The sequence below is a fragment of the Tachyglossus aculeatus genome, chromosome X4, assembly GCF_015852505.1.
Source record: "Tachyglossus aculeatus isolate mTacAcu1 chromosome X4, mTacAcu1.pri, whole genome shotgun sequence".
Lineage (NCBI taxonomy): Eukaryota > Metazoa > Chordata > Mammalia > Monotremata > Tachyglossidae > Tachyglossus > Tachyglossus aculeatus.
In genome coordinates, this window is record NC_052098.1 from 59,121,359 (window position 1) to 59,409,716 (window position 288,358).

The window sequence follows — 288,358 nt, forward strand, 5'->3', positions numbered from 1 at the left end:
TTTTACCTGTACATAACTATTCTATTTATTTTATTTTGTTAGTATGTTTGGTTTTGTTCTCTGTCTCCCCCTTTTAGACTGTGAGCCCGCTGTTGGGTAGGGACTGTCTCTATATGTTGCCAACTTGTACTTCCCAAGCGCTTAGTATAGTGCTCTGCACACAGTAAGCACTCAATAAATACCATTGATTGATCGATTGATTGATAAGGAACAGGCCTGGGAGTGACAAGGTTTGCTGCCATTTGTCTGCTGAATAGGTTTAGGGCACGGGCCTGGGAGTCACAAGCTTTGCTGCCATTTGTCTGCTGCATAGCGATGAGCCAAGCTAGCTCTCTTCCTCCCTTCAAGGCCCTACTGAGAGCTAACCTCCTCCAGGAGGCCTTCCCAGACTGAGCCCCTTCCTTCCTCTCCCCATCGTCCCCCTCTCCATCCCCCCATCTTACGTCCTTCCCTTCCACACAGCACGTGGATATATGAATATGTGTTTGTACATATTTATTACTCTATTTATTTATTACTTGTACATATCTATTCTATTTATTTTATTTTGTTAGTATGTTTGGTTTTGTTCTCTGTCTCCCCCTTTTAGACTGTGAGCCCACTGTTGGGTAGGGACTGTCTCTATATGTTGCCAACTTGTACTTCCCAAGCGCTTAGTACAGTGCTCTGCACACAGTAAGCGTTCAATAAATACGATTGATTGATTGATTGATTGATAGGGCACGGGCCTGGGAGTCACAAGGTTTGCTGCCATTTGTCTGCTGCATAGGTTAGGGTACGGGCCTGGGAGTCACAAGCTTTGCTGCTATTTGTCTACTGCACAGGGATCCGCCAAGCTAGCTCTCTTCCTCGCTTCAAGGACCTACTGAGAGCTCACCTCCCCCAGGAGGCCTTCCCAGACTGAGCCCCTTCCTTCCTCTCCGCCTCGTCCCCCTCTCCATCCCCCCATCTTACCTCCTTCGCTTCCCCACAGCACCTGGATATATGAATATATGTTTGTACATATTTATTACTCTGTTTATTTATTTATTTATTTTACTTGTACATATCTATTCTATTTATTTTATTTTGTTAGTATGTTTGGTTTTGTTCTCTTTGTCCCCCTTTTAGACTGTGAGCCCGCTGTTGGGTAGGGACTGTCTCTATATGTTGTCAACTTGTACTTCCCAAGTGCTTAGTACAGTGCTCTGCACACAGTAAGTGCTCAATAAATACCATTGATTGATTGATTGATTTATAGGGCACGGGCCTGGGAGTCACAAGGTTTGCTGCCATTTGTCTGCTGCATAGGGTTAGGGTACAGGCCTGGGAGTCACAAGCTTTGCTGCCATTTGTCTGCTGCATAGGGATCTGCCAAGCTAGCTCTCTTCTTCCCTCAAGGCCCTACTGAGAGCTCATCTCTTCCAGGAGGCCTCACAAGACTGAGCCCCTTCCTTCCTCTCACCCTCGTCCTCCTCTCCATTCCCCTATCTTACCTTCTTCTCTTCCCCACAGCACCTGTAGATATGTATATATGTTTGTACATATTTATTACTGTATTTATTTATTTATTTAACTTGTACATATCTATTCTATTTGTTTCATTTTGTTAGTATGTTTGGTTTTGTTCTCTGTCTCCCCCTTTTAGACTGTGAGCCCAGTGTTGGGTAGGGACTGTCCCTATATGTTGCCAACTTCTACTTCCCAAGAGCTTAGTACAGTGCTCTGCACACAGTAAGCGCTCAATGAATACGATCGATTAATTGATTGATAGGGCACGGGCCTGGGAGTCACAAGGTTTGCTGCCATTTGTCTGCTGCATAGGGTTAGGGCACGGGCCTGGGAGTTACAAGGTTTGCTGCCATTTGTCTGCTGCATGGGGTTAGGGCACGGTCCTGGGAGTCACAAGGTTTGCTGTCATTTGTCTGCTGCATAGGGATCCGCCAAGCTAGCTCTTTTCCTCCATTCAAGGCCCTACTGAGAGCTCACCTCCTCCAGGAGGCCTTCCCAGACTGAGCCCCTTCCTTCCTCTCCCCCTCGTCCCCCTCTCCATCCCCCCATCTTACATCCTTCCCTTCCCCACAGCACCTGGACATATGTATATATGTTTGGACATATTTATTACTCTATTTATTTATTTACTTATTTATTTTACTTGTACATATCTATTCTATTTATTTTATTTAGTTAGTATGTTTGGTTTTGTTCTCTGTCTCCCCCTTTTAGACTGTGAGCCTGCTTCTGGGTAGGGACTGTCTCTATATGTTGCCAACTTGTACTTCCCAAGCCCTTAGTACAGTGCTCTGCACACAGTAAGCGCTCAATAAATACCATTGATTGATTGATTGATTGATAGGGCACGGGCCTGGGAGTCACAAGCTTTGCTCCCATTTGTCTGCTGCATAGGGTTGGGGCACGGGCCTGGGAGTCACAGGCTTCGCTGCCATTTGTCTGCTGCATAGGGATCCGCCAAGCTAGCTCTCTTCCTCCCTTCAAGGCCCTACTGAGAGCTCACCTCCTCCAGGAGGCCTTCCCAGACTGAGCCCCTTCCTTCCTCTCCCCCTCGTCCTCCTCTCCACCCCCCCATCTTACCTCCTTCCCTTCCCCACAGCACCTGGATGTATTTATATATGTTTGTACATATTTATTACTCTATTTATTTATTTATTTTACTTGTACATACTGTCTCCCCCTCTCCATCCCCCCATCTTACCTCCTTCTCTTCCCCACAGCACCTGTATATATGTATATTTGTTTGTAGATATTACTCTATTCATTTATTTATTTATTTTACTTGTACATATCGATTCTACTTATTTTATTTTGTTAGTATGTTTGGTTTTATTCTCTGCCTCCCCCCCCTTTTAGACTGTGAGCCCACTGTTGGGTAGGGACTGTCTTTATATGTTGCCAACCTGTACTTCCCAAGCGCTTAGTACAGTGCTCTGCACACAGTAAGTGCTCAATAAATACGATTGATTGATTGATTGATAGGGCACGGGCCTGGGAGTCACAAGCTTTGCTGCCATTTGTCTGCTGCACAGGGATCCGCCAAGCTAGCTCTCTTCCTCCCTGCAAGGCCCTACTGAGAGCTCACCTCCTCCAGGAGGCCTTCCCAGACTGAGCCCCTTCCTTCCTCTCCCCCTCATCCCCCTCTCCATCCCCCCATCTTACCTCCTTCTTTTCCCCACAGCACCTGTACATATGTATATATGTTTGTACATATTTATTACTCTATTTATTTATTTTACTTGTACATATATATTCCATTTATTTTATTTTGTTAGTATGTTTGGTTTTGTTCTCTTTGTCCCCCTTTTAGACTGTGAGCCCACTGTTGGGTAGGGACTGTCTCTATATGTTGCCGACTTGTACTTCCCAAGCCCTTAGTACAGTGCTCTGCACACAGTAAGCTCTCAATAAATACGATTGATGATGATGATGATTCTGAGCCCTAGGGGCTCAGAATCCAATAATCTGATGATAATAAATGTGGTATTCATTAAGCACTTACTATGTGCCAAGCACTGGAGTAGACACAATACAATCAGAACAGATACAGCCCCTGTCCTACATGAGACTCACAGTGCAAGGGGGAGGGAGAACAGGTAGTTCATCCAAGCGCTTAGTACAGTGCTCTGCACACAGTAAGCGCTCAATAAATATGATTGAATGACCTCATTTTACAGATGAAGAATCTGAGGCACAGAGAAGCTGAGTGATTTGCCCAAGGTCCCACAGCAGGGGAGCCGGGATTAGAAACCAGGTCCTCTGACTCTCAGGCCCATGAGAGACCTCCCTGCTGCGTCTCAGGCCTGGAGGAAAGGAGTACAGGCACAGGGAAAGAATAACGGGCTAAATTCAGTAAAAGCAACAGTTCGACAGAAACAACAATGGGAATAGGTCAACATCCTTGTGGGTTGGTCTTTTCGGTGAATCCCTGTTTCCCCAGCCCATTCCCACAGTGCCCTGCGATGGAGCCATCATTCCCAGGTTCTTTCCCTCTGGACCCTAAGATGGAGCCTGAACATTTTGCTCCTAGAACTTCTTGCCCCTTGCTTAATAATAATAATAATTATAATGATGGCATCTATTAAGCATTTACTATGTGCAAAGCACTGTTCTAATTGCTGGGGAGGTTACAAGGTGATCAGGTTGTCCCACGTGGGGCTCACAGCCTTAATCCCCATTTTACAGATGAGGTAACTGAGGCACCCAGAAGTGAAGTGACTTGCCCAAAGTCACATAGCTGACAACTGGCAGAGCCGGAATTCGATCCCATGACCTCTGACTCCAAAGCCCGTGCTCTTTTCACTGAGCCACGCTGCTTCTCTAACCAACTCTCTCTTCTTTGTCCAAATCCTCCTAATCTTCATGCTTCTGCTGATGTCACCACGTGAGTGATTGACCTCTTATGTGGATGAGCTTTCCCTATGGAAGGGGGTACTGGGGGAAGCACTTCCTGTCCTAGAAATTTCTGAGTCTTTCCCCCCATATCTGAATCTAACCCCCCACGGATTAGTTTAGCTTGACTGTTACAGAGGGTCACACCATTCAAATGATCTTAAATTTGAAATTTTGGGGGTTGTCAGAGGGTGAAATTTGTCTGTGTACCGATGGAAGTTACCCTGAAAACTTGGAGCTGGAGGGTGTATCCTGAAGCCGTATCTGTAAATATTTGGATCCCATTTAAGTTTTTCCCCTTTGGCCTTAAAGCTAAACTTCTTTCAGAAGCAATGTGGCCTAGTGGAAAGGGTGTGGGGCTGGGAGTCTGAGGATGTGGGTTCTAATCCCAGCTCTGCTGCTTGTCTGCTGGATGACCTTGGGCAAGTCACTTAACACCTCTGCGCCTCAGTTTCTTCCTCTGTAAAATGGCGATTCGACACCTGTTTTCCCTCCTTCTTAGACTGAGATCCCCATGTGGGACAGGGACTGAATCCAACCCAATGAACTTGTACCTATTCCCCAATAATCCTGATAGTTGAGCTCTATAACTGAATGTCTATGAAGCCTCTCTCAAACACTGGGAGCACTGGTGACAAGGTAGAGTCTTCTAGAAGCAGAAAGATGCCACCCAAGAAAAGAAGGTGTCTAAAAATCAACCAATCAATCAATGGTATTTATGGAGTGCTTACTACGTGCAGAGCACTGTACTAAGCACTTGGGAGAGTATGATACAACAGAATTAGCAGACACATTCCCTGCCCATAACAAGCGTACAGTCTAGAGGGGGAGACAGACATTAACATGAATAAAAGAGTGAAGATATTCAAGGGCCTTACTGTTCTGAGCAGGAAAAAAAAAGCATTCATGAGTTCCTCTTACGATTTAATTCAGAGAAGCGTACCAGATATTAAAAGGAATGCATTTCAAATAAAAAAGAGAGTGGGACAGAGCCGTGTCCTACCTGATTAACCTGTACCTATCCCTGTTCTTAGACAAGTGCTTGGCACATAGTAAGCACTTAATGAATACTACAATAAAGAAAACAAAATGTGGTTTCTTGGTTACGTCATTCCCAGGATAAACACACAAATTTCAAAAATGTAAATAACAATGATTTTTCAAGAAAATGCTAGTTATATTGGACCCAAATGTATATTTTGCACCAACAAAATATTTTTGTAAATGGGATATTTTATTTCCTCAAAGCCCTCTAAAATCAATTATGTAACATTTAGTAATAATAATAATGATGGCATTTATTAAGCGCTTACTATGTGCAAAGCACTGTTCTAAGCTCTGGGGAGGTTACAAGGTGATCAGGTTGTCCCACGGGTGGCTCACAGTCTTAATCCCCATTTTACAGCTGAGGTAACTGAGATGCAGAGAAGTTAGTTACGCTGCATTGATTAAGTTACACCTAACAAGAATACTAGCTTCTTTTCAAGGAGAGCTTGCTGTATCCAGGACACTAATTTGGAAATCAGGTGTTTCATTCACAATACAATTTTAAAAGCATACTTCCCTTTTCACGAAGAAGGGCAGTCTCAAAGTACAATTAAAGGGCATTTACACGACTGTCCAAAATTCATTAAAGAATGATTTACAACCTAAGTGAAAATGGTTTGCTCTTTCCTCGCCTTCTAATTTTAAGAACTGCAAATCATGAATAATAAAAAAGGATGTTCAACTTTTCAACAAACCCAGATGGGTACCAATGTCATTGAGGATTCTGATAATCACCTTGATTCCTGCCACAGACGTGTAAGCCTGAATGATGCAGCCTGTGCAGGGTTTGGAATATAGAAGCTTTCGACGGTAAAGAAAAGTTTCCATAATTATTTTTGCTTAACATTAACTTTTGTTTAGAAATTATACAGGCCCAAGCCTGTATCGTTCAATAAATGGCACCAACAACATTTAATAGAAACTATACATCAAAAAAGCAAAACTTGTGGTATTTACTTAGCCAGATATTAATCTCTTTACATTTGGTAAAATGTATGACTGGAGAAATATGTGTTCTTGAACAAGTCACAAGTCCAACGAGAAACGAAAGTACAAATCTTTTTTAGCCTAGATCTGACTCATTCATTCATTCGATCGCATTTAGTGAGCCCATACTGTGTGCGGAGCACTGTACTAAGCGCTTGGGAAGTACAATTCAGCAGTAAAGAGAGACAATCCCTGCCCACACCGGGCTTAAGCTGAGTCTCACTCTCCCACTGGCATAAGAAGTCCAGGACCTGCAATAAGTAAACAGGAATTAGCAGGACGCTGGAAGTTTTCCTTTATCAATCGGTGGTATTTATTGAGTACTGGCTGTGTGCAGAACACTGTACTGAGCACTTGGAAGAGGACAATACAACAAAGTTGATGGACATTATCCCTGTCCTCAAGGGGCTTACAATCTAAGGGGGGAGACAGATACTTAAACAAATTACAGAGAGGGAAAATGGCAGAGGAAAGATAGGTACGTAAGTGTTTAAAGGATACAGACTCAAGTCCATAGGTGCTACAGAAGGAAGCGCAAATAGAGAGATTAGTCAGGGAAGGCCTTTGGGAGGAGATGTGATTTTAGTAGGGATTTGAAGATGGGGAGAGCAAGTGGTCTGTCAAATATGAAGGAGGAGGGAATTCCAGGCCAGAGGGAGGATGTGGGCCAGGGGTCAGCGGCCAGAGAGACGAAATCGAGGAACAGGGAGTAGATTGGCACTAGAAAAGTGAAGTCATCGTGCTCAGTTGCAGTAGTAAAATCAGCTAGGTAAGATAGGAGGGGGCACGGTGATTGAGTTTCTGTTTAATGTAGAGATGGGTGGGTGACCATTGGAGGTATTTGAGGAGTGTGGCGACGTGTGCAGAAAGTTTCTTTCGAAAAATGACCCGGGCAACAGAACGAAGTAAGGACTGCAGTGGGGAGAGACAGAAAGCAGGGAGGTCAGTCAGCGAGGAGGCTAATGCTGTAATCGAGGCAGGATTTATTGGGGCAAAAACAAACCCCCATTAAAAAGTTACTTTATAAAACCAGTATTACATTTACATATTTAAACAAAATGCCCTTTCTCTTTACTCCACTAGGTTTCTCTGTCATTCTCCCATTGCCCACCATTCATTCAATCGTATTTATTGAGCACTTACTGTGTGCACAGCACTGTACTAAGCGCTTGGGAAGTACAAGTTGGCATTGTTGTCCCTACCCAACAATGGGCTCACAGTCTACAATGGGGAGACAGACAACAAAACAAAACATGTGGTCAGGTGTCAAGTCATCAGAATAAATAGAAGTAAAGCTAGATGCACATCATTGACAAAATAAATAGAACAGTAAATATGTACAAGTAAAACAGAGTAATAAATCCCCCATCTCATCACCTCTTGCCCAGCCCCCCCGTCTCACCAGCCCGTAACCTTTGGCATTATCCTCAACTCATCCCTCTCATTCAACTCACATACAGTGTGCTCTGCACAGTAAGCGCTCAGTAAATACGATTGAATGAATGAATATTCAATCTGTCACCAAATCCTGTCAGTTCTACCTTCATGACACTGCTAAAGTCTGCCCTTTCCTCTCCATCCAAACTGCTACCATATTATTCCAAGCACTTATCCTATCCAGCCTTAACATCAGCCTCGTTGCTGGCCTCCCTGCCTCCTGTCTCTCCCCACTCCAGTCCACACAGCATTCTGCTGTCCAGGTCATTTTTCTATAAAACCGCTCAGTCTATTTTTCCCCACTCCTCAAGAACCTCTAACGGTTGCCCATCCACTTCCACATCAAATAGGAACTCCTTATCACTGGTTTTGAGGCACTCGATCACCTTGCCCCCTCCTACCTTACCTCTAATTTCCTAGTACAACCCAGCCCGCACAATTTGCTCCTTTTGTACCTACTCACTGTACCGTAATCTTGTCCATTTCACCCCTGACCCCTCTCCCATGTCCTGCCTCTGGCCTGGTGCTCCCTCCCCCATCTCATCTGACAGAGCATCACTCTCTGCACTTTCAAAGCCTTCTTAATATCCCATCTCCTCCAAGAGGCCTTCTCTAAGCCCTCATTTCCTCTACTCCCTCATTTCCTCTACTCCCTCTCCCTTCTGCACTGCCCTTGGATTTATACTCTTTATTCACCTCAGCTCTACAGCACTTATGTACATATCTATAAATTAATTATTTACATTCATGTCTGTCTCGTCCTCTAGCCTGTAAGCTTGTTGTGGGCAGCGAACATGTCTTCCAACTCTGTTCCATCATACTCTCCCAAGTGCTCGATACAGTAATCTGCAGACGGCAAGCGCTCAATAAATACCATTGATTGACTGCTTTTTTCAACAACAGTTCAACATTAACCTATGCCACAGAACATTAATTGCACTTCTTGCACTTCTGATTCTTAAACCATTTTCATTTAATATGCAACACCTTAAGCCCAGATGGGAGTGGCCGACAACGCTGTCCAGATTGTGTTCCTAAAAAATTGTTCTGCACGTTTCCCCTTCATACCAAATAGAAACCCCAAACCGTCGGCTTTAAGGAGCTCAATCAGCTTAATATACACCGTAATAATAATGATCATTGCTTATCTATTGTCTTCTCCCACTACACCCCAGCTCACAATCTTCATTCCTCTCATGGTACCCTACTTACTGTGCCTTCCTCTAATTTCTTCTGCCGCTGACCCCTGGAAAGGTGAGGCTCTGTTCACTTTGGGAGATGAAGATAAAGATGTAGTCTCCTGTTGGGAATGACGGGCGAGCCTTCATCTCGGGACTTCGGGACCGAGAACCTGCATAGAGGAATTGATTAGACGCTCTGCACACAAAAAGTGCTCAATAAATACCATTGTTTTGAATGATCATGCCCACCATGAACCCATTGGAGATGGAGGCAAAAATCCAGTAGGCTGGTAGGAGTGCAACACCATGAAACGTGTAAAGCTTTTTCTATGGTATTTTTGTTCCCTCATCCTAAATCGTTCCAAATTGTCTTGGGATACAATACATAGGATACAATACAATGCCCACCCACATGCAAACCCTGCTTCTCCCACATGTGCGATGAGGTATATGAGGTCCCGAGAGCTGTCCTCGATCTCATCTATCTCGCAAATGACCCCTCGCCCGTGTCCTGCCCAATGAGTGGGCAGACATGTTTGTTGCCCACAATGAGCTTACAGTCCAATAAAACACTCTCCAGTTCAGAGAAAATACCCAAAAGGTGAAATGACGATAGGGAGGGGAATATAGAAAGAGGGGTAGGGTTATTTTGACCACCCTTTAACTGCTTTTTATTATTAATTGTGAGATTTTTCCAATAGCCTCTCAAAGTAAATGGATTTAGGCAGTCTCTTGGGGTAAATTTTAGCAACTGTGTGGCCCTAGTATTTCTCTAGGGGAAACTCTGTCACCAATATTTATTGGGCACTCAAAGAGTTCACACAGGAGTTTCCATTTTTGATCCTTTGGAAGACTTCTCTCAAGACTCATCACAGGACCTTTCCCTACCAGTAACTTCCAGCTGGGGTCAAGTCCCCGCTGGCGCATAAACCTTAATGATAATAACAGTGGTATTTGGTAAGCACTTACTATGTGCCAGGCACTGTACTAAGCGCTGGGGTGGATACAAGCAAATTGGGTTGGACACCGTCCCTGGCCCACGTGGGGTTCACAGCAGCACGGTGTAGGGAACAGAGCATGGGCCTGGGAATCAGAGGGTCATGGCTTCTAATCCTGCCTCTGCCACTTGTCTGCTGTGACCTTGGGCAAGTCACTTCACTTCCCTGTGCCTCAGTTCCCTCATCTATAAAATGGGAATTGAGACTGGGAGCCCCACGTGGGACAGGGACGGTGTCCAACCCAATTTGCTTGTATCCACCCCAGCGCTTACTACAGTGCCTGGCACATAGTAAGTGCTTACCAAATACCATTTATTATTATTATTCCCACACCGCCACACCGCTCCCAGCCAAAAGACAAGCCATTTGTCCTGTGGCCAATAGGGATCCAATGGCATTCAGGATAATAATTACCGAGATATTTGTGAAGTGCTTACCATGTGCCAGGCACTGTGCTGAGCGCTGGGGTGGATAGTCTGCCCACGAGGCCGGGGAATCAGTATATCAAGATCGTGCCTGTCCGCTGGCAGCATTCGCTCCCGTGGCTCCGTGGAAAGAGTCAGAAGGTCGTGGGTTCTAGTCCCGACTCCGCCACTCGTCTGCTGTGTGACTTTGGACAAGTCACTTCACTTCTCTGGGCCTCAGTTCCCTCATCTGGAAAATGGGGATGAGGACTGCGAGCCCCACATGGGACAACCTGGTTCCCTTGTATCTACCGCAGCGCTCAGACCAGTGCTTGGCACATAGTAAGCGCTTCACAAATACCATTATTATTATTATTATTATTCAGCCCCCACCACAGCGTGGCTCAGCCGTCAGAGTCCGGGCTTGGAAGTCAGACGTCGTGGGTTCTAATCCTGGCTCTGCCGCTCATCTGCTGTGCGACCTTGGGCAAGTCACTTGACTTCTCTGGGCCTCAGTTCCCTCATCTGGAAAATGGGGACTAAAACTGCGGGACAACCCGATTCCCTTGTATTTCCCCCCAACGCTGAGAACAGTGCTTGGCCCATAGTAAGCTCTTAACAAATACCAACATTATTATTAACTAATCAATCAATCGTATTTATTGAGCGCTTACTGTGTGCAGAGCACTGTACTAAGCGCTTGGGAAGTACAAGTTGGTGACATATAGAGACAATCCCTACCCAACAGTGGGCTCACAGTCTAGAAGGGGGAGACAGAGAACAAAACCGAACATATTAATAAAAATAAATAGAATAGATATGTACAAGTAAAATAAACTACACGTGGGATTGTCCCTATCTGGTGCCAACTTGCACTTTCCAAGCGCTTAGTCCAGTGCTCTGCCCCCCGTGAGCGCTCAATAAATACTCCAGGAGGCCTTCCCTGACTGAGCCCCTTCCTTCCTCTCCCCCTCGTCCCCCTCTCCATCCCCATCTTACCTCCTTCTCTTCCCCACAGCACCTGTATATATATATATATATGTTTGTACATATTTATTACTCTATTTATTTATTTCTTCATTTTACTCATACCTATCTATTCTATTGATTTCATTTTGTTAGTATGTTTGGTTTTGTTCTCCGTCTCCCCCTTTTAGACTGTGAGCCCACTGTTGGGTAGGGACTGTCTCTAGATGTTGCCAACTTGGGCTTCCCAAGCGCTTAGTCCAGTGCTCTGCACACAGGAAGAGCTCAATAAATACGATTGATGGCGATGATGACTGTCTCTATATGTTGCCAACTTGGACTTCCCAAGCGCTTAGTCCAGTGCTCTGCATACAGTAAGCGCTCAATAAATACGATTGATGATGATGATGACTGTCTCTATATGTTGCCAACTTGGACTTCCCAAGCGCTTAGTCCAGTGCTCTGCACACAGTAAGCGCTCAATAAATACGATTGATTGATTGATTGACTGACTGAATGAATGAATGAGTACACGTGCACCACCTACAGCCCGCCGCCACGTGCGATCAGTAAACGTCCGCGAGGAAGGGGGCGGGGCGACAGAGCGCGCGTGCGCCCGCCGCCGCCGCGGGGGCTGCTGGGAATTGTAGTCCCACGGAGCCGGCCGGGGCCTCCCCCACCGGATCTTGGCCGTTCCGACCCGCAGCCCTCTTCGGCGGCGAACGCCCCTAGCTCTGAGAAGAGGGGCGGCGGGGGAGGGGCTCCTTCGGCCCGCCAACATCCCCGGTTGGGATCACCGGCTTGGGGCGGGTGAGCGCGGCAGGACGCATGCGCGCGGGCCATGCTGCCGGAAGTTCGAACGCGGGGGGGGGGGGCGGTCACGTGGTTTCGGAGCACTTCCTCCTTCCCCCCTCTTCCCGTTTTCCCTGCCGGTTCCCGTTTGGTGCTTCCCGGTCGCGGCCGCGGCAGTGAGTATGTTCCGGCCCGTGCCATCCTCTCCCTTCCGTCGCCGCCCCCTTCTTCCGCCCTGGTGTCGCCTCAGTCTGTCAGCGCCCTCGGTGCGGGGCTTATTTGGGGGCCGGCGGGGGGGGGGGGGGGCGGCGACCTTCCCTGAGGGGAAGAGTGAAAGGGGGGGAGGCCTGTGGGTCTTATGGGGTGGGGGGGAGAGCACAAGAGGCCCGGCATCGCTCTTAAAATATCAATATTCCTGTCACACCAGGTTAGGGGAATATAAGGGAGCCCTGCTGCAAGTTGGGGGGACGGATGTTAACCATCCCTCGCTTGCTAAGCTTTTAGACGGTAATAACAATGTTAATGGTGTTAAGCTCAGTGCTTGGCACAGAGTAAGCGCTTAACACACTTATTTTATTCTTAAGTCAGATTGGACATTGCATTTGATTTCTGTTTCCTTCTTTCCTGTCCCCCTCGTCCCCCTCTCCATCCCCCCATCTTACCTCCTTCCCTTCCCCACAGCACCTGTATGTATGTATATATGGTTGTACATATTTATTACTCTATTTATTTATTTATTTTGCTTGTACATTTCTAGCCTACTTATTTTATTTTGTTGATATGTTTGGTTCTGTTCTGTCTCCCCCTTTTAGACTGTGAACCCACTGTTGGGCAGGGACTGTCTCTATGTGATGCCAATTTGTACTTCCCAAGCGCTTAGTACAGTGCTCTGCACATAGTAAGCGCTCAATAAATACGATTGATTGATTGATTGATTGTTTCCTCCGGGACTGCTGAGTACCATTTCAAAAGCTTCAGAAGAACCGAAATATAATCATTACCCAATAAGGCAGTTATTTCCCCCCCGCATCTTACCTCCTTCCCTTCCCCACAGCACCTGTATATATGTAGATGTGTTTGTACATATTTATTACTCTATTTATTTGTTTATCTTGTACATATCTATTCTATTTATTTTATTTTGTTAGTATGTTTGGTTTTGTTCTCTGTGTCCCCCTTCTAGACTGTGAGCCTGCTGTTGGGTAGGGACCATCTCTATGTGTTGCCGACTTGTACTTCCCAAGCGCTTAGTACGGTGCTCTGCACACAGTAAGCGCTCAATAAATACGATTGATTGATTGATTAAGGGCTTACTCTGTGCCAAACACTGTTCTAATTGCCGATAATAATTAGGATGGTATTTGTTAAGCGCTTACTATGTGCCAAGCGCGGTGTGTCAGGCCCGACTCCTTTTTTTTTTAATGGTATTTGTTAAGCGCTTACTATGTGCCAAGCGTGGTGTGTCAGTTAGGCCCGACTCCTTTTCTTTTTTTTTTCAAATGGTATTTGTTAAGCGCTTACTATGTGCCAAGCCCTGTTCTAAGCCCTGGGGGGATACAAGGTGATCAGGTTGTCCCATGTGGGGCTCACAGTCTTCATCCCCATTCTACAGATGAGGGGACTGAGGCCCAGAGAAGTGAAGTGACTTGCCCAGAGGCACCCAGCTGACAATTGGGAAGCAGCGTGGCTCAGTGGAAAGAGCCCGGGCTTTGGAGCCAGAGGTCATGGGTTCAAATCCCGGCTCCGCCACATGCCTGTTGTGTGACCTTGGGCAAATCACTTCACTTCTCTGAGCTTCAGTTGCCTCATCTGTAAAATGGGGATTAAGACTGTGAGCCCCCCGTGGGACGACCTGATCACCTTGTATCCACCCCAGCGGTTAGAACAGTGCTTTGCACATAGTAAACGCTTAATAAATGCCATAAAAAAAATTTGGTGAAGCTGGGATTTGAACCCATGACCTCTGACTCCAAAGCCCAGGCTCTTTCCACTGAGCCACGACTTCTGCGGTTGGGCTTGTCACAGGCACTAGGTGCTTTCCAAAGGTCCTCAGTAGACCCCCCCCCCCCACCAGATCCAAGGCATTTGAGCAAAATGTACTGACCGTTCAGTCGATCGTACGTATTAAGCGCTTACCGAGTGCACAGCGCTGTACTAAGCGTTTGGAAAAGGACACTACAGCAGTAAACAGTGACAGTCCCCGCCCATAATGAGCTCACTGTCTATAGGGTGCTGCTAGGTATCAAGCAATTTTTCTCGTGGGGACGTGGCTCCCTTCCCCATGCATCTACTACATTATTTTAAAAAACAAAACAAAGCCAGCAAATCCGCAGGACTGTTTACCTTACTTTGGAGGCTCAGCTTTTGGTCAACTGATATGAAATTAGCCGGATTATTTGGCAAACTTTTGCTTTTCTGGAGGCAATTCATGGCATCGGGAATTTAGGGGGAAGTCGGGAAAGGGGCAGGAAATCAAGGGTGTCTGTGGGAGGAACAAAAATAAGGAGTTGGAAAATAAGAAATGGGGTGCCAGATCGTGTTTCCCCAAAAAGGATAGGATCTGTTTGTTTCCTATCTTCCTAGGGTGCTTCCTTTTGCTGTTATTGGTCGAAAGTGGCGGTTTCACTTGTCCAGGTTCTACTACTTGCAAATGACATTGGGATTGCCTCTATTTGTTGCTGCATTGTGCGTTCCAAGCGCTTAGTACAGTGCTCTGAGCACAGTAAGCGCTCAGTAAATACAATTGAATGAATGAAAGGACATTGAATGCTAGCGTTACTGCTAGTGTTAGTAGAGAAGATGTAGGGTAATACACGATGTGGCTTCTTCATTTGCACTCTTACTAATAAAATTTATGATCCTGTTTAAGGTTCGCTGGTTTGCAATGAGATTTGGTTGAAAACATTATCATCATAACTTAAGCGTGACAATAATTTCTCTTGTTTTCATAGGAAACCAGAAATCCAGAGGTAGATTATAGCAAGTCGTCCTCCTAGGGTCTTCCTGCCATGCAGTAATGACCCCGTCTTGAGGTGAGGAATGTGTCGAGTTTTTCTTTTTAAAGTAGTATTTATTGAGTGCCCATGGAATGCAGTTCACTGTAGTAAGCACCTGGGGAGTACGAAAAAAGCAAGTGTCACATTGTCTAACTACCAGGAGCTTTTACTCTAATGGGGGTGATGTATTCAGAACAGTAATTCAAGTTAAAAAATGAATAAATGTATATATGTAAGGGCAGAGGATGGGTACAAGTAGGTACATAGATGCTAGAGATGACTGATGGGTTTAGGACTTGGGATTTAACTGGGGAAGGCTTGTTGGAGGATATGGGCTTTCGGGTGGGTTTTGAATATGGGAAGGGTTGTATTCCGATGGATTTGGCAGGGAGTTACAAGCTGGGGAACGGTCTGTGAGGTGGGGGGGAGTTGAGGGTGAGGTACGTTTGAAAGATGAGCTTGTGAGGACTCAGTTGTATTGAGCGCTTATTGTGTACAAAGCACTATACTAAGTGCTTGGGAGGGTGCTACATGGCAGAGTTACAGACTTCCACAACAGTCTAGAGGTGGTTGTTGTTGCCTTGTGCTTTTGAGTCGTTTCCGACCCATAGAGACTCCATGGACACATCTCTCCCGGAGCGCCCCACTTCCATCTGCAGTCGTTCTGATTGTGTATCCGTAGAATTTTATCGGTAAAAATACAGAAGTGGTTTACCATCACCTACTTCCGTGCAGTAAACTTGAGTCCCCACCCTCGACTCTCTCCCATGCCGCCGCTGTCCAGCACGGATGAGTTTTGACTTGTAGCAGATTTTCTTCCACTCGCTAGTCACTTCCCTCTCAGGGTCGCACCTGGAGAGTCTCCAGTACTCTTAACGGCCTCGACTACGGGAGGGAGAGTCGATCAAAACTCACCCGTGCTGGGCAACAATGACATGGGAGAGAGCCGAGGGCGGAGACTCAAGTTTGCTGTGTGGAAGTAGGCAATGGTCAACCACTTCCGTATTTTTACCAAGGAAAACTGTATGAATACACCACCAAAACGATTGCAGATGAAGGTGGGGCATTCATTCATTCAATCATTATTTATTGAGCGCTTACTGTGTGCAGAGCACTGTACTAAGCGCCTGGGAAGTACAAGTTGGCAACATATAGAGATGGTCCCTACCCAGCAACAGGCTCACAGTCTAGAAGAGGGACACAGACAACAAAACAAAACATGTAGACAGGTGTCAAAGTTGTCAGAACAAATAGAATTAAAGCTATATGCACATCATTAGCAAAATAAATAGGATAGTAAATATGTACAAGTGAAATAGAGTAATATTTACTCCATTAAATTGGCGTTGTGGGAGAGATGTGGCCATGGCGTCACTCTGGGTTGGAGACGACTCAACGGCATAAGACAAGACAAGCTAGCCACTGCCCAAGCTAGGAATGGAACAGGTATGCCCCTGCTTGACTCTCCCTCCCATAGAGAACTGAAAACTCTCCAGGTCCCATCCTGAGAGGGGCTAGAGAGGGAGGCAGACTTTAATATAAATAAATAAATTACGGATGTATACGGAAGTGCTGTGGGGCTGAGGGAGGAGTGAATAAAGGGTGCAAATCCAAGTGCGAGGGTGACACGGAACGGAGTGGGAAAAGAAGAAATGAGGGCTTAGTTGGGGAAGGCTTCTTGGAGGAGATGGGCTTTGAAGGTGGGGAGAGTGATCATCTGTTGGGTGTGAAGAGGGAGGGTGTTCCAGGCCAGAGTTGAGTGAGAAGAGTGAAGAGAGCATTGTGGGATAGTAGGTAAAGAGGAGATATTTAAGGTGGGGCAAGTTGGTGGGGAGCCTTGACGCTAACTGGGAGAAATTTGTGCTTGATGCCGGGGGGATATGGGCAGCCAGTGAAGGGTTTTGAGCAGAGATGTGTGCTGAGCGGTGCCTCAGGAAGATGGTCCAAACAGTAGCATGAAGTATAGGATAGAGCGAGGAGAGCCTTGAAGCAAGGAGCCCTTCCAGTCCCCTCTTCAACTCTCCCATCCTTCCCAGCAGTATCTCTAGAGGAGATCTTCTCCCTCCCCTTGAAAGCCACCCCCTCCACCTGAACATCTGACCCCATTCCTTCACACCTCTCGCCCCCTCCCTCCTTCCCTTCCTAACAGCCATCTTTAACTGTTCGCTCTCCAATGGCTTCTTCCCCACTGCTTTCAAACATGCTCATGTCTCCCCCATCGTTAAAAAAAAAACCCCTCCTTTGACCCCACGGCTCCCTCCAATTATCACCCCATCTCCCTCTACCGTTCCCCTCTGACCTCCTTGAGTGAGTTATCTACACACTCTGACTCAAATTCCTCTCCTCCGATTCCCCTCTTCAGTCTGGCTTCCTTCCCCTTCACGTCACAGAAATCGCCCTCTCAAAGGTCACCAGTGATCTTCTTGCCAAATCCAACAGCCTGTACTCCATCCTAATCCTCCTCGACCTCTCAACTGCCTTTAACACTGTGGACCACTCCCTTCTCTTGGAAACATTATCCAACCTTGGCTTTACTGACTCTGTCCTCTCCCGGTTCTCCTCTTATCTCTCTGGCTGTTCGTTCTCATTCTCCTTTGTGGGCTTCTCCTCCTCTGCCTCCCATCCCCTAACTGTGGGAGCCCCAAATGGTTCAGTTCTGGGTCTCCTTCTATTCTCCATCTACACCCACTCCCTTGGGGAACTCACTCACTGTCATAATAATAATAATGGCATTTATTAAGCGCTTACTATGTGCAAAGCACTGTTCTAAGCGCTGGGGAGTTTACAAGGTGATCAGGTTGTCCCATGTGGAGCTCACAGTCTTAATCCCCATTTTACCGAAGAGGTAACTGAGGCACAGAGAAGCTAAGTGACTTGCCCAAAGTCACACAACTGACAAGTGGTGGAGCTGGGATTTGAACCGATGACCTCTGACTCCAAAGCCCATGATCTTTCCACTGAGCCACGCTGTCATGGCTTCAAACTACCACCTCTATGCATATGATACCCAAATCTACATCTCCAGCCTTGATCTCTGTCCAGTCCCGCATCTTCTCCTGCCTTCAAGCCATCTCTACTTGGATGTCTTCCTGTCACCTCAAACTTAACATGTCTAAAACTGAGCGCCTTATCTTCCCACCCAAATCCTCTCCTCCCCCTGACTTTCCCATCACTGTAGACGGCACCACCATCCTTCCTGTCTCTCAAGCCTGTAACCGTGGCGTTATCCTCGACTCCTCTCTGTCATTCAACCCACATATTCATCCATCACTAAATCCTGTCGGTCCCACCTTCACGAGATCGCTAAAATCCTCCCTTTCCTCTCCATCCAGACTGCTGCTACGTTAATACAATCACTCACTCTATCCCATCTGGATTACTGCATCAGCCTCCTTGCTGACCTCCTAGCCTCCTGTCTCTCCCCACTCCAGTCCATACTTCACTCTGCTGTCCGGATCATTTTTCTACTGAAATGTTCAGGCCTAAATAATGATGATGGCATTTATTAAGCGCTTACTATGTGCAAAGCACTGTTCTAAGCGCTGGGGAGGTTGCAAGGTGATCAGGTTGTCCCACGGGGGGCTCACAGTCTTAATCCCCATTTTACAGATGAGGTAACTAAGGCACAGAGAAGCTAAGTGAATTGCCCAATGTCACACAGCTGACAGTTGGCAGAGCTGGGATTTGAACCCATGACCTCTGACTCCAAAGCCCGTGCTCTTTCTACTGAGCCCCGCTGCTTCCCTGGCCATGGTTCCCCACTCCTTAAGAAGCCCCAATGGTTGCCCATTCACCTCCACATCAAACAAAATATCCTCACCTTTGGCTTTAAGGCACTCAATCACCTTGCTACCTCACCTCACTACTCTCCTACTACAACCCAGCTGGCACACTTTGCTCCTCTAATGCTAACCTTCTCACTTTACCTTGATCTCGTCTTACTTGCCACTGACCCCTCACCCACACCCTGCCTCTGGCCTGGAATGCCCTCTCTCCTCGAATCTGACAATTACTCTCTCCCTTTTCAAAGCCTTACTGAAGGCACATTTCCTCCTAGGGGCCTTCCCTGGCTAAGTCCCTCCTTTCCTCTTCTCCCTCTCCCTTCTGCATATCGCCTTGTCTTGCTCCCTTCATTCATCCCCCACCTCCCAGCCCCACAGCACTGTAATTTATTATTCATATTAATGTTAATATCTGTACTTTATGCCTATCAATGTCGGTCGCCCCCTCTAGACTGTAAACGCGTTATGAGCAGGGAATGTCTGTTTACTGTTTGATTGTACTCTCTCAAATGCTTAGTACAGCACGCAGTAAGCACTCAATAAATATGATGGAATGAATTGAATGAAGGTTGGATTGTGATTATTATTATGTTATTTACGCGCTTACTATGTGCCACGCACTGTTCTAAACCCTGGGGTAGATACAAGGTAATCAGGTTGTCCCACGTGGGGCTCACTGTCTTTAATCCCCGTTTTACAGATGAGGTAACTGAGGGACAGAGAAGTAAAGTGGCTTTCCCAGGGCCACACAGCAGGTGAGTGGCGGAGCTGGGATTAGAACCCAGCTCATTCTGACCCCCCCCAAGTCCATGCTCTATCCACTAGGCCACACTTGTTTATAATCTCATATGTTCACTTTGCTCTGCTAATACCAACCTGCTTTTTGTACCTTGATCTCCTCTGTATCGCTGCTGACACCTTGTCCGCATCCTCCCTCTGGCCTGGAGCTCCCTCTCCCTTCCTATCTGACAGACCACCCCTCTCCACACCTTCAAAGCCTTATTAAAATCCCATCTCCTCCAAGAGACCTTCCCCAAGCCCTCATTTCCTCTACTTTCTCTCCCTTCTGCTCTGCCCTTGCAGTTGGATTTGGACCTCTTATTCGCCACACCCTCAGCCCCACAGCACTTATGTCCATAACTATAACTTATATTAATGTCTGTCCCCCCCCCTAGAAATTACCTTCATTGTGCACAGGGAATGTGCCTGCCAACTCTGTTACACCGTATTCTCCCAAGCATTTAGTACAGTGCTCTGCACACAGTAAGTGCTCGATGCGTGGCTTAGTGGATAGAGCATGGGCCTAGGAATCAGAAGGGCAAGGGTTCTAATCCTGGCTCCACCACGTGTCTGCTGTGTGGTCTTTGGCAAGTCACTTCACTTCTCTGGGCCTCAGTTACCTGATCTGTAAAATGGGGATTAAGACTGAGCCCCATGTGGTACAGGGACTGTAGCCAGGCTGATTTGATTGTAAGCACCCCAGTGCTTAGTACAGTGCCTGGCACATAGTAAGCACTTAACAAATACCATAAATATGATTTGATGGAGACTTTTGATCTCTGCTCCTTTTAGGGGGAGGGGTAGGAGCATCCTGTCTCCAGGGGCTGGGGAGAGGAGTTAGGAGCACATGACTTGGGACCCTGAATTTCCAGTTAGCATAGCATGGTCTCTGGGGGAACAGCAGGAGGGGGTTCTGAGCAGCTTTTGCTCTCTGTTTCTTTAGATGTGGTGATGGGAGAGACGAGTGATTTGGGAGCTCAGAGCCTGACTTCTCCCATGACTACTGCCATCAGCCTTATTCCAGAACCTGCTAATGAAAACCCGCCCTACTCTGAACTGTGGGGAGCCTGGCAGTGTGGTGTAGTGATGATCAGTGGTATAGCTTTGATGGCAAAATGATCTGGACTGTGTTAGCACTGTTATGTTGCCGTCAATTTGATTAATCTGCTGCATCGGCTTTTCTGTCTTATTTGGGAGACTTATAGTGAAGCAGGACACTGAACAGTTTCCAGGATATCCTTGGTCCCAGTGAAGTCTAGGTGTCGGAAGTGGAGATGCCCTGGGGGCCGTCCTCCGTTTTCCATATTTGGCCATCCCATGCTCCGGATTCAATCAATCAATCAATGGTATTTATTGAGCGCTTACTGTGTGCAGAGCACTGTACTAAGCGCTTGGGAAGTACAAGTTGGCAACATATAGAGACAGTCCCTACCCAACAGTGGGCTCACAGTCTAAAAGGGGGAGACAGAGAATAAACCCAAACATACTAACAAAATAAAATAAATAGAATAGATATGTACAAGTAAAATAAATAGAGTAATAAATATGTGCAAACATGTATACATATATACAGGTGACTAATAATAATAATGTTGGTATTTAGCACTTACTATGTGCAAAGCGCTGTTCTAAGCGCTGGGGTAGATACAAGGTAATCAGGTTGTCCCACGTGGGGCTCACATTCTTAATCCCCATTTTACAGATGAGGGAACTGAGGCCCAGAGAAGTTAAGTGACTTGCCCAAAGTCACACAGCTGACAAGTGGCGGAGCCGGGATTTGAACCCACGACCTCTGACTACAAAGCCCAGGCTCTTTCCACTGAGCCATGCTGCAGTTTTGACAGTATTTTTTTTTTTTTTTTTTTTTGTGTGTGTGTGTGTGTGTGTGTGTGTGTTTTCCCCCAGCCCTTTGGCTTCACTTCTGGGCTCACTGAAAGAACCAAAGGACTTTGTCTAGGGTGACATGTTATTCAAAGAATTACCTAATTTGGATCCAAACTGGACTTCACGTGCCCATTTCTCTCTCCCCCATGCCCGGCCCCCACCAACTTCCTGGAGGATCCATCTATGCAGAATTTTTGTCTAATTTCCTCTTGAAATAGAGCTGAGAGTGTTTTGTATTCCTTTAGGGGCTGGGGGAGGTACCGAATGAACAAATACCGTTGAAGTCTTGAACTGCTTAGTTACCTGTATTTTCCCTGAGAATAAGACAGCCTTTCTGTAATGCATGAGTGTAACTTGTTTTAACGAGCAAATAAACAATTCCTGCCTCTTAAATTTTCTAGAACTCTTGGTTTTATGCAGTTTTAGATAGTATCTGAACCTTCTAAAAGGCAAATATTTTTACTTTGAACTCATGTCACTGCCCAGACTAGTTGATTGGGCTCACAAGGAAGGGATAGTAATAATAATAATAATGGTATTTGATAAGCGCTTACTATATGCCAAGCATTGTTCTAAGCGCTGGGATAGCTACAAGGGAGTCAGATTGTCCCACGTGGGGCTCACAGTCTTTAATTCCCATTTTACAGATGAGGTAACTGAGACACAGAAAAGTTAAGTAACTTGCCCAAAGTCACACAGCTGACAAGTGGCGGAGCTGGGTTTAGAACCCACGACCTCTGACTCCTAAACCCGGGCTCTTTCCACTGAGCCACGAAACAGAAACTCCTTACAATCAACTGTAAAGGACTCAATCACCTTGCCCCCTCCTACCTCACCTCACTGCTCTCCTCCTACAATCCTGCCCACACCCTTCGATCCTCTAATTTCGAGCTACTCAACATTCGTCTATCTCGCTACTGACCTCTTGCCCACATCCTGCCTCTGGACCAGAACATCCTCCCTCTTCTTGTCTGACAGACAATTCCTCTCCCCACCTTCAAAGCCTTATTGAAAGCACATCTCCAAAAGCCCATCCCTGATTAAGCCCTCACTTCCTTTTCTCCCGCTACTTTCTGCATCACCCTGATTTGCTGCCTTTATTCACCCTTCCCTCAGCCTCACGGCTCCTAGGTGCATATCCATAATGTATTGATATTAATTTCTGTCTCCCCCTCTAGGCTGTAAGCTCGCGGTGGGCAAGGAATGTGTTTGCCAGCTCTGTTATATTGTACTCTCCCAAGTGCTTAGTATAGTGCTCTGCGCACAGTAAGCGCTCAGTAAATACGATTGATTGATTCATCCCCATTTCATGGGAGCTACTGAAAATCCTGAACCACAGCACTTGCTTGCTAAATGTCTTTTAACTGTAGGTGACAAGTCAAAATTAGACTACCCGTTACTCTGGTACATATTTATGAACTATGGAATGACTTGGGAAATCCCGGGACTGTTCATAAATCTCTGAAGGGTGTCAGAAGACCAGCAACCATCTCAGAAGCTTATCCAAGGATTTCTTCTGGGTGGGTTTTCTAGAGTTTCTCATTGCCTCAGGGAGCCCAGGTGAAATCAGTCAATCAATCAATTGATCAGTCATATTTATTGAGCGCTTACTGTGTGCAGAGCACCGTACTAAGCGCTTGGGAAGTACAAGTTGGCAACATATATAGACAGTCCCTACCCAACAGTGGTCTCCTCTGTATTTTCCTTTCTCCTTCCTTTCCTTGCCCCCATTTCAATCCCAGATTGATTGATCGATCAATCAGTGGTATTTATCAGGTGCTTACTGCATGCAAAACATACGACACTCTTGGGGGAATACAGTATAACAGAGTCGATAAACCTGATCCTTCCCATTAAGGAATTTATAATCTAGTGGGGGAGATGGACATTCAAATAAATGACAGATGGGGAAGCAGCCGAGTATAAGGGTATGTAAGTAAGTGCTGTGGGTTTGGGGATGGGGTGACCATCAAAGTGTATCGAGGACACAGAAGGGAGGGCAAATAGGGTGGGGAAATCAGAGGTTAGTCAGGGAAGGCTTCTTGGAGGAGCTGTGGGAATGTAATAATAATTCAGGTACTTGTTAAGCACTTACTATGTGCCAAGCACTGTTCTAAGTGCTGAGGTAGAGACAAGTTCATCAGGTTGGAAGTTAATCACACTCTTTATCCCCATTTGAAACGGAAGAACCATTAGAAAGGTTAGATTATGGCAGAGGACAGGGCGTTCTGGAGAAAGTATATCCATGGAGTTGCTCTGAATGGGAAACGATTCGACGGCACTTAATAATAATAGTAACTGAAGAGAAGTGAAGTGAGTTGTCCAAGGTCACACAGCAGACATGTGGCGGAGCAGGGATTAGAACCCAGGTCCTTCTGACTCCTAGGCCTGTGTTCTACCCACTAAGCCACACTGCTTCTCAACGTATCTACCAACTCTGTTGCGTTGTACTCTCCCAAATGCTTAGTACAGTGCTATGCACACAGTAAGCATTCAGTAAATAGCATTGATTAATTGATATAATTTAGGGCCTTAAAGGTGGGGAGAACGGCAGTCTGTTGGGCATGAAGGAGGAGGGTGTTCCGGGCTAGAGGAAGGATAGTCAAGAGAGATTCATTCAATCATATTCATTGAGCACTTACTGCATGCAGAGCACTGTCCTAAGTGCTTGGGAAGTACAAGTTGGCAACATATAGAGACGGTCCCTACCCAACAACGGGTTCACAGTCTAGAAGAGAGATGAGATGGAGGTGTCATCAGAACCTCTTGGAGAAGGGAGGCTCTGGAACATTTCCCTCCTTCTCCTCATTATTCTAGACTGACAGCTGATCTGGCGTGGAATTGCCTCTTCCAAAATTGCTGGGGGTGACTGTAAAACTCCCTCCAGCTTCGGAGTGGAAGGCAGTAGGGCTCATCAGCTCAGTTTCACTGGTGATTGGTTACCCTTGCCTCAGTGTCTCTGTTGGGTGACACCAATCTGAGCTGGAGGGTATAATTTAACACCATTCATTCAATCGTATTTATTGAGCGCTTACTGTGTGCAGAGCACTGTACTAAGCGCTTGGGAAGTACACCTCCATATTCACATGTAGAATCCTCCTCCATCCTTGGGTTCACTTGACTACTTTAGCACCCAAAACTCTTGGCAGGATACACTGTGGTGTGGCCCTTTCCAATTAATTAAGCGATATACATTTCTTCATCCCTAACTCTCTCATCTACCCTCCACCTGAGAGTTTGCAGCACCAGGTAAATCATTTCCGATGAGGGCGTTTGCCATGTCGAATTGAAATCAGTGTAGTTTTTTGGTAGCTGGAAAATTTAGCTAATGATGTGAGAGAAGGAATTGTTTTTTAAAACAGCATAGGTCCCCAGCTTACCTAGTAGAAAATTAATGGGCGCTGTATACATTTATCAAGAAGAGTTGAAGGTCTTTTGGGTAAATGATATACATTTTATACCCTTTCATGAAGTGGTTTTTTTTTAAGTAAATTAAATACATCTGAATGTTATTAAAGAAGTAAAACAAACCTAGATAGCCTTAGGCAAACCTTAGAGCACTGTATATGTAAACGAAATAAACTGAATGCAAGTTCTTTGTGAGCACAGGGTGGTTTATTTTTCAGCTTTCAAGTATGGAAGGTGCAAAATCCTCTTAATCAAAGGCCCCTGGGGACCAAAATGCTAAATATGTTTCTACATTTCAGAAACAAAGATAAAACCCTTGCATCCTAGATAGCAGTGTTAGCAGGCTTTTAAAAAATCATGTTTCTGTAGTTTACTTTTTGCGTAAATGTCCTGGTATGCCTATAGCTACAGTCTTAATCCATTTCCTTTTGGACTGCTCCAAGAGGAATTCAGACTTGTAGGTTATTTGGCCCTTAATTTTTTTTTCTTGTGATTAGTAATCTGTTATTATGAATCCCATTGGATTTTGGATAAAGGACAACTTTGTCTTCCCCCAGTATTTTTTTGCATTAAAGGAAGAGGGAAAGAATTTGTCCTCTTGGATTTGAAGTCAAATTCAAACAAAAGCTGACAAAAATAGATTTGGACCTCCGCAGAGAAATTGTGTGGTGATAATATTGTAGAGACATTAAAATGAAGAATTTATCATTCTTGAGCAACTATTATAGAAGGAAAGATCCAAATTTGTCCCATTCCCTTAAGGGGAAGAAAAAGAGCAATAGTGCAATGAATCAGTAGACTTTGGTCACTTAGTTCCCGGAAGGCAGATTATTCACCTTGTTAAAATCAATATGAATTGGTTTTGAGTTGAGGAGAGAATCCAGAAAAGCAAATCATCCTCATGTCTCTAGAAGTGGTCTCTCTGACTCCAGGTTGGGGTATGTTGAGTGGATCACACCTGGAGAGGCTTGCATGCCCTCAAACTGGATACGTGAGGGAAAGCGAGTGCAGTTTCCAGAGCTGTCATTTTTCTACAAATTCCAACTGCAATAATAATAGTACTTTCTAAGTGCTTACTATGTGCCACGCACTGTTCTAAGCACTGGGGTAGATACGATGCTTAGTACAGTGCTCTGCACACAGTAAGCACTCAATAAATACGATTGAATGAATACAAGGTAATCAGGTTGGACCCATTCCCTGTCCCACATGGGGCTCACAGTCTTCATCCCCATTTTACAGTTGAGGTAATGAGGCACAGAGACGTGTAGTGACTTGCCCGAGGTAACACAGCAGGCAAGTGGTGGAGCCGGGATTAGAACCCAGGTCCTTCTGACTTCCAGTAAGCGCTCAGTAAATACGATTGAATTGAACTTCCAGGCCTGTGCTCTCTCCACTAAGTCACACTGTAGATCTCAGTACTATGACAACTCAGTCTTCTTTAGTTTTTTGTTTTTTTCTTGCATGGGGCCAACAAATACCGTTATTATCATTATCTCTACTGCAAAGAACAACTTAAGCGCTTGCCCCACTGGTGATAGGACAGATCTTGCCCCTCTTGACTGTGGGCAGCGGAAGGGGCCGGAAAAAGGGCCATACTGTATCTTCACGGACACCGTGTGCCCGACGTTCTCTTTGGGAGACTCCCGCTTGTAGTCGCAGCTCCATCTTTGAACGGAAGGGCAGTCTTCAAAGAGCCAGACCCCCTGTGCATAAGCTATCCCCTATTAGTAAGTTTTGAAAGCTTCATGCATTAAATGGTACCCTACTGGTTTGGAAGAATGAAAGTTGAACTTACTATAGTGTTTAAACACCGAGGAGGGTAGACCTCATCTTGTGCTTGTTCGTGCACATATTACATTGTTTTTGTTTTTTTTTTTTCTGTCCTATGATCATATTGATTTTTAGAAGTCCCACGATGTTTGTTTTTAATTCAGTCAGTTGGGCTCTATGTTCATGACTACCTAACTAGTAGAAGAGCTATTTGCTGCTCCGAGCCCTGCTATCGGGCCAGGTGAAAGAGTGAAAATAATCACTGTGGTATTTGTTAGGTGCTTACCATGTGCCGGGCACCGTTCGCAGCGCTGGGGTGGATGGATACAAGGAAATTGGGTTGGATACAGTCCCTGTCCCACGTAGGGCTCACAGTCTCAATCCCCATTTTACAGATGAGGTAACTGAGGCACAGAGAAGTGAAGTGACTTGCCCAAGGTCACACAGCAGACAGGTGGCGGAGCTGGGATCAGAACCTATGACCTTCAGATTCCTAGGCCCGTGCTCTATCCCGTATGCCATGCTGTATGTCGTATTTGAGTGCTTACCGTGTGCAGAGCTTGGGACAGAGTAAATAATAAACAGACACATTCCCTGCCCACAATGAGCTTACAGTCTAGAGGGGGAGATAGATAGTAATACAAGTAAATAAATTAGAGATATGTACATAAGCGGTGTAGGGCTGCGAGGGAAGCGGGCGACCTGGATTCTAGTCCCAGCTCTGCAAGAAGGGGAACGTCTGCTGAGGCTCTACTCTCAAAATAAAAAAATAAAAAACGGTGACTTGGTGAAGTAAGATACGAAGGTTGGTAGAGTTAGGCTACATAATAGAGAACCCTGAGGCTCCCAGGCTGAAGTTGTATTCTGATCCATTAGGTTACTGGTGGCCCACTTTAAAGGAAGTGGGCCTCCTCCCCATCCCCCCCGCCTTACCTCCTTCCCCTCCCCACAGCACCTGTATATATGTATATATGTTTGTATGTATTTATTACTCTATTTTATTTGTACATATTTATTCTATTTATTTTATTTTGTTAATATGTTTTGTTCTCTGTCTCCCCCTTCTAGACTGTGAGCCCACTGTTGGGTAGGGACCGTCTCTATATGTTGCCAACTTGTACTTCCCAAGCGCTTAGTAAGGTGCTCTGCACACAGTAAGCGCTCAATAAATACGATTGAATGAATTGGCGATGGTTCCCAAGCATAGAACCACTACTGTGTTCCAGGAGGTGGATCATTCTCAGCAGGATTACTGAAGGAGGTCCGGTTAACATGGGGAGTTAAGACCAAAGTGGCTCCCGAGGTAACACCCTTCTGGGTTACGGCACTAAGGCACAGCATCATCACTGTCTGTGGTCACTTCAGCTGCAGATAGATCTTTCATGTAAAGAAAAACCTGGGCCTGCATGTAACACTGTTCTTCCCCCCCACAGCTTGCTTGTTGCACTCTTGGGACCCCCAAGGCCCAAAGAGGTCTAAGGGGTGCTGTGCTAATCACTATGATCGATTCTTTTGTGTCTTGAGGTCTCAGGATCCAGGCTCCTCCTTTGGGTTTTTGTTTGGTTTTTTTTTTTTTTAGTGGTGTTCATTAAGCACTTATTGGGGACCAAGCGCTAGGGGCTTTGGAGTCAGAGGTCATGGGTTCAAATCCTGGCTCTGCCAATTGTCAGCTATGTGACTTTGGGCAAGTCATTTAACTTCTCTGTGCCTCAGTTACCTCATCTGGAAAATGGGGATGAAGACTGTGAACCCCCCGTGGGACAACCTGATCACCTTGTAACCTCCCCAGCACTTAGAACAGTGCTTTGTACATAGTAAGCACTTAATAAATGCCATTATTATTATTATCCAAGATAGTTGGACACAGTCTTTGTCCCAGAAGGGACTCTCAGTCTAAAGCAGAGGGAATCTCCCATTAACCTGCCTTATGGGAGGCTCCACTTTTTCTGTAAGAACAGGAAATAAGTTGCTCAGTTTTCTTCAAGGAAGGTCTTTTTCAGTTCAAGTAAAAAAAGTACCCTTTGTTTGGGACTACTTAGTGCTATAGTCTTTGCTAGGATTTTCTCGAGTGCCACTTAATTAGAGGGACACAATTGTCTCTAGCTTTAGATGGGCCAGTAGTATCTATTGAGCGCTTACTTTGTGAAAGTACGGTGTATCAGCGTTGTTAGACATGTTCCCTGTGCGCGCTCCCCCCCACCGCCGTGAGCTTACAGCCTGGAGGAGGAGACAGACATGAATATAAATAAACAGCTTACAGATAGGTACATAAGTGCTCTGGGGCTGAGCGTGGGGTGAATACCAATGCCTAAAGGGTACAGGTCCAAGTACAGAGATGACACAGAAGCGAAAGGGAGTCAGGGAGTCGTGGGAAAGAAGGCTGAATCAGAACAGGCAGCACGGAGGAGAAGCAGCGTGGCTCAGTGGAAAGAGCCCGGGCTTTGGAGTCAGAGGTCAGGGGTTCAAGTCCCGGCTCCACCACTTGTCAGCTGTGTGACTTTGGGCAAGTCACTTAATTTCTCTGGGCCTCAGTTACCTCATCTGTAAAATGGGAATTAAGACTGTGAGCCCCCCGTGGGACACCCTGATCACCTTGTAACCTTCTCAGCGCTTAGCACAGTGCTTTGCACACAGTAAGCACTTAATAAATGCCATTATTATTATTATTATAACAGGCCCCCTGGAGGAGATGTGACCTTAATAAGACTTTGAAGGTGGTCTGGCCTATATGGAGGGGGAGGGAGTTCCAGGTCAGAGGTCATGGGAAAGGGTGCAGTGGTGAGATAGATTGGGACATGGCGGGCAAACTGGTGCTGGAGGAGTGAAGAGTGCAGGTTGGGCTGTAGAAATAGATCAGTGAGGACGGAGGGGGCAAGCTGAGTGCTTTAAAATCCATTTGAAGGAGTTTCTGTTTGCTCAGTCGTGATGCAGAAGTGGACCACTCAGCCGATGGCGTTTATTGAGCACTTACAATGTGCAGCACATTGTTGTAAGCGGTTGGGAGAGTATAACATAATGGAGTTGGCAGACATGTTCTCTGCCCACAGCAAGCTTAAAGTCTAGAAGATGGGCAACCACGGGATGTTCTTGAGTAGTGGGGAGACGTGGACCGAACAGTTTTTCAAACAGACGATCCGGGCAGCGGAGTGATGTATGGACTGAAGTGGGGAGAGAGAGGAGGCAGGGAAGTCAGCGAAGAGGCAGATTCAGTAGTCAAGGTGAGATAGGATAAGTGCTTAGATCAGTGTTGTAGCGGTTTGGGTGGAGCGGAAAAGGAATTTTAACCATGCTGTGAAGATAGAACCGCCAGGTTTTGAAGCAGCGTGGCGTAGTGGATAGGGCACGGGCCTGGAGGTCGGAAGGCCTGGGTTCTAATTCTGGCTCCGCCGCTTGTCTGCTGCGTGACCATGGACAAGTCACTTCACTTCTTTGTACTTGTTGCCTCATCAGTAAAATGGGAATTAAGACTTTGAGCCCCATTTGGGACAGGGTCTGTGTCCAACCCAGTCACCTTGTATCTCCCCCAGCAAGTGGAGTGCCTGGCGCATAGTAAGTGCTTACCAAATCCTGCAGTTATCATTATTAGTATTATTATAATTAAAAGATCTGGTGACAGATCGAGGTGTGGGTTGTATGAGAGAGATGAGTTGAGGACCACTCCAAGATTATGGGCTTCTGAGAAAAGGAGGATAGTGATATTGTCTACAGTGATGGGAAAGTCAGAGAGAGGACAGGATTTAGTTGGGAAGATAAGTTCAGTTTTAGACCTGTTTAGTTTGAGGTGTCGGCTGGACATCCAAGTAGAGATGTCCTGAAGGCAGGAGAAAATGTGAGAGTGCAGAGGAGAGTGGTCAGGGCTGGAGATGTAGATTTGGGAATCATCCCCATAGAGATGGTATTTGAATCCATGGGAGTCAGTGAGTTTTCCAAGGGAGTAGGGTAGATGGAGACCAGAAGGGGCCCCAGAACTGAGCCCTGAGGGACCCCCACTGTCAGAAGGTGGGAGACAGAGGAGGAGCCTGCAGAAAGACTGGGAAGAAGCGGTCAGAGAGAGAGGAGGAGAAGCAGGAGAAGATAGTGTCAGTGAAGCCAAGGTCAGATAATGTTTCCAGGAGAAGGGAATGGTTGACAGTGTCGAAGGCAGTTGAGAGGTCGAGGAGGGTTAAGGTGGAGTAGAGGCCATTGGATTTGGCCAGAAGAAGGTCTTTGGTGAACTTAGAGCGGGCTATGTCTGTGGAGCGGAGGCGGTCAGGCTGTGCTTTCTGTCTGTGAGCAGTTGTCATGTCAGAATGGTATCGTTGCCACCCTTAAGATTATTTCCTAATTTTTCTTTCTCTCTTCTCAATTAGTTACCTGGATCCCCTTTATTCGCAAGTACTGCTCTTATGTAGAGACCACCAGTTTTGTGGGTAAGTAGATCTGCATGAATAAAGGCTTTAAAAGGGTTACGCGTCTAGGAATAGCCATATGATTCTTTTGAAAGAGTTCTTTCTTTTTGATTGCTTTAGTTTCAGTATGCAACTATGCAAAAATATTCAGCTGTCGACCACAAAGCATCCTGGTTTCTGTCCACCACCTTTCATTCATTCATTCGATCCGTATTTATTGAGCGCTTACTGTGTGCAGAGCACTGTACTAAGCGCTTGGGAAAGTAGAATACAACAATAAAGAGTGACAATCCCTGCCCACAATGAACTCACAGTCTAGAGGCGGGGAGACAGGCATCAATGCAGGTAGACATCAATAGAAATAAATGAAATGACAGATCTATACATGTGCTGTGGGGCTGGGAGGGGGGGGAAGAGCAATGGGAGCACGTCAGGGCAACGCAGAAGGGAGTAAGAGATGAGGAAAAGTGGGGCTTAGTCTGGGAAGGCCTCTTGGAGGAGACGTACCTTCAGTAAGGCTTTGAAGGGAGGGAGAGTTATTGGTGGATTTGAGGAGAGAGGGTGTTCCAGGCCAGAGGTAGGACGTGGGCTAGGGTTCGGCAGCGAGACGGGCGAGATGGAGGCACAGGGAGAAGGTTAGCACCAGAAGAGCGATATGTGTGGGCTGGGTTGTAGAAGGAGAGAAGCAAGGTGAGGTAGGAGGAGGCAATGCGATGGAGTGCTTTAAAGCCAGTGGTGAGGAGGGGGATTTTTGAGAAAGGGGGTGACATGTTCTGAATGTTTTTGTATAAAGATAATATGGGCAGAGGACCATCCCCCCCCCCCCTTCTACTAGGTGGGAAGTTATATCCAGGTGTTTAATATTTACAGCTTAGGCTTGTTGTGGGCAGGGAACGTTTTTCCAACTCTGTTGTATTCTCCCAAGTGCTTGGAACAGTGCTCTGCACACAGTAAACGCTCAATAAGTACCATTGATGATGGTGACAGTTTTCCAAGCCTCTCAGTCATAGGTGCCAACTTTTCCTTGTGAAGGTTGGGGGTGGGATTTGGCAGAGAGTTTCCAGTACTCTACCAGTCTTGACTATGGGAGGGAGAGTCAAGCAGAGGCATAACAATTCCATTCCTGACTTGGGCAGTGGGTAGGGAGTGGAAGGCATTCTGGTACAAACTCACCTGTGCTGGGCAGCAGCGGCCTGGGAGAAAGTCGAGGGCAGAGACTCTAGTTTACTGCACGGAAGAAGGCAATGGTAAACCACTTCTGCATTTTGACCAAGAAAACTCTGTGGATACACTATCAGAATGTAGTGGAGGTGGGGATGGAGGTGGGGCATTCTGGGCGAGATGCGTCCGCGGCGTTGCTATGGGTTGGAGACGACTCGATGGCATAAGACAAAACACAGTCAAGGATGTCTTCCAAATTCTCATGGAAAACTCCTGATTTGCAAAACGTTAACAAACACCCTTCTCTTCTGATGAGAGTTTGATGAAACCGTTTGCTGAAATGTCACTGGGGTGAATTTAGGAAGGTGCAAGTATGTTTTGTAACTATTCAAGTCCTTAATGTCTCTGTGCCTCCAGTTACCTTATCTGTAAAATGGGGATTAAAACTGTGGGATGTGGACTGTGTCCAACCTGATTATCCTGTTATAATAATAATAATAATAATAATAATGATGGCATTTGTTAAGCACTTACTATGTGCAAAGCACTGTTCTAAGCACTGGGGGGGATACAAGGTAATCAGGTTGTCCCATGTGGGAACCCCCATATTGACAGTCTTAATCCCTATTTTACAGATGAGGCAACTGAGGCTCAGAGAAGTTAAGTGACTTGCCCAAAGTCACACAGCTGACAAGTTGGCAGAGCTGGGATTAGAACCCATGACCTCTGACTCCAAAGCCCGGGCTCTTTCCACTGAGCCACGCTGCTTCTCATTATCTAACCGGTTGTTATCTAACCCGGTACTCAGTACAGTGCCTAGCACATAGTAAGCGCATAATAAATACCATAAAAAGTTAAACATTTTTGTGACTTTATAATCGTTTTATATATCGCTGAGCATAATAAGAACGAGACTGCATAATCATCAGGAAACTACTGTGAAATTCGTGTCTATAGGTACTTTTTAGGAGTATAGTTTAGGCTTATCAAGGTCTACTCAAAGGAGACTTTAAGCCCCATCTGCTTTGTAATTTTACTCTGGTGACCTGCTTTTATGCTTCCGATACCCATCATGAGCTGCCTAAATACTCACATTACATTACATTGTCTTCTACAGCACCAGAGCTAATCTCTTTCGAAGATGTTTGGTGGCTATGAGAACATAGAAGCATACGAAAATGATCTGTACCGTGAAGAGTCATCCAGTGAACTGAGTGTAGACAGTGAAGTGGAATTTCAGCTCTATAGCCAAGTACATTATGCACAGGATCTTGGGGAAAGCAGCAGGGAGAACCATACCGAAGAAAAAAGTTCTGGGAATTCTGAGTCAGTTGGCCCTGTTAAAGGAAATCAAAACAACCTAATCATCCTTTCAGACACCGACGTCATCCAAATTTCAGATGGGCCGGAGGTCATCACTGTGTCCGATGATGAAGATAGTGTTTATACATGTAAAAGAAAGAATGCGGAAAAAACGGCTCAGGTGTTGGAAGGGCCAGATGATTCCACTGCCGATATTGTTGCACACAGTAGCCTCCGTTCTACTGCGGCCACCATCAAGGCTTCCAAAACGGGCAAGTTTGCCGATGAGAAGTCCGAGTCGGGGGAGAGATCACGGCTGATCCAAGAGGTTCTGTTGGTAGGGGACAGTTCCGATACCGAAGAGGAGTGCTCGGCCTCGGAAAGCGGAGACAGTGATAATGTAGAAAGCTGGATGCTTCTGGGATGTGAAGTGGATGACAATGATGACAACATTCTTCTCAACCTTGTGGGTTGTGAAACCCCTGTCAGCGAAGGTCAGTACTACATTTGCCTTTTTGAGAAGTAATCTCACGTCAGTCACAAAGAAGGAGCACCGACTCTGGAAATGTTCATTTACCGTGTTGAGGGCCAATTGCATCAGTGTGTCGTTTTTTCCCCCTCATTTGGTTGGAGGGCGTGGGATGGGGTCACACGTAAAATAAGACCTGTGGATGCTTGATGGGAGGTTTTGGGGGGAAAACCTCACTTATTCTTTCCCTTATGAAATCTAGTATCAAAAGTGAGATAAGTAATGTGGAAGTGTTTTGGAAAATAGAGCTATACAAATTCAGGGTATTCTAAGAGAATTTTATTATTAATCAATTGTGTTCATTGAGCGCTTATTGAGTGCAGAGCACTGTACTAAGTGCTTGGGAGGATGTTTGAAAATCTCCCTTGTTTGATCTTGACCTTTTTCTATGGGACTAGTAGTGCAGAAAACGGGTAGCCATGTTGGGTCTGTTGGTTTTCCATCCTTTTCCAACTATGCAATGCTTTCGTTCTTAATTTTTTTAGTCAGTCTTGAATTTCGGTTCTCTATTAGTAGTGGGGATGGAGGTTGGAAACAGTAAATTATCTGCGTTAGTATAACAAAGATCAAAATACGTAGGTTATGTCCTTTGCATAGTGCTCTGAGGTAGGAAGAGAAAGGTGCTATGTCAGCACAAGATACTTCCATATTACTTTGGATTTATGTGTTGTGGTATAAGAATTATCCCATAATGTAGCAAATTGGGAAATGGGAAAGTTTGAGGAATCCATGAAAATTTTCTCTTGCTTTAAAGAATTTCCAATTTGGATGAAGACAATGATGCATTTTCCTTTTTTGGGAGATAATTTAGAAATCTACAATTTCAGTACACTCAGTTCTCCTGTAATATTGGCTTTATATTCTTAATGACGCTCGTGTTAAATATGCGCACCTTTGACTGCTTCATCTATGTACATAACCATGTATGTACATAACCAAGAAGCAGCGTGGCTCAGTGGAAAGAGCACGGGCTTTGGAGTCAGAGATCATGGGTTCAAATCCCAGCTCCGCCAATTGTCAGTTGTGTGACTTTGGGCAAGTCACTTAACTTCTCTGGGCCTCAGTTACCTCATCTGTAAAATGGGAATGAAGACAGTGGGACAACCTGATCACCTTGTAACCTCCCCATCGCTTAGAACAGAGCTTTGCACATAGTAAGCGCTTAATAAATGCCATCATTATCATTATTTATTATTTCCAATCTGCTCAGGGGCACACCCAGCAAATCCTGGCTTAGTCCAAGTTTCCTTTTCACACACACCCCCAACCTCCAACCTTCAAAGGTTGTATCTCCTCCAAGAGGCCTTCCCTGATTAAGCTCATTTTTCCCCAGCTTCCTCTCCCTTCTTCTGTTTCATCTGTGCACTTGGACCTGTGACCTTTGGGCATTTGATATCTGCCCCACCTTCAGTCCCACAACACTTCTGTACATAGCTATAAATTACATATTTTAAATTATATTAATGTCTGTCTCTCCCTGCCCCCAGCTGTAAGCTCGTGGACAGGAAACAGGTCTACTAATTCTGTTGTACTCTGCCAAGTGCTTAGTACAGTTGGGAAGCGACATGGCATAATGGATAGAGAATGGGCCTGGGATTCAGAAGGTCATGGGTTCCAGTCCTGGCTCTGCCACTTGTCTGCTGTGTGACCTTGGGCAACTCACTTCACGTCTCTGTGCCCCAGTTACCTCTTCTGTTAAATGGGGATTGAGACTGTGAGCCCCATGTGAGACAGGGGCTGCATCCAACCTGATTTGCTTGTATCCACCCCAGCGCTTAGTACAGTGTGTGGCACATGGTAAGCTCTTAACAGATACTGCAATCATTATTAATTGTTATTATTGGTAGTAGTATTCCGCACTCAGTAAATACCATTGTTCTTGAAAACTCTGGCGTTAAGGAAAGCTGCTTTGCATTACCGGGCCTGCCATGCATGTGTGCCCAGCTGCTTCTCCAACACTGCATCATATTCTAGCCAAATAGTTGTGTGTCGCTGGAACAATGTTCCCTAATTCTGCCATCTTATATGTAGTGAAAATATGAGTCATTCATTATTTGTTGAGTGCACTGTACTAAGAACTTGGGAGAGCACAATATAACAATAAGCCAACACATTCCTGCCCATAACAAGCTTCCAGTCATAGCTTGTCAGTTATGGCAAGCCTATTATGCCTCAAATTGACAAGTGCAAAACCCCGAAAGTGTCTTATTGAAAAGGGACTATATCCTGAATTTTAACTGTAGTAATGTAGCCTTAAATAATATTGCACTTTATTATGTCTCACCATTTACAAATGTTTAAATTTGCTGTTCGTAGGCTATATCTTGGGCTGTCTCCGAGTTTTACTGTTTAGAATAGTATTGTGATGTTGCAGGTGAATTGATTCACATTTTCCTAGGATGTCTTATTTCAGATTTCCATTTTGGATTCTAACTTATGTAAATACAGTTATGTTACTTTTGTATCTTTGCAGATACGTTTTGCTCCTCTGAACTTCACTGTTATCAATAAAGATTTTAGGCAAAACTACACCTACATCATTTCACTAGGCAACTTCAGCGGTTGATTTTCTGACCGTTTACCACAACTTTATGCTTTAAGACTTGGGGTTTTCATATTTAGTTAAAAGTCAGTGGTACTTTCTTATCAACTGCCTACTAAATTCTAAATATGTATAATCTACTGCTATGGTTCTGTTTCTTTAATGTGCCATGGTGTCCACAGTTCAATTCATCTGATTTGGTTTTCCTTCCAAAAGATAGTATTCCCTTCCTCTAAATGATCTGACATTTCTTGCTCGAGGGCATCGTTTGGAAGTAGTGGTGACTCCAAAGTTTGAATGGCATTCCGGGTGTTCATGAAAGTACTGACTAGTGCCTTGAATCAGGATGTCTTTGGTTAATCTAGAAATGCTGGAGAATGGCACTAGAGAACGGAGCATATAAGGTCTTTTATATTGTCATTTCATTGAGGTAGCAACACTAACTCCTCTGTAATTTGTCAACTTCTCTTAGTTCACAGCACACTAGCTAGCATGCACACAGGGGTGTTCAATAAATACTTATGAAAAACTGCTAAACTTTGCCTAGGGCAGAACAAAAAAAAAAACATACAATAAATGTAACATGTTTTAAATGGATCAAAAACTTTCTAATTAGGCCAAACACGTTTTTTGGGGTTTTTTTTGTTTTGTTTATAAAAAAAGGAAGAAAATCATTCAAAACTGTGGAGTGATAATGGTCCTTTCTCCATCTCATGTTTCTTGTCCATACTGTTGCCAAATTGAAACTCTTTCTTCTGGCTTTGAATTATCCTCAGGGAATGGAGGTCTATTTGTCAAAAAAAAAGTAGAGGTATCCTTTGTTCCAGCTAGATGTCTTTATAATGTGTAAGATATATGTGACTTTACTGTTGAGCTTGGTGTGTCTCTAAAAGGTGTTAGTTAAAAAAAAAAATCAGCCCAGAAAAAATTGAGACCTGGTGGGAGGGTGAGATTTCCCAATAATATTGATCTTGGAGATTAGATCTGGGGGCCTCTGAACAGTCCTCTGGTTACTTTGTGAAAACAAAATACCTCCCTCAATCAAATCAGTCAGTGGTATTTATTCAGTACTTACGGTGTGCAGAGCACTGTATTAAGTGCTTGGGAGAGTACAGTATAATAGAATTGGTGTTGTTATTATTATGGTATTTGTTAAGCGCTTACTATGTGCCAAGCACTGTTATCAGGTTGTCCCACGTGGGGCTCTCAATCTTAATCCCTATTTTACAGATGGAGTAACTGAGACACAGAGAAGTTAAGTGACTTGCCCAAGGTCACACACCAGACGGGTGGCAGAGCTGGGATTGGAACCCACGTGCTCTGACTCCCAAGCCTTTGCTCTTGCCACTAGGCCATGCTGCTTCTCAGTAGACACGTTCCCTGACCTCCATTTATTTTAACCTAGTTTAGGGGTTTACCGCCCGGCTCTTGACTATTTTATGAAGCCCCATACTATAAAAGCACTAGTCTGGACAGTTTTAGTGTAAAATAAAACTGGTTTGAGTTATTTGGAAAATAACTAAAGGCTAATTAGGTGTATGAAGTATTTTTCAGAAAGCTTATATTGATAATTCCACATACATGAGAATCTGATCCTGACTCCACCCCTTGTCTGCTGTGTGACCTTTGGTAAATCACTTCTCCGTGCCTCAGTTGCCTCATCTGTAAAATGGGGATTAAGACCGTGAGCCCAGTGTGGGACAGGGACTGTCCAACCTTTATTGGTTTGTATCTCCCCCAGCGCTTAGTGCAGTGCCTGGCACATAGTAAGCATGTAACAAATACCACAATTATTATTATTATTATTTAGAGTATGTAAAATGACTCTTGAAATCTATCACGTATTGTTTAAAATGTCACTCTATTTGTATTAGTCACTCTAATTTGAGCCCCATAACAAGCATCACTTTACTCCTTTTGGAAATGAATTCATGTGTGATTTTTTTTTTCATCTTGGAAAATGAAAAATACAAAGAATTCCTGAAGATGTGGAAAGGTTTACTGATGCCCCAGATTCATTAACTGCAAGGTGAAAAAGATGGTGGCAGACTAATTTTGTACAAGGTCACAGTCATACCTGAGGGGTGTGTAAGTCTGTGCTCTAAGCACACCCAGCTACATCGAGAAGGCATGTGATTTGTCTCAACTTGTGCTTTTTTCCCTCCCTTTCATTAGTTTTTGTTAATGCCTTAAACTTACTTAAGGATAGAGGGAGTTTTTGTGTGCCTGAATTAGTCAAACAGCATACACCCTGGAGCTGTCATAAGCTGTGGGAATCCTCCCTCCTCCCCCTTACTAGATACAGCACATACATATGGATATTTTGATTAAAAGGGGTGAAAACGTTAATCTTCTTTACCGTATAATGCGGATGCACTTGAATCTCTTGATTATTTAAAAAATTAATAAAACTAGTAAAGTTTCTTAGGAAATCTCAAAACATCTAGACTCAGTATACCTGCAACCTCAACAGTCCCCTTTTATTCGTACGGCATTTTCCTGTCTATTGTGGACCTTTGCTCTAATTTAAATTTCCCATGGCTTTAGGTTGCAGACTAGGTTTTCTGCAAGGTTGCCCATGCTTACATGGTCATATATCCTGGGTGACTTTTCTACTTTTTTTTCCCCTTTTTGCTATTTTGCTGATTGCAAATAGAGCAGTCCCGTTTCTCCCCCCACCCCCCCGCATTCCGTCGCCTTGGTCTGATCTTTGTTCCCTATTCCATCTAGTTTGGTGTTTTACAGATTGGGAAGAATTCTTGTATTGTACTTAGGACTGTGGAGACTGCTGGGAAAACCAATTTTGTTCATAGTTTTGTCTTTAAATACAACAATGGCGATTGAATTTTTTAGCCATTGTGAAGCAAAAGGAAATATGTTCGCTATCTGTATGAAATCGATGAAGGCCCAGGAATATTCCTTTTCATGATGTCTTTCCTGTTGGAACAGAGTGATGCTCTGTGGTTTAATGAGGCTAAATACAGGAAGATCTAATTAGTAGTAGTAGTTGTAAACCTCATGCTTAAAAGTTACTACTTTTTCCAAAGCAAAAATTATTAAAATTGGACATGTGAATTGGGAAGCTTCTCTTTCGTAAATGTCTTTATTTGTGATGCGGGGATCTTTGTTTTGCACTAACTTTGGATTCCCACATAAAGAAAAAGGAACTTTTCAAATCCGAAAAATTTTATAAAGCCCTTTATTTGAATTACCTGTGACAGGTTCTGTGGTATTATGAGCCTTGAACTATGTTAAACTTTCTGAGTTCAGTCTGGCGAACTAGAATTATCATATTAGTGAGAGGTTGTAGGCTTATAGGCTTATCAATTCACTTCCATCCATGTTCATATTTTGGTCATGGTATTAATGTAACTAGTTTAGATTTGTGTTCATGCCTTTTGTGCCCCAAGACAGGGAAGGTGGCATTAAGAGACTAGCAGTATGCAGTCACATTTTGTACTCAAGGTGCTTCTTTTAAAACAAACAATTATGGGTGATCCACTTTGAAGTTTATAGAACTAAGAATGAAAGGGTTTGTTCCGTTTGTAAACTCGACACACTAGACAAGTCTCTTTTTCCACATGAGAACAAAAAAACCACTTAAATAGCTAACTTTCTAGAATTCTGGTACGTTGCAATACTCCCCAGGCCTAGTAAGGCACAAAAAGACAGTTTAGATTGGGATTTATCGAAACATTGGTGGAGGATATAAAAAGTGCTTTTTTTCTGATATAGTGAAATATTCTTGGGCATCAGTATAATTGCAGAATTCCAGATTCTGTCAGGCTTTCACTGACAGTTTTTTCAATATGAGCTTAATGCTTCAGTATTTGGAAGTAAGACATTAATGAATTTGCCGAATGTCTACCCCAGGTGTTAAACAGAATATACCTCCTCTTTGTTTAATTCTCTACTTCTGAGCGGCACCAGTTTCAAATTCATTCATTCAGTCGTATTTATCGAGTGCTTACTGTGTGCAGAGCACTCAAATATTTCAGGCCTTATGTTTTAATGCCATAACTGATCAAAGAGCAGTTTCTCCTGGGTGGTCAAGAAACTGTGGTCATTTAATTATTTGGCCACCTCCTTTAAGTAGTTTTATCCACTTCTTTCTTAGCATGCCATCTCTACTGCCATTTCCTAAATATGCAGACTACATGTGGTGCTGTAAAACATTTTATTTAAATAAAAAAGAACAGCACAGTACTACATATTACCCTCATAACACAGTTTTACGTTTGCAGCCTGTAAAATTATTTTGAATTTGTATATTGATTAGCTTGCAACAGTCTTCAGCCTATCACTCTGGAGGGCATCATTCCTTGAGAATGACAAAACACTTAAATTATTTTCCTATATTTCATTCATAAAAGTGTCTACTATTTGTGTATAGTGAAACAGTGTATTATAGAGTCCTCCATTTGAAGGAGGAATTCTCTTGGAATGGGACATCTCTTCGACTGTGTTGACACTGGAATATTTACAGTTCATATTTTAAAATTTAAATAGGGAAAATTTTTATTGTTTGCCTTTTTGAGAGGAGAGTATTGTTAGCACTGTACAGTGAAAAAATGTATAAAATAACTGTGGCTTCAGGCTGTTTAAAAAGTTCATGGATCGCCTTAGGTCAATTGTTCGAAAAAGTGAGGTAGGATTGCCAGATGCCTTTTTCAGTCTGTATTCACGATTCCGTCTGAGCCTGGAAACACAGGGATTTTTGGGGGGAGGGCGGTGGGGGGCGGAGGGGAGGGGGCCATGACTTCTTTAAAAGCCTGAAATACTTAGGTTACTTTTTCAGAGCCACTGTGTAATACTTTTAGGGGTATATTTCTTTCTTATTTTAGAGACCGCTGTGAAGGTAAGCCAGTAAGGTTTCAGGTTTGATGAGATTATATTGCATATCCTAAAAACGGTTTCACTTCAGGGCCCTTTCACTTGATAACAATGGCGAGCTCGGAATAAGTGTCTTGAAATGAGGCTGTTTGCTCAATTTCACGCAACTCTCTTACTAAGACAGTCTTTTTACAAGAGAATGCAGCCTCCAAAAATTTTGTCAGCTGACGGGCAAAGATTTCTATTATTTTTAGAGCCTTTCAGTAAAGATGAGCAACAGTACTGATTTACTTCAACAGGTTTGTCAAGCCTTGAATGATAGATTTAAGAAATTTTGATCCTTTTGGAAGAGACCAAAATTCATTCATGTTATTTGTCCTTTGGTGACTTTTAAACCTCTCCAAATTAGAACCATGTCTTGAGGCTATTTAATTGCTGCTGAGGTTTAATTGAGTTATGTGTACAATGTAGCCAAGGCCTTGTGACTGTGTTGCTTGTCTGATTTTAATGTTTACATGCCAACATGTGTTGATAAAATTATAAGAAGAAAAAAAATAAAAAAGATTAGTTAAGGTCTATAAGTAGTGTTGAAATTGGAGTGATAGAATATGAAGAACAAATTTCACGAGAAGACTTTACAGTAAAGGCAGTTAATTTCCGCTATGAGATGTTGGAGGTTATTTTTTCTTGAAATATTTCTAGGTCCAAATGTGCCTCAGGTTTAGACTGGAAATTTTCCCCGTTTAGTATTTTACATTATAGTCAGGATGAGTAGAAGGTAGCGGATTTGGATGCTCAGATTTCAGTATTTAAAAATACATAAAAATTAACTAGCTTTTTTTAGCTGCCACAACTTGAAGCACGTATAGAAAAAACAAACTAATAATGGGTTTTATTCACCATTTAAATGTCAGACCATTGAAATTAGCAATGAGTGTTTTCTTGTAAAAATGTCTTTTGAGTAAAAACATCAGCAGTTAGTCGAGGTACACTTGCTATGTGCTTGTCAGTCTAAATAGTGAAGCAGGTATGTAAGACTTTGTGGAACATCATGTTCAGCACTGGAACTTTATTATCAAAATACATAGAGTTCTTAAAAGGAGTGGTAAAGAATGGGGGGGGGGAAGGATACATTGTTTGCCCTTTTTGAAAAGTTTATTTCCATCATTTTGACTTTGACTTTTTTTTCTTTTGAAGCGTCTTTAAGTCACAAAGCAAAACTATGTTTCTGTAAAAGGAAGCTCAGATCCAAGGTTTTTTTCTTATTAAATCGCTAGAGTCAACCATTGTTTGATAGGGGGATACTGATTTGTTTGTTTTTTGGTTTTTAAACATGTAACATGAGTGGCTCTATTTAGTGCTTATTGCACCTACTACTTTATTTTTCTTTTGTTCATGGGACCTATTTTAATTTTTGTTGCTTTCCAACAGCCTTCTATAAGAAGTATGCATTACTATGCCCTAATACGTTTAATTCACTGTTGAAGAGTTCTCCACCAGTTGAAAGTAAAGATGATTTTTTTTTCCTTCCTGTTTTCTTCTGTGGTGAGCAGTATGGTATAAGGGAATGCACTTAAATATACTTGATATTTACCTGTATGGGTAAAGAAGACTAGCAATTGTGTAAGGCTAGCCCACCCCTTCTGGAGCAGTTGAAAATGGACCTCAGAAGACTCAAAGGAATTCTTTTAACTCCTAGCAAGGCCACGAGGTCAATGTCAGATTTAGTCATGCTGTTATTTTAGCCCAGTCGTCCAGAGAGATGGCTGAAAAGTGAGTCTTTTATTTCTTTTTTTGTGTGGTTATTAACAGGATTAAATGTAAGCCATTGTGTACTTAGTACCAATTAGTTTCTCATCTGAGAGGTTCATTATGATTTTTTGTCAGTGTTCATCTTGCAATTTTATTATTGTTTGATCAGTCTCAAGAGAACGAGTGAAGTTTTCGAATGGGACCTGTACTCTAACATCTCCTATTCTGCCTCATTCAGATTATATTTTCCACGAGTCTACAGTTGCAAATGTGAAAAACCTGATCCACAAATGGCACCCCACGTAAAATTTGACGCAATTCCAACTTCAGCAGTACAGAGTTTAGATCCTTGCGTGCCCTTATTCGCTGTGGTCTGTGTTCCCTGTCCCCACAGCTTTGGGAGCACAAAACCTTGGCTGTTTTTATTGCCCTTTTTTATAAAAACTTGAGTTTTGTGGAGGCAACAGTTTAAGCAGCCCCTTTCTAGTGTCACTTTAATGTTGAAAAGTTAATGAATTTCAGTTTTCATGACTCTCAGGAAAACAGTTCAACTTAAACATTAGTTAATGGGCTGAAAAAGTATACATGAGATTAATAGTTTAAAAAACAGTGTGGTGTTTGAAGAAGCCTGGAGTTTAAAAGGAAGGTTAAAAGTAAGTGGCATTCTTCGTACTACTGTGAATAAGAAGAAAGGCAAAATTGTGGGAATAAAGAGAAGTATTGGTCTTAACTTTTAATTATTGTCATGGGGTTTGGTGATTTCAATAGGAAGCAAGAAATCCAAGGAGACACATTCAAAATATCCAGGCAGTCACTCATTCATACGTTTTTTTTTGAGATGCTGTGTGTACAAATGTATTACACCCACATGTAATACATGCTTGCACCTATGTTGACACATTACCTCCGAATCTGGCTTAAACTGTACACGTCTGAGCACCAGCATTCCTTAATGTGATAAGAGTTTTAAGACCCTGGAAGTGGGTGGCCTGTTTAAGGGTATTCATGAATTGATGCAGTTTTCTTGTGTGTGACATCAACTTTTTGGAAATACTATTAAGAAGAACGTATGCCTTCCTGAAGTAGTTTTTTGTTTCATGTCAACATTTTTGTTAAGTTTAGACTACTTTGGGAACAGACATAAATATTCCAGATTTTCTGATGAGGTACTAAGTAATGTATAGACTATTCAGTCTTGATCATTAGATCATCAGTCTGTATTGAATTTATTGCTTAATGCTAATGTTGTTTTGGGTGTCATTAAATCTGCTTAGAGAAGGTAACATTTTGTGGGCAATACTTGGATCTTCAGTGCTTGTTTTTCAAGTCTTCAACGTTAGTATCTGCAATGACTGCATTCGGTTCATAGTGTACTGCGTTCAGTACCTGGGTATTGCATTGTTCAGAGTGGGAGCTTAATAAATATTGTTAGGGTTTTTGGGGTTTTTTTGGAGAACTATAACTTTGCCCAGTTTGGGGCGAATTCATGCTTTATGAAGATATGTGGGTTTTTTTGTTAGTTTAAAAACTGAGATATGGAAAGTACTTGAAATGTCATTGTGAAAAACGATACATTTTGTCAAATAATGGGAAAATAACCACTTTACTAAAAGTGCCTTCCAGTCTTGTTTTTAGATAAAATGAACTCTAAAGAGTAGTTTGGCCTTGCCTGGCAAAGCTTCAATGAACAGCAAGTGAATTAACAGCTTCATATTGCAAGATAATTTGTATATTAGGAATCCATAAATTGTGCGCTTTTTTTAAGGGTGCACAATTTAGCAACTAGATATCCACAGACGAGTGTAGGAAAAAAATGCATAGGAAAGTATTTCAAATGTTATGGCTTCATAATCTGGGTTTTGTCACCAAAACTTAAAAGTCCATATTCTTGACCCCTGTTGTCTAGTCCTGTGAATTAAAAGGGAGCTCATCAGGTGGAGAAGTAATATGAAAGGGGAAGTGAGAATCTGGCATTTTGAGTGTTCTAAGTTCCAAAACTAGTGCAAGTTTGATCCCCAAAATGAAGGAATTACTTTGGTATCTATTGGGAATGCCCATCATTATAGTCTATATTTTAAAGTCAACTGGCTAATAAACTTGTTCCTATCTGATCATTTTAACTGCAGGAATTCTCCTGTATTTTAAAAGTGAGTAGTAGATTCTTGGTGGTATTTAGTTTCTTATATAATAAAGTATCAGAATCATAAATATCACTCCACTCCACATGCTTTTTAATGTCACATTGACAATTGCATTCAAGTCATGCGTGAAATCATGCAGTAAATAATCGTACGGTGTGAGAAACTTTACACTCTTCCCATCCCATCAGTCCCCTAGTGTTGCTGTTTTGTGTTGTGGGCTCACATTGGTGTGCTACATCTTCAGCCTAGTTCTAAAAGGTCAGGGTTTCATATTTGCAAAACCTCACATTAAGGAAAAGTCAGGTCGTAGTCCTCATCCATTCTGACACCATGCACCTGTCCGCAGGCAGTTTTCTTTACAGTGTAGCACTTCAAGCCCAAATGGACTCCCTGTTCTAGCCCAAATGTGGATTGAAAGCATGTGTTACGGCAGAACTGAGTGTATTCTGAGAACAGGGTGATTTACGCCGGGCAGCTTCTATTTAAAGATAGATGGGAGACTGGACATTAAAACATGTTGAGAAATATGAACTGTAAAGAGTTCTCAGCCAATCCCATAATATTTTTACTGAGTGCTTGTCTCTGAATAACGTTTGTTTAAAGTTCCTTTTCCCCTAGTAAGCAATTTATCAAATCATGGGTTGATTGATACTAAGATAGGAAGTGTCATTAATGAAGGGGAGGACTTGCTTTTGGAGCATGAGACTGTTACAGTATTTGACCTCCCTACTCTCTCTTCTTCCCCCCCCCCCCCCCCCCCAAATTTGAGGTCCAAAATTAGAAAACCAAAAGCAAAGAATACAGGTGGCATCTGGAGAAGGAATGAAGGAAAAAAAAAAACTTGGAGTGAAGAAATGCCAATACCTTGAGCCCTATTTTGAACATAATTTTTTGGAAAGGTTTATTCTTTGGGGTATATTTTTCTCAATATGAAAATCATTTGCAAATGCAAAATAAATGAATGCAAATTGCAGGAACAGTCCCCAAAATTAATATGACGTAAATCTGGCCTGAAATCTGTTAATCTTTAAGTTGTATTAAATCTACCTTGTGATCACATGTATTTCTGTAATGAACTAGTCTGTCAGAATTTCTCTTATACCCAGTCCCCTAGAGGGCTTGTTACTACTACCATTGCAATTTGTCTTTGGTTGAAAATTTGCCATGCAGCTCTTTTTAAACCAGATTAGAACTGTGTAATACAAAAAGTTGAGCAAAAAAGAGTTTGTTGTAAATGTTGCATTTGGGGCCAAATACTTCTAAAGCTTAAAATGCAATTTATGAGGAAAATGGCATGTTGAGTAGTCATTACATGTTGGAATGGTCTACAGTGCACTTGGCATAAAAAGGGAGGTAATTTAAAATCACAAAAATGATTTCACATGTTCTGACATTTAGGCGTATTTTCCATGCAGTTCCTATATACCATGTCATAACTTAGTGACAATACTATGTAACATCATCTAATGTTTTACAAATATTCTATTCAGATATTTACCACATTATTTCCACCACGTTCACTTAGAATTCATGGTTCACTTGGAAAACGGGTAAGTATTGGCCCCCTTTTATAGAGAAGTTGAAGAGTCTAATGGAGAGAGCACTGAGTGGGGGAGGGAAGAGACTTGAGTGTTTTGTTTTTGCATCCGACACTGACTCAAGGTGTGGCCAGTGATAATTAACTTCACCCCCTTGTTTCTTAATTGTAGGGATAATGATACTCCTCTAATGAGTATTCCTATGCTCAACTTCCCCCCCGCCCCCCACTTTGGTGTGTTGCTGAGCTTTAAAACCTGTGGTTGGGTGTTGGGAATTTATTAAAGTTCAATTTTTCCCCGACCCATTGAGGGGCTTTCATTGAAAGCTCACTAGTTTGTTTTGTTTCATACTGTTTGTTGTGCGCTGTTGGCACTTGGATGTTAACAGTGAAAGACCTTTTGGAGGGGGCTTACATTTGGGGTTCAGTTTTAGTTATTGCTTTAGTGTGCACAGTTTAATATTGCTTTGCATCTACCTGCAGTTAATGAAATCTATATGGAATACTAAGTAAACTTGTGGACAGATTATGTGGTGTCACAATATTTCAATTGTATAAAGCCTAATGAAAGCTTGGACAATAAACAAGCAATTTCATTTACATTTCACTGTCTCCAAAATAATTTGAATCCCACTCTGTTCATTTAAGCTAAGAGTATTGGTTTTGGTGTGTTTTTAAAACCCCACCACTAAAAAATGATTGAAGTGTCTTCACTGACCAAAATAAGAGTTCAGAGTTAAACCTGATTTCGGCTCCTTGCATTGTTCTGAACTACTTCTTGAGTCTCAAAGCAGAACACAATGGTAGTTTTTGAGTTTCTCTTCTTTGGAAAGAGACATTTTCCTCGCAAATTAGGGAATGCTGCCCATCTCATGTTTTGCAAAGAATCACTTGAATTCCCCTTCAGGTCATTCCAAGTTTTTGCATGTAATATATGCTATTTTGAGGTAAACATTCTATTGTAGTATTAGATTCTAACATTTCATGTATCAGCTTGCCTTTGAAAATATTGTAAAATCACACTGACATCCTCCAAATGTCTAGTCTGGAACTCAAAATTCAAATGGCCATTTTGTTTTTTAATTGTCCCTCGGTTGGACAAGCATTTCTGATCATTTCCTATAGCCAGAGAGATTTCCTGAAATGTTAGTGAGCCACTTAAAGACTCTTTCAAAGGAATCCCAAAGATAGATCACTGCTTGACAGCAAACATTTTTAAGAAGTCATTGGTTAAAATGAACACAGCCTTAAAAGGCAGTTTTTCCTTTCCTTTTCATGAGAATGTGACAAAGTCTTATTAAGGTTTGAAAAATGAATGCTCCTGAGGAAAGGAGGATCACTGAGACTACAATGATGCCCAGTATGTGTTCGTGGGCTTCTCTGTTGGGCTCTTTTCACGTTTTTAATCGGGTTTGAAGAAGAGGGAAAATGGGGATGGGCAACAGCTTTGGGACACCTGTACACCGATATATTTTCCTTTTCCTGTCTGATCTCTTAAATATTTAGCATCTACTGTCTAATGTAGAGGTAAATCAGATTCTGAATATTTTGAGGGACACAGAAATCAGCACAAGCTGTTTTAGGAGCCATTCAGAACTCCTTTCTACATTTAACCTAAACTGTGTGGATGTATTAAATCTGAAATTTCATTTAAATTGTAATTCAACTCTGGCACTAGGGATATTGTTTTAACCCATTGTTCCTTTCTGTGGTGACAGTAATTGCGCTAGATGTATTCTGCAAGTCAGTCAGATTATATCACAAAGGACAAATAATAAATGTATTCCAGAAGCGGCTGTCTCAAGGCTAACAATAAACCATATTTTTGCATCATGTGTAAGAATGATTCACCTTTTGGGGGATTTGGTTATAGAAGCGGTATCTTGATTTTGTTTTTCCCCATGTTCCTTGGTCCATTTTGAAGCATTTTAGTGATGTTTAATGAATAATGTTTGACATTACTTCTTTGTTCGAAATTATGTGGAGTATTCAATAACAGCGAAATGCTGAGAAATAGCATCTTCCTGTTAACCTAGTATATTGTTTCTCATCAGTCTTCTTGATTCCGTAAGAAAATGTGATGCCGACCAGCAGGGTCAGATTATTTCTACCTTTCAGAAACCTATAGGAGGGGTCTAAAATGGGCCTTCTGGGTTTGAAGTACACACCTAGTCCTCTAACGTGGCCATTGAACACCTAACTTATTTTTAGTTTGTATTCCTTACTGAAGTCTGAAGAGGTACACTTAATTTTCCCCTTTTCAGTGTAGCCATTTGCCCAGTAACTAAATTTATTTCTACATAAACTCCTTTATCACGCAAGCTTTTCTCCTTTTTATTTATTTTTTTTTTTCAAATCTGTGACTTTAGGAGAGTGCAGCTTTCCTCTCATAGGGTCGTCTACTTGAACTATGATTATCCTTTTTGCTTCCAGGAAGGTGAGACTATTTAAGGTTTCTCTAGTCTCCCATGCTACTAATATGTCTACATATTTCCCCCGTAAAGTGACCTAGGGATGTAAGCATTAGCCTACATAACCTGGAAAAATAAAAAGCGTGAGTCATATTTCCTTTTCTACGATCTTCAGAGCCTTTCATGTTAGCTTTACCAACAGCCCTATGCTTTTTATAATAAATCTCAGTTTTGGCAGCTCCCAAGCATGTAGTGAAATCCAATAAAAAAAAAAGTTTTGATATAGGCAATGATATAGACAATGCATTTCCACCTCCACTGATGATTTGGTCTTGAATAAAAATACGGATTTGAATTAGGTACAAAGAACTTTCAAAATGAAATCTTTGAAATTAGGCATACAGACATACCCCACGAGACAACGGGCTCTCATTCCTTGAAATGGTGGTTGAATCATAGGGTACGTTTTCCTATCTACCTGCAAATTAGTAGAAGCAGCGTGGCTCAGTGGAAAGAGCACGGGCTTGGGAGTCAGAAGTTGTGGGTTCTAATCCCACCTCTGCCACTTGTGAGCTGTGTGACGTTGGGCAAGTCACTTAACTTCTCTGTACCTCAGTTACGTCATCTGTAAAATGGGGATGAATACTGTGAGCCCCATATGGGACAACCTGATTACCTTGTATCTACCCCAGCGCTTAGAATAGTGCTTGGCACATAGTAAGCGCTTAATAAATGCCATAATTATTATTATTATCATTATAAATCAGGATCCATTCGAGAACCTCTGGAAAGATATTAATCCTCACTAGAGTATTGCTTAATCTTGGTTTAAGTAATTCAAAGCAAAATACCGCAACAGTAAATAGGGATTGTGATGTAGGATAGAGGTTTGTTCTGTTGACTGTGGTTATGTTTTTCATTTTAGTGAAGAAACTGTCCAGTTTAGGTTGAACAACAGCCTTCTTTTCTTTATAACATATTCTGTAGCAGGTCACTTCCCCCTGAACATCTGCACGCTTTTGAATGCCTATCTCCGTCAGGATCACGCTCAGTCATTTTTTATAAATTCACTCGGTCTACTGTTGATGTAGAACTTCTTCATCCTCAGATTTCAGCTGGTGGTAGAGAGACTAGCTCTTCAGCTGTTTTGGCGTCTTGCAACAATACATCAGATTGTCCAAGTTGGACGAGGTCCTCGTTGAACGGCGATCCCCTTGAAGAAGTTGTAGTTAACTTCCTTTCTTCTGCATCAGCCATTTCCGAATGAAATCACCTCTTTACTCCAGCAATGTCTTTGGTTTTCTCAGCGTGGCCCAGTGGAAAGAGCACGGGCTTGGGAGTCAGAGGACATGGGTTCTAATCCCGGCTTTGGCACCTGTCTGCCGTGTGGCCTTGGGCAAGACACTTAACTTCTCTGGGCCTCAGTTCCCTCATCTGGAAAATGGGGATTAAGACTGTGAGCCCCACGTGGGACAACCTGATTACCTTGTATCTACCCCAGTGCTTAGAACAGTGCTCGGCACATAGTAAGCGCTTAACAAATACCATCATTGGTATTATCATCATCTGCTCAGGGGTCTCTTCTGTGCCTTGAAAATCGGACCCAGATGGTGGATGAAGCATCTTCTAAGATCTGTGCTTTGCTGGCTGCTTCATCTCAGCCCAGGTTGCGGAGGGTTTCACTGACCTCTACTTATCTTGAGCCCTTGGCTGGAATGTCAGGGTGATCAGGCTTTAGTTTGGGTTAAGGCACCCTGCAATATAGGCAGTATTTCCTGGGTGGGTGTGACCCAGGGCAAGGTATCCAACAGTATTCATTCAGTCAGTCATATTTATTGAGCACTTACTGTGTGCAGAGCACTGTACTAAGCACATGGAAAGTACAATTCCATGACAGTATTGACTGCACCTCCTGGTTTTCTAGACTCCTAGACTGTGAGCTCATTGTTGGGCAGGGATTGTCTCTATTTGTTGCCGAATTGTACTTTCCAAGCGCTTAGTGCGGTGCCGTGCCCACAGTAAGCGCTCAATAAATACGATTGAATGAATGAAGGGTTTTGCATCATGGAGAGTGTAAGTTCTTTGTGGGCAGGGAATGTCTCATCCGTCTACTGAACTCTCCAAGTGCTTGTTAGTACATTGCACCCAGTGTGCACCCAATAGACAATAATTGTGGTATTTAATTGCTTACTATGTGCCAGGCACTGTACTAAGCAGTGTGGCCCAGTGGAAAGAGCACGGGGCTTTGGAGTCAGAGGTCATGGGTTCAAATCCCAGCTCTGCCAATTGTCAGCTGTGTGACTTTGGGCAAGTCACTTAACTTCTCTGAGCCTCAGTCCCCTCATCTGTAAAATGGGGATTAAGACTGTGAGCCCCCCGTGGGACAACCTGATCACCTTGTAACCTCCCCAGCGCTTAGAACAGTGCTTTGCACATAGTAAATGCTTAATAAATGCCATCATTAATATTATCATTATTATTATTATTATTAAACGCTGGGGTGGATACCAGCAAATTTGGTTGGGCACAGTTCATGTCCCACGAGGGGCTCACAGTCTCACTCCCCATTTTTGCAGATGGGGTAACTGAGGCACAGAGAAGGTGAGTGACTTGCCCAAGGCCACGCAGCAGACAAGTGGCGGAGCCGGAATTAGAACCCATGACCTTGCGACTCCTTTGCGTGCTCTTTCTACTACGCCATGCTGCTTTCTATGCCATTGCCGCTACTACTAATGTGAAGTTTGCCTGTGGATACATAGATATAAAGAATAGCTTACGTGCCCTGACAGGAAGCAAGCTGATGGATTCGTAGCTTTTTTTTTTAATGGTATTTAAGTGCTTACTATGTGTCAAGCACTGTTCTAAGTTGCTTTTGCAGGTTCCTTCCCACCTTGTACATTGAAATTGCTAGAGTATAAGTAAACAACTCCATGAGGAAACCTGTACTAGCCATTCCCAGTTGTGACTGTATTCTGTGACTGGCAGGAGTGGTGGAAAGTGGACGGTACTTTGGAGTTGTAGCCAGGCTGCGGAAATCAGTTTCCACCTGCAAGCTTCGAAAGATTACAGCCAGTCACTGTTCCACAGGTGGATTGTGAGTAGTGAATCCTGGTGGCTCTCCAAAAGTGGATAGTTACCAGATGATTTATGGAAAGATGTCATCTGTAATAATGCGAAGCAGCGAAGCCCAGTGGCTAGAGCCCAGTCCCGGGAGTCAGAAGGGCCTGGGTTCCAATCCCAGCCCTGCCACTTGTCTGCTATGTGACCTTGGGCAAGTCACTTTACCCGTCGGGGCCTCAGTTACCTCAGCTGCAAAATGGGGGTTAAGACCGTGAGCCTTATTTGGGACAGGGACTACTTCCAACCTGATTATCTTGTATCCACCCCAGCCCTTAGTACAGTGCCTGGCACATAGTAAGCGCTTAACAAGCATAAATTTAAAAAACAAACTTAAAGCCCAACTCCCTGGGAGTGAAACCAGCCTTTTTGAACCTCCTTGGGACTAAGAATAATTTGGGAGTGGTGGTGGTGGTCCTGGTAATAGTCATGATGTTCATTGAATATCTGCCAAGTGCTTCTCACTGTACTAATTGCTTAGTAGTACTGAGCACCCACTTGGTGCAATGCACTGCGCTAAGTGCTTGGGAAGTACAAAACCAAGAAGTGTCATATTTCCTGCCCCCAAAGAGTTTGCAGTCGTATTTGGATTGGTTTATTGAAGTGAGAGGGTAAGGAAATACAGTAAAGGTTTCAGTGTCAGACCCCCCCCCGCCTTCCAGAAAGCTCCAGAAACTGGCATCTGATTGCAGATTTGGATGAAAAAAATCCCCCGTGGAAAAGAAATTTAGAATGTTTGGGTTATTCCTGGCAGACCTGCAGTTCCCTTGAGATGTTTGCTGATCTAATTAACTAGTAGCTCAAGGCTCTCCTTTAAACTATCTGTTAATCCAATCAGTAAACAGTCCTCTTCTTAGCCCTCTTTAGTTGTAATAGTATTTATTGAATGACTACCGCTTGCTATCAATCAAATCAGTTGTATTTATTGAGCGCTTACAGGTGGGCAGAGCACCATACTGAGCACTTGGGAGAGTTGGTAGGCATGTTTCCTGCTCACAACATTCTAATTATGGATATAGACAAAGGTGCTGTGGGGCTGAGAATTGGGGGAATAAAGGGTACAAATCCAAGTACATGAGTGATGCAGACGGGAGTAGGAGTGGATATTGGGAGTGGGTAGTTGGAGAAGCAGCAGCAGCCAGGGAAGGCTTCTTGGAGGAGATGTGATTTGAATAAAGCTTTGAAGCTGAGGAGAGTGACATCTCTTTGGATGTGAAGGGGGAGGGATTCCAGGCCAGTGGCGGGACGTGGGTGAGGGGACAGTGGCGAGATAAATGAGACTGAGGTACAGTGAGTAGGTTGGCATTAGAGGAGCAAAGCCTGTGGGCTGGGTTGTAGTAGGAGAGCAGTGAGGTGAGGTAGGAGGGGGCAAGGTGATTGAGTGCTTGTTATTAGCAGGGAACCTGTGTGCTTATTTTATTGTGTTGTACTCTCCCAAGTACTTAGTACAGTGCTCTGCATATAGTAAGCGCTCAGCAAATACCATTGATTGATTAAAGCTGATGGTAAGGAGTTTCTGTTTGATGCAGAGGTGGATGGGCAGTGGGGGGTTAAGACTGTGAGCCCCATGTGGGACAACCAGATGACCTTGTATCCCCCCCAGTGCTTAGAACAGTGCTTGGCACATAGTAAGCACTTAACAAATGCCATCATTATCATCATCATCATCAATCGCTGGAGTTTCTTAAGTAGGGGGAGACATGGACCGAATGGTTTTGTAGAAAAATGATAGATGCTATGCACTGTGCTAAGCAGTTGAAGTACAAATCGAGTGATACTTCCCTGCCCACTAGGGGAGACAGACATAAAAATATTTACAAAAAGAGGGGTCAAAACAAGTAATCTAGTGGATAGAGCACGGGCCTGGGAGTTAGAAGGATCTGGGTTCTAATCCCAGCTCCACCATTTGTCTGCGGTGTGACCCTGGGCAAGTCACTTAACTTCTCTGTGCTTCAGTTACCTCATCTGTGAAATGGGGATTAAGAATGTGAGCCCCATGTGGGACGGGGATAATATCCAACCTGACAACCTTGGATCTACCCCTGCCCTTAGTACAGCCCCTGGCACATAGTAAGTGCTTAACACATACCATAAAAGCAGTAATTGCGTGTACAATTGACTAAACATATATGCAGAAGTTCTGAGGATGGGTAAACATGAGTTCAAAAGTGCCAGAGATTGATTCTCAGTTTATATTGCTTGGGGAGCTGGGAACTCCTCAAGGACGGCTTGTTGGGGGAGGTGGCATTTTAGGATTAGTGCTTTGAATGTTTGGCTAATTGTGTTCTGTTGGATTTGGCAGTCCTGACTTCTGAATATCCAGCAAGTTTGTTCAACTGGTCTCACCCATTCCTCAAAACTGTCAGGGAATAAAGCTTTCACCGCATCTTGTTTCCCTGTGGATTAACTTCCAACTGTGGATTCCTGGCTCGCTCAGTTGCGAGCGAGGGGAAGAAGCAGTTTAACAGTTTGAGGGAAGGGAAAAATAGAAGCAGGAATTCCGAACCTAGTCTTCCCTTTTTCTTTTCTTGGTCTTGGGGAATGTGGGAAGGTGTTTGGGGGACAGGGGGTAGAATTCCCTCCTTCAGGCTAATCTTAGTTCAGGAGCATATGGTACAGTTTCCATTTTGTCAGTAGTATTTACTGTGCTCTTACTATGTCGTTTGCACTTGTGGGTATTTGCCAGAACGTGGAGTGATACTGGTCATATTTGGGGGCTACCACTGAGTTATACCCAAATGTTTGTCTGTCTTAGGGAGCGTGGGGGGTGGTGTTTCTTCCTATTTACCATTCTTCTTCCATGGTGAGAACTTTTAAGAGATGGCTTTGCTCTTTCACTTTTTCAAGTTTTTGTTGTTGCTGTTCTTATTTGTACAGCTCTTGCAGATGTCCAGGATGTAGCAAGGGGAAAAAGCAAAAAATGTGTTTTTTGAGCAACTGTGTAGTTAAGCCCTCTTTTCCCCAGCTCCCTTTGAACTTTGGGCATCTGATATTCACCCCACCCTCAGCACCCATAGCACGTAAATATCTATAAACTATATATCAAATTACGTATATAAAATGTCTGCCCCCCCCCCCCCGACTGTATGCTCTTTGTGGACAGGGAACATGTCTACCAATTCTGTTGTATTGAACTCTCCCAAGTGCTTAGTACAGTGCTGTGACAGAGTAAGTGCTCAGTACATACTGTGGGTGATGATCATTGGTGTTGGTTATATATCTCTGTTAGCCTGGGGGATAAGTTAAGATTTTGATTGCAAATTTTACTAAAGCCAAGTAAGATTGAGACTTACCCATTAACACAGAGTCAGAAGAAGAGCCTGTGTTTGGAAATTAAGAGGCTACAATTTCAATCAGTTGTTAAGTCTTCTGAAGCATGCTTTTTCTACCTAATTAGTTTCTTGCTTCACATGCAGAGGGACCGCTCTACTTACTACTGCATTTTGATCCTAGAGAAGCTTACTCTTTTTATTTATTTATTTTTAATTCACTCCTTTTGCTTAGAGCAACCAGGTACCCTCAGCCGCCACCTTCTTCTTCTCCTCACTATTTACTGAGTGCCTATTCGGCTAGGTTTTTGGGAGCACACAATAAAAGTGAAAGATTCCAGTCCTGCTGTTGAGCTGACACATATAATAAGGAAGACAAGCGGGCGCAGTTGATGTTGTTGAGTGCCGTCGAGTCGTCTCCGACCCACAGCGGCGCCGTGGACACATTCATTCATTCAATCATATTTATTGAGCGCTTACTGTGTGCAGAGCACTGTAGTAAGCGCTTGGGAAGGACAAATCGGCAACATATAGAGACGGCCCCTACCCAACAACTGGCACATCTCTCCCAGCACGCCCCACCTCCATCTGCACCTTGTCTGGTAGTGTATCCGTAGAGTTGTTTCGGTAAAATTACAGAAGTGGTTCACCATTGCCTCCTTCTGCGCAGTAAAGTCGATTCTCCACCCTCGACTGTCTCCTGTGCCACTGCTGCCCAGCACGGGTGAGTTTTGACTCGTAGCGGATTGCCTTCCCTTCCCTAGCCATGCCCAAGATAGGCATGGAATGGGTAGGCCTCTGCTTCAGTCTCCCTCCCGTCGTAGAGACCGGTAGAGTACTGGAAACTCGCCAGGTGTAATCCTGTTTATGAAAGTAGATACAAATGATAATGCGCAAGTAAGCTATTTAATAACAAATATAGGCAGAACGTTCTGAGTGACCAAAGGTAGGCGTTAGAGGTTTTTCAAGCACTCAGCAACCATCGTAACCAATGCGATGGACACTACCAGCGTGGCTTAGTGGCAAGAACCCGGGCTTGGGAGGCAGAGGACGTGGGTTCTAATCCTGGCTCCCTCACTTGTTGGGTGACCGTGGGCAAGTCACTTCACTTCTTTGTGCCTCAGTTACCTCATCTTCAAAATGGGGGTAAAGACAACCCGATTACCTTGTATCTACCTCAGTGCTTGGCACATAGTAAGTGCTTAACAAGTACCGTAATTATTGTTGTTATTAGGCATTGTTTGCACAAATAAGTCTTTGCCGCGCTAATGAGTTTGTCGCTATACTGTGAGCTCCTTGTGGGCAGGCAGGGGGCCCACCAACTCCCTGGCATTGTACTCTCCCAAGCACTTAGTTCGGTGGTCTGGGCACAGTAAGCGCTCAATAAATACACGGCGTAGTGGATGGAGAACGGGCTTGGGAGGCAGAAGGACTTGGGTTTGTAATCGGCTGCGATGGTCGATGATGCACTCACTGAGTGTCCTGCTACATGACAATTTCCCAATGGCCTGTCATAGCAACTGTACTTCTCTGCCAGCAGTGAGTTTAGTTCATTTTATTCTACCACAGTTCTTATACTAAGCATAAAATTGCTCATTCCAATTAAATTTCATTTTTATAGCTCCCCCCCCCCCCCCCTTAGTTTATCAGTGTCTTTAAAGGTCTATTGTATTGTCATCGTTGAATGCTGAGGGGAAATTTTGTTTATCCCATTGAATGAAATGAATATGAGATTATATTGCAAGTTGGGTCATGGGGAAACTAAAGGGCATTTTATTTATTTTATTTTATTATTTTATTATATTTATTTGATTTATTTTATTATACCACGCCCCATATACCGAATAAGGTAAAGGAACCGTGGGTGAGTTGTTAATTCGCAGTTAGGTGGAGGCTGATTCTTTACCTCTTGCCTCTTTATCTTTCTTTTGATGCCTGTGTTTTGGGTGTATTCTAATTTTTCCCAGGGGATAGGAAAGGAGAAACGGAGGTGATGAAAGTGAAACTAACTGTTCCACTTGTTGGAAACTCTAGTAAAATGTATGGTAGGTAAAGAGGTTGAAATTTTGATTTTTTTTTTTTTTTTTTTTGAAGAGAGGTTTGGGTGTTTTTTTCCTGTGGTTTTCATTTATTCATGTTACCCCGTCTCTTCAAAGAGATTGAGATTGATGTGTAATGATTTTTGTAGTCACCACATACAGTGCCCAGAGAATAAGCAAAGGTCTTCACAATTATTTACAAATGAACTCTTCACGAAGAAAATAGGATTGGCATTTTTATTTAGCCTCATGCAATTTTATTTTGTAGTTTTGTAATATCCCCAAGCATCTAAAGGGGTCTGTGAGAAGCTTAGGCTGATCTAGCAACCTTTTCTGATACAAGCCACATTTTGTCTGTAGTAGAATTCAAGACTGAGATGAAAGTGACTTGCCCAAGATCATACCAAGATCACGCATAGAAGCACCATGGCTCAGTGGAAAGAGCACGGACGTTGGAGTCAGAGGTCATGGGTTCGAATGCCGACTCCACCGCATGTCTGCTGTGTGACCTTGGGCAAGTCACTTAACTTCTCTGAGCCTCAGTTACCTCATCTGTAAAATGGGGATTAAGACTGTGAGCCCCACGTGGGACAACTTGATCACCTTGTATCCCCCCAGCGCTTAGAACAGTGCTCTGCACATAGTAAGCACTTAATAAATGCCATCATTATTATTATTATACCGCAAATCAGTGTTTGACTTGGCACTAAAACACTTATCTTCTGATTTCCAAATGCAAGTGCTCAGTATACCAAATCAGAGTAGTCTTTCTTAAGTGTATGAAGGGTCAGTATCCCATGTAGGCAAAACAATTAACTCTCGCAAATTTAGAATCACTAAGTGATTCTAAAAAGCCTTGAATCCCAGACATTTTTCTAACAATGGCAAAAATGAATTAAAGTGATACTCAAAGAATTTCATTATCAAACCTTCCATTCAGACTGCAGAAAAACGATGAGCACTGTAGTAAATTTAGGGTTTTTCAACAGTGGAGAACTCCACTGTTGGAAAAGTTGAAATTCAATCACATAATTAATTACTTTCAAGGAAATAAGATGATGATCGTATTACTTTAATAATTAATTTCCCACTGAGCCAAAATTGTTTGTGTGTGTGCAAGGCAGTTGGAAGGCATGCGAAGAATTCGTGCTGGTGTTCAGAACCTGGAAAAAGCTTTCCATTGTCTGATCAGAAGGTTTAAAATCAGCTAATAGCAATAATGCCATTGGCAGGTGTGTATTAGCAAAGAAATTGTTTTGAATTGGAACATTTTCTGTTAACCGATCCCATGAATTAAATGCTAGAAATTCAAAACTTTTTTCCTTACCCAGGCTTGCCTTAGAGTTCCTAATACCAGTAATCAAACACTTTCTTAGTAGAATAATCTAGACAATTAAAATGGTGTGCATTGTTTAATCTGTTTTTATAGTTCAGTCTGCCTTTTGTAATTGAGTTTTAACTTGTATTCAGTACATTAATTTCAAGATTCCAGTGTTGCTATTAAACATTCCCTGACTTCTGTGCTGACATCTCAGTTTTTTTAACACGTTTAAAGTGCCTGAAATTGAATAATAGTGTTTTAATTTATTTCTGTGACATGCAGTTATGCATAGTTTAACTAGGAACCTTTACAACTTAGAAATTTTTTTACATCATGAAATTGAAATAAAACCTAATTTCCTCAAATTTGCAATATTGAGTCCTTTTTTATTCTAGAATTCATCATCATCATCATCAATCGCATTTATTGAGCACTTACTATGTGCAGAGCACTGTACTAAGCGCTTGGGAAGTACAAATTGGCAACATATAGAGACAGTCCCTACCCAACAGTGGGCTCACAGTCTAAAAGGGGGAGACAGAGAACAAAACCAAACACACTAACAAAATAAAATAAATAGAATAGATATGTACAAATAAATTAAATAAATAAATAAATAGAGTAAAAAAAATATGTACAAACATATATACATATATACAGGTGCTGTGGGGAAGGGAGGGAGGTAAGATGGGATGGAGAGGGGGACGAGGGGGAGAGGAAGGAAGGGGCTCAGTCTGGGAAGGCCTCCTGGAGGAGGTGAGCTCTCAGCAGGGCCTTGAAGGGAGGAAGAGAGCTAGCTTGGCGGATGGGCAGAGGGAGGGCATTCCAGGCCCGGGGAATGACGTGGGCCGGGGGTCGATGGCGGGACAGGCGAGAGCGAGGTACGGTGAGGAGATCAGCGGTGGAGGAGCGGAGGGTGCGGACTGGGCTGTAGAAGGAGAGAAGGGAGGTGAGGTAGGAGGGGGCGAGGGGATGGACAGCCTTGAAGCCCAGGGTGAGGAGTTTCTGCTTGATGCGCAGATTGATTGGTAGCCACTGGAGATTTTTGAGGAGGGAGTGATATGCCCAGAGCGTTTATGGACAAAGATAATCCGGGCAGCAGCATGAAGTATGGATTGAAGTGGGGAGAGACACGAGGATGGGAGATCAGAGAGAAGGCTGATGCAGTAGTCCAGACGGGATAGGATGAGAGCTTGAATGAGCAGGGTAGGGGTTGGGATGGAGAGGAAAGGGCGGATCTTGGCAATGTTGTGGAGCTGAGACCGGCAGGTTTTGGTCACGGCTTGGATGTGAGGGGTGAATGAGAGAGCGGAGTCGAGGATGACACCAAGGTTGCGGGCTTGTGAGAATTCAGAAGATTATAGAAGTAAAAGAGACTTGGTTGAATCAGAATAAACTGTAAATTTCTATATCATGCTACAAAATTGCTTATAAAAGAAATCCATGTACCGTTTTTTCCCCCCGACATAACACTTGCTTCATAATTTGGATATAATAGTGTACTTCCTATTGTAATAATACTAATAATTTTGGTATTTGTTAAGCGCTTACTGTGTGCCAAACACGGTTCTAAGTGCTGGGGGAGATACAAGGTAATCAGGTTGTCCCACATGGGGCTCACAGTCTCAATCCCTATTTTTCACATGAGGTAGCAGGAACACAGAAGTTAAGTGACTTGCCCAAAGTCACACAGCTGATAAATGGCGGAACCGGAATTAGAACCCATGACCCCTGACTCCCAAGCCCGTGTTCTTTCCACTGAGCCACACCGGCATACCCCATATTTTCTTAATATGTTTCAGCTAGAGAGAATATTGTTAGGAAATCAGGGGCTGTTTGTCTGACCACGTCACCCTGTTTGGAAACAGAATGCCACAGTATTGGAAAAAACGGCACGTGCTTCTGCAGGTGTGTTCCAATGTCCCATAAGCTCCAATACTTCCAAAACTGCGAGTTTTGCAAGAATACATTTCCACTGTCATAGAATGAGGGATTGTTTTTCCTAGGGTGTGACTGGGATGGGTATATCACGATCCACAAGCTTATGCCAATAGATGGAATATAGGGAGGAATGCTGTGACGCTTCCCAGCCTGGCCTTCAGCCTTACAGCATAGTGCCGTACGGTGTTTCTTTGCATTTTTACAACCCTGGTATTTTATATATGAAATAACAAATGGCAAGGGTATAGAATGTTCTGCTGTGCCACCAGTGGTATTTATTGAGTGCTTATTGGGTGCAGAGCACTGGACTAAGCAGTTGGGAGAGTACAGTATAACAGATTCGGTGGACGCGATCCCTCCCCACAAGGTATTTACAATCCACAGGAAGATCTTCAGCCTACTAATGGGGGACAGAACAATAATATAGGAATTTGTACTGAAAAATGTCCGTCGTGGTGGTTTCCAACCATTTATTCATTCATTCAGTCAGTCAGTTGTATTTACTGAGTGCTTACTGTGTACAGAGTACTGCAGTAAGCGCTTGGAAAGTACAATTTGCTACAATTTACCCCCTAACCCATGAATTCCACTTGAGTCAAAGGTTACTACAACATTTCCCCCAACTACCAGTTTAAGTGACTGACCATGTGAATATATATATATGTCATCCGAAATGAGTTCAATTCATGCAAAGACAAAGCAGGGCCAGTTTTCAAACACTGGACAGTAGTTCTCGTATTGTGTTACTGCTCAGGGACAGTAATCCTTTAGCTTCATCTGGTATTTTTCTGGATTACATTTAAGGGGTTTATTTGGGGGCCGTAGTCTTTTGTGATTAGGTGTCTAAATTAACCTAGTGGATTCATTTCGATGGTCACCTATTCATATACTGAAACCATTTTGAATCAATAACCAAATATGCTGAAATCTAAATACACAGAAGCTAGATCTTGGATTATATATATATATATATTTTAGGAATCTAAGATGGGACCTCAAGATAAATGGACAAAGGTGTATCCTTAAATTCAAATGAAGGTGTTTTTTTCCCCCTCATTCTGATCCTCCTTTTCCTTTTCTACTCTTACTGTCATTTATTTTTTTAATCTCAAAGGAAGGGCTAACTCCCTTCTTCCCCAAATCCGACAGATGACAACGCTCCCCACATTCAGTGACGTACAATCCCACCTCCTCCAACAAGCATTCCCTGATTAGTTCCCAGCACTCCAGTTGTTTCAACCCACCAGTTTTCTCCAGCAGTTGTATATACAGAAGTGCTCAGGATGGATATATGTTTTCAGTTGGTCATTCAATCGCGTAAATTACTCTATTTGTAAATATTTTTTATTCCTCTCCTCCATTAGAAAGTAAGCGCCTTGGGGCAGGTAACATGCCATTTCTCTGCTTTGTGTTTGCCAGTCATGGTCCAGTGCATTATCATCCAGTGAGTGTTCAATAAACACAAATTCTATTTTTCTCATGCTGCCTTTTGACTCTTACTGTGTGTCTCCTTTGCTGCCCGTGTGGGCAGGGATTGTCTCTCTTTATTGCTGAATTGTACTTTCCAAGCGCTTAATACAGTGCTTTGCACACAGTAAGCGCTCAATAAATACAACTTAATGAATGGATGCCGTTGAAACACCCACATCGTTTTCTTCATTCTCCTTTTGCAGCTGTGAGCAGAGTTCTCTCTCTGCATTTAACTGGATTTTAGGGGAAGAAATCAGTAAAAATTTTGCCCTCAGGTATGTCTTTTGTGTTTTTTCTCAAAGTGTCTTGAGGGCATTTGCTGTTTTGAGGAAACAAACCAATATGCTTTTTGTTCCACTTAGACTGTGAGCCCCCTGTGGGACAGGGAAGCAGCGTGGCTTAGTGGAAACAGTGCGGGCTTGGGAGTCAGAGGTCATGGGTTCGAATCCCACCTCCCCCACATGTCTGCTGTGTGACCTTGGGCAAGTCACTTCACTTCTCTGTGCCTCAGTTCCCTCATCTGTAAAATGGGGATTAAAACTGTGAGCCCCACATGGGACAACCTCATCTCCTTGTTTTCCCCCCAGCGCTTAGAACAGTGCTTTGCACATAGTAAGTGCTTAACAAATACCAACATTATTATTAATTATTATTATTATTATTATTATTATTACATAGTAAGTGCTTAACAAATAAAGTATCCGTCGTCCCCCCCCCCCGAAAAGAGAAATAACAATGGTAAAAAATGAAAGTGGCAACCCAGTGAAAGGCGTTTTTTTTTTTTATTTTAAGCCTCCTGGGTGGAAAGAACGGTTGTGCTAAGGCATTGAAATTATGGGAGATCAAGAAAGGTGAAACCGTGAACAAGTATATTTACAATTCAGTTTTGTGATGGTAACAAAATAAATTAAGCTTATTTTTCTATCCACATTGTATTATTATTTATGGCATCCTACAACCTCTTGCAATGCAATCCTCCTAACCTTAGAACAGCAGCCAATTCTAAGAATTAAAGGGAATTAGGTTACTTTGCCTAGTGACACAATAAATTCCAAGGTATTAGACCGTTGGCTACAGCTGTGCCTGTCTGTTTTGGGGAGCAATCAGGAAATGAAGTTCAGAAAGAGTTGATTTGTATGCTGTTCACATTTCTCTGAATTTCTGTACCAGTTATGGTTTTTGTGTTCTCTGGCCCTGGAACTCCTGCTCAAAGCAGGTTCCTAAGTACAGTTATATCCAGGGATGCAGAAATTTAATACCATCTTAGGAGTAAAGATAAACTTCAGAGCGCCAGCTACTAGTGCACGTTGCCTTTGGGTTAATACAAGCAAATAGTATTTAAATATGATTAAGAGGGTGTTTGCTGCCTTACATAAGGCTGTATAGGAAAACAAATCTATGCGTATGTAAATTTATATGGGGAAAGATGAGAAAAACTAGAATGACTTTCTTTGCGGTCCACTCTTTCAAGATTTCTTTTTTCCTCGGGCAGTGCAGAGAGGAGAGCAATCAATCAATCAATCAATCGTATTTATTGAGCGCTTACTATGTGCAGAGCACTGTACTAAGCGCAGTACAAAAGGTCCAGGGAACAGAATATCCTAGTGCTGCCACCTGCTCGATAGGTGCGGAAGCAAGTTCCGAGGAGCGACGCTAACATTAATGGGACAGCGGGAGCCACCCCAGTGGGAAGCAGTATGGCCTAGGGACAAGAGCCCGGGCTTGGGAGTCCAAGGACATGGGTTCCAATCCTGGCTCCACTGCTTGTCTGCTGTGTGACCTTGGGCAAGCCACTTCACTTCTCTGGGCCTCAGTGACCTCATCTGTAAAATGGGGTTGGAGACTGTGAGCCCCATGTGGGACAACCTGATTACCTTGTATCTACCCCAGCGTTTAGAACAGTGCTTGGCACATAGTAAGTGCTTAACAACTACCATCATTATGATGAGGATGAAGCCTCAGTCTTGGGGACCCTACAGAGTCATTATTCCTCCATGTCATTAGTACCATTTTGGTTCATGCAAATCGTCATACGTATAAAACTGAATATGGCCTGATTTTTATCCTGGGCATAGGAATTTGTAAGACCAGCATTCAAATGGGAGCCCGCCACAGGTAAATTCCATATTTCTGAACTATGTTTTCTTGAGAGAGTCCCCCTTTCGAAGAGTAGTCTAGTTAGTTGCTGTCACAGTTTTCCCCCGTTCCCACTCCTGGTGACGTAGCATGGCTTAGTGGAAAGAGCCCGGGATTGGGAGTCAGAAGATGTGGATTCCAATCCCGGCTCCGCCGCTTACCTGCTGTGCGAGCTTGGGCAAGCCACTTAACTTCTCTGTGCCTCAGTTACCTCATCTGTAAAATGGGGATTAAAACTGTGAGCCCCACGTGGGACAGCCTGTTTACTCTGTATCTCCTCCAGCGCTTAGAACCATGCTTGGCACATAGTAATCGCTTAGCGAATGCCATAATTATTGTTGTTATTGGAGTTAAAGAAGCAGTGTCCACAGCCTTTTGAAAGGTTCACAGGCCTGGCAAATGAATTTAGCAAGGGGCATGTAGCCCCTTGCCTTTCAGATGGGAGCACTATAGCCACTCCAAAAGTCAATCAGTCGGTCAATAATATTTGCTTACTCTTTGCAGAGCACTGTACTAGTTGCGAGAAGCAGCATGGCCTAGTGGCATGGGAGTCAGAGGTCGTGGGTTCTAATCCCGGCCCCGCCACTTATCAGCTGTGTGACTTTGGGCAAGTCACTTCACATCTCTGTGCCTGTTAACTCATCTGGAAAATGGGGATTTAGACTGTGAGCCCCATGTGGGACAACCTGATTACCTTCTGTCTACCCAGCACTTAGAACAGTGCTTGACACCTAGTAAGCGTTTAACACATACCAAAATTATTATTATTATTCTCTGTGCCCAAGTTACCTCATCTGTAAAATGGGAATTGAGACTGTGAACCCACGTGGGGCAGCCTGATTACCTTGTATCTACCCCAGGGCTTAAAATAGTGCCTGGCACATAGTAAGTGCTTAACAAATACCATTATTATTATTATTATTATTAGGCCACTGGGCTCTCTCATTCCTTCCAGTGACCTCCCTCCCACATCCTGTGCCAAGATCCAGTGAGGCATACCTCCTAATGAAGTTCTTCGTTTTCTGTCCCCACCTACTAGACACAGTACCCTGCTGCCAATGTTTCATAAATCCTCTGCGCTTCCTTGCAGGCATTCCCGGACTCTGGTCCTTTCCCCTCTTCTCGTGGGGCATCCCACATTCCAGTCTCACCATCTTGTAGCTGTTGGGATGCAGGCTCTGTCTGTGTCCTTTCCCCACTTCAGGGAGCCTTGCTCCCTGGAGCCCTCACTTCTCCTGGGCTCCACTCTGTGCCCTGTTTTTAGATTGTTAGCCCCTCAAGGGACCAGGTTTAATTCCCACCTGTGGATTTTCTCCTAGTGCGTTGTACAGTGTTTGCACCTAGTAAGGACTTAATAAAAATATTACTGCTCTGTCCGTCCATCCAGGTGATTTATATATTCGTACTATACATTCTGTTTGACATACTGTGCCTATGTGTCTTCCCTTTTATTGTAAACATAGTACAGAGCTCCACACGCTGAAAAGGCACAATAAATGCAGTTGGTATTGCGGAAGAGCCCTTAAACAGGGATGAGAACATTCTAGCTCACCAAAACCACCTTATCTCTGACTCTGACAAGAGTGCAAGGAAGAGGGTTATGTCGAGTGTGGTCGAAGGATCAGGAGAATTCTCAATTTCCAAGCACACACCATAACCTGCTGTTGTGGATAGCATACATCGTCTCCTTTTGTTTAAACAGAAAGAGAGGGAAAAAAAAAGTAGAAATGGCACAGTAAAGAAAAAGTTGGCATGGTTTATAGGCTGGTGGGCAGGTTCACTCCTTGTTGAACTTGTTTGAATAGGAAATGTAACTACGGATTAAATTCTAGACACAGTTGTGCCCGATTTCTGGAGCCCCCCGTGTCCAAACAAAATTGACATGGTGCGTGCAATTAAGCTCAGGATACATAGAAACTGAATTTGAGGAACTAAATTTGAACTTTGCTGATGATGATTATTTTCAAGTATGATGATCAGAAAGATGCTGTGTTTTTGTTCATAGTGTAGCACAACAAAGCAATTATAATTGCATGGTTTTTTAAAAATGAAAAGCAGGGGATTTGGCAGAGTTTAGACATTGTCACCAAATTGGGACCAGGAACATAAATAGTTGTCCTACATTATTTGAAGATGTCACCAATGGGAAAATTGATCCCTGGGTTCAGGAGGGGCTGAAAGGCCGATGTGGAATCGACAGTCCATAGCACACCACGCACACACACAGGCTGTTCCCAGTTGTGTTGATATATTTGCCGTTTGTAGCCCCCGGTACTATTTGCTAAATTGTCCGAGGCTATGCTTCATTAAACCCTTAAAGCATTCCTCTGTCGTAGCATTTCCGCTCTCCATGCAGCAGTTGTTTGAGTAGCCTACTGACTTTCATTTGATGCACAGTCCCATCCGTCAAAGCTATGTCAGAGAAGCTGCGTGGCTTAGTGGAAAGAGCACGGGCTTGGGAGTCAGAGGTCGTGGGTTCTAATCCTGGCTCCGCCACTTGTCAGCTGTGTGACTTTGGGCAGGTCACTTCACTTCTCTGGGCCTCAGTGAACTCAGCTGGAAAATGGGAAATAAGACTGTGAGCCCCAGGTGGGACAACCTGGTGACCTTCAATCTACCCCAGCGCTTAGAACAGTGCTTGGCACATAGCGCTTAACAAATACCAACATTATTATTATTATTATTTCGAGGTGAGTCTTTAATATATACCGACTGACTTTGCCTCATCGCTGGTGATCTTGTCTTGGCACCGAGGTTGCGTATGGCAGGTAACTTGAGGGGGTGGGTGAGAGTGAGACTAAGTCTCATGACCACATAAAACAGGGGTGGTGGACCTTTCTCAGGCATATTGTCAGTCCAGAGCACTGGGCAGACTCTCAAGTGCTCGTCTGCAGGAGCAAATGGCAATTCCTGAGCGATTCCGACTTCTGGTGAGGCTCGTGCTGTTGAGCTGGAACGTTTTCCAGAGGATCCAAAGTCTGTTTCCGGTGCCCTGGTTTTTTGTTGCATCTTTCCGGGTGACTGTATGAATTAGCCAAATTAGGACCGGATATCCCTCGGGACTCTGCTTTACCCCATTGGCGAATGAGGATGGGAACGGGTCATAGAGTACCTTCAGCTCTCTCATGACTGGTCATACCATCTTGGAATATTTGCAGCTTCCTGGACATTTAGCTGCTCTTTTGGACCTCATTTGGCATGGGGAAGGGAAGGAGAGGAAACTCAAGTAATTCAATTAGCTGCTCCCATAAAAGGTTTTAATTAGGATTCCCGGGGTGGGGTTGGGGGGCATTGTCTGAGAGCTTCTCTGCTCAATTCTCTCCCCTATTTCCGTTGCTGTGATTTTGGAGCATTGAGTGTGCTACTTAAATATCCCGAAGGAGATCTTGATCATCATTTAGCTCAATTCTCTTTAGTTTTGCAGAGGAACTAAAATCAGTTATATAGAGTTCCATGGGGTAATGGTTTTGAAAACACACAGCCCTCCCCATATAATTTCAAATTTCAACCTCTTTCCTTTTAGCAATCCCACAAACTTGACTTTATATATCCTTGAAAGTACAACAGAGAAGAATCAAGCCCATTTGTTGGAGTACAGGCGGTTCGTTCTAACACATGCAACAGCTAGCGAGCGTTCAGCAAGAAACTACAATGTACATAACTCCATATTAGACACTTGAGGGTTTTGAGATCTTTTGATCTCAAGATCCTTTTAGTTCATCTTTTGAAATCAGTTTGGAAATTTCTTCTCCTGCAGAGGATCGTTGGTGTCTTTCTTTGGGAATAGGCTACTGATTTTTGTGTGTTATAATTTTTGGCTGAAACGAGTATATATCTCGTTTGAATATCTGCGTAGTGCCCATCTCTCTGGAGCATAGCTTCCTAAATGCTTTTTTTTTTTACCGTCAAATAGCCGAACCATTGTTTTTTTCAGATGTGACTTGCATTGTGGGGTGGGTAGTTATACTTTATACAATAGGAAATGGTGATTGAAGGGGAAATGTATAGGGAGGATATTTATATAGAAATGTCACTGGGCCTTTCAAGCCTTTACAGGCACCAACCCCAGTTTTTCCAGCAGCTTAAAGCTTCTCCCTGGTAGCAAACTCGGGACTTGGAGATGAGCATTAGCCCTCTCGATCTACTGGAGCGATATTTGGTGTGTGCTGTGCAAATTGTGCACGCACTCCATGGAGCAAAGACCTAAACGGGCCCCTGGTGGACTGAAAGAATTATGGCTTTTCCCAAACTACTTTCCATTGTCTTTAGGAAGGGAAATCATTCGGCTCTTTTGTTTCTAATGTTCGCGTTTCAGTCACTAAGCAAATCCATTAGAAGCACCTCGGTTTTTAAACTCGGAAGGCAGTTTGGAAGTGGGGGGGGGGGGGGAATGCAAAGTTACCAAACTTCCTATTGCCCAACTTCTTGCCTTTAGAGGAGCTGAGATACTGTAAAGGAAAACAGTGTACACAATTCAAATGGTTTCAGGTAAAAGCGTATGAGGGGGACAGCTACAGTACCATGTTTATGGTTCTTCCTCTACACCCTCCCCCTCCTCCATTTCCTAATCCGTTCAGATTTTGGATGCTAAGTAAATTTATTCGTGTCCAAAATCGATAGTAAAGACGGTTTTTTGGTGAAGGATTATTCATTCATTCAGTCAGTCATATTTATTGAGCGCTTACTGTGTGCAGAGCACTGTACTAAGCACTTGGGAAGTACAGTGTACTGCCGTTTTGTTGGGGTTTTTTTGGTGGGGTGGCATGGGAGTGATGAAGCCAGCATTCAAATAACTGTCTCAGTGACCAGTTTTTGTTGGTTAGCTTACTTGTGGTGTTGGTATTTAGATAAGAAATAAATGCGAGCCTGTGTGGTGTCAGTCTGGAGGATGGAATGACATCGGTTAGCTTGGTTTTGTTTTAGGTGAGGGGACATCTGGTTTTATGTGAACACGTGGGTTTAGAAGTAATTTCAGTCTATAAAAATGTTATTAAATTAGGGAAATGGGAGTGGGGTTACATAGATATCAGTTTTGGTTGTAACTGTCCTCCGCTTTCTACGGCTGCACTACTCTTCATCATTTCTCTTCTGTTCTCGCACAAAGCGCTATGTCATGCTGAGTTTCTCAAGCTGGTATTCCCCACACCGCCCTTCTTCTGTTGAGATGACCTCCACTCAAATGGAATGGTTTGGTACCCTGAAAAGGAGCACCATTGATACTTACACCTAGAGTATCTGGGGTTTCCTCTTCTCAGTGGCGGGCAGTTATGGACAAGGCAACCTACGTGGATCGGGAGCCATTTCAGAGATGGTAGGGGTGACTTCTTCCGGCAAACACTATTGGGAATGGAGAGTGGAAGAAAATGTCGGTAACCATGCACACTACTTATTGACGTAAGAGCGTTAGATTATGTTTCTTCATGGAAAGAGCACTGTTAGACCTGTAAGGATTTTGTAGAGCTATAACAGAAGGCAGTATGTGCTGCCTTTAGACCAAAGTCTTTTTCTACTCTCCCAGTTCACTCTGATTACGGGCAGATAATTCCTATTGCCCGCTAACTGATGGTCATGTGCAGATGTTTGAAGAGTGAGGTGCGTCTTGTTCTGTTCAGGTTCTGAAAGATGAGGGTTCATGACCGACTAGATTCCGGATTGGACAGCGTGACTTAATGGAAAGAGCGTGGGCTTGGGAGTCAGAGGACGTGGGTTCTAATTCCGGCTCTACTGCTTGTCAGCTGTGTGATTTGAGGCATTCACGTAACTTCTCTGTGCCTCAGTTACCTCATCTGGAAAATGGGGATTAAGACTGTGAGCCCCACGTGGGACAACCTGATTATCTACCCCAGCGCTTAGAACACTGCTTGGCACATAGTAAGTGCTTAACAAATGCCATCATCGTTATTATTATATAAGTCAGTGAAGGGTGTGGAGAAGGGAGAAATGCAACCTTGGCATGCTGCAACCATTTTGAAATCTGGTGGAGATTCCTACCACTTGATGTAAAAGTTTGACCGTTGTCCTGTATTTCAGCGCGTTCCGATTTCCATGCTGTACCTAGTCATAGTATATCTTTTCAGTTTCCTTTTTCTCCTTTATCCAATCTTCTCCTTTTGGATCTGGAAGAAGAGAGGTTTAATGAACTTCTCAGTATTCCCTGTGGTAATTTTTCTTTGAACTCCAAACCGTGCCATCCATCACAGTAGTGCTGAATCACAGCTGAAAACACGGTAGCTTATTGGTATAGAGAGTTGCCCCAATCATATCAAACTTTATTGGTGGATTGCCATAATTCACCAAAATTCAGAGGTGAGAGTTCGTTCGTAGTAGCAAAATTATTTAAGTTTACAAGTAGTCTGTATTGTCTGCAAATGAAAGGCTTTCTAGGAACTGCAGTCATTTGAGGTTTTTTATTTATTTTTTAAAAGTGAAGCACACAACAAAACCCCCCAGAATCAAATAGTTGAAGTAGACAACCTCTCAAATCCCCCACCCCTTCTTTTGTTGTTGTTCTGGGGCACACTAAAGACATGAAGAGTGTTCTGTGGAAACATGCTACGATGGTTCATTGATCCCCACATTTCCCCTCTTTCCCACTATCAGAAACTTCTCTGGGGAGAAGAGCGGACTGCTTACAGATGGTCCTCATGTTTTTGGTATGTTCCAATATGGAAAGGACTTGGATTCACTTGGTGTGTGCAGGTGTGCTTGGGATTATGCCCGTGTAAGTGCAATAAAGTAGAAAAAAAAATGGCTTCCAGAATTGCCGGGGAACACCTGGGATTTTGCCAAATCCTGTTGCTGCGCCATGCTACACTGGTTGGGAACCACGGTTCTAGATTTTTCTAGAAAGTCCCTAGGAGTCTGCAGTACATGCCAATCAGCATAATTTTCCTGGTCGAGTCCACCAGCTTTAAATAACTAGGACCACCAAGCCTCTTCAAGCGAATTGACCGTTTTCTAAATTTGTTGCGTCTAGTGCCATATAATTAAAAGAAGAGCAGCTAAAGATCAATTCTGAATGATTTTTGCGCTTTCCTGCACGAGCCTGGATTTCACTTCTGGATTGCTTGTTGTCTCTATCTTTTAATTAGCTAACTTTATGGGCCCCCAAACATGAGCCAGTTGTTGGGTAGGGGCCGTCTCTATATGTTGCCGACTTGTCCTTCCCAAGCGCTTAGTGCAGTGCTCTGCACACAGTAAGCGCTCAATAAATATGATTGAATGAATGAATGAATGCTCGCAATCTTATTTGGAAGCCCTGCTTTGTGGTTTGTTGTTTTTGGTTTTTTTTGTAATCTAAATATTGGTGCCTTCCCCCTCTTCACTTCACCTTTGGGTTGCATCTTGATCTTCAAAATAGCCAGGCATGCCATTTATGCTTGCAAGAGCAGATAAGCAGAACCCATGTAAATCTTTATTGACTCCTTCATAAGAAAGAGATTGCAGTGTTTTTCCCTGGCAGCTTTAATAATGTTTTCATAAAATATGATGGATTTATAAATCTGTTTAACTTTCCCGTTTTTGTCTTAGCTCTTTGCTTCCAAGTTGCAGATGCAGTGGCTGAACAATAAGCTGTGTGGTGTGACAGGTAAATTTCCCAATTTACCTGCCGTAATAGTGTGCCATGTAATGCCATTCAGTCATCTCGGAATTTAACTTGCCTGATTAGTTGAGTGCAGCAGATTTTCAATTTAAATGTAACTTCATCTGCTTGATTAAAAATGTAACAGAACATTATCTGCTGCAAATAAATTTTAGCGGAAGAGATGATTTTGCCTGTTTAAAAATAACATCTGTTTATATTGGCTGGGAGCAGACGATTAATACCGCTCTAATTTCGAGGTTTACCAGTCCAGCTCACCTGTCTCTTTGCATGGGTAGTTGAAATTGATGGCTGTCGGGAATAAACATTTACCTGTTGATGTTTAGTTGATGGATTTCTTTTTTAAGGATAATATGGAATCCCATCATTGGGCATTCATTTATTTGCTGCTCATCAACATGATTGACAGTTTGCCAACAACATGGAAAAAAGGGTCTCCCTCGAAGATGCATATGCGAGAAATTTTACCATTAGGTGACGATTGTCCCTCAGAAAAACTCATTCTTGGGAATTTTTGTCTAGTTGATATTTTAATTCCACTAGGTCAGAGCTTAAAGTTGTTTTTTTTTGTTGTTTTTTTTTTTTTTTAAATGAAGTATTGTAGTGGTTGGTGGACTGCCAGGCTAGGGGTTGGATTGTCCTGCTGGTATCTTTCATCAAGCGATGGACAATTTTATGTTACTAATATAAGGAGGAAAACGTCTGGAAAACTGCAAACATGATTGCTTTGCCAAGAGTTAATTCAAAAGCTAATTTAATAGGATTCTGAAAAATTGAACCGGGCTACAGTTTTTATTTATTTATTTTTTAATCTCAAGTGCCTATCTTACAGCAAGAAGAAATAGGTTGGGAATGCATTTTACTGTGAAAAGAGAAGGAAAAAAACACACTCCATCTAAGTGATTGAGGTAGATTTCGAAATTCACAGACTCGTTTGAAGTGCTGTGACTTTCAGTGGGGTCACTTTAGTAGCCAGAACTCTGTTTAGTCGCCACATTTGTAAAATTGTAAAATTTGCATGTGGTGCCATACAAATCTACTTGCAGTGTCTGTTGTTTTTCAGGCGTTGTACTCTTTTGATAGTGTAGCCTGGGTGTTCCAGTATATTCAAGGGAAATAATTAAACATTACTTGGACATCTCTTTTTTTATATTTTGGTCATAAAATTAGGCTGTAATTCATAGCAAAAATAAGATATTAAAGATGTACAGTACACAGTCTGTTGGGTATTTCGGTTTTCATTTCTCCCGCTGTTGGGTAGGGACCCTCTCTATATGTTGCCAACTTGTACTTCCCAAGCACTTAGTACAGTGCTGTGCACACAGTCAGCGCTCAATAAATACGATTGAATGAATGAATGAATTTCTGCAATGTCAAAATCAAAGAAGTACAGCAGACTATTAAAATGGTCAGAAATGGCGTTTTCCTTCTCATTTCCCACTCCCTAATTGAATCTGTATGAGAACATACAGATTATGTTCTGAGACAGACATCAGAACAAGTTTCTGAATCTTAATCCTAAACCTTTCCTACGTTCCAGAGTGCCTATTTTGAATTGAAGTTTTGACAAACTGCATGATAAATCTGTATTATATCTTTGGCGCTTTAAAGGGACAGTGGAGGGTTACATTTTTTGAATATACCAAATTTTGAATTTTCTACTTTCCTTTGCAAAACAGAAGTGCTTACTGTAACAAAGCCATCTACAGATTTTGCTGTTGGAAATCTTGAATATTTTTGGCAAAATACTTTTGTTTCATTCATTCATTCAGTCGTAGTTATTGAGCGCTTACTGTGTGCAGAACACTGTACTAAGTGCTTGGAAAGTACAGTTCAGTAACAGAGACAATCCCTGCCCGCACCGGGCTTACAGTCTAGAAGGGGGGGAGACAGACATCAAAACAAGTGAACAGGAAGCAATATAAATAAATAGAATTATAGATATATACACATCAAAACAAGTAAACAAGCATTAATACAAATACATGGAATTACAGCTATGTTGATGTGGGTGGTATTGGTACGACGTTTTCATATTTTAGAAAACCACAGGTGAATTCAGAATTTGCCTAAAAGAGTTTGGAAGCTAGTATAAATAATATAGTCATTCAATAAGATAAACTGTAATTTGACTCTTCTCATTGTGTTTACCATCTTAAAAGCAGAGCCAAGGAAAAGGGATCTTGTTAACTGCGAATACTTTTCTGAAGAATTTTTCATTTTTGTACAGGGTTGTACAACTTCGATCATACTACCCCAGTCGAGTTTAATCTGTATGCTTTTCGCTTTCTCGGAGGAATATTAAGTTAAGATATATCTGTAGCTGCATATATCAAAAAGGGTCATTTTCTCTTTATTGTGCTCTGGTAAAAGAGCTATTGTGTTTTAAATCTAGAAACTGTTTAAAAATGAAAGTTGGTAAGTCTTAGTCTGGCATATGGAAAACAGGGGAGGGGGCTTCAGAGGATTTATTGCCGTTGTGCTATTGTAGCTCTTTGAGGTTGCAGAACCCTTTCAATAGGTCAGGATGACCTCATTGTTGCAGGTTGTGGATTAGTGACCATAGCACTTGTGTAAAATCTCAGAAATGCTTACCTCTGGAAATCTGCCTGGGAAGAACTGGAGCGGTTTTTTTTCACTTAACGAATAAATGGAAAACACAGCATTTAGTCAATTTTCGACAATAAACAAATCCGTCATGAGACGATAAAGATGGCAGTTTTCCCTTTCCGGTAATTTAAAAAAATCTTCGAAGATAAAGATCGGACAGTGTGGCCGCTCTCCAAAGTCCTCTAATAGAAATGTGAATTTTGGAATATCATCACGTCCACATCTTGCCTTGAAGAGGAAAAAACTGTCGGTTTGGTACGAAATACTACTCCGGCTCTAAAATTCAGTCCAGTTGGAAACTGTTACCTTCTGGGTCAATCATACTGGGAACCCAGACCTGTCGTCTAGGAGAGAGCCGGGCCTGCTGCAGAAATCCATCCCCTTCAGTCGCATGTTAGAACCGCATCCTTATCTCCTCTTCTCTGCAAACCACCTCCTTACCCGCTTCGGGTTGCGTGACCCACAGGTATTGCGAACCCGTCAGTTAGGCACACCCTCCTGCCAGGGCAAAACGATCAACAACTCGACTACCCGTCAAGTGAAAAGGCAGTTGGTTCCTTGGTGCTCTGCCGCAGCCTTACATGGCCTTTCTTTGGTGTTTTTAAGTGCTTACTTTGTGCCAAACTCCATTCCAAGGGCTGCGTTAGGTACAGCGCCAGCGGATCAGATACGGTCCCTGTCCCGCACAGTCTAAAGGGGAGGGAGAATGGGTACTTTATCTCCGTTTCAGAGATGAGGAAGCTGAGGCACAAGAGATATCTCGCCCGAACTCCCACGGCGGGCAAACTACGGGAGTGGGGATTAGAGCTCAAATCTCCCCACTCCCAGTCCCGTGCCCTTCCCGCTAGACCATGCTCTGCCAACGAGTTTCTTCCGTGCCCTCCCTGTCGTTTTTGTAAGGCTGGGCCTAGTTTTGTTTGTCTTGTGCCCTCCCATTTGCGGAGGACATAAAACAGTCATTAAAACATAGAGTGGGACAGTGATGCTCTAATCAGAGGGACCGTACGTACGGTAACCACTACTTTAGGTAACTTTTAAGTAGATCTCCATTTCTTTCCACACACACTGAAGCACACCCTCAACTTTCATGTCAGGAAGTCCGTCTTCTCGGCTCAATTACCCATTAGCTTCTCTCCAGGCTAAGCCTTTTCCTGGCCTCCGTCAGGCCTTTGGTTCTTGGCAGCTCTTGAGAGGCAGCGCGGTGTAGAGGACCAGGCCCGGGAGTCAGAGGTCGTGGGTTCTAATCCTGGCTCCGCCACTTGTCAGCCGGGTGACTTTGGGCAGGGCATTTCACTTCTCTGGGCCTCAGTCACCTCATCTGGAAAATGGGGATTAAGACTGTGAGCCGCACGTGAGACAACCTGATGACCTTGTATCTCCCTCACTATGCTTGGCACATAGTGAGCGCTGAACAAACACCATTATAGGGAAGCAGCGTGCCTTAGTGGAAAGAGCACGGGCTTGGGAGTCAGAGGACGTGGGTTCTAATCCTGCCTCCACCAATTGTCTGCTGTTTGACCTTGGGCAAGCCACTGAACTTCTGAGCCTCAGTTACCTCATCTGGAAAATGGGGATTAAGACTGTGAGCCCCAAGTGGGACAGCCCGATTACGTCGTATCTACCCTGGCTCTTAGAACAGCGCGTGGCACATAGTAAGCGCTTAACAAATGCAATTATTATTATTATCATTGTGGTTTCTGCCACGTTTTCTTGCCCAGCTTTGTGCCAAGGAGGGATCGCGGACCCCCCACGATAGCTTCAAACTGGATTTCAGCCAGTGGTTGGGCTGGAGTCTTTTGTCCGGGTTTTTCCTTTGCTGACCGATAGTTCGTAGGCCGGTATGGAGACCTGCCTGCTCGCTGGGTTATCTTGAGAGACTTTGCTTAGTAGGCCTTCCTCTATTGTTTCCTGTCCTATTATTAGTCTGGCAGTGAGCCTGACAATCCAGCTGGCTGAATTCTACATCTGTAGCTCCGCAAAAGGGATAGAGAAAGGGCAGCCATCAAATATTGCAGGGGCTATTACCCAATGGAACAATATTTGCCCATGCTGACCTTCCAGAAGAGTGATTTGTTCTTTAGCGTGTAGCTCCAGGGCTAAGCTGTCATACTCATCATCGGCAGGGCTCGGCAAATGCACTCGTCTCTTCGTCAATAAGAAGTGAAAAATCAAGGTTGTCGAGTGGGTAATCCATGGTGTAATTGACAGTCGCAACAGTGGGAGTCGGAGGGTACTGAAATACGGTTTGTAACGAAAAGCAAACAGGTGCGCTAAAGTTGGCATGCGCAGGAAGAGGCAGGTAGCAGCCGACACTGTTGATTTTGTTGGGCGAATTAAGTGGACATTTGGGAGTCCATGCAAAACCACAGAGAAACTCTGGAGCCACCTGTCCTGGGTAGAGCACTGTCCTAGACTCCTCAGAGAATTGCAAAAGATGACAACGATGATTGTGTTCCCTGCCCCAGAGGAGATTAAAATCTATTGGGGGGAGATGGGACAAAAGACAAAAAATATAAATGTAAGTGTGTGTTTGTGTATCCATATCTACATGGATATTGATCCATATATGATATATATGTTTACCATGCAGTTAGCTGGAAAAGTGCACGTGTCAGAAATAGACACAAGATTTACAGAGATAAAAATAGGTCAGGACAGCTGGAGCAGAAGTTATGGCTAGATTTGGGTCAATACTAATAATAGTAGTAATAACAATGGTATTTATTAAGCACTTTCTATGTGCCGAGCACTGCTCTAAGCACTGAGCACTGTTCTTGGCGCTGATTAAGATTCTTCATGAGGGATGTGGCTTGGTGAATGGGAGTAGGGAGGGCACTTTGAGAAGGGAAGAATGGCATATTTGTTGGTCTGGAGGTGAAAGTTCCTGGGACAGAACAGAGAGCACGGGGCCGGAGAGCAATTTGCCCACAGTAAGCGTTCAGTAAATAGCCCTGATTGATAGGGGAACAATGGGTAGAGGGCCTTAAAGCCCCTGGCCAAGAGTTTGAGTTTGAGGACTGTGGAGCCCTTGAAGTCTTTTGAGGTGGGTGGTGATATCACCGGATCATTTACGTCCACTTTTTGAAACCACAGGAGCAGATCCTGAGAGGTCAGTTTTTCTGTATCGTCATCGATGGAACTGAGCCCTCACTACGTGCGATGCACTGTAATAAGCACTTGGGGGAGGATAGTGCAGCAGAGTGGGCAGGCACATTTCCTGCCCACAGTGAGCTTACAGTCTAGAGGGGAGACAGACATCAATATACATAAATTATAGCATAAAATTTAAAGATACTTACACATATGAAATTTAAAGCTGTCATCTTGCTTTGTCGAGGCTGTCTTTCACTCTAATTACCAAGGAAACAGGAAGAGATTCATGGTTTTGATTCCAGGAGTGAAACTCAAGTGTGAGAAAGTTGCACAGGTTGGATTTTCAAGAGTCTAACCCTAGCTTCACAGTCTTTTATTTTATTTTGTTAGTATGTTTGGTTTTGTTCTCTGTCTCCGCATTTTAGACTCTGAGCCCACTGTTGGGTAGGGACTGTCTCTATATGTTGCCAACTTGTACTTCCCAAGCGCTTAGTGCAGTGCTCTGCACACAGTAAGCGCTCAATAAATACGATTGATTGATTGATTGATCTGGGGTTTGGCTGGACTAAAGCCTGAATTTTTTTAGTTCTGACTTTGTAGAGCACAGTGTTGAACCTGGATCCCATAATCAATCGGTGACATTTACTGAGTGCTTACTGTGGGCAGAGCACTAAGTGCTGGGGAAAGTACAAATACAACTGTGTTGGACTGTGTCCAACCCTATCATTTCGTATCTACCCCAGCAGTTAGTACAGTGCCTGGCACATAGCGCATAACAAATACCATTATTAAAAAAAAAAGAAAAGAAAATACACTAGAGTCTCGCGATCCCTGCCCTCATGGCGCTTACAGTCTTTAGTAAGCAGCGAGGCCTAATGGATGGAGCAAGGGCTTGGGAGTCAGAAGGACTTGAGTTTAATCCCGGCTCAGCCACTTGTCTGCGTGTGACCTTGGGCAAGTCACTTCGCTTCTCTGGTAACTTCAGTTACCTCATCTGTAAAATGGGGATGAAGACTATGAACCCCATGTAGGACATGGACCGTGTCCAACCTGATTATTTTGTATCTTCCCCAGTGCTCAGTACAGTGCCTGGTGCATAGTAAGCACTTAACAAACATCATTTAAAACAAAGAAAAGAACAAAAACGCCCCCCAAAAGCCAATTTTCAGCAGGGAGGCAGAACTGTCGCAAGAGGTTTGTGTTTTGGGGGGTTTTTTTTGGCAGATCATTGGAATCAGGCCCCGCACCCAAAAAGCCTCATGCCGCCTCTGCCACAAGTTTTCTTGCCCGAGCAATGGTTGCCACAAGGAGATGGGCCAGAGATGCCACCTGCCCCAACTTGAGTGGCCCTGAGCCACCATCTCAATATGTAGCCCTAATAATGCTGCCTGCTCCTTGGACAGCAGTACTAAAAACACATGTCCCAGAAAACTTTTGAACACACCTAATTCCTCCTGATCCTGTGGAAAGCGAAAGGGGAGTGAATATCGACCTGTATTCGGGTCACCTCCTTCCTCTTTACTTTGGGGTGTAGGCAGCAAGAAGAGGGGGCAATCTGAGCCTATCCGTTCCCCACAGAGGCCCCCCATGTGCTTGGCACCCAAGTTCGGCTCCTGTACAAAATTTGACTAGAGGCTCTGCTTGAGACTAGCTGTCTGCAACTGTCTTATTGGAGAACTAATCGCCACCTCCTCTTATTTCTTATGTCCCCTGTTGCCAATGATTTTTCCATGGCCATCTCGCTTGCTGTCTGCTTTCCCCAACCAAGCAACTTGTCTTCCCTTTTTTTTTTTCTTTTGTTAAGCACTTATTCTGTGCCACGCACTGTATTAAGCACTGGAGTAGATACAAGTTAATCAAGTGGGACACAGTCCCGGTCCCACTTAGGGCTCACAGTCTTTGTCTCAGTTTTACAGATGAGGTAACTGAGGCAGAGAGGAGTGAAGTGACTTGCCCAGGCTGGGCTTGCGGTCACTTTTCTCTGCCCTGGGGCTGGCACCCTGAAGCTGGAGGCTTGCAGTAGCTATAGCAGAGGTACCTTAGCGATCCTGCTTTCCTCATACAGCCTCTAGAGCCCCGCCTGGTTCGTCTCCTTTAGGATGAAGTGGGGGCAGACACCTGGCAAATAGCCAATAACAATCATAATGATGGTATTAATTGCTTTCTATGTGCCGAGCACTGTATTAAGCACTGGGGTGGATACAAACAAATCAGGTCGTACACGGTCCCTGTCCCACGTGGGGCTCACCGTCTCAGTCCCTATTTTGCAGATGAGGTAACCGAGGCCCAGAGAAGTGAAGTGACTTGCCCGGGATCACACAGCAGACAAGTGGGGTCAGGATTAGAACCCATGACCTTCTGATTCCCAGGCCCGTGCTCTATCCACTACGCCTTGCTGCTTCTCTACACCACTCTACAATCACAGGGAAGCTCAGGTGGCTGCATGTGCATTTTTTTTTTACATCTATGCATGCATAAAGAAAAGTCCTGCCTACCTTTTCCCCCAAATAAGAGCCAGAATTGACCTTTTGATGTTTGTTTGTAGTAATGAAGGACTAATGCCCAATTGGGGAGTCAACTGCAGGGAGTTGAATGCTCAGAGAAATGGTAAAAATCAGGCAGATTGCCTTAGGCTGAGGATTAAAGCCCTGGACTTGTATTGGGGATTTGGGGTAAGGCAGCCTGTAAATAAAAGCATTGGTGCCTGGGGATTAGCTCCATAACATGTGTACTCACATAAAAATAAATGAAACCAGACTGCCTTGTGCTGGGTTCTCTGGACAGCAGGTGCCCAATCTTGTTTGAGCCACGATATCCCTTAAGGTTTTGGTCGTTTGGAAATCAGAGGCCTTTTCTACTTCTCTAGCACCTCTCGGTGAGCCTTAGTAGGAGAGCGCTCTGTGTCAATAAAAATTGGTGACTGACTGCCTTCAACTTTTCCCTCAGAGGTGTGAGATCGGAATAGACAAGTGTTACCTTCAGCCGTACCCTAGTACTTTTGTACATAGGCCCATCAGGGATGGTATCAGATGTAGTAACAAACCCTGTTCTCTGCTCTGTCAACCGGTACCACATCATTTAGTGACAAGTTCTAGATGAATCAGGTGCTCATGGTAATGCAGTCGAATCCAGGGGTTGAGCTCATGGGACATATCGTGGATTATTAGTTGGGGCGAGCCCCGAATGGGATCGGGGACTGTGTCCGACCTGACTGTTGTGTCTGCCCCAGCGCTTAGAACAGTGCTTGGCATGTAGGGAATGCTTAGCAAGTACTACTCTAATTATTATGATGGTGCTCGATGGGCCACCGAACCACAAGATCACCCCTGTTTCCAGGGATGATGATAATGGTATTTATTAAGCGCTTACTATGTGCCAAGCATGGTTCTAAGTGCTGGGGGGGATACAAGGTAAACAGTTTGTCCCACGTGGGGCTCACAGACTTAATTCCCATTTTACAGATGAGGTAAATGAGGCCCAGAGAAGTTAAGTAGGGAGAGGCAGCATGGCGCGCGTAGTGGATAGAGCTTGGGCCTGGAAGTCAGAAGGTCCTGGGTTCTAATCCTGGTTCTGCCGCGTGTCAGCTGTGTGACCTTGGGCAAGTCACTTCATTCTCTGGGCCTCAGTTACCTCATCTGTAAAATGCAGATTAAGAGTGTGAGCCCTCCGTGGGACAGGGACTGTGTCCAACGTGAATAACTTGTATCTACCCCAACGCTTAGAACAGTGCTTGGCACATAGTAAGGGCTTAAGTACTATTATTATTATTATTATTATTATTATTATTATTATTATTATTATTATTATTATTAATTATTGACTTGCCCAAAATCACACAGCTGACAAGTGGCGGAGCCCAGGATTAGAACCCATGATCTCTGACTCCCAAGCTCATGATCTTTCCACAGAGCCACGCTGCTTCTCATGCTAAAGCAGAGTGATCTGTGTTGTTTCACCATCCGACTCCCAGGCATGCGATCTTTCTCCTAGGCCACGCTCTCCCACCTGCCCAGAATAGTGCTCTGCCCGAACAGTCAATAAATGCCATTGATTAATCGATTCCTCAGATACCAGGAGCAAAGAGGGGAAAGGTTGGTCTTCATACTAGCAGGACATGTGCTTGAGTGGCTTTTTCAGGGATTCGACTGGTTTATGCCAGTCACACTCTGAGACCGGGTCCCTTTGTGCCTAGTGACCCACACAGTGAAGCAGCTGGTAGGGAGAAGGAGTCCAGCCAGTGGCCAAAGAACGGCGTATCTCTCAGGCAGCGACAGCTCCCGCTCTACCATCGCCCGTTCCTCGTGGTTTGGTAAGGATGTAAGGTGGTTTTTTTCCCCCACTTTCTTGCAAAAAAATGAAAAACCAGAGAAAGAGCCACACCAGAAACTGAGAGATCCAGTTGTCCTCTGCACAACAAGGCAGACCTGTGCTGAAAAGCAGCAGGGCATATTCAGGCAAGGGCAATTCATTTAGGGAAGAATTTCATGTCAGATTGGCAAAGCCTTATCCTGACAATTGTGTGACTGCAAAACCAGCCCTTTCTCTGCTCCCATCCTTTACTTCCAGCCTGCAACAGCTACTGCTCCCAGGAGGGAAAAAGACTCCTTTGACAGCAGGCAGATTCCGATTCCATCTTGCCGGGCCATCCTTTATCAGCCTATCCAGTCTCACCCAGTGTTCATTCATTCATTCATTGAATCATATTTATAGAGTGCTTACTGTGTGCAAAGCACTGTACTAAGCACTTGGAAAGTACAATTTGGCAATAGATAGAATCCCTACCCAACAATGGGCTCACAGTGTAGAAGGGGGGAGACAGGCAACAAAACAAGTAGACAGGCATCAAAAGCATCAGTATAAATAAATAGAATTATAGATGTATACACATCATTAATAAAATAAATAGAAAAATGAATATGTACATATGTATACAAGTGCTGTGGGGCGGGGAGGTGGGTAGAGCAGAGGGAGGGAGTTGGGGCGATGGGGAGGGGAGGAGGAGCAGAGGAAAAGGGAGGCTCAGTCTGGGAAGGCCTCCTGGAAGAGGTGAGCTCTCAGGAGGAGCTTTCAGTGTTGTGATTTCTACTCCAAAGCAGACCAGTCCATGAGCTCAAAGTGATGCTAAACTTTCTGATAATAAAAGTTGTGCGATTTAAGTACTTACTATGTGCCAGGCATTGCACTATGTTGGAGTAGAAGATAATGGGTCCCATATGTGAATTCTCATAGTCACGCCATGCCCCAGGAACAGGGAGTACAATATGCAAGTGACAAAGTGATACTAGTAAAGAGTGAAAGGGTAGTGTTGAAAAAGTTTTTGAAAAAAGAAACTGCCGCCACCCTCACTCTGCCCAAGACCCGAAAAGAAGTGAAGGAACCAAGCTTCCCTGGCAGTCCAGCTTTTTGGCTTAGCCAGGGGAAGGGCACATAAAAGAAGAGAAATAGCTAGCTCTGCTTACCGCCCCCCTGTTGCCTGGCTTCTGTTTATACACTATGGATGAGTAAACCTCCCAACTTCCAATGTACCTCGCAACTTCCAGTGTACAAGATACTGGCAATTCAGGGGAGTTTGGTAATGGAGGTGTTGGTTGACAAATAAACCAAGAGCGAGAAAACAAAAAAAAATTTAGGATGAAGCCAGCACGGGCTCTCACGACTTTGCAGTGTACCCTGTGTTAGCCGAGAAGCACGGGGCAGCTGAATTAGTCCTCCCCAGTAGCCCTACCTTCCTGCTCTTTTCCTGGACTAAGCTAAGTGTCTCTGATCAAGGTTAAGACACCGGGACAGGAGTAACCGGAGAGCCCGGTTGATGTTAGGGCAGTTTGGGGGTAGTAGACACTCTCTCCAAACTTTCTGAAGTTGTCCTGGACTAGTCCAGATTCCCCTCCTCATCCCCCTAAAACCTTCTCTCAGTTCTTCAAGGTGGAGTTCTGGGTTGGCAGCAAGCACAACGGAGGCAGGTGTCAATAAACAGACACTTTCCCTTCCCACAGTGAGCTTACAGTCTAGAGCACGAGCTTATAGTCTAGAGGCGTGTTTTCCATGTGCTAATCTACCCTGGGGTAGATTGAATTGTTTTTGGCTGAGGAACGTCACTGTGAGACCGTTCACTTGCAAACCGATGTGCGCTGACTGAAATTTCCTATTGTGCATTGTTTTGCTGCTTTTTCCCTCCCCTAGAGTAATACAATTTAAAGAGCATTGAGTTTGTTTTAGCCTTCCTATCTGTTCAAGAGAGATGCTCAGTATTTCAGTAAACCTTTTTTGAATAGCCCTGCTAGGTGATTAGTTTTTCCTGTGGGGTGCTGAAAGCAGGCTTATTCTTGATTCTCTTATTTATTCTAGGTTCATCTTAATATCAAAACTGTTTCCTCTGTTTTCTGTTTTCACCCTCTCTCTGAAATGCTTAAAATGGAGAAAAAGAAGTAATCCAATTCTAAGGCTGACAACATTTCCAAAGTAACTGATTCCAAGGATGAACAGAATACATTGCACTTAATAGCTATGTGAAATGGATTTTCATAAACTTTTATCCAAAGTAACTGGATTCTCATATGCAGTGTAGAGGGTGTTATGAAAATGTAAAGTTCATTAATATGCTGTATATTTTTTATCCCCTTGAATGTAATTTAGAGATTATATACTGTAATAGGATTTATGACATTATACTGTTTAATCTTTAGGGTGTTACAAACACATCAAGGACAGTTGGCAGTGACTGTGGTTTGCCTTCATTTTAAGGATGTAGTAAAGAGTAGACAATGCTACCTTCTATCTAAAAAAAAAGTAAACATTTTGCATTTATTATCTATAAAGTTGAAAGTTTTCCTTGCAGTAGAAATAGAGCAACCTCTTAAATACAATCTAGGTGAATTAGAGTAAATATATCCAGCAGAACCCTGCCTTATAGAAAACATGTGTTGTATTACTCCATTTCATTAAATTGGAGTCACTATGGGTCCAAAGTGACCTGACAGCATTTGAAGATGTGTGAGGCATTGTACTAAGTGCTGGGGTAGATACAAACAAATCAGGTTGGACTCAGCCCCTGTCCCACATGGGGCTCACAGTTCGAGTCCCCATTTTGCAGATGAGGAAACCGAGGCCCAGAGAAGTGGAGCGATTTGCCCAAGGTCACACAGCAGGCAAGCGGTGGAGTCTGGATTAGAACCCAGGTCCTTCTGACTCCTCCAGATGGTAGTTAACATGTGAAAGTAAATGACTTAATGTTTTAAGCGAACAGTGTGTTCACTTAAATCCCAATTGCCTGGCCTCTGACAGATTGGGGAGGGATAATCGGAGAGTTAGTTGAGGTGTTTTCTTTCTTTTTTTTTTTTCTTTATTTTTAGCTGAATTAACTGAGTTGTTCCAATGAGGAGCTTTCAGATAGCTATGACACTGGTAACTGTAGGAAGGTCTGATGAGACCCTAAGCTTGGTGTGGGCAGGGACTGTGTCTACCAACTCTGTTATATTGTACTCTCCCAGGCACTTACTACACAGTAAGTGCTCAGTAAGTACCCCTGATTGATTGACTGCGATGTGTTACCTGATGTGGTTTTTTTTAATACTCATGCATCTACAAACAGTTATTGAAACACTGAAGAGAGGTTAGCCTGATCCCCCAATTTTGTTTCCATAGCTGAAGTGTCTAGCTTGCGTTAGAAATGAAAATTTCAAGGCATGTGTTCGACTTTATTTGGGTCAGCTCTCCCGCCTTATTTTATCTTGTGTATTTTGTTGCTCCCATAATCTGGGAATTGAAGGTAGATTTTAGAGAAGGATGGAGAGCGAAGGGAAACATAAAGCAGATAAACCGGGGAAGACAAGGAAACATAAATGACGGAAAAGTCAATATTTGAAAAGTGAGTAGCTATAAAAAAGAAAGGTGGATAAAATCCACAGAAGGAAATGCTAATTGAAGATTAATCTTAAAAGTTTAAATTTCAGATAGTGGCTTGTAACTCATTTTTTGTTGTGTTCAAATTATGATTTATGGGCTAGTACTTGACCATCCCCAGCTCCGTTTCCCCTCTGCATTGTCTACGCAATTGGATCTGTGACCTTTGAACATTTAATAATAATAATGGCATTTATTAAGCGCTTACTATGTGCAAAGCACTGTTCTAAGCACTGGGGAGGTTACAAGGTGATCAGGTTGTCCCATGGGGGGCTCACAGTCTTAATTTGATATTAGCCCCACCCTCAGCCCCATAACATTTACGTACATATATTTAATGTATTCTGAATTACTTATATTAATGTCTTTGTCCCCCTCTACTAAGTCCGCTGTGGGCAGGGAACTTGTCTGCTAACTGTGTTGTATTGTCCTCTCCAAAACACTTAGCACAGTGCTCTGCCCATAGTAAGCACTCAATAAATGCCATCGAGTGACTTGACTAGACAAAAGTTGCTATTTTGATCATGAGTTTGAGATGGGATTTGCCCTTCTGTAAGAGCAGCTTTTATCCTTGACATCAGATATATTGTAGCATGTCGTGAGCCTCAAAGGAAAGTATTGCTGTGCTTTCCGCTTTTGAAAATAAAGTAATTCTAATGATAAAAGGCAATTTTTAGCTAGGAACCTGGAAATTGGTAGGATTTTTGAGCTTGTGAAAGATTAAAGGTGTGAATTACTCCTGGATTTAGATGAAATGCCAACAGTTGTGGAGGGCTCGTTCGTTCAGCGTCGTACATTTTTGCTACCTTTCCCATAAAAGAATACTCTCTGCTTCTGTTTCAGTGTCACGATATTAGAAATCCAAAAGTGTAGTGATTTGGGGATTGCTCCATAAACAGGTCAGCAGTTGGTGACCATCGATGAATCCAGTTTAGAAGGCCATTTCCAAAATTACGCTTCGAGTGTTCTCGCGTATTCTGGACAGGCCGAAAAAGCCATGTGTCAGTTCCTGAGGTAATAACCGCATGTCTTGTTAGGTGATATTTTGTGAGGAACCCGGCAAGCAAAAATGGCACCCATCTGCAGGGGTACCTTGCCTAAACCGGGGCTGCCATTTTGGCCTTTCCACAGTGCCTTGTGTCTCCTTGGGCGGTGGTGGTGGTGGTGGTGAAGGCGGTGTAGAAGAAAGTGGAGAGAGACTTTTAGACTGTGAGCCCACTGTTGGGTAGGGACTGTCTCTATATGTTGCCAACTTGTACTTCCCAAGCGCTTAGTACAGTGCTCTGCACACAGTAAGTGCTCAATAAATGCGATTGATGATGAGAGGGCCCAAACCGGAGATCTTCTCACCGGAAGGGATGCCTTAGGATCAATAGTGCTGTTCCATCCCAGACTTTTCTCCTCCATCCAAGGCTTCTCTTCTCTGCATGTCGGCTGGAATAGGGAAGTGGTTTAGTAGACCTCCCGTCTCCCCATCTAGACTGTAAGCTCGCTGTGGGCTGGGAATGTGTCTGCTCATTGTTACATTCATTCAGTCGTGTTCACTGTACTCTGACAAGCGCTTAGCACGGTCCTCTCCACACAGCGCTCAATGAATACGATTGACTGATGAGGCTCCTTGTGGGGGTCAGCGCTGGATTAGAGGCCTATTTCTGGAAAGCTGAGGAAGATTTCAAAAGTAGGGAATATTTCAATTAGGGTGGCTTCTCCAATCTCATCTCGGGTCTTAAGAAGCCAACTCTTTGCACGTTAAATTCGTACTTCAGAAGAGGCCCCGTCTTGAAGCCTGGGGCTCAAGTCTGAAAAATAAGTTGGTTTGAAATAGACATCTAGAAATTAAACTGGCATGTGAACAGTACTGCACCAATAAAGAGATCTGTTAGTCAAAGATGTCCTCCCTCCCGTAAACCTTCCTTAAATGTCCATTCCTTTTTCTTAGCACTGCTTATGGATTTTTCTTTATTTTTCTAAAACTTTACACAAAATTTAAACTTTTTACATTGGGATTATTCTTTGGTTTGAATCTTTTCTTTGTACAAAATAAGCTTTGGATGCTTATTTAGGTGTTCAATGGAACAGTGTGGAGAACAGTAATTGTGTTTGGGCTAAAGAATTAATCCATTTAGTCATGGGAAGCACTTCTTAGCCTGTGCTTAGCAGCTGAATTGTGGTGGAACATAGTTGCCACTCGGAGTAGGGTGTCAGTTGCAAACTGAAACTTGGTTAAAAAATGGAAGTTTTAATTGTATCGGTGAACACATCTGCTCCTGAATGGGGAGTGTTCTGGTGCAGTATGTTTTATAAGAATTGTGCTATTTAAGCGGTCTTTGTTTTTCAGGAAGGTGGTGTTTTTCCATTTTATTTCTGTTCTTTATTGTAACACCACTTTAACCACCCCTTAAATTTAAAAGTAAGTTCAAAGCTGCATGAGTGACAAGACTACACTAAAAATTGGTCAGGGTCTCAGGGACAATTTAGAGGTCCTATAAGGGGAACCTTTATAAGCTGACTGAGAAAATGGGTCTATGTACGTTAACTTCCAACTTGGCACAGTAGGATTTTTTTTTCTGTCAAAAGAGATCTGCCATATTTTGATAACTAACCTGTCAGAAAAATAAAAAAAAACCCATAAAAGCTCTTTGATTTCATCCCAGTAGAACAGAGCATGCCTAAAACTTGTTAATTTACTTAATGGGGCAATAGAGAGTTTTTACCTGAACATGAGTCTGGAGTTCCTTTGGCTCTACGATTTGGGGAACAGTTTAGCAAGCCTAGGAGGATTTTATGCAACCGTGTGTTTGGAGCTAAAGTAGTTTCTTCCTCATAGGAATTTATTTATTTTAGAAAAGCTTCATTCTAATCACTCCAGTTAAAAATTAAAGCCAGTCTGCATACCTGGCCATATTAGCCACAGAAAAATCTAGTTCAAGTGACTCGACCAAGAAATGGAAGTGGCTATAACTCAGGGAAGCCTGTATTGTAGCAATTGAGCAAGTTATATTTTCGTAATAATAATAATTGTAGTATCTGTTAAGCACTTACTATGTTCCAAGCGCTGGGGTAGATCATCAGGTCCCACATGAAGCTCACAGTGTCAGCAGTATTGAATCCCCAATTTGCAGATGAGGGAACCAAGGCATAGAGAAGTGAAATGCCTTGCCCAAGGTCACACAGCAGGATAGTGGAGGAACTGGGATTAGAACCCAGGTCCTCTGACTTCCCAAGCCAAAGTTCGTCTTGTGTTTACTGGGAGAAACCTCCTGGGAGCATGCGATGGCCTGACTTTCGTCTCCCTGTTGGAAACGTTGCTTAGCCCAGCGTGCCAACTGTCCATCGGATGGGTTTCCAGGCATTTTTGAGGTGATTTGGAGGGACTCTTCTCAGGAATTTTGCCGTTGGTTAGTCCGGAACCTGGTCTGTATCTCTTTCAGCTCCCGCCGTTCCCCCCTGCTGTCTCCACAGCCCGCCACCCCCTGCTCTCTGGGGATGGACCGGGGCGGGTGGCCGAGAGGGCTGGTGCCAGTGGCGGAAAAGAGCGGGTTGCACAGCCATCTCCGCAGCTACCGCGGCCGCCGAGCCCCGCTGCCTCCTTCCCATGTCACACTCCGGCCCTGCCCCGGTTTAGCGTCCTGGAATGCAGGTGGAGTGGGCCCGGGAAGGGCCAGCAGCAGACAGGAGCAACATAGAGTAAGCTGGGTGGGGGACACGACTAGAAAGGTGCAAACGTGGGAGGGAGAATGGGAAGAGGGGGGCAGGATTATCTAATGGCGGATGAGTCTGGCGTCGAGAAGCTGAAACGGTACAGACTTCCGTCGCAGGTCGGACCGTTTAATGTTGAGCAGTAGAACTTGACTACGGCAAGTTTTTAAGACAAGAGCTCAACTGTAACCACAGTCTTGGTGCTGATGGGTTTCCATAGCCACTATCTTCCCTTTCCATAACCGACAGACGTCTTGACAGAGAATGGGGGAGAAGATGAAGCCACCAGGCAGGCCGTGTACGTTTTAGTAAAACACGTCTTTAAAGGGACTTGTTTTAAACAGGCACCCTCTAGCCAGGGACCGGTAAACTCGTACCGTGCCGGGGGTCATTTTTCTTGCAGTTTGATTCTTAATGAATAAATCTGGCTCTTCGAATTTCAAAATTTTGTTTGGCAGGTCATTTTGGTTTTGTAAAAAAAAAACGCTCACCGTTACCTTTCCCCGGTTCCACACAGAACACGGACCGACTAATGTCGAGGGCTTTAAATAACTACACTTTTGTGAACTCTGTTCTCTTTACACTTAACTATAACTTCCTGTGTCTTTGTCATATTCAAGAAGTGAAACTCATGCATAGCATGTTTATATTATTCCCTCCTTACACAAGGCACACAGACAATGTCAGGTCTGGAGAGATAAGGGCAGCTTCCAGGACATGAATTCTCATGAGGATTAGGCAACCACCATCTGTGGCTTCAGAGTTTATCAGTAGCAGCTGTGTTCTAAATATCACATTGGAGGGGAAAAAAAACAGGTCTAATTCTAAAGTGTTTAACAAGTTGCTGTTGCTTGGCTTTGATTCTGAAATTTTTTTCCAAGAAACAATAAGGTCAAACACATCAGACCCACTTCTTCAGCAGATTACAGAATCATCCTCTTAGTATGAAACCTTCAGCCGGCGTCGCGTAGAATACCCGAAAAATGTAGTGTACTTGTTAGCAATCAATTGAATACAATTTTAAGCTAGTACTGTATGTAGATGTGGTTCAGTCATAAATATTTGGCATTTTCAGTGGTTTCTCATCCTTAAGCAAGCAGGTTCCATGTGTGATGCGACAAACTTTTGATGGTCCATGCAGGCAGTGTGAAGCTAAGCACAGTATGCCTTTGTGGGCAAGGGACATGCCTACCTATTCTGCTGTGTTGTACTTTCCCGAGTGCTTAGTACAGTGCTCTGAGCACAGTAAGTGCGCAATAAATGCCATTGATTGATTCATACACACACTGTGTGGCTTAATGGGAAGAGCCTGGGTTTGGAAGTCAGAGGACGTGGGTTCATCCCACCTCCGCCACTTGTCAGCTGTGTGACTTTTGGCAAATCACTTAACTTGTCTGTGCCTCAGTTACCTCATCCTTAAAATGGGGATTAAGACTGTGAGCCCCACATGGGACAACCTGATAACCTTGTATCTATCCCAGTGCTTAGGACAGTGCTTGGCATATAGTAAGCGCTTAACAAATGCCATTATTATTATTATTATTATGTGAATAGACTATATTCTCAAAGACTGAGTAGGTGGTTTTCCTTCTGCAGGTGAAGCAGAGATAATCATAACCATCCAGACTTCCTCAGATATAAAGCTTACTTGCATAACTCTTTTCTCCCGTGAAGCCTCTAATGAAAAAAGTAGAAATTATGTTTTTCTCTTTTAGAGAATGTTTGGTATTGCATCTAAATTTAGCACGCTGCTCTGGTAAGCATGCTAATAAAAAGTGTCTGTTAAGATGAATGAGATAATAGATGTGAACTTGTTGGGAATACTTGTGTGGGAGAGGGATGGTGCAGTGTAAATTGAAGATTCACACAGTTTTTACCCAAACATGAGCTTTCTCACAGTGTTTTTGTATAAAGCGTGAAAGCAGGATCAGGGGACTTTCTTTCAACAACGTGCATCTGTGTGGAGAAGGCACAAGTTGGAAGAAACGGTTATGCAGGTGCAAGTGGCATTCGGCACAGGTAGTTTACTGCAACACGGCAGGATGTGGAGTTCTGCAAAACAGAACTCCTCCATTTCAGGAGGAGTTGCTGGGGGAATGAGAGAAATTAGAACCGTGCCGGTAAAACCAAGGTTTGGTAGGGTATCTAGGAAATGGGAAGGTTCTACGGTGCCGAAGACGGCCAAGGGATCGAGGATGATCAGGAGGAGAGTCTGTTAGATTTAGCAAGGAGGAGGTCATTGGTGACTTTGGTGAGGGCAGTCTCAGCGGAGCGAAGGGGGCGGAAGCTGGATCATAGAGGATCCAGAACAGAATTGGAAGAGGGAAACTGGGGTTCTTGGGCAGGAAAGCAGCGTGGCCTGTTGGATAAAGCCCAGGCCTGGGCGTCAGAGGGATCTGGGTTCTAATCCCGGATTTGCCACTTGTACGGAGTGTGACCTTGGGGAAGACATTTCACTTCACTTCTCTGTGCCTTAGGTACCTCATCTGTAAAAAGGGGATTAAGATTGTGAGCCCCGTGTGGAACACGGACTGTATCCAACCTGATTACCTTGTATCCACCCCAGCGCTTAGTACAATGCCTGGCACATAGCAAGCGCTTACCAAATGCCATTAAAAATAAAAGAAGCCATACGAAACACACCTGCCAACTCCGTTATATTGTACAGCGGCAGGACCCCAAAACAGAATACATGGGAAGGAATTCCCAGCATCCCAGCATGTCACCCTAGCACCCACTGCTAGCAATTATTTTTAACCTCTCCTCAGCAAAGTATATACGCATATACAATTGTACTTTGAATTATTATTGTGATTACGCCATTTGTGAAGATTTTTACTTTTGGCCCTCCTGTTAGAACTAGTAAGCTGTCACGTCTGTTGTACTTTCCCAAGTGCATAGTTACAGTGCATTGCACCCACTAGGCACTCAGTTCTGGTTCCTGGTGTACACGGCCACGAGAAAGGGTGTTGGTTTGGAAATAAAGGGATTTCAGAAGGATTGCTAGCAGTGCGTAAACAACATGTTGAAAGTTTTCCACATTCAGTCCTGTTCAAGTTTCATCTGAAATCACTTCCGGAGAGTTGCCTTCTGCAGATCTGCTAATTCTACGTGTGACAGGGCCTTTTTCAAAATGCTTTCTGTCTCAGAACTGTACCTGGCAGAGAACAGAGTATGTTCAAGAGACTGACCCCAAAAAGGGTGCAGGGCATTGTTGTGAATGTGAGTGCATATTAATAGCGTTTGGAAAAATGCAGGGAAGAGAGAAGCGGAATTTAGAGACTTTACCATATGTCGGCTTAGGCGGAGTTCTTGTGGTTGATGAGCAGGTAATGTCCCAAATTTCTCAGTGTTTCCGAGTCCGCTCTGCTTCTTGTTTCCTGGGACTGCCTCCTTTATCAGTCACCTGCTTTCTGGGTGCAGAGCACTGTACTAAATGCTTGGGAGAGTACAGTGTAACAACAGTCACATTCCCTGCCTACAATGAGCTTCCAGTCTAGAGGGGGAGACAGACATTAACATAAATAATTCAGTTACAGATAGGTACCTAAGTGCCCTGGGGCTGGGAGGGGGAATGAATCATCAGTTGAGTATGCTCAATTCTCTGACATGCGGGTCCCTTTCTTGAATAATCCCATCTTAAGGAAAACTGCCATTCTAGCATTTGCATCTTGACCATTGTCACATGAGCACAAAAGTTTCTTCTGACATTGCATTGCGTACTTTCCTGGTAGACGTGGAATGTTCCTAAATTCCGAAACAGGTAGTGAAAGCAAACAGTATGGAAGAATGGAGTATACTTCTTGTGTTTTTTCATTTTTACTTGCTACCGGGCAGAAGCAGGAGAGTGTGAGACGCTTAGTACGGTGTCTGGCACATAGTAAGCACTTAACAAATGCCATTATCATTATTATTATGAAAAAGCCCATGCTATTTCCCACTCTTCTGGCTCAGCACCTCTTAATGCCTGAGCCCGAATCACCCGTCCCCACCTCCCTCCAGGCTGTACCTTCCGTCCAGCCCGCTTGTGGCTCTCTCCGTGGGGAAGGGGAAACCGAAGAGCGGCCTTCCTCAGTAGCCACAATAAAACCTTCCGTTTTCCTGCCGGTACTCCAGAGAGCCAACAGCTTTCCAGCGGGGGGAACGGCGGGGAGGGCGAGAGGGGAGACCACAGGTTTGCAAATGCCCCGTGGCCAACACACCCAGATATTGGATTTTTCTGATTCGGTTTGCTCCTGCTTTTGCCATTGCTTCTTCTGATCTTCAACCACGGGTCTCTCGGGCTGTAGGCTGTCTCGATCAATAGCATATCATTACGGGCAAGTTCAACATACTGAGGGAGGATTCTGTAAAAGAAGAAAGGAAGCCCAGGTTTTAGTGGCAAAGTCACGGTGATGGGACCGGTGGGTATCATCCCCGGGTGGCACCCCGTTGGTGGTTATTAAACCACGTTTATTGTCATTGACTTATTTTAACATCAGGGCAGTATTTAGGTCTTTGTTCTAGGCTCGTTTCAAGGGCCGGCTGGGCTGCCTACCTCATTGGGATGTGGTGGACATAACCTGATGTAATTGATTTGAAAGCACTTTGGAAAGATGGAAGCATACGCCACAGTCAGGGTACACTCACTTCTTCTATAACGTTATTTCAGTGTGGGTTGTGGACAGAGCAGCGCTAGGGAATGAGGGAATGGTCTTCCATCCACATGCATGGATGGGGACGGAATGGGATTATGCTGTCGGAGGAAACGTTCCTTTGGAAGCAGTCGCAGCCTGGTTCAACTCTATTGAATGTTCTCCCGAGCGCTCAGTAGCTATCGCTGATTGATTGTTGATGGGAGTTTTTCTAAACACAACCGAGCCAAGGGTGAGGTTTGGATATATTCCACGTCGGAGAATCAGTCGGTAAGTATTTACTGAGCACTTACTGTGTGTAGAGCTCACAGTACAATAGATGTAGGAGGCACAAGCCATGTCCGTGAAGAACTTAACAGTCTTCCAGGGGGGCGGCGAGGGGCGGAAGACCAAAAAATAAAAAACGGTGACTTGGTGAAGTAAGATACGAAGGTTGGTAGAGTTAGGCTACATAATAGAGAACCCTGAGGCTCCCAGGCTGAAGTTGTATTCTGATCCATTAGGTTACTGGTGGCCCACTTTAAAGGAAGTGGGCCCCCTCCCCATCCCCCCGCCTTACCTCCTTCCCCTCCCCACAGCACCTGTATATACGTATATATGTTTGTACATATTTATTACTCTATTTTATTTGTACATATTCTATTTATTTTATTTTGTTAATATGTTTTGTTCTCTGTCTCCCCCTTCTAGACTGTGAGCCCACTGTTGGGTAGGGACCGTCTCTATATGTTGCCAACTTGTACTTCAAGCACTTAGTACAGTGCTCTGCACACAGTAAGCGCTCAATAAATACGATTGAATGAATGAAGTATGCCGTGTGGAAGGAATGGCTCATTAGGTTACTTTGACAACAGTGTGCAGAATAGATTGATGAGGTGAAAGACGGAAGACTGAAGATCATCAAAATCCGCCAATCACACTTCCCCCTTTCATAGCCCTACTGAAGGCTCACCTCCTCCAGGAGGCCTTCCCAGACTAAGCCCCCCTTTTCCTCAACTTACCCCCCATTGCCCTAACTCACTCCCTTTGCTCTACCCCCCTCCCCGCCCCATAGCACTTGTGTATATATGTACATATCTATAATTCTATTTATATTAATGCCTGTTTACTTGTTTTGATGTGTATATATATATCTACAATTCTGTTTATTTGTATTGATGCTATGGATGCCTGTTTACTTGTTTTGATGTCCATCTCCTCCCCCCGTCTAGAGTGTGAACCCGCTGTGGGCAGGGATTATCTCTCTTTGTTGCTGAATTGTACTTTCCGAGCTCTTAGTACAGTGCTCTGTGCACAGTAAGTGCTCAGTAAATATGATTGAATGAATGAATGAAAAAGGATGTTCCAGGGACAAGTTGCTGAGGTATTTCACAGTAGGAACAGGTGAATCCAAAGGTTCTTACAATGAAAAGAATTGGAAATGGCTCATTCCTTCATTCAGTTGTTTGTATTGAGCGCTTACTGTGTGCAGAGGACTGTACTAAGTACTTGGGAGAGTACAGTATAACAATAAACAGACACATTCCCTGCCCACAAGGAGCTTGCAGTCTAGAGGACGAGCCTACAGTCAGAATGATTGACATGGACACGGAGGTGAGGGTGATAAGGTATTGAAGGTCACCGTAAAGCCAGGTCAGTAAAGGTCAATTCCGGGAAATAGCACAAGTTTGTACAGATGAAACAGGAAATCCAAAGCAACAGAGGAGATTCAGCTAATGACAGACATGAAAGGCAGTGTGAAAACAGATAAAGAAGCTAGAACTGAATGGATCATCTGGGTACTTGATACTCCAAATTCATTTATTCATTAAATTATATTTACTGAGCACTTACTGTGTGCAGAGCACTGTATTAAGCATTTGGGAGAGCACAGTACAACAGTAAACAGACTCATTCGCATTCCCTTCCCAGTTACAGTCAAATTGCATTTCATTCTCAACTATCTGGAAAATTGTCCCCCTCTTAGACTCTCTTTTTAAGGCTTTGAATCTTTTGTTTTCAGGCTGCAAAGCTAAGAAGTTGGTGAAACTTTGTAAAAGTTTCCCATTCATCAGGTTCCATCATTGGAATATTAATTTGCTCAGTTTAAAACTTTAAACAAAGGGTTTCCATCAGATGTTTGTCCATCAAAAATATTTAAATTGGCTGATTTTTTTTTTATGGTGCATAAACTCTGTGCCAGGCACTCTACTAAGCTGTGGGGTAGATTGGACACAGTCAGTTGTCCCACATGGGGCTCACGCTCTTAATCTAGTCTGTGAGCCCACTGTTGGGTAGGGACCATCTCTATATGTTGCCAACTTGTACTTCCCAAGCGCTTAGTACAGTGCTCTGCACACAGTAAGCGCTCAATAAATACGATTGATTGATTAATCACCATTTTGCAGACGAGGTAACTGAGGTACAGAGAAGTGAAGTGACTTGCCCGTGGTCACACAGCAGACAAGTGGCAGAGCTGGAATTTAAACCCAGGTCCTTCTGATTCCCAAGCCTGTGCTCTATCCTCTAGGCCATGCCGCTTCTCCCATTCACACTCATACTGACCGACTAAACGATTCAGAGTCCCGGTAAAAATTGTATCGATCAGATCCATTTTAAAAATACCTTGAGGCAGCGCCACATGTAAGCTTAAGGAACTGGGCATCCCTGAAAGCCCGAATCTCCCTGCCCCATGAAAACTTGTAAGGGTTTAGCAGGTGTTTCTGACCTGAGGTCAGGACTGCTGGTGTAGTTTAAATTAGGTCTGTAGAGAAAAATAAGATTTTTTTTACCTTTGTTTTTCCATAAATATGTTATGGTGATGAAATGACTGTTAGCTTCCCCTAAGCCGTTCAAAAGACTTTCCGCCTGTCTCCTCCCTTTTCCCAGTTCCTTCATCATCACGATGGTTCCCCATCACTGCTGGCATCCAGTTTTTCCTCTCTTTTCCCCTGCCCCCATTTCCCACACATTATGGTCTGACTCTGTTTTCACGTGCCCGTGGCCACTATACTTCTGTTCTGCCACTCGGCCTCCAACTGGGGACCAAACCGCATCCGGTTCAGTCGTAATAAGTGCTCGTTCCCGTAAATGAATGAGATCTTATCCTTACCTGTTTTTGAGAAGGGAGCCCCACCACCGAGCTGTGAATTAGAAACTTTTCCAGCATTGGTGGTATCCTCCTCCTCATCATCATCAATCGTATTTATTGAGCGCTTACTGTGTGCAGAGCACTGTGCTAAGCGCTTGGGAAGTACAAGTTGGTAACATATAGAGGCAGTCCCTACCCAGCAGTGGGCTCACAGTCTAAAAGGGGGAGACAGAGAACAAAACCAAACATACTAACAAAATAAAATAAATAGAATAGATATGTACAAGTAAAATAAATAAATAAATAGAGTAATAAATATGTACAAACATATATACATATATACAGGTGCTGTGGGGAAGGGAAGGAGGTAAGATGGGGGGATGCAGAGGGGGACGAGGGGGAGAGGAAGGAAGGGGAAGTAGTACCTTTTCTGTGCCTCAATTACCTCATCTGTAAAATGGGGATAAACATGTGAGCCCCATGTGGGACAGGGGATCGTCCAACCTGATTAACTTGTAGCTACCCCAGTGCTTAGAACAGCGCTTGGCATGGAAGTGCTTAATGAGTACCGCAGTCGTCATCTTCATTCTCAGCTGTGGTAACTCAGTGTTTTGACAAAAAATGAGATGGCTTGTCATAGACGTTCCATCCGTATGCCTCTTGGTTTTATTCATTTGATCGGTTTTATGTGTGGAACACATGTTTTCTGGGTATCGTTTATGCCGCTGTACCGGAAAGCCGTAGTCTTCGTATGCGTTTGTTGGGTGCCTAGGACTTAAGTAGCATTGCCAGAATCAGATGAGAATTAGGGACGGCAAGTTTCAGTTAGCAGTATTTGGCGTGGATTTTATCCAGAACCGTCCCAAAATTTTTGTGCAGTAGAGTTCCTATCAGCCTGACAAATTGCTTTCGGTTAATAATCGTTCATAACGAGCCACTCATTCTCCTTCCTGCCCCCCCCCAATACATTTGAACTCACATTTGGCGTACCTAACTGGCGTATTCCTAAACTTCAGTTATAAAGTCACTTAATGTAAAATTAAATGGCAACATTTATTAATACATGTGAGGTACTGCGATGTAAATTCAGAATATAAATTTCCTAATAGTGGGGAGTGCTCGGTCTAGTTAAGAATTTTGGGAGAGTCAATTTGTCCCTGCTTCAGTATTGCATTTACAGCAATAGCTCTGCTTATAAATGCAGGCGAATGACAAAGTACTGGGCATTTTGTTTTTTGGAGAAAGAGATGTTCATAGTTGGCCATTTTAAAATGAAGTGTAGTGTTTTTTAAATGTTTCACCATTGCACCATTGTGGACACATTCAAGTATTTAAAGCTATTGTCCCCTAAATAATATCCTAATTATTTAGAAAAATAGCATGGCTAGAATTAGGTAACAAGTTAGCTGCAGATTTCAATTTTTATCCCTCTTTTTTTGTCTGCTTATTTTTGGTCTCTTTCCACCAGGCAGCACTTGTGCTATCATAAAAATACCAATTCCCTTAAAATAATAACCAGGAGGGAATGGAATGTATTTATTAAAAGGAAATGTTCAATAGAATGCATAAATAATTTATAGAATAGTAGTGTAGGGTTTTAGTAAATGATCCTTCCCCATACTAGAGATTTAAAATTCTTTGTCAGGTTAGTTTTTGTAGTTATTTGGGAGCAAAGGCCTTTGTGTCCTTAGCATTGAAATCAAGTCAGTTGAAGCAAGGGTTGATTTCTGATGTAATCATAGAAAAGAGGGTGCAGGGGGGGGAAAAAAGCCTTGTCTGTTTGAAGCTGAAAGCGTTTCCTGTGTTCTATTTAATTTTAATAGCATTGATATTCTGCTTGCTTTATGAAACCCTTTATTACAAACAGTTATGAATATGAACATCTCATTTGACTGCTGATGAACAGAGGGGAAAATCTAAATTAAAACTTTAAATACCACTATTTAATTACCCAAATGGCTTTGACTGTGTTAAAGAGTGCCTGGGATTATTCTGTTTTTCAATTTGTTTTAATGCTTCCTTGGTAAAAGCTGATGGATTCCCAGGCCCATTGCTGTCACTGATGAACTATATAAAGATAAATGACATTATGGTAAATTCCACTTAATGACACATTTTTAATTTTCCGAACACAGACATTTTCTGGCTTGTGAATGAAGGCTAATTACCTCAAGATCGGAACAAAATAACTCCTCATTTCGAAAGATAATAGAAAAGAAATGTTGCAGATTAATGATGCTATTTATCTTTAAAAGAAAAAAATTCTATCTTTATCCAGATAGCAAAGCTCCCCGAGGAACATGGTTATAAAATGAATCTGAAGTCGCAACTTAATAGGTTATTAAAATTGTTTGAGTGCAGGCTCCTCTGCTTCAGTCTTTCCATAAATTTAAATTGGGGGGCTGCTGTATTTCTAAAAGGAGCAGCTTGTTTATGAGACCAGAGGGAGCAACATACGTTACTGACAAAAGATGCACTTAACCCCACTCCAAATCCCCCTTCCCTATCTCTCTGAACAAAACTGAGATATTTTGGAAACCATCTGAAAAAAAATGTTATTTCTCCGTTACGACTCCTAAATGAAATGACCACACGAGGGTTTGCCAAACGTAATAGTAGAGTGCAAAAGAGAAAAACCATCAGCGCGCCTGCCCGGCGAAAACCATTAATGTGGCACTCCACTAGTTTAGCGCTCTAGTTCTGTGTTTAAGTCCTCCTCACAGGGAAAGTGTGTTGCCCTAGAAGAGTCTGTTTTTATGGTCACAGCTGGAATTTAGGTAGGAATTGTTCAATAAATCATTATTCACAGCCAAAGGATTAGCAATAATCCTTTTGCTGCACTCCCACACCAGCAACAAAGTAGTGGCTCAGAAGCGAATTACTTGATCATAGAGACTTTAACTGCTCCTGACACCCAAAACTCCTGTCTCCCTCTCCAAGGTAATATTTTATATTCTTTTTTTGCTCAGAAAACAGTGGAGTATTTTCCTCTAATTTTCTTTCTTGTTATTAGGAAATAGACTATTTTAAGGCGTTGCTTTCCTTTAGCAGTAATGTGCCGCAGCTCTTGGGGTTTTTTGTTGTTATTGTTTTTCATGTTTCGCCGCTTTTGCTTTATCCTGTTGTTCTTTCCTTTTGTGTCAGTCCGCCTCCCCCCCCCCCACATTAGTAGAGCGTGAGCCCCCTGTGGGGCAGAAACTATGTCTGAATTGCTCTTCTTGTATCCTGTCTCCAGCACTTAGTACAGTGCTTCACACAAAGGAAGTGCTCAAAAAATGCAATAAATGATAACTAGCAGAAAAGCCCATTAAAAACCTGTGGCATAACCACATAATAGCATTATTTCCTCCATGTAAATAAAGCAGTGAGAAGCAAATTAACTTTTGCACGCAGATTGGAGGCTAGAAGGTTATATATTTGAAGAACGGGAAAGATATCTTTGATGCGTTCATAAAGAATACCAGCAGTATCATTTTCTCTTGAATCTCATAAGGCATATTTTAAAGCAGATGCGGCTCCTAAAAGGTGACTGTGCACGCATTCATCTGCCTTCATCTTAACTGCTGAGCTCCTTGAGAGACAGGGTCCGTGTCTAATTCTCGCTTGTATACTCTTTCCCAGCGCTTAGTACAGTTTTCTGCACAGAGTAAGTGATTAATAAATACTATTACTACTACTACTAGGAATATCCATTCAAGATGTTACAATCATCCATAAGATTGTATCCAAATCTGATGGACCTCAGCCAAGACATTTGTTGCCACTGCGATAACATAAGCAAGACATAATTTCTAAGGAAGCGATTCTTATTTGGGTTCCATGAAATCTGTTTGGAGAGCATAGTTATATTGGCCAAAATCTAGTGGAAAATGCTTGTTAACACTTATTCTGGCAACAGTGAGAAATCTCTCTCATTCACTCATTCAGTCGCATTGAGCGCTTACGGTGTGTGCAGAGCACTGTGCTTAGCACTTGGGAGAGTACAATACAATAAACAGACACATTCCCTGCCCACAACAAGCTTACAGTCTTCTACATGGATCTGTGAAATACACTATAGTAAGATTGTGGAGTTTTCTGATGAACTTGGATTTTATCATTGAATGACGGTTGGGGGGGAAAGTGGGTGAACCCAGTTCTCTTTCAACACAGGAGTTGCGTATTTGGTGAACTCACATTTGTGCACTCACCGTGTCCACCATGTGCATACGCACATCATGTACACAAACTCTTTCTTTCAAAACTCCGTGGCGCTGAATCCAGTTTTGCGGTGTTGGATGAACGTTCCTGAATTGCCTAACAGCATTTTAGCAAAAATGCGTAGTGAAAACACACGTTTTGGAAAAACTGAGTGAATATGATCGCCAAGGATCGAAACCATTGCTCCGAAGTAACCAAAACTGCAATTAGATATGGTTTAGTAGGTTACAGTCAACATTTTAAAATTGTACTAGTCTGTAGTGATTTGGTCACCTAGATTAATGCTTCCCGACTCTTTTGTTTCCAAGTCACACCAGAAATATGAGAGCACTCAATCCCTAGTCCCTCCCCTTCATAAAACCTGTGAGATCAGAGGAGTTCTCACAGTAGTATTTCCTGAATATCTACTATGTGCAGAGCATTGTACTAAGCACTTGAGAGAGTAGAATTGAATGAGAGATGTGATACCTGCTCTCTAGGAGTTTACAGGGGAGACTGTCAGACAAAAGCGATACACAAATAACTGGCAAAAGATACAGCCCTAACATTTTGGATAGCAAATGTATGGAAGGATAGCTAGATAAGGATGAACATGAGAATTATGCAGAGGTGCTGAGGGTAGAGGTCGAATGGAAGCTGCCTGGGAAGGTGGCGCTTAATCAGAGAATGCCGTCTGGAGAAGGTGGCCTTTCAGAAGGGCTGGGGTCTGGAGGGATTTGAAGGGGGAGGGAGTTCCAGGAAGGAGGCAGGGTGGGAGCCAGGGATTGAAGGTGGGAAAGGCGAGGAGGAAGAATAATGAGAAGGATATCTTGGGAGGAATGAAGACTGCAAACTGGGGTGTAGTGTAAGAAGAGAGCTGTTAGATTTGAGGGAGAGCGCCAAGGACGTGCCCTAGAGCCGATTGATTCAGGAGGCAGGTGAAAGGTCAAGGAGGATTTAAAACAAAGATTTGACAAAGGGAAGGCTGTTGGTGACAGTGGAGAATGCTGCCTCAGTGCAGTGAAAAGGGTCAAGAGACGAATTGGAGGAGAGGCAGGGGAAGTCTTTTCAGGGAGTTTGGACAGGACTGGGAGCAGGGAGGTGAGGCCAAAACTGGAAAGTGCAATAGGATCCAGAGAAAGCATTTGTAGTATTGGGGAGACTTAATCAATCAATCATATTTATTGAGCGCTTACTGTGTGCAGAGCACTGTACTAAGCGCTTGGGAAGTACAAGTTGGCAACATATAGAGACAGTCCCTACCCAACAGTGGGCTCACAGTCTAGAAGGGGGAGACAGAGAACAAAACAAATTAACAAAATAAATAGAATAAATATGTACAAGTAAAATAAATAAATAAATAAATAAATAGAGTAATAAATATGTACAAACATATATACAGGTGCTGTGGGGAAGGGAAGGAGGTAAGACGGGGGGATGGAGAGGGGGATGAGGGGGAGAGGAAGGAGGGGGCTCAGTCTGGGAAGGCCTCCTGGAGGAGGTGAGCTCTCAGCAGGGCCCCGAAGGGAGGAAGAGAGCTAGCTTGACGGATGGGCAGAGGGAGGGCATTCCAGGCCCGGGGGATGACATGGGCCGGGGGTCGACGGCGGGACAGGCGAGAACGAGGCACGGTGAGGAGATTAGTGGCAGAGGAGTGGAGGGTGCGGGCTGGGCTGTAGAAGGAGCGATCATCCTTAAATTATGCTTGAAAGCAGAAGGGAAGGAGCCGTTGAGCCATTGAAAAGGGAGCCATTGAAGATGGTGCTGCTCATTTTTTTCTGGGGTTTGTAGAACAAAAGAGGACCTTTGCTCTCGTTGAGCACATGCAAGCCCGATCCGAGTGTGCCCACACACATTTCATAAAGTCAAGCATTGTGACCCTCAAGATTGCTGGGGCGCATGAAGGGCTCTTAAGACACGTTTAAGACACATTGATGTGCTGTGAAGACCTAAAATTCAAGTAGAGCGGCCATGTGGAGAATTCGGAACATGCCCGAGGTTCTAAGTGTCGCGAGCCCGGCTTGTACCAACCAGGACCTTCCTGAACCGGGGGAGCCTCGGTGACACGTAATAGAGTCAAGCCACACCTCTGGTCACCGAGGTTACTGTGGCGAGATTTTTACTGGGTTTTACCAACAGGCAAGGGAGTGACATCCACACACTTACTCCACACCACTAAGGGTCCAATACCAGTCTGCTGGTCAAAGGAGCCCATTCTGCCGATGCTGCTGCTTTCTGCTTCCAAGCGCTGCTGCTTTCAAGTGCTGCTCCTGTGCGTGCTTCAGCGTGCCTCTCTTGCGGGCCTTGCATGCTGCTTTCCGTGTGCCTCCTCACGATTCAAAGCGACCGATCTGCCTTAGGCATGGAAGCTATGGCTCTATGTGGCAGTCATTGATTAGTCCAGGCCCGTTACGGGGTAGAACAGGGAGAGAAAGCCACGCCTCCCTCCGTACTCCACCCCCACAGGCCCGCAATCCCCTGCCTCAAGTGGAGCCCATCAGAGGCTTCGCAAGTCTGTTCCTTGTCGCTGCTGCTGTTGTTTGCGGGATCACAAACAGTCACTAATAAGGCAGCTTGTTGTGGGCTCACCACACTAAGTAGCTCCATGTCAGTGATGATGAGATGATGGCATTTGTTCAGCGCTTACTATGTGCGAAGCAATGGGGGGAATACAAGGTGATCAGGTTGTCCCACGTGGGGCTCACCGTCTTAATCCCCATTTTACAGATGAGGTAACTGAGGCCCAGAGAAGTAGTTCAAAGTGAATGTGACCAATCACCAGCGAGGAAGAATCCACTCTGGACCAAAGAAAGAGCCCTCAGTAACCTTACATATATGTCGCCCTTATTGCCAAATAAACTCATGGTAATGCCCTGAGAAAAATTCCCGTGGGTGTTTGTGGCGTTGCCCAGAAACCACCTGCACTGCCCTCCTTTGAAACGGACATGTCCGTGATTACATAATGATCCCTCTCACTCCGAAAAGCCAATGGAAATTAGTTCGTAAAGCCTCATGGATAGCTTAAAGGCAGTGTGCCAGGTGACATTAAAATAATCGGATCTGTTTCATGGAGGAAATCAGAAAAGACAATCCTCTAGACACAATCCTCTAAAGCAAAATGAAATGAATCTCAAGTTCGTATTCTGGACAAACCACATGGAGGTTTTCCATTTCTTTCTTTCTTCCCCCTCAGAAGGAAAGAACATCCTCTTGCTTCCATAAGAGAAGAATTAACCTACCTAGTGCAGGGAGACCTTTCAAATCTCCATCAGCAAGACACATGTAGTAGTTTTTTTTCATTAGTATTTTTAAACGGAATGTGTTAAGCACTCACTATGTGCCAGGCACTATACTAAGCGTTGGGGTAGACACAAGCTAATCAAGTTGGATACAGTCCCTGTGCCACACAGGGCTCACAGTCTTAATCCCCATTTTACAAATGAGATAACAGGTTCAGAGAAGTTAAGTGATTTGTCCACGGTCATTGTGTCATGACCACTGTTTCCAATACATATTTTGGCCAGGATGTGCTTTGGGAATTAGAGAACATTCTAGGTTGCTTGTGAGCAGGCATTCCATGTTGGAATGGTACAGAATAGATACTCCAGCCCATGTTTTCCTGAACATGAAGTTTTACAAGAACACCACCTTTGTATTATAAGGAGAACCGGGTGTATTCACCCTGGCAGTTTTGCTTCTTCCAGGACCTGAATAGTGCATCAGAAGACTGGCCTAAAGTGGCCTATCCTGGTTGGGTTTTGGGGGACCTGAAAATCTTGGCCATGTTACATTTTTGGTGTGTAGCTCTTCAGTTCATTAGACTTGGCCTCCACGTCTGAAAATCTGCTGCTACAATATCAGGTTTACTTGTTTTAATCTCCTGCCTGGGGTGGCAAATGCATTCCAGGCAGTGACAGTAATACCTTGGATTTTTGGTAGCCTGTGAAGAATTGCTGTCTAAACTATCACTGTGGCTACTTGAAACTAAATTATACTGCTTTCAAGATGCCCAGGAGAAAGAGTGGGTTTATGAAGTCTCCTGTTGCCTCTTAATTCCCATCTTTCCTTTTCTTTTTTCTTAGATTCTTTTTTTTCCCCCTCATCTGGCTCTAGTACCTCAGATATGTCACTTAAAGGAGAAAACCATGGGAATATAACCTCCTATATGCAGCTCTCTGCAATGATTCACTCTTTGAAATTTTCCCAGATTTGTTTTTTGTGCTTTAGGTTTGTTAGAGAATAGTTTCCATTTGTAGTCCAAAATGGACCATCTGAACTAATTGGAATCTAGGCTAGTTTAGATTATACAACGTCGTTACATCCACCACTGACAGGCAAACTCCAGTGGTGTGCCGATACCTGACTGGCGGCTAGGAGGGGCTTTAGGGGCAAGAGCCTGGGCTTGGGAGTCAGAGGACCTGAGTTCTAATCCCGGCTTGGCCACTTGTCTGCTGTGTGACCTTGGGTAGGCCACTTAACTTCTCGGCACCTCAGTTACCTCATCTGTAAACTGGGGATTGAGACTGTGCAACCTACATGGGACTACCAGATTACCTTGTATCTACCCCAGTGCTCAGAACAGTGCTTGGCAAATAGTAAGCGCTTAACAGATACCATTGTTGTTATTAGAATTATTCAAGTTTGGTTATCATTTCCCTCCCAGTGAGGGCAAAATGGGCCTGGTATTACCCAAACCAAATGGCTTTGGGTCAGAAATGATTTTTCCTGTTTCCCCTGAAAGTTTTGTGTTTATAATAACAATAACAATAATAGTATTTGTTAAGCGCTTACTAAGTGCCAAGCACTGTTCTAAGTGCTGGGGTAGATACAGGGTTAATCAGGTTGTCCCACGTGGAGCTCACACTTTTAATCCCCATTTTCCAGATGAGGTAACTGAGGCACAGAGAAGTTAAGTGACTTGCCCAAGGTCACGCAGCAGACAAGCGGCGGAGGGATGATTGGAAGCCACGTCCTCTGACTCCCAAGCCCGGGCTCTTTCCACTAAGCCACGCTGCTTATGACCTGCCAAAGCCGTATTAAAATCCCATGTCCTCTAAGAGGCCTCCCCGATTAAGCCCTCATCTCTGCCTCAACCTCCATCCCCCCATCTCACCCTCTCTTCTGTGTCACTGATGCACCTGGATCTGTGTACACACACACACACACACACACACACACACACACACACACACACACACACACACACACACACACACACACACACACACACACACACACACCCCCCCCCCCCCCCCCGCTTTAAGCGCTTGTTATTCACCCCAGCCCCAGAGCACTTACATACACGTCCGTATTCGCTGCCATTTCCCCCCATCTTTAACTTAGTTTATTATCGGTCACCCCCGACTACATTGTAAGTTCCTCGTGTACAGGGATCGTCTCTCCCAACTATATTGTACTCTCCCAAGTGCCTGGTACAGTGCAGTAAGCGCTCAATAAATACCACTGATTGATTGAGGACTCTTCGGGCCTTTGCGAAGGGTGCTTCTGCTGGCTTTGGTGAGCCTGAGGCCTAGACCATCTTCATCTCTGTGGGAAATGTAGAATTAACCAGCCTTCTGGGGAGTTGGTTTGTGAGTCCCGTAATGTGCCAGGCTTGAGCAAATAGGTCAAGGCAGCCAAAAAAAAAGCACTGATAGAAAACTAGCTTCCCCCCGTGATGCAAAACGTAGCATGTGGCAAGTTTATACTAATTCATCAGTGTTTGGCAAAAAAAAAAAAGTAGTGGGCCATGTTTTCAAAATTATTACGGACAATCAAACAGATAAAGAGACCATCTGAGAAATCTGTTCCCTACATTTAATATTTCTTTTTACCTTTCCTTGACTTTTTGAATAATTTGCATTAATGATCATAATAAGAATGATGGTATTTGTTAAGCACTTACTATGTATATATGTTTGTATTTATTACTCTATTTTATTTGTACATATTCTATTTACTTAATTTTGTTAATATGTTTTGTTTTGTTGTCTGTCTCCCCCTCCTAGACTGTGAGCCCGCTGTTGGGTAGGGACCGTCGCTATATGTTGCCAACTTGTACTTCCCAAGTGCTTAGTACAGTGCTCTGCACACAGTAAGCGCTCAATAAATACGATTGAATGAATGAATGAATGTGCCAAGCACTGTTCTAAGCCCTGGGGTAGATACAAGGTAATCAGGTTGTCCCACGTGGGGCTCACAGTCTTCATCCCCATTTTACAGATGAGGGAACTGAGGCACAGAGAAGTAAAATGACTTGCCCAAAGTCACACATCAGACAAGTGGTGGAGTCAGGATTAGAACCCACGACCTCTGACTCCCAAGCCCGTGTGCTTTCCACTGAACCACGCTGCTTCTCTACTGCTTCTCTACATTACTGAATGTGATTTTGAGTAAGGCAGGATAATATATATATATGAAAACCAAAAACAAAACCTACATGACCATGGGCTTTGGACATATTCTGGTGCCAAAGACTCCTTAAGAGTATCAGATGCCGGGTTTTGTCTTTTTGGCTGTTAATTCTCATCAGGAAGTAATTCCTTCATATTCCATTGTATTTACTGATTACTGTGTGCAAAGCACTGTACTAAGTGCTTGGGAGAGTACAATAATCACCACAGTTTAATTTTTGATGTTTATTGAGTGTAAAGATGTCCGTCTTGGATTCCAGGGTGTCATAAAATTGTTTTCCCCTGAAATAGAACAAACCAGGCTACTGAGATATACGACAGCTAGCAAATACCGTGTTGTTCTATGGTGTTCGAAGACACATTTTAGCTAAGAATGGCCGGGCAGATCCCTTCCTTTATATAAAGTGCTGTGGGATTTTAATGCCTTCACAGTGCATACAGTAAGCCTCATCCAAAAGACCCATGCACAGTATACCGCAAGGCACTCAATTTATCTACCTTGGAATGATGAAAGCCTGAGTTGAAAAATCATTTATCAGTTCCAGTTCAGTTGTCACATTTTTGCTTCAGAAAAATCCCTCATCTCCTGAGTCTCATAATCTCTTGCTTTGAGGTTGTTTCATAGACATGCTTTCACTCAAACTCCTTCAATTCTGTCTTCAAGAGGGCGCCTATCTCCCCGAAGTTTTCTTTTGATTCTAGTTTAGCCCTGCTACGTAAAATCCTCCTATACTTGATGGTTGGAAAAAATGTGTCTAACAGAAGGGACTGCCTCCAACCTGATTACCTTGTATCTACCCCAGCGCTTAGAACAGTGCTTGGCGCGTAGTAAGCACTTAAAAAATACCATTATCGTTATTATTAATGCAAATTATTCAAAGAATTTGTGAAGCAAAATACGGCCTTCATTCCAACTTTTATGGAACAATATCATTAACCATTCATTCTTTGAATCACAATGTGGCATTACATGGCAAATTAGTACAGGGAACGTGATTATTCCATATCAAATTCGGATGACAAGCAAAGAAAAACGTCAAGAATGTGACGGTGTATTCGTAGTCTTTCCTGCAGCACTTTACACCATTAGTGGACTTGGGCTGTGGCAGTTACTCGCAAGTGCGGCTGTCCTGAGAAACTGGTCATCACCCTAAAGGCTATTCCAGAACGATAAAGAGCAGTCCTATCATCTGAAAGTGCCTAGCCTGATCCTTTTCCCCGTGGCTAACTGCGAAAAGCAGGGTTGTATAAGAGGGCCAGATTTATTCAATTTAATCCAGGGAGCTGTGCTTGAAGAAGCAACAGGTGAACTGGAAGCTGGCAATCCAGTATGCTCCCAGTTACCTGGGAAATGCTTGAAATTCAACAGGTTTAGCATTACTGAAAATCCTGGAGTCAGAAATACAGAAACCGTTGCTCTTCACTGATTGAACTCCGGAAGCACAAGTGCAAGGATGTTGCCAACTTGTATTTCCCAAGCGCTTAGTACAGTGCTCTGCACACAGTAAGCCCTCAATAAATACAATTGAATGAATGAAGGAAAGGAAACATGCAAATGATTATGAACCATTTGGCAGGCTTAGAAAAACACTACGGATTAACACGAAGCCTGAAGATATTGCAGGTGCGCACGGGGATATATCTGTACACATCTATCCAGTAATGCATGGAATTACAAAGTAGAAAACCTAAAAAAGCAGCCATCGAATTCCCCGGGAGATTGACAGGGTGCGGTTACGATGCGAGATCAAGGTTCGGACCAGACGGGAGGTTTCCAGAACAGATGTTGTGAAACTTAGGCCTACAGCGGGCTTTTCTGAGCAGTTTCACCAGCTTCTCCTAGAAGCCCCATTGAACATCAGATGGAAACGCAGGGTCACAGATAATGAGGTCTTGGAATCCAGCCCGTCAGCAGCATCAAACGCATCGCAGAACAATTTGGCAGGGTGGGATCGTCTGGATAGCATCTGTAATACACGAGCGGTTGCTGTGTGGTGATCATGCTATTCAACAATGTGTCAAGCACTGTTCTAAGCCCTTGAGTCGATCAGTTCAGACACAGTCCCTCCTCCCATGGGGGGCTCACAGTCTTAAGTAGGAGGGAGAACGGGTATCGAACCCCCGTTTTACAGATGAGGAGACCGAGGCCCAGGGCAGCCGTGACTTGCCCCAGGTCACACAGCAGGAAGTTGGTGGAGCCAGGACTAGAACCCGAGTCCTCCGACACCCAGGTTCTTCCCACTAGGCCATGCTGCTGAAGTACAGGGACCGTGTAAGTTAAAAAAGACAGGAGAGATATTAGACACAGTAAGACGCAACCTCAAATCAATCAATGGTATTTGCCGAGCGCTTATTGAGGGCGGATCATTGTACAAAGAGCTTGGGGAGAGTACAGCGTGGCTTATTGGAAAAAGCGCGGGCTTGGAAGTCAGAGGGCATGGGTTCTAATCCTGGCTCCACCACTTGTCTGCTGTGTGATCTTGGGCAAGTCACTTAACTTCTCTGTGCCTCAGTTACGTCATCTGGAAAATGGGGATTAAAAGTGGGAGCCCAATATGGGACAACCTGATTACCTTGTATCTACCCCAGCGAGTGCTTAGAACAGTGCTTGGCATGTAGCGCTTAACAAATACATTATTATTATTATTATTATTATTACAAGTAGGGTTCCTTGCCTACAAGTAACTCCAAATGTTGGAAGGAAACCTGTCAAGACAGTAGTCAGTCCATTGTATTTATTGAATGCTTACTGTGTGCAGAGTGCTGTACTAAGCGCTTAGGAGAGTACAGTATAACAATAAACAGACACATTCCCTGCCCCCAGCAAGCTTACAGTCTGGAGGGGGAGAGATGTAGTAACACTCAGGCCAGTGTGGCAAGCAGTAATCAGGGATGGGGGTGGGACTTTTTTTTTAAGATCTGTCTTTGGGAAGATGGTGATAGTAAGGGGCAATATTGAAAACAAAACCAGGTGTTGAAGATAATAAATGTACCAATATGGCAAAGCATCACCTTGAAGCGTGCACAGGGAAGGGCTTGCCGCTCCCATACGATAATAATAGCATTAGTAATGGTACTTTCTGAGTTGTACTTCCGAAGTGCTTAGTACAGTGCTCTGCCCACAGTAAACGCTCAGTAAATACAGTTGAATGAATGAGTGAATGGTACTTGCTAAGCGCATACTACGCGGCGTGGACTGTCCTAAGTGCCGGGGTAGATAAGATTATCAGGTTGGACATAGTCCCTGTCCCACATAGAGCTCACAGTCTACGTATTGATCTGTTCACCTACGTCGGCACACAGATAAAAAGCTCATAGACACTCCTGTGACTGTTAGAGGTTTGTGGTCAATCAACTTCCTGCACCAAAAGGATTTAGGAAGCGTAAACAGGCCAGAAAGAGGTTTGGAGGCAGGGCTGGTGGCCGGAATACTGTGCTTGCTGGTGTGCTGGGCTGGCCTCCTCTGCCACTCTTTTCCCTAAAGATCCCTTGGGCTGGCTCCCCACAATTTGATTAGGGAGGGGGGAGAGCAGTCTTCTGATATGGGGGCACAGATTTGCTTGGAAAGCTCAGCGATGGGAGGGCTCAGAGGGACCTAAGGGGGGCCTATCTGAGGGACTTTGGAGAGTTCTTGTTTTGTGAATTCAGTGAACTTGCAATTTAAGTAATAGATGGATACATTTTGCCCCCTCCTTGAATTATCTTATTGAGAATGGACTCCTCAGCCTGGAGAGTTCCAAGATCAGTGGGATCAATTTGTACTTCCCAAGCGCTTAGTACAGTGCTCTGCACATAGTAAGCGCTCAATAAATACGATTGATGATGATGATGATGATCAGGTTCACAAAATTCACCTCCTCTGGACCCCAGGACAATTGGTCAACACACATAAGCTCATTGTGGGCAGGAACTGTGTTTACCCACTCTGTTATATTGCACTCTCCCAAACGCTTCGGACAGTGCTCTGCTCACAGCGAGAGCCCAGTGGATATCACGGATTGACTGATTGTTGGCGCAGAGCATTGCCAGCATCAGAACTCAAGGGGCCACGCAGGATCGCCCCAATGTCACCTCCAGTTCCCTCGCCACAGGAGTGGAGAGCACGGAGAAGCTTGCGGAGACACGTTGCAGGACGCCTCGGGCGTGTAGGCTTCAGGTCCTGTGCGTGGGCAGTCTCACCACAGGAGTGGAGAGTAAAGAGACTGAAACCTCCCTTCTGAGTGGTCGGGACTTGAAATTCAGGAATTTCACCTTCCCCATTGCCCCTACTCCCTCCCTCTGCTCTACCCCCCTCCCCGCCCCACAGCACTTGTGTATATTTGTACATATTTATTGTTCTATTAGTTTTATTAATGATGTGTCTAGACCTGTAATTCTATTTCAGTGCTATTAATGCCTGTCTACTTGTTTTGTTGGGTTGTCTGTCTCCCCCCGTCTAGTCTGTGAGCCCGTTATTGGGTAGGGATTGTCTCTGTTGCCGAATTGTACTTTCCAAGCACTTAGTACAGCGCTGTGCACACAGTAAGCGCTCAATAAATACAGTGGAATGAATGAATGAATGAACGAATGGAGCGGCTGGTTTTTCATACAGAACTGCTTGCCCGCAGTTGGGAGTTGGTGTGGCCACTTCTCATCTGTGACCTGTCGTTTCAAGTTATTGGATTTTATTAGTTACAGGAGTACCAGCTGGAGAAGGAACATGGCTAGGGAAGCAGCTTGGAAAAATGGATAGAGCACAGGCTTGGGAGTCGGAAGGTCACGAGTTCTTATCCCAGCTCCGCCGCTTGTCTCCTGTGTGACCTTAGGCAAGTCACTTGACTTCTCTGGGCCGCCATTGCCTCATCTGTAAAATGGGGATAGAGATTGTGAGCCCCACGTGGGACAGGGACTGCGTCCAACCCAATTTGCTTGTATCCACCCCAGCGCCTGGCACATAGTAAGTGCTTAACAAATGCCATCTTCATTATTAGTGGAAGGGCACAGGTCTATGAGTCAGAAGGTCTTAGGTTCTAATCCCAGCTCTGCCACATGTCTGTTGTGTGACCTTGGGCAAGTCACTTCACTTCTCTGGGCCAGAGTTACCTCAACTGTAAAATGGGGATTAAGACTGTGAGCCCCATGTGGGACAACCTGATTACCTTGTATATACCCCAGTGCTTAGAACAGTGCTTGGCATGTAGAAAGCGCTTAACAAATACCATCATTATTATTATTATTGCTATTACCATATATTTTTCCCAGCATTAAGTACACTGTTTTGCCATAAAAGTGCTGAATAAATGCTGACTATTGGCCATCCTGTTTAGCATGCCTTCCTCATTTCTGATGTTCCTGTGGCATTAGGCTTGCAAAACCATTTATGTATTACAACATTCATTTAGCCATCATCTAGGTCAAGGGCTATGCCTTCTGGAAATTTACCTTGGACTTCTGAAATCGTTTCTTTTCTCTAGTTTTTTTCTAAGGGTGTGTGAATTTTAGCGTGTTCCTACATTCCAGGTGAGCTAACTTTTATACTGGTCCAAGTGTGGTTTCATCAGTACTTTTGATTTTTATCAAAGAGACCCTCTATCTAGCACACGTTATTAGATACTGTTCTGATTGTTATAGCTGGTGTCCTATCATAAACTTCACTAACTTGAACTTAGGTGGATGATGAAAGTGTGGTCTGATTAGCGGAATTGTACTCTCCCAAACGCTTAGGACAGTGCTCTGCTCACAGCAAGAGCCCAGTGAATATCATTGTTTGACTGATTTTACAGATGAGGTAACTGAGGCCCAGAGAAGTGAGGTGACTTGCCCAAAGTCACACAGCTGACAAGTGGCAGAGCCGGGATTTGAACCCATGACCTCTGACTCTAAAGCCTGTTGCTCTTTCCACTGAGCCACGCTGCTTCTCTAGTGATCCAGACCCGAGCAGGATTCACCTCGAGGCCTCTTATCTCATTTAATTATCGTAATTCATTCATTCATTCAGTCGTATTTATTGAGTGCTTACTGTGTGCAGAGCACTGTACTAAGCGCTTGGGAAGTACAAGTGGGCAACATATAGAGACGCTCCCTACCCAACAGCGGGCTCACAGTCTTAATTAGTGTATTTGTTAGGCGCTTGCTGTGTGCCAGGCATTGTACTAAGCGCTGGGGCAAATCAAGTTGGACAATCCCTGTCCCTCATGGGGCTCACAGTCGTAATCCCCATTTTACAGGTGAGAGAAGAAGAAGAATAATGATGGTGTGTGGTAAGTGCTTACTATGTGCCAAGCGCTGTTCCAAGCCCTGGGTAGATACAAGCTAATCAGGTTGTCCCACTTGGGGCTCACAGTCTTCATCCCTGTTTTACAGATGAGGTAGCTGAGGCACAGAGAAGGGAAATGACTTTCCTAAGGTCACACAGCAGACAAGCTGCAGAGCTGGGATTAGACCCATAACCACCTGACTCTCAGGCCCCGGGCTCTATCCACTATGCCATGCTGCTTCATTTCTCTTCAAACCGTGTGTGTGTGTGTGTGTGTGCGCGCGCGCACACACACACTTGTTCTCTTTAATGGGTGAGTTCCCATCCCCTCCATAAATTCTCCCTTATAAGTGAAATATATATATACATATATATATATATATATATATATATATATATATGCATATAGTTATCAGCGCATTTCCGTGCTTCCCCTTTCATTGAGAGCAAAACTCGTTTTGGTAAGACAAATAGAAACAACGCAATAGAGCTGCAGACCTCTCCCGGTTACAACCACATAGCAAGGGCATATGTTCTGCGCTATTTGCTGATGTACCCCAGCATACACAGGCCCTGCCGCCGACGTCCAAACGCTGCCGCTAAAGTCCTCGTCCATTCATTCATTGTCGGATTTATTGAGCGCTTGGGAAGCTACAGCACAGCAATGCACCATGACATTCCCCTCTCCCATTCCCAATCGCCCTTTCCCACACCCCAAATCTGCACCCCCAACTCTCCAGTGCCCACCGCGCGCTCCTCCGTGATTTCTTTTTTCTTTCTTTAATCACAGCGATGTCGATGGTTGTTTCTGCAAGCCGAGCACGGCCGTTACCACCTCCTTTAACCTTCCCTCTTGTAACCCTGTCTCCCGGTCCCCCCCGAAATTGTAGGAATGGGGATGGGAGGGGGGGGGTTACAGTCCACTGCTGCCATCACCTAGCCCCCTCTGTCCCTATCCTTGCCCCCATACTAATTTGCCTGTGAAGGCTGTGGGCAAATGTATCCCATGATAGCACTGCGTTTTCAGTGAACAAATCGTGCGGTATGCCTGTACGGGGGGCATAAAATGAGGGAAAATTAAAAGGAAAAAGGACATTTAGGAGCGAATTAAACAGAATGAAAAGCAATGAACCCCAACACAAGACAAAAAGCTACAGTGAGAAATCAAAGGTTTACACGTACAATATGAGCGATTCCCGGTTTATAAGCCGGGCAGAAGTACAGCAGATTCTTCCATTGTGGAGGGAATGCAGAGCGAAGAAAATAGCCCCAGACACAGTGTACACCTATATAATAATAATGGTATTTGTTAAGCGCTTACTGTGTGCCAACCTATATTCTAACTGCTCATTTCACAATGCCGGCTGTCAGCACAGGAGGACTGGGTGCGAGAATGTGAGACACTCAGTGTAGAAAGCTACCTGAGGTCAAATCTTGTACTGGTGGTGGGATACCCCCCTACCGGGACTTTTTTTTAAAAAAAAAAAGAAAATGTTGCCCAAGTAGGCCACCCAGGGCATTGCCTAGCTGGTCAGTGAAGAAGTTGTGGTTTGAATCGTTGGTCTCTGGGCAGCCGTATTTGGGGACGTGCTGCACACCCCGAATGGGGGAAGGTTCCAGAAAAGGTGGCCCTAAGAACTGTCTGCCTCATTCCACCCACACTGGGTTGCAGTATTACGTTTTGCCACAGAAAACAAAGAAATGTTGTCTGAGTTCATTCGTGTTGTGCGATACACCCTTCTAGGCAAACCCGTCCATTCAGCAGTACCTTTCCAGAATCTCTTCGGTACCGTTCTCTTAAGCCCAAGATGTTTCTCTTTGTTTAGTCTGTTTTGGATAATCATCCAGAACACTTTACATTTTAGATGGCAATATTTGTTGTTGTACTAACTGTACAAGTGATCTTTCATTTTGATAGACATCTGGTCATGTTGCTTCATTCGTCTACCTGTACCTTTTTTTTTCAGTTTACCTCATTTTCTTGAATACTCTCAGAGCTAGTTTAGGGAGAAGGAAGGTTGAAAGGGATGGAAGATCTAGAATTAGTTACCAAACTTAGTTCTCATTGATCCTCATCAGTGTGATAAAACTCAGCCTCAGTTACCTCATCTGTAAAATGGGAATTAAGACTGTGAGCCCCACATGGGACAACCTCATTACCTTGTTTCCCCTCCCCAGCGCTTAGAACGGTGCTTTGCACATAGTAAGCGCTTAACAAGTGCCATCATTACTATTATAAAAGGAGTATTTTCTCCTAGCAGGCTATTTATTGTAAAAATGACTCTCTCCCACTCATTCATAGCCATCTCTGCTTCATTCTGCTTTTTGATCCTAAAACCATTTTGTTTCCCCACTGTTGTCATGGAAATAAACGTGATGTCAGCAATTAGCATCATGATATCACTGCAAGGGGGAAAAGGAGGCAGGCTGCTGTAGCTGACCTTTCTTTGCATAAAGTTATGTTGTTAATTAGAAAGTGCAGCGAGACAAATAAATAGTGAAAGATTTTCAAATTAAGCCTTTTCTTTCGTCAAGTATGAAACTCTCTTTAGCCCGACTTCGTAGAGTTAAAATAAAAGCAAATTAATTAGCTATTTGCCACCCTGGATCAAGACGTTCTCTTTCCCTATAAACAGTCTTATTAATTTTCAGGGTCCGTTTACCCAGTGCTCCTAGTTTAGCAGTGGCGTATTGGAAAGTTCTATGCATTGACTAAATTTTTTAAAATTTGGCATTGCTTGGGAAAATCCAAAGGACTGTGGAACGTGTACCTCTACCTAATTGTACTGTTTTCTAGTTGTTGAGTGGGTATTAAACTATACATTGTATAATGTCAGAATTAGTTTTCTTGGGTGTAGTAACCATGGTTGAATTACAGGGTTCATGTTAAAATAAAAAGGAAATTTTCTACCGAGTGCAAGAGCTACTATTAGCATCTCCATTTTGAATGCAATTTTTCATTCTTATGAGTGCTGTAAGTAATGTTTACCTTTTGTTAGGGCTAGATTCTTGATGTGATCCCTTCTGCTCTCGGCTCTGTGGTGTTGCTTTGTTGGTTTGTTCATCTACCTTGTAGACCTTGGCGACCTTCATGTTCTAGTCTTTTGGTTTTTTTCCAGGCTGAACAAAATTAAAGCATCTGGTTCAGAGCAAAGGAGAAGAACAAAAGCAAAGAGGGTCCTGAGCAAGTAATACATACTGCCCCAGCAGAGTCAAATAAACAGCAACTCAGTTGCAACTCAGCTTGCACGATTAGTCCTGGGTAAATCTAGTCCTTTGCATTATAATTTTAATACGTAAAACTAGTCATTGGAGTTTGAACATTGTGTTGGAAATAGGAATAGTTTCTAGTCAGTTTCATGAACATTACAAATGACTACAAGCCCATTTATCCTATTGTAATAACGGAAATATAGGGGTGCATCGTCTATGAGTGTGTTTTCTCTGTGTACATGCATTGGAAGATATTTGCACCGTATCAACTCTATAATTACATTTCCATCACTACCGTTCCTTTTATGAGTTTTGTATCTCCTCTTTAGGCGTAGTTCTAGGTGAGATTTAGTTTATGAAGGCTGGACGATCAAAGCTTCTTTTTCTTTCCTTCCTCTGACATCAGTATTCTAGGCAAATACAGGCAGTTGTTTTGAGGGAAGTATTACTAGCCAATGAAAAGCATGGAATGGAGGGAAAAGCATCGAAATGTAGTATACTATTTCCAGTGTCCAAACTGGTAAAATGTTTACTTTTTATACACAGAAATTTTTCTCATTTAATCTTTATTAAGGAGCTGCTATGAATTAGCCCATGGCCAAATAGAATCTGTTGAAATTAGTTTTGAAATTGCTCAAAAAGTAATTATTATGGAAAAAATCAGTCTGGATGGACGAACCAAGTGCAGGCTAGAACTTACAGTGTATGCATTAAAAAAAAACCTTGTATTCCTGTTTAACATCTGCTAAATCATGCACATATAGCAGAAAGCAGAGTTAATGATTCTATCTTTGAAATGTGTTTTGCGTTATTTATATTCCAATTCAAAATTCTTTGTACGCAGGAGTGTTTATAAAGCAGGACATTAAAGACAGGCCAAAGTGTATCTGAAATAAAATTTTAGGCTACTCATTAACAATTTGAGCTGTTCTGGTATCAGAAAGTAAATAACCCTCCATTTCTACAAAATTACAAATATTTATAATTAAAATGTGTCAGGAAAGGTTTGTGTGAAAGCTCAGAAAAGTGAGGTGTTGATATTTTGAGCCCACATATTAAAAGTATTCTAAATACTTTTATGTGCATTAACTTTTAAATAGGAATTTAAAATTAAAATGTTATTTAAAAAAAAAAAATGTGTTCTGAAGCCCATTAGGAAGTATTTACTTGCCCCAAATCCCCCAGTCCTTGTTTCCCAAATAAAGGCTAGAGGGGGAGCCGGGAAACCAAAGGATATGTGTGTGTGGTTGCGGGGGCGGGCAGGGAGAAATCATGTAAGTCCCACAGAACCACTTGCAGTTGTCTGAATCTGGACAAAATATGGTCTTCAGGCTTCCATCCCATCGAGGTTTGGAGCTGGTTTAAGCACTTGAGAAAAACTTGATTATAAATCTGTGAGCATTAAAAATTTGGACTTTAGAACAAAACAAACGGCCGTGGAAAACTATTACGTGTACTGAAATGGGCAAGAGGAATCAGTGATTGGGTGGCTAGATTTAAAGTTTTAAAAATTCTTACTTCACATAGAACAGTGCTTTGCACATAGTAAGCGCTTAACAAATGCCATTATTATTATTATTATAGACAACCTATGAAATACATTAAGGCATTGTCCTCAATTCTGACGTATCTGTAACTTTTTTCTTTTAAATTTCATTAGGATATTTGTACACATAATGACTGTAGGGATAGAGCCTGCAAAAGATTTAGAATACCAAGCTATTTCTAACATAAAAATCTCAATTCTTTTTAACCAGTGCTAGTAAAATCGGTGCACTCTGCCCCATTAGCATAATACTAGAGCAGAAGCGCAGTTGGAAACGACAAGTGCTGTCTCTTAGACGTTCTCTCATATTTCAGCTAACACATACTCAGCAAAAAAGCTATGTAAATTAAAAGAAAATCTCCAATTCTCCTATTCTAAGCAAAGCTTTGATTTTTTGCTGATTCAGGATGGAAGGTTAACATTGGAGCATTTCATTCCTTCTGGAATAATCACTTTTTCCTTTTGAAAAGTCATTTTAGCAGCAATATCTCCTAAAACAGTCCATTTTGTATGGATGAACCTGTTTTTCTCTAGATAACATAGAAAATACAACTATCGGAAACAGTTACCCGTTTTCTGTAGTAGTGCTTTTCCCAAGTGCCCGGTAAGATACTAAAGTGCCGCATTACCCATTCTGGAGAGGTCTGATTTGTTTTTGCCATCAAATGCTGCCATCCTTGCCAAAATAGCATTTTTTTTTTAAAAAAAAAGGATTTATAAAGTTGAACTCAACTTCAACCACTGATGCCGACTACCTAATGACAGTGACTAATATCAACAGAACTGCCCACTAAGCCAGTGATCCATCAGCATAGGCTTTTCTAACACCGTCCCAGGTACCAGGAATAGCAAATTTGAGGATTGTTTGTTTGTTTCGTTATTTTGTGGGGCAAATTCATGCTGAAAATAGAAGTTGGAGGGGCGTCTTCTCATTTATGACCGGAAGTTTCAAATTAGTGGATTTTATTGGTCCTAAGAGTACCAAAATAAGATGAATTAACAATAAGGTGACTAGAAATACAGAGGTAGGGGGAGAGAGGAAAAACTACAGCGTTCCAAAGTGTTCAGGCTGCAAATATGAAGGAAATTGCCATCTTCTGTTCAGCAGAAGTCAGTTGGAGAAAGCATCATTGCTGCTAATAATAAAAAAAGGTAGATTTGAACTGTGACAAAACAAAGCTATCATTCCCTTATCAATTTGATGTTTGCCAGATGAATCAAAATACGTGAGATTTTTCTGGTGAATTTGAAATGTACGTGTGAAATTTTGATGTGAGCACAGAAAAATCTCACTATAGCAATTGCGTTCTAATATTGTTTTCTTAAAATGCTTCACCTTTTTGTATTTCACTCTGATGCTGGTATATCGGTAAGTCTACGTTTGTATGAAATTGGCCACATATGCCACATTAGTATATAGGCTGTTAGCATAGGGTTCAGTTCACTTTTTTTGCCTTCTCGATTCCTTTAGCATTCTTCTTGGTAGCCCATTTTCATGTGTTTGTCAAAGCTAGGATTGATGACAGGTTGGATTAATGAAGCCTTTATTAACAATGTGTTTTAATTGTTGCAAAGGTATTAATTAAGTTTTAGAGATTGCTGTCAGTTTTTCTGAATTGTAAATATAAAATGGTCATTTGCATATTAATTTTGCATGTCAAGAATGTCTTTCAAAATAGATAGACTTTCATGTATTTAAATGAAAGCATGAAATTACATTTAACTTCAGGAACATTCAGTAAATCGGTGTGCCAGATGATTTTGCATTAGAAGAAAGTCCGACCCTAAAGCAGTGTTGACCATCATGCATTAATATGGTGAAATATGAACCGGGAGCCCTTGATTGCAGGTGATGTTTGCAGTGTTTGGATTTGCATTTTGCGTCACGTGGAAAAGGATCATATACCCCTATTCTCATAGGTTGTTGTTGATTTTGTCACCTTGATTAAGCATGAAACAATGAATTCATGAAGAGGCACTCTGGAAAATGTGTATGATGTGTGCGAAGCCCCAGTATTATAGTTCTTAAAGCAAAATTATCTGTAAAGGAAAACCAGCCTGGTACCTGCCATTATTTTGAATTTCTTGAATCTTTCTCATGATTTTAATACACTGTTATAGTTACCTAAAGCAAAATCTACCCCTGTATAAGCAGATTAAAAGTGTTTACTACAGACTTCCTTCACTGAAATTTCCAATGCTTTGGGGCTCTTGAAATTGTAGATTGATCATCTAACAAAACCAGTGAGATTTGGTAGCATTGTATGTTGCTAGGTTGATTGATATTGGAAAAAATTGACATTAAGGAATTTGCAGTTCAGGCTGTATTGTTGAAATCTAAATGGATTCCCCTTAAAATGTGGATTCAGTGCCTTCCCTGAGACATTGGCCACTGAAGCTTACAACTATTTTAGAAACTGTAAGCGATAGCCTTTCCGTGTTAGGAAGAGAGTATTATCTTTTTGAGTAAAATCTTAAACAATTTGCCACTAGGAAAATAGTAAAAGACTAGGACTAGGAAAAGCCCGCATGTATTTTAGTGAAATTATATGCGTCTTTCCTGTTTTATTTCCCAAATGTGCAGTTGTACTGATTTGTGTTCTTTTAATGGTTGATGTGTATTATAAGATGTTACAATTAGAAGCGAGCACAGACGTAAGCTTAGTTCGTGTCCACACACTACATGGTTACAAACCGTGTAACAACTGTGTTCACACTGCACCGTAGACTGCTAGAGGGGGGTAGTCTGTACAGCATGATTTTCTTTTCCTGACATGGTTGATTTGAAAAACAAAAAGAAACTCTGCCGAGATTGGATAATAAAGCCATGTTAAAACCTTCCCATACAACTGTGTCAGCAAAGTGTTATGGTTCAAACTGAAGTTGAAGCTATAGCGATATAATGGGAGCCTGTGATGTTACTTTGGATAATTCCCAAGCTCTCCACAGTACGTGTGTCCCGAAACCTTGTTTTAAAAACGGTCCTGTTTGAGAACACTTTACCAGAAAAAAACCTGAGTCATTTGGCCTATCATCACCTTTGTGCTCCCAAAATTTCTTTCTCACAAAACCATGCCATTGTAGTCTAGTAGCAGGTGGGACTTTGTTATTAATTTATGTATCCATCAGCAGGCCCGTAGTCTTTTACAGTGCCCCGTTAGAAGATGCCAAGCTTGAGTTGCAGCCCTGGTCTTTATGCTTCCCCAGACTATCATAAAACAGTAAGATTTTGGGTAGCCCTATCATCTGATTTAAGAGGAGTATTTTGGATTCTGAAGAAAGTTGCCCGCAACTTTGAGTGGACATATGACTAGAAGTGATCCCAGAAGTGGTCCTTGACTCCGCTAGGGAATCTCAATTATCCCACAGAAACCCTGAAGTTGAGTCATCCTGATTTTAAGGACTCAGGTCCTGGGAACTTGTCTCCAAGAAATCCTGCTGCGATTAGCACCCTGCCCCAGGCCTTATATCTTAAATTGTAGAATTAGCATGGTGCACGTGTTGAAGTTCAGTAGGAAGGACTCAAAGGACTGTAATCAATAAGGCAATCAGTGATATTTACTGAGTGCTTATTCATTCAATCGTATTTATTGAGCACTTGCTATGTGCAGAGCACTGTACTAAGCGCTTGGGAGGGTTCAATACAGCACAGTTCCCTACCCTGGTAATAAACCGTAGGAGTACTCTTGAGATCAAAAGTAAAACCCGGGTGAGACTTTCCTACTGCAGAACAAAATGTCCTAAACTGACAAAGATGTCACTGCCATCTTTCAAATCCAATGTGGGCTGGGCTTTTTTAATCCTAAAAAGTACTGTCAAGATGAAAGTTTAGAGTGTAAGGTACCCAAAGGACATCATTTTAAAATAGAGTGTAAAATGTCAATTGATGCTCCTGCCCACTCTGTGAAAATGCAGGCTGCAGTGCCAGTTTCCTTACCACGTATATCATTGATTTCTCGACTCTGTTCTCTTTGGAGAAGTGATGGTGGTGATGGTGGTATTTGTTAAGTGCTTACTATGTGCCAAGCACTGTTCTAAGCACTGCAAGTAGTGCTACCACCCTAAAACCAGATCCCCAGTTGAATGAAAAAGTGAGGCCACGAGTGTATTTGCATGGTGTGTGTGTAAATCTACATAATCTGTCTTTTCCTCAATCAATCAGCCTTTTCATGATAAACTTGAATGAGTGTTCCGCTTCAGACAGTAATTTTGTCATTTTTCTCTCTGTTTGCTTTCTTACCTAATATCACTGGTGCTTTTCCCTACAGCAGAAGAATATAAGAAGCACTTAGCAAATCACTAGTGGCTTGTGGAGACTTGATTAGCGGTCAGTTGAATCTTGAACTTCTCACTCAGAATATACAGATTAGACCCTAAGCCCTGTGAGGTACAGGGTCCGGGCTCAAACTGATTAACTTGTATCTACTCCAGCTCTTGGTACAGTGCTTGGCACATAGTAAGTGCTTAACAAATACTATTATTATTATTATTATTGTCAGTAGTAGTAATATTGTGATGATTTTTGTATTGTAACCAATCAACTAATAGTATTTATCAAGCATTTATTGAACACTTGGGAGAGTTCAATAGAGTTAGTAGACAAAGATCCTCAAGGAGTTTACATTGTAGCAAGGATTGACCATCTGGCGCTGAGATCAGCAGTGGCAACATATCCCCCATTAGATTATAACACCCCACCCACCCAGGGCAGGGGCACAGTTTTCCATTTTTGTTTTATGCTCCCAAGCACCTAGGACAGTAATCTAAATAGAGTAGGTGCTCAGTAAATACCGATAAATGATGTCGCACGCCAATTCGAGCCACCCTTCAACCACTCTTGTTCCTCCATTCTCCTTTGCCTTCCTTCTATCTAGACTGTGAGCCCATTGTTGGGTAGGGATTGTCTCCATCCGTTGCCGAATTGTACTTTCCAAGCACTTAGTACAGTGCGCTGCACACAGTAAGTGCTCAATAAATACGATTGAGTGAATGAATGAATGAATCCCCTTCTGCCTCATAAATTTCCATCTCAGCAGATGCTTTTGGCTCCTCATCTCATCCTGGCTACCTAGGTTTTCCATGACTGTATGCAGAGCTTGGAGTTTCTCAGGAGGACATCATCATCATCATCAATTGTATTTATTGAGCGCTTACTATGTGCAGAGCACTGTACTAAGCGCTTGGGACATGGTGTGGAACTAGGGTCTGATCTGTAAAGATGAAATCCTGGTCCTGGCAAGCTTTGGCAAATGGGGGGACCTTTTAAAATCATCCTTCTGATTCATCTGTCTTTCCAGGAAAATGCATTCGTTTAAGGGAAAAAGGCAAATTTAAATCTTGAAATTTTCTTTCCGTTTTGCCAAGTTCTCACAACGTTCAGTTGCCAAAATCTTGTCGGTTCCTGCTGCTCATTTCCCAGATCCACCCCTTCCTCCCTGGGCTGAGCTCTTTCATCAGCCTCCTGGCTGGTCTCCCAGCCTCCAACCTTTCCCCTGGGCATATATTTTTTGAAGTGGTATTTGTTAAGCACTTTTAAGTATTAAAAGTGTATTTTAAGTATTTGTTAAGTGTAGGTCAAGCACTTTTCTAAACTCTGGGTCAGTTAAACATTAATCATGTCAGACTCAGTCCCTGCCCCACAAGGGGCTCCCAGTCTAAGAAGAAAGGAGAACAGGTATTAAATCTCCATTTTCCAGTTGAGGAAACTGAGGCACAGAGAAGTTGAGTGACTTGCCCAAGGTCATACAGCGGGCAAGTGGCAGAGCTGGGATTATAACAATAATAATAATAATAATAGCGGCATTTGTTAAGCGCTTACTGTGTGTTTACTATGAGAAGCAGCATGGCTCAGTGGAAGGAGCACGGGCTTTGGGGTCAGAGGTCATGGGTTCAAATCCCAGCTCTGCCAATTGTCAGCTGTGTGACTATGGGCAAGTCACTTAACTTCTCTGTGTCTCAGTTACCTCAGCTGTATAATGGTGATTAAAACTGTGAGCCTCCCGTGGGACAACCTGATCACCTTGTAACCTCCTCAGTGCTTAGAACAGTGCTTTGCACATAGTAAGCGCTTAACAAATACCATCATTATTATGTGCCAAGCACTGTTCTAAGGACTGATCCATTAGGCCCCACTGCTTCTCTATTTCCAGCCACACTACCATCAATAAATATGGTTAAACGATTGATTGGATCACCTTCATGCGGCCCTCGGTGCCGTCACTTGATGCCCATCTCTCAGCGCCTCGAAAACCTCCACTGACTTCCCATTGCTCTCGAGAGCGAGCCAAATTTCCTTGCATTCTGCTTCAGGGTTCGCTATCTCTTCTCCCTCTCTTACCTATCTGCTCTCTTCACCCACCGACTACTCCGTGAAAAAACTAATGAAGCACGGTGCTGAGGAAACAAAGAAACAGAAATGCTCTCTGTAGCAGAATTTTCAGTGGGACACAAGTCCATTCCCCCCGAACTCCCTTCTATTCCCAAGCATTTTGTCTGACGTCACGCCAGAGAAAGAAGCGCGTAGTCCTTTCTCCACGACTGCTACCAGCTACTACGACTCCACCAGCTCCTTTTGTTCCACCAGGGTCAAGTTGAGGAGCGTGAAGCAAGGGGCAGAAATGTCCCTGTGCGTGAAGTCACGGGGCCTGTCCCAGCTGCCCGCATCCAACTCGTTCTTATTTGAGAACATTCCCTAGTGTAGCTATGATTCCCCCTGCATTGTTTTCAGTGGGAGCCTAGAAAGAAAAAATAGGATTTTCTTTAAAAATATACTTACCAGGCCCCCTTCCCCCCCAAAAGACCCCTCCGTGTTCACGTACCCGAAGCTTCCTATGACTCAGTAGTCTCCACTAGGATTTTTCTGAGGGGCACATCCAGGAGTACGCAATAAGAGGGCCCCAAATAGGATTGGGTGACTATTTACGTTATTGGTGAATAATTTGCATAAGCCGTTACAAATTTTGCAGCTTTCCCTCGGCAGTCGTGAAACGGCCGAGCTCTACCGTCACGCTCTGGACTCTCATTTCATTGGTTTTTGTGAATCATTTTGTCTCAACCACTGCTCTCCTCCATCCAGAGTCCCCACAACCAGACGTCAACATCAGCGAAGGGTGATGAAGATGCGGCCAGAGTAGGAGGAAGGCCAGTAGCACAAGGCTTTGCTAGCCGGCTTCCCTCCTCCCGTTCAGTTTGGAAAGCACTGCTCTGCCCCAGGTGCTCTAACTGTAGCTCAGCCCTCTAGGTTCCATCTTGATGCTTCCATCCCATCGCTTAAGTGGGCGCTTTTGATTTTCAAGGTGTTACGGAGGTGCAGTAAATAGGACCGTATTGTTCTCCTGAGTGTGGATCAATTGTGAGGGGCAGCCCTCTCTATGCTAAGCTTCTGCAGACTGCAGTGGAAGCAGGGGGCTTTAAAGGCACTTTGTAGATGTAAAGTGGTGTTTTTGTTGAAGATGAGAATAATTTTGACCTCCTGACCTATTGGTGAGGCCTAGACTACCTTAGGAGAGCCAGCAAACTTTCAAAGCAGAAAGTTGGCCTGATCCAGGAGATCCGTTGGTTTACAGCGGCAACCTCCTAGGTCGGAAATCTCAGGATCTGCCAACTGTACGTTTTGACTTTCTTTCCCAAAGAAAGACACTCTGTGAAGCTGGTCTTTAAACTGTGACGGTCATTTCTTTGTGCGTGTGGTATAAATGGCTGTGTTTGCACTCTTAATGCTATTGTGAAATGGAAGTATTGATGGTGTATTGTTTTATTTCTTCATTCAGGAGTGTTCTCCAATTTTAGACTTGATCTGTTTCTCCTGACTCAGCGAAGTTACCTTATTTTCAAAGAACACGGTTAATAAAGCAGTAGCTTTTTGTGCTGTAAGAATGCATATTTGCCATTCTTTTTTTTCCTTAGCCTTTAGTGCTTCTAACCCACCCCCCGACCATAAAATTTATTTTTCCCATTTTTTAGATTGTGTAGAAAGCAAATGATATATCTGGTGTTCTTGTCAATGTCATGGCCTTATGTCAAGATGCTGAAAAGGTATCTCCCCAAATTATTGTTCTGCTGTAGTTGTTTCTTTCAAAGCAGGCCTCTTGTATAGCTATTTGTTGAATTGTGTACCTACTGAATTAGTCAAAGACCTGGCTAAACCCATTTTTTTTTTCTTTTCCTCTCCCCCCTCCCCCAAACTTGCTTTTGTTATGTATTGGCTTGCTAATCCTTGTGTTGAGCAGTATCAGACATCACCTTTCTTGGGGGCAGTTAGTCCACTCTTCCGCTTTCTTTGTCAAAGGGCTCCCTTAATAGGAGAAGTCAACAGGGAGGACAAAAAGGATTGAAAGTTGTATTTAATCAGGGTCAGAGAGGTGGTGTTCAGAGTGACGGGCCCACAGGCAAGCTGGCCTTTTATGCTTGCCGACGCAGATGGTCCCAGAGCATTCAGTTAAGTGAAGAGAAAGCTGCCCAGTGAAAGCTATTGTAGGGCAGCATCGTTACAGTTGAGAAGGGTTGCCAGGGGTAACTAGAGAGTATCACCAGTATCGTGTGATCACTAGTCTGTGCCATTGAAAATGTTAGACTGAGGATTGCTTTGGGTCCCTTGGCATCTTGATGTTCATGTCTAAGCGGCATTATCTCACATTAGTTTTTTAAATTTAATTTTTCTCCTCTCTCCAGCCCCCCCCGCCCCCCTTTTCCACTTTTTCATAGAGGTGCACAAACAGAAGGAATATTTGCATTTGTTAATTTGAAAATAGCCAAATTCCAAAAGCAGAGTTACTTGTTTTGAAATATATTGCTTTTTTGCCCTCTGGGAATTAATATGTTAACTATTGAGATAACAGTGTTTATAGAAACTTAATTTTTTTTTTGTTTGAGTGAGCATTGCTGAATTTTTTTTAAAAAAAGTAATGCATTATTTAGCATTTTGCGGACCCTGAAGTTGGTGGTTCCCAGCTCCGAACAGTACCCAAAGGCAACCCAAGGGGAGCACTTCGATTCTCTGGATAGTTGAAAGTGAGGTGGTGCCATACGGATGCGAGCCTCTTTGGGATTAGAAACCAGTTCGCTCATTTCTCCGAAAGCAGACGACGGCGTAGAACAATGGCGACGAAAGACCACCGATCGTCTAACAAAACGACATTTATCTGTCATTTCTAACATGGAAGTAATGGGGGGCGGCGGGGAGGGGGGCGCCGAGAAGAGTATTAGTCAGTTGGTCTAAAACCATGGCGTAAACTGGGATTGTGGTTTTAATTGGCAAACTCTTGGAGGACTCCCAAATTTAAGCCTTTGCCTTCACTTATTTAGTCTCTCGTTCACGTGAAGGTCACTCCATTTTACCAGCCTGTTAACATCCGGACGAACCCAACCGATTGAAAATGTACCCCACTAGCCATAATGCGATGCGCACAAATGTTTAAGCCCTGAAGATGAAAGTTGAAATGAGGTTTCCCCGTAGTGGAAATCCAAATCAAGATTTATGGTAGCGTTGCAAAATATTTTGTATATCACCCTTGCTCTCCTCAAAGCCAGGGTGGGTCCTACAACTGAAGGTATGCCACCCCCATCTTCTGGCACAACACCCCTATATATTACCTAGCTACCAGTTCCCCGCAGGGGTATATGAAAGCAAATCAACTGACGTTGTTCTACTAGCCAATTCCCTAAATAGTTACTAAAGAAACCCATTTTTGGTATCCTCCTGGTATGAATGGGTCATCGACATTCAGGTAATCAGTTCCAAATTTGTATGTAAAAATCTAAGAAATGACATAAACTACACACACCTGCCATTGACTTCAGCGCTTAGAACAGTGCTTTGTGCATAGTAAGCGCTTAATAAATGCCATTATTATTATTATTATTATTATTATTCATTTCTGCATGGGAAGACCCAATCAAATATTTAATTTCTATTTGAGGCATTTCAGAGAAAAATCACTTGCTTCTGCAGTGGAAGCTTTTATCAGAAATCTTTCAAAAGAACTAACCAACACAGGGCTAGATGAAATTTAGAGCAGCAGAGTAATATTAAAAATTATGATGAGAAGGAAAACATTTTAGGAAACAGTAAATATAGTTTCCTACTAGAGTATTTAATGGAAAATTTAACATTTTCATTAAAAAGCAACCCCCACAGTTTCCTTTGCCTTCTGAGGAAAGAATAATAATGATTAAATTATTCTCTCCTGATTTTTTTCATTGTTTGAAAAATTTTGATGCTTACTGTGTTATTATCCATAAAGCTAATTTGAAAACATCAGAGTTAGCTAATTTGTATCACTGTTTTCCTGGAGATTGGGTTTCTAGGATTTATGAATAAAGATGGGAACTGAGTGGCTCATTTTAATTACATCACTGCTTTGATGAACCCCCACCTCACTTAGTAAAAACCATTAATGACATTGCAGTTTATGCCCCGTCTTCATTTTTGTGCTATTGATCCAGTTTTTATTCTTCTTTATCTATGTACACGATATGGATTAGACTGAACACATGGGAAAATTGAATGAGCTCAAGGAATAAAAGAACAAATTTCAAATTTACATTCTGGGCATTTTCATTTAAATTGGCTATGTGATTTGAAAACCTATATAGTGGAATAGGGAGGATTTTGACATCATAAATTTACATTAAGCTCCAACAGAGATCTCCTATCACTTCAGTCTTTGAATCACTGCAAGTGACATAATATAAAAGGAAATACAAAATAGTAATATCCGTGTGTGTTCTAGTAGCTCTCCCAGCAGGACAGACAAACAAACTAACTGATTTCACTAAAGTTGAAGGTATTTCATTTCCTATATGCCTGCTTAATACCTCCCTTTATGACAGTTTGGTCAATTGTTTTACTATACGATTGCAAAGATATGCTTTATTTCAGTGTCACCAAACCTAATCAGTGTCGGGATTGGGAATCGTGAACGGTGAATACTAATACTACTAATAATAGTGATAATTATGGTATTTGATAAGTGCTTGCTATGTGCCAAGCAAGCACTGTACTAAGTGCTGCGGTATGTACAAGGTCCCTCATGGCTCTCACAGCCTGAGTAGGAGGGAGAACAGGTATTGAGCCCCCATTTTGCAGATGAGGGAACTAAGGCAAAGACAAGTGACTTACCCAAGGTCACACAACGGGCAGGTGACAGAGCCGGGATTAGAACCCAGTTCCTCCGACTCCAAGGTCTGTGCTCTTTCCATTAGACCACGCTACTTCTCTACTACGTTTGATTTCAGCAGTGATTTAAAGTCGATTTGACCAATTCTATCAGTGTAATTTTCATGTGTAGAAGAGAGATGATAAAGAAAAAGGCTGAGTGATAGTGATTAATAGTTGCAAAGTATGGTAGTGTGCTGAATACCTGAGTTAAATGGGACCAAGACTGATTCAGATGATTGAAAATCAGATCACCGGATAGGTTCGGGCGCAGTTTTATTCAGTGATGTGAGCCACAGGCCTCCTGTGCGCCGGCCCCGCCCCCCCCAACACACACATACGCGCGCACACACACACAATTATCCAAGCAGAATTCAGTTGAAATAATTAGTTCAAGTAAACAGCATGTAGGTGATAGTCAACAAACTCCACCCCTACTCAAGCATGATCCAGGGTGAAACCCAGCCTTCTGTCAGAATAGAGAAGTTCATTCATACACACATTCATTCAGTCATATTTAGGGCGCACTTACTGTGTGCAAAGCACTTGGAAGAGTACAATATAACAATAAACAGATATATTCCCTGTCCACAGTGAGCTTACAGTCTGGAGGGGGAGACAGATACTCACGTGAATGAATGAATGAATAAATAAATTACAAATGTGTACCCAAGTGTTGCGGGGAAGTCTGAAACCAAAGTGGCCTGGGGGCCTATCAGGATGTTGGGGGAAAGAACTAGTGAGTGAGTGCCTCTGTTAAGCACTTAGAGCCAGTTATTCATTCATTCATTCGTTCGTTCATTCATTCAATTGTATTTACCGAGGGCTTACAGTGTGCGGAGCACTGTACTAAGCACTTGGGAGAGAACAATAAACAGATACATTCCCTGCCCACAATGAGCTGGCGGGAGGTGGAGAGAAGTAAAGGAGTTTTTGCTGCTCAGAAATACCCATTTCCTTCCCTTTGCTCAATTGTTCATGCTTGGATTACCCAATAGTGATTTTCATTCATTCATTCAATGGTATTTATTGAGCGCTTACTGTGTGCAGAGCACTGTACTAAGCGCTTGGGAAGTACAAGTTGGCAACATATAGAGACGGTCCCTACCCAACAACGGGCTCACAGTCTAGAAGATTTGATATTTGACCTTGGCCAACAGCACTTCTTGTTCCTATGACAAGATGAGCAGCACGGCTCAGTGGAAAGATCCTGGGGTTTTGGAGTCAGAGGTCGTGGGTTCAAATCCCGGCTCCGCCACTTGTCAGCTTGTGCGACTTTGGGCAAGTCACTTAACTTCTCTGGGCCTCAGTTCCCTCATCTGTAAAATGGGGATGAAGACTGTGAGCCCCCTGTGGGACAACCTGATCACCTTGTAACCTCCCCAGTGCTTAGAACAGTGCTTTGCACATAGTAAGCGCTTAATAAATGCCATTATTATTATTATTATTATTATTATTATGAGCGGGAGTTTAATCGATCAGTGGTATTTAGTGAGTGCTTACTGTACGTAGAGCACAATACAAAATGCTTGGGAAAGCCCAATATAATAGAGTTGGTAGGCGCGATCCTTTTCCGCAAGGAGTTTACGTTCTACAGGGGGAGAAGACGGAACTATTGCAGCACGGGTCCTCTCAGGGATTAGAAGTTTCTAGCTTGCTTTAAAGCCTGTAGAACGTCTCTAGGCTGTAAGCTTGCAATGGGTGGGGGACACATCGACAAACTCTGTTATATTATACTCTCCGGAGTGCTTAGTACAGTACTCTGCACACAGGAAGCGATCAATAAATACCCTTGATTGATATTTCTATCAATCTATCAAGCGGTTTTGTTTTCTGAAGGCCTGCTATGCTGATGTCAGGAGGGAGGATTATTGGGGCCCTGTTAGGGAACTCTCCCGAGTGCTTAGTACAGTGCTCTGCACACAGGAAGTGATCAATAAATACCCTTGATTGATATTTCTATCAGTCTATCAAATGCTTTTGTTTTCTGAAGGCCTGCTATGCTGATGTCAGGAGGGAGGATTACTGGGGCCCTGTTAGGGAACTGGTTTAAGAAAAGTCATCAACCTCATTTAGTATACTTCACCACCTGGAGACAGCATCTTCTCTTTCCGCTAAGTAGCCTGGCTTAGCGGAAAGAGCCCGGGCTTGGAAGTCAGAGGCTGTGGGTTCTAATCCCGGCTCCGCCACTTGTCAGCTGTGTGACTTTGGGCGAGTCGCTTAGCTTCTCTGGGCCTCAGTTACCTCATCTGTAAAATGGGGATTAAGACTGTGAGCCCCGCGTGGGACAACTTGATTACCTTGTATCTACCCCAGTGCTTGGAACAGCGCCTGGCACATAGTAAGCGCTTAACAAATACCATCATTATTATTATTATCTTCTAGAGTGTTCTGTCTCTCTCCTTTTGCCAGACTTGGCTTCTTTGTTTCTCCAGGGCGCTTACCATCTTTTTGTCCATCTTTCTCCCTTATGCTCTATTCTCTGTTGGATCTTACTCTGGGGAGTCTTGAAAGTTTTGTTTTTCTAAAAATTACCAGGATATGTTTATAGCACTTTGGGTTCTGTTGAGGAAAGGTGTTATGAATAACTTAAGTAATGGACATGGGGGTATTGTTCCATGCTAACTTTTCATCACAAGCAGAAACAAACTTGTTCAGAAATTTTCCGTATTTCCAACAGATAGTTTGTAGTTCTTCACATCCATGCCCATTTCTCAGGTGAGATCAGAGACCCGTGCTCCGACACAACTTCCAGAATACACCCTCGTTACCCTAGAGGAAGTTAAAAAGGGGTGTTGTGCTATCAAACACTTAATTAGCAGTAAGGCCCTTCATTTTCCAGTTGCTCACCATCATCATGCTTTTTGCAAAGAATCATCATCATCATCAATCGTATTTATTGAGTGCTTACTGTGTGCAGAGCACTGTACCAAGCACTTGGGAAGTACAAGTTGGCAACATATAATTCAACTGATTTGCCAAATGTCAACCTTTTTCTTGGGCAGACGGTATTTGTGTTGCGTACTGTGTGCAGAGCATGGTACTAAGTGCTTGGGAGAGTGCGACACAACACTAAAACATACACATTCCCTGCTCACAACGAGCTTAGAATCTGGAGGGAATTTACAGTCTAGAGGGTTATTCGGTTGTTCTTATAACGGGAGAAAGCAAATGTGTGAGAATGAAATTTGTACTCAGGGAGCTTTTGTCAATCTTGATTAGAAAATACATGGATTTAATGTCAGTTTTCAGATGGAGTCGGTTTACCATTTCTGGGCCATAAATATTTTTTGTCTTCACATAAAATGTGCTTCTCACATATTTTTGCTTGTGTTTGGATCTCTGTCGTTAAAAATCCTCAAGTTTTCCTCTAGCTGGAAAAATAAAAATGAGTTGGCTGCCCAAAGATTAAGTTTCCGCTGAAACAGCAAACCAGTACCGTCCATCGAAACGACACTGTAGTCTTTCCATGACTGCCATATTTGCTTTGGCATAGGTACCAGCAAGGACGGATGGGCTGTCTGTGAAGGCAAGGTGATGATGAGCCTGGAGGCTAACGGCGGTGTAAAATGGGAGGTAGATTCTTGAGGCAAAAAGCGGGAATTTTGCTTCTTCGGAGCTGCAGGGGTGAGCTGCCCCCTTCTGGTCATCTGTACCATCCAAAATATTGCTGATCGATAGAAAATAAAATTTCCAGACCCACCCCGTAGTTAACAACCGTCTTGGTTGTGTTCGTGACGACAGAGCCGATCTTTTCGGGTGGTTTTGTCACTGTGCCGCTTCAGCGATGAGTATCTTCTCCCTCTGACTTTTTACCTACTGAAGTCTTCCTTTCAGGGCAGACAGTTTTTCCTCGCAAAACGTTCTTCAGTGGTCCTTTTACCCAAGTTAGATGATAGAAAGCGTCCTTAAGGTGTTCTTAAGGTATTAGGCAATTCCATTGTACTTAGAGGCAGTTTTCCCAGATGATCTCAGCGCCACAGGAAAGCAAGGTCTCTTAAACTACTGTAGAGAGACAAGTCATCTGTGTGGATGTTGTATTTTTTTTTCCCTTCGGACAGGTTTTTTTAAAATCCACAAGTTTGCCAGATTTTAGCTACAAAGCTTATTAATTTAACGGACGGTGGTGCACACAATTATAGTGAGGAGCAGGAGCCACAGATACTATTTTTCAGGCTGTATTAAAGTGTGCCCTTGCCTGTAAACTGACTATTTTTCAGGCTGTATTAAAGTGTGCCCTTGCCTGTAAACTGACTTCTTTTACGCCCAGTTTTATTCATTTCAAACCCTAGCCTGGTGGGTCCAAGCCAAGTAGCAAGTCTGTTCCTCAAGCCCAAGCTCAGTCATTGAGGCTTAGATGGTGAAATAGAGGAGTGTTGTGGAAAAAATTAACCATAGCCATTAGGCAACCATTTCACTAGATTTTTCCTTGCTGTCTTTCTCCCTTTTCTTTCTTCTGTTGTAGTTTCATATGGGTTTTTGCTTCCCTTTCTAGTTAGATATGAGAATTAGGAGTCACCGTCATCATTCTGGATCCTAACGTCTACGGATGCGGAGAGGGGAATTTTCTTGGCATTGATTGTGCCCATTTCATTAAGCTAGTGGCGTATTCTACAACTGGCTTTTAGGAATATTGTGATATCTTAAATGTTGTTGAATGATCACGAGCTTCCTCGTGAATCCTTCGGCGGTCAGGTGGGGAGACGATCTTATCAGTTCTACTAGTCTGTTATGTAAGAGTTCAAACTGGCATTACTTTATATTACAGTTTCCTGTACACCAGCTGTATCCAATGGAAAAAAATAATCTATGATCTGGTGGTATTTTGGTTCAGTAAGCCAGAGAGATAGTTTAAAAATAGAGCTAAATGGCTTTGGAAGAGAGGGACAGGAAAGGACGAGTCTTGTCAAGTTGCTCAAGTCTGTCGTCCAAAGTTAAGGGTGTTTGTGTACTCTTAAGCCTAAGGACACATCATATTTATATTACAAATTAGACCTGTTCCATATTCATTGTGAGCGATAAGCAAATAATCAGTCTTCAGACGATTAAGACTTTCAACGTATCTGTGCGATTAGCTAATAAATCATATGGCTTGTAACCAGCTAGAAAGTAGAGGAAGGCAAAATGCCTGTTCTAGTAGTGAGAGATTAGTTTTCTTTTTCAGCCATCCAAGGAGAAGCTCTTTACTCCTGTACCTAAAATGTATCCACCCTTAGGCAATGTCATTTATTACACATAGAACTTCTTATTAGTCGGACAACTCTCTGAAATGAAAATGCATTTTAAAAGACTGATTTTTGTGAATGCCGAATTTCCTCCCAGAGTTCGATGATCAAATTCTCTTTCGGCTCTCAATGGCAAGGTCAGCCAACCAATTCAGAAAGAACTTGCACTGGGGTCCGGTAGCTGAAAATTTTGGAAAGTAGGCTTGAAGTGTAGAAAAGCTCAAAGTCAAGTGAAAATGAATCCTGACGAGTAATAAGCCATCAGAATCTGTGCTGTGGGACGATGTGTATTTTATTTTAACCCATTTTAAACCAAGTCCTGTAAACTGAATTTATGGCAAGCTTGGACTATGGTTCAACTTCCTTTGCACACTTATTCTGTGATAAAGGTTGTAACAAATCTTTGTAATCAGTATGCGGCAGGCAGTGAGATGTGCAATTTAATGCGATTCAAAAGGAAATTTGTAGTTCTTTAGTCTTTACTTCGAATTTGTAAAAAGCTTTTCATTTTTCTAAACACCTTTCATCTTGATTATCTCATTTTGAACTCACAGAGAAGGGCAAGTATTATTATTCCCATTTTATCGATGAGGAATTGAGACACAGAGAGTTTCATGATTTGCACAAGGCTTCACAGCCGGCTGATGGTAGAACTAGATTCAAAACCAACATCCCACTGCAGCGTACTTTTTCTTAACTTTTCACAAACAGAAAGAGCCAGGGTTCCTCAGCTCCTATAAACCCCACTGGTTGGCCAGAATTCGAGACATGGCACCTGTAAGACCTGCCTGAAGAGAGAAATTTACTTTCTCCTGCCACTGGCTAAAGGGGTTTGCGTGAAGGGAGCTGTGTCTTTCTGTGGGCTAGAAAATGCATATTTATGTCTGTAAGACCCTTGAGTCCAGGGACCGTATTTATTTCTGTTATATGATCTCAGTTGCTTTGTTCAGCACTCTGTGCAGTTAGCCCTCAGATACAATCATTAAGTGTATTCATTCATTGTGGTATTTGTTAAGCGCTTACTATGTGCCAGACACTGTTCTGAGCACTAGGGTGGATACAAGTAAATCAGATTGGACCCAGTCCCTGTCCCACGTGGGGCTCACAGCCTCCCCCCATTTTCCAGATGAGGTAACTGAAGTGACTTGCCCAAGGTCACACAGCAGACAAGTGGCGGAGCCAGGATTAGAACCCATGACCTTCTGACTCTCGGGTCCGTGCTCCATCCACTACGCCATCCTGCTTCTCCCAGAGTGTATCTCCCTGAGCCCCTTGTGGGCAGGGAACGTGTCTGTTGTATAGTACTCTCCCAAGCGCTTAGTACAGTGCTTTGCACACAGGAAGCGCTCAATAAATACGATTGAATGAAAGGGGGAGAAAGGAGTAAAGGGAATGAAAGGAAGGGGGATGAGGAATGAGAGCATGCACAGAGATGAGATTTCAGCAGTGCTGGCTGGGTGTGAATATTGTGAGTCTTTTCCACATCCCACCTAAGGACGTTTCAAAACGGAGGGCCGGTGAACCTGTAACTTTTGGTTCGTGTGGTTCCCGATTGATCACGATCCTTTTTTGAGCCCATGGCAGGACTGCTTTCCTTATCTTCCAAAGATCTTCTTTCCATCATCTCCCCGAACCCCGGTTCAGTCTTGGCCAAGTGAGAAGTGATCCAATAATGAGATCATGGCCCATTTGTCAAAATGAGAGAATCCGGGACTATTTATCACTCAGGGACCGTGGAGTTCAACGCCGTCTTGGCTGGAGTCAGGTAAAAGCAACACACCCCATAATAATAATAATAATAATGATGATGATAATAATAATAATAATAATGGCATTTATTAAGCACTTATTACGTGCAAAGCACTGTTCTAAGCACTGGGGAGGTTACAAGGTGATCAGGTTGTCCCACGGGGGGCTCACAGTCTTAATCCCCATTTTACAGATGAGGGAACTGAGGCATAGAGAAGTTAAGTGACTTGCCCAAAGTCACACAGCTGACAATTGGCGGAGCCGGGATTTGAACCCATGACCTCTGACTCCAAAGCCCGGGCTCTTTTCCACTGAGCCACGCTGCTCACCCCATCCCATAGTGATGGTCTTCTTAGAAAGAGAGTCCACCAGATCCTTGCCAACTTTAATGTTCGTCCCCTCTCCCAAACTTCAGGCAGCAAGCACTGCATCTGGGGTATTATTTTTACATACCCTAGTCCTGGTTGCTTAGCCAGTAGTGCCTGCCTTCAACCTTTGCATTGTGCCCCACCAAGGCAAAATCCCAGAACCTGACACATTTTTTTTTTTCCTCGATCAGACCTACCCCGGTTCCCTAGAGAGGAGAGTCGCGAGTGTGCGGCCTTACGGAGCACTGTGGGGATTTTGGGTTCCGCTGCGTGCCCACAGATTGAGGGTAGGGGTTGTACCTGTCGCACTCCTTTGTGTTCTCCCAAGGGCTTAGTACAGTGCTCTGCCCCCAGCAAGTGTTCAGTAAATACTGTCGATTGATTGAATGCATGCTTGGCAACAGCCCAACCGCTGTACCAAGGAGGCCTAGCCCACCTGGCTGTGGCACGGCCTAGGAGGTGGGTGGGGACAGGGCCCAGACACGGCTCTGTCACTTGGCAGAACAGAGTCACTCCCCCTAAAATTGGAGAGGTGGGGTGTCTGGCACAATTGCCCCCGTTGGCCCGCCCCTCGGGTTGGCCCTGCCACCATAGTAGTCACGTGGAATCCGAGGCGGGAGGCTGGTGGAAAGAAAACACCTGGAAAAGAAGCAGCAACGTGGCCTAGTGGAAAGAGCCCGGACCCAGAGGACCTGGCTTGTAATCCCAGCTCCGCCGCTTGTCTGCTCTGTGACCTTGGGTAAGTCACTTCACTCCCCTGGACCTCAGTTGCCTCGTTTGGAAAATAATAATAATAATAATAATAATAATAATAATGGCATTTGTTAAGCACTTACTATGTGCGCAGCACTGTTCTAAGCGCTGAGGGGGAATACAAGATGATCAGGTTGTCCCACGTGGGCTCACAGTCTTCATCCCCATTTTACAGATGAGGGAACTGAGGCCCAGTGAAGTGACTTGCCCAAAGTCAACACAGCGGACAAGTGGCGGAGTTGTGATTCGAACCCATGACCTCTGACTCCAAAGCCTGGGCTCTTTCCACTGAGCCACGCTGCTTCTCTAATAATAATGGCATTTATAAAGCGCTTACGATGTGCAGAGCGCTGGGGAGGTCACAAGGGGCTCACAGTCTTCATCCCCATTTTACAGATGAGGGCACTGAGGCCCAGAGAAGTGAAATGACTTCCCCAAAGTCACACAGCTGACGAGTGGTGGAGCTGGGATTTGAACCTTTCACTCCAAAGCCTGGGCTCTTTCCACTGAGCCACGCTTCTTCCTCCCGAAAATGGGGGTCCGGGATGGGAGCCCCTTGTAGGACATGTACTGTGCCTAATCTGGTTAGCTTGTAGTAATCCTAGCATTTAATACAGTGCCTGGCACAGAGTAAGCGCTTAACAAATATCATTAAAAAAACAGAATGCTCCATGAATTTCTAGTTCTATTTGGGATAACCAGACCTTGCTTTCCCTGGCAGCTGCACAGCCTCGGAATTTTGAGAAGCAGCGTGCCCTAGTGGGAAGAACACAGGCCTTGGAGTCAGAGGACCTGGGTTCTAATTCCGGCTCTGCCAGTTCCTTGCTGTGTGACCTTAGGCAAATCACGTAACTTTTCGGTGCCTCGGTTTCCTCAACTGTAAAGTGGGAGTTAAATACCCGTTCTCCCTCCTACAGAGACCGTGAGCTCCGTGCGGGAGATCACCTGCATGTGCCCCAGTGCTGGGCACATAGTAAACTCTTAACAGACGCCATAAAAAAAATTTGAGAGCTGCAAGGCACAAATGGTGGTGGAGGAGTGAAAGGAGGGTAACTACTTGTCCTCAAATTGTTGTGGAGTTGTGGTTGTACTAGGTCCCTTGAGAGGGCCATCTGTGGTACATGGGAGCAAATCCCTTCCAGCTGATGGGTGGAGGACTCAACGGATAACTTTAGAAGAGAAACTGACTTTCTCACTGGCTGCCACTTTTTTTCTGGTGGAAAGAATTCACTGCTAGGAGGGAGAGCATCTAGGCTCTCTGCCCGTCGACCATGCCAACCCCCTTAACCTCTCGATGCCTACCTCTATAATACCCGCCTGTCTCCCCTCCCCCCGAATAAAAGGTTGTCAAGAAGGCAGAGCAATCAGTCAGTCAGTGGTACTTAATAATAATGATGGTATTTGTTAAGTGCTTACTATGTGCCAAGCACTGTCCTAAGCGCTGATAATGGTATTTGTTAAGGGCTTACTATGTACCAAGTACTGTTCCAAGCGCGGAGGTAGAATCCAAGGTTGTCAGGTCATCCCACGTGGGGCTCACAGTCTTAATCCCCATTTTACAGATGAGGTAACTGAGGCACAGAGTGCTTGCCGTGTGCAGATCACTGGACTAGAGTGCTTGGGAAAGTACAGTGGCGTCTGTAGGATTTTACACGTGCGATAACTCAGGTGAAAGTGATCTGGGAGCATTCTAGAAATTTCAGGTGGAACTGGGGTTCGATCCACGGCTCATGCGCTTGGCTATTCCCGAACGAACGTTCCCGTGGCTCTTGACTTGCCGATCTGATTCATTGTTCACACCTTTCCCCGTCTGGAATGCTCCCAGAGACCCAACAAGACATTCCCTGATTCATCTCCTCATCCTGGTCATGCCGTCATCTCAGCATTCTCAGTTTGGGTTTTACTTGTCGCCGTATTGGCTTGTAATTATTATTTACAGCCTCTCACACGTACTCCATCAATCAGCAGCATTTATGAAGCAACCGGTGTGTGCCCAGCTTTGTTCTAAGTGTTTGGGAGAGTACAGTAGGTGTAGAAGACAGGATTCTACACTCCAGAGGAGGAAATAGATTACAGGCGGGAGGAAGTAAAGAGAATAAAGACAAGTGCTATGAGGGAGTGGGGTGTGTGCAGCCAGCCGAGAGTCAGGAGTTTCTGCTTGATGGAGAGGGGGAAGGGCGACCTCAGAGGGTCATGAAGAAGAAGGAAGTGGGAGCAGAGCAATGTTGTAGAAAATGATGGAAGTAGCAAAGTATGGACTAGGGAGCTGAAAAACCGGGGCGGGAAAGTCAGTGAGGACATACATGACAAGCACCTGGACCCGCGGGGTGAGGGTTTGGATGGAGAGGAAGGGGTGGATTCTGGAAATATTGTTGGAAGAAAAGCCGACGGGATCGGGCCCCAGACCGAATGCCGGGGTCAATCAATCAATCAATCGTATTTATTGAGCACTTACTATGTGCAGAGCACTGTACTAAGCGCTTGGGAAGTACAAATTGGCATCACATAGAGACAGTCCCTACCCAACAGTGGGCTCACAGTCTAAAAGGGGGAGACAGAGAACAGAACCAAACATACCAACAAAATAAAATAAGTAGGATAGAAATGTACAAGTAAAATCGAAAGAGAGGAAGGAGTGGAGGATAATGCCAACTTCTCATTTGGACTAGAATGTCGTGTAGGGAATTAGGGAATGTTTCTCTGACAGCGTGAGCCCGTTGAGATACAGCACACATTGCTGTGGTGGAAGAAGTGGTTGCTGTGAGTAGGCGCGTGTTCACGGCATCTAACACGGTGAACGCTTACTTGCCCGTAATATTTAGAGCTGTAACGAAATAGCACCAAGTCTAACCAATGGAGCAGTCAGGAGGTAGTAAAGAGGAGGTATATCGAAGCTACTAAGTTGTTGCTTTTCCATTTTTGTAATGACATCTTTGGTTATTGAATAACTCAGAGCACTCCTGTGGTGGCCCTTCTTTTAAAAGTGTGGAAGAAGGAGCGCCTTAGGAAAAGTAACTTCGGTTCAACTCCAAAGACAACTCTTTGCATAATAGAGAGGGGTGATTTTACCTTTGGGGCGGCTGTCGAGTCTGATTTAAAAAAAAAAAAAGATTTGCAGAAATTGTCTGTGGGTCTGGAAGTGTTTTGTTAAGCAACGTAAAAGCCATGATTTTGAAATGGAGATATCGATGGTTTTGGTAGCTTGTGTCGAACTGAGTCAGATGTGAAATCTGGAAGTAATTGGCTTTTAAAACTCACAGGAATGGGTTAGCCAAATGGATTTGTATCGCATTTTTACCTAATCACTGATTTTCATATTCAGATCCCTAGACATTCAATTTCAGATACTTATTCTAATCAAAAAAATCCTAGATTTAAAAAGTGGCCATCTCTGACATATTGCCAAATTTGATGGAAATTGTGCAGTTTGGTCTTTATTTGCCCATCCAATGGCAGATTTGCTTTTATGTATTTATCTTAATTTTGTCCCTTACCTCCTGCAACTTCGTATATCCCGAACGTTCTTATCGCTTGTCTTTTAGACTTCTCAGTAGAGCTGCACCGTCCTTACCATCTATTTACTTCTGGTCATCTTGCCTTTCTGGACCTAATTATTCATTCAGTTGTATTTATTGAGCTCTTTCTGAGTGCAGAACATGGGCGTCCGTCCCATTGTCTTCAAGTGGTCTTCTTTTCTCTTTACAAAAATAAATATCAACTAGGAGAGAACTGTCATGGACTATACTTCGCTTTTTTATTTTTTCCTAGTCTCAGTTTGTGTTATTCAAATCGGCAGTCATTTAATAAGAGGGCTGATTTGGAATTTGGGGGTATCCGTAAGGTGTTCCAACATCTTAATTGCATGGGTCCCTAAGCTTCCCATCTAGGGTGATGACTAATATTCATTGTCTTTCTCTTGCGTGTGCATCCTCAAGCTGTCTCTCATTTCTCTCATCCCCTTCACCTCCCTCCCCAGTTCTACTATGTCAGAAGGCTAGGACAGTGCCCAGCGTTTAGACCAGTGCTTGGCACATAGTAAGCGCTTAATAAATACCATAATTGTTATCAAAAGGCAATACTCGGAGGTAACGCCTCGACTGCTGAGTTCCATACCACACATTTACTCTCCACCGGGAGCGAAACATTCCAGTGTGTCTCTTCCTCTGTCTAACTTCGGCCGTGGCAAAAATTGGAAGAATGGCCCTGCGGCTGAGCTACTTATTTTTTTTTTTATTTAATCTATTCATTTTATACTTTTCAGACAGATTTTTCCCCGGGGTGAAACAAAGGTTAACTGAAATTTCCTCTGTTGTGTACCTGAACGAATCAGCAGTTTGAGAAGGAAATCCCATTGATGGGCAGAGAGAGTGACAGGCTCTATTTAAAGAATTCCCCCGACTGTGTGGTAGACCAACCATGGCATGAATTTAACTGTTCCTGTGGTCCCCCATACTTGTACCCACCAAAAAAAGAGAAAAAAAGCTACTTTGTTCTGCAAATGTTGCACTAAGCTTTGAAAACCACGAGCCATTGAGTTTTGTGAATTAAAGTTAGACAGCAACAGAGGCCGAGACTTTGGGGGAAACAATATCTGAAAGGGAATACACAAAACCAGGTAGAAACTGTTTAACTGTTTTTATTTATGTGTATGCATATATAGATATGTGTGTGTGTGTGTGTGTGTGTGTGTGTGTGTGTGGATTCCCGCACAGCCTATATGTTTTATATTTATATATGTGGTTGGTAGTTTGTATCATATTTGCACAATGTGAAATTACTTGCTTTCTGCTCTATTAAATTTAATTTTTTTGGCAACACACCTTGTCCTTCCTCATAAAAGGCAGTGTCTCTCGAAATTAGAAAAATTGACAGCTTTGCAATTTAGGAGACACGATTTGCAGCCGCTTTCAGCACATTTACCGTTAAGGGCACCTCATAGTTTATACTTTCAGCATTTAAGAAACCTCGCTTTAAATATGAAAAGCCTAGTGTCTTGAGTTGTCTGGATTAAACACTCTTAATTCATGTGTATTTAACCTCAGGACTTGTAAACCTTCTTGAAAATTCCAGCTTTATCCCTGCTTGGGCCCCAATAGAGCATGCTGCCTGCGGATTATAAATACCATGTCACAGCCCCCAACTGTCAGACTTTTCTTTTTCTCTGGTGACGGTTAGAGTTTATTCCCAGGGGTAATGGGTTGCTCCTAATAAAGGTACTTTAGTTTTTGAATTTGGTTTGACTCCAAAATGCTTCGGTTTTTTTAATCATTTTTATCTCTTCTGTTAGTCTACTATTCATAGTAGCATTTTTCTTTCCTTCTCAGTTTCCCAGAATGTTTGGTACATTTCAGAAGCCCTGAAAGGTACCTAATCCACCAACCTAATGGTTCATAGGTATAGTCCTAACGGTTGTTCAGATTTTCACGGAGATAGTGAAGACAGTACGAATTATGAATGATATGGGTGAAACTGGGGGTAAAGGGAAATAGAGTATTTTGCTGTTGACATGAGGGAGGTGAAAAAGAAACTTTTGCCGTAATTGAGAAATATTTTTTCCAGAAGGGAACTGTGCAAAACCTTCCTTACATTGTCATCGGTAGAAAATTCAGAATCCCATCTGAAGTACTCCAACATAAACAGCCACTATTGTGCAGTCCAGTCCAGCAGAGATCTCTTGTTATAGTCATTGGCACATAAATTTAGAAATACTCTAAAAAGATGTTCTATTATTTGTTAAGCGCTTACTGTATTCTGGGCACTGTACTGAGCTCTGGGGTGGATAGAAGACAGGTTGGGTACGGTCCATGGCCCACTTGGGGCTCAGAGCTTTAACAGCCATTTTATCGATGAAGTAACTGAGGCACAGAGAAGTGAAGTGACTTGCTCCAGGCCACACAGCAGGCGAGAGGCAGAGCTGGGATTAGAACCCAGGTCCTCTGACTCCCGGCCCCGTGCTCTATCCACTGGGCCATGCTGCTTCACAACTGTCTTAAAGAAATTTCTTCAGAAAATGATCATCCTTATAAATAATGTAAATGCACCGCAATGTGCAGAACATTTTTTAAGCAGCGGAGAAAAGGCAGCACAATGTAGACAGACTGATTTCATTTATGCTGTAATCATAGTGCAGTTCAGAAGGTTTTGAGTGCTATGCAAAATACTTCACAAGAAGCAGCGTGGCTCAGTGGAAAGAGCATGGGCTTTGGAGTCCGAGGTCATGGGTTCTAATCCCGGCTCCGCCACTTGTCTGCCGTGTGACTTTGGGCAAGTCACTTCACTTCTCTGGGCCTCAGTTCCCTCATCTGGAAAATGGGGATGAAGACCGTGAGCCCCCCGTGGGACAACCTGATCACCTTGTAACCTCCCCAGTGCTTAGAACAGTGCTTTGCACGTAGTAAGCGCTGAATAAATGCCATTATTATTATTATTATTATTATTATTATTATTATTATTATTATCTACACTGTTTCAGTGGAACGGCCTTCCGAGAGGCTAAGCCTTTTAGCCCAAACTGATAGACAAGTTTGGGGCAAAGTAAACCCATTGATACCTCCATGTGTTAGTTGTGTTGGGAACATCTAAGACCATTAACTGTTTGGAATTTGATGTCAGCTTTTCATGAATTCATGCGAGCTGGAAGCCATCATTAAGACCAGCCGCTTTCCTTCTCCTGTGTTGGTTTGTCAAGAAAAGCTCCAGCAGCATAGATTCTTAGAGGGTAACATCAAAGCCTCCATACTCCTTTTGGGAGTGGCGATATGCTTTGCAAAGGATGATGAGTAATCGCGATACCTTCTCCAGGGTCAGGAAAAAAGATCGGAATGGTTCCCAGGTTATTTATTTGCCTTTCAAACTCAACTGTCGATTTTCAGCTGCAAGAGAAGCGGAGTGCAAGAAGTCACTGGTTTTCCCTGTTCTCATTCAGTTGCCGTGTGAGACTGTGAGCCCACTGTTGGGTAGGGACCGTCTCTATATGTTGCCAACTTGTACTTCCCAAGTGCTTAGTACAGTGCTCTGCACACAGTAAGCGCTCAGTAAATACGATTGATATAATAATAATAATGGCATTTATTGAGCGCTTACTGTGAGCAAAGCACTGTTCGAAGCGCTGGGGAGGTTACAAGGTGATCAGGTTGTCCCACGGGGGGCTCACAGTCTTAATCCCCATTTTACAGATGAGGTAACTGAAGCCCAGAGAAGTTACATTCCCCCCCATCTTACCTCCTTCCCTTCCCCACAGCACCTGTATATATGTATATATGTTTGTACATATTTATTACTCTATTTATTTTACTTGTACATATCTATTCTATTTATTTTATTTTGTTAGTATGTTTGGTTTTGTTCTCTGTCTCCCCCTTTTAGACTGTGAGCCCACTGTTGGGTAGGGACTATCTTTATATGTTGCCAACTTGTACTTCCCAAGCGCTTAGTACAGTGCTCTGCACACAATAAGCGCTCAATAAATGCGATTGATTGATTGATTGATTGATTGATTCCATTTAAAGCAACTACCAGTTAGGAGACGTAACAGGGTGCCCAAGCCAGGCTCTTCACACAAATGACTAGATGTTTCTGGAAACCCGAAGAGAAGTGAACGGCTTGCTCCTTGGAACCCCTCCTCAGGGGAGATAGCTGTTTGACTCTTAGTGGCTGGAGCACAGTCAATTCCGGGAGAGGAATTGGGCAAGGAGGAGGGTGCCAGAGAATTTCCAGAAAGCCCAGAGCCTGCTCCAGGAAGAGAAAGATGTTAGTAACTGCCCTTCACCTAAAGGACGAACTGCCTGTAAGGACGGATTGCCCGAATGGCATATGCCCTCAGGGAGTCTGCTAAGGAAAGAATCGCAGTCTTTCCATGGGGTGGGAGCCCCTGGGTTTAGGCAGAAGTGTTAGATCAGGGATGGTGTGTTTATTCACATAGGCGATTTGAGATCCTAGTGGAAAACTTATGTTGCTTTTGAAATCCCTACGTCCAGTAAATACCGACTACCTCTTCATAAACAGAGCGCGGAAGTTGTCTGTGTGTGGTGAACCACCCAACTCGAAGAGACACCAATTAATCAGTGGTATTTATTAAGTTCTTACTGGGCCCCAAGCACCGTACTAGGTGCATGGGAGAGTACAGCACAACAGAGTTGGGAGACACATTCCCTGCCCACAAGGAGCTTACAGTCGAAAGGGGGAGACAGAAATTAGTTTAAGCAAATCAATTTCGCAAATGTAGATAGTGCTGTGGGGTGAATAGCAAGTGCCTAAAGTTTACAGCTCTCTCTTCCCTCTGGACTGGAAGCTCCCCATGGGCAGGGAACGTGTACCAACCTCGCCGGATTGTACCCTCCCAAGAACTCGGTTTAGTGCCTGCATGCAGTAAGCACTCAATAAATATGATTGACTGATTAAAATCAATGACAGAGAGGAGAAGTGGCAGGGTATAGGAATACGTACATAAGTGCCGCGGGGCTGGCGATCCGGTGACTGTCAACGGGTTTAAGGGATGCAGTCCTAATTCCATAGGTGATGTAGAAGGGAGGGGAAAATAAGAGGTTCGTCAGGGAAGGCTTTTTGGAGGAGCTACGATTTTAGTAGGGCTTTGAAGATGGGGAGATGGGTAGCCTGTCAGATATGAAGGGGAAGGGAGGTCCAGGCCAAGATTGTCCCAAACATGGCTGAAACGCGAGCAGGGCAGCAGGACTCCAGTGATAAATATGCGACTGGAGATATTCTAGTAATAAATAATAATAATAGTAATAATAATGATGGTATTTGTTAAGCGCTTAATATGTGCCAAGCACTGTTCTAAGTACTGGGGTAGATGTAAAGTTATCAGGTTGTCCCACTTGGGGCCGAAAGTCTTAATCCTCATTTTACAGATGAGGTAACTGAGGCCCACAGAAGTTAAGTGACTTGCCCAAAGTCACACAGCTAAGTGGCGGAGCCAGGATTAGAACCCATGACCTCTGACATCCAAGCCCGTTCTCTTTCATCATCATCATCATCATCATCATCATCATCATCAATCGTATTTATTGAGCGCTTACTGTGTGCAGAGCACTGTACTAAGCGCTTGGGAAGTACAAGTTGGCAACATATAGAGAAAGTCCCTACCCAACAGTGGGCTCACAGTCTAAAAGGGGGAGACAGAGAACAAAACCAAACATACTAATAAAATAAAATAAATAGAATAGATATGTACAAGTAAAATAAATAAATAAATAGAGTAATAAATATGTACAAGCATATATACATATGTACAGCCACCAAGCCATGCTGCTTCTCCTCTTATGTCTACCAATTGTTATACCATACTCTTCCAGGGGCTTAATGCAGTGCTCTGCACACAGTAAACGCTCAGTAAATACCACTGATTGATTGATTGTTTGATGTCCTCACAGGCTCAAATGAATACCGTTCGATTGGCTTTGAATAGACCCCAGTTTATTGCAGTAATTCATTTCCTTCATGGGGCCGTTCCTTTATGACCAGCTGAAGCTTTTTTCATATGTCTCTCAGTTAAAGTAGAAGATAATTTTGCTTTATCCCATACCCCGGTCAGGGGACTCAGCAGCAGTGGTGGGAGTTAGAGTGATGAAAACGAGCCAAGTAGACGCACCGTGACCCCTTGGAGTGGAGGTGGTCGTGTTGCCCATTTTAAATGGCCGCTGTTGCAGCTGATGAGGGATGTGCCACTTGGTTAAGAAATAAGGCTGATTCACATAGTGCAGACGCCCCTCCTTCCTTCCTTAAGGAAGGTAGGAGAGAGCTACTTGGCTAACCTTTGCTGGTGTGTTGTTACTGGGAGAACTAGTCGAATGACAAACGCCTCACTTCCCCGTAGGCTTCGTTTCTTAAAGAGTTGATTGGTAGGACCCAAGCTTGTGATGCGTGCGCTTCAGCTACCCTATGCTGACCCCCCAAGAATGACAGAAAATGCAGCAGTGGTGGCTTAGTGCTGTGGTGTCTCTTCTGCCCTTCCCCATTCTCTGTTCCCTCTCTTCACCCCCCTTCCTCTCTGCTTCCTCCATCCTCTCTCTGTCTCTTTTTCTTGTCTCTTAACGCCGTGTGACATCTCGCTTTGGTCTCCCAAAAATATGGTCAGGATAGCTGGGCGAGGTCCAAATTGGAGGGGAGGGGAGGTGGGCGCACGTGAATGGTAGTCTTAAAAAGAGGCCTTCACCAATGTTGCTTTTAGTGATCCTTTTTCAGAGAAATGTGGTACCCTATCCATTTTCTCCCTTGCCTACATCACCGCTCTCATTGGACCAAGTAGGCCCTGTGTTTTTTTTTATTTTTTAGGCATCAGAAATGCCAGGGTGGGGAGGAATATATATTGTGGCATGAGGGGCTTAATCCAGTTGGTGAAACTTGCCCTGAGTGTTTAAATAACTAATTATGTACCTGCCATTTGATCTCACTCTCGGTCGGAGATGGTGAATTTTCATAACACTTAAAAGCACATAGGCTAGCATAAAAATTGGGAGGCCATCAGGAATCTTACCAACTAGACTGTGAGCCCACTGTTGGGTAGGGACCGTCTCTATATGTTGCCAACTTGTACTTCCCAAGCACTTAGTACGGTGTTCTGCACACAGTAAGTGCTCAATAAATACGATTGATTGATTGATTAGAAATGTATTTCCTTTATGTGGGCTGGGTTGTAGTAGGAGAGTAATGAGGCGAGGTAGGAGGGGGCAAGGTGATCGAGTGGTTTAAAACCAGTGGTCTGTCTGATGTGAGCCTGTTGTTGCATAGGGATTGTCCCTATCTGTTGCCAAATTGTACTTTCCAAGCACTTAGCACACAGTAAGCGCTCAATAAATATGAGTGAATGAATGAATGAATGTCGAGGTAGACAGACAACCACTGGAAGTTCTTGAGGGGTGGGGAAACATGGACTGAACAGCTTTTTTGGTAAATGATCCAGGCAGCAGAGTGCAGTATGTACTGGAGTGGGGAGAGAGAGGAGGCAGAGAGGTCACCAAGGAGGCTGGTAACAGTAATCAGGGCGGGATAGGAGAAGTGCTTGGACTCACGTGGTAACAGTTTGGACAGATTTAGTGATGTTGGGAGGGTTAAACCAACAGGATTTAGTGACTGATTGAACATGTGGTTGAATGAGAGAGAGGAGGCAAAGAAAACACCAAGGTTACAGGCTTGTAAGACAGGAAGGATGGCGGTGCTGTCTACAGTGATGGAAAAGGCTGGGGGATGACAGGGTTTGGGTGGGGAAGACAAGGAAATGTGTTTTGGTCATGTTAAGTTTGATATGATGGCAGGATATCTCGAAGACAGGAGGAGATGTGAAACTGCAAGGAGGGAGAGAGATCAGGGTTGGAGATCCAGATTTGGAGTGAGGCGAGGTAGGAGGGGGAATCATCCCCATAGAGGTGGTAGTCGAAGCCGTGGGAGAGAATGAGTTCAACGAGGGAGTGAATGAGTGTAGATGGAGAGCAGAAGGGGACCTAGAACTGAACCTTGAGGGACCCCCACAGTTAGGGGCTGGGAGGCAGAGGAGGAGCCTGCAAAGGAGACTGACCACGACCGGCCAGAGAGACGGGGGGAGAACCAGGAGAGGACAGTGTCAGTGAAGCTGAGGTTGGATAATGTTTTCAGGAGAAACGGATGGTCGACAGTGTGGAAGGCAGCTGAGAGGTCGAGGAGGATTAAGATGAAGTAGAGGCCATTGGATTTGGCAAGGAGGTGATCATCGGTGACCTTTGACAGGGTGGTTTCTGTGGAGCGAAGGGACGGAATCCAGATTGGAAGGGGTCAAGGAGAAAATTGGAGGAGAGGAATTTGAAACAGCGTATTTAGAGAACTCACTCAAGGAGTTTGGAGAGGAATGATAGGAAGGAGATGGGGCGATAACCGAAGGGAGTCGTGAGATCAAGGGAGGGTTTTTTTCGGATGGGGGAGACATGAGCATGTTTGAAAACAGTGGGGAAGAAGCCAACGGAGAGCAAACGGTTGAAGATGGCAGTCAGGGAGGGAAGAAGCGAGGGGGCAAGTGCTCTGATAAAGTGGGAAGGGATGGGGTCGGACATGCGGGCGGAGGGGCTGGATTTCAAGAGGAGGCAGGAGATCACTTGAGATGCTCCTCTGTAGAATGAGTCTTGTAGACTCTGTAGAATGAGTCAAAAACCCGCAAGTAGTCGATCTTGGTTAGTCAGCAAAGAGGGTGTAGTTTGAGGCAGGCTGGGGAAAATATAGATAGAAAGGAAAAACCAACCAATGTAGAGTTCCTTGTCCCCCCCCGGCCTGGGATAAAAGCTGCTGCCGATTCGTCCCCCTCCCGCCACCAGTCTGTTCGTCGCTTGGTGCCTAACAGTTTTTCGGTGAGTACACCATTCTGAAGAATCACAGCTCTCCGTATGAGAATAGGTGGACACATATCTGCACATCAGGCAGAAACTCCTCACCCTGGGCTTCAAGGCTCTCCATCACCTCGCCCCCTCCTACCTCACCTCCCTTCTCTCCTTCTACTGCCCAGCCCGCACCCTCCGCTCCTCCGCCGCTAATCTCCTCACCGTACCTCGTTCTCGCCTGTCCCGCCATCGACCCCTGGCCCACGTCCTCCCCCGGGCCTGGAATGCCCTCCCTCTGCCCATCCGCCAAGCTAGCTCTCTTCCTCCCTTCAAGGCCCTGCTGAAAGCTCACCTCCTCCAGGAGGCCTTCCCAGACTGAGCCCCTTCCTTCCTCTCCCCCCGTCCCCCTCTCCATCCCCCCGTCTTACCTCCTTCCCTTCCCCACAGCACCTGTATATATGTATATATGGTTGTACATATTTATTACTCTATTTATTTATTTATTTTACTTGTACATATCTATCCTATTTATTTTATTTTGTTAGTATGTTTGGTTTTGTTCTCTGTCTCCCCCTTTTAGACTGTGAGCCCACTGTTGGGTAGGGACTGTCTCTATATGTTGCCAATTTGTACTTCCCAAGCGCTTAGTACAGTGCTCTGCACATAGTAAGCGCTCAATAAATACGATTGATGATGATGATGATTCCCTTCCCACAGTGAGCGCAGTACGGTCTGGGAGGGACAGACATTAATATAAATGAATAATTTATAGATGTGCTGAAGGATGGCAGAGGGGATACCAAATGCCCAAAGGGCAAGTGCGTAGAAGACGCAGGAGCCAGGGGGAGCTGGGAAAAAGAGTGCTTAAACGGGGAAGGCAAGGCGTGTGACCGTAATGAGACTTTGAAGATGGGGAGAGTGGTGGAAACGGCGTAGTGGCTAGAGCCCGGGCCTGAGAGTCAGAAGGTCATGGGTTCTAATCCCGGCTCCGCCACTTGTCTGCTGCGTGACCTTGGGCAAGTCACTTCGCTTCTCTGTGCCTCAGTTACCTCATCTGTAAAATGGGGATCGAGATTGTGAGCCGGACATGGGACAGGGACTGTGTCTACCCCGATTTGCCTCTATCCACCCCAGCGCTTAGAATAATGCCTGGCCTATAGTAAGCGCTTGACAACTACCATTATTGAGAAGCAGCATGGGTTAGTGGAAAGAGCATGGGCTTGGGAGTCTGAGGACGTAGGTTCTAATCCTGGCTCCGCCACTTGTCTGCTGTGTGACCTTGGGCAAGTCACTTCACTTCTCTGGGCCTCAATTATCTCATCTGTAAAATGGGGATTAAGACTGTGAGCCCCATGATTACCTTGTATGTACCCCAGTGCTTAGAACAGTGCTTGGCACATAGTAAGCACTTAATCAATCAATAAATCGTATTGAGCGCTTACTGTGTGCAGAGCACTGTACTAAGCGCTTAACAAATAGCATCATTATTATTATTATCATTATTACTAGAGCAAAGCAACTTTAGAAGAGACTATTTACCTCCGAATGGGAAGAACCAACCTACCTACGAGAGCGATGAGACTGTAGTCTTCACCATTAGGATATGTTGTAGTTAGTCCTTTTACATAGTTGTTACTGACCTGGAGAATAATTGTGGTATTTGTTAAGCGCTTACCATGAGCCAAGCGCTGTGCTAAGTGCTGGGGTGCGTACAGGGTAATCACATCAGGCACATTCAGCACAGAGACCCGGATATGTCAAGGGGTTGAAAATCTGGCCGGGGGTCGTTGTGTCCGTATTGAAGGAGACTAACTTGGAAGTGAGGCTAAGTATGTGAATTTTAAAATGTTACCGTTTCCTGCACAGCCCAAAATGAAATTGCAGTTAATTGCATAACGTGAGCCTTGCAGTTGGTCTGATGGAAAGAGCGGGGAGATGAGGCTAATTGCTGGATGGTGCGGTGGGTTCAGGGGAGAGTTGTTTTTTCAGCCTGTGGGCATCACGGACTTGCTTGAAAGCAGAGGGGAAAAAGCCAAAGGAGAATGAGCAGTTGAAGATAATGGTCTCTCCCCTTCTAGACTGTGAGTCTGTTGTTGCCTAATTGTACTTTCCAAGTGCTTAGTACAGTGTTCTGCACACAGTAAGCGCTCAATAAATACAATTGAATGAATGAATGAATGAATTTCAAGTAATGTTGGTAGTGCTCTTCTCAGGGTTGCACCTGGAGAGTTTCCAATACTCTACCAGTCTCAACTATGGGAGGGGAGTCAAGCTGAGGCCTGTCCATTCCATCCCTAGCTTGGGCAGTGGCTAGCGAGTGGAAGGCAATCTAAGTCAAAACTCACCCGTGCTGGGCAGCAGTGGCACGGGAGAGAGTCGAGGGTGGAGACTCGAGTTCGGAAGGCGGCAGTGGTAAACCGCTTCCGGATTTTGACCCAGAAAACTGTATGGATATGCTACCAGAGCGATTGCAGATGGCGAGCGGGGCGTTCTGGGAGAGATGTGTCCGTGGTGTCACTGTGGGTTGGAAACGACTCGACGGCCCAAGACAAGACAAAAGTGTTGGTGGTAGCAGTAGCAGCAGCAGCAGGAAGCATTGGGAAAAAGTGCCCGGGTGGAATTTAGATACGGTGCCCGACCCAGGTTGTGGGGGGGGCTCACGGTCCAAAAATAAAAAGAGGGAAGAGGGGACTGGTGACAGAAGCAAAGGAGATTTGAAACCACCATAAACATGAAATCAGAATACATTGAGGTGAATATTTTCAATCTGACGATGGATGATGAACTATCAACAGCAGCCCTGAAGAGCATATTTCAGAAGTATATACCGAGAATGGAAACATTGAGGATTCATTCAGTCAGTCAGTCGTATTTATTGAGTGCTTACTGTGTGCAGAGCACTGTACTAAGCTTTTGGAAAGTACCATTCAGCAACACATAGAGACAGTCCCTGTGCACAACGGGCTCATAGTCTAGAAGGGGGAAGACAGACATCAAAACAAGTAAACAGGCATCAGTAGCATCAGTATCATTAAATAGAATTATAGATATATGTGTATCATTAATATAAATAGAATTATAAATACGTGCTTATATACATAAGGGCTGTGCGGGGGGGTAGAGCAAAGAGAGTGAGTCGGGGTGATGGGGAGGGGAAGGAGAGCAGAGGAAAGGGGGGGCTTTGTCTGGGAAGGCCTCCTGGAGGAGGTGAGCCTTCAGTAGGGCTTTGAAGGAGGGAAGTGTGCTAATTTGGCGGATGTGAGGAGGGAAGGCATTCCAGGCCAGAGGTAGGATGTGGGCCAGGGGTCGACAGCAGGGCCGGCGAGAAGGAGGCACAGTGAGAAGGTTAGCGGCAGAGGAGCGGAGTGTGCAGGCTGGGCTGTAGAAGGAGAGAAGGGAGGTGAGGTAGGAGGGGACGAGGTGATGGAGAGCTTTGAAACCAATAGTGGGGAGTTTTTGCTTCATATGGAGGTGGATAGGCAACCACTGGAGATTTTTGAGGAGGGGAGTGGCATGCCCAGAACCTTTCTGTAGAGAGATAATCCAGGCAGCAGAGTGAAGTAGAGACTGAAGTGGGGAGAGGCAGGAGGTTGGGAGATCAGAAAGGATGTTGATGCAGTAATCCAGTCGGGATATGATGAGTGATTAAACAGTGTAGGTGGTGGTGATGGAAAAATGGAAGCCGTAGATATTTAATGTACTGTGTATACTTCATTTATGGCTCCTGTCCCCGAGACTTACACAGAAAATTAGGATCTGGGAAACATCTCTACCTTTTATTACTAGCATCACTGGGGTGGTGTGGCCTCTCTTAGGTAAGTATACTTTTACTGCTGGAAGGCCTGGGAAAGTGTAGATTATTTCGTACTTCATTCATTCATTCAATCGTATTTATTGAGCGCCTACTGTGTGCAGAGCACTGTACTAAGCACTTGGGAAGTACAAGTTGGCAACATATAGAGACGGTCCCTACCCAACAGTGGGCTCACAGTCTAGAAGGGGGAGACAGAGAACAAAACAAAACGTATTAACAAAATAAATAGAATAAATATGTACAAATAAAATAAATAAATACATAGAGTAATAAATATGTACAAACATATATACATATATTGCAGGTGCTGTGGGGAGGGGAAGGAGGTAAGGCGGAGGGGATGAGGAGCGGGAGAAGAAGGAGGGGGCTTAGTCTGGGAAGGCCTCCTGGAGGAGGTAAGCTCTCAGTAGGGCTTTGAAGGGAGGTGTACTTCTTCATACTTCCCTGCAACAGACTGGAGTAATGAATTAATTAGGCTGGATTTATATATTTGAGGTGGAGCAATAAGGGAAAGGTTGGATTCTGCTGTGTATTAGAAAAAATGTGCAGCAATCCTTTGTTTACATTTAAGTTATGCCTGATCGTCGCTCTGTTTTCCGACTTGTTCCAAGCAGAAATGGGTGGAAGGGACAATATCCCTATACGGTTTTATGGATGAACTAAGAAAAAGTTAGTAGATGTAGATGTCCTCCCTAATAGTTTTAAGTTTTAGGTATTTGAGGCTCTCTGTTCATTCGCCAAAGGATTTTTGCCTCCTTTTATGTCCCAGCTGATACTGGTTCCCAAGGTTACATAATTGAAAACGTTTGCTGATAATTATAGCTTGGTTTGGGGGAATTTCTGATGAAATAAAATTGGGGTGAAATTGCACACAGTTAAAATGCGGTGAATGTAGTCCACTTTGAGTTCAGAAAGGTCGGTCCATTGGTTTATTTACCAATAGTAAGACTACCACGGCTTTGGAAATAATAAGGCGGGTATTTGTTAAACGCTTATTATGTGCCAAGCACTGTACTAAGCACTATGATGGATGCAAGCAAATTGAGTTGGACACAGCACCTGTCCCATGTGGAGCTCACAGTCTCACTCCTCATTTCACAGATGAGGTAACTGAGGCACAGAGAAGTGAAGCGACTTGCCCAGAGTCACACAGCAAACAAGTGTGTGAAGCAGCGTGGCTTAGTGGGAAGAGCACGGGCTTGGAAGTCAGAGGAAGTGGGTTCTAATCCTGGCTCCGCCACTTGTCTGCTGTGACCTTGGGCAAGTCACTTAACTTCTCTGTGCCTCGGTTACCTCATCTGTGAAATGGGGATTCAAAGTGTGAGCCCCACGTGGGGCAACTTTACCCTGCATCTACCCAGTGCTTAGAACAGTGCTTGGCACATAGTAAGCACTTAACAAATACCACAATTACTATTATTAAGTGGTGGAGGTGGGATTAGAATCCGTAACCACCTGATTCCCATCCTGTGCTCTATCCAGTACACCATACTGCAGGACTTATATATGTTTAGGATTAATGAACATATTATTATATCTTAGTGGTTTTCTCTTAAAACTGATGTGCTTTCTTATACCTCCTACATTGGTAGTAGTAACAGTTTTTAATGAATTAAGCTAATGAATGCATATTGTTTTTGCAGGTGAAAGTGAGGAGAACTGGTCCATCAGCAATAAAGATATAGAGGTAAAATAAAATAATTTCAACTATTGTTTACTTTTCTACATTTCCCTTATCCATGATGAGTTAAATATTTCCCTTCCTGAAGACAGGGGTTTGGATTAGATGACCTCTTAAGACTCTTCCAACTCTGATACCTTAGTTTATGATATTATAATGTCTGAAAATTGGAACACAATTTTTAATAAGGACTAATTGCTCCTTAAGAAGGAACTGAATATTAAGATTTTTTTCCATATAAATTATTCACAGAGTGTGTTCAGTATATAAGCACACAGCCCTTTGCATTAGATGCTGGGCTTTCTGTAAGTAAATGTAGTTCTTTGCTCATTTTTCTTTATGTTTCAGGTTTATCTTGCAGCGTTTCCGTGGCCAGCTTTGTTTTGTGCCACATCCACTGCTCTGAGCATTTGCCTCCGATTAGATTTAAATAGTTGTTCCTTCAGTAGGAGGAGATTTTTAGGGCATGAAAGGCATCTATCCCTTTCAACTAAATAAATAACTGATTTCAAGTCTTTCCCCAAGTGGGTTTTGTCAAAACAATGTGAATATGGCTTGGAGTTGGGAAACAAAGCCCTTCTGTGGAGTAGATAGATGATAAATGCCCATCTTCATCAACAGCAGCTACTGAACTGAAAGGGCCCTTTTTAGGAGGGCCCTTACACTCAAAATATCACTTAGTTGAGCTCACCCAAGGCAAATTTCACTTGGTGTTTTTCTTTCTCCTTTAAAAAAAATTACACTGAAAGACCAAAAAGTAATTGGTCTATAAAGGAAACATTTATAATGACACAAAATCCCTTCCAAATAAAAATATGAATAGATTTCTCTTTGGCCAAGAGGCAGGCTAAAGCCTAAGAGAATGAAAAATATCAGTGTACCTTGCCATTAGGCATTTTACCTATTTGTGGATACCATACACATTTTAGACTTCCTGACCGCAGCAATTTGCATCCCATTGTTAAAAAAAAAATCGGGTTAGACTCCTTGTTCTAAGTTTCCATATTGCCGCGAGGCGCAGGCCCTGGGATCCCTGTGTTCTTGGACACAATAACTGTACGGGGGTCAGCGGGAAGATAAGGAAGCTCGCAAGTATGGGACTGCTAGCCTTTTTTTTTTTTTTACAAGTGTTTAGTTGCTTTCCTTTTACAGCTACCACGTTAATACAATCACTTATCCCCTCCCGCCTGGATTACTGCATCAGCCTCCTTGCTGACCTCCCAGCCGCCAGTCTCTCCCCACTCCAGTCATTACTTGACTCTGCTACCCGGATCATTTTTCTGCAAAAACGTTCAGGACATGTCACCCCGCTCCTCAAAAGACTCCAGTGGTTGCCCATCCACCCCCACATCAAACAAAAACTCATCATCATTGGCTTTAAAGCGCTCCACCACCTTGCCCCCTCCTACCTCACCTCACTTCTCTCCTTCTACCACCCAGCCCGGACATTTCGCTCCTCTGGTGCTAAACTTCTCACCGTGCCTCGGTCTCACATTGCTCGCTGCCTCTGGCTTGGAATGCCCGCACTCCTCAAATACCACAGACAGTTACTCTCCCCACCTTGAAAGTCTTTATTTGAAGGCACATCTCCTCCAAAAGGCCTTTCCAGGCTAAGCCCCTCTTTTCCTCTTCTCCCAGTCCCTTCTGTATCACCAGACTTGCTCCCTTTGTTCATTCCCCCAGCCCCACTGTACTTATGTGCATGTCTGTAATTTTTTTATTTGTCTTGATATCCGTGTCCCCCTCCTCTAGAATCTAAGCTCATAATGGACAAGGAGTGTGTCTGTTTATTGTATTGTACTTTCCCAAGCACTTAGTACAGTGCTCTGCACACAAATGAATGAATACAGTTTGGCATTTGACAACAAGAACCTTGAAAGTAACCCCGTGCAAAGGCTATTTTGTTGGACTTTTAAGGTAAACCAACTAATAATAATAATAATGATGGCATTTATCAAGCGCTTACTATGTGCAAAGCAATGGTCTAAGTGCTGTGGAGGTTACAAGGTGATCAGGTTGTCCCATGGGGGGCTCACAGTCTTAATCCCCATTTTCCAGATGAGGTAACGGAGGCCCAGAGAAGTTAAGTGACTTGCCCAAAGTCACACAGCTGACAGTTGGCGGAGCCGGGATTTGAACCCATGCCCTCTGACTCCAAAGCCCATGCTCTTTCCCCTGAGCCACGCTACTTCTCTACTATAACTACTAGATTATAAACTTGTTGTGAGCAGGGAACATGCCTACCAACTCTCCTGTCCTCTCCCAAGCACTCAGTACAGTGCTCTGCACAAAGTAAGCGCTCAGTAAATACAATTGATTGATCGATTAGAGAAGTAGCTTGACTAAGTGGATAGAGCAGGGGCCTGGGAGCCAGAAGGACCTGGGTTCCAATCCCGGCTCCACCATGTGTTTGCTGTGTGGCCTTGGGCAAGTTACCTCACTTCTCTGTGCCTCAGTTGCTTCACCTGTAAAATGGGATTAAGACTGTGAGCCCCATGTGGGACAGGGACTGTGTCCAACCTGATTAACTTGTATATACACCAGTGCTTAGAAGAGTGCTTGGCACATAGTAAATGCTGAACAAGTATTATTATTATCATCATTCATTCATTCAGTCGTATTTATTGAGCACTTACTGTGTGCAGAGCACTGTACTAAGGATTTAGGAAGTACAAGTTGGCAACATATCGAGACGGTCCCTACCCAACAGCAGGCGCACTGTTTAGAAGGGGGAGACAGACAATAAAATAAAACATATTAACAAAATAAAATAAATAGAATAAATATGTACAAGTAAAATAAATAAATAACTAGAGTAATAAATACGTACAAACATATATACATATATATAGGTGCTGTGGGGAGGAGAAGGAGGTAAGGCGAGGGGAAGGAGGGGCTCAGTCTGGGAAGGCCTCCTGGAGGAGGTGAGCTTTCAGTAGGGCTTTGCTAATAATACTAATACTAATAATCATTAGTATTGATTATTATTTATCTTGCCTTATCAAGGGCATGTGTTGGGTGAAATCTTAAGGGTCTCTCCCCCCTACCCCAGAAATACCATAATTGCCCTTAATTTAACAAAAGACGGGTGACAGTTCTTCCAGATCAATCTGTTTCTAGTTGAATGGGCCCAAGACAGATTGACGAAAATCTTGTCACAGAAGGCAACGCTAATTTGAAAAAATGTCTTTTTCTTTAGGCCCAGATAGGCAACAAAACAGCGGTGAGACAGGTCAACCGATACTATTCAGGGAACAAAAATGTTACCTGTAGAAACTGCAGAGAAAAAGGACATTTGTCCAAAAACTGCCCTGTTCCACAGGTAAGTGAAAAATCGAATCTTCTCTGATAGCTCTGTGTGTACATGGAGATCAACTGTTTTTCAGATCTATTTCGAAAGGATTTGAGGGCTGTTAATAAATTTGCTCCAAGTGGAACCCTGACAGGTTGTACTTTGCCTTTTGAGAGTACGCCCAGTGATAAGAAAGATTTAAAAGGCAGCACCTTTATAGACCGGCTCTTGAAAAACTGTGTCCTGAAACGTTTATATTTTCACAAAATATGGGCAATCCATTTGACTGAAGCCAAGCTTGCTGTCCAATTTTAATCTCAGCTTGAGCCTTTTTCTTGTTATTTTACATTACTGGATTCGTGTACAGAAATGCCATTTTTGAACAGTTGGGGCACGTTAGCTTAGTTATAGTATTATTTTGGACTTTTTCCCCGTCATCTCTTCGTGAGCTAAAACATATTTTTCCAAAACTCGTTTTTCTGTGCTGCTCTGTAGAAAAGTCCTACCTGTTGTCTCTGTGGGGTGAGAGGACACCTTCAATACAACTGCCCAGCCCGACTTTGTTTAGACTGTTCTTTACCTGCGTCTTATCCTCATAAGTGTTTTGAAAAATCTGCATGGAAAAAGACTTGTCACCGCTGTGACATGATAGGCCACTATGCTGACGTGAGTATCCTATTTAAGATTTTATTTTTCATCTTTCAGTATTGTGGAGTATGTTTGTGGGTGTCTGGTAGGGGAAACAGCCATTTAGTATGCTTTTATAGTATGATTAAACTGCCCAAAGTGCTACGGGGGAAAAAGATTCACGTGTTTGGAAGGTCTCTCTACCAGAACGTTTCAGTCCATGGATACTACCCCTGCAGTGAAACGGGCATATAATGGAGACACAAGCACTCGAGTTTGAATCACCTTGCCCCCTCTTACCTCACCTCCCTTCTGTCCTTCTCCAGCCCAGCCCGCACCCTCTGCTCCTCTGCCTCTAACCTTCTCACTGTACCTCGTTCTTGCCTGTCCCACCGTCGACCCCTGTCCCACGTCCTACCTCTGGCCTGGAACGCCCTCCCTCCGCACATCCGCCAAGCTAGCTCTCTTCCTCCCTTCAAAGCCCTACTGAGAGCTCACCTCCTCCAGGAGGCCTTCCTAGACCGACCCCCCCCACCTTTTCCTCTACTCCTCTTCCCCTCCCCAACGCTCCGACTCCCTCCCTCTGCTCTACCCCCCTCCCCGCCCCACAGCACTTGTGTATGTATATACATATTTATTATTCTATTTACTTTATTAGTGATGTGTATATATCTGTAATTCTATTTATATTGATGCTGTTGATGCCTGTCTACTTGTTTTGTTTTATTCTGTTGTCTGTCTCCCCCCCCCCTTCTAGATTGTGAGCCCGTTGTTGGGTAGGGTAGGATTGTCTCTGTTGCCGAATTGTACTTCCCAAGCGTCTAGTACAGTGCTCTGCACACAGTAAGTGCTCAGCAAATACGATTGAATGAATGAATGAAAGAAGAACCCATTCCACCCTAAAGGAGGTTCAACCGTGAGCTCCCACAGAGACCCAGGAATGATGGAGAATCCCCTCATTCCTCCTTCCCAGGAGCTAGTGTGGCTCCCGGAAAGCCTGGGAGAAGAGAAAGATAGAAAGTGCCCTCTCTGTGTCGTTGCTGGACGTGCTTCAATTAAAAATTTAGTCCCCCTATCGCATCCCTTTGGGTAGTTGGAAGAGGCGAGTTAGGTGGGAGAGGAAGAATGTGAGAATATGCGAGCACGAGACCCAATCCTACATTAGACCGGCGTCTCCTCTAATTATATGGACGTCTTTTCTCAAGCCATCACACATCTGTACAGTTGATCCAGTCAGGCAGGATTTATTGAGACTCTACAGTCTTTAGAGCACAGCACGAGGCACTTTGGGGAATTTTCAAGGAAATCTCTGACACAGTCCCTGCTGCATTTACAGACTTAACGAAAGAAAGGAGGCAAGTCAGTCCACGGACATACAGAGAATCGCAACGCAGGTGAGGGAGGAAGCAGATGAACAGTATAGCTTACAGCGTGACAGATAAATGCCAAGGGTCTGCTGGGTTGCCTGGGGTGCCACAGTCGGCAAGGGTCGTGGGAAGGAAGCGAGTTAGTAGTTTTGAAGGAAGGAGGAGCCATCCCAGGGTGCAATGATTTGAGCAAAGTTTGCTGGGTTATTCACACGTAAAGGGTTAGGGTACCTTTAACCAAGGAAGCAAATAAGTGCGTGGTGGTTGAAATGACTAGCTGGTGGAGGACTTTCAAATAGAGGCCGCTGTTAGACTCTGAGTAGGAGTAAAATCAGTCAGTCAGTCAGCCGATTATTTCAGAGCACTTCAATAAGAATTATGGTATTTGTTAAGTGCTTACTATGTGCCAGGCACCTTACTAAGCGCTGGCTGTACTAAGTCCTTGCGAGAGTACGATACAGTAGAGTTGGTAGACACACTTCCTCTGACCTTCAGGCCTGTGTTCTTCCCACAAGGCTGCTGCTGCTGCACCTCTACAATCTCACATGTCCCCCTGCCTCCGGAACATCTCCTCAGGGATGTCCCGCGGACCCTTCAAGCTCAGTATGTCTAAAACTGAACTCCTCATGTGCCCTCCTAAATCTAACTTGCCTATCGCCACCCCAGCCCCATAACGTTGGCGTTATCCTTGACTCCCCTCTCTCTCCCAACATCCAGATTCAATCTGTTACCAGATCCTGTCCACTCTTCCTCCAAATCATTTCCAGAATCCATCCCTTCCGCTGCAGGCAGCAGCCACCGTGCTGGGCCAGGTCCTTGTCATCACCTGGTCTGTAAAATGGGGATTCAGAGTGTGAGCCTTGTTTGGGACAGGGACTGTGTCCAACCTAATTACCGTGTACCTATCCCAGAGCTTAGAACAGTGCTTGGCACATAGTAAGCGCTTAACAAATACCATTATTATTATTATTTCCTGGCTTTTTTACTAACCTCCCTGCTTCCAGGCTCGCCCCCTCCCGTCTCACTTGGCTACCCCGATCATTTTCCTAAAACCGCTATTCTGCACTCGACTCTTTCCCTGCTTCTCAAAAACTGCAAATGATTACCCATTTTTTTTCCATATCAAGGAGAAACTCTTCGCTCACTTTTGAGTGTAAGTCAGTCCATCTGTTCTCCCTTCTACGTATCCATTCTCTTCTTCTCTATATTTCAGCTTGCACTCATTTTTCCTCAGCTTGCACCGATTGTTCCTCTCAAGCCAACCAACACGCTGTGCCTCGTGCTAGTCTCTCCCACTGCCGATGTCACGCTCACTTTCTTCCTCCCTGCCTGGAAAACTCTCCCCCTTTAAATTCAACAGACCTCGTTTTTTTCCCCATTTCCAAAGCCCTTCTGAAATCACATCTCCAGGCGGCTGTTCCCGTAGTATTTCTAAATCGCCCTGCTGCCTCTCCGGTACTCTGTGCTACTGAAGTCTGACTATTCACAACCTCCCAGAGCAATAAATAAATCCACGGTACTTACTGAGCGCTTCCTGTGTGCAGAGCACAGTCCTAAGCCCTTGGTAGAGTTGGTAGATATGATCCCTTCCCTCAGGGAGTTTGCAGTCTAGTAGGGGAGGACATTAAGGAAAGTTACACATAGGGGAAGTGTCAGAGTATAAGGAAATGTTCCTTCATTCGGTTGTATTTATTGAGCATTTACTGTGTGCAGAGCACTGTACTAAGTGCTTGGGAAAGTACAGTGCAACAGTAAGCAGTGGCATTCCCTGCCCATGGCAAGCTTACGGTCTAGAGGGAAATATATGCAACAGTACTATGGGGCTGAGGTTGGAGTATCAAAGTGCTTAAAGGGGTACCGACCCAAGAGCATAGGTGACAGGCAGGAGGGTGAATAGGGTAGGGAAATGAGAGGTTCGTCACGGAGGGTTTCTCGGAAGAAATATTATTTTAGGAGGTTTTTGATGACGGGGGGAGTGGTGGTCCTTCGGACATGGGCCACGAGGGAGTTCGGGCCGTGCAGGAGGTAGAGACATGGAGAGGGGATCGTTGGTGAGTAGACAACATCGAGGAACAGTGAGTAGGTTGGTGTTACGAGAGCAAAATGTGCAGGCTGGGCTGGAATGGGAGATTAGTGAGATCGGGTAGGAGGGGGAAAATAATGTGATTTTTTTTTAAGGCACTGTACTAAGCACTGGGGTCGATACAGTCAAATCAGGTTGGAGACACTTTAGTACATCTCGTGAGTATGCTATTATTTAAGCACTATCATGCATATGCCCTTGTCTATTTTACTGTTGGTCTCTTTCACTAGGCTGTAAGCTGCTTTGAGGGTCAGGTCTGTATCTGCTAATCATGTACTCTTCTCACAGTAGGGGGCCAATAAATAATAATAATGATGGCATTTATTAAGCGCCTACTATGTGCAAAGCACTGTTCTAAGAGCTGGGGAGGTTACAAGGTGATCAGGTTGCCCCACCGGGGGCTCACAGTCTTAATCCCCATTTTACAGATGAGGTCACTGAGGCACAGAGAAGTGAAGTGACCTGCCCAAAGTCACACAGCTGAGAATTGGCGGAGCCGGAATTTGAACCCATGCCCTCTGACTCCAAAGCCCGGGCTCTTTCCACTGAGCCACGCTGCTTCTCAAATACTCGTGACTCTTTCCATGAAGATAGAGCATGACCCAGAAGACATGCCTAATTTTGTGACTTGAACAAAGGTTTTAACAAAAGATCACATTTCAAATTTGGTAAAATATAGACCGATGATGGGTGCATTCTACTTACGAGCTAACAACAATCATTTGGCGAACGTTTCCATACATTGTGAAGGTGTAGTAGTAGTGGTAATAGTAATTATGGTATCTGTTAAGTGCTTATTATGTGCCAGGCACTGTACTGAGCGCTGGGTCCCCACGGTAAAAACTCAATAAATATCAGTGATTTAATAGTCGTCATAGTAGTAGTAGCAGCAGCAGTGGCGTTGACATTTATTGCTGGCTTAGCAAGCACGAAGCTTAGTGGAAAGAGCCTGGGCTTAAGAGTCAGAGGTCGTGGGTTCTAATCCCAGCTCCACCACTTAGCAGCTGTGTGACTTTGGGCAAGTCGCTTCACTTCTCTGTGCCTCAGTTCCCCCATCTGTAAGATGGGAATTTAGACTGTGAGCCCCACGTGGGGCAACCTGATTATCTTGCATCTACCCTAGCACTTAGAACGGTGCTTGGCACGTAGTGAGCGTTTAACAAATACCATCATCATTACTGAGCATCCACTGGATGGATTGCACTGCGCTGAGCTCTTGGGAATACAAAGCAACGGTTATGCCATATTCCCCACCCACAGGGGAGACCGACGTAAAAATAGATGCAAATAGAGTAAACAAAACAAATAATTGAATGTACCGTTCTATAAACGTATATGCATAAGTGATGCTGATGAATAAGTGAATTCACATTTGCAGCAACATTAAATAATGTATTCAACTGGTTCTTTTTTAACCATTAGCTGTGCCTGGTAAATACCACCTCTAATGCAACATTTCTGTTTCTGAGAAATACAAGAGTTAAAAATATCATAAACTTATATATAGAATTCAGTTTGGAATTCTGACTGTTTTATTTTTCTACTGCAGTTACTGGAAGAACCAAGAGTTTGTTGTCCGATGAATGAAAAAGAATAAAAATATCTATGTTGTATTTGGTGAAAAAAATCAGCCAAAATGACCTTATAGCATACAGATAGAGTATTGATATTTGTGATTTAGCACCATCCTCTTGAATTTCACTTTCACCCTGTACTCTAAAATATTTTTACTGGACATATCGTTTTAAACAATGTGGTGTAGTCTTTAAAAAATTACATACGCATGCACAGTGAAGTCAAAGGAAAAGGATATCTTCTTATGTGAAACTAATTTCTGGCACATATGAGGTTTCCATTGTTTCCATCTAGTAGTTGGAGCATGTTTCTAGTTTAAATGTCCTTTTTAGGAGGATAATTTCTTTCATAACCTTTCAGTGTTATTTAAGCATAATATTTGGGTTTTAATTTGCTTAATGAAAAGTAATCATTCAGTAGAATTAATTCATAAAGTGATTATTTACACGAGAGACCAGATTGGTTCCACGGAAGTTCTTTAGATTTAAATGCCTGGAGGGTCTCATATCCTCTTGATGCTTGCATACAAACTCCCAGTATTGTCGGTGGAAGTTCAGTGTATTTCATTTTACGGGGAGTCAACTCCGGCACCAGAGATTGAAACTCTTCATTGAAATCAGTCCATGCCGTGTAAGAAATGCATCTTTGACACATGTCCAGTAGCTACATTTTGTAAGATTGAGTAGTACTAAGTTTCAATATCTGATATACTTTATTCTATTCTGAGAAGGGGTCTGTTTGCTTTAAAGAGAAGCAGTGTGACCGAGTGGCTAGAACACAGACCTGGGTGTCGGAAGGACCTGGGTTCTGATCCCGGCTCGGCCGCTTGCCTGCCGCGCGACCTTGGGCGAATCACTGGACTTCTCTGTGGCTCAGTGACCTCATCTGTAAAATGGGGATTAAGACTTGTGAGCCCCATGCGGGACAGGGACTGTGTCCGATCTGATTAGCTTGTACCTACTCCAGCGCTTAGTACAGTGCCTGGCACATAGTAAATGCTTAATGAATACCATTTTTAAAAAAAGGAATACAGTCAGTTCTGCTATCACATGAACGTTGTGAATCTGGTGTTGAGGGAAAATGACAGACTAACGATTGATTCAGTGAGAATAAATGGATTTGGGGCTAGTTTGAAGGGACTCTACCATGGCTGACACATCAATCATTATTCATTTATTCAGTTGCGTTTATTGAACGCTTACTATGTGCAGAGCACTGTACTAAGCGCTTGGGAGAGTACAGTACGACAAAAAACAGCCCCATTCCCTGCCCGCAATGAGCTTTACAGTCAAAAGGGACTTACCACTGCTAGTAACATGCTTTACACTCTTGTCCCTCATTGTGATTTTACTATATCCATAACAGTCACTCTGTTCAGCGGATGTCTGTTACGTGCAGTTCACAGTGCTAAGCTCTTGAGAAGTACAACAGAAGGATATATTAGTACAACAGAGACCCTAATTCTCACCTGTGTATTCTGTCCCAGCGCTTAGTCCAATGCTCTGCACACAGTAAGCACTTAATAAATATTGTTACTGCCACAGAAGGACAAGACGCACTTCCCCTCTAGACTCTAAGCTTGTCATTGGCAGGGAACATGTCTTCCAACTCTGTTATATTGTACTCTCCCAAACGCTTAGTACAGTGCTCTGCACGTACTAAGCCCTCAATGAATACTATTGATTGATGAGTTGATTCCTTGCCTTTGAGGAGCATACACAGTAACATAGAGGGCAGACATAAAATATTTAGAAGCAATGGAATCCAAATAAAGAAATTCTGGATGAATTAAAAATAAATGAGAAATCCTGTAAAACTGTAAAAATGCAGGAATCACTGTACAGTGCAGTATAGTAAGGCTGAGCCGGAGAATGGGAAGTGTGGCAGCATCAGAGCCCAGATCTTCTGGTTCCAGATCTCCTTGCACAAACGTGGCGATCGAGCTGTACACAGACAGACTCTCGTTGTGGGAGGAATATTCCCTAATCCTTTTGAAGCAGCATGGCCCGGTGGCAAAAGCCCGAGCTTGGGAGTCAGAGGACGTGGGTTCTAATCCCGGCTCCACCACTTTTTAGACTGTGAGCCCACTGTAGGGTAGGGACTGTCTCTATATGTTGACAACTTGTACTTCCCAAGCTCTTAGTACGGTGCTCTGCACACAGTAAGCGCTCAATAAATACGATTGATTGATCGATTGATTGTCAGCTGTGTGACCTTGGGCAAGCCACTTAACTTCTCTGGGCCTCAGTTACCTCTTCTGTAAAATGGGGATTAAGGCTGTGAGCCCCATGTGGGACAACCTGAAGCCACTCCAGCGCTTAGAGCAGACCTTGGCACGTAGTAAGCACTTAACAAATACCATAATTATCATTATTATATTTCCCAACTATTTGTTGAAAACCCATGGCATGAGGAAATGTGCCTAGAATAATAATAATGATGGCATTTGTTAAGCGCTTACTATGTGCCAAGCACTGTTCTAAGTGCTGGGGGGATACAAGGTAATCAGGTTGTCCCACATGAGGGCTCACAGTCTTAATCCCCATTTTCCAGATGAGGGAACTGAGGCACAGAGAAGTGAAGTGACTTGCCCAGAGTCACACAGCAGGCAAGCGGCGGAGCCGGGATTAGAGCCCATGACCTCTGACTCCCAAGCCCGTCCTCTTTCCTCTAGGCATAACCTGTATTACCGCGATCCCATAATACGTAAAAGTCCAAAAATGCATCATTGCGTGAATCGGTGATGTGCCCCAGGATCTGTAAGCCCCACCTCTCAATGTTCACATTATCATGAATGAAAAATCAATTATCTCCCCACCATCCATCCTCTTCTTCTCCCCTGTATTGTTGTGTTCAACTTCTCTCTTGTTCAGTTTTCCTTCCCATCCCAGACCGCCCCCCTCCGCCCCCGACCCAAGCTCGGCTCTTCCGTCAATCAGTGGCATTCATTGAGCGCTCACTCTGTGCAACACACCCTCCCTTTCCTGTCTCCTCTACTCTTTCTTTCCCAGTATTCTTTGGAAAACTCTAAGCCCCCAATGTCCCGCTGAAGCTCCACAGCCCAGCTGCCAGCAGGAAGGGGGATCAGGAAAGTATGGCCAGGGTCCTTGCTGGGATCTTCCAGGTGGTCAAGTGCCTGGCTCCTGCTCTGCCTCCCACCCCCTAACCGTGGGGGGGGGGGGGTCCCTCCAGGCTCAGATCTGGGTCCCCTTCTATTTTCCATCTACACCCACTCTCTTGGAGAACTCTTTCGCTCCCATGGCTTCAACTACCACCTCCCTGGGGGGCGATTCCCAAATCTACGTCTCCAGGCCCAATCTTTCTGCTTCCCTGCAATCTTATATTTCCTGCTGCCTTCAGCAGGATGTCCCGCTGACACGTCAAACTTAACAGGTCTGGAACAGGACTCCTCATCTTCCCCCCGAACTCCCGCCATCTTTCTCATCACTGTAGACTGTGCCACTATCCTCCCTGCCCCACCAGTCTGTAACCTTGGCATTATCCTCAACTCATCTCTCTCATTCAACCTACATATTCAGTCTGTCATCGAATGCGGTCAGTTTTACCTTCACAGCATTGGTAAAATCCACCCTCTACTCCGTCCAAACTGCTACTATCCTGATCCAAGCACTTAGCCTCCGCCTCCTTGACGACTGCCTCAACGTACTGTCTTCATACAGTGCTCCTCCAGTCTCGTGCAGCCGCGGTGGATGCGGTGTATTTCCTGCATGGTTATTTGGGATTGCCTCTGGGTGAAGCCCGCCCAGTCTCCCTCCGTGGAAATGGGGCAGGCTCACCCTGCCGAGGAGACAGCCACAGAGGCGGCTCGCCGGGGGTGCCGCAGGGTGGATCCGAGCCGGGGAGAGAGCTGGAAGAAGAGCTTGGTGGGATGTGGAGGGTTGCAACCAGAGCGACGCCGGTATGGAGCCTCCTGGAGGCCTCGGGGAATGGGAATAGATGTAGTCATCCAGACGAAGCCCGTGGGAGCATTCGTTCATTCAGTGGTCATTATTAAGCGCTTACCGTGTGCAGAGCACCGTATTAAGCATTTGGGAAAGTACAGTGCCACAGTAAACGGCAACGATCCCTGCCCACAACGAGCTCACAGTCTAGATGGGGGAGGCACACAAGTGCAAATAAATACAATTACAGATATATATGTAAGTTCAGTTTGGGGGAGCCGGGAACGCTGGCGCGCACTCCAGGGAATAAAAGGTCAGAACCAGGGGGGTGGGGCGGTGTAGCTGGGTGAAATCAAGTCAGTTTGCCGTCCTGTTTGAGGCTAAGAGGGCAGTGCCTACAACCTGAACGATGGGCAAGGGACAGTGATACCTCTCCTCTTTGATCTTTGCGTGGCAGAAGACCATGCCGGCATAGCTGATCACGTAGCCGTGGGTGGTGAACCCAGTGCCCCGTCCCAGGAAATCTTGTCACCTGGGACCCTGTAATCTTTTCCTAACAATAATAATAATAATAATAATAATAAATAATTGTGGTATTTGTTAAGTGCTTACTGTGTTCCAGACGCTATTCTCTGCGTTGGGGTAGATACAGGGTATTTGGGTTGGTTCCCTTCCCCACAGCACCTGTATTTATGTATATGTGTTTGTACATATTTATTACTCTATTTTACTTGTACATATCTATTCTATTTTATTTTGTTAGTATGTTTGGTTTTGTTCTCTGTCTCCCCCTTTTAGACTGTGAGCCCACTGTTGGGTAGGGACTGTCTCTATATGTTGCCAACTTGGACTTCCCAAGCGCTTAGTACAGTGCTCTGCACACAGTAAGCGCTCAATAAATGCGATTGATTGATTGACATGGTCCCTGTCCCTCATGAGGCTCACAGCCTTAATCCCTGTTTTACAGATGAGGTAACTGAGGCCCAGTGAAGTGACTTGCCCAGGGTCACTTGGCAGACAAGTGGCAGAGCTGGGACTAATAATAATAGCGATAATAGTTATGGTATGTATTAAGCATACTTAATTTACTGTGTGCCAGGCACTGTACTGAGCGCTGAGGTGGATACCAGCAAATCAGGTTGGGCGCGGTCCCTGTCCCACGTGGTGCTCACAGTCTCAATCCCCATTTTCCAGATGAGGTAACCGAGGCCCAGAGAAGCAAAGTGACTTGCCCAAGGTAACACAGCAGACAAATGGCACAGGTGGGATTAGAACCCGTGACCGTCTGATTCCCAGGCCTGTGCTCTAGCCACTACATCACGCTGCTCTTCTAGAACCCAGGTCCTTCCGGGTCCCAGGCCTGTGCTGTATTCACTAGGCCACATTGCTTCTCTTTTTCTGCTTCCCCTGGAGGGCTCAGTAGTCATTTAGGACCGGTTCTGGAGTGAAACATAACTACCTGCATATATGTTTCTGGGAAAACATAACATCCATTCAAGAGGCACCCACCTTTTCAAGGAGCATATTTGGAATGCGTCCTGGGGTACTGTCGAGTAGAACTCTCTGCATAATCAGCGCTCAAGTACTGTTGGTCTTGATACTGAAGCCACGGGGCTTAGTGGAAAGAGCCCGGGCTTGAGCGTCACAGGTCATGGGTTCCAATCCCGGCTCCGCCACTTGTCAGCGGTGTGACTTTGGGCAAGTGACTTCACTTCTCTGGGCCTCAATTCCCTCCTCTGGAAAATGGGGATTAAGACTGTGAGCCCCATGTGGGACAACCTGAGTACCTTGTCTCTACCCCAGTATTTAGAACAGTGCTTGGCACATAGTAAGCACTTAACAAACGCTATCATTATTATTATTATTAGCTCCAAAAATTCATCCTCCCCAATTACTGTGATGAATTAGTTATCAAACACTACCCAGTTTGGGCTTCAGTGTAATTGGGATTTTGAACTTCTGTCCTAAATAGACCATACCTTTCACCTTTTGTGAAATACAAAGTATGATTTATACTGGGGTAGAAGAAAAGTCAGTGCTGAGTGTAGGACCACTAATGTACTGAGCCCACGCTACAACGCGATCTCACCCGTCTCGCTGCCGACCTCTGGCCTGTAATGCCCTCCCTCCTCAAATCTGCCAAACAATCACTCTCCCCCACTTCAAAGCCCTACGGAAGGCTCACCTCCTCCAAGAGGCCTTCCCAGACTGAGACCCCATTTCCTCAGCTCCCCGTCCATTCCACATCATCTCGACTGGCTCCCTTTGCTCTTCCCCCACATCTCCCCACCCCACAGCATTTACGTACATATGTATATATCTATAATTCTATTTATTTATATTGATGCCTGTTTACTTGTTTTGATGTCTGTCTCCCCGGCTCGAGACTGTAAGCCCGTTCTGGGCAGGGATCGTCTCGATTGCTGTATTGTACTGTCCCAAGTGCTTAGTACAGCACTCTGCACACAGTAAGCGCTCAATAAATACAATTGAATGAATGAATGAATGCGACTGATGGCTCCACACCCGTCTAGGCTGAGGTTGCTGATTTCCGGCACTTTCCCAGCTTCGCTCAGCACTCGGAATGATTTCGGGGGACACATATTAGAGCGAGGGCTCAATATACAGCTAGTCTCGTAAAGGCGCATCTGTTGCTAGCTAGCCTTGCTCCTGCCTCTCAGATTCTGCTCAAGGGGTCTTTTGGACAAGAAAGGACCCATCAGTCCATTTTCTGTTTCTGGCAGGAATAGTAAGCGGCAGGATAGAATGTATATTATGCCTACAGAAAGCTTAGCAACCGTGGGCCCTTTCTGGGACGGGAGCTCTGTCCAACCCAATTATCATGTATCTACCCAAGTGCTTAGTACAGTGCTCTCCACCTAGTAAGCACTTACCAACTTCCACAGTCATTAGGAATTCCATCTGTCATGTCGAAAAGTGATTCAGCTGGAGATGCCACCTCCTTTTTATGGTAATTGGGAGGTAGAGCTGAATATGCAGCCAGCAGTCTTTTCCAAACTTACTGCACATTAGAAAAATCTGCCATTTTGATGAACGAGTCAGTCACTCTCTGATCCATTGATGTTTGCTGCCCTTTCCCTGTATCTGAATCAGCACCACATTCTTGTTCAAACTCAGAATCTAAATACTTATGAAATCAAATGAAGTAGCAGGGCGTTACCGCATTCCTACTTCATCAAGGATTTGGACAGTGGGTCGACATTGATCCAGAGCGTCATGCTTCTTGGCGAGGCATGAAAGTTTCTTTCGATGAAAATTATTTGTTGTTTGGTTTTTGTCGGTGGTTTTTTTCCCCCCAGAAATCAGGTAATATTCATAACGCTACACTATAGAGAGGCTGCTTCCGGTTTTTAAAGCACTTACGCATACAAAGTTCAAGTTAAATTTGTAGTATGTGTCTGGGACTGTAACCCAAAGAATAAATGAGCCGGTTGTTGGGTAGGGACCGTCTCTATATGTTGCCGACTTGTGCCTCCCAAGGGCTTAGTACAGTGCTCTGCACATAGTAAGCACTCAAATATGACTGAGTGAAAGAATGAATAAATCAGCCTCTCACAATGGCGGGTGCAAAGAGAAAGAATAGGATTCAGCCCTTTTTAGCCGACTTGAGCATAGTCCTAGTGCTCTAGGAAATATGGGGATTCTGAGTAACTTTGGCCTTGGTCTCATTTGCTGGATCTAAGAGTTTAATTGGTTAGTGGAAATACCAGTTTCTAGCGCTTTCTGGTTGGTTAGGGGCCAGTTAACGAAGCTCTTTCTAGGTTTTTATTGGATTCAGATGCAATAGTAGTACACCTTTTATCGACTTAAAAACGCACAGGCAAGCCGATGACACAGCCGCTGATCTCCCTGAGAGCTCTACAGGTGAAGCCTCTTGATTGTGGGTTTTTTTGGGGGTTTTTTGGTGATCAGGGGATTCAAGCAAATCCATCTGAAATGTGCATTTTGGGGGGTGTCCGTTAATTTCCTTAAGCTCATTTTTGTGCCTGTTCCTGAGAAATGTTCTAACTAATCCCAGATTGTAGCATAAGAGCGATCAAGAGCCCATTTAATTCCTTTGATTAAAGCACCTTAATTCTTTCTCGCGTGTGTCACTTACGTGGGTGCGGGTGGCAGGGTTCGGGTAGCAGGGTTGGGGGGGGAGGGGGGTTAATGTGGCAAAGCCTGTTTTATCTTTTCATTAATTAGCACATTTAAAAAAACTAATTATTCTCTTTAATCTTTTGCTTTTCCGTTTTACCAAGCTAATGAATATGGCTTGTTTTCTGTCGAATCTTTTGTCTTGCTGCAGTGACTTGAAGTGGGCCAGTTCCTAACAGCAGCATCTTTGACAAAGCACCAGAGGATTCTGTTAAAAAGTTGTGTTTAGTAATTGTAGTCGTCGTGTCAGACCATAACTGACTTGGAGCTGAAGGATTTTTGTGAGATGAGTAGCTGTGCCAGCAGGGACCCAAGTCTCTTGGGCCAGCCGCGCTCTCATTAAGATTTGCCGCTAGCAGTGGCGGTGTTCGGCATGTATGTGACGTGCATTCTGTTATTGTATGCTTGGCTTGTCAGCCTGCAGCTTTCTGACACTCACTTATGTCACTCTTTATTCAGAGAGGAAGAAGCTTTTGATAATTTGACAAGACAAGCTCTTAAACGATCTAGGTCATGGCCTTCACTGTCTGTGATTGTGAACATATTTCCTGAAAGCCCTGTCACTCATCACAGCTACATTTTCTCCCGGGGAGCCATAGGCCTGTCCTGGTCTCCTGTCAGCTCATACATTTTGGTTATTCATATACCAAATACAGTACTGGGGGGTTTTTTGTTGTTTTTTTTCCCTTCACTTTTGCAAATGCTCGCATGTTAGTAAGGCTAATCCTTTCTCCTGTGTTGTGTTCCCAGCAGGGGTGCGTTCAAGGGTTCTCTCTAGTACAAGGCAGACAACTGGCCAAGGGGAGCTGAAAAGGAGGAAAGGCCGCTTAGTGCTGTTTTTGTGTTTGTTCATTGTTGTGGAAATATGAGAACTGGTAGCAGGGGCCTTGTCTATTGAGCACTTGAGTTTTGGTCCGCTGTCAGGGGCTGTTTAAGATTGAGTGTTTTATTTTCTTTGATGTTCACATTTGAGAATAGGGAAGTGGGAATTAAACAACAGATGCACTAAGCCGTTGTTCTCGTAAAACAATAATTAGCACCTGATAAAATTCAATATGGGCCAAGATGCACAATATGAACCCTCGATTCGTCTGGTGTGGCAAACGTAGTCGATTCACTGTTGAATTTTAGGAATAATGAGAATCGCGGTTATTCACGTATGGTTCATGAGAAGAACCACAATAGAGGGAGAGGGTAGTAGGGCCCAACTTGGCGATAGATGTACTAGATCACTGAAGGGGATTTCAAAGTGGACTTTGTTTTCAGTTGTACGGTTAGCGGGGCTGCTTTTTAAGTATGGGCACCTTTTGTGTCCGTACAGCTAAGTGCTAGTAAGGTCAACCGCTGGGGCAGGGAATAAGTGCAATTTTATTTTACCTCATCATGCCGTCGTCCATATGCAGTGCCAGGGCCTCCTATCGCATAAGGGCTAAATATGCTTAAACCAATAAAAGGAATCACAGGCTTAACCGGTGAAGATGGTTTCACCCTCTTCCACGAGATGCCATTTCATCGCTTCTAAGCATCCGGTACGCAACCGCAATCTCCGAGTGTCAAATTGGGAGTTTTCCTGTTTTGGGGGGGAGAAAGTGTGGCCAGCAGCTAAGGGCCAGCGGAAGGGAGCAGCTGGCAAAGCGAAAGTGAACGTTGTAATTTCAAAAATCTATGCAATCTGTTTCCAGTTGGGGTATGTGAATCTCTAGCCAGCCAACTGGGACTGAGTTGGCAGTACTGGTTGTTAGGTGTCTGAGCGGCATTTTAGAGATTCCCAAATAGTCCCGGGCCTCTGACCAGGTCCTTGAAGATGCTTAGACTTTCCCCAGTTCTCAGTCTTGTGATGAAATGACAGATGGAACTGTTTGGAGGGAGAAGGCTTCTGCACCCATTCAGCTATTTGGTTATGACTGAAAAATGGAATAAAGGCAGTTCGACATTTTGTATTTCTCACCCATAGATTTCCCCATGAAATGGCATCGTTCATGGCCAGAGGAATAAACCGACTTTAAAAAGGCTAAGTAATTCTCTCTTTGGGTTATTTAATTGCTGCGTTGTAAGTAAAGGTCATATGGCAGAATGGCATCCTGCCAGGCTATAACCACTCAGTGATTGTGACTTTTCATCCATAGTGTTCTGGGCACACTGCGCTAATCGAAAACTAGCATAACTAATGGAGAAATAAGTACTTGCTCACCTCCCCGATAATTCAGCTAAAATGATATATGCTGTAGGGGGGCATTACAGTTTGGAAGAAGCTAATATTTTTAGCGCGCCGTGCGTCTAGGCGAGCTGTGCTGCATCTGTATGTGAAGACTGGAAAGCATTCTGCACGTAATAATGGACCACCAGGTGCTAGTTGCCGGAGATATGAGAGGCACCTTTGCCTGTCAGAGCCACCTACAAAGCTTTAACTAGTTGCTTATCGTACTGTCCCGAGGGAATGAACACGCGTGGTATTTTGGTCAGGTGTTTCAGGTTCATGAGTGGGAAACTTGAGTTAGAGATCTAGTAAACAGGTTGCATTACGTAATTTTCTAGCGCAAATGGAATACAGTAGCAAAACATAAAACGCGTTCAATTTAGAAACTTAAGGATACCGGTGGAAATAATATATCAGTCTCTGCCTAGTTATGTTAGAGCCACCGGAAGTGGAATTTGCCCCTCAAGATCCATTTTCTGTGATGCGGTGATGTCCAACAGCACAAGACCATATAAGACCTGGATTTTGTCTGTTGAAAAAATAGGGAGTAGCAACCAAATAAGGAGCGATTGTTTCAGAAATGCACAGGTATCGGGACAAAAATATGACCCTTCATTCACATTTCTGGCAACTGAAATTTTTTCCTGGAAATTTTGGTATTGAAATGGAACCTAGTTTCAGATAGAGCCACTTTTGTTGTGAATTGGTATTTGCCAGGCTTACCGGTGTGATTGTTCAAAGGAATTATACTGCAGTTGCTATATGACATTGAAAGCGAAAGACCCTTAAATGAAAATCTAATGGTTCAGAATAGTTCTTGTTTGGGGAAAGGTACTTCACCAAGTAGCTATTATTGTAAAAGTACTAAGGTGTGTTGGGAAAAAATTGAGTCTTTAGCACATAGCTACTTATCCGTATCTCCCCAAGTCACACATTTGAACATGATTTAGGGAGGGGATGAAAGGTCATTGGAAAGAAAAGCTTTCCTCACTGTTTTTCTCTGACTTTCTCTTCTATCATCTATCTGTTTTGAGGTTAATTTATATATATTGTTTAGCTGCTTCATAAGAAGCAGCTAAAAATCAGCTGAGAGAAATTGTAAAGAGGAAAAAGGTGATCCAAGAATGAAGGTTTTTGTTTGTTTATACTTGGGTATATTGTTGTTTCTGTTTTGTTTCGTTTTTCCTTTCAATCTCACTGACTTTAGGGTACTGAGAATCATTTCATGTTGCAATTTGGCTAAAGAGGTCACTCAGAAAGCATATGCAATTGCATTCAATGACCTCTATATGATTTGCTATGGCAGACTCAAATTCAAAATGTTTTTAAAGGTATATTCTGTGATTAGTATCGATTAGGACTTTGGCTGTGAACCATCAGTTTGGTGGTAGTTATAGCTGGCAAGAGCATCTAGTACCCCAAACTTCCAACCTGCAGAGAAGAAAGAAAAAGAGAAAACTTTGTTACTGGCTCTCTGACAATGGCAGGGAGTGTGTTAAACCAGTGTAAAATTCAATTAAATTGTCTAGCCAGGTTTTTGAAGCTGAAATGCAGACCCTTTCAGTTAAGCTTCTTAGTTTCCTGTGACCGACACCAGTGGATACTGTGTTATGCCAAAACCAACAGGCTGGAAAGCACCTTGTTTCATGCTCCCAACTGATCAATATTTTTATTTTCCAGGCTTGCCCAGAAATATGGAGGCAGTATCACCTAACGGTAAGTAGAAACTCTTTTTTTTTTTTTTATTTTCTACTAGACCCAGCCTATTTACTCTTCTGTGAACTGCTGACCATAAAATATAGACAAGCGTGTTCTAGGGTAAGGTAATAAACATCTGAAGAGTTTTTGTGCTGGAGGAAGTAATAATACACCTCTTGTTTCTTCATTATCCCCCCGCCCCAACCTCCCCTTTTCTTTTTTTTTTAAACACGATTCTGATTGATTGTAATACTGAGGTCATTCAATGATTGCATCACAGTCCGCTCAAGCTATTTTTGTTACAGAAACAATGTGAAAATTTATTTGGGGCTCCATAAATGAACAGAAAAGTTCCAAAGCTTTCAAATTTCAATCCTGTCTATAACTGTCCCTATTGTATTTTAATTAAAGTAGCCGTAGCCTGACGCTATGAATTTAAAACTCAAGCTGAGAAAAAGTTTGGACACTTTTCATAATGGATCATTCAAGTGTCATAGCCTCCTACGTCATTAATCGGGGTGTCAAAGTATTTACATAATACCAGTCAAGTTTTTCAGTTGCCAGTTCCTCTCAATTATAGTTTCAGAAAAATTGAAACATAGAACGTGTTGTTGAACCTCACTTTTAATATTTAGTTAAAGTTATGCTTTCACTAATCCTCAAGAGCCCTTCTGTCATTGTTTCTTCCAGTGGCTCAAATTAATTTTACTGACCAAAATTATTGGTCTCCAGATCAAATTGTAAAAAGGAGTGCTGTTATGGAATATATTGTGGAGTATAGTCTTTTGAGCCTTTTTACCAACTTTCCTCCTTTACATGGTGACTGGCAAATATTAGCAGGAAAGGAAAAGTACTGAGGCAACCTCGCTCAGTTTCTTACCACAGTCCACTTTGGTTTCATTTTTTCTTTTTTCAACATTTCTAACGAGTGGACTTGGAACTCTCCAGTTCGATTTGAGTGTGGTCTTGGCTTTTTAAGTTAACAAATGGAAGAGATACAAAAAAGAAGAAACGAATGAGATCCTTTTCTCTCCTTCTGCATTTCTGGACTTACTTTATTCATGTCAAGATAGATGCTCAGTGGAAAGTAGTAAGTCCTTTATTGTATCAGAATATTAGGTGGTGACTCAAGCTGTTTTTTCTATGTGTGTAGTTCTTTTTTTTTCTGGCAGTGTGGCTGGGCCCTTTTTCAAAAACAGTCCACAATTAATTTAATATTGGGAAATGATCATTCTTACCAAAAGAAATGCCTCATTGAACATCTGAGTGGGACCCCTTTCCAAGTCAGTAGTTATCCAAAAAACGAAAATCAGAAGTTAAAAACTGTTCTGGGGGAAAAGGTGTTTTATATTTACCAAATAAGAAATGGTGTCTTTGACAACAGTACTCATCTTGTGTTGCATATGCGCTGGATGTATAAATGCCATATATAAAGTGAATTTACACACTTCGGCCATGCCGTGTACTGGCCAAGAGAAATGTCTGAAATGCATTTTGTAAATAAAAATCAACTGCAATAGGTTGTCCCTGATTACAGATAAATTGCAGATAAATGGAATACCCTTTTCACCGAATCATTAGTGTGTTCCGCAGAGGTTTAGTGGTTTGTGTGTCACATTGCTAAATATAGTTAATTGAAATATCATGCACTATGGTTTGAAGATTGTAGATGTCATTTTGAGCAGAGTTTATATTTCACAGAAATCCCTGAAACGCGACAGGTGACACGACACATATTTTTCCCCCCCTTTTCTTTTACCCCAATAGCTCCAAACTAGAGTTAAAAGCAAGTCACAACTACAGTAAAGTTGGGGAATATTCTTTTCCTCAGAAATGTGGCAGTGATAGAAATTCAGTCTACTTTCAGAGATTTTTGCATTTAAATGATTGCCCACATACCACAGTCCCAATTCACTGGCTGGGAAATGTAGATTTCGAAACAAAATAGTTGCTTGCAGAGAGACTATGGGGAAATAAATTACCAAATAGTCAAGTGTCAGTAGTGTTTAGTATTTATAGATGCACTAGATTAGTGTTGAAAATGAGATTGTGTCACTCAGGAAGGTAGACCAATTTTTCCTCCAGACTCTTCACATCCATCATAATGGTCTCTGCAGTACTTGTAATGCTTACTGTTAAATGAATAAATCTGACTCCGTCCAGGTTCTCATGTAAAGGCTGAATGTGGTTTTATGCCATATAAATCGTATATAGCTTCGGTTTACCAAAAGCACCCCTTACTAAAATGCCATTAAAAGGCATTGACTATGCCGACGCAGCATTAGGATGTATTTAATTAAACAGCAGATAGGCGTTTGGAAGCAAGAACAAAATGCTTTGGTGATTTTATTCTTGATGAGCCGCTTTACTAGGAGATGGACTGCCATCTATTGACTGAGAATAACCCTAACACGTTCTCTGTACGACAGAAGGAACGACCAAATCACGAGGCTCATATGATAGTGTTTCGCCCCATTTTACCCTAAATCATTTTGCTCAGAAATTCGGCACAAGCGACATTTTACCAGTGTTGGTGGCTGCTTTTTCGTAGTAAATTAGATCGAATATCTTCAGAAGATATTTCGAGTGGGGAAACTAAATTCCGAACAGGTCGTGTATATTCACTTATTATACAAATTACATTGATTTTCATTTATACAGACCATTCAGGTCATAGCTCCTGAAGATTCAAATCGAAAGCTCTGCTATTGAAGCGCTATCCCTATATTGCTTTAGAGTTTGCGGACACGTTCTTTAAGCTCTTACTCTTTGGCAGTGCTATATTTTCTTTTATGGTATTTGCTCAAGCGCTGACTCTGTGCCAAGCACCGTACTAAGCACAGGGGTAGATACAAGCTAATCAGATTGAACGCAGTCCACGTCCCATATGGATCTCACCGTCAGTCCCCATTTTGCGGATGAGGTAATTAACTGAGGCACAGAGAAGTGAAGTGACCTGCCCAGGGTCACACAGCAGACAAGTGGCGGAGCTGGGATTGGAACCCAGACCTTTGTGACTCCCAGCCCACTAGGCCTCGCTGCTTCACGCTCATACCACCCCACGCTTTCTTGAGAAGCCAGAAACGATACGATTTTTAAATAAGGTATTTTCCCATGAACAAGAAGAAAAAACAAAACAAAACACGGTTTTAATGCGGACCTCTACAAACTAGGGGCCATCAAAGTGTCTTTTCCACCTCAAAACGGAAACCGTTCCGTTAAATTCAACAGAGTGTTGGTGTTGTGTTTTGTTCCAAAGGTGCAAAGTGAAGGAAATAAAATGAGAGAATGAAATAAAATGAGGCGACTTTCATAACGCTTTTCATGTGTAAAATGGGGATTATGATTGTGAGCCCCAAGTAGGACCTGGGCTGTGTCCGACCTGATTAACTTGTATCTACCTCAGTGTTTAGTACAGTGCCTGTTACATAGCAAGCCCTTAACAAATACCGTACCCCCAAAAATAGGAATATTTGGTTATTATGAATATAATTTTGTGCTTCAAATCAGGTAATATTTAATATTTATGATTCTGAGGTAAGACTTGACGTAGCTTTTGATTTTAATACAGAAATTGTCATGGCTTCATGTTCATCATGAGATTCATTCATTCAATCGTATTGAGCGCTTACTGTGTGCAGAGCACTGTACTAAGCGCTTGGGAAGAACAAATTGGCAGCATATAGAGACGGTCCCTACCCAACAGTGGGCTCAGTCTAGAAGGGGGAGACAGAGAACAAAACCAAACATATTAATAAAATAAATAGACTAAATATGTACAAATTAAATAAATAGAGTAATAAATATGTACAAACATATATACAGGTGCTGTGGGGAGGGGAAGGAGAGATGAATAGCATGTCCAATTAAAGTTATTTCATGTAAGAATGTTCACCTGTTTTGGGAAGGAGATAGTATTTCTGCTTGCTGAAAATATAGTATGTTATAAAACGTATCAATGCATCCAAGAGATATCCTGCATAATTGCCCCCAGTTTTTGGCATGATTTTGACAGAAGAGGCGTGGCGTAGTGGAAAGAGCATGGGCTTGGGAGTCGGAGGCCGTGGGTTCTAATCCTGGCTCCGCCACTTATCAGCTGTGTGACTTTGGGCAAGTCGCTTAACTTCTCCGTGCCTCAGTTTACCTCATCTGTAAACTGGGATTGTGACTGTGAGCCCCACATGGGGCAGCCCGATTACCTTGTATCTACCACAGCGCTTAGAACAGTGCTTGGCACATAGTAAGCACTTAACAAATACCATCATTATTATTATTATTTATTAAGTGCTTACTGTTGTCGTATCTGAGCTGGCTTTCACGACTATTCTGAAGTGACAACATTTATAACCACTGCCAGTTTGCACGCCTCATTTTGGGAAGTGATTTGAAAGTATGCCTTTTGGTTGTGATAGAACCTGTTTTTCATATTGGAGAAGAAATGAACAATACATCCCATTGAAGATTGAATATCGTTATTTCCCTGGCTATGTTACATATTCGTTTGTGGAAGTGGTAACCCAATCATGGATGGGTCTTGAAGAAAAAGGAAGGGTTTAGAAGGGAAGTAAAGTCCTATGTGTAGTAAAAGTGTTTGCTTGGGCATCTTCTCTAACTCTTAATAATCAAGAAAGTAGTTTTTTTCAAATATATTATTAGCTTATTGGTTTAAAAAGGGCATTTCAAGTTAAGATCTTCGTCTGCCTTCTATGAGATAGTTCCCTCCTCATTTTTCTCATTCTTAATTCTAGTTCCCATTTCACAGCTATTTCATACTGCTCTAAGTGCTCTTTGGCTGGATTTAGTTAAGACCAAGTTGCACACGGTTAGGAGAGCAACATCTTTTTTTATAGGAGGATTGGTCTTAAAATGTTTGTAATGTACAAAGAATGTGGGTTTTTAGTTGATTTATGATGAATTTTTTTGGACTTCTGTTTTTTGTGAAGACTATTAGCCTATCTAAGCATATTTTGATCTAGGAAATATTTTGCCAGTTAATACTTCAGAATTGTGCATATCATTTCAAAATCACTTCATTGCAACAAAATCATGGTGCCGCCTTTCTCAGAAGGTATCTGAGAGTTCTCTGTGCAGTCTGGATCGTAACAGTGGGTGGTATTTGAAAGTAATATATGAATTAATTGTTATCTCTTTATTTTAAGACTACCCCTAATACACAGAGATCTCATCATTAAGCAGTTATTAAAAGTATTTTTCAAATTGCAATACTAGAAGTAGTAATAATAGTATTTATTGAGCATACCCCATAGTAGGGCACTGTCCATAGGCACTTGAAAAATGCAGAATAAAAAAGTGACACATTCCCTGGCTGTAATAACAATAGTAATAATAATAAATAGTATTTGTTGAGTGCTTACTATGTACCAGGCATTGTACTAAGCTCTGGGATTGATACAAATTGGATTGGACACAGTCCCTGTCTCACATGGACTCACAGTCTGAATCCCCATTTTACAGATGAGGTAAGTGAGGCACAGAGAAGTGAGGTGATTTGCCCAAGGTCAAACGGCAGAGCTGGGATTAGAATCCAGGTCCTTGTGATTCTCAGGCCCATGTCCTATCCACTAGGCAGGAGTTTACCCCATTAGTGAGGAAGACAAAAATTAAAATATATATGCTGGAGTATATACTAGCAGCTATATAAATATGAATATGGGATAGAGCTGGCTGAAGGGATGATGTGGCTCAGGGTGCTGGGAAAGAGATGGGTGATGACTTGATAGAGGAATTGGGTTTGTATTCGCTACTAGTAAACTTTGCTTAAATAAAATGGTCCTAAATTATGAATTTAGGGTTTATATTAATAATAATACAATATATTAGTTACAGCTCATAGTAATTTGTTTTTGGTTTTACATGCAAGTCAGAAAGTTAAAGTGTGGGTGTTTTTATCATTCTCCAGTTGCAGCTATTAGCATGTTCTGAAATCTTTCTCTTCTTTGTATAATGGCTGGGCTTTAACTAAGAAAAAGAAAATGCAAGGGCAAATACTGAAATGTTGATTGTCAAAGTGAGTGGAGCAATCGAGGCTATCCTCGCACAGAATTGTCGAGCACACGTGAACTGCACACATGAACCACATATCCTGCTTTCTGCAGCGTGGCAGGCCTCACATAAATAAGGCGTATACCATTCTTGAGTTGTGCACAAGAAGTTGGGAAATGATGGGTCCTTGCCTTCTCCTGGTTCTCTTTCTCCCTTGAAATTTAGTACACATTCCCACCCCTCCGAACCTGACAGCCTGTTATCCTTCTGCGTATAGGGCAGATTGGGGTTGTAATTTGTTTAGAAGTATGTGCTGTTCAATTTCTAGTTTAAATAATTGTGGTATTTGTTAAGCACTTACTACGTGCCAGACACTGTATTAAGCGCTGGGGGTAGAGATCAGATAATTAGGTTGAACACAGTCCCTGTCCCACATGGGCCCTAATCCCCATTTTACAGATGAGGAAACTGAAGCTCATGGTCACATAGCAGACAAGTGACAGAGCCGGGATTAAAACCCCAAGTCCTCTGACCCTCAGGCCCGGGTCGTTTCCACTAGGCCGTGCTGCTTCTAGTCTACTGCGAATGGGTGGATTTTGTTTATGGTTTGGAGTGGCTGAATACACGATTGTGATTTTTATAAGGAGGCAAAGTGGACACTTTCTTCTCTGCACACAGTAACCGCTCAGTAAATGAGATTGAATGAATAATGGGGCATAACATCTTTGACTTTCTGTGGATTGATTGCTGCAGGAGCCACCTTGCTGACCTCCCTGCCTCCTGTCTCTCCCTACTCCAGTCATCATCATCATCAATTGTATTTATTGAGCGCTTACTGTGTGCAGAGCACTGTACTAAGTGCTTGGGAAGTACAAGTTGGGAACATATAGAGACAGTCCCTACCCAACAGTGGGCTCACAGTCCATACAGCACTCTGCTGCCTGGATCATTTTTTCTACAGAAACGTTCAGTCCGTGTTTCTCCCACTCCTCAAGAACCTCTAGTGGTTGCCCATCCATTTCCGCATCAGACAGGAACTCTTTACCATTGACTTCAAAGCCTTCGATCACCTTGCCCCCTCCTGCCTTAATACCTCAGTGGTATTTATCGAGCACTTACTGGGTGCGGGGCACTGTACTAAATGCTTAGGAGCGTACAGTACAACGGAGTTAGTAGACACGTTCCTCGTCCACAGCCTGCTTGTAATCTCGAGGGGAAGACAGACCATAAATGTAAACAGTTTATAACTTACAGATAAGTACACAAGTGCTGTGGGCCTGAGGGTGAGGCAGGTCCCAAATGCCCAAAGGTCACAGATCCAAGGGCTACAAAATGCTACAGAAATGCTACAGGAAATCCTTGACTTAAGACATTTCAAGTGAAAACAAATAGCACTTAGAGCGATTATCCATTTGGACCTTGTTTCAGCTGTACTTTAATTGGGATTAATTGGGATTTTACAACACAAGGATTTGACAGTTCCTTTACGGCACTTGCTCCGGGGGCAGGGACACTCACTGTGGACCAGGGAGAAGGTGCAGAAGTCACAGGGAATTTGGAGAAGCGGTTTTAAAAGCCTCAGTACGGACAGATGGGAGAAAAATTTTTAGAGAGGTAGAGGCTGGAGGGCTATCTAATTACCAGACCGGGTCACCAGAGAGTGTCTACATATCATCATCATCATCAATCGTATTTATTGAGCACTTACTATGTGCAGAGCACTGTACTAAGCGCTTGGGAAGTACAAATTGGAAACATATAGAGACAGTCCCTACCCAACAGTGGGCTCACAGTCTAAAAGGGGGAGATATCCATTTTACTTCCAATAAAGTAAGTGTTAGCCACCAGACCGAGTCACCAGAGAGTGTCTACACATCCATTTTACTTCCAGTAAAGTGTTAGCCACCCTAACATGGAGTATCTTTCGTTCTCCTCCTTTCTCTTTCTTTTGAGAAGCAGCGTGGCTCAGTGGAAAGAGCCCGGGCTTTGGAATCAGAGGTCGTGGGTTCAAATCCCGGCTCCACCACTTGTCAGTTGTGTGGCGTTGGGCAAGTCACTTCACTTCTCTGGGCCTCAGTTACCTCATCTGTAAAATGGGGATTAAGACTGTGAGCCCCCCGTGGGACAACCTGATCACTTTGTAACCTCCCCAGTGCTTAGAACAGTGCTTTCACATAGTAAGCGCTTAAATGCCATTATTATAATTATTTCTCTTTTCCCCTCTCTCCATATATATTTATATTTGAATGATAAAGCCTCATTATTCACTAAGGCCAACAGTATTTTAAGAATCTCATTTTCCCTGGCCACGGGCTCAGAGCCACTTAGGCTTGGGAGTTTACTGTTCCCTGCCATTTTTTTTTTGATCAAAAAGTACTTTAATTTCTTGCCATGTTAAGGAACGAAATGCGGCGATAAATTTCAGTTGAGCTGTTAGCAATAAAAATGATGCAGAAATAGGAGGTATTTCAACACATGATAAAATCAAACCACCAAATTTAGAAATTCTGGAATTGCACAGGAGCAGAACACATTCCCGTAGACATTCACCAGTGCCCTCGTTCAGTTTGTAAATTGCATTAGGGGAGGGACTGGACATTAAACTTGTTTTATGTATCAGCTGACCATATTGTTATTGCCTAAAATGTGGACATTAAGACACCATTCCAATCTTCTGGCTATCTTTCATTCATTCAGTCGTATTTATTGAGCGCTTACTGTGTGCAGAGAGCACTGTACTAAGCACTTGGGAAGTGCAAGTTGGCAACATATAGAGACGCACATAGTAAGCGCTTAGCAAATACCACAATTATTTCCCCACCCCGTAGCCTAACAAGAAGAGGGAATGTAGGGTTTAAGTCTCCAAAATACTGTGATGCCCATAATACATGTCCTGAAATGCTGAGGAGCCTATTCAGAGCATGCTGGAGTCCTACCATGGCGATATAAGTGTTGGAAGTAACTAGCAATAAATAATACCACAAAGGCGCTGAGGGAGAGACATGGATCCAGGTTGGGTGGGAGGTAGCTACACAATACTGGACTGTGTCCAACCTGATTATCTTGTATCTACTCCAGTGCTTAGAGAAATACTATTATTATTATTATTATTAGTAGTAGTAGTAGTAGTAGTAGTATTAGGCTTATTAGTTTAACCAAGTCAGTGAGTCCCAATTCCAGGATATTTTTTTCTAAAATTACCCAAAACTGCCTACAAAGATTTGGGATTGCCCCGGCTAAACCCAAACCACAGTAGAGAAATTGAGTTTAATAAATATTGATATTAATCTTTATAATTAATAGTAATCACAGAAGCTATAATTAATAGTAATCACAGAAGCAACGTGGCTCAGTGGAAAGAGCCCGGCCTTGGGAGTCAGAGGTTATGGGTTCCAATCCCAGCTCTGCCACGTGTCTGCTGTGTGACCTTGGGCAAGTCACTTAACTTCTCTGAGCCTGTTACCTCATTTTTAAAATGGGGATTAAGACTGTGAGCCCCACGTGGGACAACCTGATCACCTTGTATCTCCCCCAGCATTTAGAACAGTGCTTCGCACATAGTAAGCGCTTAACAAATGCCATCATCACCTTCATTAATAATGATGGTATTTGTTAAGCGCTTACTGTGTGCCAAGCACTGTTCTAAGCACTGGGATAGATACAAGGTGATCAGGTTGTCCCTTGTGAGGCTCAGTCTTAATCCCTATTTTACAGATGAGCTAACTGAGGCGCACAGAAGTTAAGTGACTTGCCCAAAGTCACACAGAAGACAAGTGGCGGAGCCGGGTTTAGTTGATTATAATGCGCTACAGTATTAGGGGCAACAGAGCCGTCATTGTGGATTTAAGTCACATTCATCTTTAATGTAAAGTAGTTTTATGTATCAATTTGTAATGGATCCTCAAGAGAAATATATATAATGCGAAATAGGAATTGATTCAGTCAAGCAATCAGTTGACACTTTTTGGGCACTTACTCTGTGCACATCAGTGGACTAAGTGTTTGGGAGAACACAATAGTATTAGAAGACATTCATTCATTTGTTCGTATTTATTGAGTGCTTGCTGTGTGCAAAGCACTGTACTAAGTGTTTGGGAGAGTACAGTACAACAACAGCCAGACACATTCCTGCCCACAAAGAGCTCACAGTCTAGAGGGGGAGACAGACATTAATATAAATCAATCAATCAGCCAATTACAGATATATACATATGTGCTGTGGAGATGGGAGGGAGGATGAATGAAGGAGCAAGTAAGAGCTGCGCAGAAGGGAGTGGGGAAAGAGGAGAGGAGTCATCATCATCAATCGTATTTATTGAGCGCTTACTGTGTGCAGAGCACTGTACTAAGCGCTTGGGAAGTACAAGTTGGCAACATATAGAGACAGTCCCTACCCAATAGTGGGCTTACAGTCTAAAAGGGGGAGACAGAGAACAAAACCAAACATACTTACAAAATAAAATAAATAGAATAGATATGTACAAGTAAAATAAATAAATAGAGTAATAAATATGTACAAACATATATACATATATACAGGTGCTGTGGGGAAGGGAAGGAGGTAAGATGGGATGGAGAGGGGGACGAGGGGGAGAGGAAGGAAGGGGCTCAGTCTGGGAAGGCCTCCTGGAGGAGGTGAGCTCAGGGCAGACTCCTTGAAAGAGATGTGCTTTCAATAAGGCTTTGAAGTGCAGGAGAGCAGTTATCTGGCTGATAGGAGGAGGGAGAGCATTCCAGGCCAGAGGTAGGATGTGGGCGGGCGGTTGGTGGCGAGAAAGACGAGATGGAGGTACAGCGAGAAGGTTGGCATTAGAGGAACGAAGTGTGAGGGCTGGGTTGTAGTAGAAGAAGTTCTAGCTAGGAAGGCAGGCAAAAAATAATTACAGGTAGGAGGCATTTTAACAGTAGCAGCAATATCAACTATGGTATTTCTTAAACACTTAATAGGTGTCAAGCACTGGGACGGATACAAATGAATCAGGTTGGGCAAAGTCCCCGCCCCACATGGGACCCCCAGGCTTCTTTTCTGGGCTATATTTGACGCAGTAGAATAGTGGTTACTGAATGTTGCTAAAGAACATGTACGCAAGCATCACCTCTTGGAAAGAGCCCAAGACCAGAAGTCAGGAGGCCCAGATTTTAGTCCCACCTCTGCGCCTGGCCTGCTGTGTAGCCTTGGGCAAGCCTCGGTTCCTCATCTGTAAAGCGGGAATAAGATAGCTTGTGAGCTCCAAGTGGGAAAGGGAATATGTATAATCTGATAATTTGGCATGTACCCCAATATGTATGTTGCCGACTTGCACTTCCCAAGCGCTTCGTATAGTGCTGTGCACACAGTAAGCACTCAGTTAATACGATTGAATGAATGAATGAAGGCTGAGCACAGAGTAGATCCTTAATAATAAGTCTCCTAATCAGGATTATAGCACCCATGTGGATTTCTATCAAAAAATGTTAGTGATGGTGGTGTATTCACACCGCCTCCCCGCAGCCCATCAAATTCTGTTGAATAATTGTTTTCTGTAGTACAGTTTTTCTGCAAACACAGCATTAGAGTAGAGCTGGGTGCAATTATTAATAAACTGTTGGCTCAGAATATATGGGAATTGATTTATACTGTACTAAGTGTTGTTGAATATTTATTATGAAATGTCACATCAATTTGTATTTTCTCTGCGTACAAGCTCTTTGATACCCACCTCCTCCCCAACCCCACTGCATTTATGGAACAAATCCTTGTACTCAGCTACTTCCCCTATCTGTAATTTATTGTAATGTCTGTCTCCTCCATTAGACTGTAAGCTCCTTGTGGGCAGGGAGCATATCTACCAGCTCCATTTTAGTCTCCCAAGCCGCTAGTGCACTGTTCTGCGCACAGTAAGTGTTCCATAAATACCCCGATTGGTTGATAAGTGCAAAGTTGACAGTCTTCTGCATTTTTTCAGTCAATCGTATTTTTGTGAGCATTTACCGTGTGCAGAGCACTGTACTGTGCGCTTGGGAGAGTACAGTACAACAATATAAGAGACACATTCCCTGCCCACAACGAGCTTATAGTCTAGAGGACGAGCTTATGCATGTAAAGATTGCTAAGCTGTTGCCATATTGCCTAATTTGGCTTTAATTTCTTCCGCTTGGCATCACAATATTGCCAAATCCTCTTCTCTTGGAAGCAGTAGGTTGGTCTAGTGGAAAGAAGAGCAGGGGCCATGGAAGTCAGCGTACCCTGGTTCTTCTCCTAGCTCTTCCACTTGCCCGCTGTAGCCTTGGGCAAATCACTCAACATCTCTTTACTTTTAGTTTCCTCATCTATACAGGAGGGATGCAATATCTTTCTTCCTCCCTCTTAGCTCCTTTAGGGAGCTCAGATTATCTTGCATCTACCACGGTTCCTCTACTTACCATAAGACGTATTTAGTAATCAGTCAGTGGTATTTGTTGAGCACTTGCTGTGTGCAGAGCACTGTACTAAGCTCTTGGGAGAGTTCCAGTGCAAAGGAGGAGGAATAGACGATCCGTACCCACCATCAATATTCTTCTTCAAGACTTCTGCTATTGACGGTTCTCTTCTCTGCCACAACAGTTGCCGTTTCATTTTCTTGTGTCTATAAAACCTTTCTTCAGTTGCCCATAGAGCAGCTAGTTGGCACCCCGTTGTTGGTTGCCATTGTTCTCATTTGTCCTTCCCAGTGCTGGGATGCAACAAGGATTGTTTCAATGCTTGTGGCCTCGTTAAGCTCCAGGGATCCCATCTTGCCACTTGATGGTAAGTCTTGTATATAGGGGGCATCTTTAAATCATTTATCTTGCACATATCTTTATATATCATAAATTATTGATTTATATTAATGGCTGGTTCCCCCTCTAGACTCTTCGCTCCGTGTATTGTACTCTCCCAAGCGCTTAATACAGTGCTCTGACATAGTAAGCACTCAAATACTGTTGATGATAACAAAGCTTGGCAGGGGAACTGCTCTAGAATTCAGATATGACACCTGTGGTAGGTCCAAATCCTGTGCACCTTCATTTGGCCTTCTGAATTAGGTTTCCTCCTTCCTCGTCTGTCTATGCGCTATCGGGCTATCCAGGCAGCGGGATTCAGTAATGGCATCCAACCATATCGCCGATAGCGATCCTGGACGTACAAGGTTTGCCGGGTGCAAGCTCTTGTCGGTCCAGAGCACCTTGCAGATTCTGAGATTCGGCTCGTAGTTAGCTGCATGTCTTCCTGAGTGTGTCCTTCCGCAACACAAGTCATCGGTGTGTCTGGGTGTTCCCAGATGAGTGCTTCAGGGAGCTCTGATGATGCTCCCAGCCTCTTAGGGTTTCCCAGGGGGATCTTGTGGAAACACAAGGGGCCTGAGAGTCAGGAGATGTGGGTTCCACTCCTGGCTCTGCCACTTGCCCGCCGCGTGATCTTGGGCAAATCCTTTCACTTCTCTGCGTCTCAGTTTCCTCATCTGTAAAACGGAGATTAAATACCCGATCCCCCTCCCCCTTAGACCGCGAGCCTCCTGTGGGACAGGGACTCTGTCCGACCCGATTGCCTCGTACCTACCCCAGAACCTCACACGGTGCTTGGCACGGAGAGAGAGCTTAGCAGATACCACAGTTACTATTAATATTACTCTGATGCCTGTTTCTTGCTTCTTTGTTACGGCCTTGAAATAGCTACCGAAAATATAGGACTGGGCTTACTGTAATCATCCCTCCTTTGTACTCTTTTGGTCATGGCCACTCTGTTGATCTGACAGGCCCCTCCAGTACTGGCGTGACCATATCATTGTGGAGTATTCTTAGGCTCTTGCTCAACTTCTCAGGACTGCCGAATTTTCTTTTACTATTTGCTAAAGATCTGATCTGCTGATGGTGCCAAATCCTTTGGTTAGCACTGTATCGAAGTCTCGATGATGTTCCCTTGATGGGTTTCATAACATCGCTAAAACCCACCCTTTCCTCTCCATCCAAACTGTTACTCTGCTGATCCAAGCACTTCTAACATCCCACCTTGACTAATGCTTCAGCCTCCTCGCTGACCTCCCTGCCTCCTGTCTTTCCCCACTCCAGCCTCCAATTCCCCCTGCCACCGGATCGTTTTCCTAAAATAAGTTCAGTCCACAACTCCCCATTCCTTAAGAACGGCGACGACGGTTGCCTGTCCACCTCCGCATCAAATAGAAACTTGCTTACCATCGGGTTTGAGGGGCTCGATTACCTCTCTCCCTCCTACCCACTTTGTTGATTTCCTACTACAGCCCAGCCTGCACACTTCACTCCTCCATGTATCTGGTTGCCGACTCCTTACCCATGTCCCCTCTCTGGCCTCTGATTTCCTCCGCCTTCATATCTGACAGACGATCACTCTCCCCACCTTGCAAGCCTTATTAAAATCACGTCTCTTCCAAGCGGCCTGCCCCGGCTTAGCTCTCATCTCCCTGACTCCCTCTTAATAATAATAATAATAATGATCGCATTTATTAAGCGCTTACTATGTGCAAAGCACTGTTCTAAGTGCTGGGGAGGTTACAGGGTGATGAGGTTGTCCCACAGGGGGCTCACAGTCTTAATCCCCATTTTACAGATTAGGAAACTGAGGCCCAGAGAAGTTAAGTGACTTGCCAGCTGACAATTGGCAGAGCTGGGATTTGAACCCCTGACCTCTGACTCCAAAGCCCGGGCTCTTTCCACTGAGCCACGCTGCTTCTCTTCCTTATGTATTGTCTATACATTTGGATTTATGCCCTTTCAGCACTCGATAGTCACCCCACCTTCAATCCCACGGCACTTATGTGCGTGTCCGTAATTTTTTTTTAACGTCCGTCTCCCCCTCTAGACTGTAAGGTCCATGCGGGCAAGGAATGTGTCTGCACACAGGAGGTGTTCATTAAATATCACTGATGAATTCCCTGCTTTTCTCCTGTATCTGATGTGCAGCCAAGATCATGTCTGCTGTGCCCCGTTCGGGTCTGAAGCCACAGTGCGGTTCCGGGAGGGCATCGTTAACAGTGTCCTTCAGGAATTAGGCCAGAGAACGCGGGCTAGAACCTCACCAGCTATAGAGAGCAAGCAGGGAGAGCCCGCGATAATTTCCCCACCGGCTCTCTCCCTCCTCTCTCTTTGACGTTGGTGATACTAATGGCAGCTTTGAAATCTAGAGGCATTTCCTCAGTGTCCATTTTTTGCGAAAAGCCTTTGAAGGCAGCTGAGCAGCACCTCTCAGCCCTGCTTGTAGAACTCAGCTAGTGTACTTGCAGATTCAGGACCCTATCGTTCTTCATGGCTTCGTGGTGCTTTTATCAAGTGTAAGAATGAAAATCTCGTCTTCGTTTGTTGACAAGCACTCCCTTCTTCATGGAGCGCTATCCTCGATGCTAAAAGGTGTGTTGTGGAGCTCAGTGAAGCAGAGAAGTGTTATTGCCATCTCTTTTCGATTCCATTTTTTTCTGCCGTAAGGGTGGAGCCATCTTTCCCTTCAAATCCTGCCTTCCAGCTCTCTGCTCTTCAACCTATACTCTGATCCCCAGATGATCTTTCTAAAACTTGGTTTGTCACACATTTCTCCACTCCTCAGAAATCTCCTGGGAGTCAGGGGACATGGATTCTAATCCTGGCTTCACCACTTGCCGGCTGTGTGACCTTAGGTAAGTAATTTAACTTCCCTGTGCCTTCGTTTCCTCATCTATAAATGTAGAGTCAACGCCCGTTCTCCTTCTCCCTTAGTCTCTGAACTCCAAGTTGGACAAGCGCTACATCCAACTCAATTATCTTTTATCTACCCCAGTGCTTAGTTCAGTGCTTGACCCAAATATGACAATTCTTCTTATTATTGTTCATTCTCCCACTTCCAACCCCTTGCTCACACCCTTCCCCCTGTGTAGAACTCCCACCATCCAATCGTATTTATTGAGCGCTTACTGTATGCAGAGCACTGTACTAAGCACTTGGAAAGTACAAATGGGCAGCATATAGAGACAGTCCCCACCCATCAGTGGACTCACAGTCTAGAAGGGGGAGATAGGCAACAAAACAAGGAGACAGGTGTCTACAGACACCACAAGCAAATCTGCCAAACCACAGCCCTCTCCATCTTCAAAGCCCTTCCCCAATTAAAGTCCACCCTCCCAGGTTATGTCAACCCAACAGCCGCCGTTAGCCATTACGTTTTCTCAAGAATCCTTAAAATAGAGATCTTTGTTTATGCTATTATTTCATCACCTAATGGATAGAGCCCGGGCCTGGGAATCAGAAGGACCTGGGTTGTAATCCCGATTCCTCCACTTGTCTGCTGTGTGACCTTGGGAAGTCGCTTCACTTCTGTACCTCAGTTCCCTCATCTGGAAAATGGGGGTGAAGGCTGCGAGCCCCACATGGGGCAGGGAATTTGTCTGACCTGATTTGCTGTATCTACCCCAGCGCTTAGTACGGTGCCTGGCACAAAGTAAGCACTTAGCCAATGCCATAGTTATCACTGTTATTATCATCATGTAGTCATCATTTCATTCTCCTACTGTAACCCAGTTGTAGCTTTATTTTTTCTCCCGCTCCCTCTATTTAAACCTGATTTACCTCTGCCTATCTCCCCATTAACTTGTAAGCTCCTTGAAGGCAGAGACATACCTTCCTCCTCCTTTCTTTCCCCCTACTCCCCCTCCCCCTCCCCGCCGCCTTTCCTCCTTCCCCTCCCCACAGCACCTGTATATATGTTTGTACATATTTATTACTCTATTTATTTTACTTGTACATATTTATTCTATTTATTTTATTTGGCTTATATGTTTTGTTTTGTTGTCTGTCTCCCCCTTCTAGACTGTGAGCCCGCTGTTGGGTAGGGACCATCTCTATATGTTGCAAACTTGTACTTCCCAAGCACTTATTACAGTGCTCTGCACACAGTAAGTGCTCAATAAATATGATTGAATGAATGAATACCATTACATGGTTCTCCTAAGCACTTAGTACAGTGCTTTGAATGAGTGATGATTACTCTTCAGTAGTGCTGTGTGTGTGTGTGTGTGTGTGTGTGTGTGTGTGTGTGTGAGAATTAATCCTCACTCATCAGGGATGTGTGGAAACCCTGGATTTGGCTTTGATATGCAGAGCTTCCTTTCCCTTCAGTCTCAGCATCGCATCATTTGTCACTTATACTTATTAGCCTGTTCTGTAGTCCACCATGAAAGCTTCCAAAAGGCATCTCTTCGTCATGGGTGTGAGGCTGTATTTTGGTTCTCTGCAAGTGGGTTCTTTGACTTTCGAGTCATGCTCATCAAAACCGGTCCTCTTGTTCTCTTCCGGAAGCACCCAGGGTTTTAAAAGCTCCCTGGTAGAGAGTATCATCTTCAGTGGTATCTATTAAGGGCCTATTGAGTGCAAAGCACTGAGTTAAGCATTAGGGAGAATGTAACAAAACCATGTCATATTTGTGCTAAGAACTGTACTAGGCGCTGGCATAGCCAAGATAATCAGTACAGACAGTCTCTGTCCCTCATGGCGCTCACATTCTGAGTAGGAGAAAGAATAAGTATTGAGTCCCCAATTTACAGATGAGGAAACGGAGGCACAGAGAAGTTAAGTGACTAGCTCAAGGTCACACAGCAGGATCGGGGCAGAACTGGGATTGGAACCCGGGTCCTCTGACTCCCAGCTGCGTGCTCTTTCCTCTGGAACACACTGCTTCTCAGACCAGATTTCAGAGGAGATCACTGCTGTCCAGGAACTCACATTCTAATGGAGTAGACAGACACGGTTATTTACGAAAAGGCAGGAGCAGGGAGAAAAACTCAGATATAACTAGAAGTAGTACAAATGTATTAGGAAGAAAAAACTTAATAAGTCATTGAATGTTTCTTGAATAAGTAATTGAGGAGCAGTGGCATTTCCTATCCTAGGTGACTCTTTGGTCACAATCCTTTACTTCTGGCGCTTTCACCGCCCCTGAAGAATCAGTGCACTGAGTCCTGAAGAGAGTCCTTTCAGATAAATGACGCCTCTTCAGCCCAATCACTGACTCTTTTTCACTGTGGCCCTTGGGGCAGTGTATCAGACCCCAAAAAAGATCATTAATGGGTGTTTATAATTCAGATATGCACACAGTCCCATCTACCACAAGAATGAAGTATATATTGTAAACTCCCCACTTGATTGAAAGCTCTTCGTGGGCAGGGATTACATCTAGCAATTGTATTATATTCTCCCAAGCACTTAGTACAGTGCTGTTTGTACACAGTAAGTGCTCAGTAAATAGCACGGATTGATATAAGTGCTAAGCATGGTGTTGTGTCTGCGTGAAATTGAGGAAGGCCTGCCAGAAGAGGTGGGATCTTCGGAGACCTTTGAAGATGGGAGGGAAGGAGGAACAGCATGAGCAACAGCGTCTCCGACAGGAGAGCCAAGCGAGGTGTGGTTAGAAGATGAGCTGGGGATGGAGAGTGGTCATCAGTGGTATTTCATCAGTGGTACTTACTGAGCGCTTACTATGTGGAGAACACTGTACTAAGCATTTGGGAGAGTTCGATAGAACAGACTTGATAGACTGGTTCCCTGCCCACAGTGAGTAGTTAGAGATGTATGTAGAGTGCAAGCTGGAGAGTCAAGTCGAGGGCGGTAGATGGTGGGCAGCCTTATTCAGAGGAACATGGCTCACCATTGGACGTTTTAGAGCAACGGAGCTTTTCGAGCAACGAGAAGATGACCCGTGGAGCAACGTGGAGTACGGACTGAAGTAGGGAGAGGCTGGGGACGGGGAGACTAGCGAAGAAATTGATACCGTGCCGTGATGTGTTATGATGCCATACTATCAATTTTGAAGTCACTCAATCAGCTCTCCCCTCTCCAACCTCACCTTGCTGATCTCCTACTACAGCCCAATCCTCACACTTCGCTCCTGTAGTGCCAGCCTACTCACTTTACCTCGATTTCGCCTATCTCGCCACCAGCCCTTTGCCCACATCCTCCCTCTGGCCTGCAGGTCCCTCCCCATCCCGTATCCAACAGAACACCTCTCTCCCCACCTTCAAAGCCCTCCTAACATCCCATCTCCACCAAGAGGCCTTCCCCTCTGTGTCTTGGCTCTGTTCCCCTAAAGTACTTGATATTCCCCCCACCTTCAGCCCCACGGCACTCAAGTACAGATCCTTACACCGCCATTTCCCCTTTCTGTAATTTTGTTTGAAGTCTGTCTCCCCCTCAAAGATTGTGTCTGCCAACTCTACCGTATTACACATTCCCACGCTCTTAGTACAGTAAGAAGCAGCGTGACAGGGGATAGAGCACGGGCCTGGGAGCCAGAAGGACCTGGGTTCTAATCCTGGCCGTGCCTCTTGTTTGCTCTGTGATCTTATGCAAGTCACCTCACTTCTCTGTGCCTCAGTTACCTCGTCTGCAAAATGGGGATTAAGACTGTGAGCCCCATGTGGGACAGGGACTGCATCCAACCTGATAACCTTGTGTGTAACCCAGTGCTCTGAACAGTGCTTGGCACATGGTAAGTGCTTCACAATTGCCATCATTATTATTACTCCACACACAGTATGCGCTCAATAAATACCATTGATTGAGTCCCCTTTGCAGCATAGTGGCTTTCTTTTTAATGAAAGTTGGAAAGTATCAGGCAATGAACAGTCTAGCATGTAATACTACACATTGCAGCAGTAAAGAAACTGCTTATCGGCTTTAAAGCCATCAGTCACCTTGCCCGCTTCTCTAAGGCCAACCTACTCACCGTACCTCCGTCTCATCTATCTCGTCACTGACCTCTCACCCACATCCTGCCACAGGCCGAGATCAACCTCCCTCCTCATATCTGACAAACGGTCACTCCCCACTTTCAAAGCCTTATTACAGGCACATCTCCTCCAAGAGGTCTTCCCTGACAAAGCCCTCATTTCCTCTTCTCATTCATTCATTCAGACATATATATTGAGCGATGACTGCAAGCAGAACACTGTACTAAGCGCTTGGAAAATACAATTCGGCAACAGAGACAATCCCTACCCAACACCGGGCTCACAATCTCCTCCTACTCCCTTCTGTATTACCCTGGCACTGAGATTTGTCCCCCTTATTCACCCCACCCTCAGCCCCACAGCAGTTATGCATGTATTGATTTATATTAATATCTGTCTCACCCTCTAGACTGTCTATTTTGTTTTGTTGTCTGTCTCCCCCTTCTAGACTGTGAGCCTATTGTTGGGTAATGATTGTCTCTATCTGTTACTGAATTGTACATTCCAAGCGCTTAGTACAGTGCTCTGCACACAGTAAGCGCTCAATAAATACGACAATGAATGAATAAGCTTGTTGCGGGCGGGGATCGTGTCTGCCAACTCTCTTACATTGTACTGTCCCAAGTGCTTAATACCTGCTCTGGACACAGTAATTGCTCAATAAATATGATTGATTGACAATAATGTACCAAACAGCCACCTATCACCGAGAATTAAATGCCTTCTTAAACTGCCTGACTGGATTCCAGTGAGTAAATTTCGGCACTGGGAGAATTGGGTTCATTATATGTACTAATAAAACTCCTACTCCTGAAACCTAACAAGACTGACTCTATTTTGGTGAAGATGCCCACCTATCAAAGACATGGGAACCCGATGGAATGACTTTAAAAAACTATCAAAGAGAACAGTAAGAACATCTATTTGACCAGTGGATTATCTACCAGTTGTTGGATTGATGTTCATGTGGAATTGAAATGGGAGCAACTCAAATAAACTAATAAATTATATTAACTTTTAGTTACTGCATATTGTGGAGGATGATGCTATAACCTGACTAAAAGATATTTTGCCCTAATGATATAGTGAGACATATAAACCGCTATTAATTCTCAGTAAGAATGCTATATCCTCAGTGGAAATGATGTCCGGCAGATACAATAATGCCCCGTTGATTCCATATGTAATAACTGAGGTGCTTTTGCGTTGTAGCACTAAAGCCAAAACCAACACAATCTCACGGCTAGGTGATATGGTCTTAGCATGTGACTCTTCAATAATTGTTTTTAATGGGCTTCCAAGGCTGTATTACAACTCAGACAAAAGCACTAATAAAGAACGAAACCCCCTGCTAGAACCTTGCATCCTTTCAACTGGCTTTCTTATTCCATCTGAGTATTCAGTATTCTAACTGATAATTACAAGGGCAATTTGCCTTTTTGACCGGGTTTTTGCCACGCAGGTATTTTCTGGGCTTGTGACCCATTTCAGGTCGATGTAAAACATTTAGAATGGCCTTAAAAAAGGAAAACCTTGGGACTTGTTTGGCTCCCTGGAATATTCGCTAGTAAATGTAATCGGACTTCAGTTCTGTTCATTTACTGACTTTCCCAGCTTCACCAGAGATTTGTGCTCAGTTTTCAGAATGCCTACGGAAGCCTGCGGGCTTGGTATCATGTAGGTCGTGGGTGCATATAGGGATATAGATTTGTGTCCCTAAAAATATTTAGCTAAAATATTCACGGATTCGTATACATATGTATCTTCCTCCTCTTTTGTCCCCTCCCCTAACATTCATCTGCCACATCCTCCTCCCGCTCTCCTATCCCCGATCCTACATCCAATCTTGTGGCTCTTTCCCGTCCACGTCCTGAAAGGATTCTTTGTAAAACTAGGCCATTTGTCCATCATTGTTTGGGGTCCAAACAGTGGTAAAATACCCTGTCACCGATCCAGAGTGCTGTGAATGGCAGCTCCTCTCTGGACAATTGGCGGAGGTGCCTAGAAATATTCCTGAGAGGATTATTTAACCTTTCAATTTAGAGGGCACAAAGCCCGGCTGATTAATGAACTTTCTGATGGGTGCCGATAAGCGGATCTATTTCTTTATTTCCCCTAAAAGTGATTCCTTCTCCTGCCTCATATTACTATAATCTTAAACATAAAATGTGGCAAATAGATTAAAAAACAGCACTAAAGAGTTTATCTTGCTGGCAAACTGAAGGAGCTAAATTAAAATTGGTAATGAAAGCAGTGGCTGAGCCCTGTATATGGTTTTTAAATGTGCTGTGTATTTTGAAGAGACTTATTCTCCAGCCTGCCTGGTAATGACTGCTTTTGGTGCACAGTTCGGGGCTGGCTTCTGTTATCCCCCCCCCCACCCCCCCAAAAAAAATGAGTTGTGTTATCTGGATGACTGCAGACACATATGCATCCCCCTTTCTCACTGCATGGGCAGACAAGGTCGATAGCATTACAAGGTATTTGTGGCAGTGCTTGTTTCAGTTTTCAGAGCTGCCAGTTTCCAGCCAGATTTGAATTACAAAAGAAGAAGCTGGCATGAAAATTGAAAGGGTTTATCGGCTAGTCTGAAGCCTCATAGCACATTGCTTATTTATGCAGTCCATTTGCACCAGGAAATATAAAAAGGAAATACATTTTAAAAATAAGGTCATAAAGACCCAGATATGTTGAAGATGGCAAATAAAATAGAGATACCTATAATATCTTTCCAGGAAACGATTTCACTTAATGTTGCACATTACTTCAGAGGAGCAGTTATGTTGCTGCCATAAATTTGTGCATTTGTGTCACTATATAGGTAGTCTCTGGGGATTAAAAAGGAAGCCTTCTCTAACTTACTTGAAAATTAAAATAGAAGACCAGTTGTGTAGGTGAAGAGCTACATTGGAAAAAGTTGGTATTTGATGTACTGCCCTATTTAAGTAACATTTTTGTCATTCCCTGTAAAATAAACCATGGACATATGAATAAATGCCACCATCTTTGGAGAAAATGGGGATGTTCTTCAAGCCGTGAAGATTTTGGAGCACTCAAGAAGCGAATTACTCTTATCCTTACTATCTTCCATATACACGCATTGTTCACTGCTTCCTCTTTTTGGTCCGTCCTCTGAAAAGGAGGTCCTAAGAGTAATATATTTACTACTTCCTTTCCCTAACGGGAAGGGCTTTTCTTAGTGCTCTAAGCTATAAACAAGAAGAATGTCCCTTTTAACCCAGTTTCACTAGACAATTTGCATCTATTTAAAATGTCATAGGGGTTTATATAAATTGTCATGGGGGTCTCAAATATAGTCTTTGAGACCAGTTTGAAAAACTACAATTGAGCTCACCGTGTCTACTTGAATGTTTATCTCTTTCATTTTCAAACCTTATACATAATAATAATGATATTTGTTAAGCGCGTACTATGTACGAAGCACTGTTCTAAGCGCTGGGGGTGGGGGGGATACAAGGTGATCAGGTTGTCCCAAATGGGGCTCACGGTCTTAATCCCCATTTTACAGATGAGGTAACTGAATCACAGAGAAGTTAAGTGACTTGCCCAAAGTCAAAAACCCATGACCTTCAATACTTAAGAGTGGAGAGGAGGCGAGGGTAGAGTTAGTTATATTGGGCAGGTATCAATTTGGTGAAAGTGTATTCTTGCTCTGCTGTGAAGATAGCAGGGTTACTTCTATTTTGCAATTTATTTTTCAGGAAAAGAAATAACTCCTGATATTACCATGGACAGGATAGCCGTAGCATTTCCTACATTTAGGCAGCGCTGAACAACTTTTGTATGTTTGTGCAACCTAATTGCTTTATGTAGGGTTTTTTTGGAACAGATAAAATATTGAAAGTATGTGTCCTGTATGCTAATCATGTGCTGTACATTTTTTCATGAATTTTCATAAGGAATTTTTTTTTACGTAGCATGTGTGTGGCTTAATGATATAATCACTCGATAGACTGGAAAAATGCTCCAAAGGGGACGTTCCGGTCGGTTGTGTACATAATATATGTTTCAGAAATCTGCCTAATTAAGGAATTACCCAATGAATTAGAAGTCTATCAGGTACATGACATGATTTTAAAAAACCAAAACATTATACGTACATCATTACACAAAAGCTTTCAAAGGCCATTTTTTGATATGGGAGACGTTTCTGGCATTGTCCACTGGAATGCAGTTAGAATTACGGTTTCCCAGAAAAAAAATCATCTCTATTCTGAAGCAAAGCTTAATGCTAACTCCACAGTTCTTGGCCAGTGGAAATCTCCCCCATCAAAGAGTGGCAAATGAGGAGAATATCACCTTTTTCCATCTAGATATTTGTTGGCACACAGGTTAAAGGAGTTTGCTAAGGCCACAAAGAAAATTGATGTTGAGTTTGGCATAATACACCGGTGTTTGTGGCTCCCAATTCTGTGGTCAGACCACCTCACTGTAGTTATTATGGGTTTTAAGGCTGAAATTACAACAGAAAGGAAGCGAAGCTGAGGATGTCATCCTTCATTTGCCCAGCCTTGCTACTTAGTTGCACAGAAATGTTTATATTAGACCACCGTGCATATTGGATCCAGTGTACAAGAAAGCTGAACTGCCCAAACCTTTTCACTTTCACGCCTACATTCAATTTTCTGTATTAAATTCAGAACGGATCCAGTGTACAAGAAGGCCCTCTAGACTGTACGCTCACTGTGGGCGGGGAATGTGTCTGTTATACTGTTATAGTGTTACTCTCCTAAGCACTTAGTACAGTGCTCTGCACACAGTAATGGCTCAAGAAATATGGTTTACTGACTGACTGAACTGCCAAACCTTTTCACTTTCAGGCCTAAATTAAGTTTTATATATTGTTTGCTTGTATTTAATTTAGAATGTAAATATTAAATAAAATTTAAAGAAGGAAAATAAAAGTATTCCTGCTCTCCTCCCCTTTACCCCTTCTCCCCTCCCTCCCAAAGAAATCACCAAAATTTGTTTGTAAAACTAAATATAATGTTTAGCAAAGCAGAACCAATCCCTGTAAGAAGTGTCCTTAAGAGCAACGTGGGTGGGTGTTTTACAAATAGACTTTGACCTTGGTTTCAATTAATAATTGGATATTAGAAGGCAGTTGCAACTTTTCACATTTTATTCAACTCTCAAAACAGTGCCATTGGGCCGTTATGGCTAACAGGTTTTGGTGATTGAATATTTTGACATACAAGATTTGGGGTTGGATGGTATTTTCTCAAGAAATAAAGTGGGGTCTGTTGGTTTTATTAAGGTTCTTGAGCATGCTTTCAAGAAATTCTGTATTCTTTGAAAGAAGAAGTCTCTGAAAATTCTTTAAAAGAAGGCTATTTCAACATTAAAATAAAAACTATTCGAGATGTTGGCTCTGTAGTGAAAATGCAAGTTTGAAAATGCAGCTAAGCGCGCTCCAGTGGTTCGAACTTTGCCCCATAAGGCTATACTTGACGGCATATATTTGTATGGAATAGAATAGAAGACATTCAGGTCTACCAGATTTTAGGTAGGTGTACGGTGTGGTTTATGCATCTAAGCATATACTTTGATCCATAACTACATGTATGTGTAGAGAAATAAATCCGTTTTGTGTTCTTGAGAGTCGAAAATTCTCTTTAATTAGCGAAATGGATTGCATACTCTGGGTAGTAATGAGCTTGCAAGCCCTCATTGGATCAAAGTCAGTTTAGATAAGGGCAGCTCAAGGTCACAGAGGGAGCTGCCCAGCAGGTTCATTTGCATAAAAAATTACTCTTAGAAATGGGCCACTGAGGCAGCCCTGGCGTTTTGATCTCTTGGCCTTTGTCATGGAGATTCCTTGTAGAGAAGGAAGGAAGGCCAGTGTCCCAGATAATGATTAACTGTTTTAATGGCATTCATTCATTCATTCGGCACTAACTACTCATGCAGAAAAAAGGGTTATGTAAAATGACATTAGAAGAAAATCATTTGTAATCGTTGCATCGGGCTGCACTTTGAGGAGACATTAGGAGTAAATCCGTGGCGTGGTAGGCTTATGCTTTATCTTCTGATATTTACTGAGTTTACTGGTGCATGAAAAGCTTTCAGCAAGAATAGCAGATGGGATGGACCTTTCATAGGTAATGCTATCTACCAGGTTATTACTTCTATATATTGATAGTAAAGTAATCTCCAAGATATCACCCTACAAATATAGATTATTTAAATGTTTGTAACAAAAAAAAACTCATAACATTGGGGAGCTTCTTTCGCGAATGCTTCATTTTATACCCATTGGATGCTCTTCTGAACCTTTAAGTGAAAATAGCTACAAAAACACTTAGTGCGTTCTCTGGAGTTCGGTTCCGTGCAAACACTACCTACGTAAGAAGGAAGCTTTTCCCGGTGTACTCTGTATGTCTAGGTTGACCAGGTCCATGCGCAGTTCAGATACAGATGAAATCTGGGTAGAGGGGAGACAGGTTTTAGTGGGTTCTAATGCAGGAAAGGGGTTTGACGAACTAATAATGTGATCGAATGTGAAATTGAAGTTTCTACCACCATATTCGGTTAAATGCCAGTCAGAAACCTGGCAGTGAGTAATCTCAGGTCATATTGGAGATCACATAGAAAATGAATAGATGCCAGCAACAAAGCCCACAGTGCCCAACAACGTAAATTCACCATTACGTTGTACATGTGCAGTTTAAGGTTAGCTCATAGGCTACAACCTGTACTCTGTAAACCATTCGCTGGGTTTTCAATATTCTATTCCAGTACAGAGGTGTCCTCTTATTAGGTACAATCTATGCTGATCTCATTTCACTCTTCTTATTTTGTGCCATTTATTTTGAAAAGTGTGTGTAGACAGCATTTACCCTGTCTCGAAGACATTAATCGTGGTGAAACATGTTGGCATCTCAATGTAAATGACACCACTATTTTTTTTTTTCTTAATAAGGGAAAATTTCACCTGGTGACCTGATTCAGGTATGCACCCAGGTATTTCCATCAAGGCAGGAACTTGTGAACAGTGGAGTTGAACATGGGGTTAATTTCATATCATTTACTTGATAGAAAAATTGGCACAAGAAAGGTAAACGGGACTGAAGAAGAGTTTCTTTATGTCCTAAGTTTAAGTGCTTGCTGACGCAGAAAGATACTTAATTATTAAGGTCGATTCTCCCAATACAGTTACATATTTACAAGCATCAAAATAAATAATTGATTGTACATTTGAATAAACCTGTACATAATAGGAATTTGTACATATAAACATGTACATAATAGTATTGGTTAAGCGCTTACTATGTGCCAAGCGCTGTACTAAGCACCGGGTGAGATTCAAGACCCATGTGGGTCGCAGTCTAAGTAGGAAGGAGAGCTGGGATCGAATCCCCATTTTGCAGCTGGGGGAACTACTAAGTGACCGCCCAAGGTCACCCAGCAGGTAAGCATATGCATAAATGCTGAGGATGAGTAAGAGCCATTACCCTTGATGCCACTGCTGTTGGCTGATGGCAGCAGCACCTCAGGCAGCTGGGGAATGGAATGGCTCAACGCCAGAACAATCATCATCATCATCGACACTGTGGTATTTGTTAAGCGTTCACTCTCTGCCAAGCACTATACTAAGCGCCGGGGTAGATACAAAATAATCAAGTCCCACCTGGGGCTCTCAGTCTTAGCAGGAGGGAGAACAGGGTTTGAGCCCCCATTTTGTAGATGAGGGAACTGAGGCACAGAGAAGTTAAGGTCGCACAGCAGGCAAGTGGCCGAGCGGGGAGCAGAACTCACCGTCTTGGCTCCAAAGGGGAGGGTGAGCTAGCCGTGACTCTCTTTCCTACCCAAGAAGCTGTGGGGGCAAAGCTAACCCGTGTCGTGCCCGGAATGCTAAGTCTCCGTGAACCTATACTTAACATGTGGTAAATTAGAATCTGTTTCAGAACCTCGGGAAAAGTAAGGTGAAGTTCCTTTACCTGCCCTATACGTGCCGTGAAGGTAATGATGAATGTCACTTAACAATTGTTTCGTCTTTACTAGCGTAATTCAGAGAAGTCGTAATACGGTTCTGAGTCTTTGCAGGAGGCTGCGGAAGTAGAAGCTTGTCTCGCTGACTCTGGTTGAACAGCAACCTTCTTCTTAGAGCACTTTGCAGCAGGTGAACTCCTCAACGCTTCTGCGCCCCTTTGAGCTCCTCTCTCCGTTAGGGTCATCTTCTTCAATCATATTTATAAGTTTGTCTGCTTTCTTGAAAATTGATGCAAGATTTTCTAATCCCCAGATTATAGCTGGTGGTGGAGGAGCCATAACTACTTCATCTCTTTTGGCATCTTGCAGTGCTGCATTGGACTGTCGAAGGTTGATGTGGTCCTTATTGGACAACGATCCCTCCGAATGCGATGCAGTTAACTCATAAACATCGGCCGCATCCATTTCTAAGTTAAGTTGACTTCCCCAGCTTCAGCAACTTTCTGGCCATCGGCTCAGGGGTCGATCAGTCAGTTGTTAAGCGCCTACTGTGTGCAGAGCACTGTATTGAGCGCTTGGGAGAGGACAGTGGACTGTAGTAGACACGATCCCTGCCCTTGAGGATCTTGCAGTCTAGTGACAAACATTACAGGTTGGTATCCACAGACTACCGCTCTCCCCACCTTCAGAGCCGTACGAAAAGCACACCTCCTCCAAGAAGCCTTCCCTGACTGGGCCCCCATTCCCCCTACTCTCTCTCCCTTCTGTGTCCCCTGTGTACTTGGGTCTGTACCCTGGCAGCAGTCGATTGGGTCGAAACTTGTCGGAAAGTTTTCGCAGAGGAACAATGTTGTACCTGTGTGATTTGTCCCCTAATCAAGGTTCCATTTATGCCAAAATGACCCACAATTGTGTAACGAATTATAGGCGATTCATATAATTGCATTCATGTCAGTAAGGCAGCTGAATATTACTTTGTTGGAAGTGAAATGGACATGTCAGCCCTCCCCGGTGACTCTGCTTGGTGACAAGGTAACTTTCCTAACCTCTACCCCTCTTCCACACCTCCTGCCCCTCTCTTTAAGCTTTCCTCCCGTCCCCCCGCCCACCACCCAGGTGCCCCCTCTGCGGCTCTTGGAATTGTGTCCCCGTTTCCCTACAGCTCCCACACACAGCCCTCCCCGGCACCTCATCCCCTACTGCCCGCACCCCCAAAGCTAGTGCTGTAAAGGCGGCCAGTGTCATAAAGCCAAAGCTGAAATGGTGTAAATTTAGAAACGTGTGTGCCATTCAAGTTAAGCCTGATTATGCAGTCATTTGTGATAACTCCTTGGGGGAAAGGGCTCCCACAGCTGTGTGAGCTGGACGCCCAGCCTTGCTCATGCCAGGTCTCTGACAGATTGAGTGTTTCCAGTTAGGCCTGAAAAAGACTCAGAGTGACGATTTTCTGGCTCGTGAGGAGGTCCTTGAAGGCTGGCCCCTCCCAATCCCTGCCCCTACTGAAATCCCGGCATATTCGTATACATACACATATGGTGAGCGCTGAAATATTAACGGGTGACATTTGATGTAGAATTGCTGTGGATCACTGAAAGAAAAAATTAAATATTAATATCTTTTGGGAGCTGGCTAGGCTGATAGAAAGATATTTGACACTTCGTGTACCCCCAAAAGTCACATCAGTTGACTTTTTTCCAGAATGAGAACGAAACCCAAATGAGGACCTGTGCTAAGTGTTTTGCTTAACAAGCTTTTAAACATGCATATTTGTATCATGGGCTTCCGGCAACACCATGGAGGCCGTTGTTAGCCAACTTCTTTGGTATTGGGGTTAAAATTCATTTAAAGCAAATATGTTCATGGGCCAGATTTCCTGAAGGGAGATTTGTTGAAATTCATGGAAGTAACATTAAAAAATTAATCTCGCAATATTAATGATAATAACAATAACAGCATTTGTTAAGCGCTTACTATGTGCCAAGCATGGTATTAAGCTCAGGGGTAGATGCAGGGTAATCAGGTCAAACACAGGCCCTCCTTAGGCTCACAGTCAAAGTAAAAAGGTAAATGGGTATTGAATCCCCAGAGGAAACCGAAGCAGAGAGCAGTTAAGTGATTTGCCCAAGGTCACACAGCTCACAAATGTTAGATCCGAAGTTAGCATCCCGGTCCTCCCACTTCCAGGCCCATGTTCTTTCCACTGGGCCACACTGCTTCCCTTTTATAAGTAACTACAATAGCAGAAATGAATTCATAAATGACTGCAAAGGGCATGCCGGAATTCGTTTTCACTTTTAGAATTTAAGGAGAACACTGAGGATGTTTCACCTGTAGTTCTGTGTGCAGGCCACACATTGGACAAGACTGATATAGATGATGAAGTAAACTATTTCTTAAATGTAGTGGCTTAAAAGCAATCTGTAGTTGTAGAAATCCCATTGTGTGGTGTGGTGTGATGTAATTCACCCGTGCCCTCAGTGCTTCACTTCAAGTTTCTTAATCGCTCTTTCCGTGATATAGAATTATGGATGTGGTGGATACTGGTGGAAAGCAGGGAATTGTTATGTAGGTTTTCATAAATGGACAACTGATAACACCTGAAAAATATCTTCTGAAATCTGGCAGGAAGGTTGGCCCAAACAGTTCAACAAGGGTTAATCCCCATCCAGCAAACACCAAGAGTATGAATTCTCTACATCTCAGGAAGACTGTCTCCATTTTCGTGTTCAAAATATTCCATAATTCCATGAACTGTCTGGAAGCAGAGTACACAATGAAATCTTCAAGCCCATAGCTGAATCTGAGCTATTTTGGGGTGCCAAAATGCTGTACACTGGCCAGTAGAGAAGCAGCATGCCTCAGTGGAAAGAGCCCGGGCCTTGGAGTCAGAGGTCATGGGTTCAAATCCCGGCTCCGCAAATTGTCAGCTGTGTGACTTTGGGCAAGTCACTTAACTTCTCTGAGCCTCAGTTACCTCATCTGTAAAATGAGGATGAAGACTGTGAGCCCCCCCGTGGGACAACCTGATTACCTTGTAACTTCCCCAGCGCTTAGAACAGTGCTTTGCACATAGTAAGCGCTTAATAAATGCCATCATTAATAAAGGCCCAAAAGAGCTGAGTGGGCTGGCAGATGAGTTTCAGTGCAAGCAACTGTAAAATAAGAAACCAATGGGAAAGAATGCATACCACAACTCTGTGATGATGGGCTCTGAGTTTTCAGTCACTGTTGAAATAAAATACTTTGGTGCTACTGTTGACTGTGCTCTTAAATATTGGGTTAATTCATTCAATCATATTTGTTGAGCGCTTACTGTGTGCAGAGCAATGTACTAAGCGCTTGTTAATGTTAATGTGGAGCAACAGCCCAAAAGACCAACAAGAGTGTTGGGCATCATCCAAAATGATATTGAACAATAAACAAAAGGCAGAATTCTGCCATTATAGAAAACAATGATTTGTCCACACTTAGGATACAACGTGTGATTTTAAGTGCCTCATTTTAGGAAGGACATAATAGAACGAGAGAAGTGATGCAGAAGGACAGCCAAGTTGATCAGCAGAGTGGATAAATTTTCATTTTTTTTCCCATGGCATTTGTTAAGCACTTACTATGTGCCAAGCACAGTACTAAGCACTGATACAAGCTAATCAGATCGGACACAGTCCATCCCGGGGCTCACAGGCTTAATCCCCATTTTGCAGCTGAGGTAACCGAGGCAGGGAGAAGTTAAGTGACTCGTCCAAGGTCACACAGCAGACCAGAAGCGGACCTGGGATTAGAACCCAGATCCTTCTGATTCCCAGGCCCGTACTCTGTTCCCTAGGCCGTGCTGCTTCTCAAAAGTTCATTCTTTTCAGGCTGAAAATGAAGCCCAGAGGGCATGATTAAAGTTTACGAAATCATGAAAGATGTGGACAAGCTGAACGTGGAATTGCTGCTCACCCAATCCTACAGGAGCAGAATGAGAGGGCAGCCATCGAAGCTTGATTGTAGTGGCTTCAAAACACATGAAAGGAAACACCGTGTGCATGTGTAACTGAAAAGACCAATGTAGGACCCGAAGTCGCGGCCACATTGTGTGCTTAAAAGCAGCCCTTGTGTGGTGCTGTGTTTGCATTTGCCTCTTTTTCTCTTGTTCCGTAGAAGGCTTTTGCTCGAAAAGGACTGCTCCTTTCTGGATTGCAGTGAACCATCTCAGTGTATCTTCGACAACTGACTCCCAGTTTTCAGCTGGGCCGCAGCCTTGTCTGAGCCTTCATTTTACTCTGCTCTAAAAACACTTCCCCCACCCTCCTTGCTTTCGGTTTCCCAGTTTCAGCTCTCCATACAGCAGTCGTTTGGGTATCCTGCTGTCATCCATTCTCCTCACATATCCCTTCTGGTGTAGCTGTCTTGAGGTGAGTGTCGTTTCAGTACTAGGAGACTGACTTTGTGCCAGAACTTCCTTGTGATCCTGTCTCACCATTTGATGCCATTTGAGGCTGACCCGTAAGTGACGCTGATGGAACTGCCCGAGGAGCCGAATGCGGCCCCTGTGTGGGATCTGGGTCTGATCCACCACCTCGGTTTTCTTTAGACATCCTACTCCCTTAACACTCGGATGGTTTGGTGAAGCGGTTTCCAGCCATCTGCATACAGAGATTCTTGAACAACTGCCTCTTGGGCTTTGGATGATGCTCAAAGTCTGGTGAGTTGGAAGAATTTCCCGAAGATGCAGAAGCATATTCTTACACCTGCAATTGGGCCTCTTGTGCATCTTCCAGCATGGCTGCATATAGATGATGATGATGGCCTTTGTTAAGTGCTTACTATGTGCTAAGCACGGTTCTAAGCACTGGGGTGGGGGGATACAAGGTAATCAGGTTGTCCATCACAGGGCTCACAGTCTTAATCCCCATTTTATAGATGAGGTAACTGAGGCCCAGAGAAGTTAAGTAACTTGCCCAAAGTCACACAGAAGACAAGCGGTGGAGCCAGGATTGGAACCCATGGCCTCTGACTCCCAAGCCCGTGCTCTTTCCACTGAGCCACGCTGAATTGAACAGGACCGGACCCTGCCCTATTCCATTGACATTGGGAAATGGGATCCTTCAGGGCACCCCCGGCTCTGACCTGGCCAGCCACGTCCATCACGAAGCCATCTCAGGCCCTTTAATGGACTTTTCAGGGCAGCCAAATTTGCTAAGTAATTTCCAGAGCGCAGGTCTGCCGGTGACATTAAACACTTTCACCAGGTCTGTGAGAAGGGTGTAGAGGGCTTGGTGATGTTCCCTGCGCTTTTCCCGTAGCTACTGTGCGGCAAAGATCATGCCCGCCGTGCCCTGCCATGTGTCTGATTCCGAGAGTGTTCGGTCGGCGGTATTCTTTAGTAGCCGCTCCGGGAGGATCGGACATAGGACTTTGTGGGCAGTGGAGAGTAATGAAGTGCCTCAATAAGTGCCACAATCTGGCCTTTCACCTTTCTTTTTGAGGATGGTGGCATCTTTGCGATACCGTGGCAGTTCCTCGAGGGTCTGTAGATTGAGGATGAACTTGTAGATCTCAGCTTGTGTGCCATCGGGTCCAAAGGCTTCTCCATTTCTCCCTGTTCTGACTGCCACACCGCGACTTCGCCGATAGTTGAGATGGGGGCCGTGTCTTCACATTTTGTATGTTTCACATGGCCTCGTCTTCGGGAGCAGAAGGCATGTTGAGGAGAATGTTGAAATGTTCTTGCCATCCCTTTAGATTTCCCTCCTTGTCTGTGATGACCCTGGAATGGTCTTCGCTCTTCAGCGGTACTGGGCTGGCATCAACAGGGCCATATGATGTCTCTATCACTGTGTGTAGAAATTTGGGGTTTCAGGGCACTCAGCATAAGCCTGAATCATTTCGCTTTGGCATCCCATCACCGATTGTGCATTTTCCTCAGTTTGACTTGCATTTTGCAACACGGTTTTCCGAAAACCTCACTTCGGTCTGAGTTCTCAGGCGCCACGGAGGTGCTGCCCGCTCAGGTAGGGCTTTTGTCTCCAAGTCATTTGTGACGACTTGGCGACTTCTTTCGGCCGTGCTCGGTATCTTGACAGTTCCCTGGAAGACAACATCGTGGAGGCGTGCCCTTTCGTTGCATAGGTTGGGGATCACGGTTGGATTTTCTTGCTTCGGGAGAGTTGTGATGTTGCCGCAGGGCTCCACGTGAATGTCCGCAGGTTTAATGTGCTGCTGTTGGAATGGTTTGGAGGTCACTTTTCAACACAGTGGTTCTGAGGACAGTGTGAACTTGGAGCATTCGAGGTGATGTGCCTCATCCTCCCATTCTGCTCCACCTATGGCTGCTGCGATCTGCGCTTCTTTGAGAGCCCTCCAACTGACTATGATGAATCAGTACGAATCCACTTTTTAGATCGTGGATGCCTCCGTGATGTTTTTATTTTACGGGGCAGGCAGAAGGTGGTGTTTGTGATCACAAGATGGTATTTGGCGTGCTCAGCAAAAGTAAGACAAATTGTGGTATTTGTTAAGCACTGACTAAGTGCCATGCGCTGTACTAAGCACTGGGGTAGAGCCAAGGTAATCAAGTCGGGCACAGGTTCTGTCCCACCTGGGACTCACAGTCCAAGTAGGAGGGAGAACAGGTATTAAATCATTGTTTTACAGCTGAGGAAATTGAGGCAAAGAGAAGTTAAGAGAAGGCCATTGCTACTGAGTTGGCAGTCCTATGTGGCCCCATAACTTTCCTCCATCTGTTGGCATCACTTCTGCCTCTGTAATTGAAAATTGCCCTTTATGAATAGTTTATCTGATGGTACTGAGGAAAACTTTATTGAGTGGATTAGCAAGCCTATGGAATCGATTACCCCAGCACGTTTTGCAGGCTCGAAGTATCAGTAGGTCCAAGTAGTGTGTGGGTAAATTCACGGATGAGAGATCCATAATGGGTTACTGGAGGGAACGTTACGGATCTAGAAGAAAAAGTCAGGGATGATAGTACGGTAGGATGAGTGTTAAGGAAGCAACCATCTTTCTGGATGGCTCATCGGTCTGATCCAGATCGGGTACGAGTAATGACATGTTCTTCCAAACATCCTTCGGTGCTCTCATTGGAGGCAGGATATTGGGATGGACTGTTGCTCTGACAGTATGGCAATGCTAATGTTCTAAGGATGGTCCAGTGGAAAGAGCACAGCTCTGCCCTTGAGTAGCCACACTCTTACAATCTAATAGTTCTCCGTCAAATAGAGCTTTACAAAGAGACCGATTGGAAATGCCTAGTCAGAGAATTCCATTCCGTTCAGCAGGGCTATCGGGCTTGTACGGTTTTGTTTTCAGTGGATGCGTTTCCCTCATCTTATATCGGAGGAAGGAAGAACAGGGACTTGGGAGGAAATGAAACCTAGTGGGGTTGACTGAGGCTCTGTCGTAGATGGGTCCTCTTCTCCTGCCACAAATTCTGCTGGAAGGAAATAGATTATATTTTCCCTTGAGGTTGCAATCTGCTGATATGTCACTTTCATTAACTTACATGTTTCAGACCAGACCTGGACCTCCTAAGAAGCCCGAGACCTATTCTGGACGATCAGCCTTGGTGTATTGCTATAACTGCTCTCAGAAAGGCCATTATGGATTTGTAAGTAAAGGGTTTCTGGTTGACCAGTTTTTGTGCATAGTGGGAGCTCATAAGGGCTTTGTGCAGAGGAATGGTTGGGATTGTTGAAAGATAAAGAGAAAATGAATATATAAAGCAACTTTAAATATCCACTCTGCTGTCAGCTCCCAGAGAACACGTTTCAAATGCAATTCGGCATGTCAGTCAGAAACGAAAGTGGTCCACGAGTTACTGGATGCCATATGAGTTACTTGATGCTCTGCGCACAGTAAGTGTGTAATAAATGCGATTGAATGAATACGAGGCTCAAACACGTCACCTGTCCCGAGTTTTCCCAGCTTTGTGTCAGGTGGAGAATTTAGAAAAGCGCAAACTTGCAGTATGCCCACGTCCTGCCACTGGCCTGGCCCGCCCTCCCTCTTCGTAGCTACCAGTTACTCTCCTCACCTTCAGAGCCTTATGGGAGGCACATCTCCAAGAAGCCTTCCCTGCCTAAGCCCTCATTTCCTCTTTTCCCACTGGAGGTGTGCGGTGCATCCTTTCACTTCTCCTTGACTCAGTGACTTCTGATGGTCGGCGCTTTTCCGCAGCAGCTGACCTTTCACGCATTTTGCAAGCCCGGTTTTTCATCTTAAACCTGGCCTGCCGCCTTACATTCTTCATCCCTGCTGGGGTCACGCAGGACCCGACGCCTGTAATCCCTAGCTTCCCTCCTGTTCCCCCTAGGGCTGTTACCCACAGTCACATGTGGGTAACAGGGCTCTTATCCACATGGAGTAATGTGGCAAGTTCTGCAAAAGAGTAGCAGTTTCCCCATATGCCATTGACGTGGAAAATTCAGTAGGTTAATGGCAGTCTGTAATTTCAGTCCTGCTTTTAGTTCCCTGGAGTATTTTATTGTTCAGAGTGCCAGACAGTAGAAGCTGCTTAGTTTAGAAGGAAGAAAATCTGTCTAAAACACTATTATAATAATATAGTAATTAGGGAATTTGTTCAGTTCATTCATTCAATTGTATTTATTGAACGCTTACTGTGTGCAGAGCACTGTACTAAGCGCTTGGACAGTACAATTCGGCAACAGATAGAGACAATCCCTACCCAACAACGGGCTTACTATATGCCAGTCCTCGTACTTAGCACTGGGGTAGGGACAAGCTATTTAAGCCGGACACAGCCTGTGTCCCATCAGCTCTCTCCCTCCTAATTATCCACTCTTTCCCCACTTCACCCAAGCTTGCGATCTTCGTTCCTTTCCAGCTAACCTGTGCCTCATTCTTGTCCCACCTCCTTCATACCCGTCAAACCACTGCTCGTTCCAACTTCAAAGCCCTTCTATAATCACACGGAGGAGCAGCGTGGCTCAGTGGAAAGAGCCCGGGCTTTGGAGTCAGAGGTCATGGGTTCAAATGCCGGCTCCGCCACTTGTCAGCTGGTTGACTTTGGGCAAGTCACTTAACTTCTCTGGGCCTCAGTTCCCTCATCTGTAAAATGAGGATGAAAACTGTGAGCCCCACGTGGGACAACCTGATCACCTTGGAACCTCCCCAGCGCTTAGAATAGTGCTTTGCACATAGTGAGCACTTAATAAATGCCATCTTCATTATTATTATTATTATTATTATCATATCTCCTTTTCCGACGATTCTCCCATTTCAGCGCCACCTAAGCACATGGGTAACCCAACCCTCACCTTGGTAGCACTTCTATAAGTTTCTTTATATTCTATCGCTTCACCCTATCCGTGATTAATTTTAGTTGATATTTCCCCCACTAAGATCGTAAACCCCCTGAGGGCAGGAATAATGCCTAATTCTTTTGGACTCTCCCGAGCTTCGGCACAGTGCTCTGCACACAGTAGGTACTCAGTGAATACTGTGGATTGATTGATCGACTGACTGATATGAAAGACGGACTGTATACACTTCGCCACAGCTTAATTTTGTGCCTGGGAGAAGTAGATTGAGCATTTGACCCTGCCAGTGGCTTTCCCACCTAGTAGCTTTAACTCTCAGCTGCAAAGCTGCTATTCCCCTAAGGGAAATGAAGGGATCTGTGTTTTTGTGATGGCCTTATCTGTCTTCTTGAAGATGGTACTTGAATATTTTACTTTGTCCTCTCATTTCAAAAGATTGTTTGCAAGTGGATTTTTCAGAAGTATTCGAAGTACCGTAAATTGAAAGAGCAATCACAGTGAGACAGTCAACAGTCAAGCACCTAACAGTCCAACACTGACACAGCCAATTGCCATGGGTTCAGCCGTTGGAGCCAGACTGACCATTTTCAATCCCTAGACTCGGGTTTTGAGGATTCTCCCACTCAAGAAGCCGTCAAGGAAATCAGGATCTGTAGCCATAACTGCTTGTCAATACAGTTGGGGTGAAATTCCCAAATCTCCACTGAATCATGGGATTCCAAATAACTGAAAAATTGAGTAGTCGTGTTATGTGAGTCCAGGGCTTCTCTGTAATGACATTACGGACCACAATATTTGAACACGAATGCAACGTGATGTAGTGAGCTGCTTGATTTGAGAGAATTGTAATGTGAAATGTGATTTGCAGGAATGCACCGAAAGACGAATGTTCAGTGGAATATTCCCTGCTTCACCATTCATCTACTACTACGATGGGGAATATGACATCCGGAAGAGAGAGCAGAGGATAAAATGGAAAATGGAAGGTAGGGCATGTGACTTTTTTGCTCACTGTTTATACACTAATTCCTTAGCGTCTATGCAGTATGAAAAATTCACTCATTTTGAAAGGGCTGTTCATTTATGAAAATAGGTTTCTTTATACTCCAGGAAGGAATGCAGGCTTCCTAGACTACCTGAAATCAAGTTCGGTCCGTCCTGAGACTACTCTTCTCAAGTAAAATTCATTTTAGAAAATGTCTGGGAAAGCCTATTTTTTCTTGATATACTCTTAACCCTGTATGTTTTCCTTGGTCGTACTCATTCATATACATTTTCTGCTCTTTGTATCAGTGATTCCCCACCTTCTTTATTTTCAGGGCAGGGCTAGACACCCAACACAGGACATCCCTTCAAGGGCCTGGAGGAGAGGGCATGTTTGAATTTTCTTCAACCTCCATGGCCTTTCTCCAGGTCGGCCCAGAAAAGGGGGGTTTCTGTGGAAATAATAATAATAATTACCATAATTATGGCATTTGTTAAGCACTTCCTGTGTGCTAGGCACTCTACTAAGCGGTGGGTAGATACAAGATCAGTCAGGTCGGACACAGTCCTTGTCCCACACAGGCCTTGCAGACTAAGTAGGAGGGAGAACAGGCACTGAATCCTGATTTTACAGATGAGGGAACCATTCCAGAGAAGTGAGGCGACTTGCCCAGGCCTGGGCTCCTTCCTCTAGGCCACGCTGCTTCTCATATGTCACCTTTTACTTCTTGTGCCACTCTTTCACCCCGTGACACTTCCATACTGGAACCCCATCTTATCTCCAAAGTGTGCCGCTGAGAGAACACCCAGAGATAGTCTCTTTTGCGGCCACAGACTGTACCTTTTTGCCATCTGTCATCTCGCAATGCACGTCGTTGCCTAGGCGGGAGCCGGCCGAGAGCGCCACTAGGCATCATACTGAAAAGGAGTTCCGCCTCCTATTCTACTGACAATGGGACACCCTCTATCTTACCCCAACAGCTCACTTCCAAGTAGAAAGGAGAGTAGAAATAAAGCGCCTCCTTTCCCAAAACAAAGCTAGGTTCACTAGTAGTCTGCAACTGGTGAGCTAGCTATATACTTGTGGTGCCAAAACTTAAACCAGAAGAAATACTTATGAGAAAAAAATGAGACTCCAAAGCTTCGTGAGATCGAAATTGGAGCACTGCGAGTGGCCTGCTCTGTGATTTGTCCGAGATCAAGTCACTTCACTTCTGGGCCTCAGTCAACTCACCTATCAAGTGGAGATAACCTGCTCTCTGTATCTGTTAGGTTGTGAGTCCAGTGAGAGACAGGGACTGTGTCTGATATGCTTCTCGTGTACCCGGTCCAGTGCTTTGCACAGTGCTTGACACAGAGTCCATGCCCATGATGTACCTTTTTATAAAAATGCCAGCCAGCAGGAATGAGAAGTTGCTTTAAAGATGAAGTGAAACCCAATCTCCAACGATGTGGTGTAGCGGTGCCGTTGGAAGGTTATTATCATTATTATAATGGCATTTATTAAGCGCTTACTATGTGCAAAGGTTAGCACAGCAGTCAGACCAGCCTAGCGTGCATGGATCAGGAAAGCCTTTGGGAAGAATGAGATTGCTAAGAGGTTGCGGGGAGGGGGGGGAGGAGGAAATAGTGACCTGTTCCCTAAGCAGCAGGCTCATCATCACAGCTAGGAACTGTGTGAAATGGATTGTCGGTTGGGTGTAGGTCTTTTCAACCGTCCGTAGCATCCTCCTCAAAATTGAAGGTCAGTTGGGTGCATCCACGCAAATTGGTATTGTCCTTAAATGTATTTCTCCTAACAAATAGTTCATGGACTTAGGACAAAATTGGGTTCTCCCAATTCCATCTCAAGTCCAAATGTTATAAATTGGCACCAGTGTTCTCATGGGAACAGTGTTCTAAATGGGGGGAGTTTTCTAAATTGTTATGGTCATTTTGGAGTCTTAGTCTCATTTTCTAATGTTAGCAACCCTACCCAAGTTGGCGTTCTCCACCAAGGTAATGAGCAAGCCCTCAAAAGAAGTCCTTTTTGGGAAAATGAAATCATCACAAGCCTAGGATCAGTCCTTGAGGGACACTACTAACTCTCCAACAGTTAACTGACAATGACTGACAGTTGCAAGTTATCACCGAGACGCGAGCCAGTCCTGGTGGACACCTCCTCTTGGTAAATAACAGCCCTTAGGCCGCATCTTCCTGGTGCGATGAAAATGTTGTGAATCTTGTAACTATGCCCAGCACTTAGTACAGTGCTTGGCACCTAGTAAGGGCTTAACAAGTGCCGTGGTTATAATCAAATATCACCGAGAATGGAGTCTACAGCTCTACTGTAATATATGTGTATTAATTATATCTATTTTATCTCTTCATCCGGTCACTTAGTCTGACATAATTTATTCTCTTCACAAAGCTAAACAGATTAATAATAATAGTAATAATGATGGTATTTGTTAAGCGCTTACTATGTGCCAAGCACTGCTCTTCTAGGCATCATTCATTCTCGAATATGGGCTGAGGGCAAACAAGAACAACCACATAGCTAAAAATAAAATTTCTCAGTCTCTTTCCATTTTCATGGTCAGGAATGCTGTAACATGACATCATGTTTAGTGTGGTATTTTCTTACCGTAGGTAAGTCCTTCAGGCTGTCATACTTACTGAAATTGAAATTTCCATGCCTTCATGATTAGTTTCAGAATAGTTCCAAATGGTAAATGACTTATGAAGCAATAAAGAAGGGTCAGATTCTGCCGTTCTTGTCTTACCAAGATCCTTATGTTTTCCAGAACTCCAGGAATTTAGTGGGTTTCCAAGGCAGTTCAAGAGGCCTCACCTAGAAGCAGAGGCAGCAGATCAGGGTCACTACCATAGGATAAAGAGTCATGCTGAATACGAAGTCCACAGATGGCCTCGAGGAGAGAAATATTCCACGAAAGCTAAAAGTCAGGACAGAAACCAGAAACACCAAGAAAAGAAGCACAGGAAGAGTGTCCCAAAGAATCATGACATGGAGGAGGACTTTCCCCGGGGACCTAAAACCCACTCTTCCCACTGCAGTACCAAGACTCGAAAGAAATCTCACCATTCTTCCCACTTAGCATGCCAAAAACTGAATAGAAGAGAACATTCCAAGGAGGGCAAGCAAAGGAAACACAAGAAAAAATGGAAAGGGGGTGATGATGAGATTGATGAGAGTTTGTTTGTAATCAAACAGAGAAAGAAGAAACCTAAGCTTAACTGATGTAGTGGCCTCATTTGCCAAAACACTTTCTTGACTTTGTATTAAGAAACAAAGTTGTATCCCAACCTTGCTCATAGGAAGGAAAAGCAAAGACAATTTAGCTCCTCAAACCTCCATTGCTAAATATGAGTGCCTTACTATCCTTGGTAATGAATCAGCCGTTCAATAGGTTGGGGACAAAAGGGGTAAATTGTGCATTTTTTAGTAACTGTTCCATTTTGTAAGATACATATACTTCCTTTTTACTCAGAAGCCTGGTAATGGGGAACTTTGGACTTTTTAAAAATCCTTTCTATTGCCCTCAATTTTTTAAAAAAGAGTACCCACCATATGCGACTAGCTTGTGATGTCAGTTTTAAAACGAGCCTTCAAACATTTATATGGAAAGTTTCCTCAGTCATTTCTGAGGTCTCTTTTCAGCCTTGGGTTGTCAAAAACCGCGCTGTCCTCCTAGTTCAAGTTCTCCGGCTCTTGGAGCTTCCAATAAAGTCTTCCTTTGTGAGCCTGTTGGCAGTTTGAGAATAAAAATGTGTGTGATGCCAAAAGTTCTGCCTAAAGGATTTTATTAAGTAGTGAGAAGACGGGAGACTTGGACTAAGGGAATCTAAGTTTGAGAACCCTCTGGAATGTAAATAGCAAAAATGCCAAGAGAATCCTTCAAAAATATGATTAGAGGAAGAGTAGGGTAAAGTTCCAGGATAACGACTATAGAATTGCTTTCTTCATGTAAAACCCCCACTGTCATGAAATCTATCATCCCCCATATGGAAAAAATGTCCTCTTTTAATACCTGATTGCAGAAAGTGTCCACTGATCAGTCTGATTTTGTTTTGTTTTTATCGAAGAAGCCAAAAATAGGGGTTTTTTTTGTATTTTGTAAAGCAGTGTTTAAAACTTAGTTGTAAGAATTTAAAAAAAATAAACATGCTGAGAGAATATGAAAAGTAAATTTGTTTGTGTTGCATTTTGGAAAAGGAAAATAAGACGGGGTGTTTACGCTACAGCATGAAATCACATTAAATCCAGGCATGAAAATACACTTTCCAAACTAACCTTCCCGGCTGACTACAGATATTCCCTTGCTCAAATTCCCTGAACAGACAGAGAGGACAGCCCCAGGCCATCAAGGAAGGGGCTTTTGGGGTGAAGCTATGACATTAAGTTGCGGAGCGGGTGTGGGATGGCCCTCCCTGGCTCACCTTTGTCGTAATTCCCTGACGACCAGAAGGAGGAGGCGAATCCAGGGCCTCCCTTTCCCAAATGTTGGTATTGCTTATGGCAGAGAAGCAGCATGGCTCCGTGGAAAGAGCACGAGCTTTGGAGTCAGAGGTCATGGGTCATGGGTCAGCTGTGTGACTTTGGGCAAGTCACTTCTCTGTACCTCAGTTACCTCATCTGTAAAATGGGGATTAAAACTGTGAGCCCCCCATGGGACAACCTGATCACATTGTAACCTCCCCAGCGCTTAGAACAGTGCTTTGCACATAGTAAGCGCTTAATGAATGCCATCATTATTATTATGATGATCTTTTCCTAACCTATCTATCGGGAACCGTACCATACACTGGAGTAGATATAGGATAATCGAGTTGGACACAGTCCCTGTCCCACAAGGGGCTCATAGTCTTATTCATTCAGTCGTAATTATTGAGCGCTTACTGTGTGCAGAGCACTGGGCTAAGCGCTTGGGAAAGTACCATACAGTAATAAACAGTGACATTCCTTGCCCCATTTTCCAGATGAGGGAACTGGAGCACAGAGAAGGCAGGTGACTTACCCAAGGTCACACAGCGGACAAGTGATGGAGCCGGGATTAACGCACCCATGTGCCTGAGTAGTCACTCGGGGTGGAGGAGGAGGCCTCCTGGAACTGTGGAGCTGACGAGGCACGGGCAGGGGAGCTGCTTGCAGCAGGAAAAGAGGGAGAAAAGACAGCCTGTCCCACAGGACAGAGTCAGAGCACCTGCCTTCTAATCCCAGCTCCACCATATACCTGCTGGGTATCCTCGGACAAGTCGCTTCACTTCTCTGGGCCTCGATTTTCTTATCTGTCAGATGGGGATTCCTCTTCTCCCTCCTACTTGGCCTGCGAGCACCACGGGGGACAGGGACTGTGCCCAACCTGATTACCTTGTATCTCCCCTGGGGCTTAGACAAGCGCTTGACACGTAGTAAGCGCTTAACAAATACTAATATTATTATTAGTATTAATGAGGGCCAAGCTATCTACCCCAACAATCAGAACAGTACCTGGCACATAGCAAGTGCTTAACGGATACCATAATTATTATTATAAATGGCTTAGACTAGCGCTTGACACATAGTAAGCGCTTAACAAATATTATCATTATTAATGAGGGCCAAGCTATCTACCCCAGCACTCAGAACAGTACCTGGCGCATAGCAAGCACTTAACAGATACCATAATTATTATTATAAACGGGCCACCCACAGGCTGGCTTTGAAATGCCTGCTTTAAAGGCCAGGGAGCTTCGGCGAAAGTTGTTTCATCAATTGAAGGAGGCACAGTGGTCACCTTTGGGACCGTCTTCGTGTGGGAGACCATCACCCGGCAGTCGGTCAGTCAACGGCACCTTCCATTCGAACCAATTTAGGCTTGCCAGTAATGACTTGGGATCGCTCAGCACTCCCAACTCATAATGACTCTCATCATCACTCAGCTCCGTGCAAGGTGCGTGAAGGGGCTGTGTGACTTTGGGCAAGTCACTAAACTTCTCTGTGCCTCAGTTCCCTCGTCTGTAAAATGGGGATTAAGACTGTGAGCCCCACGTGGGACAACCTGATCCCCCCAGCACTTAGAACAGTGCACATAGTAAGCACTTAACAAATACCATCATCATTATTATTATTATTATTATTAAGCATCACTTGTCAGGTTTGGGAGCGATGTGGGCGATGGAGTAAAGTAAAAGACTAATATAGCTCAAAAAGAGCTTAAGAAATATCAAGTTTCAATCAGTGGTATTTATTGAACGCTTACTGCATGCAGAGCGCTGTACCTTGGAGAACACAATACAACGGAGTCGGTTGACAACGCTCCCTGCCCACAACGAGCTTACAGTTTTGAGGGGGAGACAGACGTTAATATAAATAGATTACAGCTACGTACGTAAGTGCCGTGGAGCTGAGGGAGGGGTGGAGAAAGGTGAAAATCCAAGTGCGAGGGCAATGCAGAAGGGAGAGGAAGTAGAGGAAATGAGGGCTGAGTTGGGGAAGGTCTCTTGGAGGAGATGGGATTTTAATTAGGCTTTGAAGGGGGGGAAGGTGATGGTCTGTCAGATAGGAGGGGGGAGGGAGTTCCAGGCCTGAGGGAGGACCTGGGCGAGGGGTGGCCTGTGAGATGGACGAGATCACGGTACGGTGAGTAGATTGGCGTTGGAGCAGCAAAGTGTGCGGGCTGGGTTGTAGTAGGATGTTTTGTTCTGTTGTCTGTCTCCCCCTTCTAGACTGTGAGCCTGGTAGGGACCGTCTCTATATGTTGCCAACTTGTACTTCCCAAGCGATTAGTACAGTGCTCTGCACACAGTAAGCACTCAATAAATACGATTGAATGAATAGTAGGAAATCAGACAGGTCCTCCTTTTGATTTAAGAGCTTAAAATCGAGAAGCAGCATCGTCTAGTGGATAAAGAACGGGTCTGGGCGTGAGAAGGACCTGGGTTCTAATCCCAGCTCCACCACTCGTCTCCTGTGTGAGGTTGGGCAAGTCACTTAACTTCCCTGTGCCCCAGTTACTTCATCTGTAAAACGGGGACTAGGACTGTGAGCCCCACGTGGGAGAGGGACAGTGTCCAACCCGGTAAGCTTGTATCTACCCCAGCGTTTAGTACAGTGCCTGGCACACAGTAAGCACTTAACAAAAACCATTAGAAAAAAAAATGTAAAGTGAGTTTCAGAATTATCCAGTGCGTACTGATTGGGCGCTGGATGGTAATTTATCCCTAGAACCAGAAGAACAAGTGTTCTCTCTAGCTGATGGCTGGTTTTAGGTTAGGTAGGGAATGGTTTTAGAGTGTTAACTCGAGTCTTTAAAGATCACTGGTTTTTTGAAATGCTCAGATGCCCCAGGTGGAGGATGAGTGATGGCAAGATGGATGCTGAAAGATATTCCAGAGGTCTGCCTTAGAACAAAAATCAATCAGTGGTTTTTATTGAGTGCTTACTGTGTGCAGAGCCCTGTACTAGACACTTAACCACCACGTGCTACTACTGGTGTAAGTCTGCAAGAGGTCATATTACCAAAAAGCAGCAATTGTGGGGCGCTGCTGAAGTTGACACAGCTCCATCACCAGTTAGTCAATTCAGCAATAATAGTAATAATAATGGCATTTATTAAGCCATTTAATTACTATTACTCTATTTATTTATTTATTTATTTATTTTACTTGTACATATCTATTCTATTTATTTTATTTTGTTAGTATGTTTGGTTTTGCTCTCTGTCTCCCCCTTTTAGACTGTGAGCCCACTGTTGGGTAGGGACTGTCTCTATATGTTGCCAATTTGTACTTCCCAAGCGCTTAGTACAGTGCTCTGCACATAGTAAGCGCTCAATAAATACGATTGATGATGATGATGATGGTTAAGCGCTTACTATGTGCAAAGCACTGTTCTAAGCACTGGGGAGGTTACAAGGTGATCAGGTTGTCCCACTGGGGGCTCACAGGCTTAATCTCCATTTTACAGATGAAGGAACTAAGGCCCAGAGAAGTGAAGTGACTTGCCCAAAATCACACAGCTGGCAAGTGGCAGAGCCAGGATTCGAACCCATGACCTCTGACTCCAAAGCCCATGCTCTTTCCACCGAGCCACGCTGCTTCTCTATGGGATTTATTGAGCACTCGGTGTAGTGCACTGTACTACGCCGTAGACATGATCCCTCACCCTCGGCTCCCTTGAAACCTTGATGTTAAATACCACTCACCTTCCACACTATTTTAGAATTTAGGAGCCGTCAAGGGTTACAGGCCATGAACTTGTGAACCAGTGGCAAATGCTCTGGCCTTGCTAGCAATTAATGCACTACAAAACCAACAACATTCTCAACGCCATGCCTACATTTACTTCTCTGATTGCAAAGCATTTAAATAGCATGCCATCATGTCACATTTATGAGCCCAGAATTATTTATTTTGGACAGTTGATGGGGACCAAATCCGTTTTTAATGTTTTTAGTTTTTAATTATTCTTTAATTCAAAATTACCCAAGTTTTGGACTAGAATTTGGCTCTGTCCAGAATGAATGACTGTTTAGACACGTCATCATCATAATGACTTTAGTCAGGGTATGTTTCATTTTCCTTGTCCAGTTCTGGCTCTGCTAAGTCAAATGCTACTTTTTTCCCCTAAGTGATCCACTTGTAGTGGACTCTACCCTTGTGAGCCCGTTGTTGGGTAGGGATTGTCTCTATCTGTTGCCTAATTGTACTTTCCAAGCACTTAGTACAGTGCTCTGCACACAGTAAGTGCTCAAATACGATTGAATGAATATACAGTGGCAACATTTTCACGTGTTTATTGCTTGTATAACAATTAGACACCAAAACAGGTGCTATAAAACACAGCTGTAATTTAGGCCCAAAATGTATGTTGTTTTGGAAGATTTCACAGGGACTAATATGGCAACCGCTTCATGAATTTTTTAAATGTCTAAAAAAATCAGTGGTTTTTCTTTTCTTAATTTAAACTCTCCTCTATAATGTTTGCAACTCCTGCAGCATTGAGGTAGCACAGATACTAGGAAGTGAAACTTGCCTAGACCCAAAGACACCTATGTTTCTCAGGGGGTGGAAGGCAGGTGGATGAGAGGGAGGAAGCAGAGCTGAAGGTAATTAAAAAAGGGTCTAGACTTCAGTCCAAAGTACATTTTTTCTGCCTCTCTGACATCCTACCCGACAGGGATCATATCTCGCTTTGGTTCCAGATTATCCAGTTAATACCTGTTACTCTGGGAGCATTCCCTTCCCGCTTTCATCAGGGTGTCTTTGAGGTCGGCAGGAAACTTCCAGGATGGCTCGGGAGGCAGTCTCCATGAAGCAGGAAGTGTGTCGCCATTTGGGTTCTTGAAGTAAGCCATGCCGGTCTCCAGCAACTCAGCAAACCCCCTCTCCTGCCCCCCCAAAACTGAGCCATTCTCCGGTCCATGACTGGATCGGCACAGGTCTAGGGAACTTGGGGGAAAGAGTTTTTCAAGAGGAAAATTCCTCTTGGGACTTGAATTGGCTCAAGGCCATTCTCACCCTCAGCACCAAACCGATAAGGAGGGCCACGCTGGAAGGTATGGTCTTTAGAGTCCAACCCCTCAGCCTGCTCTGTAAATCCCGATTTACAATCCCTGGTTGTCAGGGAGCCTTTTGTGCTTTTCTAAAATAATAATAATAATAATAATGGCATTTATTAAGCGCTTACTATGTGCAAAGCACTGTTCTAAGCGCTGAGCACTGTTCCGTCAGCCACCCTGAGCAGCAGCGACTGCAGTAGCAATGCCACTTTTATTTTTGCCAAGTGCTTTGCCAACAACGATTTTATTCCCAGAGCATCCAGTGAGGTAGAGAGTAGCAGGCGTGATTGTCCCCATTCTACAGATGAGGAAACTGAAGGTTCAGGAAGAGGGACGTCAAATGACTTACTTAAAGCCCCCGGGAAACCAGGGGCGGATCTGGGTCTGGGACCCGAGTCTCCTAACTCCAGGCCTGTGTGCTGGCTTCCATGGCACGTCCCCAGACTTGCACATGGTTGGCAGCTGGGTGAGGGAAGTAGTGCCACACTCCTGGCATTCGCAGCCCGTGGCAGACCCCAACCCTCAGAGTCAGCAGGCAGTTGTCGTAGATGAGACAGTGTGGCGCAGTGGATAGAGCACGGGAGCATGGGAGGCAGGAGATCATGCGTTCTAATCCCTGCTCTGCCACTTGTCTGCTGAGTGACCTTGGGCAAGTCTCTTCACTTGTCTGTGCCTCAGTTCCCTCATCTGTAAAATGGGGATTGAGACCGTGAGCCCCATGCGGGACAGGGACTGCGTCCAACCCAATTACCTCGTATCTACCCCAGTGCTTAGAACGGTACTTGGCACTTAAGTATTATTATTATTATTATTATGAAGCTCAATAAAGTTTATTTGCCATCCAGTAAGGCTCCACATTTCCAGGTTGCTGCAGCTGGGGTAGATACAAACAAAGGCCCTACTGAGAGCTCACCTACTCCAGGAGGCCTTCCCAGACTGAGCCCCTTCCTTCCTCTCCCCCTCATCCCCCTCTCCACCCCCCATCTTACCTCCTTCCCTTCCCCACAGCACCTGTATATATGGATATATGTTTGTACATATTTGTTACTCTATTTATTTATTTATTTTACTTGTACATATCTATTCTATTTATTTTATTTTGTTAGTATGTTTGGTTTTGTTCTCTGTCTCCCTCTTTTAGACTGTGAGCCCACTGTTGGGTAGGAACTGTCTCTATATGTTGCCAACTTGTACTTCCCAATTAGTACAGTGCTCTGCACACAGTAAGCACTCAATAAATACGATTGATGACGATAACGATGAAAGTTAATCAGGCTGGTTGTTCTTCTCTTTCCGCCCCTCTTCCCTCATCACCACATACGCGCCATTGCCATCGTCATCAGTATTTATTGAGCCCCCACCATGGGCAAATCACTGTACTAGGCACTTGGGGAACAGGCAGACTAGATATGTTCCCTGTTATCAAGGAGCTTTTAATAGGGAAGCTTCACTTATATCACTCAATTATATCACTCATAATACCACTTATATCACTCAATTATAAATATAATATCCCCGCTTCTAGACTGTGAGCCCATTGTTGGGTAGGGACCATCTCTATATGTTGCTGACTTGTACTTCCCAAGCGCTTAGTACAATGCTTTGCACACAGTAAGCACTCAGTAAATACAATTGAATGAATGAATAGGGAAGACAAGCATATATTAACTGATGGATTACTTCCCCCCCTTCAAAGCCTTATTGAAGGCACACCTCCTCCAAAAGGCCTTCCAAGACTAAGCCCTACCTTTCCTCATCTCCCACTCCCTTCTGCATCCCCCTGACTTGTTCCCTTTGCTCTCCCCCCCGTCCCAGCCCCACAGCACTTATGTACATATGGAGAAGCAGCGTGGCTTAGTGGAAAGAACCCGGGCTTGGGAGTCAGAGGTCGTGGGTTCTAATCCCGGCTCTGCCACTTATCAGCTGTGTGACTTTGGGCAAGTCACTTCACTTCTCTGGACCTCAGTTTCCTTATCTGGAAAATGGGGATTAAGGCTGTGAGCCCCACGTGGGACAACCTGACTACCTTATATCTACCCCAGTGCTTAGAACAGTGCTTGGCACATAGTAAGCACTTAACAAATACCATCATCATTATTATTATTACATATCTGTCATTTTATTTATTTCTATTAATGTCTGTCTTCCCCCCCCAAACAGACTGCAAGCTCGTTGTGGGCAGGGAATGCATCTGTTTACTGTTGCATTGTACTCTCCCAAGCCCTTAGTATAGTGCTTTGCACACAGTAAGCACTCAATAAATATGATTGAATGAATGAATGAATATACCATAATAATCAATCAATCAATCAATAATATTTGTGGAGCACCCACTTTGTCCTGGGAAGGGTACAGCCAAAGTAAGAGAGCGTTATTTTTATGTGTGCCTCCTCTGTAAAAGTGCAAGCTCCTTATGTTGCCGGCTTGTACTTCCCAAGCGCTTAGTACAGTGCTCTGCACACAGTAAGTGCTCAATAAATACGATTGATTGATTGATTGATTGATTATGGTCAGGAAATGTGTCACTTTATTCGGTACTTCCCAAGAGCCTAGCACAGTGCACTACTCCAAATGGGTGCTCAGTAAACCCTGCTCCTTATACTCTTACTACTATTTTACTACCACTGAGACACAAGGTTCTCAGTGAGGATGAAGACCGTGAGCCCCCCGTGGGACAACCTGATCACCTTGTTACGTCCCCAGCGCTTAGAACAGTGCTTTGTACATAGTAAGCGCTTAATAAATTCCATCGTCATTATTATTATTAAGGTTCCTACCCTCACTGAAGAACTTACAATCAAACGGAAGACCAAAATTGTTTGTACATCATTTACAAATAGTGGGAGCTAGATGAAGAAAAATGCTTCAACTGTGAATAGTGGGTGTGTGGTGTGATAAACATATATATGTGTAAAGAAGTGAAATGACGTAATTTAAAATATATCCAAGTGTTAAGGGGAGGTGCATAAACATAAGTGTAAAGGGTGGTTATAGTACTGGCACGACCTCAGAAGGTGGGGCTTAGAGGAGAAAAGCCTCCTGGAGGAGATGGGTTTTCAGGAGGGCTTTGGAGAAGAAGCAGTGTGGCCCTGTGGAAAGAGCACAAGCCTTGGAGTCAGAGAACCTGGGTTCCAATCCCAGCCCTGCCGGTGGTCTGCTGTGTGACCTTTGACAAGTAACTTAACTTCTCTGGGCCTCGGTCACCTCATCTGTAAAATGGGGATTAAGACTGTGAGCCCCACAGGGGACAACCTGATTACCTTGTATCCCCCCGCCCCCAGCACTTAGAACAGTGCTTTGCACATAGTAAATGCTTAACAAATACCATTATTATAGAGAAGCAGCATGGCATAGAGGAAAGAGCACGGGCTTGGGAGTCAGAGGTCATGGGTTCTAATCCCGGCTCCGCCACTGATCAGCTGTGTGGCTTTGGGCAAGTCACTTGGCTTCTCTGTGCCTCAGTTACCTCATCCATAAAATGGGGATTAAGACTGTAAGCTCCACATGGGACAACCTGATTACCTTGTATCTACCCCAGCACTTAGAACAGTGCTCAGCACATAGTAAGCGCTTAACAAATCATCAATCAATCGTATTTATTGAGCGTTTACTGTGTGCAGAGCACTGTACTAAGCGCTTGGGAAGTACAAGTTGGCAACATATAGAGACAGTCCCTACCCAACAGTGGGCTCACAGTCTAAAAGGGGGAGACAGAGAACAAAACCAAACATACTAACAAAATAAAATAAATAGAATAGTTATGTACAAGTAAAATAAATAAATAAATAGAGTAACAAATATGTACAAACATATATACATATATACAGGTAACAAATGCCATCATCATTATTATTATTATTATTATTATTATTCTCCATGCTTCAGTTCCCTCATCTGTAAAATGGGGATTAAGACTTTGATCCCCGTGTTGGACATGGACTTTGTCCAACCTGATTATCTGATAACTACCCCAGCGCTTAGTTCAGTGCCTGGCACATAGAAAGCACTTAACAAATACTAGTTAAAAAAAATGTAAAAAAGACAAAGAGAGCGGCGATCTGGCAGATTTGAATAGGGAAAGAGTTGGAGGCAGGGAGAAGAGCCTGAGCAAGAAGTCAGAGGCAGGAGGGTCGGGAGTGAGGTCCTTTAAGAAGGTTAGCTTGGGAGGAACAGATTGCTAGCTTGGGTGTAGAATGATGAAGAGAGCTGGTGGAGAAACCTTGAAATCAATGGTCAGAAGTGTTTGCTAGATGCAGAGAGAAATGGGTAACAATTGGGAGCCTCACAGGGGGCTCATAGTCTACGTAGGAGGGAGTAGGATTTAATTTCCATTTTTCAGATGAGGAAACTGAGGCCCAGAAAAGTTAAGTGACTTGCCCAAGGTCATACAGCAGGCAAGTGGCGAAGCTGGAACGAGAACCCAGGTTCTCTGACTTCCGAGCCCCTGCTCTTTCCACTAGACCAAACTGCTTCGTTGTGAGCTTCAGGGACTGGGGATGTGGTGACAAATGTGATGACAAAATGAGGAGGAGGAGGAAAAGAAGGAGGAGTGGATTCGACAGAAAAGCCGAGTTTAGTTTTAGTCATATTGAGTTTTAGATTCTGTCACAAGATCATTGTGGAGAAGTCTTGGAGACAAGAGGAAACGCTAGGTGGTAGAGCAGGGGAGAATTCGGGCCACATAAAGGCAGTAGCTGAGGAGATGAGCTTCCCAAGTGAGTGAGTGTGAAATAAGAAGAGTAGTACACCCAGCACAGAGCCTCGAGGGACACCCACAGTTGGGTGGTGAGGGACAGAGGAAGATCTGGAGAAAGAGTTTGAGAAAGAGAGGTCAGAGAGGTAAGAGGAGAGCCAAGAGAGAACTGAGTCAGTAAAACCAAGGTTGGATAGCATTTCCAAGAGAAGGACGTGGTCCACGGAATCAAAGGCAACCGAGAGGTCAAGGAGGATTAGGACGAAGTAGAGTCTGTCAGATTTGGCACTGGAGAGTTCACGCTCGGTGGAGGGAAGAGGGCAAAGCCAAATTGCAGTGGGCAAAAGAGGAGGAGCTGGAGGAGAGGAGCTCGTGCTGGAATGGGTGAAGGGAGATGGGGTAATCGTTGGAGGGTGCAGTGGGATGCAGAGAAGGGTTTTTGTTATTGTTTTTTCAACCGAGGGGAAACATGAGTGTATTCGAAGGCAGAGGGAAAGGAGCCATCAGAGGCGGCATTGAGGGAAGGAGAGTGGAAACAAGTCTTCTAAAATCTTTTAGTTTTTAAATGAATAATAAACACAAGTGAATAAATTAATCCCTTATAAATACGTACAAGAGTGCTGAGATGACTGAAGGGATAGAGGGCCAGGAAGGTGGGGGTGGTTAACTAGGGAACACCTCCTGGAGGTGGTGGTGGCTTTTTAGGAGGAGAAGGGTGTATTTTGACAAAGCTGAGGGGACAAAGACTTTCCAGGCAGGGAGGTCACAAGCAGGAGAGTCGAAAGCAGGAGGCGGTTAGGAAGTATGTTTGGGAGATTGCTAATGGAGGACTTCGACGCTGATGGTCAGAAGTTTAATTTTCTGCAAGAAGCCGTGGAAAGCTATTGAAGATTTCTGAGGAAAGAAGTGATGAGTTAGGATTTGCATTTCAGAAAGATGAACGTACATAAAATCGACTGAAAAGGGGAGAATCCGGAGGCGGGACGATCAGTACATAGGTAGGGCCGCATTAAGGGAAGTTGAGGTTCTGGGCTTGATTGACCACTAAGGCCTCACACGGCCCTCGATCCCCAGTGGCAGCGAAGATGTATGGAAGCTGAGGGCAGCCTTGGCTATTAATATTATTTAATAATAATAATAGTAATTGTTAAGCGCTTACTATGTGCCAAGACCTGTTCTAAGCACTGGGGTAGATACAGGTTAAGCAGGTTGGACACAGTCCCTGTCCCACGTGCTTACCCCCATTTTACAGATAACTGGGGCCCAGAGAAGTGAAGTGACTTGCCCGAGGTCACACAGCAGACACGTGGTGGAGCCGGGATTAGAACCCAGGTCCTTCTGACTCCCAGGCAGGCCCGGGATCTATCCACTAGGCCACACTGCTTCTCCCAGCTAGGGCCAAGAGGTCTTTTGTCTGGTGGAGGGTGGGGAGAAGGTATGGAGGAGAAGGGAAGGAGTGAGCAGAAGTCAGGCGCGCCCCCGGCCCGCCACCCCGCACCCCCTCGCCAAGACCAAATGACTTTCCTGACTCAGCTCCCTTCCCCTGTGGCTGTGGGGCAGGAGTGGGGAGGAAGAGAGGTTTCTGGGAGTCCCCCCAGTCATAGCATCACCCCCACATTAGGGTAATAATGATAATAATAATAATAATAATAATAATAATAATAATAATAATGGTCATATTCATTAAGTCCTTACTATGTGCCAAGCATTGTACTAAGCACTGGGGGTACAAGCAAAACAAGTTAGACACAGTCCCCGTCTCCATCCCCATTTTCCAGATGAGGTAGCTGAGGCCCAGAGAATCAATCAATCAATCAATCATTGTATTTATTGAGCGCTTACTGTGCGCAGAGTATTGTACTAAGCACTTGGGAAATACAAGTTGGCAACATATAGAGACGGTCTCTACCCAACAGTGGGCTCACAGTCTAAAAGGGGGAGACAGAGAACAAAACTTAACATACTAACAAAATAACATAAATAGAATAGATATGTACAAGTAAAATAAATAGAGTAATAAATGTGTACAAACATGTATACATATGAGAAGTGAAGTGACTTGTCCAAGGTCACACCGCAGACATCTGGCGTAGCAGGATTAGAACCCATGACTTTCTGACTCCCAGTATCCACTACACCATGCTTCTTCTGAAACAAACACCAGCAATTATCACCTCTCCTATGGCTTAAAACGTCAATCACACTTTTCCCCTTTCTATTCACTACCAGGTTAATGACCTCTCCCAACCGAGGAGTTAATTATTTCCTCCTGATCAATCAATCAATCAATCAATCAATCAATCGTATTTATTGAGCGCTTACTGTGTGCAGAGCACTGTACTACGCGCTTGGGAAGTACAAGTTGGCAACATATAGAGACAGTCTGAAATACTACAGTGTGGCTCAGTGGAAAGAGCATGGGCTTTGGAGTCAGTGGTCATGGGTTCAAATCCCGGCTCCGCCGATTGTCAGCTGGGTGACTTTGGGCAACTCACTTCACTTCTCTGGGCCTCAGTTACCTCATCTGGAAAATGGGGATTGACTGTGCCGTGGGACAACCTGATCACTTTGTAGCCTCCCCAGCACTTAGAACAGTGCTTTGCACATAGTAAGCACTTAATAAATGCCATCATTATTATTATTATACTAGGGGAAGGCAGCGATCAGTGATTGGCCTAATGGGCTGATTGAGGTTGAGGCCAGAGATTTTTAAAGGCATTCCTGGGGCTGTGCAGACTCCTCTCTCTGTGCTGCCCCATTCCCCACAATTGAAAGGGCAACATCCCCTTGGCAAGCCAGACATGCCAGCGTAGGCCGCCTCGCCGCCGCCACTTTACGAAAAGCACCGTCTTCAGGACGGCCCAACCAGCGGCTAAATCGATGAGGTCGTTTGTTGCCTTCTTGTCCTTCCCAAGCGCTTAGTCCAGTGCTCTGCGCACAGTAAGCGCTCAATAAATACGATTGAATGAATGAATAAGGTCGGGAGAGGATGCGATTTGAAGGGTTGGCAGAGGGCCCCGGAAACCCGAGGCCCCGGGCTTAACCCGGCCCTGTAAGTAGGCTGTAATAAGTAGACCAGCTGGAAGGTGATGGAAGTTTGTACCAGGGTGATGGTGATCAATAGAGCCCAGGCCTGGGAATCAGAAGGACCTGGGTTCTAATCCCGACTCCACCACATGTCTGCTGTGTGACCTTGGGCAAATCGCTTCACTTCTCTGGCCTCAGTTACCTCATCTGTAAAATGAGTACATATTTGTACATATTGCACATATTGCACATATTTACTATTCTATTTATTTCGTTAATGATGTGCATTTAGCTTTAATTCTATTTGTTCTGACGACTTGACACCTGTCCACATGTTTTGTTTTGTATTACTCTATTTATTTATTACTCTATTTATTTATTTATTTATTTATTTATTTTACTTGTACATTTCTATCCTATTTATTTTATTTTGTTGGTATGTTTGGTTTTGTTCTCTGTCTCCCCCTTTTAGACTGTGAGCCCACTGTTGGGTAGGGACTGCCTTTATGTGTTGCCAATTTGTACTTCCCAAGCGCTTAGTACAGTGCTCTGCACATAGTAAGCGCTCAATAAATACGATTGATTGATTGATTGATTGATTTTGTTGTCTGTCTCCCCCTTCTAGACTGTGAGCCCGTTGTTGGGTAGGGACCGTCTCTATATGTTGCCAACTTGTACTTCCCAAGCACTTAGTACAGTGCTGTGCACACAGTAAGCGCTCAATAAATACGATCGAATGGGTATAAAATGCCTGTCCTCGCTCCAGGTGGGACAGGGCCCGGGTCCAAAACATGTGCAGCCAAAAAACTAGAGCAAATGTTTCTTCTAGCCCAGCCCCGAGAAGAGACCAGTAAACCAGCAGTGATTCCCTCCTCCTAATTGGTAATGAGGGTGGTTAGGAGGGAGATGACCCATGCTCCAGCAGAAGAACACTTGAACCCCCTGTGGGATTGTCTTGACTTGTCTCATGCCATGGGGTCATTTCCATAGCGACACCACGGACACATGCTTTGCACATAGTAAGCGCTTAACAAATGCCATAATTATTATTATTATTATTATTATTATTATTATTATTATTATCTCTCCCAGAATGCCCCGCTGTCCATCAGCAATCGTTCCGGTAGTGCACGCATAGAGTTTTCTTGGTAAAAATCCAGAAGCGGTTTACAGTTGCCGCCTTCCACACAGTAAACTTGAGTCTCCACCCTCGACTCTCTCCCGTGCCGCTGCTGCCCAGCACGGGTGAGTTTTGACTTGTAGCAGATCGCCTTCCACTCGCTAGCCACTGCCCAAGCTAGGAATGGAATGGATAGGCCTCTGCTTGACTCTTCCTCCCGTAGCCGAGACTGGTAGAGGACTGGAAACTCTCCAGGTGCGACCCTGAGAGGCTCCTGAGGGATAGGGACCTTGTCTAATTCCCATCTATGAACGCCTTCCCAGTGCTCAGTATGGCGCTCTCCGCACAGTAAGCGCTCAAGGATGCATGTTTCTAAATGCAGTCAATAGCGATCGTATTTATCGACCGCTTATTGTGTGCAGAGAAGTGTATTAAGCACCGGGAAAGAGTACACAGGAGAGCGGTAGAGTAGAGGACATATTCTAATCCCTGAGGGACACTTGAAGAGTCGGCAAAGGAACCTGAGAGGTAGTAGACAACTCCGTGCCTCAGTTACCTCATCTGTAAACTGGGGATTAAGACTATGTGCGCCATGTGGGACAAGGACTGTGTCCAACCTGATTAGCTTGTACCTACCCCAGCACTTAGTACAGTGTCTGGCACACAGTACGTGCTTTATGAATATCGTTAAAAAAGGTGGCAGAGCTGGGATTAGGATGCAAATCCTGCTTCCCGGGTCTGTGCATTATCCAGTAATCCATGCTGCTTCTCAGAAGCATGGGGAAAAAAATAGCTGTTCTCATTCCATCTGGGACAGGAGCTGGGTTCAAATCATTTGCGGCAAATGAAGTGGAGCAGGTGTTCTTCTAGACCAGTAATCCTTTCCCTCCTTGGTTGCTTCCAACCCCTCCTCCTAGAAACTATCCAGGCAGAGCTCTGCTCACCATAAGCGCTCAACAAATGCTGGCAATCAATCATGGTGAGCAGCTCCTGTCCCAGATGGAATGAGAACAGCTATTTTTTTCCCCGTGCTTCTGAGAAGCAGCATGGATTAGTGGATAATGCACAGACCCGGGAAGCAGGATTTGCATCCTAATCCCAGCTCTGCCACCTTTTTTAACGATATTCATAAAGCGCTTACTGTGTGCCAGACACTGTACTAAGCGCTGGGGTAGATACAAGCTAATCAGGTTGGACACAGTCCTTGTCCCACATGGGGCACATAGTCTTAATCCCCATTTTACAGATGAGGTAACTGAGGCACAGAGAAGTTGCCCAAGGTCACACAGCAGACCGGTGGCGAAGCTGGGATTAGAACTCGGGTCCTTCTGACTCCCGGGCTCACACTCTGCCCACTATGTCGCACTGCTTCTCCTAACTTCTCTGTGCCTCTGTTACCTCCTCTGTAAAATGGAGAATAACACTGTGAGCCTCTCGTGCGACGAGGGCTGTGTCCAATCCGATTACCTTGTATCTACCCCCAGCACATAGTACAGTGTCTGGAATGTATTAAGTGCTTAACAAATACTATAAAAAAATGAAAAAAAGGTCACCCAGCTGGTCAGTCGCAAAGCTGGGAATAGAACCCAGATCTCTGACACCTAGCCCTATGCTCTTTCCATTAGACCCCACTGCCTTTCCATATATTTGATGTCTAGACCGCTCCCCCCGGGGATCACGGGAGAGTTGCTGCATTTTTTCCTATAGCGCTATTTTGGTCAGCTGGCCGCTTTTTGCTTCGTCTTAATTAAATCTATTTTTAACATACTGGTTTCACTCCTAACAGCTGAAGCGCTCTGCAGGGCAATTAAATGCATCTGTAATACTTATATGGCTCTGACTCTCAGTTGACAAGAGCAGTGACTATTTAGATCTTGAGAGACTCTCATATAGGCAAATTGTATTTGCGTGGGCCACTATGGTGTAACGGTAGAAGAAAAAATCAGGGTGTTGCTCTACTTGGATCTGTGACCTTTGGGCATTTGCTATTCATCCACTCTCAACCCCACGGCGCTTACATAGAGATCTTTTAATTGTATATTCTAAATTAGTTGTATTAATGTCCGTCTCCCCCGGAAGCTCCTTGTGGGCAGGGAACTCGTCTGCTAACTCTGTTGTACTGTACTCTCCCAAGAGCATGGTCCGATGCTCTGCACATAGTAAGCGCTCAATAAATGCCATCGATGAGGATGCCGTCCTCCTCTCTGCATCCCTCCACCTAGGCCACTGCAATGGCAGTGATGGTGGAAAAACGGGATCCCAAGGCTGATTTTGACGTGATTTATCACTCCTCTTTGTAGCCGGTCCCCATTCCTCAACTCTAAAGCCCAACCAAGCATCCTCCACTACCCATCGGTGTCCTACCCAGCTCCAGCCATGATGCAGAAGTTTAGGCAGAATCCCCCCCGGACTCAGAAACAGAAACAGCTGCTTACGAGAAACAGTGCTGCCTAGTGAACAGGGCACGGGCCTAGAGTCAGAAGGACCTGGCTCTGCCATGTGTCTGCTGTGTGACCATGGGCAAGTCACTTCACTTCTCTGGGCCTCAGTTACCTCATCTGGGAAATGGGGAGTAAGACCGTGAGTCCCACGTGGGACAGGGACTGTGTCCAATCTGATTAGCTTGTAATATGAATAATAATATTAATAGTAATCATTATGGTCTTTGTTAAGTGCTTACTATGTGTCAGGCACCGTACTAAGCGCTGGGGTGGATACAAGCAAATCGGGTTGGACACAGTCCCTGTCCCGCATAGGGCTCACAGTCTTATTTCCCATTTTACAGATGAGGTAACTGAGGCGCAGAGAATCAATCGTATTTATTGAGCGCTTACTGTGTGCAGAGCACTGTACTAAGCACTTGGGAAGTCCAAGTTGGCAACATATAGAGACAGTCCCTACCCAACAGTGGGCTCACAGTCTAAAAGGGGGAGACAGAGAACAAAACCAAACATACTAACAAAATAAAATAAATAGAATAGATATGTACAAGTAAAATAAATAAATAAATAGAATAATAAATATGTACAAACATATATACATATATACAGGTGATATACATATATACAGGTGATATACATATATACAGGTGAAGTGAAGTGACTTGCTTAAGGTCACTCAGCAGACAAGTGACGGAGTCAGGGTTAGAACCCATGACCTTCTGACATCCAGGCCCGTGCTCTAGCCACTACGCCCTGCTGTATCCGCCCCAGTGCTTAGAACAGTGGCTAGCACATAGTAAGCACTTAACAAATGCCATAAAGAAACAGCTCCTCAGTTATCTCTTCCTGTGGCACATCAGATGAACTCTCTGATGTGTGTGTGTGTGAACAAACCCTGATAAATCTGGATTTGGAGGCACCACAGTTCCTAAACACCCCAAGAATGAGAGGAGAGGGACAAAGCGTCGGGCTACACCTTAGCATTCCTCCCGGGCCGAAGGCAGAGGGACATTTGGACATTTCTTGAGCATTTTCTGTCCCCAACAGGGGCTTTTCAGGACTGAACTTGAAGGTTTAGAAGGAGGCCATAAGGAAACAATGAAAAGTACTAGAAACGGAAATACTTAGCTGTGTTCCTTTTCAGACAGCTCTGCCTTTATTAACTAGGTCTGGTTCTAACTAACAGCGACTGCATCCCCGTAGCGCTCAATCCAACCAGCAAGCAATCGGTGGTAGTGATATTTATTGACTGCTTACTAAGAACTGGCTGGGAGATAAGTGAGGAGTATTTGCCTTCTACAGATGAAGCAACTGAGGCATAGTCGTGGCTTAGTGGAGAGAGCTAGGGCTTGGTAGTCAGAAGGACCTGAGTTCTAATCTGCTCTGCCACTCCCCATTCCTATAAAAAGGAATATCCCTGGGGAGGGGACACTGAAGTCTAACTGAATCCCGGCTCTGCCACTTGTCTGCTGTGTGACCTTGGGCAAGTCACTTCACTTCTCTGTGCCTTAGTTACCTCATCTGTAAAATGGGAAATAAGACTGTGAGCCCTACGCGGGACAGGGACTGTGTCCAACCCGATTTGCTTGTATCCATCCCAGCGCTTAGTACGGTGCCTGACACATAGTAAGCACTTAACAAATACCATAATGATTACTATTACTATTATTATTCATATTACAAGCTAATCAGATTGGACACAGTCCCTGTCCCACGTGGGACTCACGGTCTTAATCCCCATTTCCCAGATGAGGTAACTGAGGCCCAGAGAAGTGAAGTGACTTGCCCGTGGTCACACGGCAGACACGTGCCTGGCACGTAATAAGTGCTTAACAAGTGCGATTTTGAAAAAAGCATCCAAAAGACACTCCTTTGGACATCAATGAAAGTTTTGTGTGTGCAGTGGCCACGTGAGAGGAACCGAGGGGCCATCTGAGTTGCGGCTCAGGTCCGTGACGCTCCGTGTCTCAATATCTGTGTGCCTTTCCCCTTCGTGTTCATTGGCTCACACCATTGCTCGGGGGGAAAATGGAGCCTTATACCTGCCCTTTGTCAGAACCTCACAGAGGGGAACACTGAGTCTGCTGCCTCAAATCGCTGCTTGATTCTCCTTGCCTTGCTCCGAGCTCAGCCTTTGACCAGCAATAAAGGTAAGTTCGTTGTGGGCAGGGAACACATCTACCAACTCCGTCGTGTTGTACTCTCCCAAGCACTTAGTACAGTGCTCCGCACGCAGTAAGCGCTCAGTAAATGCCATCGATTGATCGATCGATCGAATAAATATGTAAATTCGGAGGCCAAATCGTACACCTGCCTGTCTAAATATCAGAACTGGAGCCTTTCCCCCCTTTTTGAAGGTTTATTTTTAATTGGAGAAACCTGAAGTGACTTATTTAGACGGGGGTTCCAAGAAGAGAACAAAGTTCTTCACATTAAATCACGCCTCTGTAATTTCTTTCCTCTCTTCTCTTTCCATTTAATCTGGCCCCGGTTTTCTACTGATACATTAACAAGGTGTTTCCTGTTGTCATTTGAGGCACATTCACAGAATGAATAATTCGGTGATCTTACCAGCTTGTTCTGTATCGAAGGTTGAAGCATGGGAATCCGTAATGCCTCAACCTCTACTCGGCAGCTTCTTCAGAACCCTGGTCAGTTTCAGCCAGTCGCATTTCACCTACACAGTGCCCATGACTCCTCCGTGAATCATAGTTTCTCAGAACTAATGACGGCAAATGAACTTTTCGCTGCCGTTCTTCGGTTACAGTGCCCTTTCCTGGCTACGGAGCCAAGCCGGCCGCTAGGCTCTTTTGATAATAATTATAATAATAATAATGGTATTTGTTCAGCTCGTACTATGTGCCAAGCACTGTTCTAAGCACTGGGGTAGATACAAGGTAATGAGGGTGTCCCACGTGGGGTTCACAGTCTTAATCCCCATTTTACAGATGAGGGAACTGAGGCCCAGAGAAGTGAAGTGACTTGCCCAACGTCACACAGCTGACAAGTGGCGGAGCTGGGATTAGAACCCATGACCTTCTGACTCCCAAACCCGGGCTCTTTTCACTGAGCCATGCTGCGAATAATGATCAGGCCGCTTGATGAAGCAGTAGATGCCGGGTTAGATACGAGGTTATCAGATCAGGCCTTGTCCCCGTCCCGTAGGGGACTCCCGATCCATCTTAGTCCAGTTTTTCTAGGAGAGGAAACTGAGGCCCAGAGAGGTTAAATGAGTTGGCTCGGGTCACGGGCAGGTCAGTGGCAGAACCGGGACTCAACCCGAGCCTCCTGGCTCCCAGCCCCATTCTTGTTCCACTATGTCAAGCTGCCTCCCTTCTTTTCCCTACCGCAGCACCAGGAGAATATGATACATCCGGTAGGAGTGTCAAGAGAATGCAGGTATCCATGACTAGTATCTGTCTCAGAAGGTAAAGCTGCCAGAGAAACAGTGTGTGTGTGTGTGCGTGTGCGTGTGTGTGTGTGTGTGTGTGTGTGTGTGTGTGTGTGTGTGTCTATGGTATTTGTTAAGCGCCTACTACGTGTCAGGCACTGAACTAAGTACCGGGGTCAGTACAAGCTGATCAGTTTGTACACAGTCCGTGTCCCACACGGGACTCACGGTCTTAATCTCCATTTTACAGATGAGGTAACTGAGGCCCAGAGCAGTTAAGTGGCTTGCCCAAGGCCACACACGGCAGACAAGTTGCCAAGTTTGGATTAGAGCTGACTCCCAGGCACGTGCTCCTTCCACTAGACCGTGCTGTTTCTACCTAAGCAACGTCTTCACCGGGTAAATGAAAACAGTGCCCTGAAAGCAAAAGTCTCACCCTGGTCCTCGCCCTCGGCCTCACCTCACCACAAGCCGAGTGGGTTGGTTTCTTAACGGACCATTTCATCTGTCTACATAACCATGCCCAGTGAATGATGTCACGAAACAGAAAGCAAACAGTAGAGTTGGCACCGCTCAGTGATGCCAACCTTTGGGCCGATGAGATGGGCCCCGAGACTTTTCTGGGTAGGCTTTTGTCTTCTACTCCGATACGATATGTGCAGTCCCAAGGAGTCAGGGGGAGAGTCCCACCCCTCGGGGACATTGTCCAACCTAGTTGGAAATCATTTAGGCAAAGAGGTGACTCATCTTTTCCCGAGGGAGAGGCCAGGATGAGCGAGCCCTACTCTCCCTGGGAACTGCTTAAGATCACCTTTGGAAGTTCGAAAGCCACAGGACGTGCCTGTCGGGAACTGTGGGTGAGCCGTCTATCTCCTTCCCTTCATATGCTTCCCTTTTCCCTCCCAGGCTTCACTTCTGCCACCGCTGTTCACACCTTTTTTTTTTTAAATCGCCGACACTGTGTCCTACAGATTCAATCATGGTGTGTGAAGCTAGATTGGTTTTAAACAGGGGTGGGCGGGCCAGGTGGTGGAACTTGGTGGGGGGGGGAACCCCGCTGAGGAGCGGGAGGGAAGTCAACAGCCCCTCTGACTCCAGCGGAATGGAACCGGGTTTCACCTCAGAAGGGAATCTCCTAGAACTTTGGGGGTGTGAAGAAAACAGCAGGAAAGTGAGCCCTTGGCTACTTTAGGGGATGAAACGATTGCGTTTCAAGCCTTCCCTCGATACACTGTGGAGGGACTTTTTACGCTGAAATCGATCTGTGTGAGGGTCTGTGGAGAAGTCCCGGCCTCAGAATTTTTCAGAGGTAGCCAAGACCAAGGATCAACTTACACGACACTGCGGATCTCAGGGCGAGGACAGCCAGGACTCAAGGGGAAGTCCGAGAGTAGATGGCACTGAAGCATAAAAGCAGATACGGTGGAGAAGTGAAAGGTGGCCAGAGGGAGCGGGGTAAGCGCGTCCCCATTAGGGAGCCCTTCCTGAAACCAGAAGCGTGGTCCAAGTGGGAGGGTGGAGGGAGGGACACCAATAAAACCTCCTGGAGTGGGATCATACCGTCTACTCTACCACCCATGACATTTTCATTAGAGCAGGGCAGCCAATAGTACGAGTGCGCCACGGGACAAAGGAACTGCGTGAAGTTGCTTTTCACCAAGCCTGGGGTGGCTGTCCCATATTCCGTCAGAAGCTGGACCCTAAAACTTCCATCAGGTGCTTTAAGCTTGTGATCAAAGCGGATGGGATAGCGGGCACCAAGCAGTACCGTGTGATTCCTACTTAAAAAACTCTTCCTTTTCATTTCCATTTCCGAGGGCTTCTAAGTAAAGCCTGGCAATTCCCAAGAGTCAGGGCAACTGGAACACTATGCCCTCTGTGTTTGCGGGTGTGCGCATGCACGTGTGTGTGTGTGTGTGTGTGTGTGTGTGTGTGTGTGTGTGAGTGCCACCTTCTGAGAGTCTAAAAAAGGAGACTTGGGGAAGTGAAACCGAAGTGAAAGATTGAGATCAGATAATAGTTATCAAACTGTTTCATCATGAGACCCCTCTCTTTCCTAATAATAATAATTGTGGTATCTGTTAAGCGCTTACTATACCAGGCACTATACTAAGCTCTGGGGTAGATACAAGCAAATCGGGGTGGACGCAGTCCTTGTCCCACGCGGGGCTCACAGTCTAAATCCCCATTTTGCAGATGAGGTAACAGGCCCAGAGAAATGAAGCGACTCGCCCAATGTCTCACAGCAAAGTGGCAAAACCGGGATTAGAACCCACAACCTTCCGGCTCCCAGACCCATGCTCTAGCCACTATACCATGCTGCTTCTCTAACTGCCTCTCTGGTAATCAGTCAATCAGTGGTATTTATTGAGCGCTTACTGTGTACCGAACACTGTACTAAGCGCTTGGGAGTGTTACAATTTCACAGAGTTGGCAGCCTTCCATCAAATTATGACATCCACACTTGTTTTGCAGAAGTCACCCCACCCCAAAGCATTTGGAGCTCCGGTCCCCCCTCTTGTCATGGCAACTGATTTTATCAGATGGGAGGAAGAAGGAAAGAAGCAGAGGAACGGAGGCCATAGGAGGTGGAGGAGGCTCAGCCCTGTCTTTGCTATGAAATGTAGGGCTTGCCCCAGGACAAGATGAGGCAAAGAAAATGGTGCCACAGTGGGGAAAAAAAACCCTAAAAGGACCCAAATAGATTCTGAATCCCATCTAGTTAGCCAGGTTGTTCAACAAGCCTGCACCTACCTATTAAGCAGTGCTGGTTGCAGCTACATAACTTTCCATAACTTCTTTCTGTGGCCTTTTGATGCCTGCGACTCTAATTGGAGAAACTCTGGAAAAAAAAAAGTTCGGAATTGGGAAAAATTCACAGGGGCAGATGACAAGCCTATAATGTAGTTTATGATACAGTGGTGAGATAATTAGGGCCCGAACCAAGTTGTGGGGTATAATAATAGTAATGATAATAATTATGGTATTCGTTAAGCACTTACTATGTGCCAAGCACTGTTCTAAACACTGGGGTAGATACAAGGTAATCAGGTTGTCCCACGTGGGGCTCATAGTCTTAATCCCCATTTTACAGATGAGGTAACTGAGGCACAGAGAAGCTAAGCGGCTTGCCCGAGGTCAATACGGGAATGAAGGAGAAGGGGCACATCCAGAAAATCTTATTGCAGGAGAATCAAGAGAGCTTTGCAGGGGTGAAAGAGGGGGGAAGAGGGATTATTACTCCCTTCAAGGCCCTATTGAGAGCTCACCTCCTCCAGGAGGCCTTCCCAGACTGAGCCCCTTCCTTCCTCTCCCCCTCGTCCCCCTCTCCATCCCCCCTTCTTACCTCCTTCCCTTCCCCACAGCACCTGTATATATGTATATATGTTTGTACATATTTATTACTCTATTTATTTATTTATTTTACTTGTACATATCTATTCTATTTATTTTATTTTGTTAGTATGTTTGGTTTTGTTCTCTGTCTTCCCCTTTTAGACTGTGAGCCCACTGTTGGGTAGGGACTGTCTCTATATGTTGCCAATTTGTACTTCCCAAGCGCTTAGTACAGTGCTCTGCACATAGTAAGTGCTCAATAAATACGATTGATGATGATTATAAATTTGGGAGAATGGAAAGACGGTATGTTGCCAGCTTGTACTTCCCAAGCGCTTAGTACAGTGCTCTGCACACAGTAAGCACTCAATAAATATGATTGATTGATTGATTGATTGATTGATGGATTGTAGTGAGAAATCTGTAAGAGATAAGAGAATAGATGGTGGTCTTGGTTTTTGGGCCTTTTTATTTGGATTGGCCTGTTGACTACAAATGGAGATGTACTGCAGAGAGTGAGCAATTTGAAACTAAATCAGTCAATCAGTGGTCTTTACTGAGCACTTACTAGGTACAGAGCACTGTATTAAGCGCTTTGGAGAGTACAGTACAACAGAATTGATAGGCACGATCCCTGCCCACAAGGATTTTACAGTCTAGAGGGGGAGACAGACATTAAAATAAAGGAGGGATGGGTACATAAGTGCTGTGGGGCTGAGGGTGGGACGAATATCCGTGCTTAAAGGGTATAGATCCAAGTGTAAGGGAGACCCAGACGGGAGAAGGAGTAGGGGAGAATGATGGCTTAGTCGGGGAAGGTATCTTGGAGGAGAGGTAATTTTAATAAGGTTCTGAGGGCAGAAGGAGTGGTGACCAGTTATATATGAAGGGATGGAATTCCAGGCCAGAGGGAGGACGTGGGCAAGAGGTTGGTGACAAGATAGATGAGCTCGAGGTACGGTGAGTAGGTTGGAGTTAGAGGAGCGAAGCGCGCGGGCTGGGTTGTAGTAGGATGTTGGCGAGATAAGCTGGGACTAGAGAGAGGTCAGTGCCGGAGCTCACAATTTGGGAGCCCTCCATGTTCAGGTAATAACTAAAATCACGTGGGCAAAACCGCTGTCTGCTGTAGTGTGTGTAGAAAGAAGAGCAGAGGGTCCAGGCCTGGAGTAGATTAGGTAAGGAAGTTTATGAATGGAACAAGAAACATAGTAGTTACTGTGTTTAGAATTCTGCAGTCGACCTGGGTTTCTTCTATCCATTTTGCTTCATGAATGGGGGTGGAAATAATTCACCAGAAGAAAAAAAATCGAGCTTACCTTAAATATGAGAAAGAGTATATGAAGTAGACAAAATCCTGTGCAAATTGTTTTTCATAGCATCTAAGAAATTAGATCAATCTAAGGCAATCGACATGGGACGTTTAGGTCAAATCAATAAACAAATGCCAAGATGTAACAATGTAAACCAATTGCCAAGATGAGATGGCATCCACTCAAAGTTTCTGAAGGTCCTTGGAGGGGAAGTTGCAGGACTCTTGGAAAAAATGTGTAACCTGTCATTACAAATGGCCCCTGTGCCAGAGGACTGGTGGATCATTGGCGCAATTCCCATCTATACGAAGAGTTCTAGAGCTGCTACTGGGAACTATTAACCAAAAAAGCTTGCTTCTCTTTTCTGGCTGTTCATGTGTAATAAATACTTAGAAAAGCACAACCTGTTGGGGAAAAGACAATGTGGTTTCAAGGGGAAATTATGCTGGAGTACTTTGAAGGGGTCAATAAACAGGTGGTTAGAAAGGAGCCAGTGAACCTACTCCGTGTAGCATTTCAAATGGCCCCGGACAAGGTTCCACATCAAAAGCTTCTTGAAAGAACTGAGTAATCATGGATTAAAGAGAAAATAGAAAACTCTCACTTTTCAGAAAGGGTCAGCGCTAGAGTCAATCTTACCTAGCCTACTCATCAGTGATCTGGAAGAGGGACTTTACATTGAAATGTCCAAGGTGGCTGACAATACTGAGTTCTTCCAGAGGGTGAAATGCCAAGCAAATGGGGGAAAACTGCAGGGAAGTCTCACAAAGAAGAATGAGTGGGCAAAATACTCCAAGCCACAACTACACACTGATGAACTCTGAGCTCCGATGCACGACTCAGGAAAGAATTCCTGGAGCCATTGTCTCCCGATCCCTCAAATCATTGGTTCAACATGCAGCAGCATCCCCAAGGGCCTACAAAATGATGGACATCATCAGGAAAGGGATAAAATCCAAACCAAAACAAACCAATGACAGTACCCCCACGCCAGGAATATCGCGAGCAGTTCTGCGCCCCATCTCCTAGCAAATAGAGCTGGAAATAATGAAGAGAAGAACTATGAGCTTCCATGTGAGGACAGATGGAAAAAAATTAAGATTTTTCAGAATTGAAAGACAAAGGTTGAGAAGGGAGCATGATTGAAAGCTACAAAATTATGATGGGGTTTCAGGGTGAATGCAGAACTGTTGTTCACCAAATGTCACAGCATCAGGTTGAGAGAGCACCCATTGAAGCTTGAAGGCTCTAAATTCAAAACAAGAAAAAGGAAATAATTCTTCACCCAGCAGGTGGTAAGTATATGGAATGTGTTACCACAAGGGGCCAAAAATATCAACAGGGGATTAAATAAATTCATGGATGAGTGATCCATGATGGTTGAGGTGAAGGACAAAGGAAACATTTTAAGGATACGGGAAAATAAAGTCTCAGGCAGTGCCACATTCCAGCTGAAAACTGAAGCGTCAGTTGTTACGGATAGACCGGCATGGCATCAGTACCACATTCCAGCTGAAAACTGAAGCGTCAGTTGTTACGGATAGACCAGCATGGCATCAGTACCACATTCCAGCTGAAAACTAGGGTGTCAGCTGTTACAGATAGACCGGCATGGCATTCAGCTATCAAGAAAGGAGTGACTCTTTTTGAGCAGAAGTTTCACGAGGCTCAAGAGACAAGGAGGCAAAAGCAAAAACAACACCGGGAACTTCAAACGTGAAAGACGATGACACAAGGAAGGGGCAGCCATTTTGTGCACACAATATGGGCTGGAACCATGGGTCTCACAGTGCCTTTTTCAGCCACCCATCCACTCAGAGGCGAATTTCACTTTCAGGAGTATCTTCCTGGGATATGGAAAACTATAGATAGACCATATAGCCCATTATCATTGTTCTTCCCATTATATACCATTGATATGTAAAAGAAGGAAAGCTAAGGATGAACAGAGGAAGGTCAGGAATGTTAGGGATAGCTCTAAACACAAGAACTGATGGTAAAGACAGCAACCATCACATGGTTCCTCCGAGCATCCCGTTGGCATCGTCAGGGCTAGATGGACAACTGGCCTGACCCAGTAATGTCAGAGCTCATGCTCTTGGGAATTTAGTAGTGAACGGACTTCCGGCAGTTTTAGAAGATCCACCGATAAAGGTGCCAGCTTCGTGACTAATTCTGTGACTAATTCTGTATGGGGCACACCCAAGGGTTCAGAAAAACATCATTTGTTGTTGGCGTCGGAGAGCACGGGCAAGCAAAAGGTCACCCAAGGTACCTCCCTTTATTTCTTAACAACGATCTTGAAATACTGCAATCCCATGGAAAGTGTTCATTATTTGTAGCGGGGCTGTGAATTCTGCTACTAGATTTCACTTACTCCACAGGTGTTTGGTGTTTTTCAATTTTATGAAGATTCATTTAAATAGGAATGAGAAGTGACCGTACCAATTGACTGAAACCAACATTCGGACACCCACAAAAGTGACAAATTAGAAGCCCGTGCAATGGAAGAGAAAACAGTCTTGCCCTTTCAGAAAGCTCACAAACTAAGTTTACTCATTCAGAAGCCACTGGTTTTCTTCCCTTTAGGTTCCTAGGAATGTGTCTCGTCTGCCATTAAAGTTGATTTGGGAACGGAGAGTGACACTAAGTCAGATCATCCCTATGAGATAGATGCGTGACCCATTTCCCAGATGTGTAAATTGAGAGCCAGTGGTTAAGTAACTTGGTCAATCAATCAATGGTATTTGTTGAGCACTGACTGTGGGCAATGCACCATACTGATTGGGAGAGTATGATGCAACAGAGTTAAGATCTGTTAAGGTCAAGATCTAACTGCACATTTGTGGAGGCTGCAGTAGCTGTCAAACGCACTTTCCCATTTGTGAAATTTTCCCATATGAGCTCTCTTTATTGTGTTCATCCTTCATGTCCCAGGTTAGGGACCTGGGGAACCTTTTTGATACCTTTTCACTTCTCACGTTCATCCAGTTGCCAAATCTAGTCCCCTCCTTCTCTGCAACCTCACCCAAATCCAACCATTCTTCTCTATCCCCACCAGGGAAGGCTTCGTCCAAGTCCTGTTTTTCTCACACCTGAAATGCTACCATCTCTTTCTTGCCTCCACCCCCTTAGATTCTGCATCTTCTCAACTGCTAAAATCCTTTTCCGGAATCACTTGGCTACCGCTTCCAGTCATCCAGTGATTCCTGGATCATCTTCCAGGTTGACTAGAAGCTTCTGACCATCACCTTTAGCGTTCTCCATGTGATTTCTTCCTATCTATCTATTCTCATCTCCTTTTTCCCCCAGTCCACCCCCCTGGGTGCTAGTCAATTTATGGACACCTCCCCACAGTCAATCCTCTCCTACCTCAATGCCTTTACTCAAGCCATCCCCTATGCATGAAAAATTCCCCTTAGCCTCTCTGCCATCCCTCATTTCTCCCCTCCTTTAAACTTAAATGGAAACCCCTCTTTTCCCAAGATGGGATGAATGTCGTTTCCCTGACCTATGCCCCCTCAGCTCCTTCTGGTAATTACTATTCTGTATTTAATTTCATTTTGGTATATTTTGTCTTCCCTAGATTGTAAATTTCTTGGGGGAAGGAATGTGGCTGCTTACTGACTGAATAACTATCTTTGCTCATAGTGTCATTATCATTATCAGCATTTATTGAGAACTTACTGTGTGTCGAGCACTACACTTGGTGCTTGGGAACATACACGAAAAGTAGAATTCATTCATTCATTCATTCGTATTTATTGAGGGCTTATTGTGTGCGGAGCACTGTACTAAGCATTGGAGAGTACAATTCGGTAACAGATAGAGACAATCCCTACCCAACAACGGGCTCACAGTCTAGAAGGGGGAGACAGACAACAAAACAAAACAAGTAGGCAGGCATCAATAGCATCAAAATAGATAAATAGAATTATAGATATATAGACATCATTAATAAAATAAGTAGAATATTACATATGTACAAATATACACAAGTGCTGTGGGGCGGGGAAGGGGGTAGAGCAGAGGGTGGGAGTAGGGGCGATGGGGAGGGGAAGAGGAGCAGAGGAAAAGGGGGGCTCAGTCTGGGAAGGCCTCCTGGAGGAGGTGAGCTCTCAGTAGGGCTTTGAAAGGGGGGAAGAGAGCTAGTTTGGCAGATGTGAGGAGGGAGGGCATTCCAGGCCAGAGGTAGGATGTGGGCCAGGGGTCGACGGTGGGGCAGGTGAGAACGAGGCCTGGTGAGGACGTTAGCGGCACCAGAGGAGGGGAGTGTGCGGGCTGGGCTGTAGAAGGAGAGAAGGGAGGTGAGGTAGGAGGGGACAAGGTGATGGAGAGCTTTGAGACTTTGAAGAAGAGGCTGCCCTTGCCCTTGAGGATTTTATAACCTGATGGAGGATAGCAGTGAAAATAAGACGGAAAACATAGCTGCAACCTGTAACTACTAAAGTTACAGCAAGGCAGTGGCTAGAGCACAGGCCTGGGAATCAGAAGGTCATGGGTTCTAATCCCGGCTTTGCCACTTGTCTGCTTGGGCAAGTCACTGCACTTCTCTGGGCTTCAGTTGCCTCATCTGTAAAATGGGGATTGAGACTGTGATCCCCATGTGGGACGGGCACTGTGTCCAACCCGATTTGTTTGTATCCACCCCAGCACTTAGTACAGTGCCTGGCACACAGTAAGCGCTTAAGAAATGTCATTCTTATTCTTATTCTTATTGTTAACAAAGTACACCAAATGAATAAATAAACTCATAGTCGCATAAATGCTAGTGGTGGCTGATGAGATGACCTGATGAGGGAAAACCAATCTGTGATATGATTGCTACCAATAGTATAATCTTAATTTAAGAAAACAATATTCCAGCAAAACCCTCGGCATCATATACCTGTCTTACTCTTTTTGCTGCTTCCCTGTCCGTCTACCAGGTCGATCAATCAATAGTATTTACTGAGGGACTGCTGTGTATAGAGCACTGTGCTATGATTTGGGGAAGGCACAACAGAATGATAATGATAATAATAATGATGGCATTTATTAAGCGCTTACTATGTGCCAAGCACTGTTCTAAGTGCTGGGGAGGTTACAAGGTGATCAGGCTGTCCCGCGGGGGGCTCACAGTCTAAATCCCCATTTTACAGATGAGGGAACAGAGGCACAGAGAAGTCAAGTGACTTGCCCAAAAGTCACACAGCTGACAACTGGTGGAGCCGGGATTTGAACCTATGACCTCTGACTCCAAAGCCCGGGCTCTTTCCACTGAGCCACGCTGCTTCTGTCCTCAAGGAGTTTGCAATCTAGTGGGGGAGGCAGACACTAAAAGAAATTACAGCTAAGAGGAAGTAATAGAGTGTAAAGATATCTACATAAGTGCTCCTGGGTGAGGCGTGGATACAGAAGGGCTTGTGAAAAGCAGCAGTGGATAGAGAACGGGCCTGGGAATCAGACCCGGGTTCTAATCCTGGCTCCTCCACCTTGTCTGCTGCGCGACCTTGGGCAAGTCACTTAACTCCTCTGGGCCTCAATTCACTAATCTGGGAATGCAGACCGTGAGCCCCGTGTGGGTCATGGACTGTGTCCAACCTGATTAGCTTGCATTTACTCTAGTGCTTAGAACAGTGCCTGGCACATAGTAAATGCTTAACAAATACCATTTTTTTTTAAAAAAAAAAGGTGACACAGAAGTGCTGATAAGGCAGTTGACAGGGGATATTGAAGGGGGAGATGAGAGATTAATCAGGGAAGGCCTCTTTGGGGAGATGTGATTTCAACAAGGCTCTGAAGATGGGGAGAGCTAGGTCTGCCAGAAGTGAAGGGGAAAGGAATTCCAGGAAGCACGGAGAGTGTGAGCAAAGGATGGGTGACGGGGGGGATGAGGTTAGGGAACAGTGAGGAGATTAGCTTGAAAGGAATGAAAAGTGAAGCCAAGGAGTAGTGGGAGAAGAGAGTGGATAAGTAGAAGGAGAGAACTGATGGAATGCCTTAAACCCCGTGGTGAGGAGTTTTTGCTCGATGTAGAGGAGACCAGACATCCACTGGAGGTTTAGGAGGAGTGGGAAGACACACACAGAATGATGTTTTAGAAAAATTATTCAGGCCACAGAATAAAGTTTGGGCTGGAGAAGGGAGGAATGGAGGCAGTGAGGTCAGTGAAGAGGCTGATGAAGTAGTCAAGTCTCGGCCTGAGTGGCCTCAGTTTGGATGGGCAGATTCCGGAAATGTTCCGGAAGAGGGACTGACAGGATTTGGTGCCAGGTTGAATGTGGGGATTGGAAGAGGAGTCAATCAATCAATCAATCAATTAATTACTCAGACTGTGATCCCCGTGTAGGACAGGGACTTTGTCCAACCCGATTAACTTGTATCTATCCCAGTGCTTAGAACAGGGCTTGACACATAGTTGGTGCTTAACGAATATCATAATTGTGATAATCAATGGTATTTATCCCCCTGGCCTGGAATGCCCTCCCTCCCCATATCCGCCAAGCTAGCTCTCTTCCTCCCTTCAAGGCCCTACTGAGAGCTCACCTCCTCCAGGAGGCCTTCCCAGACTGAGCCCTCTCCTTCCTCTCCCCCTCCTCCCCCTCTCCATCCCCCCGCCTTACCTCCTTCCCTTCCCCACAGCACCTGTATATATGTATATATGTTTGTACGTATTTATTACTCTATTTATTTATTTATTTTACTTGTACATATCTATTCTATTTATTTTATTTTGTTAATATGTTTTGTTTTGTTCTCTGTCTCCCCCTTCTAGACTGTGAGCCCACTGTTGGGTAGGGACCGTCTCTATATGTTGCCGACTTGTACTTCCCAAGTGCTTAGTACAGTGCTCTGCACACAGTAAGTGCTCAATAAATACGATTGATTGATTGATTGATTGGTCGCTTACCATGTGCAGATCCCCATACTAAGTGCACGGGAGAGTATAATACAATGAAATTGATAGACACATTCCTTGCCCACGAGGAGTTTATGGTGTAGAGGGGAAACTGACGTTAATATAAATAAATCGATTATGAGATCAATCAATCAATAAATTGGATTTATTGAGTGCTTACTGTGTGCAAGAGCACTGTACTAAGTCCTTGGGAGAGTACAATATAATAGAGTTGGTAAACATGTTCCCTGCCTGCAAGGAGCTTACAGTCAAGAGGATCCATGCATAAGTGCTTTGGAGCTGAGTGTGGGGTACAGATCCAAGCGCATAGGTGACACAGAAGGGAGAGGGAGAAGGGAAAAAGAGGGTTCAATCGGGGAAGACCTCTTGGAAGATAATGCCAAGGTTTGGGGCTGGAGAGACAATGACGATGGGGTTGTCAACAGTGATGGGAAAGTGAGGTGGAGGAGAAGGTCCGGGAGGGAAGATGAGGAGTTGAGTTTGGGGCATGTTGAGCTCATTCCAATCCATGCCCCAGCGGGAACGTACTGACAAGGAAGAGGGAGTGTGGGACAGAACTGTGCAAACCACTATCACTATAATCAATTCCTTCCCGTAATTTCTCGGTCCTGAAGTCTCATGACTGAAGGTCATCACTCTTCAGCCAGTTTAAACATTTCCAAAGAAAATAATGAGGAAATCCTTCCCGCCCCCTGCCTCCCGACATGCCCATGAGTCTCATGGAGGACTAGACATATACATTAACCTAGTTGCCTAGTTATGGTTCAGTAGTCTGAGTCTCTTTTACTTTTGGATCCCTACCTCCAAAGTAGTCATTTCTTCCTGATAATTTGCATAGCATGATCACTTTCACCAGACTGTGCAGCGGCGTTTTACATTTGTCAACTTCTGAATTAAACCTGGTTTTGTGGGTCACGGCGGGTCTCCCTCCCCCATCTTCCTCCCTCTCCCCCACCACACAGAACTGAAACTCCTTGGTAGAACAAGTGACTCCTTGTAAGACGGGCTGCTCTACAACGGGACTAATGACAACTCAGTTTGAAGGTGCGAGGGAATGGGGTCAGATGGGGTCAGGATGGTTCTGCTCCTGGATCTGCCACATGCCCATTGTGTGACCCTGGGCAAGTCAGTTGAATTTTCTGTGCCTCAGTTTCTTCATCTGTGAAATGGGGATAAAAATACCTGTTCTCTCTCTCCCTTATATTGTGAGCCCCATGTAGGAAAGGGACTGTACGTGATCTGATAATACTGTCCCTACCCCAGCGCTTGATGCATAGTCATTAACCAATATTCATGCATTCATTCATTTAATCGAACTCACTGAGTGCTTACTGTGTGCAAAGCACTGTACTTAGCTCTTGGGAGAGTACAATATAACAATAAACAGACACATTCCCTGCCCACAACGAGCTTAATTATTCTAAATTAAATATGCAAAATTGTCATTTCTTGCATCATCAAGAAGCTTCAAGCTAAGGCAAAGCTTTCAGCCACTTTGTATTACCATTAGTTAGAGGGCATTATTTTGTCGGAGGAATGAGATTAAAAACCAGAGATTTATCCCAGTGACAGTTAACAAAACACAAAACTTGTTGAAAAACTCTACAACAGGAACAAAAACTAGCCCCCCCGCCAAAAGGTCAACTCTGTGTTCCTTGTGTCAACTTTTTCCAGTGTGGTTCCTGGGCTCTCCATGTTGTGAGCACCACGCACTTTGCATCAACTTCATATTTAGTAGTCAAATCACAAGAAGCAAATCTACACTCTCAAAATAATTCCTTAAATTGTAGCAGCTAGGACCATAAAAAGATATGTCATCCAACCAGAGCAAGCCTGCCATCGGCAGGTGGAAAGAGACCCGAGTATTTACTTTCCCTGCAGAAGACTTTTCTGCATAATTAATTTCTAGGTTAAAAAAACCTGCCACACAATGGCAATTTCAGAGAGCCCATGTGAGAAAACTCATAGACTGTGGGAATCCATTGACTAGTAGTAGTAGTAGTCAAAAGACTGATCTTTTATTTGAATTTGGCCCAGAAAACAATAGGAAACTATTGAAGGATTTGGAGGAGGGAAACGAAACAGAGATTAAACAGGCAAGGAAGGTCATTTAGAGTCAGTAGGTTGAATTTTGGAAGAGGAGAGACCAGCGTTCAAGAGGTTGGGTGAATCCAGGCACAAGATTGCTAAGACTTGAGGAAGGGCTTTGGTTTTTAAAGATGTCGTGGGGAACTTAGCAACGGTTACATGCGGAAGGGGGAGAACCCCTGAAAGTGAATGTAGCCCTGGGGAAAGTGGGGGAAACTGAAAATAAATGTTCAAAACGAGATGCAAATTAACCACAGGGTTTTTTCAGGAGCTGCAGAAAGATACAATTTACCCAGCGCATGAAGGAGACACAGCACACCACAACACTCCCATTTACAACTGAGTTGCTATTCATTGGAACTGGAATTTACTCTGCAAAAAGGTTGGCCATTTTTTCCTATAAAATCAAAACCAAATGCCAAACAGATTTGATAAGAAGCCAAAAAAGGAATGGTTTCTCTTGTAACATTTCCCCTTAAATAATGTTATTGATTCTAATTTTTAGGTCCTGTCAATGTGTTTGTCTAATTTTCATTTCCCTTCTAAAACGTTGCCTACCACCAGTTTTGTACTGTTCCAAGTGCTTAGTACAGGCCTCTGCACACAGTAAAACACTCAATAAATACCTTTGACTGATTGATTCCCCCCACCCCTCTAGGAAGTTTGCAGGAGCTGAACCCTTGAAAAATGCTATCAGGGGGCTTTGACATGATTAGTGAGAGTTTTCTCAAAGATATCCTCTTCAGAAGCCGATTGAACTGTTTGCCTCCAATTCTGAAAAATTATCTTCAGCAAGGACCATCTGTCTATGTGATTTTTACGTGCTTTCACATATTTCTTTCACTATTTCAACCTTTTCCTTCATTTTGGAATAACCTCCCGGCCTTCTCCAGCGTTTCAAAAACATGTTAAAGAATGTGCTCTGCTCTCCTAACCAGTTCACCGACTTGGTCATTTTTTTTCCCCAGTCTGATGTGGCACTTGCTGGGGACAAGGCTGGGAATATTTTCATTGTTCGTGGAAGCATACTGCTTACTGGGTAGCAGTAGCTGCTATTGGGTATTAGCTTATTGGGTAGCTGAGAGTAGGCATTAGATGGAGACGGAATAGCAGGAAAAGCAGCATTGAGGGGCTGTGGGTAGTTTAAAATGTATAGGAGACTCAGCCACCAATGACTTGCCAAACTCCAAGACGAAGCCGTATGGAGACAAGGGGGGTGCCATTACGCCTATGGCATTGACACTGTTAGGACGAAGGCTTTTAAGTTCACCACCTATTCAGAAGACAGATTTGAGACCATGGTAGGTGGATGCCATGTTGAGCGAGAAGGGGATTTAGTACTCTTCTTGGATTTCAAAAGGGCAAAAATGGCAACTGGCCCATTGGTATTTATCAGTGAAGCTCAACATTTTCAGGATTTAAAAGGAGAAAACAGGAAATCCCTCGATTCCTCTTTCCTCTGGTTCAGCATGCACTGCTACTTCCATCCTCTTCTTCTCATGTTCCAACTGGGAATCCAAGTTCCAGATTTCCAAATAAGGTCCAACGAATTCCTGCCCGTTTTGAAACCCTTTCATGATTGACAGCAGCTAAAGAAAAATGTGAAAGATTTTTTAAAAAACAAAACATTTTTTCCCTCAAAATTTAACCCACTTCAGAATCTCCATTCCGTGACTCTTCTCCGAAAATATGGAGATGGTGTGTAGCAAGTGTTTTCTAGGTCCAAATTTAGACTCCTCTTCCATTTTGTTACCAAAGATTCAGTATCTTTCACCCGCATGATGGCTTGGCCACAAAATTCGTCCCAGTAAAAAAAGGGCAGATTTCCAGTGGAGACATCTATAGGTTTTCCACAGCGGTGTTGGGTGAGATTGCCTGCATTGAAGAGGTTTTTTTAAAATTACTTCCAACTACAAAGAGATTAACTGAAAAGGCCACCAGGGTTGAACGAATTGCTCTAGACAGATTATTCCTACTTCAAATCTTATTGATTGCACTTTTTTTTTTGTTTTAAACAGCATTAATTAGGACTACCAACGTCGCAGAGTACAAGCTTTACCATAACAACTTCATAATTGCTCTACAAATGTAGCAGGGCTCTCTCGAAAATTGGTTTTTATCCTGTTCTTTCAAAGCTTAAACAGAATCTAAGCCTCAGAAACCACTGTTTGCAGAAAATTCACCCCTTATTGAACAGCCTAAATCTCTCTCCTCCTCCTCCTCCTTCCTCCAGTTTGTGACTTAAGAGGTTCTATTGAGCTCTTGGTGGATTTTCTATGCACAGTGGTTTCTCATTTTGTCTTCTAATTTTTACTGTTAATGACTTCATGTTAACAAAAGAATAAAATAACCACTGGGCTTTAAAGTGAAATAAACTTGCTTAAAAAATTAACTTTGGGATACGGTGCGTTAATTAACTGCCGAAAAGAATACTTCGATGTCACGTGTCCAAATGCATAAGCTGAGTAAAAAATGGAGAGGGTTTGAGGCTGATGCAAACTTTGGAGGTTCTCTGTGGCTTAAACTGCAAAATGGTAGGGTGGGAAGAAGAGAGTTTGGAGGAACACACCATCTGTGCCCTGCTTGAACTGAGAACATTGGTGAAACCCAGCAGGGTTATTGCCTTGGAAATCTTTCAAACCACATTATAGCTGCATCAGCTATTAGGGGGAGACTTCAGCAGACTGTTTTGTATCATCCCGTTCGGAAGGAATCCTTAGGATTGGCAAAAATGAAATTTCAAAAATGTTTGAAATTGCACCTTTCAAACAATCGGTCGATCAACGAATGGTATTTATCGAGCGCTCACTATGGGCAGAGCACTGTACTGAGCGTTTGGGAGAGTACAATACAACAGAGTTGGTAGACACATTCCCTGCCCATGATGAGTTTACAATCTAGAGTCTCACTCCAAGTGTGAGAGCCGGGAAAGGGGAGGAGGGCTTGCTACTGTCCTCATAGAAGGAGATGGATTTCCAATTGATTTTCTTCCTTGCCGTCATTTATGCTTTGGAAGTTGGGGCCTATGAGTAGATTTGAATTATTCATGGCATTCCCTGTGCCCTCATCCCACATGTTTTATGAAGTTTTAGCTTTAGTAGATCTTGAAGTCACCTACTGCCGTTGCTCTAGGCATGCATGATCCCGTGTCCATGATCCTAATGCATGGGATTACAGGATTTCTAATGTTCTCATTAATAATAATAATGGTATTTGTTAAGTGCTTACTACGTGCAAGGCACTGTTCTAAGGGCTGGGCTAGATACAAAGTAATCAGGTTATCCCACGTGGGGCTCACAGTCTTAATGCTCATTTTACTGATGAGGAAACTGAGGCACAGAGAAGTTAAGTGGCTTGCCCAAGGTCACACAGCAGATAAGTGGCAGAGCTGGGATTAGAACCCACGTCCTGGGACTCCCAAGCCCGTGCTCTTTCCACTAAGCCACACCTCTTAAAGGAGATGAGTGAGGTTGGGTGGGAGGGGAAGAGCTGATTGAGTGCCAATAGTGAGGGATTTCTATTTGATGCAGAAACGGATGGCCAACCACTGGAGGTTCTTGAGGAGCAGGGAATCGCGGACTGAACAATTTTATAGCAAAACAATCCAGGTAGCAGAGGGAAGTATGGACTGGAGTGGGGAGAGAAAGGAGGCTGGGAGGCCTTCCCAGACTGAGCCCCCTCCTTCCTCTCCCCTTCCCCATCCCCCCCCGCCCTACCTCCTTCCCCTCCCCACAGCACCTGTATATATGTTTGTACAGATTTATTACCCTATTTATTTTACTGGTACATATTTACTATTCTAGTTATTTTGTTTTGTTAATATGTTTTGTTTTGTTGTCTGTCTCCCCCTTCTAGACTGTGAGCCCGTTGTTGGGTAGGGACTGTCTCTGTGTGTTGCCAACTTGTACTTCCCAAGTGCTTAGTACAGTGCTCTGCACACAGTAGGCACTCAATAAATATGACTGAATGAGTGAATGAGGCTGATGCAGTAATAATAATAATAACGGTGGCATTTGTTAAGCGCTTACTAAGTGCCAAGCACTGCTCTAAGTGCTGGGGTAGATACACAGTAATCATGTTGTCCCACTTGGGGCTCACAGTCTTAATCCCCATTTTGCAGATGAGGTAACTGAGGTACAAAGAAGTTAAGTGACTTGCCCAAAGTCACGCAGTTGACAAGTGGCGGAGCCGGGATTAAGACTGTGAGCCCCACGTGGGATAACCTGATTACCTTGTATCTAGCCCAGCCTAGAACAGTGCTTGGCACGTAGTAAGCGCTTAACAAGTACCATTATTATTATTATTACTATTATTTTTGATGAGAACGTTAGAAATCCTGGAATCGCATGCATTAGGATCATGGACACGGGATCGTGCACGCCTAGAGCAACAGCAGTAGATGACTTCAAGATCTGACTCCCAAGCTCATGCTCTTTCCACTAAGCCACACTGCTTCTGTAGTCAGCAGTTGGGCAGGAGGATATGGCTTAATGGATAGAGCACGGGCCTGGAAATCAGAAGGTCACGGGTTCTAATCCCGGCTCCACCACTTGTCTGCTGGACGACTTTAGGCAAATCACTTCACTTCTCTGGGCCTCAGTTCTCTCATCTTTAAAATGGGGATTGAGACTATGAGCCCCATGTGAGACAGGGACTGTGTCCAACCCAATTCGCTTATTTCCACCCCAGCGCTTAGTACAGTGCCTGGAACATAGTGCGTGCTTAACAAAACCAGAATTATTATTATTATTATTAGTGAAGGTTAGTATTATTAGTCAAGGTGGGATAGGGTAAGTGCTTGGATCAGCCTAATAGCAGTTTTGATGGAGCAAAAGGGGTGGATTCTAGAAAGGGCCTCCTCTCCTCTCTCCCCCCTCACCTCTTTTATCTCTCAACTCCTCCTGGCTCATTTAGGGAAGCAGATGTGAGTTCATTTCAGTGGGCTTTTTTCACTTTAGGCACCCAATTCCTGCTTTAAGCTTCAAGGGTACTTTTCCCGCCCCGAACCTCAGTCCCCTCCCTGCTCAAGCACACAGCTCTGATGGTACCCTGGGACAGCTCTGGATTAAAAGTGGACTCACGAAACACCAGAAAATGATGGAAATGTGTTCAGTTTCACTTCAAGAAACTCCATATACATTTAGTTCAGAGTAAATCAATCAATCAATGGTATTTTTCGAGTACTTTGTGCAAAGCACTGTACTGTTTGGGAAAGTACAATACAACAAAATTAGCGGACGCGTTCCCTGCCCATAAACAGTTTACAGTCTAGAGGGAGAGACAAGCATTAATATAAATAAATCATTTATAGTATATAATTTAAAGATATGGACTTTAAGTGATGGGGCAAATATCAAATTCCCAAAGGTCACAGATCCAAGTGAATAGACGACGCAGAAGGAAAAGCAAGCCAGGGAAAAGAGGACTTAATCAGGAAAGGCTTCTGGGAGGAGATGTGACCTAAATAATGCTTCGAAGGAGGAGAGAGTGGTGGTCTGGGGTATATGAAGGAGGAGGAAGTTCCAGGCTAGGGAAAGAAGGTGGGAAAGAGGTCAGTGGTGTGATTGACGAGATCAGAACACAGTAAGTGGCAAAGACTGAAGGAAAAAACAGTGTGTAGTTGTTCTTTTGGGCTTACTATGTTACACTGTTTTTCTTAAATGTACCTGATTGACTCTGTTTTAATGAACTGTGGCCTGGTATGCATGTCTTTGAACCCAGACAGTTTTCTGGAATGTGCCATCCCAAGTGACTCTCATATTACGACCGCCTGCTAGGTAACACTTGATAATTGGTCTTTTTTGTGGGCAGGGAACATGTCTGCTAATTCTTTTGTGCTCTCTCAAGAGCTTAGTACAGTGCTCTGCACAAAGTCAGCACTCAACAAGTACCACTGATGGACTGATTGATTGATTCAACACACAGAATGATTGATGGATTGCGAAAATGATTAGTTCTCCACTTCATAATCTAAGTAACTTGGAGTTGAAATATGAAGGAGATGGTTGTATTTATGAAGGAAATACCATTTATATAGTCAGAAAAAATTAATTCAGGACAAATGTGAGATAATAGTCTTTAACCAGGACTGTGCCTAATTGTCCTTTGCCAGGTAAATTGCCTATTAATTCTGGGTGAGGTTTTACTCAGCCAAGTAAAAATGAGACTATATTTAAACCTATTGACAAATGCCACGCTGGTTCAATTGCCACAGAATATCGAGAAATCCAACAAATGTCCAACTACATTCATTAGAAGCGATGCTGTGTTCATTTCAGGAAGTACTTCTTTGGTCCCAGCTTTTCAATGAGATAATCCCAACCTAGTTAACTGAGAGCTATGTGCTAGTAGGATGCTGTAGGCCCAGACAGTAGTAGACAGTGACTACTTTTTATGAGCCCAAGGAGGTGGGGCAGAATTGCATTTTCTCTTGGTGCTTTACAGGTAATTATTACTGCTGTTTCAGCCACATTGAAAGGAAATGACTAACAATATTTTAAAACATTTGACAAATGTAAATGCAAGACAATAAAAGCAGCCCAGTGGTGGCTCAATTGAATAAAAAAAAGGATATCCAAGTTCTAAAGTATTTACCTTGTACTCAACTTGATGGAGAAATCCTGACCAATCTCAAAGCTTGGGATGAAACTCACAGATGGATCATCACACCATGCACAGGAACACACATGCAATAGAGAAGCAGCGTGGCTCAGTGGAAAGAGCCTGGGCTTTGGAGTCAGAGGTCATGGGTTCAAATCCCAGCTCTGCCACTTGTCAGCTGTGTGACTTTGGGCAAGTCACTTAGCTTCTCTGTGCCTCAGTTACCTCATCTGTAATATGGGGATTAAGACTGTGAGCCCCACGTGGGACAACCTGATCACCTTGTAACCTCTCCAGCACTTAGAACAGTGCTTTTCACCTAGTAAGCGCTTAATAAATGCCATCAAAAAAAATAGGTGCATCTCCAACTGCAGTTTTAGGGAGAAGTCTGAAAATTCAGCCTCTTCATTTTTGTCCCCAGTGTCATTCAAATCAGCAAGTGTGCTTTTTTTGTGGCAAGTGTGAAACAGGCACTGGTTTAAACTGGGAAACACATCTCATAGACTTCAAAACTTTTTTATTAATGTATTTGATATTGGGGTAAACGTGTTGTGTCAGATTCATAGAAAAGTCCTGGATTCCTCCATCCAGTTTAGAATACCAGAGTTCAGCTGCATAGTTCAACAGCTCTAGTGAAAAAAGGTACCGTAAAAACTCTGTAACACCCACTTGTCCTATAATGATAAAAACTGTGGTGTTTGTTAGGCTCTTATTATGTGCCAAGCACTGTACACTGGAGTACGTATAATATAATCGGGTCGGACACAGTCTCTGTCCCACAAAGGGTTCACAGTCTAAGGGGGAGGGAGAACAGGTATTAAGTGTAAAATGGACACATTACCTTGCATTAAGGAAAATTCAAATTGAGATACTGCTTTTAATGGCCCATATGCACATAAACGTGCACAGAACAGTATCTTCTGACACTGAATTGCTCTGTATCTAGACCAACTGTCTGCCATTCATTCAATCATATTTATTGAGCACTTACTGTGTGCAGAGCACTGTACTGAGCTCCTTGTCAGCAGTGCATCCCCAAATTCTGCTGTAGCAATCTAGCCAAATCTCAGCAGAGGTGAGTGTTTCTGGATTCCACATTTCCAGAAAAGCACTCGTCTAAGCTTTCCCATGAAGTCTGGACTTATCGCACAGATCTGGAGTTTTAGGTATTGTAATTCTGTACACAGGTAAAAAGTATGGAAATCCCAGGTCGTGTGGATGAGGTCACATTAATGGACGTGAGATCATTATGCAGGTGGAACACGATCCTAAGATTATCTCTTGATTCCTTGACGGACTGCGTCAGGATTGGAAGGGGCTTGTCAGATCCTTTCTCAGTCAGCAGTGAAGTTTCAGCAGGGCCATATGGCACAGTCTGGATCAGCCCGTTTTATGCAGTCGTGCTCAAGGATGAATCAGATACGTGGCTTAGTGGAAAGAGCCCGGGCTTGGGAGTCAGAGGTCGTGGGTTCTAATCCTGAATCCCCCCCTTGTCAGCTGTGTGACTTTGGGTAAGTCACTTCACTTCTCTGTGCCTCAGGTACCTCATCTGTAAAATGTGGAAGAAGACTGTGAGCCCCACGAGGGACAACCTGATGACCTTGTATCTATCTCAGTGCTTAGAACAGTGCTTGGCACATAGTAAGCGCTTAACAAATACCATCATCATTATTATTATTATAATCTGGCGGCTGGTGTCAGAATACAACGCCAATCTGCTGGGGAGCACTTTCAAGGTAGAAGCCTAAAGACGCCAATGAAAGTTGTCAAGTCACTCATACAGGAGCGCTCCTGTAGGTTGATGACTGTGCTCTAGAAACATACACAAACACACACACACACACACACACACACACACACACACACATACTGCATGTAGATCCTTCTGCAGTGCCAGATAAAAGCCATACTTAGCCTCAAATGGCAAAGCAGGATCACATTCAGTCCACCAGCATTGAAGTGGGGTAGTGTCTTTTATTTTTATTGTCCTCTTGATAGCTTTTAGACTGTGAGCCCACTGTTGGGTAGGGACTGTCTCTATATGTTGCCAACTTGTACTTCCCAAGCGCTTAGTACAGTGCTCTACACACAGTAAGTGCTCAATAAATACGATTGATGATGATGATAGTGCCTAAGGCATTGCACTACTTTGGGTAGCCACTCAGTAAATATGAACGAATGAATGAATGGAGGCAGGGAGACCAGTAAAGGGGTTGTTCCAATAGCCCAGCCAGAAAGTTATGAAACATGAACCAAGACGGTGGCTGTAAGAGGGGTAGGGAGGGGCCAATCTGGGAAATGTTATAGTAGAGAAGCAACTGGATTTGAGACAGACTGAATGTGGAAGGTAAATGTGAGGGCGTGAGAGAGGAGAGAGTGGTTGCAAGGTTGAAAGCTTCATGAGGGCAGGAAATGTGTGTTTTGTTTTGTTGTACTCTCTCAAAGCATTTATTATAGTGCTTTGCAATCAGTAAGTGCTCAGTAAATAGCACTGACTGATTGAACGGGGAGCAGCTTTAGACTTTGAGGTTACTGCTTTGTTTACCTTCTGAAGCCCAGACTGATGTGAGATAAAAAAGAATGATGGTGAGCAAGTTAGGAAGAGGAGGGGGTTTAGGAATGAATATGAAGCGTTCAGTTTTGGACACGTTAAGTTTATCTAGATGAATCTAGAAAAAATAGCAGGTAGAGAGAAGGATCATCATAATAATAATGGCATTTTTATTAAGCGCTTACTATGTGCAAAGTACTGTTCTAAGCGCTGGGGAGGTTACAAGGTGATCAGGTTGTCCCACGTGGGGCTCACAGTCTTAATCCCCATTTTACCAAAGAGGTAACTGAGGCACAGAGAAGTTAAGTGACTTGCCCAAAGTCACACAGCTGACAAGTGGCGGAGCTGGGATTTGAACCCACGACTTCTGACTCCATAGCCTGGGCTCTTTCCACTGAGCCACGCTGCTTCTCTGACCTAGTGGATAGTGCATCGGCCTGGGAGTCAGAAGGACCTGGATTCTAATCCTGGCTCCTCCACTTGTCTGCAGTGTGACCTTGAGCAAGTCACTTAATTTCTCTGTCCCTCGGTGCCCTCATCTGTGAAATGGGGATTAGGACTGTGAGCCTCATGTGGGACAGGGACTCACCAGTCCCACAAGCTGATTAGCTTGTATCTACCCCGACACTCGATACGCTTAGTACACTGCCTGGCACATAGTAAGCACTTAACAAATACCATAAGAAAAATTAAGAATTTATGTACCTCCCCCATTCCCATCTTTAATTCATCTCTCATTCTTTTTTCTTGCTGCAACTGTCAGACCCAAATTCACCGTGGAATTTATGTGTTCACACCAGGAGATGCAACGATATCCCTGAGACTAAAGGGTGGCATTAAAATCAGTGATGTGAGGTCTAGGGAAGTTGCTATCAAATCCTCTCATTTCTTCCAACACTCATAGGAACAGCTAAACCAAAGGAGTATCTGGCTGGATCTGATTAAGGATAAAGCTCATCCCAAACCCCCCAGCATTGCTGCAGTTTAATAGTTGGCCATGAGTTATTCCTTCACCCAGCTTTGCCCACTTTTGATCAATCTGTGGTATTCATTGAGCACTTACTGTTTGCAGAACACTGTACTAAACATTTGGGAGCATACAGTACAACAGAATCAGTAGACGGGATGTCCGCCCTTAAGAAGGGTAGAATCTAGTTGGTGAGACAGACATTAAAATAAACTAGTGAGAGGGGAATCAGCAGAATAGGTGGTTGTGGTTGCCCATCCCTTCCGCACCAAACAGAAACTCCTTACCGTCGGCTCCCTCTGCCCTGGAACGCCCTCCCATGTCATATCAGACAGACCACCACTCTCTCCACCTTCAAAGACTTATTAAAATCCCATCTCCTCCGAGAGGCCTCCCCATCTAAGCTCTCATTTCCCCTACTCCCTCTCCATTCTGTGCTGCCTAGGCACTTGAATCTGTAATAATAATAATAATAATAATGGCATTTGTTAAGCGCTTACTATGTGCCAAGCACTGTTCTAAGTGCTGGGGTAGTTACAAGATATTCAGTTTGTCCCATGTGGGGCTCTCAGTCTTAATCCCCATTCTCTGAAGCACAGAGAAGTTAAGTGACTTTCCTATAGTCACACAGCTGACAAGTGGTGGAGTCGGGATTAGAACCCATGACCTCTGACTCCCAAGCCCTTGCTGTTTCCATTAAGCCACACTGCTAGCACTTCATATTCACCCCACCCTCAGCCCCACAGCACTTATGTAGATATCCGTAATTTATTTTAGTATCTCTGCCCCCTCTAGACTCTGAACTCCTTGTGGGCATGGAACTTGTCTACAAAATCCATTGTATTGTACTCTCCAAAGTGCTTACTGCGCACAGTGAATGTTCAATAAATACCATTGATTGACTGACTGATAGATGTATGCAAGTGCCGTGGAGGTGAGGATGGAATGAGATTCAGCATGGCTAAGGAGTGAACAGGTGATGCCAAAAGAAGAGTGAAGAGGTGGAGAAATGAGAGGTTGGTAAGGGAAGACTTTTTGGAGAAGAGATGATTTTTGTAGGGTTGGGAAGATGAAGAGAATGTGGTCTGTCGAATATGAAGGGGGAGGGAGCTTCCAGGATGGAAGGAGGACAGAAGGGAGAGATGAGGTTGAGGTATAGTGTTAGAGGTCAGCATTAGAGGAGCCGAGTGTGTGAGTTGGGTCGCAGTGGGAAAGGAGCAAGTCCATGGTAAGGAGTGTTTGTTTGATGCAGAGGTGGCTGGGCAACTATTGGGAGTGGGGAGATGTTCCCAGAACGTCTTTTTTAGAAAAATGATCCTGGCAGCAGAGTGAGGTGTGGACTGGAGAGGGGAGAGGCTGGAGGCAGGGAGGTCAGTGAGGAGGTTGATGCAGTAGTCGAGGTGGCACATGACAAGTTCTTGGGCCAGCGTGGTAGCAGTTTGAAAGGAGAGGAATGGGTGGATCCTTGTTACAGGGAGTCATTTTAGCCAGGTTCGGCAGTATTGAATCTGAAGGACAAACCAGATCCCGGGGTCATCACTCTGCCAAGTGAAAGTAGCAGCCAAAATTCTGGGTAGAATTCTTTCCCTGTAATTCTCAGCTGCCTCCAGTGCAGTCAATCCCTCCTCCTTTCAACCTCCATCCTTGTGAGTCCAGCGTGAGAGGATTGTCGCACCATTCCAGGGTCGTCATTTATGATGCACTCATGGTCATATTCTGTCACCAGATGGTCAAGGAGTTGGCGGAGGGGGTGTAGCTGGATTGGGGAGGGGCAGGGGATAACCACCAAAGGCATAGCCTGAAAAGGGTCTCAAAATTGGGCCCCAGCTACCCGGCTGTTTTGGCTTTAGTCACATGAAGTGGAGGGGGGTGGGGGGTGGGGGGGGGTGCAGCTTGTGAAAAACACCAGGTGCAAAAATAACTAGTTCCACCTCTGGTACTGAGTGGTGGAAACACCCATTGCTTATCGTTCCAACCTCAAAATGTCTCTCCCTTCCCCACCCCCCCACCCCCTTTTTGGGTGTGAATAGAAAACTCTCTCTAATTCTTATTTGAATATTTAAACGTTTATAGTGCAGAATTCCACAGCTGAGATGCCTAAGGCAATTTAGCTGTTTGCATTTCATACCGTACATTCAAAAAATCAGCACTATCGCTCCAGTTTCATTTACTGAAAAACATCCTCCCAGTAGCGGTGAAATGGCTAAGGAACGCTTGCTTTATTTCTAACTAGTCAACTTGAAGTCAATTTGCATTTGATAATTATTTTCAATTAAGTGATAACAATCCTGTTCCATGCAGAAATAATCTTGTCCAAAGGCCAAACAGTTTATCCGAACTAGGAAACAAGGCACCTGCCTCGTGAAATGGACTGACAGAACAATCCCCATTATCAGACACCAAGTACTGGAGATACTAATACGGTAGGTCTTGGAGTATAAAAACAGAGATCTTTGCAGCATCCTTGTCGCATGTCTGAAGCTGTGGGTTGCAGATCTCGGTGACTGAGAGAATTGATCCTTAAGTGTTGTCCTCTGCCATCTTCATTATGCAGCCCTTTTCACTACTCTTTCTCTTCTCAGGAGAAAACGGAGCAGACTGCTTTGGTTTACGGGACAGTTATTATTATTAATAATGACTAATGATAATCATATTGGTTAAGGGCTTACTATGTGCCAAGCACTGTTCGAAGCACTGGGGTAGACACGCGATCTAGACTCCCTCTCTAGACTGAAAATTTGTTGTGGACAGGAACATGTCTACCAACTCTGTTGTATTGTACTCTCCCAAGCGCTTAGTATGGTCCTCTGCACACAGTAAACACTCAAAAAATACCACTGATGATGAAAATGATGACAATCATCAAGTTGCACCTGGTCCCTAACAATGATAATAATAATAATGGCATTTATTAAGCGCTTACTATGTACAAAGCACTGTTCTAAGCACTGGGGAGGTTCCAAGGTGATCAGGTTGTCCCACAGGGGCCTCACAGTCTTCATCCCCGGATTGCTGCCTGGATTATCTTTGTCCAGAAACGCTCTGAGCATATTACTCCGCTCCTCAAAAATCTCCAGTGGCTACCAATCAATCTGCGCATCAGGCAGAAACTCCTCACCCTGGGCTTCAAGGCTGTCCATCACCTCGCCCCCTCCTACCTCACCTCCCTTCTCTCCTTCTACAGCCCAGCCCGCACCCTCCACTCCTCCACCGCTAATCTCCTCACCGTACCTCGCTCTCGCCTGTCCCGCCATCGACCCCCAGCCCACGTCATCCCCCGGGCCTGGAATGCCCTCCCTCTGCCCATCCGCCAAGCTAGCTCTCTTCCTCCTTTCAAGGCCCTGCTGAGAGCTCACCTCCTCCAGGAGGCCTTCCCAGACTGAGCCCCTTCCTTCCTCTCCCCCTCGTCCCCCTCTCCATTCCCCCCATCTTACCTCCTTCCCTTCCCCACAGCACCTGTGTATATGTATATATGTTTGTACATATTTATTACTCTATTTATTTATTCATTTATTTTACTTGTACATATCTATTCTATTTATTTTATTTTGTTAGTATGTTTGGTTTTGTTCTCTGTTTCCCCCTTTTAGACTGTGAGCCCACTGTTGGGTAGGGACTGTCTCTATATGTTGCCAATTTGTACTTCCCAAGCACTTAGTACAGTGCTCTGCACATAGTAAGCGCTCAATAAATACGATTGATGATGATGATGATCCCCATTTTACAGATGAGGGAACTGAGGCACAGAGAAGTTAAGTGACTTGCCCAAAGTCACACAGCTGACAATTGGCAGAACTGGGATTTGAACCCATGACCTCATGGGTCATGTGTCCCAGATGGGGCTCACAATCTAAGTAGGAGGGAGAACAGGTATTGAATCCACATTTTCCAAATTGGGAAACTGAGGCTCAGAGATGTGAAGTGACTTGCTCTAGGTTCACACAGCAGGCAAGTGGCAGAGCCAGAATTAGAACCCAGGTCCTCTGTCCCCCAGGCCCAGGCTCTTTCCTCTAGAAACCCTGCTTCTCTAGTTGCTAATGACTGGTTAGGGTTAGGGGCCAGAGAAAGATTTCAAATTCAAATCACCGAATTTCCCCAAAAGGCATGGTGTTCCTTCTGAAAAAGTGGGGAAAGGTACAATCAGGTGAGATAGACTCCCTGCTGTCCCACTTGGGGCTCAAAGTCTAAATGGGAAGGAGAACGGGTATCGAATCCCCATTTTACAGATGAGAGATCCTAAGCACGGAGAAGTTAAATGACTTGCCCAAGGTCTCTATATGTTGCCAACTTGTACTTTCCAAGCACTTACTACAGTGATCTGCACACAGTAAGTGCTCAATAAATACGATTCAATAAATGAATGAATCTCCGGCAGCATGTTCAATTTTCTTGGCGGAGGGTGGAGGGGCAGAGAGGGGAGGAGGCTTAGCTAAATAAGCAGGTTTTCAAGATTACTGGCATCTGTGGGTTAATCTATGTTGAATAGGGTACAGGGGACTGTTAGGACATCAGTAAATTATCAGGAAGTTTGTCTAACTCTCTGGTTGGGCTGCATAGACACTAAGAAGTTGAGGTCCTGAGGGCATTCAATCAAAGAGCAGTAATCATAATAATTATGGTATTTGTTAAACACTTACTATGTGCCAGGCTTACTATGTGCCGGGTTGGACGCAGACCCGGTCCCATGTAGGGCTCACAGTCTCAATCCTCATTTTACAGATGAGGTAACTGAGGCACAGAGAAGTGGAGTGACTTGCTCTGGGTCACACAGCAGACAAATGGTTTCCACCCTTTCTCTGTATTTGTTTTACTCCAAGATAATATCAGGTTCTTTTGAGCGTTTGTGATGGGCAGGGAACGCATCTGCTAATTCTGTTATATCGTACTCTTCCAAGGGCTTAGTACAGTGCTCTGCAGATAGTGAGTGCTCTGCAGATAAATACTGTTGACTGATTAACAAGGTTATGCCTAGCCTTCCACAGTTTTCAACTATCTAGTAATAATAATATTAATAATGGTATGTGTTAAGCACTTACTATTTGCCAAGAGTCAGACAGTCACCAACCCTCTTGGGGCTCACATTCTAAGTAAGAGCGAGAAGAGATACTGAATTCCCATTTTTAAGATGAAGAGACTGAGGCACAGGGGAGTTAAGTGACTTGCCCAAAGTCACACAGCAGACAAGTGGCAGAGCCAGGATTAGAACCCAAGTCCTCCGAGCCACCAGGCCCATGCTCCATCCACTCGGCACTCTGCTTCCTAGTTAACAGCAGGCATCCCCCCAGCTTCTGCTATGTTTTCACTACGTTCATGTTAATTTCAACAGAACCATCTGCAAGCTAGATTAAAGGCTGTATAGATTCTGCAGGAAACGGATTGCTTTTCGAATTGCAGTCCCAAAATGGGTTCAATGAGGTATTCTGTTCTACAGAGTCCGTCTCCCTGATTAGTATTTATCAAGTTGCCCCAGAGTTCCTAATACTGAATAAAGCATTTGTGAATCTCTGTAAACAGAAGTGTTTTCAGACATCAGAGCATGGATTCAGTACAAAATCAGTTTACAAAAGGAGCAAACCCTTCTAAAACAAACAAAAAGGGAAGATATGTTTGTTGTAGAAACCTTTAATTAGATTTATTGGCATTTGTGAGCTTATTAAAATATCGTGCCCATAATGAAAGGCAGTGTGAAAAGCAAAATCCTGTATTCTATTCCTGAGGATCAATTCTTTCCTCCGGTCCTTCCCCCTTCCTCAGGTTAGGAATCTGCTTATTTGTAGAACAAAATACACGATTAAAAGACATTTTGCATGCAGATACACGTAGACTAGGTTCTACTCAAGGGTTTTAGGCTCAGGTACTAACCTGGTATTCCATCTGTTCACCCAATAGGACACCCCCAATCCTTTAAAACATCATTATAAACATTCCTCTGCTCTAGGAAACCTTTACAGATTATCCCAAATTGTTCTGCTATCACTAATCATTACAGCATCCTCAACGTCAATCAATCATCTTTACTGAGTGCTTTATTATGTGCACAGCACTATGCTAAGTGCTTGGCAGAGTACAATGCAACAGAATTATATGTATGAACTACAACGTATATATGCATATGCATGTGTTGTCTTATGCCGTCGAGTCATTTCCGACCCATAGAGACCCCACGGACACATCTCTCCCAGAACGCCCCGCTCTCCATCTGCAGTCGTTCTGGTAGCGTCTCCATAAAGTTTTCTTGGTAAAAGTACGGAAATGTTTTACCGTTGTCGCCTTCCTCGCTGTAAACTCGAGTCTCCGCCCTCCACTCTCTCCCGTGCCGCTGCTGCCCAGCACAGGTGAGTTTTGACTTGTAGCAGATCACCTTCCACTCGCTAGCCGCTGCCCAAGCTGGGAATGGAATGGGCCTGACTCTCCCTCCTGGCGCTGAGACTGGTAGTGTTCTGGAAACTCTCCTGAGAGGGGTGTGCATGTGTAGACATACATTTAAATAGATATCTCTATTTGATGGTGCAAATTTTGACTGTTTCTCTCTGTAGTCTTGTTTTTATTCCGCACATACATTTCTACCATGTGTCACCTAGCTACGTAAAATTGAAATTGGGCCGTCCTGGGTTTCCAAGAATTCCGATCATCTTGGAGACAGCCCCCAGAAGGTGTGACTGGCCAAGAGGCTGCGTGAGTGGAGAACAATGGGTGGGAAGTCGGTCTGGGTGAATAGCATGTGGAGTTGGGTTGAGGGGCTAAGGGGTGTTGGTTCTGAGAGAGGCAGAATGGGCTGAGTGGTATGTCTGTTTCTCTCTCCAGGTGAGGGAGTATTCCTCTCTTACTCAGAAATTTGGGGGATTAAAAAGCACACACACACACACACACACACTGATAATAATAATAATGGTATTTGTTAAGCACTTACTATGTGCCCAGCACTGTTCTAAGCCCTGGGGTAGATACAAGGTTGTCAAGTTGTCCCACGTGGGGCTCACAGTCTTAATCCCCATTTTGCAGATGAGGTAATTGAGGCACAGAGAAGTGAAGTGACCTGCCCAAAATCACACAAGCTGACAAGTGGCAGAGCTGGGATTAGAACCCATAACCTCTGACTCTCAAGCTCGTGCGCTTTCCACTAAGCCACGCTGCTTCTCCGTATACTCACCTGCAAATATCTTCCTTCCCCACCCTACAAATATACCTATACGCCCCCCCCCCCACAAACCTGACCTCTATAGTCACAAACATATTCCCAAATCACCCCACCCACATGACCCACAAACATACACGACACACCCACACAATTGCAACACAGATTTCCCACCTACCCACATACAGAAAATAGAGACGTACAGACAAATACAGACACGGAAGCATCAAGCCGGGGCCACATAGGGAAAACAGGAATCCTCCCAGGAACAGGGGTACAAGCACAGACTTTCACCCAAGGACGATAACAGGAAGAGAGAATGACAGAGGAATATGGGGATGGAGTAAGACGGAACAGAGAGAATTTAGGGAGAAAAGTGGACAGAGAAAGGGAAAACAAAATGTGGGAGAGAATGAGCAATACACTGTCTACCTTATCTGGGCAAAGTCCAGACTTTTCTGTTTGCTTATGCATAGATTTTTGTTGTTTCAACTGACACTTTTGACTTTGTTTTGTCTTTCCCCCATCCCGTTTTTGGCTACTCAAGGCCAGAGACCAAGTGTTGCTGTTTTTTTATTATGATGGCATTTATTAAGCGCTTACTATGTGCAAAGCACTTTTCTAAGTGCTGGGGAGATACAAGGTGATCAGGTTGTCCCACGTGGGGTTCACAGTCTTATTCCCCATTTTACAGATGAGGGAACTGAGGCTCAGAAAAGTTAAGTGACTTGCCCAAAGTCACACAGCAGACATGTAGCGGAACCAGGATTAGAAGACATGACCTGTGACTCCCAAGCCCGGGCTCTTTCCACTGAGCCACACTGCTGTTGTCACCTCAGTGCTTAGCATCATACTCTGCACATAGTAGCCACTCAATAACACTGTGGACTGGTGAGAGGGAATCATCATTCATTCATTCATTCCATTGTATTTACTGAGCGCTTACTGTGTGCAAATCATCGAAGGAAAAAGGCATAGCATAGATGTTCAATAGGTTTTGGTGGTCCCTAATGATCATAATAATTGATGATAATGATGGTGTTGAAATCTCCCCCCCCTCCCCGCCCCAGAAAAGATCAGACAAACCTCTGGCCTGTCACTTTTTGTTTTAATGATATTTGTTCAGCATTTACTATGTGTCAAGCACTGTTATAAACTCTGGGGTAGATACAAGTCAATCTGGTGGCACAAAATATCTGTCCCACATGGGGCTCACAGTCAAGTAGGAGAGAAGAACAGGTTTTGAATCCCATTTTACAGCTGAGGAAACAGGCCCAGAGAAGAAAAGAGACTTGCCCAAGGTCACAGAGCAGACCAGTGGTGGAGCCGGGATTAGATCCAGGTCTTCCATCTCCCAGGCCCGGGCTCTTTCCACTAGGCCACCCTGCTTCTGTTTCTGAAGTTCACATGGAGTCCAAGCCATGAGGTTCCTGGACAATTACGGAATGTGCAGGCGATGGTCAGCACCGGCTGTTCTGCAGTGTGTAAAGGTGCCTTTTGTCTTTCTCCTTTGTGGCAGCAAAGCATTTGTCCTTGAGATCGAATAGCTGAATGGCCAATCTGATGCCAAGAGGACCATCTCTGGCTGGTTCCTCGGGCCGGGAGTTCCCAAGCACTAGCGTCAGTGAGGCTGACCTTTACCTCTGGCCACCTTTGGATTGTGCCCCAGTGCAAAGCTCTCCATAAAAATGTGTCCCGGGCATCCTTGGTCATTCATCTGTACCAGATGACCACAACTCCACAGCTGAACGCTGATCCTCATAGCCTCGGTGTGAGCGATCTTGTAGCATCGTGGGGTCTCAGCGTTCAGGGTGCGATCTCGCCGTCTGATGCTGGCTCGTCATGTCGGACAGTGCAGGTGGAACTGGTTGGGTTTTTGATATACCATCAGTAGGCTGTCCGTGCCAAACAGTGACTTAGCAGTGCTGTGATGACAGTAGCATGGTAGATGGTGATCGTTATCTTCAGGCTGACCCCTCTTTCATCCTTTATCACAGCTCCTCCAATTAAGCCCTCTTTTCCCCGGCTCACTCTCCCTTCTGTGCCATCTACATACTTGGATCTGTGACCTTTGGACATTTGATATTCGCCCCACCCCCAACAACACAACGCTTATGTCTTGTCTCCTACCCGAAGCGACACCATGGACACATCTCTCCCAGAAAGCTACACCTCCACCTGCAATCGTTCTGGTAGTGGATCCAAAGAGTTTTCTTGGTAAAAATACGGAAGCCCCTTTCCGTGCAGTAAACTTGAGTCTCCACCCTCGACTCTCTCCAGTGCCACTGCTGTCCAGCACAGGGGAGTTTTGACTTGTCGCTGATTGCCTTCCACTGTCTAGCCCCCACCCAAGCTAGGAATGGAATGGGTAGGCCTCTGCTTGACTCTCCCTCCCCTAGTCGAGGCTGGTAGAGGATTGGAAACTCTCCAAGTGCGACCCTGAGAGGGGCCAACATTTATGTACAGATCTTTGAATTGTATATTACCAATGATTTACTTACATTAATGTCTGTCTCCCCCGCTAGACTGTAAACTCATTATAGGCAGGGTATGTGCCCATTAATTCTGCTGTATTTAACTCTCCCAGGACCTCAATACAGTGCTCTGCACATAGTAAGTGCTCAATAAATACATTGATGGTGATGATGATGGCATTTTGTGAGAGCACACTACTGTGAGCCCGTTGTTGGGTAGGGACCATCTCTATATGTTGCCAACTTGTACTTCCCAAGCGCTTAGTACAGTGCTCTGCACACAGTAAGCGCTCAATAAATACGACTGACTGAATGAAAAGTAGCAACCCTTTTCATCAACTGTAAGCCACACACTATCTGTGTATTCTATTGAAGCAGAAGCTGTGGCTTTGATTGGAGCTTGGTTTTGGTCTTTTTCAGACTGATCGCTTAATATCCTGCAAATGTAGCTCGCGGAGGGGGGTCTTTGCCTGCTTTGCTTTTGCACAGAGTTACCGCGAAGCCAGAAGTCCGCTATCCAGGTGGTGTTGCATGTGGACCCCGTGTTCTAGGCCTTTCTGTGCATCAGTCCGTGAAGATTATGAGGAAAAGCTTCTGTGCGAGAAAACAACCTTGCTTGATAATAATAATAATCATGGTATTTTTTAAGCACTTACTATGTGCCAGGCACTGTACTAAGTGCTGGGGTAGATACAAGCAAATCGGGTTTGATACAGTCCCTGTCCCACGTGGGGCTCATGATGCCACTTGCAGCAATCAATCAATCAATCAATCGTATTTATTGAGTGCTTACTGTGTGCAGAGCACTGTACTAAGCGCTTGGGAGAGTACAATAGAACAATAAATAGGCACATTCCCTGCCCACAATGAGCTTACAGTCTAGAGTCTTCAGAACTCTTGACTGTCTGTCATTCCTCATAGAGCGACGGTACGATGTGAACGAACTTTCCAGAAGGCCAAACGTGTGAAGGACAGCCAGCAGGACATGATTTATGAATAAAAAGCCTTTGTGAAGCTGATGAAGACCACGAACGAGGCCTCTGGTTCGGTTCTCTGCATTTCTCCCCCAGCTGTCGAAAGGCAAAGGCCATGCCGTAGCACGGCATCTGGATGGAAAGCTGCTTTGGCTTTCAGGAACTGTAATAATCATTATAGCAATAATGAATGCCTGCAATTTACATGTTGTTTTTCTCCAAGGGATTCAAGGGGCTTTCAATTACATTATCTCATTTCTCCTCCTGACTCCCCTGTAAAGTAGGTGGAGGAAACCAGTCTCACCCTCTAGCCATGTTATTTATTTTATTTATGAACCGTTTCTGTTATTTTTTTTTGTTTCTTTGACACTGTTCCCCTGAGGAATTCCAGAAGCTTGTGGAAAAATGGGATCTGTAGTGTTTGCTACCATTCCTGGTGAGGTGCAGGAATGATTCCAATCAAAGTTTCCTGTTACCGACAAAGCCCCCTCATTCCCCACTCCCCACAGCTCCTGGTGGGCGTAATAGCTAGGACACGGATCTGCGACCCTAAGGAAATTTTGCTCACAGATCGTAACTTTGGTTTTCCTCCTTTCTACATTCCCACCCTGCTCCTCCCTTAAATGTTCTCACAGGCGTGAATCCTCTGCGGCCCAGAACTGGCTGATCAGTCGATCGATCGATCGCATTTACTGAGCACTTACTGTGGGCAGAACACTGCACTAAGTGCTTGGGAGAATGCAAGGCAACAGAGTTGGTCATCAGCTTCCTGATTCTGCCCCTCCTTGACCTCTGTAGCTCCAACTGCCTGCATCCTTCTTCTGAGCACACATGGGCAGGAAGTCGCCGGGCAGGAAGTCTGTTTCTCCTCAGCCTCCATCGCTAGCCCTAAGGCACGGGCATCACTCCTCGGGGTATAGAGCCTCCTCATTCCCACTCTAGGCTTTCCCACCATGTGCTCCCCTCTGATGTTATCAGCCTCCTCCTCCTCATTATTATTATTATTATTATTGTACTTGTTAAGCACTTACTATGTGCCAAGCACTGTTCTAAGCACTGGAGTAGATAATAATAATGGCATTTGTTAAGCACTTACTATGTGCAAAGCACTGTTCTAAGTGCTGGGGAGGTTACAAGGTAATCAGGTTGTCCCACGGGGGGCTCAAACGGTCTTGAGCAAAGTTTCCAGACACCTCGGACATGTCTGGGGGGACGACTGAACCTGCACCACAATTATCCAAAGGTTTCTGTTGCTCTCGGAGATCAAGCTGAGGCCAAGTGGAAAAACATTTCTAGAATCTGTCGTTAAATAAGAGTCAGACTGACAACTAGAAATTCTGCTCCTCTAGCCAACAGTACCCTTCAGATCTTTGGTTTTTGTCTCGGTGACACTTCAGCGTTCATTTCATCTCTCCGTGTGTGCCTCTTGCCAGCCCCCCTCTCCTTTTCATTTTTAGATTGTGAGCCCTCTGAGGATCAGAGACCGTGTCTAATTCCCACCCATGTATTCTTTCTCACTGCTTAGTCCAGTGCTACACACCCAGTAAATGCTCCATAAATACTATTACTACCATTAGTACTCTGACGACTTGAGCTTTCTGTTAGAATCTAGCTCTTCAGGACCGAAAAAAGTCAGTTGTGCTTTTGGAAATGGGATGGGATTTCCTTTGCATGTGCTTCCAAATTGATCTGGGGCCATGCGTGATTGCCATTTTCAGTCCAGGGTATGTTTGCTCTCCGTCTGGCACCTTCTTATTCACCCTGCTGCCAATTTCCCTGGATTCTGGCAGGATTCTGCCAGGCTTACGTGAACAAGGGGCAGCAGGGTAAGGAGGGTAGAAAAGTCCAAAACACAAGAGGCTTCAGGCTGACAGTAGGGACATGAGCTTAGGTGAGACTGGTGTATGTGACTGAACCCACTGCTCTTGAGATGAAGGGGCTGGTGGGGGGAGATGATTAGAACAGCTAGGTGCAGGCTCAGAAATCTTAAAAGCTGCAGACCTGAACTCCAGGCTAAAAGGGGGTAGCCTTTTCCCAGTAATATGCAACTCGAGCTGCTGCTGCTTCAAATGACAGTCACGTCCCTCCCCCCTTTCTACAGAGTACAGTGCTCTGCACACAGTAAATACGATCAATCAATCAATCAATCGTATTTATCATCAATCGATAGATGGATCAGCCAGCTCTGGGCCACGGAGGACTCACGCCCGTGACAACATTTAAGGGAGGATCTGGGAGGAATGTAGAAAGGAGGGACACCAAAGTTAGGATCTGCGAGCAAAATTTCTACGTAGAATGTAGAATGTAGTAGTAGCATGTATTTAGCACTTTACTGTGTGCGGAGCACAGTACTAAGTGTTGGGAAAGAGTGCACAAGTGGGAATTAGGCACAAACTCTGTCCCTTGGGGGGCTCACAATCTATGAATATAAGTAATAATAATAATAGTTCTTTTGAAGTGCTATGTGACGAGCACTGTACTAAGCACTAGGGTGGATACAAGCAAATTGGGCTGGACGCAGTCCTTGTCCCGCATGGGCCTCAGAGTCTTAATCCTCATTTTACAGATGGGGTAACAGGCACAGAGAAGTGAAGTGACTGTCCCAAGGTCACACAGTCAACACGTGGCAGAGCCGGGATTAGAACCAAGTTCCTCCTGATTCCCAGGCCCATGTTCTATCCACTAGGCCATGCTGCTTCCATGGCCTTCCAGAGAGGACTGAAAACAGACACTCCAGGTGTGATGAAACACTAAAACGGTATAAAAACAAGGACAAGTACCCAAAATAAAAACCCAAATCGGTAGGGTGCTGTGGCTAGAGGAGCAGAAATTCAGTCTCGTTGTGGCTACAGCCGAGAGCGACCATTACAGCACTTGACTTCTCTGGGCCTCGGTTACCTCATCTGTAAAATGGGGATTAAGACTGTGATCCCTCTGTGGGACAACCTGGTCACCTTGTAACCTCCCCAGCGCTTAGAACAGTGCTTTGCCCATAGCGCTTAATAAATGTCATTATTAGTATTATTAGTATTATTATGACAGCAGCCACCCATCTTTCCAAGATTTATATGGAGGTCTCATGTTTCCGGTGATGTTCTCTTACCCACAGGGGTGGTGGGTAAAAGAACAGTTCCCTTTAAACTGTAAACTCATTGTGGGCAGGGAATGTGTCTATTTTATTGTTGTACTGTACTCTCCCAAGTGCTTAGGACAGTGCTTTGCACACAGTAAGCACTCAATAAATACAATCGACTGACTGACTGACTGGCGGATGGGATGGAGTTTCCTTGATGGTGCAGAGGAGAGCCAGTGCCGGTTCCTGGAAAGGAAGCATGGCTGTCGTGCAGAGCACGCTGAGGGTGGGTGGGGGGGGCCCTCCATAGCAGGCGGGACGGTGGAAGTAACTGATCGCTCTGCTCAGCCATGGTGGAGAAGGACCAAGAACGTGTCTGCTGTGTGACCGTGGGCAAGTCCCTTCGCTTCTCTGGGCCTTAGTGACCTCATCTGTAAAATGGGGATCGAGGCTGTGAGCCCCACACGGAACAGGGACCGTGTCCAACCCGATTGGCTTGTATCCACCCCAGCACCTAGTATGGTGCCTGGAAAATAATAAGCACTTGACAAATGCCGCAGTGATCATGATTATTGTATGGCAGCGGCTTTGCCCCCAGCAGCCCAGCAAGCGCAGGGTGTGCCATCATGCCAAAACGGCCACCGTCCATGCACACTATCAGGGAACGGGCGAGGCAAGTTCTGCTCACCACGGTCTCTAACGCTGCACCTGTACTGAAAAGTTTTCCACTCTGTAAGCAGGAAGCCGGCTGATGGAGGAACAAGGCTGAGCTCAGGCCTCCAGGTGCTATCCTTAGCTGACCCTGGGATGACCCCAGATCTGCCCCTGCTGCCTCTCCCCTAGATCTTCCCAGCCAAGCTCGACCAGCCGCACTGAGCCGGACTCGAGCCACGTGAGGCTCTGGGGCTTGGGCAGACAGTGCGGCCCGAGGAAGGGAGGCCCAAGAGAGGAATCTGAATGTCCTGGAGCCGGCAGACAATGTAGGAATGCGGGATTCCCATTGTCTCCCTGCCCTTCTCTTGTCTTATGCCTTCGAGTCATCTCCGACCCATAGCAACACCACGGACACATCTCTCCCAGAACGTCCCGCTCTCCATCTGCAATCGTTCTGGTAGTGTATCTGTAGAGTTTTCTTGGTCTAAATCCGGAAGTGGTTGACCATTGCCTCCTTCTGCTCAGTAAACTCGAGTCTCCGCCTTTGACTCTCTCCCGTGCCGCCGCTGCCCGGCATGGGTGAGTTTGACTTGTAGCAGATCGCCTTCCACTCTCTGGTCACTGGCCAAGCTAGGAATGAAACGGGTAGGCCTCTGCTTGATTCTCCCTCCCGTAGTCGAGACTCGTAGAGTACTGGAAACTCTCCAGGTGTGACCCTGAGAGGGGTTCCCGGCCCTGGGTCCCAGTGAAACCCGGAGGTGGGAGAGGTCCAAGGTGGGCGGCGCCCGGACCTGAGTTTGGCCCCGACTCGACTCCTGCCGGAGCCCTGCCCACCCCTGGGACATCGCAAGGATGCGGCCCCTGCTGTGGGAGCCCAACTGGGACAAGATTGGGAGCAGGGGGCCACGCGGTAAGCCTGCCGCTGCACTCTGCGCCATATCGTGGCCTTTCCCTTGGGCACTGCTGTGTTCATCCTCCCTGGGAAGCCATGCCCTAAGCCTGTTGGGCCTGTAATAGTAATAATAATAACAACTATGGTATCTGTTAAGCGCTTTCTATGTGCCATGTACTATACTAAGCACTGGGGTGGATCCGAGCAAAGCAAACCCGAGAAGCAGCGTGGCTCAGTGGAAAGAGCATGGGCTTTGGAGTCAGAGGTCATGGGTTTGAATTTGGGCAAGTCCCTTGACTTCTCTGTGCCTCAGTTACCTCATCTGTAAAATGGGGATTAAGACTGTGAGCCCCACATGGGACAACCTGATCACCTTGTAACCTCCCCAGCACTTAGAACAGTGCTTTGCACATAGTAAGCACTTAATGACTGCCATTATTATTATTATTATCCAGTCCCTGTCCCACGCTGGGCTCACAGTCTCAATCCCCATTGTACAGATGAGGTAACCGAGGCCCAGAGAAGTGCAGTGACTTGCCCAAAGTCACACAGCAGACAAGTGGCAGAGCCGGGATTTGAACCCATGACTCCAAAGCCCGGGCTGTTTCCACTGAGCCACGCTGCTTCTCAATAATAATGATGGCATTTGTGAAGTGCTTACTGTGTGCAAAGCACTGTTCTAAGTGCTGGGGAGGATACAAGGTGATCAGGTTGTCCCACGTGGGGCTCCCAATCTTAATCCCCATTTTACAGATGAGGTAACTGAGGCACAGAGAAGTGAAGTGGCTTGCCCAAAGTCACAGAGCTGACAAGTGGCGGGGCCGGGATTTGAACCCATGACCTCTGACTCCAAAGCCCGGGCTCTTTCCACCGAGCCGTGCCTGGGCTGGGGTCGTGGGTAGCTAATTCCCTAGGTACTGGGGTTGTGAATTTCTGCTTTGAAGTTCCTCTCTTCCCTCAACTGCCACCTCTTCTCCCTCCTCCCCACACCAACCTGTGTCATCCCGCCTTGAGGATTCTCCCTAGCTCCAGTGAGCAGTTGTGGTGGCGGTCCTGGCTATGTTAAGCGCTTACTATGTGCGAAACACTGTTCTAAGCCCACTGTCTCCATGCCACCCTTACAACTCTTGAGACTCCTCCAAGCCTGCCACCCAGATAATATGGTCCTATGTGAGCGGATGGCTGTGTCGACCCCCATCCAAAATCTGCCTGAGTCATGGGGTACCATCAAGCAGCTCCTTCTGACTTTCTCCTTCTCCCCATCCACCAGACATGTTATTTCTCAGGACTGAGGGAATCCTCTTCTCTGAGTTTTGGTGGTGTCTGGGGCGGATCGAAGAAGAAGCAGTGGAGCTGAGGTGGTTATCAGTGTGGCAGGGCAGAGGAAGTGAGACAGGACAAAATGAACGGTGCCGGAATTATTTTCAGACACATCTGGGAAGTCCAAAGCCAGGTCATCGTGCCCAATCTGGGGCTCTGGTCATTTTCTATTACAATCACAAAAGCACTTCAAGCACCCAGGGAGTGCTCTCTTGAGATTCGGCATTAATTTCAGTTATTCTTTTTCTCAACTTTCCCGTGCTTTCTGTTCTCAGGCAGAGGAGGGGAAGAACTCCAAGTGAAATAATTTATAAATAAGAGCTGAGGGGTGGGCGCTGGGGAATCCAGTGGAACAGAAAGACAGAGGGGGAGATTAGACATGGCCACCAGGAGGGAAGGGGTGGGATTCCGGCAGAGCTAAAGGGGGTGAGGGGACAGCAGGACGGTCCCTTCTTTTCTATCACACCCCCCGCCCCAAATCTCCAAACCCCAGCCTAGTGGAAAGGGCCCTTGCCCACTGAGTGACCTTGGGCACTTTACTTCCCTGGGTCTCAGTTTTCTCATCTGTAAAATGAGAACAGAATTCGTCTTTGTCCAACATCTTAGGCTGTGAGCTCTGTGTGGGACAGGGACTTTGTTCAGTCTGATTAACACGTATCTACCCCAGCACTCGGCAAATAGAAAGCACATAATAAATACCATCCTTATCCTTTCTTTCCATGGAAATGCTTCATAGTACTGTTTCTATTGTGAAGGGATTAGATGTTTGTCGGCAGAAACAGACAAACAGGCCAAGTCATTAACTTTTTAAAAACACGACAAACTTAATTTATAGGTTAATTTCTTTAGCACGGAAGGGCCACATCTCCAGAGGTAAAGATTCATGGAAAACCCTCTAAAACTACATGTACCTGAGTAGTCAGGTGATGTGGCAGAAGTGATTTTTGTCTGAATTGTCCAAATGCAATAGTTCAGAATTTTTACTCTGCAGAGCTCTGGACAAATGTAATCTCATCTGCACAGAAGGATATGAAATGTTCATATTTATAGGAATTAAGAATTCGACAGTGATATTCCTAAACCTTGTAAACTGGTGGGAACTGTATGTTAACCTTTTTCTTTTTTACACCATACTACTTCAATTAAGGGCCTTTTTTTCCACAAGTCAAAAAAACAGAAAATCCAATAGCTTTTAGTCTAGTTTTTAATATTCAAATTAGACCCAAATCTCCATGAATAAAATTACCGTTCCCTAGGGGATCGTGCCCAATTTAAATGGATAAAATGTCATTAAAAGGGGCACTGGCTTGCTATTAAAATTTAACTCCAGCAAACCCCCAGTGTCATTTGCATTACAGTTTCACAATTATGGTGGGGATATTGGAAATAATAGATATGATATACAAATCATACTGTACACTGAAATGCATTGCATCCAAAGAGCTCTGGACCCTCTGCCATAGAAAGGATCCCCTGAGGATTGCTTTCTCAGAATCGGCATTGCAGGCCTGCCTCTCAGGCTAGATAGTGAGCTCCTTGAGGACAGGGATCATGGAAGGAATTTTACAGTGCTCTTCCAAGCGTCTAGTACAGTAGGTGCCCAAAGGTGCTCACCCCAAGTCAGTCCTGAGCTGAAAATGAAAAGCGAGCCCCCAGGGATAAAAAAAAAGACCGGCCATTCAAGAAATTCAGCACTCGTGGAGCGTTCTGAGGATTCCCTAGGCCTGAGCGATAAGCCGAGAGGGTGACACCATCACAGGTCATGGTGTTACCCTTTGACCTTAGTTTGTAAATGGCTTCCATTTTGGCAAATCTTTCCGGAGGCAGTCTTTGTGAAATAGTGTGTCTGTTCCGGACAAGCGTGGGTGGGATTTCACAGGAACTTGGATCTGGGACCTTACCAAAAAGAGAAAAGGTGCAACAAAAGACACGTTACCCTCCTGCAAGGAGCTTACAATCTAAAAGGGGTGACAGACACAAAAGTATTTACAGATTGGAGGCTCCTTGAGGGCAGGTATCTTGTCCACCAGCTCTACTGTCCTCTACTCTCTCAAGCGTTTAGTACGGCTCTCTGCACATAAGTGCTCAATAAATAACATTGATTGATTAATCAACTGATGATAGTAGGAAAAGGAGAATGGAACGATGGGTAAATGCATAAATAGTAGAGTACGTAGAGATGTACAAAATTGCTCCAATCAATCAATAAAACCGTGGTATTCATGGCAGAGCACATCAACAAACTCTATTATATTGTACTTTCCCAAGCACGTAGTACACTGCTCTGTAAATGGTTAAATGCTCAGTAAATTTCACTGATTGATTTAACCTGATTTTAAAAACGGCTGGTTCTCCTATCAAGGGTGGAACCTAAAGTCAAAGAGAAGTGTGATATATATTCTTGCAACAGCTGCCACTAGGAAACTTCGTTTCCCAGAGCTCAGAAGTTTTCATTTCTCAGAATCCTTTGGGATTGTGACCCAATCAGAAAGCCAGACAGAGCCTTTAAATTCAGGGAGAGTTGCCTCTTCCTCTTCTGTGTCCTTCTTCTCTTCCCGTGGTTGAGTTATGCTTTGGCAGCCTTGCTCCCTGTGGTGAGCTGTAAGTATCAGAGAGCTACTGGTGCCTGTAGAATTTTGTCATTATTTGTAGGTTTGCGAATTTGTGACAGTCCATGCATGTATTCAAGCCGTATGTAAATGCTGGAGGTAAGTACTTGGATCTGGTTTATTTGTCCCCTTTGCCTCTTCTTAATAATAATGATAATAATGGTATTTGTTAAGTGCTTACTATGTGCCAGGCACTGTTCTAAGAGCTGGGGTAGGTACAAGGTTAACAGGTTGTCCTGAGCAGGGCTCACAGTCTTAATCGCTATTTTACAGATGAGGTAACAGAGGCACAGAGAAGCTAAGTGACTTGCACAAAGTCACACAGCTGACAAGTGGAGAAACAGGGATTTGCACCCATGACCTCTGACTCCCAAGCCCATGCTCTTTCCACTGAGCCACACTGCTTCTCTTGTGCGTTAAACTAAATCTCGATTTAAACTGAGTCTTTAGAAATGTCTGGGAGCATCACAAATTTCCCTCTGGTTCCTCTCTGCTAGACCAGTTTTCACAAGGATCGTAATAATGGTCTTGTGTCTTGATGATGATGATAAGAACTGTGGTATTTGATAAGCGCTTAGTAAGGGCCAAGCACTGCACTAAACGCTGTAATCCCTGTCCCACATGGGGCTCCCAGTCTAACTAGGAGGGAGAAGAGGTGTTTAAACTCCATGTTACAGATGAGGCACAGGAAAGTTAAGTGATTTGCCCAACATCACGCAGCAGGCAAGTGGAGGAGCAGGATTAGAATCCAGGGCCACTGACTTCCGGGCTCACGCTCATTCCACTAGGAGACATTTAGCACACTCGTGAGCATCTGAGTTTCATGATCCAAATCAAGGCTCATGTGACAGCGTGGCTCAGTGGAGAGAGCCTGGGGTTGGGAGTCATGGGTTCTAATCCCAGCTCCACCACATGTCTGCTGTGTGACCTTGGGCAAGTCACTTAGCTTCTCTGAGCCTCAGTTACCTCATCTGTTAAATGGGGATTAAGACTGTGAGCCCCACGTGGGACAACCTGATCACCTTGTATCCCCCCCAGCGCTTAGAACAGTGCTTCGCACATAGTAAGTGCTAAACACATACTACTATTATTATTATTATTATTATGACATATTTTGCTTTCTTATTTCTCCCTGGGTACTGAGGCACTCCTGTCAGTATAATTATTGAAAACAATCAGTTTTACTATATATTTTTATAAGCCAGATGCATTTACTAATTATGGTACTTATTAAGCACTTACTGTATGCCAAGCACTGTTTGAAATACTGGGGTAGATACAAGTTAATCAGGTTGGACACAGTCTCTGTCCAACATGGGGCTCATATGCTTATCCCCATTTTACAGATGAGGTAACTGAGGCCTAGAGAAGGAAGTGACTTCCCCAAGGTCACACAGCCGATATGTGGCAGAGCCCGGAATTAGAACCCAGGTCCTTCTGACTCCCAAGCCCGTGGCACTTCATCTTTCTGCTTTAAAATCTTTATCGAGGAGGAAAATGAAACTGCCGGAATAACCGTGAGACATTTGCAAAATAAAAATCAACCAGACTCTAGATCATATACAGAAAAAGGTATATTATTCTTTCCACTTCCACCAAGGTACGATTGTGCTGCTCTTCAAAATATGTACTGTGGTCTGTCAGATCCATGGGTCTCTTTAGTTGTGCCTTCTAACAATTAAGGATCAAGACATCTTGCTTATAAAGTTGCTCTTTCTGCTTGATGTGTGCTTTATAAATATCGTTCAATTCTACTGGGGCAAGCTGAAGAGTGGGACTCTAGTCCCTAAATGAAAACCAAAGAGACTCTGTGTTGAATGTGAGACAGTTACGGCTTTACGTGGATAAAGTCCATGCTCAGTGACTAACACTTTCTCACAGTGGGTGAGCTGTTTTCATGCCCACGTCGAACCTCCACTTTTTTTTATGGTATTTGTTAAGTGCTTACTATGTGCGAAACACTGTTCTAAGCCCACTGTCTCCATGCCACCCTTACAACTCTTGGGACTCCTCCAAGCCTGCCACCCAGATAATATGGTCCTACGTGAGCGGATGGCTGTGTCGACCCCCATCCAAAACCTGCCTGAGTCATGGGGTACCATCAAGCAGCTCCTTCTGACTTTCTCCTTCTCCCCATCCACCAGACATGTTATTTCTCAGGACTGAGGGAATCCTCTTCTCTGAGTTTTGGTGGTGTCTGGGGAGGATCGAAGAAGAAGCAGTGGAGATGAGGTGGTTATCAGTGTGGCAGGGCAGAGGAAGTGAGACAGGACAAAATGAACGGTGCCGGAATTATTTTCAGACACATCTGGGAAGTCCAAAGCCAGGTCATCGTGCCCAATCTGGGGCTCTGGTCATTTTCTATTACAATCACAAAAGCACTTCAAGCACCCAGGGAGTGCTCGCTTGCGATTCTGCATTAATTTCAGTTATTCTTTTTCTCAACTTTCCCGTGCTTTCTGTTTTCAGGGAGAGGAGGGGAAGAACTCTAAGTGAAATTATTTAAAAATAAAGTTTACACATGCAAACAATTTTGAAATGGCAAATAGACTGAACCAAAGAAATCGACTTGAGAATGTAACACTAATTTGAAATCCTGTTTTAATTTTATTAGAAAAACTTTGTCATTGCTATCTTTCCCTGCAGACTTTTAAGGCTTTACCTTTTTGCAAACAGTGAGGCCTAGGGAAAGAACACCGGCCTGAGAGTCTGAGGACTTGGGTTCTAGTCCTGGCTCCGCCACTTGTCTGCTACATGACCTTGGGCAAGTCACATAGCTTCTCTGCCCCTCGCCTGCAAAATGGGAATTAAGGCTGTGAGCCCCTTGTGGGACATGGATTGTGTCCAACCTGATTAGCTTGTATCTACCCCAGTGCTTAGTACAATGCCTGGCACGTAGTTAGAGCTTAACAAATACCATAAAAAAGTACAACTTTATTTCTACTCAGAGGGTGGGAAGCGAGAAAGGGAACCATCATGTATAAACTGACGCATCTCAAACTTTTTCTCAGATATTTCAGGACAACACAAGTCCCCTGGGAAGGGACCTCAAGTTTTCATGAGCTAAAGGTTTCTTCTCATTAGCTTTTTAAAATATTTCTTCATGCATTTTTGGTGACATATTACATTGCTGACTACCCCAGAAAGAAATTTGAATGTATTCACCCTAATGGACAAATCCCCTTTAGTGTTTACATTTCCATTCCTAAAGGTCAATTGACTATTAATAAAATTAGCTGGTTTACAATAATATAAGTGGGGCAATTCCTCTCCCTCATCTTCCTATAGTTCCTCGGGGTGAAAATATAACTGCTGCACAATAGATTAGTACTAAGCGCTTAGTACAGTGCTCTGCACGCAGTAAGTGCTCAATAAATACGATTGATGAATAGATCTTTTTCTAAGATTAATCTATCATCATCCCATCATCCCCCTTGGATGAGTGCGGAGATTTTGGGGCCCCCAAACCAGAAACGAACCCAGGATGAAAAAGAAGAAAATACCCAGACTCTTCACTAAGCTCTAGCTCACTTTCTGCCCAGCTCAGTGATCAACCATCCTCCTGCAGGTTCTTAGAGAATATTTTCTTTCTCTTCATGGCTCTGTATCATTATTGGAGCATATGTATGTTGATGATGGTATTCTGAGGGCCTGGGACGGTTGGATGTAGATTGGGGTTGGCTTGATTGTTAGCAGACATTCTGGCCTCTGCCCTGGGAGGGTGTGTAAGCACCTTAACAAAAACCTTTAAAAAAAAAACCCCAAAACCGAAATGTGAATTTCTATGGCCATCAACTGGAGAAACTTCTTATCCGGGGCCTGAAGAGTAGCTATGAAGAATCCACATAGGGGACACACAGAAGGCCCGGGGATGGAGTTGAACTTCGTTTATTCATTCAATTGTATTTATTGAGTGCTTACTATGTGCAGAGCACTGTACTAAGCGCTTGGGAGAGTACAGTGGATGGTAATGGGAGAGACATCTGCGCACTCGGGCAGTGTGGACCTCCGAGTTTTCAGATCTTCACGTGACTTGTGGCTCTTTCTCCTTCCCCATTCAATTTTGCCCCAACACTCCCATCATCCAAATTTGCCCAGAAATGAACACACATCTCTTAATAGTCCACGTTGCCACAGTTCTCTGGTATAGTTAAAACAAGAACCGTTAAAAGAAAACAACAGGGATAAATAAAATGGACCCCAGTGGTTTGCACGGTGGATGTGAGTGCCACAGTCCGATACCACATAAACAAATGGACGAGGACACAGCAGTGTCTGCTGTGGAACAAGGCGCATAGAACAATTTGGTTCCATGGCCACAGACTCCATTGAAGCAGCGTGGCTCAGTGGAAACAGCCCGGGCTTTGGAGTCAGAGGTCATGGGTTCAAATCCCGGCTCCGCCAACTGTCAGCTGTGTGACTTTGGGCAAGTCACCTAACCTCTCTGTGCCTCAGTTCCCTCACTTGTAAAATGGGGATTAAAACTGTGAGCCCCCTGTGGGGCAACCTGATCACCTTGTAACCTCCCCAGCGCTTAGTACAGTGCTTTGTACATAGTGCTTAACAAATACCACTATTATTATTATTATCTCTCACAGTGCCTGTTGTGGGTCATAGGGGGATTGGGAGAGTGTGGATGGTCCCGTGCAAGACATCACCACTATTGAAGTAGCAACTCAAGCGCAGATCCTACTGGCAGGGAGCCACCCCACTCCCCGAACCCCTAAACCAAAGGTAGGGGGCTCAAGCTCAAACTGAAATGGGGAGGGGCTAACATGGCCTAAACATTGCCTGCCTCACCAAATTTAAAACTGGCTCACCCTAATCTGGTGGCCAAGCAGTTGTATTTATTGAGCATCTGCTGCATGGAGAGCACTGTACTGGGAAAGTCGGTAACAACTAGAAAATCAATAGATAAAGCGTTGCATCATGGAACATCAGGACACTACTTGAGAAGCAGCGTGGCCTACTGGAAAGAGCACGGCGGGCCATGGGTTCTAATCCCAGCTCTGCCACCTGTCTGCTGTGTGACCTTGGGCAAGCCACTTAACTTCTCTGTACCTCAGTTACCTCATCTGTAAAATGGGGATTAAGACTGTGAGCCCCACGTGGGATAAACTGATTACCTTGTATCTACCCCAGCAGGGTTTGGCACATACTAAAAGCGCTTAACAAATATCATAATAATAATAATAATAATTGCTGTGTGGTCTTGGGCAAGTCACTTCACTTCTCTGTGCCTCAGTCACCTCACCTGTAAAATGGGGATTGAGACTGTGAGCCCCACATGGGACAGGGACTGTGTCCAACTCGAGTTGCTTGTATCCACCCCAGTGCTTAGTACAGTGCCTGCCATATAGTAAGCACTTAAAATATACCATCATTATATCCTTGTAGGACCCAAGAGCCCTGACCTCCTGAACATACTAAATTTAGAGCTTTTCCAGCACCTGGCCCTATCCTCCCACTCTACTGCTAATAATAATAGTTATAGTACTTGTTAAGCACTTACTATGTGCCAAGCGCTGTTATAAGTGCTGTGGCGGATACAAGATAATCAGGTTGGACACAGTCCCTGTCCCAAGTGGGGCTCACACTCTTAATCCCCATTTTACAGATGAGGGAACTGAGGCCAGAGAAGTTAAGTGACTTGCCCAAGGTCACACAGCAGACATGTGGCAGAGACAGGACTAGAATAATAATAATAATGGTACTTGTTAAGCACTTATATGTGCCAGGCACTGTTCTAAGCACTGGGGTAGATACAAGGTAACCAGGTTGGACACAGTCCCTGTCTCACATGGGGCTCACAGTCTTAATCCCCATTTTACAGATGAGGGAACTGAGGCCCAGAGAAGTGAAGTGGCTTGCCCAAGGTCGCACAGCAGACACGTGGTGGAGCCAGGATTAGAACTCAGGACCTTCTGACTTCCATGCCCGGGCTCTATCCACTAAGCCACACTGCTTCTCCTGCTACCCTGGGGGTCCCAGCAGGTCAGTGGGGAGGGGTCGGCATTCTCCTATCTGCACCCCTCACAACTAAGCAGAAGTTGCTATTTAGACAGACTCCTGGGCCAATTAGGAGACCTGCACAAGAACCCAAATAATAATAATAATAATAATGGCATTTATTAAGCACTTACTATGTGCAAAACACTGTTCTAAGCCCTGGGGAGGTTACAAGGTGATCAGGTTGTCCCACGTGGGGCTCACAGTCTTCATCCCCATTTTACAGATGAGGTAATGAGGCACAGAGAAGTTAAGTGACTTGCCCAAAGTCACACAGCTGACAAGTGGCGGAGCCGGGGTTTGAACCCATGACCTCTGACTCCCAAGCCCGCGCTCTTTCCACTGAGCCACACTGCTGATCTCCAGTAGCTCATTATAATGCTTTTCAGCCTGCTGAACCAGAAGGCATTCATGCTACTGTCCACAGATTGTTATGTTGGGCAATTGTTCATCTGC

The 288,358-nt window shown here is 44.2% G+C and overlaps 1 protein-coding gene and 2 non-coding genes across 4 annotated transcripts; 1 reads left to right on the plus strand and 2 right to left on the minus strand.

Moving 5' to 3' along the window:
• Positions 1–12,286: 12,286 nt before the first annotated feature.
• ZCCHC7 (zinc finger CCHC-type containing 7) lies at positions 12,287–218,985 on the plus strand. 2 transcript variants are annotated; one of them, XM_038769645.1, is made up of 11 exons: positions 12,287–12,371; positions 15,147–15,227; positions 31,168–31,227; positions 33,485–34,163; positions 155,911–155,954; positions 159,148–159,270; positions 159,736–159,906; positions 176,833–176,868; positions 212,044–212,139; positions 214,680–214,797; positions 217,582–218,985. In XM_038769645.1, the coding sequence occupies exons 4-11, from the start codon at positions 33,509–33,511 to the stop codon at positions 218,034–218,036; spliced, it is 1,698 nt and encodes a 565-aa protein (XP_038625573.1). In that variant the 5' UTR covers positions 12,287–12,371; positions 15,147–15,227; positions 31,168–31,227; positions 33,485–33,508; the 3' UTR covers positions 218,037–218,985. The 2 variants fall into 2 exon arrangements, with proteins under 2 accessions (XP_038625573.1, XP_038625574.1); XM_038769646.1 differs by lacking the exon at positions 159,736–159,906.
• A 14,327-nt stretch (positions 218,986–233,312) lies between these two features.
• On the minus strand, positions 233,313–233,450 carry LOC119948655. The gene has a single exon (XR_005457037.1). It is a non-coding gene; the product is annotated as a small nucleolar RNA SNORA7 (small nucleolar RNA).
• Positions 233,451–272,208: 38,758 nt separating this feature from the next.
• LOC119948595 lies at positions 272,209–272,346 on the minus strand. The gene has a single exon (XR_005456980.1). It is a non-coding gene; the product is annotated as a small nucleolar RNA SNORA7 (small nucleolar RNA).
• Positions 272,347–288,358: the final 16,012 nt, after the last annotated feature.

Bases quoted from the DNA above. Each gene is read 5' to 3' on its own strand.
- ZCCHC7 (XM_038769645.1), top strand. From the start codon at position 33,509: ATGTTTGGTGGCTATGAGAACATAGAAGCATACGAAAATGATCTGTAC. The intron at 155,955-159,147 runs GTAAAATAAAAT...CTTTTTCTTTAG, and splicing joins TCAGCAATAAAGATATAGAG to GCCCAGATAGGCAACAAAAC. The intron at 214,798-217,581 runs GTAGGGCATGTG...TATGTTTTCCAG, and splicing joins GATAAAATGGAAAATGGAAG to AACTCCAGGAATTTAGTGGG.